The sequence below is a fragment of the Embiotoca jacksoni genome, unplaced genomic scaffold (genome assembly GCF_022577435.1).
Source record: "Embiotoca jacksoni isolate LCO1_2020_lvr unplaced genomic scaffold, fEmbJac1.0.p SCAF_19, whole genome shotgun sequence".
NCBI lineage: Eukaryota > Metazoa > Chordata > Actinopteri > Embiotocidae > Embiotoca > Embiotoca jacksoni.
In genome coordinates, this window is record NW_027185329.1 from 8,204,387 (window position 1) to 8,414,424 (window position 210,038).

At 40.8% G+C, this 210,038-nt stretch overlaps 15 protein-coding genes across 24 annotated transcripts; 8 read left to right on the top strand and 7 right to left on the bottom strand.

Annotated features, from left to right (window-relative positions):
• Positions 1 to 3,619: 3,619 nt before the first annotated feature.
• On the bottom strand, positions 3,620 to 13,978 carry slc35e1 (solute carrier family 35 member E1). The gene is made up of 6 exons (XM_069153345.1): positions 13,621 to 13,978; positions 9,676 to 9,746; positions 6,467 to 6,604; positions 5,534 to 5,659; positions 5,160 to 5,405; positions 3,620 to 4,643 (listed from the first exon to the last, which is right to left on the bottom strand). The coding sequence occupies exons 1-6, from the start codon at positions 13,946 to 13,948 to the stop codon at positions 4,410 to 4,412; spliced, it is 1,143 nt and encodes a 380-aa protein (XP_069009446.1). The 5' UTR covers positions 13,949 to 13,978; the 3' UTR covers positions 3,620 to 4,409.
• A 539-nt stretch (positions 13,979 to 14,517) lies between these two features.
• Positions 14,518 to 19,881, bottom strand: LOC138200562 (mediator of RNA polymerase II transcription subunit 26-like). 2 transcript variants are annotated; one of them, XM_069153347.1, is made up of 3 exons: positions 19,541 to 19,881; positions 18,262 to 18,336; positions 14,518 to 18,156 (listed from the first exon to the last, which is right to left on the bottom strand). In XM_069153347.1, the coding sequence occupies exons 1-3, from the start codon at positions 19,619 to 19,621 to the stop codon at positions 16,597 to 16,599; spliced, it is 1,716 nt and encodes a 571-aa protein (XP_069009448.1). In that variant the 5' UTR covers positions 19,622 to 19,881; the 3' UTR covers positions 14,518 to 16,596. The 2 variants fall into 2 exon arrangements, with proteins under 2 accessions (XP_069009448.1, XP_069009447.1); XM_069153346.1 differs by having other exon boundaries at positions 18,262 to 18,339.
• Positions 19,882 to 26,518: 6,637 nt separating this feature from the next.
• Positions 26,519 to 28,416, bottom strand: smim7 (small integral membrane protein 7). The gene is made up of 5 exons (XM_069153348.1): positions 28,326 to 28,416; positions 28,040 to 28,081; positions 27,902 to 27,954; positions 27,730 to 27,820; positions 26,519 to 27,346 (listed from the first exon to the last, which is right to left on the bottom strand). The coding sequence occupies exons 1-5, from the start codon at positions 28,349 to 28,351 to the stop codon at positions 27,331 to 27,333; spliced, it is 228 nt and encodes a 75-aa protein (XP_069009449.1). The 5' UTR covers positions 28,352 to 28,416; the 3' UTR covers positions 26,519 to 27,330.
• Positions 28,417 to 28,963: 547 nt separating this feature from the next.
• On the top strand, positions 28,964 to 31,742 carry LOC138200567 (small integral membrane protein 7-like). The gene is made up of 5 exons (XM_069153351.1): positions 28,964 to 29,052; positions 29,233 to 29,274; positions 29,361 to 29,413; positions 29,500 to 29,590; positions 29,974 to 31,742. Exons 1-5 carry the CDS (start codon positions 29,027 to 29,029, stop codon positions 29,987 to 29,989), a joined length of 228 nt encoding a protein of 75 aa, XP_069009452.1. The 5' UTR covers positions 28,964 to 29,026; the 3' UTR covers positions 29,990 to 31,742.
• On the top strand, positions 31,661 to 39,254 carry tmem38a (transmembrane protein 38A). Its single transcript, XM_069153349.1, has 6 exons — positions 31,661 to 31,894; positions 35,469 to 35,625; positions 36,260 to 36,444; positions 37,250 to 37,337; positions 37,812 to 37,929; positions 38,541 to 39,254. The coding sequence occupies exons 1-6, from the start codon at positions 31,771 to 31,773 to the stop codon at positions 38,742 to 38,744; spliced, it is 876 nt and encodes a 291-aa protein (XP_069009450.1). The 5' UTR covers positions 31,661 to 31,770; the 3' UTR covers positions 38,745 to 39,254.
• A 3,373-nt stretch (positions 39,255 to 42,627) lies between these two features.
• comp (cartilage oligomeric matrix protein) lies at positions 42,628 to 55,728 on the top strand. Its single transcript, XM_069153352.1, has 19 exons — positions 42,628 to 42,769; positions 46,635 to 46,708; positions 46,834 to 46,885; positions 47,184 to 47,332; positions 47,651 to 47,788; positions 48,649 to 48,726; positions 49,163 to 49,315; positions 49,559 to 49,663; positions 50,126 to 50,233; positions 50,376 to 50,535; positions 50,898 to 51,016; positions 51,774 to 51,826; positions 51,906 to 52,099; positions 52,189 to 52,367; positions 52,472 to 52,520; positions 53,436 to 53,632; positions 54,053 to 54,225; positions 54,864 to 55,003; positions 55,334 to 55,728. The coding sequence occupies exons 1-19, from the start codon at positions 42,703 to 42,705 to the stop codon at positions 55,390 to 55,392; spliced, it is 2,247 nt and encodes a 748-aa protein (XP_069009453.1). The 5' UTR covers positions 42,628 to 42,702; the 3' UTR covers positions 55,393 to 55,728.
• A 66-nt stretch (positions 55,729 to 55,794) lies between these two features.
• crtc1b (CREB regulated transcription coactivator 1b) lies at positions 55,795 to 75,720 on the bottom strand. Of its 4 annotated transcripts, none has more exons than XM_069153354.1 (14): positions 75,570 to 75,720; positions 73,246 to 73,362; positions 72,601 to 72,728; positions 71,473 to 71,532; positions 71,125 to 71,219; positions 70,525 to 70,595; positions 70,398 to 70,441; positions 69,262 to 69,485; positions 68,324 to 68,475; positions 67,914 to 68,150; positions 67,174 to 67,260; positions 63,454 to 63,540; positions 63,191 to 63,365; positions 55,795 to 62,770 (listed from the first exon to the last, which is right to left on the bottom strand). In XM_069153354.1, exons 1-14 carry the CDS (start codon positions 75,693 to 75,695, stop codon positions 62,559 to 62,561), a joined length of 1,815 nt encoding a protein of 604 aa, XP_069009455.1. In that variant the 5' UTR covers positions 75,696 to 75,720; the 3' UTR covers positions 55,795 to 62,558. The 4 variants fall into 4 exon arrangements, with proteins under 4 accessions (XP_069009455.1, XP_069009454.1, XP_069009457.1 ...); XM_069153353.1 differs by having other exon boundaries at positions 70,525 to 70,610; XM_069153356.1 differs by lacking the exon at positions 73,246 to 73,362 and having other exon boundaries at positions 70,525 to 70,610.
• Positions 75,721 to 77,346: 1,626 nt separating this feature from the next.
• klhl26 (kelch-like family member 26) lies at positions 77,347 to 83,696 on the bottom strand. 2 transcript variants are annotated; one of them, XM_069153358.1, is made up of 3 exons: positions 83,444 to 83,696; positions 80,884 to 81,066; positions 77,347 to 80,424 (listed from the first exon to the last, which is right to left on the bottom strand). In XM_069153358.1, the coding sequence occupies exons 1-3, from the start codon at positions 83,491 to 83,493 to the stop codon at positions 78,843 to 78,845; spliced, it is 1,815 nt and encodes a 604-aa protein (XP_069009459.1). In that variant the 5' UTR covers positions 83,494 to 83,696; the 3' UTR covers positions 77,347 to 78,842. The 2 variants fall into 2 exon arrangements, with proteins under 2 accessions (XP_069009459.1, XP_069009460.1); XM_069153359.1 differs by lacking the exon at positions 80,884 to 81,066.
• A 1,962-nt stretch (positions 83,697 to 85,658) lies between these two features.
• Positions 85,659 to 95,102, bottom strand: il12rb1 (interleukin 12 receptor subunit beta 1). Its single transcript, XM_069153357.1, has 15 exons — positions 94,970 to 95,102; positions 94,088 to 94,208; positions 93,584 to 93,738; positions 93,291 to 93,424; positions 92,405 to 92,438; positions 91,494 to 91,616; positions 90,509 to 90,585; positions 90,008 to 90,248; positions 89,770 to 89,916; positions 89,483 to 89,581; positions 88,316 to 88,468; positions 88,040 to 88,195; positions 87,794 to 87,863; positions 87,446 to 87,521; positions 85,659 to 87,062 (listed from the first exon to the last, which is right to left on the bottom strand). The coding sequence occupies exons 1-15, from the start codon at positions 95,079 to 95,081 to the stop codon at positions 86,742 to 86,744; spliced, it is 2,019 nt and encodes a 672-aa protein (XP_069009458.1). The 5' UTR covers positions 95,082 to 95,102; the 3' UTR covers positions 85,659 to 86,741.
• An 11,441-nt stretch (positions 95,103 to 106,543) lies between these two features.
• LOC138200319 (uncharacterized) lies at positions 106,544 to 112,587 on the bottom strand. The gene is made up of 5 exons (XM_069152888.1): positions 112,391 to 112,587; positions 110,648 to 110,974; positions 109,828 to 109,980; positions 107,962 to 108,014; positions 106,544 to 107,864 (listed from the first exon to the last, which is right to left on the bottom strand). The coding sequence occupies exons 1-5, from the start codon at positions 112,458 to 112,460 to the stop codon at positions 107,679 to 107,681; spliced, it is 789 nt and encodes a 262-aa protein (XP_069008989.1). The 5' UTR covers positions 112,461 to 112,587; the 3' UTR covers positions 106,544 to 107,678.
• Positions 112,588 to 119,313: 6,726 nt separating this feature from the next.
• On the top strand, positions 119,314 to 157,165 carry mast3b (microtubule associated serine/threonine kinase 3b). Of its 5 annotated transcripts, XM_069153360.1 has the most exons (29): positions 119,315 to 119,424; positions 119,530 to 119,666; positions 122,228 to 122,317; positions 132,838 to 132,926; positions 134,555 to 134,627; positions 136,977 to 136,997; positions 137,329 to 137,407; positions 139,629 to 139,786; positions 141,556 to 141,631; positions 141,994 to 142,203; positions 144,340 to 144,441; positions 145,371 to 145,503; positions 146,388 to 146,455; positions 146,998 to 147,089; positions 147,276 to 147,484; positions 147,889 to 148,027; positions 148,333 to 148,465; positions 148,556 to 148,721; positions 148,988 to 149,089; positions 149,363 to 149,485; positions 149,841 to 149,953; positions 150,135 to 150,301; positions 150,525 to 150,646; positions 150,761 to 150,961; positions 151,249 to 151,475; positions 151,660 to 151,782; positions 151,891 to 152,027; positions 152,389 to 152,573; positions 152,783 to 157,165. In XM_069153360.1, exons 2-29 carry the CDS (start codon positions 119,620 to 119,622, stop codon positions 153,877 to 153,879), a joined length of 4,482 nt encoding a protein of 1,493 aa, XP_069009461.1. In that variant the 5' UTR covers positions 119,315 to 119,424; positions 119,530 to 119,619; the 3' UTR covers positions 153,880 to 157,165. The 5 variants fall into 5 exon arrangements, with proteins under 5 accessions (XP_069009462.1, XP_069009466.1, XP_069009461.1 ...); XM_069153361.1 differs by lacking the exon at positions 136,977 to 136,997 and having other exon boundaries at positions 119,314 to 119,666; XM_069153365.1 differs by lacking the exon at positions 122,228 to 122,317 and having other exon boundaries at positions 119,314 to 119,666.
• Positions 157,166 to 158,448: 1,283 nt separating this feature from the next.
• Positions 158,449 to 162,048, top strand: ndufa7 (NADH:ubiquinone oxidoreductase subunit A7). The gene is made up of 4 exons (XM_069153368.1): positions 158,449 to 158,556; positions 158,832 to 158,881; positions 161,533 to 161,670; positions 161,836 to 162,048. Exons 1-4 carry the CDS (start codon positions 158,506 to 158,508, stop codon positions 161,921 to 161,923), a joined length of 327 nt encoding a protein of 108 aa, XP_069009469.1. The 5' UTR covers positions 158,449 to 158,505; the 3' UTR covers positions 161,924 to 162,048.
• Positions 162,049 to 165,722: 3,674 nt separating this feature from the next.
• Positions 165,723 to 188,159, top strand: LOC138200574 (low-density lipoprotein receptor-like). The gene is made up of 13 exons (XM_069153366.1): positions 165,723 to 165,812; positions 166,879 to 167,013; positions 168,665 to 169,042; positions 171,019 to 171,138; positions 171,415 to 171,540; positions 172,357 to 172,528; positions 175,171 to 175,386; positions 175,857 to 175,975; positions 176,222 to 176,361; positions 176,687 to 176,828; positions 176,979 to 177,176; positions 178,348 to 178,508; positions 185,698 to 188,159. The coding sequence occupies exons 1-13, from the start codon at positions 165,752 to 165,754 to the stop codon at positions 185,731 to 185,733; spliced, it is 2,004 nt and encodes a 667-aa protein (XP_069009467.1). The 5' UTR covers positions 165,723 to 165,751; the 3' UTR covers positions 185,734 to 188,159.
• Positions 188,160 to 190,553: 2,394 nt separating this feature from the next.
• Positions 190,554 to 194,446, top strand: LOC138200575 (potassium voltage-gated channel subfamily V member 2-like). Its single transcript, XM_069153367.1, has 2 exons — positions 190,554 to 192,022; positions 192,956 to 194,446. The coding sequence occupies exons 1-2, from the start codon at positions 190,763 to 190,765 to the stop codon at positions 193,241 to 193,243; spliced, it is 1,548 nt and encodes a 515-aa protein (XP_069009468.1). The 5' UTR covers positions 190,554 to 190,762; the 3' UTR covers positions 193,244 to 194,446.
• Positions 194,447 to 199,998: 5,552 nt separating this feature from the next.
• LOC138200577 (N-acetyllactosaminide beta-1,3-N-acetylglucosaminyltransferase 3-like) lies at positions 199,999 to 208,512 on the top strand. Its single transcript, XM_069153369.1, has 2 exons — positions 199,999 to 200,082; positions 204,001 to 208,512. The coding sequence occupies exon 2, from the start codon at positions 204,011 to 204,013 to the stop codon at positions 205,136 to 205,138; it is 1,128 nt and encodes a 375-aa protein (XP_069009470.1). The 5' UTR covers positions 199,999 to 200,082; positions 204,001 to 204,010; the 3' UTR covers positions 205,139 to 208,512.
• Positions 208,513 to 210,038: the final 1,526 nt, after the last annotated feature.

Consider the following 210,038-nt stretch of genomic DNA (forward strand, 5'->3'; position numbering starts at 1 on the left):
ATTCTGTCTCAAGATCCATTAAAGACACACAAAAATAATAATTGTACAAGTTTTACAAAGTATTCTCCCCTTTCTCCGCTCATTAACATTTACATCCCAGTGAAAAGCTTTACAACAGAGAACCAACGTCTACATCAACCCTTCCCTAAAATGTCCCGCCAGTTAGCTCGCTGTACACAAACAAACACCCAGCGTGACAAAGAAAACAACTATTACCTTTTCCTACAACCTGAAAACAAGGCCTCTATCCTGCGGAGCATCAAGAAGGGGTTACACTTTGCTTTTGGCAACATGACGGAGGACATGAATGAGAACAAGAAGAAACTCCAGACAGTATAAAAACATTAGCTGCGGCTGTAGACGGTATGATTGATCATGAGAAATTAAAAACGTGGCTGTAATTCGAGTCTCCCAAATACTGTGAAGTTGAGGGCTTTAGTCCATCAGCTTCACATAAAGCTGGATAGAAAACTCTGGATAGAACCGCAGAAAATACAACTTTTGAGACGCAGACTCCCATCTAGATATTCTTAAACCGTGATCGTGATGTTTCTTTGTTGAATAGTTTTAGTTCAGTCGCAGACTACTGTTCATCGTATTTCTCGGCAGTTGATATCCTTTTATTTTGTTAATCAAGTCAGCCTTCACAACTTGATAATGGATTTTCCTCTGCTCCCGACGTAAAATGTTTATCTAATCACCCAAGAGTGCAAGAGCCGTCGCATTTCACCCGTGTATTTTATTTGAGCAAATTTGGACTTGGTAGATATCAGCACACTTAGATCCGTGCAGTATATCACTTTTAATAAAGTTTCCAGCATCTGAGCAAAGATTGGGCCGAGAGGAGCAGTCATAATCCTGCATTAGCAAAATTTTCATTTGAAATCATCCGTTTCCAAAAGCATTTTGTTTTAAAGAGGTGGAGATTTCCCTTTTCCTATTTACAAAGCTGGTCTGATTGAAAATCCTCTTACTACGTTAAAGTCTGCAAATTTGTAGGTTGCAAAAACGTTTGAAAAAAAAAAATGTAAATATAAGATTTAGAGCTGAAGTCCTGTGCGTTTACATTCTGATTGCACAAGATTAAGAGTTTAGTTATACATCAGAAAATCAGTCTTTTAGATATATTCAGGTCCTCATATAACAGTGGTAGAAACTGGGAACATGTTACAGTGAAATAATAAATGTTTCTTGCCACCTGTCGAATGAATTCCACTCGTCGTTAAGCTCTGCTTTGGGCTCCACCTCCTCCTCGGAAATATCTGACTGATTAGCCGTTTGTTACTTCTGCTGTTATGTTTTAATCTAAAGCAGCCCAATCGCAACAAAATACAGCCTCAAAGGGACCAAAAATGAAAACACAAATAACTACAGTGTGAGTCTAAATAATAAAAATATATTAAAAACAAGATTAAAAAAAATTAAAATAAAAGACATACGAGTAAAATAGTAACTATTCCAGCATCGTTAAATTTCTCTTCATCACAGGTGTTTCTACTTCTCTGGTCGATCAATGTAAAATAGTCAGCTTCATATCTTTTTCTTAACCAACCTCTCATTTGTCAGAAGTAAAAGCTTGTCTCCGTGAATCCATAGAGGAGTAAACAGACAATTATTTGAGACACTAGTTTGTGTCCCCTCAGAGCCCCTCGCAGAACATTCAGGGGTTTTTCTTCAGACTAAATACTGTGACAGTGTTTTAAATGTTTATAAAAAAAAAAAAAAAAAAAAAAAAAAAAGGCAAATAGTACACAAAAAGCGTGTTATTAGACCACACTACCCCCTCACACACATCGACGAGGGGATTACAGCTGAGAAAACAAGCTCTCAGGCTACAACTGGCGCTTGATGCTGAAGCACGGAGTCACAAAAAAAAGAAAAAAAAAAGATACAAACTTGATATTGCTGCAGTGAGAGGATCATTGTGCATTAGAGAAAGCACAAGCTATCCTGCAAGGAGAAAATACAAGTGAGCAGTGTTTCCTATATCAAATCGTTTTTTTCAAGCAGCAGAAATTATCTTAAAAAAACAGGATTATAGATATAAATTTAGCTGACATTGCAATCAATGACGATAATGAAGCCCACCTGAAATGAACGGTTGAATTTTTTTTAATTTTTTTTTAATTGCAACCTCTTGACTTCATGCATGTTTGTCCGGTGACTCTCTGACACCGTTACAGTGCGGTCACTCGACAGACCCGTCAAAATCTGCAAAACACATTTAGTTGTTTCATTATGTGCAAACTAGACGCAAGCCTCTGTTTAAAAAAATAAAAAATAAAATAACAAAAACAGAAAGATGACAGAGCAGCTTTGGTTCAGGCTGAAAAAAAAAAAAAAAGTCACCTGACAGGACTGGAAATGTTACTCCGCCTGAGAAGCTTCACAGATAAATAAATACCAATAATCCATTTTTTTAAAAAAAAACAAACACTATGCATCGTTTGTAAATCAAGTCTTCACCTCCAAACTATGACAACAAAATAATCAATTTTAACATCTCAATTTCTTTTACATGGTTAGGCCGGCTGGCAAAGATGAAACAAAAGGGCATCCCCTGCTGTATGCAGCTGCTGCAGATTCGTTGTTCTGGAGAATCTAGTTTAAAAACCAAACTTTTTACATTTACACTTCCTGATAACCGGAAATGACTTTTGTTGTTTCATTGGAGGAAACAACAGATGTGGAAGAGGTCATTGACCTTTCTGGACAGCCTATCTGGTCTCGCTCTCGTATCAAAGACGTGGACGCGTAGTGTGTGTTTTCTGTCTGCATGTGCAAAACGTTCACGAGCATCCGCTTCTGGCAGACGCGGGGAACAGATTTTTGTTTTGTTTTTTTTGTTCATTTTTTTTTGTTCATCAGGCACTTGCATTTGTGAACGAGCTTTGTAATGCCAGAGCGTTTATTGGGTTGCAGCGGGTCAAAGTCACATCAGCAGTTGCGTCTCGTGTCGACAGTCTACGGCCAAGCAAGAGGGCTCGAAGGCTGAACTTGTATTTTATCATTGCTAATATTAGCACGCTAAAACGCTCACAATGGCAACGCTAACATGTCGAGATTTATTAAAGTATAATGTTCACCATGTTAGCATTGGCTAATTAGCACGAAAGAAAGTACAGCTGAAGCAGATAAGAAATGCATTACGTAGTTTTTTTTTTTAGTCACAAACCAAAATAAGAGACAAATGTCAAGTTTGGCCTGATTAGATTTAAAAAGGAATCACCAAAGTTATTAGAAGTCATCTGAAGCAGAGACATGAGCGCAAGTGCCACGTCTCATGGTAATGCATTCAGTTGATGTGAATACATTTCATTCGGGACCAAAACAGCGACCCGACTGACAGTTGCGTCTGTCGAGCCACGCTGCCACCTCTGATCAAATAACACTGGCTCACCAAGATCCCATGCAAAAAAATAGCTGTTGCTTATATAATTTCACGTGCCGAATCGAGGTTTTCAGCATTTCAGAACATTTCGAGGTGAGTTTGTACATATTTTACATGTAGCAACAGCCTTTTTTTTTTTTTTTTTTTTTTTATGCAAGCTGTCACTACTAAACCATTCTCGCTAGAAAAATGTAAAAAACATTTTTTTTTTTCTTTTTTCTTTTCAAATTCAGCATAAAGAAGCATTACAGGTTTAAAGTACTTCATTTTGTGGTGGGAAAAAAATGGTTTGTGGGTTTTCTAACCGAATCTACTAAACCTGACCATCAGCCTCAGGCCTAAACGTTTATTCACTGAGGACAGTGTGAACAGTTTGTTTCTCCTCAAATCATGACAAGTGCCTGATGAAGAAAAATGATGATATCCTGAACATAAAATGCCAAAACCCAAAAACATGAAGGCCTTTTACCGAACATGACCCGACTGATTCTACAGATGACAGCCTTTTCCTCTGAAAGTTAACAAAATAACCCCGAAACAAATCCCGGCTGGATGTGAAAACAAAACTCAAACATTTCCAGACAGTCACGTGGAAAAGGTTTTTCACCTGCCTTCCATGCGTCTACCTGCTGTGGCACACTTCTGTGTCTGCATATCATGGCTTAATCCGTATCGACGTGTCTGAAAATGGCTTATCTAAGTTTTGTTTTCTCTCAAACCATCCCATACTGTCGGTACCGAAGTAATAAATAAACAGTGACATGCAGCAAAGCTGTCAGAAAATAAATTTCAGAGGGAGGGGGTGTGGGGGGGTGTGGGGGTGTGTGTGTGGGTGGAGGTGGTGGTGGCAGAGGTCACATCTCTGGCCCGTCATGACCGACTCTTTCTTAATATCCAGAACAAACAGCACTTGCCTTCAGTCTCGGGTTGTGAGCGGGCGGTGAAGACCCGCTGCAGAGAGGGCGGCTACACACAGTAATGTCTATGACAGCTACCCGCAGCGAGGACGACTCCACCTTTACACCACGTACTGGTGGTTGCTGCTGTAGTTTGTCGTGTAGGCCTGCCGGCTGTACTGGAAGTGGTCGGTCAGCACGTTGTTCCAGTTGTGCTGCTGCTGCTGCTCTGAGCCGTGGGAGAAAGGCACTGACCCGTTGGCCTGGATCTTCTCCAGCGCCGGGTTGTCAAAGGACATCAGGTCCTGCTTGTCGCTCGGCAGCAGCTTCTTCTGCCTGTTGGCGTCAAACTTGGCCTGTTTGGCAGAGGAGAAGGGCAAATGGGTTTTAAATGACTGGGTGTCTTTAACGTCGTTCCTCTGGCGCTGCACTGTGGCAGCCCATTGACCCTGAAGAGTCTGGGTGGGTCAAACAATTCTCCAAGAGGGTAAATAAAGTCCCAATTTATATTAAAGCCAATGAAGAGCAGCTACAATCACAATAGGGGGCGCACAGGGAGCTAAAGGCCGGTAAAGAAGCAGATCACAACCATGCAGACTCAGTACGGAGAACAACATCTGTGTTGTGCCGTTTCAAGAGGAATATCCATATTTAAAACACACTGCATTTAACGTGAGCTGAAGAAAGTCAATGAGCTCGTGCTGCAAAAGAAAGAGGTTTCATGTAAAGGACCAACAGGTGAGTTTTTCTTTGCCGTCTCGCCAACATTTCCCCGCGACACCTTCCCTCTAATTCTAAGCTCTTCATCTCATGTGTTCCTCTTCCTTAATCCCAGCCTTACCAGTTAACATCCAGTGGTTGGGGACACTCACCTTGTTGTACAGGAACACCCCGACTATAGCCGTCATCATACCCAGGACATTTGTGAGGGTGACGGGGTTGCGTAGCATAAACAGCGAGATGCTGATGACCATGATCCTCTTGGTGGCGTTGGCGACGGCGTAGCTGAGCGGACTGACGAGGTTGAGCACGCTGAAGGCGATGACGTTCTGGGCAAAGTTGCAGAAGCCGCTGATGAGCAGGAGGACGAAGGTGCCCGTCCATTCTGAGACTTCAGACTGAAAAGGAGAAGTTACTTAAAGATAGCGTTCACAGTCGTAAAAAAAAAAAAAAAGAAGCTTATAAGCTGCTGCACTCAGCCACCAAAACATATACCAATACTAAAATAATTTTTACTGCAACTCACCAGGTCCCCGTTGACCAGAAACACAGAGAGGTCCACCAGAACCCAGGTGGGAAGCATGAAGATCACAGCATTAAAGCCCAGGATGTTGAGGAGTCTCAGGTGGTGGATCCTTGTGTCACGCAGTACCTTCAAAAGGAAAAACAATCAGTTCGGAAAAAAAGGTGGTGAAAGAATAAATAAGACTCACATAAAGTAGATGTAAAGGTTATTTTAAGTGTTGGATCTTTCTGTTGTTCTCTATAGACATATTGAAAGTAATAAAATCAAAGAGGGCAAGTGTTTTAGCAGAAAAAGAAAAATTATTTTGGCAAATAAATGGGGGGAAAAAAACTAACTATTAACATGTGGACCAGAAAATGAGTCAACTTGACCCGCCCCTGTTAAACTGGCAGTCAGTTGGCCAGATATCAACCTTTTCAATGTTTTTATAGCCCACAAGAGGCTGCCTGCCGTGCGTGTGACATGACGGATAAAGCTCAGTTAAACATCTTTGAGCTTCAGATGTCTGAACCATAGACATATGAGGATGTAAGCAAGTAGGACTGTCCCTCTTTAGTCATGGACAATCTATGTGGCTAGTGGGCCACGGAGAAACACACATTGACTACACTGAAAACAAGCTTCAAAACGGCTCTGTGCGAAAGACACAAAGTTGATTGTGAAACCCGCCAATCCCAGCGCGACTGGAACCTGATCCCTTTGTAGAAGAGTTGCAACAGCAGCCCAAAGTTGAGCTTGGAGCTCCATGAGGGAGACACAGAACATGGTCGGTGAAACTGTGTGATCTGTACTAAAGAATTGGCATGTCTGTTCCAATTGTTGCTGATTGATTATGATGTTCTCCAGGGGGGAAAAAAACAAAACAATGAGTTGTAACGGGGCCGTGAGGAAGATGCTGATCACGTGGCGCATGTCAACATGAGGGTGATTTACCTTTTTCGAGAAGATGTTCTGCAGAGAGAAGCAGAGGGTGGCGGCCAGAGCGCTGATCAGTCCCGAAACATCGAAGGACAGCTCGGTCACGGTGGCCAGCAGCACTCCACCGATGATGGGGATGAGCGAGACGTACACCTACGACCGGGACCGCACAGAGACAGAGGGCCGAGTCAGCAGAAACAAATACATACAGCACCTTAAGGTGCTTATTTCTAAAGGCAGTTTACGAGTCAAATATCACTTCCTGCTGCTGACAGTGTTTCCCAATCTGTAGTCCAAGACCCAGGTGGTTATTATACTGAAGTGTAGAGCTGCAGTGATTCGTCAATTACTTAATTGTTTTCAGAATCAGAATCGCTTTATTGGCCAGGTATGTTAACACGTACAAGGAATTTGACTCCCGTTTGTAGCTTCGCTCTCAGCGTCCAAAACAAAACAGACAAGACATAAATAGACATATAAAACATAAACAGACATATTTACAGCCTAGAAATGAATGAATATATACATATACACACCTAAACAATGGTGCAATTGCACCTGGTGCAAATGGTGCTAAATCTTTCCACAAACGCTCTTATTCAAGCTTATAATTCCTGATGATTTGCTTTTCTCTGTTAGACATTCCTGGAAATTAAACTAACAGGTGGAGATGCCAGTTTAATTTGCATGTAGAAATTGTTGGATCATGAGAAGTGACCTGCATTTGTTATGAAACCCACTTGTGCACCCACTGCTCTACTCAACCAACCACTCAGCGTGAAAGTGAGAAATTACAGTGCAGAGTACCAATTTAAAGCCCTCAAATGATTAAACTCTCACAGTTTCATTGTTCAGGTTATTCCTTTCGTACTTGCAAAAAGCTGAGAATCATAAAACAACACGAGTCAGACGGACAAAAAAAAAGAAAGAAAAAGCAGGTTGGCAGACAGAAATTGGGCCCAACCCCACTCACCCCCCCCCCTCTCTTCCCCCAAAATACAAGTATTTATTGTCACCCAGGCAGTACTGACTGGAACACAAAACCACTGACCCTTTAAACAGTCTCTTAACGGGACGCGCGACAAGGAAGCAGCTTCCTGGAGCAACATGTTCAAACGTTAACAGGATTATCTTCCGTCTACACACCAAACATGCTGCCGTATCCAATGAATGCCAATCCACTTATTGTTATAAGACAAGAACACGAAGGCTGGCAACCCTGAACAACAGGAGAGGCCTCGTCTATTTCGGTAGAGACCTACATTTTTGACCCATTTTAGACGATCAGACTTATTTTGAAAAGTTCTTCCTGAAGGTTTTCTGCACTGAAGAAGGAAAAGGTGCAGCTGAAACAAGTGCATTTGAGAAGGATAATATTCAATCAAACGGACCTGGGGCCCATTTTATTGGGTACATTAGATAATAATTAAATGGCATGTTTTAGCTCTTTGCTGGTGTACTTCACTGTATTGGACTAAGGGGTTTCCAATCTCCTCCCTGATGTAGGGAGGAAATTGGAAACACCGGCAATATCAAACAGTCCACCATGTTCAACAAATAACTCAATAGAAAACATATAATTCATGTATTTCAATTTGCATATTGAAAAAAAAAAAAGAAGAAAAAAAAATCATAAAGCGTGTCATAAGGATAGATGTTGTGGCTGAGCAGTTATATTGGACTGCATTAGATTGTACATGTGTGCCTGGTAAAGGTGAGTCATGTATATATAGACACTAATTTGAGTTTCAATAATTTGGTTAAGTGCATATTTAGTCTGTCACATGTTCTTGTGCGTTTCATACACCTTCAGGTTTCTCAGTGTGGTACAGTGTAACCTGCTGCTGCCTGTGGGCCCGTCCTGTCTGACCGCTCAACTGTCGGGCAAACATGACAAGCTGATGTTAGTCTCTCAGTCTCCTCATTCACATTGAGCAAACACAGACTCTCAAATCTTCCCCCGTCAGGACCGAAAATGAAGCGACACCTCAGATGTGTCTGATATTTTAGTTGCCCCGGGCCCCAACGAAGTTTTTTTGTTTTTGTTTGAAACACTGATTCATTAATAATAGTCCGGGTCAAAAAAATTGTAGACGTTATAACGGCACAGTCTAAAGTCAGAGGGTGTTATATGCTGTACAGACAGGAAAAGAGATTCGGAGCTCTTGGTCTGTGATATAATGTAAGAAGTGTTGTTCTTGTTTATGTGCGACTAATGTATCACACTGCTACTGGGTGTTCGGGTGTCTCCAGGTGGCCTGGGCACTTACCCTCAGCATGAAACCAATAACTAACTACCTCAATAAAAACGACTTCGAATAAATGTAGAACTACATTATGATCAACAGTCTGACAGAATACTACAGTGGATGTTCATCATAGTTTGTCAATTAACTTGTAAGGTTTCTTAATTGGATATACAAGTGTTAGTTTAAAGAAAAAAACAATCCAAATATTGATTTCTTCCAGCTTCTCCTCTGAGTGTTTGTTGTTTTATTATGATGACAGATGACAGTCCAAAGAGATGACATCACCTCAGGGTATTGGTAATTGTGATGGACATTTCTCACTTTTATCTTACACTTTATTGACACAAACAATTGATTAGTTGAGAAAATAACCGGCAAAACAGTAAAAAAAATCATCTTTAGCTGCAGAGCAACACAATCCAGCAATATCATTTCAATACTGTCCACATAACCATGTAACAAATATGTCTTGCTAACAAAATGGCTTAATTACAATCATTCAAGTTGAACTACCTGTTCATCAACCGCAAATTCCTCCCACGGTGTTGCCTTTTGTTTGTGGAGGAGTATGGTTGCATATAACACCGGACCCTTCAGCCAGAAAGTGGAAGCTAGCTCTCCCTCTGGTTCTCACAGAACTGTGCCAGCTGCTCTGGAAATATTAAGCCACCTGCACAACTGCATACCATCACACTATGCATGACAGATAACAGACATGCATAAACACAAACTGCCCCCTAAAATATAAAAAGCAGTCCGTTGACATGGGGATTTATCAAGTGGCCGGCTGGTGTAAATACAAAGTTCTCCCACAGGACGTCCCATCAACTCCAGGGACAAAAGCCCCTGCAGACGGCCGTAATACGAGCTGCAGCGGAGGCGCAACGCTGTGCCACATCACCACTGCTGAGTCTCGGACACGGGCTGAAACAGAGGGGGGCCTTGTGCTGTGTTTGCCGTGTTGGACCTACTCACCTTTGTGGTCTGCTTCTCCTTCATGATTATTCTCGATAGCAGCACAACCCATATTGGCATTGTGGCTTTGACTGTGAAAGTAACAAGAGACGGGGGAAAAAAAGAGACAGTGTCAGTGTGTTTTCTTGAACAAACAAGCCAACAGCGGCAGGTACAGAATAAAAGTCTTGAACTGTAAAAGGCTCCTGCGTCAGGGCAGGGCACACGCCTCTGTCAAACACTCCACTTGTCAACACAGCTCTTCTACTGGTGCTTCATTTGAGCGGCGACTGACGTACGATTAGGTTTGTCCCTGCGTGTGCCATGAATAACGCAAGACGACGACTCGACAGCGGAGATATGCAAAGTACTTTTAATGATCAACACATACGTACTTTAAAACTAGCACAACTGGAGTCAGCTAAGCCCGTCACAATTATTAACATAATCGCAATTACGTGAGCAGACGGCAACTATATCAATCAAAATCAGAATTGTTTCTGTTCATTTGTATTAAAATGGCTGATTGAAACAAACAGAAACGTCATGTTTTATATGTTTGTATGTATTAACTGTACACCGCGGTTCTTGAAGTCATATCTGACCTGTGCAATTTTTGTTTACAAAGAAATTTGTACTTATATATTTCAATGTTCAATGCCAATAAATGTCTCTTTTTTTTTTCTCTTAATGTTTAACAGTGGCATAAAAATCATTTTTAAAAAACACCATAAGATCGTTAATCGCAAATATTTGGAATGATTATTAATAGTTAAGATTGTGACATCCCGTCGAGTCAGCACTGTTAGAGCACGAAGACAGAGGAGAGTCACTAAAGTAAAACAAGGACTTTCAGGCTGTAATGACCTTGACATGGCTGCTGTGGCGCCCAAATCAGACAACCTTTGAAATAGTTTCGAGGTCTGAACAGATGTGGAATAGTTTCATTTAAAGTTTACTTTGAGTTGAAGTCAGAACAAACTATTAGAAGAGCAGATGGACATTTTATTTACAGATTTGACCAAACACTCAGTTTCAAGTTCAAGTAGCCACGTCCGTCTGGACCAAATGTAGTCAATTTGAATGCTTTAAATGTTCAGTTTCTGTTATTTTAGAGGCGTTATTTCACCACCTTGATCAATTTGGAGGCGCTTTTGGCAGCTGGTCAACTTAAGGGTACACTTCATGCGAAACACCTCTCACTATAAAATGCAACACTTCATTAGCACCGAAAGTTGTACCCCTTGAATCAAAAACCTCTCTCAGACAACAAACGGAGCATTATATCCTCCATGAAGGTCGGCGTTACTGCAGGACTGTATTGCAGCTGAATCGGCCCAGATGGGATTTATCGAGGTAACTAGAACAATCCGGCAAAACCAGTTAAAGGAGTGAGAGGAGACGCTAGCCCATGATCACAAATGGAATTTGTTTTTGTTGACAGATATTGTTCTCAAATTGGGTACAAAAATAAAGTGGCGTGGCAAGAGGCTCACAATGAGAAAAATGAGTTTCATTTCAAGTTAGGGCTGGCCAGTATATTGACATTATATCGATATCGTGATATGAGACTGGAAAAGTCTTAAATCTTGGGAATCATCGTGACGTGTATTAGTGTGGTCTTTTCCTTTAAGGCTGCATTACAATAAAAAGTGATGTCCTTTTCTAAACTGACCAGACTGCTCTAGTTCTTCCGTTATTTGTGTTTATCCATTTTACTGTTGATTATTAATCAAACAATCATTGTGCCAATATTTTATTTAAAAAAAAAAGCACCAGCTGTCATTCCTAAAATTTTGCCGCAAAATCAAAATTCGAGGTATTTGTTAAAGAACGTTTGATTCTGTCCACGTCGCACAGCCCGATTTCAAGGTATCTTACATGATTTGAGTTCAAAACAAAGTACTGGCATTAGTAAACAGTGGGTTTATTTAGGTACATGAAGTTAAAGATAACAGCCCTGCCATAAATCTAGCGGCTGCTGGATGCTCTTAAAACACAACCGGATCTTTGGTTTAGAGGAGGTCCGACCTGCAAAAAAAGTTTTGTCTTTTCAGGTGTACGTACTTCTATTTCAGGGCAACACGGATGATTTGAGATTATCATGAGGTTTGCATGATGTAATGTTTGGTTGTGTGGATCTCCGGAAGATGTAGTGGATAAAAGGGATCAAAATAAATCAATAGTTATGAGAACTGTTTTACTCGCAGGTCTTACTATAGAGTCGGATACCTCTTATTAGGTGATGCAGACTAACAGCAGCCTGCGAGAAACACGATAACATTCATTCATGTTCGGTTGTTCTTCGAGCCGCTAATGTGCAGATTCTGAAGACCGTCATTTATATCACATCATAATGAGGCATTTTATTCATCAAGTTTACCATTGCTGATGTAATCAAAGTTAATCTATTCCAACAAGAACAAACATTGAACTAAAAGTAAATGTAGATTTACTGAACTACTGCAGTTAATACACTACTTTATATTTCTACATTATTGAGGGAGTGATGTACTTTTAACTACACCACATTTATCAGAGAAGTAATCGCTTACTTTAACACTGTTGCCGCCGTCCTGTTTTAAATATTTGCGTTAATTTGATAAGTGTATATAATTTTCGAGAGTTAGTATTTATATTTCTTGAAATGTATTTATCCCTTCCGTTTCCCACTTTTATGCTGATGTAATGTGAATTTTCGCTGGTCTCAATAGCCTTATCTCATATTCATTTCAAGATTTTATTGTTTGTGTATAAGTGCTAAAATCGAGCAGCCCCAGCTTAACTTTGGATCTGCCTCCAGCTTCAGATCAGGTCATCAACTTTTCCACCAATGTTCAAAACTAGACTGAAAACGTACTTGGCGTTTCTTGATTCGGGCCGATTCTAATTTTAAATCCATTTTTATTATGAATTTTAATATTAATTGCTGCTAATGTATATCCCCATGTGTTATTTTTTTGCTGGATATTGTTCTTATTGCTTAATTGTTTCAGGGCTTAATACATTTCTAATAGCTTAATTGGTTTCAAGTATGATTTGTTTTGGTTCCGTCTGTACTTCGTACAATATTTTAGTCAAATAAATAAATAAAACTCGACTTGATACAACACACCGTATCACTATATATGTATGACTGAATAAATTATAACGTGCAGATTAAGCAACTGGGTAACAGCTGTTAAAGTTACCCAAACATTTACCAAAAATAATGCAGAAATTAATCCTTTTAAATTTAATTTATTCTTAAATGAGCAGCTATGCATAAGGGGTTAATTTACTTTTAATAATATTTGGATGCTTTTACTTAAATAGAAAACTTTAAATGCAGGAGCTTCACTTGTATTTCTATACTGTTGTTGACGTCTTCCACCTCTGAAGGTTAAAACTCTTGATTAAAAAAATAAATTAATTAAAATTAAATTTAAAAAAAAAAAGGATTTATCAAAGGACTCTTGTATATGTGGGGGTTACTTAACTGAATTCGTCAGTAGGTAACTTCAAAACTGTTTCCACGTGGAGGAAAATCAATTACACGAGGATCAGTGATGTGATTTTATCCCGCGGACATGGACCCCCCCCCCCCTTATTCCCCCCCTTCCCCACGGCCGTGCAATTAAGTTGGCTAGCTAGCTAACAGGAGTCACTTAGTTCCTCTAAAAAGGAGGAGTCTAAAAGCGCAGCAATTTATAGTTAAAAAAAAGGACACGAGGTAAAAAAAAAAAATATAATTAATGATTCCCATGAAAGCCCGTCTGTCCACGAGCGGAAGGACAAATCCACCCGTGGCCCACGAGCTAGTTAAATGCCCAGCGTTAGCTGCTAGCCGCGGAGCTAACGTCAGCTGACGGGGAGACACATCATCAAAGTTGCCGCCGGCGGGCTCTCCGGTGGCCGCGCGGGTTTTTTTTTTTTGTGTGTTTTTTTTCCCCACCACATTCACACAGAAGCCGCCGTAGTACTCACCGGTGTGCGCGTACGACACGGGCACTTTCCATATGCTGAAGTGAGCCGACACCGACGCGAAGTATTTCCCGAAAGCTAAAGGCAGGATGTACCACCGGTAGTACCTGTTCGGCAGTTCTGTTTTGGGGACTCCCCAAGCCCGCAGCAGCGGCGGGAGGAAGACGACGATGGAGATGATGTGGAACAGAGAGACCGTGACCGGGTACGGGAATCCATTGAGGATGATTTTGTTCACGATGTTGCCCCCCGAGCTGACCGTGTACCAGCACACGCACAGCGAAACTATCCGGATCCCTTCCCTGACCGGGGTCCGCTCCACCGCAGCCATCTTCCAGCGGAGTGACGAGTCAGCGGCGGTGCGCGTCGTGCCTGCGCCGGGGGGAGGGCGGCGCTGCTTCCCCCTCGTCAGGTCGTCAAAGCCGAACAACGGGAGAGTGAAGCGCGCCGCTTCCGGTTACCCCCCCCCTTCAAAATAAAAGTGCCCACGTGAACGCGCGTTTATGAACTGGAACTGGAAATGTAAAATCTTACCATTTTAAAATTTCATCAAAAGCTTCAAAACTTTACAAAAAACAAAAACTCACCACAGCAAGAAGTGCACAAAAAAAAGCAATTTTCTTTTGGACAGACCCGTTCGCTGAATATTAAAGTAATGTAGTTAAATAAACTAAAAAACAAGGTATAAAATAACAAATCAAATTAAATATGTACCACAGTAGGGTAAAATAACCCCGAGACATTCTTAAAACTATTATAAAATGTTATTTCAACTGGTTTCTTCTGAGTTTACTGCATTTTTTTTTAATTTCATCCCAGCTTTGTCTTGAAAAATATCATCTTTGCAAAGTCTGTTTTCATGTCACACCAACTAATGACCATTTATTATGATTTATTTTTTATTTCATAATGCCACGTTTCATTACAAAGCAATTGCAAAATGAGCAGGGGTGGAGCTAGCTGTGTAACGGACTGTAGTTTCAGTTTGAATGACATAAAATGGGAACTGAGCACTTTGAACATTCATTCATGCTCACATGCTCAGACCTTAAAACAGAATTTGATTAACTCTCATACACAAGATAGGAAAAGGCCTAAAGGCAATTTTGACCTGCAATTAACTAAATTAAGTGTTTAGTCCATTCAGTGTCTAAAAACAATCCAAAAAACACACTCTTCAGATATTGTGTATTTTGGGCATGTTTTTTTTCTGAAAAATGACAATTATTTAAAAAAGTTGTCAACAATTGTGTTTTTTCAGTTCAACATTAAGCTTGATTAAGTCATTAAATCAGCTCCAATTGCATTTACACCAGAAAAAAGGCATCCAAGAGTGCATTGGTAATTGTTCAGTTTTGTCATTAGCATGGGAATCTTGTTTTCCTCCAAATTCTCCACATCCTGAGCATGAAGGAAAATTCAGAGAAGAGTGAATCACGTGCAGAACCAGCACAGATCCTTCACGGTGGACATTCAGCTTTCTGTTGGAGTATTGTGATTAATTGCAATCTGTAAAGATTCCCTCGAAACACCTAAAGAGAAGACAAATAATCATAAATCCTTCCTTCAGTTTTTTTTATTAACACATATTAACATGTCCACTTAAAGGACTAGGTAGCAAATATGTTCTCTTCTGCATTCGACTGAACGCAAAAGGCCAATACCTGTACATTCACTAAGGCTCTGTCTTTAGGGAAAACACAGATTTCCATAAGGCAAACAATATCTAAAGGAATGCTTTTAAGTACTTTATCCAGCATGTCAATTTATTCTTCACTTCTTCCTGACAGTACAAAGATGCAAGCTTTAAGCATGATCTGCCGTGCTGTTCCGATTCATATTTTACAACCTAGATACACAGTAAAGGGAAAAGGCAAGTTTAAAATAAAATCAGTATAAAAATGTGTCGTTCTGGAGTTTTTTTTGTTTTCTGTGCAACACAGAGTAGGTTAGTATACCAGCAGGCAAAATTTGGAAAGTCACTGCTGCATCACTGAACCAAATCTGAACAAAGAAATCCAACAAAAGATGATTTCAGGTACCCGGAACATGTATGCAAATCCTAAAAAAAAAAATGAATATGTAAATAAATATCATACACGACAGCCACATTTCTGTATTAGCTGTAATGGTTCTTCCCCGCTTTTTTTTTTTTTTTTTTTTTTTTCTCCTTTTGGCTCAATCTGCTGTCATATCTGGCATCATGTCACTCCAACAGCAAACGAGAAAAATATTCAAATGTTTTAAAACTCATCTGTCAGTTTTTCATTCTACTAAAAGTCACTGAGGCAGGCATGCAACATGGGGACAGCAGTTCAAGAAGAGGCAATGATACATGTTTTTCACAGAACTAACAGCTGATAATTTGGTAATAACACTGGCAATGAGGAGAGCATTTATTTAAGCTTTAACGGCTAAATTTCCTTGTTCATGATGCGGAAGCTAATGCGAACGAAAACCACCCCAGCGGACGTATCATCGGATGTCTGCTCCGATTATTCAGCTTACAACTGTACGCTGTAAAAGGACAGCTGATTAGGTCACAGTTTTTGATACATAAAATGTAAATTAAAAAATACTGTACTGTCAACTGAACGTGACTGGATGCAGGAGGTTCGGTAAAGTCACATTCCACGAGACAGGAGATTAACTTAAAATGAATCCGTGTATGATCTCTCCCATTTAAAACATGGCGGGTATTGGAGCTGCTCTTCTGTTGGCTTCGTAAACTTACTCTGTACAGTTATTAAAACACTAATAACGAAAAAGGTCAGAAAATGCATAGCCTTTCCCCTCCGCCCTGTCCACACACAATGTTCACCCACTTAGAAAAACACTGATCAACACCCTCTGTGCTCCAACACGCGCACACGAGCAGGCAGCATATTTATTCCATTTCCACCTATGGTATGAAGCAGCAGCGCTGCTGCACGGCGAAGGCAAGTTACAACTTCCCAAATCAGACACTTGCCTTCAGTTTCAGTCTAGACAGACGTAGGGCAGTATGTTTAACCTGCTCTCATCTCCATGCGGGTCTAAGGAGATGCACTGTGTCCAGTCGTACCAGCTACCCTTTGTGTCGTAGCAACCGTTAACCCCAGACCAGTGTTGTGTGTTTAATCTGCTCAGGTCTTCATTGCTGACCTCCCTGCTAACTCCCGGTAGCTCCCTAGTTGGGACGTCTGAAGCCAACGCGTGTGTTTTCTTGGCATCTTTACACCTGTGTTCCTCCTTTTTCAAGAACTCTGTCATGAAAAAATGTGCGCCGGACGTGTGGGCACCCGATGATGACAGCACATTGCTTTGCTGGCTAAGGTACGACTTGATGATTTCGCTCCTCGACAGCTCTTTCCACTCTGTCTGCTGGAAGGGACTGGGAGGAACTGGTGGATTCTGCTTCGGCTGTTCAGACCACTGACCTGCCAGTCTGACCCCCCCCTCCTGGAGAGAGTCCTTCTGAAAGGAGGTTTTGATCTGTCCCGTTACGGGGTCAAAAGTCAGTCTCCTGTCTTTTAACCTGACTGGTTTAGTGCCGTCTTCTACAGTCTGTCCATCTAAATTTACCACATAATCCTTCGGCCTGTATTTTTGTCTTTTCCCTGTATTGCTTGCAGGACCCTCATCTTCCAAACTGACCGTGTCACTGCAGGGGGAGGCAGTTGAGTTGTGAAGTGAAGTATTGGGAGGCCTGCTTTGAGAGTCCAGATCTGCAGACCATGAACCATCAGTGTGAAAACCCTGAACGCAAACATTGAATGGCTGCGGAGACGGACCCAGCCCAGAGGTGTCCGCAGTCCCAGGCCTCGCACTGGGGCTAGAAATACTCTGTGCTTGGGGTGCAGTTTGTTTGATAACCGCTTCCTGCTTTGGACTCTGAGGACTGTGCAAGGAGCAGCGTGGGCTTCTGGGTCGATACTGCCCCCCAGAGGCGGCTTGCTCCTGTCTGGCTTGCTGCTGCAGAACTGATGCTTTAAGCAAAGAAGAAGTGCTAGGAGGCTTGCTGTATCCCGGGGCACTTGAATGAGGTTTTACAGCATTGACAGGGATTTTATTCGGCATGTCACCGTCCAAAGGCTCAGAAATCTCCCTGTCTAAAGGCTGGCGTGCACGAGCATCTGTAAAAATTTCAGAGACGCCACCAATGCCATTGGTTGGCAGCTGTTTCGAGTTCTGTATTTTATCATGAAGAGTCGTTTTGGATATCTTGGCTGGTAAGAGCTGTCCGTCCTTCTGGTCACCCTTGCGTTTCCTGTTGCTCGCCTTTTCCCGTCGTGGGGAGCAGTTGTTGAAATCATTTCTGTTCTTCAGCTCGGGACCTGTTTTACCTGATGGTGGGGTGGCAGCTGGAGCGCCGATGCAGGGATGAGCACCACCAATGGAAGACCATGATGCACCAGTGAGTCCTTTGGACAACACTTCACCCTTCCCTGGCTCAATTAGCTTCTGCCAATTTCGCAGGAGCTTCTTGGCCCTTTTTGCGAGGTCCTCGTTCTTGGTTTTTTTCCGGACATCGTTGATGAGCTTTCCAAGACGCGTTTCCTTTAAGAAGATACGATTGATGTTTAACAGCAGCTGCAGCTTGACTTCTGAGATGCAAGACTTCCACTACATTACATTTTGATTGCACGTCTTAATGAAACCTACCTCCAGTGCCTCTTTGGTGATAGGATATTTCTCCAAAAAAGAGATCACCTCCACAACGACCACCATGTTGCATATCTGCTGAAAATACACAATGGTTTGTAAATCACAATCCAGAGATATCATAGTTGTTGTCAGAATTACAATAACAGTGTCCACGTAGAGTTGTGTACACGGATGGTACCATTCAGAATCTTTTCAGTAAACACATCTGTTTTTGCAAATATGGCCCAACATTTAATTGGACAACTATGTAAAGGTTCAATAGAGGGAGAAAGAGAGGCTAATAAAAGGACAAGACATCATTTGAATACACTCTCAAATCTGCACCTGCATGTCTGAAAATGATGGTTTCAGGCTCAATGTGACAAACTGAGAGTTGATGCAAATGTGCCATTTTAATACCACAAGAACACAGAAGAATACTATTGTCCTTAATTTGTGTGTTGACTTTTAATGCAATACAGGCAATTTGTGTGCTTATTAACAGGACAAGATTTAAATTGCATTGTTTGTAGAGTTGTTTGCCTCTGCGTACAAGATTACACATGCAACATCCAGGAATAAAGATTTCATCTGTTTAAACCTTCTGACAAAGGATGACAGTGATGTATTGCAGAAGTTAACTTGCATTTCCTAACGTAAGCAAATATCATCTCTGGCTTTAGCAAGAAGCTGGTGGTTTATTCAATACTTGGCAATGCCACTTGTGCAGAATAACTATAATATCAGTGTTACACTTCTGTAATGGATCTTTCCAGTGCTGTAACACACGATGGTAGTGTCATCACTCATGTTAAGTAAAGGCAAGGGATGCAGTGTAAAAGATCTTTGGGGAAAAATGCCCAAAGAAATCTCAGCATGCTCCTGAAAGCTGTGTAAAAAAAAATAAATAATAATAATTCAACATGAAGCAGTCTTTTCATTTCATTTGAAACCTCTTCGCCACTGGGGCACACTTTGCCTACAGTTTTTCCATTTGCTACCTGGTAGCTCAGTTGAGCAAGTCTCCACTCCCGAAGGCACTTAAATGTACACAAATAAGGTAACTTGACGACACCGACATCAGCCAACAGCACCCAGTTAGCCCGGGGCTCCGGTATCCCTGGTAGTAGTTACTTTTGCTGGCGAGACTTGTTAGCCAGCTAATTAGCAGGCAAACAATAATAAGTCGGCTCGACTTGCTCGACCCCTCCGTGACAACCTGAGGCCGGCTCGGCTTTATTGTCTCACGCTCTCCACCCGCGTCGTTCCCTCTTAAAACACTGGCGGGCGTACTCACATTGCTCTGGCCGTCGATGGCCTGCAGCAGCCGGTCTCTCATCACCTGCGGAGTGGCTGGAGCGGCTGGGGCGGCTGTCATCGCCTGGCAGTGTCGCGGGTCGGGACGGACTCAAGACAGCAAGAATCCCCCGAAGAGGCGGCGGTGGCGAACCGGCCGACACTCACAGGCCCGACGGAAGATCTTCTGTTGGAGCGGGCATCATGTTTTATGATGCTTTTATCTTTGTTTTCTTTCGTCGCCCGTCAAGTACCTTGTTAATGTGGACGACGAGGACAGAAAAACCCTCTCCGGGAATCGGCTACCCCCCCCTCGGCTGGTAGCCTCCTCCTCCTCGGCCTTTTCATCGGGTTTTTTTTTTTTTTTTTTTTTTCGTCAAGCGCTCGCGAAGAGCATGATGGGAGACTTTTACGCAACCGGCGTCGGTTTGCGTCAATTCCGCGTGCCGCTCACGAGATGTCAATAATTAATACTACAAACCATTCAACACTTTACAAACCCCAGATCCATGAACGGGCTACTGTTAGTTCTGGTAAACTGTTTAATTGTCTGAAATGCTGAACTTTCTTTTGCCCTTGGCAGATACATTTAATATTAATGGTGTTGTTCTCACGAGATTTGCAACAAAGTTTGTTTAAAAATAGAAGAAAAAAAAAACCTGTCAATTTAATACAAAGTTCCGCAAGTTCTTTTCCCCTAAAATGGTTTGCATTTCAAACCATTTAAGAATAAGGAGAATAAGCACAAGGTTATCCAATGCCGTGATGGGGGCAAAACAAAGAAGGTTTGGGCCAAACTTGGACTGGGGGCCCCAGATTTGGCTGCTCTGAATTGAATTAATACCAAAATTACCACCATGGTTGTATGCCTCCGCCGCCTACAATCAAATCGGAGTTCAAATCAGCTTTCTCGAGCCATCTTAGACAAAGAAAGCCTGGTTATGTTGAACTTGCTCATAGTTGCTGGAGTTTTGGAAGTGAAATGTTGTCCCATTTTTTTTTTTTTTTTTTTTTACCCGATATAGAATTTTAGCTTCTCAACATTTCGGGGTTTCCGTTGTTGTATTTTTTTTTACTCATGATTCGCTAAATGTTTTTAATGGGTGACAGGTCGGGACTGCAGGCAGGCCAGTTTATCAACCGGACTCGTCTACTACAGAGCCATGCTGTTGTGATACGTGCAGAATGCGGTTTGACATTGTTTTGCGGAAATAAGTAAGGCCTTTCCTGACGTTGTCTGGTTGGCAGCATATGCTACTCCAAAACCTGCATATATCCTTCAGCATTAATGGTTCCTTCACAAATATGCAAGCTACCCATACCATGTGCACTAATGCACCCCCATACCATCATGGATGCTGGCTTTTGAACTGTGCGCTGATAACAAGCTCCTCTCTTTAGCCCGGAGAATGCAGCATCCATGACTTCTGAAAAAGAATCTCAAATTTTGATTCGTTAGATCTCCTGTGGAATTTCAACACAAGGTTTTCCAAAATACTTTGTTGGAAAAAAAACATTTAAATTCAAACTCATGATTATTACATTAAATCAGAGAGCGCCAACACCCTGCTCTCTCAAGTATAGTGATGATTTATAACCACCCCAAAATATTCTCAGAATTACATGAACTTTTCGCCAACTTATGAGTAACAGTATTTTTAAACATGTAACATTTTGTTTCACAGTCAACCTGGCTTTAGCGAGATGTGACAGCAGATTAAAAATAACCACAATAGAAATACATTCAAACATATATATTGTTTTTTAAATTTTATTTTATTGATTTTTGGACGGTGGGAGGAAACCGGAGTACCAGGAGAAAACCCACAAATGCGCAGGGGGAGCAAATCCACACAGAAAGGCTCCAGCCGAGGTTTCGGACGCGATACTTCTTGCTGAGGCCACAGTTTATTTACCTCTGTGATAAAATACTTCAATTTTTCAAGGTGGAATTTTTTTTTTTGTTGCCAATTAACCTAAAATGGAGGTGTTTGGACGGTGGGAGGAAACCGGAGTACCCGGAGAAAACCCGCGAATGCACAGGGAGAGCAAATCCACACAGAAAGGCTCCGGCCGAGGTTTCGGACGCGATACTTCTTGCTGAGGCCACAGTTTATTTACCTCTGTGATAAAATACTTCAATTTGTCAAGGTGGAATTTTTTTTTTTGTTGCCAATTAACCTAAAATGGAGGTGTTTGGACGGTGGGAGGAAACCGGAGTACCCGGAGAAAACCCGCGAATGCACAGGGAGAGCAAATCCACACAGAAAGGCTCCAGCCGAGGTTTCGGACGCGATACTTCTTGCTGAGGCCACAGTTTATTTACCTCTGTGATAAAATACTTCAATTTTTCAAGGTGGAATTTTTTTTTTGTTGCCAATTAACCTAAGATGGAGGTGTTTGGACGGTGGGAGGAAACCGGAGTACCCGGAGAAAACCCATGTAAGCACAGGGAGATTTAAAGTTAATTCAGTCACTCGCTGAAGCAGTAGAGAAATGACTGAAAACCTTTTCCCACAGCTGAAAAGAACCTGGAAACTGTGGACTTCTTTTTGGCTGGCCGGACAATCAAAGGCAGATGGCTTCTCAGAGACTTCACAACAGCATCATTAAAATATGCATCTGATGCCATTGCAGACTCCAGCAGTTTTTCTGGAGATCCAAACTCCTTACAAAGGTCATTAAATATGGCCTTGCTGATTGTTTCCTTGTCATCGTTAATGTTGCCAGGAGAGTCCTTGACGCTTTCCTCTGGGGATTTGAAGAGCATTTGTATTAATAGAGCATCAATGAGGTCGTTGATCATTTTCACAGTTGCAGGAGACGGACTACCAGCTGACGGTGGCGATGCATCTTCTTTTGGTTTCTCCTTACATACAGCTACATTAAAAAGATGAACAGGAGTTGAGCAAGATTGTGTGTTCGACTTCTTGAAGATGACTCTACGGGACTCTGTCCTGATGATGGCATCTCCTTTTGGTTCCTTTTTGGGTACAGCAACGTTAAAAAGATGAACAGGAGTTGGGCAAGATTGTGTGTTCGACTTCTTGAAGATGACTCTAGGGGACTCTGTCCTGATAATGGCATCTCCTTTTGCCTTTTTGGATACAGCAACGTTAAAAAGATGAACAGGAGTTGGGCAAGATTGTGTGTTCGACTTCTTGAAGATGACTCTAGGGGACTGTGTCCTGATAATGGCATCTCCTTTTGCCTTTTTGGGTACAGCAACGTCAGAAAGATGAACAGGAGTTGGGCAAGATTGTGTGTTCGACTTCTTGAAGATGACTCTAGGGGACTGTGTCCTGATGATGGCATCTCCTTTTATTTCCTTTTTGGATTCAGCAACGTTAAAAAGATGAACAGGAGTTGGGAAAGATTGTGTGTTCAACTTCTTGAAGATGACTCCAGGGGACTCTGTCCTGATGACGGTGACTTCCTCTGGTTCCTCGTATTCAGCATTATTCAAATCTGATACAGGAGACCAAGAGAGATTTGTTAACTCCTCGTCGGTTTCGGAGGAGTCTAAATAGTCTTCTTCTGAAGAAAGTATTGTTTGAAGTATTTTTTCGATTTCCATTACTGCACCAGACAGTTTCTCAATGTGACTCGTTTTATCCGTCTGCTCCATCTCAATCCAAAGGAGCACCTGCTGCAGGAACTTTCCCACTGCGTCCTCTGTCATGGTGTACACGACTTCAGGAGAAAGGTCAAACTGAGTGCTGCGAGCCTTCCTCTTTATAAGGATGACTGAGTCAGAAAGACACTTTCTCATTTTAGGAACAGGAAGTAGATATCTGAGACCAGGCATCAGATGATCGTACATTTTATCGGTAAGTTCCTGTGAAAACGTCCTAATTTGGCCGCTGCTCTTGCTTTCCAGTATTTTGCTGACGTAATCCGCAGGTTGATCCAGCAGTTTTAGGTGATCAAACAACCTGTCCACATCAGGTTTGATGGTGTGAAAATCAAACGTGGAGGATTTAAGTTTGCTCATCGGTGTCAGTGTCGGCATGTCGAACAGACTGCAAGCTTTGGACTTGGGAGTCTCTGGAACACATCCTGGCAGACAATCTTCAGAAATTTCCTCGATAAACTTAGATGATCCTAAACCCTGTTTGAGGTTCAACAGGAAATTTGTTTCTCTTGTCTCTAATGCCGTCTCCAGCTCTGTCTTCATTTTTTCAAATTGATTTTGGGCAAACTTGAAAAAGTCGTTTTTACAAACTGTTTTGTTGGTGTCTCCTGAAGCTACAGACTGTGAGCTGAAAAAGTTTTTCAGCTTATTAACTATCGGCATCCATCTAAAGTGAGGTCTACTTCTCCCATCAGATTCCGCAAGATCTGCAGAGTCACAGTAAGGCAGGTCACTAATTACAGTGTTGACAATGTCAGATGCTACCTGACAAGCCTCAAAGGACTCAGACAGGAGAAAAGCCCCTTCTGTAATGTCCGGTGACTCTCCAGAATATTTGAGGAGAATTTCACCCACAGCTTTTATTGCTGAGTGCACAGAGATCTGAGACTCGGTGCTCTGATTTGTTTTTGGCCGCCGCCACCCTATGCACTTGAATTTCAGTTTACCGACATACATTCGAAGACATGTGGTAGCGTGAAACACCATGCGATTCATAGATTTGATGTCGGACGTGGAGCCACTGACGTGAATGGCTGAATTAAAGGGCCAGGCATGGCTGTCTATGGCGTAAGATAGGACGGCATTTACCTTGTGTGAAACTTCCTTCTCAACCAGTGCTGTCAGCGCTACAGCACTCTCACATTTCTCTTCTGGGACATGGAGAGCAACAGCAAAGCTGGAAGAAAGAGAACCTCCCAGGGATACGGTGAGACTCTTCATAGGTACGTCAGTCTTAGACTTGCTACAAATCATACTCTCATGAAACATTGGAAGGACAATGTTCAGGGTGTCTGTGGAGAAAGTGTGTATGATATCAGTGATCATATCAGCCAGTGTGGTGGCTGTGTCCGACTCGCAGTTCCCTGTAGTTAGCATGCCCCATTGTGCTTCAGAGATTCTTTCCAAATGTTTGTTGACAATGGGCTGCAGGTTCTTCCAGGAGATAAGGGTGGAGTCAACGGCCAACTGGATTTGCTCCATCACAGACATTTTTCCTTTCTTTCGTGGGGTTGATTTTCTTCTTGAACTTCTGTAAATGCTCTGAGTGTCTTAATTGTTACTGTGGTTGTGTTTTACTGTCAAGAATGAAAACTGAATGTCTCCAAGATTCTATCTATGCTATTCGAGACTTATGACATCACAGATGAAGACATTCCATAGAGCCACACCCACACAAAGCCACGCCCACACTATAAAGTAAACACGCCCCCATTAGCCACGCCTCCTTACAAACCCTACATTAGGCCACGCCCACACACCCAGCCACACCTTTTTTTTTTTTCAATTCTAATTCAAATTTTCAGATGTTCAAATTGAATCAAAATCCATTTACTCATCAATAAAGTGTTAAGTGTGAAGCTATTAGGCCATTGGGCAATCTTTCATTGGTGCCAGCTTTGCCTTAGTTTTATGATTTTTTTTTTTGTTTTTGTTGACAATACAAGACAATCAGGTAATGCAGTCAATTCAATCTAAACGTTACAATGTGTAAAATGCTATTGAATTTAATTTGAATTTCTTATTCGAGAAACAGGTCAAATTATATTGTGTTCCAGAGAACTCGTCCTCCTCCTTCTCCTCTGACTCTCTGTGTAAGTGGACTCACTGGCAGTTGTCTTTCTGCAGTTCTGACTCGCTGATCCGCCTCCACTGCAAAGTTTCTACCTGGAGTTTGGCCTCAATCTGCTCACGTTTGTCTGTGTTCGTTTTAAGATTTCCTCTTGTGTCAGGAAACTTTCACACTTCTGTAAAAAAAAATTTTTTTTCTTTGATTTTGATTTTATACACTTTACTAATCCCCGAGGGGAAATTTCTTAAAATATTCAAATTAAATTTCGACCACTAAGTAAATTGTGGCAGATTAAGTCCTCGTCACTGCTCTGTGAATACATGTGAATCACTTGTTAAAGATCACTGATAAACTTTGCTTATGAATACATGTTTTTTTCCTTTGTTGAATACTGTTGACACTATAGTAATATATAGTCCCAGTACTTGTTGTTTTATGAGCTGGAAGAATCTTTTCAGTCTGACGTGAGTTTCTCTTCTGTATTCTTGACTGAATTTGCAAACTGTATGTTTGAATGATGAATGAGTCTTTTTCTTTATTTTATGTAAGAGAAAGAAAAGATTTACAGGCTGCTTTCTTTCATGTGCCGGTAAAACTGCTCTTGTATAAGCCTGTGAAACATGTCCATGTCTGTCAGCAAATAAATATTATTATTGCTTAATTTTAATGATCAATTTTCTCTTTTAAAGTTTATTAATAGAATTTTTCTGGTATTAAATCTGACAAGAAATATCACAATAAAGAAATATATTGACCTCTTGTGGTCACTGTGACAAACTGTAACACATTACAGGGTTAAAGACTCAAGTGATCTTTGAGTTATTACTCTGGACAAGTTTTGAAATTCAAACCTCTCAAATATCTGCCTCCTTCCTAATAGCCTGCATAAAAGTTAGATGTTAATGCTGAAAACATTCAGACAAAACCAAGAGGCTGTAGTGAGGCTGCACTGATGAACAGCAGTACGGGCTAAATGTTGCGTCAGCATACTACCACCTTTATATAAAGTCACTGATGACCACGCTCACGATGACAAGCCGAGCATGATCTGCTAACTGGGTAGCGTTTTCTTTTTGGCACTGAATACAAAGATCAAACACACCAAAGGTGAAAAGGGTTCAAAGTTATTCCAGTCAGAGGAGGACATTAAAGTGTACACCAACTCCATCACAACCCACTGACCAGTTGAAATACTTCAGTACTTAAGTTATGTTTATGAACAATGTTATCTCATCAACAGGAAGCACAAAAGGAGCAGACAGCATTTACAGCTGAACAGTTAAATGTCTGAAACCACTTTTTATTCATTCTCAGAAGCAGTTTGATTGAATGTTGATATTAAAAATACATGACACTGTATAGTGGTACGTTAAATGTTTCATACTATATAAAGTTAGTACTTCGTATAGATTGATCCACTTATTAAGGTCAGAGGTGGATCGTTGTGTCCCTACTGTCAACAGAGTCAGGTAACAAACTTTTAATACACAACTTTCTATTTTTTGTTATTAAGAATTATGACATTTAAAACAGTGTATATACATTTACTTACAGCACATATTCCCCAGAATAAAAGAAAATGAGATTGGTTTTGATTAAGAGGCTACCCACAACACTCGTACCAGCTGACGAGTAAAACTGGAGGCGTTTGTCCCGTTTCTCACTGACAAACGAGACGTAGAGTTCATACAGAGACAAACGTCATTGACTCCTCTGTTGAATCCATCTGAATTGACGGTTGTGCAGGTAAAAGGAATAAAAGGATGAGTCTGGTGTTTCTTTAACGAGCACGCAGACTGCTGCAGAAAACGGCTCATGATCCATTATGAAGCACAAACCAACACGTATCCAGCAAAGACAGTACAGTTACAACGTAACTGAAATACTACTTCCGAAGGAGAAAATAAATATATGAAGTCTGCACTGATAGAAATATATTAATGAAACCGGGACAGTAAACAAAAAGGATGCATACTAACAATTAAAAGGCCCAAACAGAACAGACAGTTCACATCAAGTTGACGTTGATCTCATCTGTTGTAACAAGTCAGCATCCCGGTGGAAGTCCAGCTGATGCAAACGTTGATCACGATCCAAACAATCTGCGTGGATTGAAGACATTCAGCTGGTTAGAAAAGCATCAAGTTCACAGCTCTTTTTCTTTGTAAACTCTATTTTGGAAAAATGTCAAACTGCAGCAGAGCTGCAGGACGAGACGGGATGAAGAAATGTGAGGTGGAGCTGACTTTTTTTGATGTGCTGGTAATTAAGTTTTCCACAACGATGGAGCTTTGTGACACAGAGGAAGCTTTCTGAAAATCAAGTCTTCAGCCACACAAGCAAACACGTGTTAGTGGGATGGACTCGTCGTTGGTTTCAACTCTTCGTGGTATTTACTAACATCAAGAGATGTCAACACACCGAGTCAGAAACTGTCAAAACTTAAGGTTTGTTCAATGGTATTGACGAACAAAGTCTCACTCACAGGACCATGCAGAACATGATGAAGATGTTCCACAGAGCGATGAAGATCCGGAAGTAGCGCAGGCTGAGCAGAAACTCTCTGATGTTGTCACCTGAAAGACACACCGGTTATTTGAAAACGACACACACACCGGTTTCCTCTTGTTCGATCTTTTTTTTTTTGCAACGCGCACCTGTTGTCGGTGCTCTGGACTCATCTCCAAATCCCTGCGCCGCCTTCTTTTTGCTGCAAAAAAACAAAACATCCACAGTTAACCTCCATCTTACTGCTCCGTTACACGGGTCGAGTTCAAAGTAGGAAACGTACTCACAGCTTGAAATTCAGCACAGCCCCTGCGTTCACCAGCAAAGTTCTGCAGAGAGAGAGTACACGTGTTTGTTGACAGGTAATCGTTGTGTTTACCTGCCGTGCTAACGTCGTTAGCTGCTGAGCTGGCGTTAGCAACAGAGCTAGTTAGCGTGACACGTTGTGCCGTTGCACCGCCATAAAACAAAACAAAAACAGTTTGCTTGATTTCTGGACAACCCGCACGCAGAACACGTCAGCTAAATAAAATGCGTTTCTCTGTCAAATGTGTAACAAACTGAATAAATTACCCGAATATCAACAGATCAGCGATCATCTTCACATCACAGTCGCCCCACTTCCGTGTTTGGCAACGCAATCAAGAATGTGACCAATGGGAGACCAGTGACCCGACAAATCGGAAGAGGGTTTTCGTGCCCTGAGTTTTGACTGCAAGTTACAACATTCCCGAATAAAGCACGACTGTGACGGATCCGGTTCATTTAATGGATGGACAAAAAAAAAAAAAAAAGAAGAAAAGTCCCACCAAATTGCTGGTCTGTCTTACCATCTTTGTTCTCTTTTAATAATGTTTCCAAAAGCGAGCATACGAATACCCATTAAAATTAAATTACAAATTATGTAAAAAAAACAAAAACATTGTGTAACCCAAAGACACATTTAGTATTTTCTTTTTAAATATAATTTAAGATAGACTGGTCATTTGTGTGGCAAAAAAAAACCACAAAAAAAACCCGGGTCCTCTCATTCACTTAACCGTAACCTTCACATCAATTGGTGCTGTTCGGGAAGATTGTAAGCTGCAGTCAAAAGTCAGGGCACAAAACCCTTATTCATGTACGTTGTCACGGTTACTGGTATCTCATTGGTCACAAAACCCTCATGTACGTTGTCACGGTTACTGGTATCTCATTGGTCACATTCCTGCTTGCGTTGCAAAACACGGAAGTGAAGCGCCTTTGACTTGAACCATTTCTGCGATGTGAACAAGATGACCACGGATCTTTTGATATTCGGGTAATTTATTCAGTTTGTCACACATTATTTATCCGAGTTGTTCCGTGTGTGGATTATTGAGAACTGTTTTTTTCCCCCCAGGTAGATAGCGGTGCAACGGCACAACGTGTCACGCTCGTTAGCACGGCAGGTAAACACAACGATTACCTGTCAACAAACACGTGTACTCTCTCTCTGCAGAACTTTGCTGGTGAACGCAGGGGCTGTGCTGAATTTCAAGCTGTGAGTACGTTTCCTACTTTGAACTCGACCCGTGTAACGGAGCAGTAAGATGGAGGTTAACTGGATGTTTTGTTGTTTTTTTGCAGCAAAAAGGCGGCGGCGCAGGGATTTGGAGATGAATCCAGAGCACCGACAACAGGTGCGCGTTGCAAAAAAAAAAAAAAGAGATCGAACAAGAGGAAACCGGTGTGTGTGTCGTTTTCAAATAACCGGTGTGTCTTTCAGGTGACAACATCAGAGAGTTTCTGCTCAGCCTGCGCTACTTCCGGATCTTCATCGCTCTGTGGAACATCTTCATCATGTTCTGCATGGTCCTGTGAGTGAGACTTTGTTCGTCAATACCATTGAACAAACCTTAAGTTTTGACAGTTTCTGACTCGGTGTGTTGACATCTCTTGATGTTAGTAAATACCACGAAGAGTTGAAACCAACGACGAGTCCATCCCACTAACACGTGTTTGCTTGTGTGGCTGAAGACTTGATTTTCAGAAAGCTTCCTCTGTGTCACAAAGCTCCATCGTTGTGGAAAACTTAATTACCAGCACATCAAAAAAAGTCAGCTCCACCTCACATTTCTTCATCCCGTCTCGTCCTGCAGCTCTGCTGCAGTTTGACATTTTTCCAAAATAGAGTTTACAAAGAAAAAGAGCTGTGAACTTGATGCTTTTCTAACCAGCTGAATGTCTTCAATCCACGCAGATTGTTTGGATCGTGATCAACGTTTGCATCAGCTGGACTTCCACCGGGATGCTGACTTGTTACAACAGATGAGATCAACGTCAACTTGATGTGAACTGTCTGTTCTGTTTGGGCCTTTTAATTGTTAGTATGCATCCTTTTTGTTTACTGTCCCGGCTTCATAAATATATTTCTATCAGTGCGCCGTAAGTAAGTGTAAACACACTTTGTTTTAAATATGTTATTATTTTTAATAAAAAATATAAGTTTTCATATTAAAAGTATAATAAATCACCCTTTGTTGGCAGCAGGGCCACAACGATCCACCACCATATACGACCGTAGAAAAGAAGTGAATATCTGTCTACACGGTGCTTGAGAAAAACTAACATAATGTACTCGCCATCACGATCATCCTAATTATCAAGTACTGTAAATATAAATGTCCTAATAACTAAGAAACTCACATTTCAGTCAGCCAAACAATTGTATCCAGAAGGAGAGCACAGAGCTCTGCTGCAGGTGAACTCAAGCCTGTATTTAATCAGTCTCCTCCTACTTCCTGTTCCTCCTGTCAGCTCCACCTCCAGACCTGCTCTTCACAACAACAGCAAAAAAAAAAATTCTATAAAATACAACAAAGTATGAGACTCATTCATCATTTAACATAGACAGATGCAGTCAGGAGTACAGAAGAAAAAAATGAAGTCAGAATGAAAAGATTCTTCCAGCTCATTAACAACAGACTAACAAAACAACAAGAACTGGGATCTATATTTCTATAGTGTGAACAATATTCAATAAAGGAAATAATCTATTTACAAAGTGAATTATTTATTTTCAGCAAAGTTTAAAGACTTCTTTAACAAGTGATTCACGCGTATTCACAGAGCAGTGATGAGGATTTGACATCTCCAATATTGCTCTTTAAATTTTTTTTACTTTAATAACTACAAGTCGATGTCTGAGGTACAGATTTAAAACGAGGATGCAAAAACTGGTAGGTGTTGTTCGGTAGATGACAAATATACAGCCTATTATTTCAACCTTTCTTTCTTGCTCCTGGAAAACCAGTTTTTAAATGTGTAGCTGTGACGCCGCCTGGTGGAGGTAGAGGTCACTGCTTTGATTAATAATCACGAGAATTAAAAAGGCAAAAACGGAGAAAATAAAAAAATTTAATTCATTTTTAAAACAACAAAAACATATCGGGTTGCTGTTTATTTCGGCAGGTTTGGTAAAACTGCTGCTTCTTTCACCTCAACATGTCTGCAGCAGCCGGAAGAAGGTAAACAAACAATATGGGAATTAGAGGCGATCATTTGTCTGAGTCAGACTCGGTGCAGGATCCGATGCGGATTGTGGGATGCTGTTGTTGATTTTATGACCGAGTGAATGAATCTTTGTCCGTATCAAGCGCGGACGCGTGTATCGGGGCTTTTGTCGCGTCTCCCGCAGCGTCTTCATGTGACCCAGTTGAACACGATGAAGACAGCCGGACGAGCTTTTTGTTTTTCTCCGCAGGTTTGGAGCGGCTGAAGCAGCTGAAACCTTCCTGCCGTCGAAAAAAAAAAAAAAAAAGCGGAGCAGTTGGCACGCAGCGCAGATGATGATGATGATGCTGCTGCTGAGGCTGTGGAGATGAGTGGTATTAATAGGAGGGCTTGAGTGTCACAGGCTTTCACTGTCGAGACTGGGGGGCTTGGTGGAGAATCGGTGGACCGGGTTTGGAGGGTATTCCGAGCCAGACTGCGCAGTAGGAATTAAAAAATTAAAAAAAAAAAAAAAAATTAATCAGCTACTTGTCAGATAGGCAACATGGAAGTGCTGGCGGTTCTTAATTTGGGCGATTTTGCCCAAGCTTTCTCCAAAATGGGAATGTTTCCTGTGTTTGACCTCGCTTATTACATCGTGTCCATCCTCTACCTCAAATATGAGCCGGGTGAGTTTGTTTGTTGACACTTTTCTGTTTGCTTTCACTGCGTATCTATTCACTTTATTACTATTTAATCAACATAATTATTAGAATCCATACTGCATGCTGTGTGGCAGGTCCATGCTTCACACTAACAGACCTGTGTGTAAACACAGCTATTTATAAAAACACAAAGTCAAAATATGTCGAGAATAACATATTTTCAACAACATGTAAACACTTTAAAGCTTAGAAGTATGAACTGAGATGAGAAACTCTGTCATTTGAATAATAAGTGCATTTTATTATGCATCAAATTTTTGTGCAGCCTGTACATTGCCCTGGATACCCCTACAAGGACTTTCCCGTGCTGTTATCTCTATAGTGCCCTATCCTTATAAAGCATGACCTGTTACATAAAGCCATGGCTGCAGCTCTGCCTGCTTTGCTTTCTGTGGGGGAATGTGCGTTGCTGCAGCAGCCTGACCTCATTCACTCTGAGGGAAATCACTGGAGGAGATTAAGGCACTCAGCTTTAGGTGGAGCTCGATATTTTCCAAGATTTAACGTCTTTTGAGCAACGCACTCCAAGGAGGAGGATGAAACCCGAGAGACGGCCTGTGCATACCAGTGACTTAAGTAATAAATAGAAGAGCCTGAAATAGACAAGAGTCAGTGGGCCTCACACTTGTAGGCTGCAGTTTGGGTGTGTTTGCGCTGCATGGGAAACACGGAATAAGCTGTTGAGCCAACAGTCGAACATGACATTAAGGTCCATTAGAGCCATTAGAACACGTTTTCCTCACCCTGAGGTAAAAGTTCACTGTGACAGGAAGGTTCAGTCACTTTCCTGTCACTTGTGAGACAGCATGAGACACATCCCAGCCTCTTAACCGGCTATAAAAGGAGCCTGAGAGGTCCATCGAGTCCCTTAAAACTTCATACAACATGAGTTGTATTTTGTAGTTTGGAGCAAAAATGTAATCTTCATTTGATCATCTCCCATGTTTTCCTCAACTGTGGTGCTCCAGTGACTTTGCAATGAGGAGTCACAAAAAAAACATTTGGGCCCCCAAAATGTAACCATTTGGCTTTTGGAAACTTGATTTATACCAATTTTGTTAGGGAAAGTTAATAGATATTCTGCAGTCTTTTGATCTACAATATATCTGCAATAATTAGTTAAGTGGCCTGTGGCGAAGTCATCATGTTACTGTGTTAAAAGTGAATAAATAATGAATGAGGTTTGGTTAGGAGTAAATGATCTCTTCATCTAAGCTAGTGCACAGTGTCACCTTCAAAAGGGAACTCCAAAGATTTTACACATCTGATTTACATTTCTGATATTTGCATATTTGAACTGCTGCTGCCTCAAGCGACGTCAACGTTTTAATGGCGTAAAAAAGCAGATGCATCTCTACACTGATGCTCACATTATCATGGTAGTCGGCTCAGTTTTTTGTCAACACATTGTTGCATTTTGTATTAAATACAAACGGGTCAAAACCACACAGAAGATGCTTGTTTTAAAGTTATAGGTCATTCACCTGTATTTTAGTTTCATCAGAGCACCGGCTGAGTGACGCATGTGGCCGACGTTGTGACTGCAACTGCTATACTGTGTCTTATTTTCATATCTAATATTTTACAGTCAAATGACTGACGCTGCCAACATTACATTCACCACTCCCTGCATACATGTGTGAGCAGAGAGTTCACACCATATGCTAGGAGAGCACATGAATGAGTTTTTTAATCGGGTGACGTGAGGAGGAGGAGGAGGAGGAGGAGGAAGGAGAGGCGAGTGTGGGGTCAAAGGTTAAGGCAGGATCGACAGTTGTGAGGCAGGAGGAGCAGTTGAGCAGAGGGTATTTTTAGGGCGACGGTCCTCAGGATCGGGTTGCTTTCAAACGGAGCACCAGTCGCACCGCGACACCCTCACCCACCTGTTGTTGGAGATTTGTGCTCACATCTCCATTTACTGTTTAACAATGTTGTAAGTCTGTACTCACACAGGATATACATACTGTCTTTAAGTTATGTCATACTTTATACATATAAACATTTAACATTTGTGTGGTTTGTCTGATGTTATCATGTTCATAGAGGTTTCATGCAACATTATTGGAATTACAGGACTTTCATGGAGAGTAACAAAGTACATTCACTCAAGCTTGGTAGAATTTTGAGGTACTGAACTTAAGTATATTCATTTAATGCCATTGTAGTCGCAATTGTCCGCAAACTAAATGATAAATCAAATAAATTAAAGTCAGATTCAGACAGCCACTGAGGCACAAAGGAATAAATCTTACGCAGGGAAAATAAGTCATTTGTCCGGCCGAGTATAAAGGTTCATGCAGTTTATTTCTAGCAAACAAAAACAATGGCGCCTGCTGCCTCACTTGCCCTGATAACAAACCACCTGCCTTCACCTGATGTGCCTGGGCTGTCCAGCACCTTCAAAATAAAAGAATTAACAATTACGTGAATTAAATTATTATTTAATGTACATTTGTATTTCTATGCCTCTGTAAACCACCTTGAATTGCCTTGTGTCTGAATGGTGCTACAGTATGTAAATAAACGTGCCGTGACAATATTTTTAAAGATAAATATAACATTTATTCAGTTATTTCTCTGAATTCTTCTTCTTCCTGCGCCTCAGACTGTGTTGCTGCATGCTCATTTGTACTACAGCCACATGGCTGACTTCACTTTCCTTAGGTCAGTTTGACAGACTGTAGTTTGTCGGTAGCAGTTAGTTGTTGCACAGCATGAAGCCTGAACATTTCTGCTGCAGTTTATTGTACTTTGCATTCTTATTTAGAAATTGGTTTGATTAATAATTTTAACAAATACTTGTGTTGCACATTGTCAGTCGTCATGTATGTTTTTTTTTTATCAACTGTAAATTACCTGACATAAAACATAAAGTCAGCTGAAACAGCTGTTCGAGTCTGTGTCTTTTGAAGACTCATTTGTCAACTCGTGAATGAGTCGTCTTCAGTCAATATTAGTTTAGGATAAAAAGGCGTATTATCAGGGCGTGACCTGAAGTGATAGACTGGGTGTAGACAAAGCTACAGCTCACAGACACACGAGGTCTCCACTGATAGTCATTTCTGAAGGTCAGCAGGAACAGTTTGGTCTGAAGGAGCTGACAGACTTTTTTTTTCAAATTACATTTTAGGCAAAACATTTTGCTCATGTCCTTTTGGATCCTACCACTAGGAGTCGCCAAAATGATACTTTTTTTTCTCTTCGTTGGAATTATTTACCTGCATTTAATCACATCTATACATTGTTTTATAAATGAATCAACCGAGTGGGCAAAAAAAACCCCAACCCTCTAATTATAAGTTAGAGCCCCTGCAGCTTCTTAAGGCAGGACAAAATTGTGCAGTTTTTGTTTGCTTCTCTGTGTCATGGGGGAAACTGAAAATATAAGTCAAACACAACCACAAACACACACACACAAAGTGCCAGTGTTATCAGCCTCCTTAAACTTAGAGTTCCTTTCGTCCACCTGCTGTGATATTTTCATTTTCCCGCCCTTTCATTTTATCGTGTTGCTGACAGTTCGCGCGCTCTGTTGCAGGCTCGGTGGAGGTTTCTCGCAGGAGTCCCGTGGCCTCCTGGCTCTGCGCCATGCTCTACTGCTTTGGTAGTTACATCTTGGCGGACATCATGCTTGGAAGCAGCCCCCTCGACTATTTCCAACACAACAGCCACATCCTGCTGGCCTCAGCTGTCTGGTGAGAAAAAGAAACCTAGAGCAACTTCAGCCTTCACAGGGGAGGAGATTCTCTTTCGAGGTCACGTGGATAAATCTGCTTTCACCTGCTTTCAGGTCGTGATAAAGTAGTCCCTCTCTGTGATTGTTTGATCAGTCAGTCTGACCAAACGTAGTAACTTAGGTCAGGATTTAAACCTGCAGTGTGACCAGGAGACCAAATACCAGAAAGGATACTCAGATAATGCATATTTTGGAGGGATTTAGGAGTATTTGTTTTTACTTAACAGCAAAATTTTGGGGCATCTTTGTCACGAGACACTTTTCTGAGATCCTCTGTATCAGTTTTCATTCGGAACTATTTTCTTTTGAATCAAACATTCAGAAAGTTTTTTCATTGCAGGTTCTTTAATATTGTTTTCTGTAAATCAAGCAATATCTTCAAGCTTTTAAATGTAATTTTCAGATGCCATTCACATCAGTTTTTTAGGGGGATTGCAGGTAAAGTCTCATCTATTTGCACAGTGCTTCTATTATTATTGAGGAAATGAGTTTTTGAGTGAACTGACCCTTTATTGTTCAATAGAAAGTTCAGGATCAAATCTAATATTTATTTCTCCATCATTTCTCTGTGTCGCTGTCAAACACAAACGCAGGTACCTCATCTTTTACTGCCCGCTGAACCTCTTCTATAAATGTGTGGCTTTCCTGCCCGTCAAGCTGGTATTGGTCGCCCTGAAGGAAGTCGTACGCTCTCGTAAGATCGCCGCAGGTGTTCACCACGCCTCCCACGCCTACCACCACGGCTTCTTCATCATGGTGATCGTTGGATACGTCAAAGGTCGGTGTTGTTTTGTGTGTTTCTAAAGTGTGAGCATTACAGTTGAAAATGAATCAACCTTAAATGTGGCTCTTATAAATGTCACGGCAATCAGATTTTGTTGTTTACGCCATCACTGAATGAGAGATTTATGATGTTTACGAACAACAAAGTACCTGAAAGTGAGCTGATGACCAGACACACATTTGGTGACACATGACAAACTTGTTCATTGACAGTTGTTTTAAAAATCAGCTGAGTGGTCAATCTATCAACTGTTTTGTGGCAGCTGCTTTAACTTGAAGACCGTCTTTAGTATTTCTACGTGCATCTGCAGCCTTGTCTTGCTGTGGCTGTGAGCTGACAGCTGCGCTCAGTGGCAGAGCAACACCATCAGTTCACAGGCAGATTTAAACATGAATGAGCTGCACATGTGCATGGAGGGACTTTGAAAGCTGCAGGCTCAAGTGGTGTTTGCACGTGCACATGTTCTCAATGACCAATCTGTACTGCTCAGTAGCTCACTAGATTTATATAAATCATATGTTAACATTTTAGATGTCATTTCATAAAACTGTTCGACAAGTCTGATGTTTGAAATCAGAAACAAAGTAAAATGCTCATGTGCAACAACTTATGGAGGCAGATCTGTGTGTGTGTGTGTGTGTGTGTCTGTGTGTGTGTGTGTGTGTGTGTGTGTGTGTGGGAGAGGGGAGGGGGAAAGGGAGAGGGGAGGGGGCAGCTGCAGCAAGATAAGAGCAGTGACTCGAAACACACAAGACTTTTTTTGTCCTCATTTTTCCACTGTCTATTTTTACCCTCCCAGGATCTGGAGTGGCTCTTATTTCCAATTTTGAGCAGCTGCTGCGCGGTGTGTGGCGGCCCGAGACCAACGAGATCCTCAACATGTCATTGTGAGTGTGCGGTGATAATATACTCATAATTACTGCCACCTTGGATGTGTAAAAAAAACCACACAAAAAGCCACTATCATTCACAAAATCAGGTGACTGTGATCAGAAGAGACATAAAACAGGACACAAAACACTTTGTTGAGGTCAATCATGTATACAATTTGACATTTAATGACTTTGATGCCCCCCAGTGGTAGCATCTAAAATGACACTAGAAGACAGATGAAACCTTTTATCTTTAATAAGAAAAATTGTCTGAGTTTTATCTCGAAAACAATTTATTATTTATCTTTGTCACATTGATTTTTCCATCCACAGAGGAACATCAAATCCTCAATCCTCTCACATGAAATGAAAATGTAAATAAAGCACCGCAGGTTTTCTTACCGAATGTTAAATAGACTTCATGTTATCATCTTTTAATCTCTGCTTCCGTCGTGTGTTTTAATGACGGTTTGTCTTTCGTCTCGGCAGCCCGACCAAAGCCAGCCTGTACGGAGCCATCCTCTTCACCCTGCAGGAGGCTCACTGGCTGCCCGTGTCCAAGAGCAACCTCATCCTCGTCTTCACCCTCTTCATGGCCACAAGCAAGGTATGTTTAGCACTAAATTTCTGATATTGGTTTTGTTTAATTTAAAACCAGGATGTTTTTACTTTATGAGCGGGTCATGTGATTACAGCCGAAATACAACTTACAGAAAGGATGAATTAATGGTAAAAATCTGTCGTGATTTGTGGTCTTGAGTTTGTAATTGAATTCAGGACATCAAACCTGGTGGAAAAATATTTTCAAACATCCACATTTGCAAATGCACAACTACACCCTTCACTTTAAATTTGATCTAATAAATCCTCATTTTCATACATGTATGTGGTCCCATATTTTACTGTCTTTATTTTATATTCAAAATTGTATATATTTCTAATTCTCTTATTGCTAAACTGACCTGCTTTTCTCGTCCAATGCATCTCATGGTACCGTTGATCCTGTGTTAACCTACATGAGGGATAAAACTGAGCTGAACTGAACTGTGTTCAGTGTCAAAGTCCTCACACTTTTCAGTCTCAGTTTCAATCCCAAACACAAATCACAGTGGAGACTTTCCAAGAAACTGATTTCAATGTATAAATTCAGTGCCTTTTTAATAATCCAAAATGAGGCAAGTCTTCTCTAACCATCAGCCTCTCTTTGTGTCCTCTCAGGTGGCGATGACCGCCCGACACTCTCACGGCTCTCCCTTCGCCCTCATCGAGTCCTGGATTTGCCATCTGCTGTTCGGCTCTCCTCTGGGTGGTGGTGAGGAAGACCACCACCATGTCGCCGCTGTCGCCCCGTCTTCACCTCTCAAAACCAAGGAAGAGCTGAGCGACAGCGGTCGCAAGAGGAAGGCCAAGAAAGCCGAGTAGGACGCCACGCTGCCCCGATGAAACTGCATCTGACTCGCCCTCATGGCCTCCGCATGATGGGACCTCCCATTCCTCTCCAAGGAAAGGGGCAGTTTGATGTTTTGCCAAATGAGACCCTTTCTATTAGGTGCTTTCGGTGTTTTTACACAGCACGAGGACTCTGTAAATACCATGACAAATGTTTCACGTTTGCAGCCCAACCTGGACATTTGAAACCTGTTTATTTATGTGTCTGTGAACATCTGTGCTCAACGCTGTGTGGTGATCCACGTTTAGGAGCTGCAGGGTCGCCTTCGGACGGCCTTCGCTCCACCTCAGTAGTTGTGTTACTGGGTGTAAGGGCGATTTCTGTTCGTTCACCAAACCTTATTTCAATCAGAAAGAAACAGAAAATACAAATACATCTGAATCAGAAATTTAAATGAGAATAAAGCACTGTGAAAAAAAGTGCTGCTTTTTCCACTGAGATGAAAACAACTTAAACTTTAAATAAAAGTTAGAGAAACTTTGTGTCTGGGTGGTGTCTGTGTCGTCTATATGTTGCCTACTCTTTGATATTACAATTTTTCTTTGCTTTACGTACAGTTTTAGATGAAGCACTATCAATTGCTGTCAGGTGATTGAGCAAAAAAAGTGCTTTCACAGTGAGAGCTGATGAAAAACAAATCATTTTTAGGTTTTAAGAATAAAAGGATCAGACACATTCCATCTTTCAAGCAGCTAACCTTTCAGATTAACATTTAACATGGAAAGCATACAGATATAATTCATTGTCAAGATTAAATGGTTCCCAACCTTTTTGGCTTGTTATTGTTACATAAAAGCAGTGCCTAGTTGGAGCCCTTTGTCACATTTCAGATACCTGAACCATCTCCCCTCAAGACCTCTCACAGGGTTTCATTTTAAGAAGTAAAATATCAGATTTGTCTCGCACAAATGCAAAGATTAGAGAAGAATAATCCCTCAAAGGTGGCTGCCGGGAAGCCCAGTACGTAGTTGGTATTTCCTGAATTACAGCAATAGTTCAGTGTGCAAGAAAGTTTAGACCAAGTTTTTATATTTAGTCATTGCCATTGCTGTACTTTCTCTATATGAAGAGGAGTAGTATATAGTTCATATATGTTAAAGTGAACATTTGGAAGAATCATGTGCAACACGAGTATTTGATTGTCATCATCAGATGAACTGCTTCGTGTTTTGTGGGCATTTTTAAGGACTGGGGCGGACCTCTTTATGTAACAGCGTGACGCTTCCTTGTGCAGTAATGCAGCCAGACTCTTATTCTTAACCGTAAAAATTTACAATAAGAGCTATGGATACCAAAACTCCATTCAGAGCAGCTTCACCCGTGCTGCTGCAGGAATCAGCCGGCGTTATGTAACTCTGGGGCTGCTACGAGGTGACAGGAAAGGTCGGAGGTCAACCTGAGGTCACGTCCTGAGAAACCCCCCCCCGCCATGTTCGCAGACTCATGTAAAAAAGGCAATAAAACATCACTAATGAAGTTTGCAGGAGGTTGTTACACGCGGCCTTCAACCTTCAACATTCCTCACATCAGCAAAGTTTAGGCAGGGAAGGTGTCTGTTCGCTGCATTTTCAGGTTACATTTGTTGCACTGATGGCCGAGCGTTACAGATCTCAAGAAGCTTCAGCTACTCAAGTAAAAGAATGTCAGTATTATCTGAAAATGTTCTTTAAGTATCAAACGTTGAAGTATCCAATGCAGATAAATGACATCTATCTATCTATCTATCTATCTATCTATCTATCTATCTATCTATCTATCTATCTATCTATCTATCTATCTATCTATCTATCTATCTATCTATCTATCTATCTATCTATCTATCTATCTATCTATCTATCTATCTATCTATCTATCTATCTATCTATCTATATCTACATCTTATGGATGGTTTAGGGGAATATTCGGCACCAATCCAATGACATGTAAAAATGACATCTAGTCTGAACCTCAAAATAATTTAACTGTAATTGAAGACAAAGAAAATCAACTTTTCGACACCATTTAAGAAGCTGAAACCATCATCAGTTTGGTGGTTTTTGCATAAAAATGGTTGATCTATTAGCAAAACAATTGCTGAATATTTTATTTCTGAGTGTTTAAGCACAAATTTTGAGCTACTGTTGAGTAGTTTTATTTTTGCACAATGTATCCAATTTGAAAAGTCTTAGAATAACTCGTACTATAGCCTCACACTACTTCCCCATGAAATGTAATTGAGTAGATATATAATGTGCCATGAAAAGGTAAATGAAGTGCAAATACCTTTATCTTTTACTCAGATATAGTATTGGGTTATTATTTTGTTCCATTCCTCAATCACAGTTTGAAATAAGATGATGTTTGCCAATGTAAAGCAACTTAAGGTGCAACAAAGGAAAGGAAACAAGCATGTATGTTAACAGGTTTGATCAATGGTTCCTTTGATCCGGATAAAACACAATACCGAATCAAATTTCCAGCTAATTACAGAAATATTATGTGATTTAAATTTCTTTGACACACAGAGAAATGAGTCCAGAAACGACGACAGAAACGAGTTGCCGTTTGCTAGCCAGACAGAGGCCCATGCTGTGACTTCCCTGCTCCTTTGGGCAAGGCAGCAAGGAGGCGGAGGGCGGAGAGAAGACAGAGGAGTGGAAGTGGTGAGAGTTTGCCAAACTGATCGGGACCAAAACCCCAAAAACCTTGAGTGCAAAGAATGCAAGCAACATCTGCTGATCCCATTAGAGAGACACACACACATTCACATTCACATTCAAATGAAGCTGTAATCATGAATTTATGAACTGGTAAACAGGGTTTTATTATGAAATCTAAAGCCTATTTTCTTTTTGTTTAAACCAAATTGAGCCTTTTCTGTTAGTTTCACTTTTATTCATTTAGACATTAAAGGAAAAAAGAGATTTATTTCTTTTATTAGTTTTGTAAAACTAGTATCTCTTATAATGAGATAGATGGATCGATTAATACTTTTTTTTTTTGCAGAACTTTACTTGCCAAATTGTTGTTAAAACAGTTTGACATATTAAATCAATAGGATTAAAAAAAAAAAAAAAAAAAAAAAAAGTCAAAGACATAGATCAGAATTACACAACTTCATGGGTAAAATAACAATAAGTCCAGTTGTGCATATAAACTCTTTTATATTTAAATAGATAAATATAATTTAACAAAATATGTTGTATGGTTGTATGGCAGCATATCAAACACAATATTTGGGAAGACATGAAAGAGAAAAAGTAATAATCTTAGAAATGTTGCAGATCAAAGGTTATGTACATTATGAAGTGTTAACGTCTGGATTTTATTTCCTATTTCCTATTTCCTCTCACACATGATGCTACAGGAGACTATTTTTACAGTTAAACACAAGTTTGAAACACAACATGTATTGGCTCATTTTGGTTAAATATTAATGTCTCACTAGAAGACAGTTTTAAGCAACAAACTACTAAAAACCAGCTGAGAAAAAAACAGTCCAGTGAGCCAAAAGGAAACCAACCCTCGAGACAGTTTTATGGTGCATTAAGTGTCCATAATAAATTTAACACCAACCTTAAAGCTCAGCATACACAAGCCATATTGTTCTGCAACATGTACCCCTGCACACTTTACACTAAATGAAGCATCAAAGTGACATGAAAACACAACGACTGATGCTTCTGTTACACTGTATGTGGGAGTGCATTGTGCTGTGCAGTAAAACCTATTCTTCTTCCCCTTTCTGGTAGCTTTAAGGGAATGGATGCAGATTTAAACCGGGAGGGGGGGTGGGGGTTGACAGTGGGGCTATAAAAACCAAAGCAGGGGAGGAAACGCTCCAAGAAGTCTTCTGGAACCAGGTTATCAGGAGGAGCGCTGGGGCCGAGCTGAAGGAGGGAGACGGACCTGCTGTACCTGAACTGATTCTTCTGAGTCAGAGATCCAACCATGCTGTGGTTTGTCAGGCTGACCTGTGCGCTCTGCCTGGGAGGGCACGCGGTGGCAATACAGAGAGGTGAGAAATATCTTCTGTTCTCTTCTGTTTGACTTTTAATGGTGATTATTTTTTTTTATTTAGTCAGCTCGTGAGGAACTCGATTGTCCAAATTTAACCACGCAGTGTAAAAAAATATCAAAAGATGACACAACACATGATAACTGAGGTTGAGAAACAGCAGATACAACAAATAACATGATTTAAAAAGTATAAATACATTTCTGCTTTTGGCTGTGCAGCCAGGAAACAACAAAATGAAAACTGATTGATCCCTCAGGGGAAATTACTTTCATAGATTTTTATTGGAGTTGTTGCTATCAGTCTCAGTTATTTGTTTGAATATATCAAATAGGATGAATGCAGCTTTAAAAAAAAAAAAAAAAAAAAAGAGACAAAGATGGAATCCATACAGCAGAGAAGTTGTGAACATAAAGAAACAGAGAAAAATTGACAAAATGAATGCTATGAATGAAATTTAGTACAAATAAAGCTTATATTTTTTAAGAAGCATTTACTTTTAAAATTATTCTCTATCAAAAATTAGTCAACTATTTCATCACATAAACAAGTTGAGGGAACACAAAATTGACTTGTAAACATACTAAACGAGCTCAGAGGACATTTTGTGTGCAAATCTTAGCACAATGAAAGAAATCACAATCACTGTTGAGGTCTGTCGTCCAGGTTTCAGCCTCCTCTCTATTAGCGGTGAGAGTGATTTACTTCCAGTATCTTTTCTCTCTGCTGTGGAATTCATTCAGTAAGCAGAGTTGCTGCTAATGAGAAGAACATATTTCCTGCGCTTCAGGCTCAGGAGATTTCTGCCCTCATACAGCTCTTCTGGGGGAGGTGGTGGTGCCTGGTTAAAGAGGGGGTTTGAGGGTGTGGGTGTGTGTGTGGAGGGGGGGGGGGGGGTGTTGGGGTCTAATGAGTAGAAGCAGCATGATCCTCCAGGATACAACCAAACCTGAACTCACACAGCCCGTCATGAGTGGAGATTTATGCATGTGGCATCTGCCAAATCTGTAAAAATGATGATGTCTGTGTTTTTTCGTTTTCGTTTTGCTGGAACTGAAGAGCTTTTAAAGCAGCTATGACTTATATTTCCATTGTAAGTGGATTTAGATAAATTTGTCACCTGATTATGGAGCTCCTCTTAGCTTTATGAACTTTTAACAGTTATTTTCAGCTTGTTGTTTCACAGTCCGACTGCACTGTACTGTTTCAGTTCACCCTCACTGCTCTCAGCCATTTCTGGAAGTAGCAGGTTTTTTTTTCACAGACAAAAGCTCTAAAAGCCCTACTGTACACAATCTGCTCAGCACCAAACAGCACACAGACACAGTTAGCAACAATCTGGTAAACAGAGTGAAGCACCGATGGGAGCCAAGGAACCAGCTATTTCCCTCAGGAGTTGGTGGAGACCAAAAACAGAGCAAAAAGACAATAAATATTGAACTTGATATCATCAGATGTTACAATACTCTAAATTAATGATAATGTTCCTCCATAACTGTTGGATATGTGAATAATCAACTGTTCACTAACAAGTTCATCAAATTAAATATTCTTTTATTGTGGCCTTTACTTTTGTGTTTGAAGTTTTAAGTCCAGCAAACCTCACAAACAAGCCACACTGAGTCACAAGTAGTTTACTCTTTTGAGAGACTTTTGGTAATCTATTAGTCACATTTCTGTTCCTTCAAATGCTTGTGTTTTCACTTCATTTTATCTTATTGTCTCCAGTTAGAGGAAAGAGGCATTAAAATAGAATTAGAGTGAACTATGCTGTCATTTAAGGATATTGAAATCACTCCCTTGTTCACTGCTCTCTAGTCAATAGATGCTGAATAGTTTATTCATCAAAAGTAATCGAAGATCATCACCAACAGGCATTTTGAAAGCAATTTATAGTGAAAAGAATTTCACTTTCACTCAGATTTCAGAAAAAAATAAAACAGTGGATAGTAAAGATAGTGTTCTATATAATAAACACAGTTTTCAGACAGAAATAACACTAAACAAATTTAGATTAATTTCTGGGATAAAAATTTATAAAACCACTGAAATATGTCTGTGACATGAAACATCATATAACAGTAGCACATATACTGAAGTCAGCAGTTTGACTGACGGTAATATCAGTTACACAACAATAACGTAAACTTGTACCAAACCAAGTAATAACTATAGGTGCAAAACTACTGTAGCAGTGAGTTCTGGCAACTGTATTTTTTCTTGTGTATAAATCAAACTTATCATTCCCAGGAGGAATTTCTTTTCCCAGTCTAACTTTAAAGACAATCTTCTTTTTATTTGTGGGATAGTTATTGTTGGATAGTTAACAGATGGTTGAAAGACGATAATCTGCATCAAACATCCAGATGATATTCAGACATGGAACCCTCACAGTGTTACACTGTAGAAACGCCAGGATGTGCACAGAGTTTAATTCCTGTCAGCATGTGAGCTTGAAGAATGTATCTTCCAGTAAATCTTGTATCATTCCATATCTGGAAAGTCAATTCTGCTGCTGCAATCAAAACATTGCGGAGTCCAGTGAATGCGTAGGTCGTGGATACAAACGAGGCCTGTGGTGGCTGAGGAATGCCGTGTATTATAGACTCTGGTATTATTGAGGCAGTGGATCATGTTGAACAGGATACCCCCACATGTCCATATTTGCTTTTCGGTGAGCTTCAAGTCCAGATGTTCAGCCAGGAAGGCTTTCAAGAAAAAACTGATGAGGTGCAAAGAAGAATCTGGAAGCAAAACTGGTCTTCACATGCACTAAATATATGTATTAACTTTTAATGTAAAATACAAAGGTGCCCTTTGAATAAAGTTATGATTATTATTACATACAGTAGGCTCACACCTTCAGTATAATATCAGTATTATCTGCCTGTTTTGCTTTTCAGTGTGATCATAATGAGGTGCATTGATGTCTTTTTGTTCAGTTTTAGTCTAATTCAAGGGCAATTAAATGCTGTATTTTTTTCATTTCGCTTGCTTTAATAATCTATGGGATTTTAGTCCCAGAGAAAGGTACATTTGGATGTCATAAGCATGACATTTAATTTGTTGTTTTCTTAAAAATTGCCCAATTGCTGCAAATACATGTTAAATATAAGACGTCCAAGGATTGAGCCTTGGGGAACCCCACACATCATGTTCACCTGCTCAGAAGGATAAAGACTAAACAATTCCAGTCTTGATGATACATGTAGCAAAACTGCAAGTACTACTTTGGTTTACCTCAGTACAAGACAGGACAACTGGGTAAAATGTGCAACACGTTTAATAAAAGAAACCATTAGTGACTCACACACCAGGGAAATCCAGAAACTCAAAGAGCTGTGTGCTTCAGAGCACACACTAAGTTGAACTGGTCACTTTTAATCAGACTCTCCATGCCATTTTCTTGATATCTTCTGACAATGAGTGTGTGAGAAACCAGTCTCACCACACTGCTGCCCATATATATAGAGAGAGTAATCAGTCAATGTGAAACACCTGTGCTAATTATCTCCCTCCCTGGCACTGTTCCCAGAACCACTCCCACCATCTCTCCAGCCCACAGCTGACACCACTACTGTGGCCATGGAGGCCGACCCAGTTTTCTGTTCTGTCCAGTGGAAGTATAGTATATCCACTGTATCAAAGGAAGCACATAAATCTAACTAGACCAGATCTGAAATGTTACCTGAATCAGGTAAAAAATATCTTAATGGGAGCGCTCAGTATTGTGGTTGGGCCAAAATCCAAATAGAAACTCATCAAAGTAACAATATACAATATATAATATTACAATGTTGTTATGTAGATAAATGACAAAGATTTTCCATAGGTTGAATATATTGTGTTTTCTTTTCTAATCTAGATGGAGAAATTATCAGTCAGATTAAAATGACTAACCTCGCTTTGGCTGAAATTAAAGAGCTTCTCAAACAACAGGTAAACCTACCTAATTTAGGAGGAAAATAACATCCTAACTTTTTTCTAAATTGACTTTTCCTAATCTGTAGTGTTGAGGGAATGCAAAACATGAATTTAATCTATTGATCCATTGTATTCTCCAGATTAAAGAGATAGTTTTCCTGAAGAACACAGTGATGGAGTGTGAAGCCTGTGGTGAGTTGATCAGCCTCCTCATGTATAACTCACTTACAAATGTCCAAAAATACATCTGAACCTGATACAACTTATTTTCCATATGTTGAAGACCTGCATAGGAATACATATACGAAAATGTGATAAGAATAGACTGCAGTATTAGTCATGTATTTTGATGGTAGTGTCATCATCATATACTGTAAATCTGAACAAACTGGATGAGATATGAAACATTCGAATAAACTGAAATCAGTATAATGTTTTTAGATGCCTTACTGCACTGAAACAGAAGACAGCTGATCTCCTCTCTCCTCAGGGATGGGAGGTATGCAGCCTCGTCCTTCCTGTGTGCCCAACCCCTGCCACCCGGGGGTGAAGTGTATGGAGACACCTCAGGGTATAAAGTGTGGACCCTGTCCTGACGGCATGGAGGGGAACGGCACTCACTGCACTGACGTGGACGAGGTACACAGATTTGACAAACTAAGTGGGTAAGTCTGGGTTTGAATCCCGGACGAGCCCCCGTTTTTTCCCAGCAACGTCTTAATGTTTGGTTTGTTGCACTTCTGTCACTGTTATTGGTTTCTGAGGTTTGGTGGCCTCGTATTTTACCCAGCATACATCCTCCCAACTTATACCTGAACAGAGGCCTAATGAGCTAAGATAAGTGTAAACACCTGTGTGGTACAGAACTGAAAGCAAAATCCTGAGTAACTGATGGAGGAGACAGGTCCTGATACTTTGATAATGTCCCTATGTGTGTGTGTCCTCTGTTATCAACAGTGTACTGTGATGCCCTGTCACATGGGTGTTCGCTGCATTAACACCTCACCGGGTTTCCGCTGTGGTTTTTGTCCTGCTGGATACACCGGCCCCCAGGTCCAGGGCTTCGGCCTCACCTACGCTACTGCCAATAAACAGGTCAGCATTGATGATGAGAAACACTCTGATTAAACTGCATTACTTATTTATAATGTATTGTTTCAGTAGTGGTAACATAGTGATTATAGTCTGGAAACCTTGTTCGCATCAAGGTTTACTCAGTCACTCTGAAGGGTGGACCAATCAGAAACAAGTGGGGGGGCTAAGCGCGTTGAAGTCAAGGATTTGTTTCAAAATGTAGCTCCAACTGTGTTTGTGGTTGTAAACCTAGATGAAGCAATATAAACGGCTGTAGAAATGCTTTCAAATATCGAGGAATTGAAACTGGAGCAAGAACCATGCCTAAAATCGAAAAAGAAAATAGTCTCGGATGGTCATTTACTGACATGGCATCGGGGGAAGCTCTTATTTTTTCCAGCTTTGGGAGTTTTTGCGTCCAACTTACCTCATATTAACACCAGGACAGCAGAAAACCGAAACCAAAGGATCATTTCAATATTAACTGCATAAAATCGAACTTTTAAGTTTATCAGAACTTTCTTACCTACAATAATCCTGAAAAATCATGTCATCTAATCAATATCGTGAAAAATATGTGGAGAATATGGATTTAATTAGAAACATTTAAAATATCTTCACACCTTTCTAAGTTTGTTGGTAGTTTTTGGTGAAGAAGGAATTCTCCCAATGGAAACAAGCTTATTTTTGCTTCTCACCAGCTTCTTCCTTCAGCCATTAGCAACTCCTGCTCACTGTCTGTAGTACAAACAAAGGGTGCCGTTTCAACACCACTTTAATCCTTGATGCGGAACTGACTTTGCTTCACTTCTCATTTGTTTGTCTCTTGTTTCACTGTTAATGTGGAAACCCACAAAGTTTCTTCTGTTTGTCCATTCAAGGTATGCAAAGATATCAATGAGTGTGAAGATCCCAACAATAGAGGCTGTGTGGAGAACTCTGTGTGTATGAACACTCCTGTGAGTATCAACACTACAAATTTGTAGTAAATCACTGACAGTCACATTTATGTAAAGCTGCTGCTAATATAGTACCTCCTAACCTATAAGAAAGAGACTTCAGCACACTCAAAAAGAGCCAGCAATGTTTTTTAGTTTTAATAAAAAAGTATTGATTTACCCAAAAATCTGAGCAAATTAGTTCTACTTGAGATGCTAACCGATACTTTGTGAATTCAATAAACTGTAAGAAACCCGCCCCTGAAGTTTATATTTGGCAAATATTAACTAGATATACTAATAATAACTAATGCTCCATTTTAGCATTTATCTTTAAATCCCTATGACAACTGTCTAAGTCTAACCTTTGCAGGTCTATAATTATAATACTGTTGTAGGAACACTGGCTGACCCCGTGACCTCGTGGGATGGTTTTGATCCCTCTGTGTATCATTAGGGCTCGTTCAGGTGTGGTCCATGTAAGACAGGCTACATTGGGGATCAACGACAGGGCTGTAAGCCTGAGAGAGCCTGCGGGAATGGCCAACCCAACCCCTGCCACGCCAGCGCCGATTGCATCGTCCATCGAGAGGGGACCATCGAGTGTCAGGTGAGCAAATAAAATGTTCCGATTTGTCATCCTCGGGTCATATTTCTCACTGAAAAGCTGTCACGTTCACTTCACTGAGCCTTTAAAAACATTTACAACCTGTCACTTTGAAACATTTATGTTTGAGTCTGTGTGCCAGATGTTGTGAAATCTGTTGGAGCAGTTACTCTCATCTGAAACTGGATGCAGCATTTCCAATGAAAACAGCCTGTGCAGCTACTGAAACATTCTCCATCCTCACAGTGTGGAGTTGGATGGGCTGGTAACGGCTACCTCTGCGGTCCTGACACTGACATCGATGGTTTCCCTGATGACAAACTGGGCTGTCCTGAGAGGAACTGTGACAAGGTGAGTCTCCTTCATGACTGCAAGACATCTCTGTAAATTACTGATATATATATATATAAAAAAAAAAAAAGTAATCTGCATAAAACATCCCAATTTATGTAGCTGCTGAGGATAAAAGGTGATTCACAGTTCTGAGGAAAAGGTTTCGGCATTATAAGTAAAGTGAGGATGTTTTCAAAGATAATGCCATGAAAAGTAAACTTTATACAAAGTGCTGTAAACAATTTTTTTTAAAAGGTACTTGTAAGGCAGGTTGTTCCGAACATCTTCATCCCAGTTCAGACCAAAGGTTTAAGACGAGACAAGACTGCTTTAGAAAGTATTATAATTTAAGGCACAATAGTTATTGTTTTTCTACTTATTAGAGGAGACACTAACTTCTCTAAAGAGATACAAACCAAGGGAGATCTGCAGTCTCTCGTTCATTGCATCTTCTTTACTAACAAGTGCTTTGCTTTTCAGGATAACTGTCTCACTGTGCCCAACTCTGGTCAAGAGGACGCTGACAGTGATGGACTTGGAGACGCCTGTGATGAAGACGCAGATGGGGATGGGATCCTAAACATGCAGGTTCATGCAGAAAAGACAATAAAAATGTTTCAAAGAGTTTTAAAACAAATCAAAGAAACCTGTGTGGGCGTTTGTTTTTCATGTCACTTTACTTGCAGAAAATAAAACATTTCATTTACATTTAAAACGTTTTTTTTTACAGGACAACTGTGTGCTGGTGCCCAACGTGGACCAGAGGAACATCGATGAGGACGACTTTGGCGACGCCTGCGACAACTGCCGCGCAGTCAAAAACAACGACCAGAAGGACACAGACGTGGACAAATTTGGCGACGAATGTGATGAAGATATTGACGGGGATGGTGAGCACTCTGACTCATTTACAATAGTAAGAATTGTAATAATTAATGTGATAATTAATAATAGTAATATTAATAGTAATAAACCTTTAATGATGAAATGAAGCCTCCTATCGCCTTCTGTCTCTTCAGTAATGACGTTTGTAGTTTAATCATTTATATTTTGAGTTATGAAGAGCATGTGATCATTTTTAAAGTCAGTAAAGAAGTAAATAAAAAGCTGAACATTTGGATTAACTCTAAATATTTATTTAAAAAAGCTTTATAATTTGAGTTACGCCCGTAGTTGTCGTGGACACGGAGTACATAAACCAAATCAAGGCCATGTGCTTGTCAATATCTACTGACGTTCACTTTAATCTCAGGAATCCCCAATAACCTGGACAACTGCATAAGAGTTCCCAACGCCGACCAGAAAGATCGAGATGGAGACAACGTGGGAGATGCCTGCGACAGCTGTCCTTACATACCCAACCCCGACCAGGTGACAAATCTCTTCTGTTTCGGTGATACACAGCTCTTCGACTCATATTGTAAACAGGGTCACAATGCTACTCTTTTACACAGTGGTTGGAGTTTCGGGTTATAGTTTCTGTCGGTTGCAGGAATTTTATTTTTTTTTAATTTTTTTTTACCAGTTTTCACGTCATTTTGGACTGATTATAACTATTATTGCACAGATTATTTAACCCTCACAAGACCAACTCTGTAATCCAATGAACATCTCGAGTCATCCAGGAACATGAATGGTTTTAAGGCACATGACATGAATGTCGCATAAGAATGAACACAAATGATTCTTTTGATTTGCAAGTCTGTTTGGCCAAATATACAAACACAAATGGAAATTAATGTAAGAAACTGTGGAAAAAAAACCTACAATAAAAGCAATTTATTACAAACAATACCGAACAAAATCTGCAGAAAATACTTAAAGAGCAATTTAACAGAAACTAAAAGTCTTGACCTCCAGTGGTTTAACTTCTCACTGTCACAGTGATGTAGGAGCGTACACCTGAGTGTATAAGTACTCTCTGACATCACACAACAGCTGCAACTGCTCCGAAACTTTCTCAAATACTAAATACATAACAAAATGTACTGTACATTTTGGAATAGTGTCCCCTGAGATGATCATTATCATGGCGTGGTGTGACACCCGGATGCTTCCTGTTGTGTCAGAGGTAGCGCAGACCTTTCTAAAATCTCATGTTAATACCAACTCACGTCATGTTTCTCAGATGGATGCGGACAATGACTTGATTGGAGACCCTTGTGACACCAACAAGGACAGGTACTGTGCCGCCTCATCAATCATTGCATATGTTTATCTGTGGCATCTGTCATAAAACATCTACTTTTTTCTCGTCCAGCGATGGTGATGGTCATCAAGATTCTCGGGACAACTGCCCTGCCGTCATCAACAGCTCGCAGCTGGACACCGACAAAGACGGAAAGGGTGACGAGTGCGATGAGGACGATGATAATGACGGCATCCCAGACCTGCTGCCCCCCGGTCCTGATAACTGTCGTCTGATCCCAAACCCCCTGCAGGAGGACTCTGACGGTGGGTAAAGTCATTGACATATTAAAGCAGAAATGAATTTCTTATTATACCCAGTATGCAATAAAAGACCTATTTATATATCCTCCCAGGGGACGGTGTGGGTAATGTATGCGAGAAGGATTTCGACAATGACACTATAGTCGACACCATTGACGTTTGTCCTGAAAACGCTGAGGTCACCCTCACCGACTTCAGGGAGTACCAGACCGTCGTTTTAGACCCGGAGGGAGACGCACAGATCGACCCCAACTGGGTGGTGCTGAACCAGGTCAAGTGACGGCTTTTTTTTGCTTGTTTTGTTGTTGCACTTTCATGTCCAAAAATAGTTTGCCATCAAATTAAATTCTTCTAAAACTGTTGTTGTTTGTTCAGGGAAGAGAGATCGTCCAGACTATGAACAGTGACCCCGGGTTGGCTGTTGGTAAGAACATCTCATAGTTAAAGTAATAGTTTTGACAGGCTTTGCAGGGAAAGGGACTAGAGAGCATGACACTGACACACGGATGAGGTAAAACCAAGTGGCAACCAACCGGGATGTCAACCATCCGTTTGTTAACTGCAGTTTTGAAGCTTCAAATTCGGATTTTGGCCGTCACCATCTTGCTAGTTTGGAGCCAGAAATGACCTTATACCTGGACAAGCTGGGGAGGAGCGAGCAAAGGATCTGACTCGTTCAGAGGACACCACGCTTCGCCCACTTACAGCGGAATCCTGACTGCACCACAGACCTGTCAATCAAATAGACACGACCCCGAAACATATCACTTTTTGAAGCCTAATATCTGATAAATGATGGGATTCATTTCAGGTAGACCTCCAGAAAATGAGTATGAAGGAGTGACTTTAATCTAAAATCTATTGACCTTGTATGTCCTAGTGGCCCTCGGTGGTATTGCAGTTGGAGGCACTTCCGCGTCTGCCTCGTTTTTCCGACCCTGAAGCTATATGTCCACTTTTATATACAGTCTACGGGTAAACAAAAGCACTTTACTTACAGTTGTGGTCAAACACAAAGTTCAAGCCTTAGGGACACACATGGGGGAAATGCAGAGGCCGAAACACGAGGAAACCGGTACACGCACAGGTTGACATGGAGGCTCACGACTTAGTTTTGACCGAAGGATGGGGGTATGTGTACTGGCTGGTTGATTGTCAAGTGACAGCAGCTGGGGCTGATTGGGGAACTGGGAGCAGGTGAGGGAACAAACTAAACTTAAAATAAGCACCATAGACTTGAATGTTGATAACGATATTGTTCTAAACCAGCACCAAGGTATATTTTTCACGAGTTCCACATTACACGTCTGATTACTGTGTGCAACGGTCCGTCCCACAGGTTACACTGCTTTCAGCGGCGTGGACTTTGAAGGGACGTTTCATGTTAATACGGTGACAGACGACGACTACGCTGGCTTTATCTTCGGCTACCAGGACAGCTCCAGTTTCTACGTGGTGATGTGGAAGCAGGTGGAGCAGATTTACTGGCAGGCAAACCCGTTCAGAGCCGTGGCAGAACCAGGCATACAGCTGAAGGTAGTTTGCTCCGAAATGTACCCAAACCGCCCCCCCCCCCCCACACACACACACATTTTAGACTTTTAGTTTGCAGATATTAAACTTTGTGGTCGAACAGTTTAGTTATAAGAAATACCAGTTGGATAAAGAAAACGTATAACAGTGTTTTAAGTTTGATAGCTTCATTAATAGATTTTAATGCTACCGATCACCGTCTATTACTCATAATAACGGCTTATAACAGATCTATATAGACTATTTAATTACAGCTTATTAATCCTTTTTTTTTTTTTTTAAACAAAACCCTCATAAATAAACCTCAATGTCCAGCTGTCAGCCAGTAGCTCTGTAAATTTATTTTGTGCAGTTTTGAAGTTGACGACAACAAGAAAACCGTCCAGACGCTCAGACTCCTTGTCCTTTGTTGTGTTTGAAAAGGCAGTAAAGTCAAACACGGGTCCAGGTGAAAACCTGAGGAACGCCCTATGGCACACCGGCGACACCGGTGACCAGGTGAAACTTCTCTGGAAGGACGCTCGCAATGTTGGCTGGAAGGACAAGACTTCGTACCGCTGGTTCCTGCAGCACCGGCCTGCTGACGGATACATCAGGTACCGACTGACTTCAATCTTTAACTGAGGCATTTAGGCAAACGTATTTGACGCTGTTGAGAGTTAGATGAGAGGACCAGTACCAGTTTTATCCAGTAGAATTTGAGGCACAGTGAGCTAAATGCTTATGTCGGCATGCTAAAAATGTTTACAAGCGCAACATAAAACAAACTGACGGTAATTTAATCCATTTTCACCATTTCAGTTTCGCGTATTTGCTCGTAAACCATTTTGACCTGATGATGGTGCTACGTGAAAAGTTAGTGGGTCACCAGACAATTCAGCCTCTGACCACTACGAATACGCACAGAAGATTTAACAGCAATCCATTTTGCAGCTGTTCAGACATTTCGGTAAAAAGCCAAAATGTGAACCACTCTGCTGGAGTGAAACTCGCAGAGGATCAACCAAAGTCAGGAGGATTCGTCCTCTGGGAAACGTTACCGCCTTTAAAAAGTCACGCCATCCATCGAAAAGTCAGGATATTTTGGTTTGGCCCAAACAAGCACACTAAAAGACGGGTTTAAAGCCTGAAGAGCGGCAGAAAATGGAGATGTGATCTGATCCAAATTTGTTCACGAAGAAGGAATTTATGATTCTCACCGTGATGTGTCTTCCCGCTCTCTGTCGGCGAGCAGAGTTCGTTTCTTCGAGGGTCCTCAGATGGTGGCGGACACGGGCGTCATCATAGACGTCACGATGAGAGGAGGCCGACTGGGAGTCTTCTGCTTCTCCCAGGAGAACATCATCTGGGCCAACCTGCGTTATCGCTGCAACGGTGAGTGACGTGTTCAAAAGGGTTGAGAGGCTGAACTGTGACCTCAAAGTGTTCTCCATTCATTCAATCAATCACAGCCACCTTACCTTATCTCTGGTTTGAGATGTTCCAGTTTAAAAAGTCAAAGTTAGTCTTCGGTGAATGAGACGAGCCCGGCAGCTGCTGGTTTGGGTTTTCTAACAGATACAGGCAACCCCGAGGCGAAAGGGTTACCATGACACCTCACGCGCGTTCACCGATTTTGTGCTAATTGGAAAGGTCGTAAATAAAAGCTAAAGGTACAAATGAATTTCAAGCTGTGAATTGACTTTCTGCCGTGTCTCCGTTCAGACACTCTCCCCGAGGACTTTGACACCTACAGAGCCCAGCAGGTCCAGCTGGCGGGCTGATGACAACAAACAAAACACTTTCCAACGCGCAAGGAAAACCATCGCCATGGAAACGAGGAATTAAAAGATCCACCAGACGAGTTTGAAGCTTCTCAAAGAAGAAAACTGATTGCGCAAAGAGGAAACCTCCCAGATTGTAAAAACTCTTCAGAGAGAAGCCGTAACATGACATGAAATGCTCGGATTGTTTACAAACAGAAATTTCTGTCTTGAATATCGTTGCTACAAAGCATTGTCCGCTGTATATTTACATTTTAATTCTGACTTTTGAAAGAAGACCTCTTACAAAGATTTAGCTGTCAGTAATAAATAAATGTGGACTTTAGTAAATTCTGGTTGTGCGTGAATTTTCTTTGGATGCAAAGATGATTGTGCAGATTCAAATATATCGATTCATTACAATTAAGTAAAAGTAAAATAGTTTATTTTGGAAGCAGCTTTAAATTAAAAGATGTCAGATGCATCGGTAAAATTATTCTTTAAACCTGTAAATTCTGTTTGATAATGCAGATGATAAAAAAAAAAAAAAAATTAAAAAAAAGTGCCTGATTTTGTCATGAAAAGCGTCTTTGAGACTCTAGGAAAGTTCGCTGTTAATGAGATGTATTGTATATCATTACATGTGAATTATGAAGCCCCGCTATACTAACGCTGCCACACAAAAGGCCAAACCATTTGATTTCAAGTAACAGACGTGACTTTTTTCAAACTCAACATCTTTTAGTGGAAATCAACATTCTGAACATTTCACAAGCATGCACATATCCAAAATAATCTTTTAAATTTGCATTTGGAAATACAGATTACAAAATAGAAACGATAGCAAAGACAATATACAACAGGATTGAAACATCATGCATGTCCACAGCAACACGCTGCGATGTTGTAAAATGACACTGGACAGTTTCTTAATCAGCATATTCTGCAAATCAAAGACTATGTGCAGAGAAAAAAATCTGTCTTCCACATTCAATTTAATTGACATTTTTCTTTCATCTTATAAACAAATGGTCACGTAAGAAGAATCACATGGCAACAAAGAAATAACTACAGATCTCTTTACTACGACTTACAGGACAACAGTGATATAATGCTATTCTCACTATAAGCTTGAACTTAAACTGGTTTTCCAGAGCCGTTTACACGTTTCAGTGGATGGTTGAGTCATTTAGAAGAAAAAAAAAAAAACCCATGTTATTAAAGGGACGTTTTATTCAGGCCTAAAACACTCTGGGAACAAGCGGTAAAGACGGAGCAGCAGCTCTTTCCTTTTATTCTGGGACTGAGGACACACCTTTGCACGCAGGACTCCTGTTCGAGCGTCTGCCTTTTCAGCTCGAGACGAAGTTCAGCTTTTCAACACAACATCAAGGAGGTTGGGTCGAGAAGTTAAGTCGGTCGTGTCTCAGAGTAAAACAAGCAGACGAGTCAAAACTAAGCTGTCGACAAGACGTAGTGGATACATTTCAGATGATGTGTGCATCTCATGTTTGAAAAAAATGAACCTGCAGCTTACAGTTCAGTCTTAACCTCAACTCTGGTGAAGAACATTTACTTTTTTTTTTACTCTCATAACTGCCTTTTTTTTTTTCTTCTTTTTTTTAACTCCTCGCTTCATTCGGAAGTTTACTAGCAGACTAACTTGAAGTCAAGTCTTTAACCGGTGTTCCGCCTGCTGTTAGAAAACCCTTCATCGATTCATTCATTTCCAACGCGTACATAAGAGACCAGCGTGAGCTTCACTGCACCTAAATAAAAACTCCTCTCCCGTATGACACGCTTTATCCTCCTCGTCCAGATGTTTCGGGCGGCTGGAAGTGTTAGATGAAGCACGGCGTGCCGGAGAAGAGTTATAACCTAAACATTTAAGAGTTTGCGCTACTTCCCTGTAGTGAGACCTTTTGCAGCACCTGTGAGTGGCAGTACGTGTGGTTGAAGTCAAGATACAAACTGCTTTCACTTGAGCGTGTTCGAGGTTGGAATTAACTACAATAAATCTGACCCAGCGTACGAACTCGCTCAAACTCAACGTTGGGGGGGGGGAGAAATGACCGACAAAGAAATACATTCAGAGCGCCGTTCCTTTCCAACACGGGTGTAAGCTGCACTGGAGTAAGCCCTTTCTGGTTTTGCATCCCCTTAAAATCTTCACAGATTTAAAAAAAAAAAAAAAAAAAGACGAGCTATAATGTAGTTTACAAAGAAAAAAAATAGAGAATTCATCTTTTCTCTGACATGAAAATATCTCAGGAGTTATACATCTGGTGCGAAACAGTCAGCATTCACATCGGGCAGAACAGTCCCTGCTCAAAAAGCCAGAAAGTCACAAATAAAGTGCGAAGCAACTAGTGGACTAAAACATTGCACGAAAAACAAACAAACAAAAACTTTACCCAGTCCAGAACCTGACATGATAGGCAACAACAACAACAACAACAACAGCAACAGCAACAACAACAAAAAAAAAACAATCATATCTGATATCTTAAAACACACTCCACTTCAGCATAGCGAGAGTCCTGTACAGAACACGGGAGGAAACTCCGCCCGACGTGTCTATCATGTCATGCAGTTGACTGCGTAACGCAGAAACTTCAGAAGATTCAAGTCCACATATGCCAACGATCAGTGCAATCTGCAACCTCGGCAAGACAGAACCTGCATCCTTTTTCTCGAGAAAGCCAAAAAGGCCGTGCTGACGGAGAGGAGGAGGAAGAGGATCGACTGTGGGGTCTTTTTTTTTTTTTGTACGCGAATCAGCTGTTTTACACTCGAGAGAGATGCTACGGTTTGGAGGTGGAGGAGGAGGAGGAGGAGGAGGAGGAGGGAGATTGGAATAAGCAACAGTCGGATTCTTCAGAGGAGGGAAAGGGCCGACTGAAGAGCAGAGAGGAGAAGGAGAAGGAGGAGAAGAAGAAGAAGAAGAAGAAGAAGAAGAAGCCTGGTCCGATTGCGACGGGACCAAAAACTCCAAAACATCGGGTCATTTGGCAACAGGCTAAAACTAGGACACAGAAAATACATTCTTTTATCATTCGTGAAGTAGCATTGTACAGAGATGGAGGTAACAGAGTCACAGAACAGGAGTTCGCCGTCGCACAGGAGAAACCCAGACATGCATCCATTTGAGAATTTGCGATCGCGTTATGTTACACAAATCAAACCTGCGGAGCTATAGAAGGCCTTCACTTAGGAGGTTCTGACTGTCGGCGTAGTCATGCGTTTCGTTTCAGCTGTAGCGTATGTACAAGGTCAGCGTGAAGGGCGAGTGTTCAGCGGGATGTGAGGAAGGAGGTGACACGAAATCACGACTGAAGAGGTTTTGAACACTTAAAACCGTCGGAGACGTCGAATCTGTGAAGTTCTACACATTTGTTTCAGAGACTTAAAGGAAAAATCCAACGTCAAGCGACAAACGTCAAGAAAACAGCTTCCGGTCAAATGATCCTGCTTTTTTTTTTTGTGTTTTTTTTTTTGATCGGTTCATTTTCCCTGCCCCTAATCAATGATGTTACACTGATCTGAAACGGCAACAGGGAGTCCGATTTGACATCAGTTCCTTTAGGATCAGAGAGGACGGGCAGCAATTGTGCGTCGATGTCGAACAGTCACACAAAGGAATTCGCTGCAAAAGAGGCAGCGCTGCGTTCTGCGTCGAAGGGGAAAGGCGTTCTTGAGAATTTAGGGGGATTTGTAAGTGCGAAAAAGAAGAAAACGAATTTCAAAGTAAAACTGGATTTACGCTTCCACCGTCGTACAACTGGACTCAAATTTCAGGGTGCGATTTCTCTCGATTGATTGTCGTAGCAACACCGGCGACGCTCCCGAACGTCCTGTCCTCACACTCCGCCTGCATTTCCTAAAGTACTAAACATCTCCAAAAGAGACGTACCTTCATCTCGGAGTATAAATTTGTCCGGGGACTGAAAAGGAGACGGCGACCGAGCTGGACATTCATTGATTACCGAAGGCCATCATTTACTTTGTGATAGACTTTGGAGCCCTTGAAATACTCGTAGATTATATTCTGTATCTTATTTGACCAAATTAAAAATAAAAGGTTTACAAAGGGTCAATCTTTGGGACTTTTGATTGAGCAACAATTGAGAATGGCTTCTTCAGATCGCAGTTCTTCGTGTTGGTCTCAATCGTCTGCTCGTCTTCTACCAGCATTTCCCATTTCCCACTGCAGCGGTAAAAAGCCTCCACCGTTAAACCATTTCAGATGAATAAATCCAGCTTAACTCCCGCGTTACAACACTAAAACATCCGAGATGGATTGTTCCTTTAAGACTCGTATTCCTTTTTTTTTTTTTTTTTTGTCTCATTTGCATAGGAATCACAGATCTGTTGAAGGCAAAACAAAACCGTCGACGGAGGTTTACAGCAGGCGATAAACACTGAAACAAACTGTACAACTGGAGACGTAAACCAAACATGATTCCTTTTCAAGGGGGGAGGGGTGGTGGGGTGGTGGGGTGGGGGGTGGGAAAGAGGGGCACTCTTCCCATCAGCGCTTTCAGGTAAGTAAATGATTAGCACGTCTGTACACAAACATTACAATATACCAAACGCGATCCCACAGACCTCCACACGACTCTCAGGGAAACTCTGACAAAAGGCCGAGGCGGACTGATTGGCACCGGATGCGAGGTGGCTGTTGGTTTGACAGGATTTGTTCTACACGTTTGGGCGAAAAGGGATTGCGTCACGGACGACGTTAGAGATGAACGCCGCGAACGTGCTTCGGAGTTGACAGAGTGGCGATTTTAGTTTGTATATTCGGTCCCTGTTGGTTTCTGTGCAGCCCAGTGTCACCGCAAAGTGCGTAATACACCCGCCAGTCCACTAGAGGTCAGCTTGTCGGCGTGACGGTTGGCCTCTCCGAGGCGTGAAAAGTAAACGCCCGTCACATGGTGCAGGTCGAGACGAGAGGTCAAAGTAGCCCCCCCCCCCGTAGACGTTTAGCTTCCAGGTCTGAAAAGTTAGGCCGGTGCAGGAGTGCCTCAAACTGCAAATTCAAAGAGGGCCACCGGGAGCCGGCTCCAAAACACCTTCAGCTCCCGAGACTCCAATTTTACTTCTCTCATGAAATACAAAGTCGAGACATTTTTTTTTTTTTTTCAACATTTCATTATGATGTCATTCACTAAAGTCCCTACTTGTTAGTTTTTCTGGTGGTCCATCTGAAAATGATCCCAGCATTAATAAGATGTTAGGCATTAAAGAGCGGAATCTTTTTTTTTTTTTTTTGGGGGGGGGGGGGGGGGGGGGGGGTATCTGTTTGATTGACAGGTCTGTGGTGCAGTCTAAAAAACAAACAAACAAAAAAAAATATATATATATATTGTAAAGTCTGAACACTGAAGTTTGCATCTTATGAAAACAACCATTTGGAGGGATTGATGCTGTTAAATATTCTTGCATCGACCAATAAGCCCAACGCTCGGGAAGGATATTTTTGTAATCGTTGACCCGTGCCGAGAGTCAGCAGCATTTGTTTTTTGTTAGAGCTTCCCCGTCAAGGAGCAAAAAGCCTCCCCATAATTGCACTCCTTCTCAAATACTTTCAATCTTCCTTTTGATTTCTTTTTTTTTTTTTTTTCTTTTTTTTTCCAGCCTTGTTTTTTTTCCGCCCCGCTTTAAAAAAAAACATCAACAATTTGGCTATAAAGTGTACCGCTACAAAATACAGTACATTGATTTGTCGAACCTTACACAACATAACCACAAATACCACTGACCAAAAAAAGTTCCTCTCAAAATACAAGAAAAATGTCACAATAAGTTACGAAAATACGTTGTCACGTCAGACACTTAAGTAGAACAGTAGAATACTCCTGTAAGGCAAAATCAGGTGATTTCACAGTGACGACTTCAAAAGATTAAAGATTTTTTTTTTTTTAGTGTTCTCTCGTTTAAAAACAGACACCGTCCTCCGCCGAGGAGAAGTTCAGTCTGAATATATGTATTTATATATATATATATATACTGTATATATTGGCTTTTCACTGGCAAGAAAATGAATTTGGACGCGTTTATCTCGCGTTCTAGTTCAATAGAAATACCTGATGATTTTTTTCCTCCGAAAAACGTGAATTCAAGCGGCATAAAACCAACCCATTTCTGGAGCGCGCAACGTTTCCTGGTGCGCTGCTAAAAAAAAAAAAAAGAAAAAAAAAAAAAGGGTGATATTTGGATTTGGACTGTTGGGCTGCAGCATGGCATCGTCGACCGCGTCCTACGTCGGAGAGAATGGCACATCGAACACCAAAGAGCAACCATGGGGAGGTTTTGCACTCCTTCGTTAACCGACTCGCTCAGTAAACGCGTGTATAAATATGTTAGTGAACCAATGAATAGACACAAAATACATCAGTGCAATTTCACACTATGCCCCCGCAGACAGCATTTTGGCATCAAATTTTAAATTAGGAAATGGAATATAAAATCTTTTAACCAAATAAATAAATACAACATATATAAATACACGAAGCATAAAAACATACAGTACGTGATGAAAATAACATTTGGTTGTAAAAAATAAAGCTTTGAGAGTGAAATAGAAAGCCGTATCGGCATGATGGGGAAACCCGATTCATTTCGTTTGACGGTACGAGCCAACCGGCTGTGCTGGTTTTCTTTTTCTTTTCTCTCCCCCCCCCCCAAAACGCGCCCGTTTATAACGGGTTCGGTTTAGCCCAACGTCCTAGCAGCTTCCTGCTACAAGCAAATATCAACGAAACAAAAAAAAATTGTAGAGGATATGAAGAGAGAGAAAAAAAAAAAAAAAAAAAAACCCTGTAAAATGTACATTTTTGGAACATATGTGGCGTGTAATGGTACACTGTAAATACAGTAGGCTAGCGAAAGCGCTGAGCGACGCATCTCATTCAAAACGACAGCGAGGCCATTCCCCGGCAAGCCACCGGATGTCTTTTTCCCTGTTGTCTTTTGGTGGCGCATCGTTTCAAAGGGCTTTCACGGAGTCGAGGGCGAGGTCGGACAGCTGGACGGCCATGCAACGAGGGAGAGGGGTTCATCCTGCCCTTTGTTTCTTTCCATTCACGAGTTAGTGTGTGTGTAAGTGGGTATTTTTTTTGTTGGTTTTTTTTTCTCCTTTTTTTTTTCTCTCTTTTGTTCCCGGCCACGGTCAGCAGCTTGCGTTACAGCCTGTCCATCCTGAACGTGTCCTCGGTGGCGGGGTCGGCCAGCACCATGTCGGGGTCATTGAGCATGTGCAGTCCGTCTAGGGTGAGGGGGTCGATCTTCAGCTCGTCCAGAGGAAACTGAGAGTCCGCGTCGAAGCTGACGTCGCCGACGCCCGCCAGAGAGTTGGTGAGCTCTTTGGAGAGGCTCGGCGGAGACTCGCCTGTGACTGAGGAGTTTGGCAAGAAGCAGGTGAACGTCAGAAGCGGTGGCACTCGTGACAGACTAGTTCCCAGCAGTGGCGTGCAATTTTAAACATTATTCCTAAATGCGGTCCATATTTTACTCTCGATTCTAAACAAAGAGTGACTGCATAAGGTGAATCAGAATAGGTCTCCTGAAACAATATTATTTTAAATTTTACACACTATTAAATGGCAGCGTGTAAAGAGATTACAAAAGACATTGTTACAAGGTTATCTGAACCACTTTTCTAAAATGAACACACCCGTGATGTCACTAATAACCAGCGTTCAGGACAACCATGAATGTGCACAACAGGGTCAAACCAGAAGTCAGTCTCTCGTCTCTCGATCGCGCCGGATGTAATTAAACATGCATCCAGCGGACGGTGCTGGTGTGTGGCTACCTGTTAGGATGATGTTGGGGATGTTGCCGTGGTTACTGTAGCCGAGCTGCTGGGAGTCCTGTAGGCTGCTCCCGGTGAGGCCCATCATGGCTGCCTGTGTGTAGTTAAGGGTGGAGCACTGGTTGTAAAGGCTGTTGGAGCTGATGGGGCTTTCGATCATGTTGAACTGCTCCAGCTAAAAAAAAAAAAAGAATCGCAACCCAGAGTGAGTTCGGTGACGATCTGAAGAAAGCACTTCTGTCTTGTTTTGTGCGTCGTGTCACCTGGTGAGAGAGAGCGTTGGTCTGCCTCGATGCCAACTGCTGATCATAAAAGGAGTCCCCGAATATACTGCCCACCACGGGAATGTGCTGGAGGAGAAGTAAGCCACAAAATTCAGAACAACTTGCGAGAAAGACAATTAAAACAAACAAGATTAGCGAGCAGGGAGGTTATCCAGGTCCACAAGCAGACGTTTCAGCGATGGAGTAACAAAAAAACAACAACAACAAAAAAACACGAGCAAAACACCAAGTCACGCAACTGCAAGAGACTGAGCAGCGAATAAAGCGAATGGTTCTTGTGACGAGGGCTGTCGCGGTTTACAAATCAAGAGGAGGCTGAAATGAAGCTTGAAAGAAGGAAAAGGTGACGTTCTGTGATGATTTATTATTCAAAGTTTACCACAACTTAAAAAAAAAAAAAAAAAAAAAACATGGGACGGGAGTGTGAACATGAGGTGGCGGTCTGTCCCCTCCCTGTGGACGGGGACACTGTACGGTGCAGTGATGTGTGGACCACGGCAGCCCCGTTCACGATGAAACAAACACAAACCAATTTATTAAAAGGGAAATTCTGGTATTTTCAACTTGGTTGCTGTTCTGATATTTCTGCCTGTTTTAAAAAAAAAAAAAATCCGTCATGGTCACATGTGACTCACCACCTCTGAGGAGATTTTGGTCAGAGTGTTTGAGATCAGTCAGGTCTATTTGGAAAGTTGCAGTGGCTCATAAGTCAGACTTCCCTCGACGTTGATAACGGGGGGGGGGATGCGAGTAAAATCTTAGCGCGACTGATGGATGGTCACAGAGAGCGAGAACACCCCCCCAAGGCTGACAAATGCTGGAATTTCCCTTCATAATATTGTTGCAATGAGAAAAGCACCACTGAACACAAAGTCAACACTGTGTGAATGGCGTTTTTGTTTTAGTGGTGGAGCCCCAGTTTAAATCATTTCTAAACACAGACATGACTCCGTGCACCGAACCTCACCATCTGAAGGGTTTATATTTGAGCCGCACATTTTATAATTCGTCTTTCTTCCTTTTCATTCGCGTCTAATATAACACGCGCAAGTTCGTTCTCACTTGAAAAGGTTCCCTGTGGACAGTCTGACCTCGGGTGGCACTATGAAACCGTTTGGCTGTGATTTGGTAAACGTCAGCGCACACAAGACGGGAATGCACACGCCTCGGACACAAAAAAAAAAACCGACGTCACATTATTTTACTGATCTGCAGTGTGGTGGCAAGACACGCGAGCATGAGCAGGAAAAAAAAAAAAAAATGTATGTAAACAGTACTGGATTTGAAATATAAATATTTTCAGTGGATTTGTTCATATGAAAATACACTAAACACAATCCGTTTTGGTTTTTTTGAGTCGCATAACTGGTTTGTGTCCAAGAAACTCCACATGGCGACTTTAATTAATTTAACTGGTTTAAAATATATTTTAGTTGGACATTTTTTTCAGCGGTGCCGGTAATTACTTTGTGATTTTCACCTTCTCGCAAAGTAATTTTCTTTTCTCGAAGTGGCCTTTTGTCGTGACGTAGCCTTGCACCTTTAAAAACACTAAACACGTGAAGTGTATTATTAAAACACATGCAGCGGTCTTTGCCAAATGTTTTACTGAAGCTGGGATGAAGCGCTGATGTTTTTTTTCCCTGCACAGAGTGATGCGTGGTGTTTGTGTGTATGCGAATAGCAGATGAAAACTTGCTCAACGCTTCAAATACCTGCTGCAGAGTTTTACACTCGCAGAAGACAACCGACTGATGATAATCCATTTCTTCAGAAAAGCGTTACAGCAAAGTTATCGATGTGATCTCTGGTACCAGTGTCAGAGTTCAGAGAAATGACTTCTCTTCGATCGCAGTAAAGAACATTATCACTGGTGTGTTTGTCTTTTAGACGAGGAGCAGAACAGAATCTCAGACGACTGATCGTGATGCTGCGGCTCATCTCCTGTGTATGAGAAAAATGTATCCGAGTGGGGATGTGCGATACGGCCGTAAAATAATATCACAATATTTCAGGGTATTTCTGCGACTATTGTAATCTAGATATGACAGAACTCTGAAAAATTCGTTATTATCCATTTCAATAATACACAGTGGCAGCAACATACGATATTAAGTAAAAACTAAACAAAAATGATTCCTCAGTTCTAGTCTGTAAACAATAAGAACTCTGCATGAACTCTGTGTAGAGTATAGCCGCTTTCGTAAGTCATGCACGCGACATACGTCACGTTGTTATGGTCCGACATCCTTATGTCAACAAGTTGGAATATTGCCAATATTACTATATTAAATATTTTCAACATATACATTTTTTTTTCTTTTTTTTTTACTGATATCATTGTGAATGATGCGATATGGCAGCCCAGTATAGCGGCAGAGCGTGTAACATACCACCGATTCCACTAGAGGGCAAGCGTGTCTGCGTAATGCTTTTGGCATTGCAAGCAAAAATACTATTTGACATTGGCCGAGAGCTATTTCACTCAGTCGCCCATGACACTACCCTCTCCCCCGCTGCTGCAAGTACACACATAAAGAGCAACTTGCACCATAAACTCTGGCTTCAAAAAAGTAACATCAAATCTTTGAAATCCCTCGCCTGCTATTATTGAGCCGAGGATCATTTTCTCTGCAAGCCAAACAACAAACTTCCTTCACCTGGACTTTTGATTATTGATCCGTGGATGGACCGCTTTGCTCTCAAATCGCCGTACGTAGCTGTGGTAGAGTTACCTGCAGAGTACTGCAGCTCGTTTATTTTTCCAAGGAGTTCCACACAGGACATTTTGACGGCTGTCGATGTCCTTTGCGTGTTTGCTCTGTGGCATCTAATTTCAAAGCCCTACACAGTTTTATACCAAACAAAGCTCCAGAGCCTGGTGGCAACGTGTTCTTCTCCGTATGTTGTTTTAATGACAGTTCTCAAACAGCTTTTAGGTGCAGTACGAGCTGTATTTATTTATCTTTATTTTATTTGGTTGTTTTTTTTGTGTATATAGTCTGTGTGTGTATTTTTATTTTATTGCTCTTATTTTTTTCTAAAATAATAACTTTGTATCTATCTCATTTCGGTTATTTCATAAGTGTAAATTTGTTCATACTGTGTACATGCTGCTGTGACGACTACATTTCCCAACTGTGGGATAAATAAAGTCTAATCTAATCAAAACAAATCATAAATGCCACCGTTCAGCATCGGTAACATTACTAACAGGTGGCAGTAGAAACAACGAAAATAAGGCAAGACAATAGTCAAACTATTAGATGTTTTATTTTTTAAAAGACTATTTGCAAATTCGAAAATCCCGACCCATCCCTAAACTATTTTTTTGTCCTAAACCAAGTTTTATTTCGACGCTTCGCACGGAAAATCCCTGACACGCTGCCCTCTGGTGGACTGGCGGGTGTACGCTTTGGCGTGATACTCGACGGATACCGCATATATATTAGTGACGTGTGGTGCACGCAATGAAGGCAATTGGTCAGGGCCTCCATCAAAAAAACGATCACCACGTTATCATGCACACAGTGAACAGTGACAGCGGTGATGAAGAAATGAGTTATGCAGCTGCTGACAGCATGGGTGGTTAACTGCTGATACAGAGAATGAAAAGCAGCCTATCCATCTACAATTAGCTTTCCCCCAGGAGCGAAGCCCTTCCCCAGACAGCAGCTAGCTCGGTGGGTGGGCCCTTACTTGAGGCGAGCCTCCGGGGGAGAAGCCTTGATTGGAGACTGGGGAGGTTGGAGACTGAGTGGCTGGTGAGCCAGTCTGATTGCGGTACTGTTGGAGGGAAGAGGGTTAGCTGGCACTAAGCTCCATGCCTGCCACACACAAATCTCAAAGGATGGGATGTGAAAGGGCATCAACCTAGAAATCAGCTCATCGTGTGTGGCGTGTTCAGGGTGGGAAATACTCACAAGCACCAGCAGGTGCGTTGTGGTGCACCTCCGTGGCTGGACAGTTTGTCTACCATTCATGTAAAGTGCCATTACTTAAACTGTCATGTTACAGTAGTTGTTGCGTTATGGAGAATAGTCAAAAGGTGTACGTCTCTGCGAGACGCAGGAAATCTGAGAATAATGTTTGGGGTTTTAATGGATCAGAAAAGTGTTTTCCTCAGCAAAAATGTTAACATCACAACGTATTTCAAGTTCTGCCTTAAAAGTGAATGAAGTAATAATATCAAGTAGACAAGAGTAACGATGTGTTTCAGCTAATCGGGTGAGTTATTCTACAAAATGACATGTGAGTGTGAAAGCATAAAAAGGATGTGCAGATATTTACTAGGATGCATTCTGGGTAGCTGAACCGCTTTCAGATCAACGAAATGCCAAAGTGAGCAGAAGTTTAAGAATAAGCAAAAATGGCCCCGGTCATGACATCGAACGTTTATCTCTTCTTCCACGTTCTCAACAGACTTTGTCGTTTCTTACCGAGCTGACGCTGATGCTGGCGGTGGTCTGGCTGTCTGGTGAGGGGCTGCTGACAGTGGCGGTGGCGTTACAGGTGGAGGCCAGAGTCGGCAAGGTGATGAGCTGGATGCCCTGAGGCAGGGCCTGCTGCTTCTGGAGGTCACTGAGCAGCTGAGCCTGGGCCTGAGCCGTCAGCTGGTTGAACAGGGGATACTGGGAGAGCTGCTGCTCCAGGGTCAGTGACTCTGTTGGCAACGCCTGCGGAGAGATGCGCACAAACCAGTCCTATCAAGTGCGATATATGCTGCGTTAACTGCCGGGGGTTTGTTCGAGTGTAATCCGAACTCTCTAATTTCAACCACATTTTATAGAAACACATCAGCATGGTGTGGAGACATATCCTTGTCCAAACAGGTAACGGGGTCCTTTACCTGTGTAATGTTGACGGGTGAGGACAGGGTGGGTGAGAGCTGCTGTGGGGACTGTTGGAGATGGAGGTCAGAGGTGAGGGTGAGCGGCACCACGGGCGGCTGCCGGCGCTGCGCCGTTACAGTCATGGTGGGCTGAGAGGAGGTGGGGATCCCTGAGGAGGAAACAAATACAATTAAAAATGCACCGACTGGTGTACGTTACAAACACAAAGGAGGAAGCAACAATCAGCTGATTTTACGAGTCGATTTCAGACTTGTGACTCCAGCCCATGAATCTGATTGTTAAACCAGATTTCAACAAAACTTCAGAACAAATGTACCAAAACCACAGAGATGAACGACATCCATTCCCGCCGTGTCCTCGGAGTTATTTCAAGGCTGCATTGTACACTTCACAATTTATGTGCAGCTAATGCATGTGCAGGAAATGTAAAATGGTCTGGCTGTAAAATTACACCAATGTAGCAAAGATTTCAGTGCCCACACTGAGGATTTGGACATTTTTACACATTATGTATTCCAATATGAGAGGCAGTGACTCATTGATGTTGTTGGGACAAACCGATCATCATCTCAGAGAGGATGGGAAACGATGAAAGGGCAGCCAGCAGCCTGCTGGTCCAGACTCCACACACATGCCAGCGCTGCATGTGTTTACGCTACAGGAGCTGATAGCAGAGCATTTAATTCCCACTGTTTTTTTGGCCTTTTGAGAATCCTGTTGACATGTTTTTGAGCTTTACTTCAGAAACTGCTGCGTGATCAAATAACTTGAACGCGTGCAAACACAACTCGAAGCTCCTGTCTACACGCAACCATCTTAAAAGGTAAACTTTTGGTCTCCAACACCGTTCACAGTCAAATCAATTAAAGTAGACAGTTTCTCTCGCTTTTTTGTCGACCTCCCCACATAACGGACATGGAATAGCACTGGTCACCGTGGCTGGCAGCACTGATGCCCAGGTGGGTGAGGTTGGTGGTCAGGCTGCCCGTACTGTTGGCTGAGCTGAGGGAGGGGAAGGCCACGGTGTCCTCGGGGTCCAGCGGGGTGGACAGCGGAGGAGGGAACTGGATGTTGGTGAGATCAGGCAGCGAACCGCCGGTGTTGTGCGCAGCTGGGAGCACAGATGGGTTCAACTCCTGGTCCGGTGATGGGAATATACTATCAAAAAAGAAACACATGTTCAATCACTGATTAGAAAAGCTTCTCTGATAAATTAACATTTGTTTATTTACCGTGACACATACAGTGCACTAAACTCTGACCAATTAATACATCTTTAGATTTTTGAACTAAAAGGAACTGATACTTAAATTTGGCAATTTCAAAGCCATTTAATGTATTTTAAATTCAATTAAATCTTAAATTGTATTATATTTTTACAAATTAAAGGTGTAAAGAAACACAGAAAAAGGACAAGTAAATAAAGTGCTTAGTTTTGCATTTTGAAAGTGCAGTGAAAGACATTCATTATAAATTAAAGAACAGGAAGAAATTGAACAATAATTTGAGATCAAAGCACATTTAAAATAGCATTTTAACAATCACGAGACACTACAAGACTACAGTTAGACTAATAAGAATATTTTAGGGACAGCAGAAGTTTAATCTGAGGTGACGGCCACACCTGCTGAATGGTTGTAAAATCTAGGAGATACATGCAGACTTATGAGGTCTAATTCATTTAACATAAAACTGAAAACTAAATAATAAAAGAGATAAGCATGTCATGGTTTATATATGATCAGAATTGCAAATGCAGGCTTTACCAGCATCAAAATACAGACAAAATCTGTAGCTGAGTGGCAGCACTTGTATTAAACTATCCTTTAATTAATCTGGGGAAGATATTTCTAGCAGGAGCCCCGGATATCAGTTGAACCCCGATCAGAAAACGTTGGCTTTTTCCTGGCATGTTTATAAATCGTGGTTTAACACCATGGAGATTATTTCGCAGCGGACATGTTGATGCGTCTTTCCAGCTGTCTTATATCATAACTTATCAACTCCTGTGCGACTGACAGGCTGCTGAACTCCAGTGGTGTAATGAAACAACACCCTCGAGCCACTCACTTGATCCCTGGGACGTCACACGTGTTGGCCTCTGATGAATCATCCTGAGGATAAAACACGTAATCGTGAGCCGCAAATCTCGCATCACAAGTGTACGCTTTGCAGCCCTCCCCTGTCCCATCGGTACCTTCTTGTCATCCCACAACTGTTTCTGTGCATCCTTGTCTGCACATGACTCTGAATTCTCCGTCCCCGGCACTGTTAGCAGCAGTACTAATTAGTGAAACAGCAAGACACAGTTGCTTGCCATAACAAGGTACAAAACAATTCAAATCAGAGAACAAGAAATGAGTCATCAATATCTGAGCCAGTCATGCAGAATAGTGCTGCGTGCACCAGATCCCTAAGAGTCTAAAAATAGCAAGGTGACCACCAGACAGTGAATGGATGCCAGCTAATCTTGGCATCGTTATAGCAGAGCCTCACGCGTGAAAAGACATAATCGATGGATAATCAGTGAATTATTGATTTTCCTCTCCAGATTATCCTGATTCAGCTTCATTCAGAGAAGTTACTTCCCTCCAGAGGACTGGACCAGCATGCTGAAACATTTCTCTGTGCCAGATCAGTATCCATTTACTCTATAAATATTTCACCAACAGGCAAGATCTGCTTCTGTGTGACATCAAGCCTTTTATGTCATTTGAGGTTTGCCGCCTGCATTAGGACATTGCACATTAATAAACAAAAGCGGGCTCTGTGTCTTTGTCACTGGATCCTCCTTTACCTCGCTTAGGCTGCAGCTCCTGTGATCCCCCTGCAAACACCTCCTGGGGCTTGGGATTCATGGCGCTCTGGTGTAAGGCCGAGTCCGAATTTGTCCTGTATGTGTTAGAAAGATGAGATGTCAGCAAAAATCGCTGCCAAATCCCCGGAACAGGCAAGGTGCCAGCATCACATCCATCACAGAGCACCTTCCGTTATGCACCTTTACTCGCCATCATACAGCTCAATTCTTTCTAGCTGGTTGAGTGTTTAAATATTTTGTACCTACAAGGCTGCACAGAGCCGTGTCACTTAACTTTTGGAGGTGAGCTGTGACATCTTGGCAAATGCCCAAAGTGAGGTGACTTACCTTCTCCAGCTAGTGTCTGGCGGTGGGGAGAGGTAAACTGAGCTGTAAGGACAGCTGTCAATGTGAATTTAGTCAAGGGTTATAAAGCAGAGGGGATTACAACATGGATCTGAGATAATCTGGATTTTCATGCCTTTTGGTGGATTCAACCTCAAAGACCCGAGATGCAATAAACAAACAACACACACACACACACACACACTCACACACAACGGCGATACAATTAATTTGATGTTGTGTAATCTAATGGTGGAATATATTTAAGAATAAGAATAATCCTGTCATCATCGCTCAGTGTCAGGCTGTCAGTACATTTAACTCTGTTCCCAGTCTGCTGAGCAGCACTGCTGTGAGATGATATCTCGCTACATGTAGGGATGTTTGTGTTATGGGTGAGGTAGACTGGTGCTAACTGGTGATTAGATCGACCTATGGCGATTAAATACAAAAATATTGGTTGTTTTTCCTCGAGCAGCGATCCTTGATGCACATGTAACTCTACTCTTTCATTTAAAAGGGGTTAGTGATCGCTGGTGATGACAATATAAAATCACAGTTCCCAACCCTAACAACTGGGCTACACAACATGCAGAGAAATCAGGGATCTGAAATATTCTCCACTGAGGTTTCAACTTCAGTTCAGTACACTCAGAAAACCAAATCATTTCAGTGTTTTCCATTAATACACTTTAACTACACTATTTACTTACGTTTGTTAGCTAAGCCATGCTAATCAAGTCTCACGTATCTGGCTGATGCAAATAAAAAGCCGGAGCGGGAGGATCCTCTCGTATAGTTTACAATATTTCTCAAGTTCAAAGTCATTCTTAAGTTTATTCATCTTTCAACTTAAAACATTTTAGAGTTAAAAGATATTCTTATTAGCGGCGATAGAAAAAAAAAAAAAAAAGATGTGTCAGACTAACACAACTCGGATCATTTCATCACTTACATGAGACAGCCTAACATGCAAGCCTTAATTATTATTAGAGGTCCGCTGACTGAAGTGTGAGTCCGGCCCAGTGTGAGGAGGGAGCCTCCGGAAGCGAGACTTGGGACGCAAAATCAGACCGAAGCAAAAACAAAAGTCCAAACACCCTCATCCCCACGCGCTTCCAAAGAAAGGATATTTGGCGTCCATGTTTGTCGACTGACAGCGGCCGGCGGTGAGGAGACGTGATGCGGTTCCGGTCACGGTAAACCCGCTCCACCAGCCCGTGGTGCCTGGTTGTCCGACTGGTATCCAGCACCGAGTTCTAGAGCGAACACACCCGGTGAGTGAGGCCGGAAAAACAGCTCACTTAACACAGCCAACCTATGTCTTAGGATTCATGGCGCAAATGTGTTCATTTCAAAATGAGTCAAGCCATGGGGCCCCCCATACTGATGCTCGAGTTGGCAAATGTATTTAAAGATGGAAAGCCATGACAAGCAATGGTGTACTTTAAAATTTAGTAACCAAATTACACTGCAGGGTAAAACTGGTATACCTTGTGGTACACTTCTTTCTCCTTCCACTCTTGAACCATGATCAAACCAGGTGGATTATGCAGCTCTGACCAGAAAGACATTTCTAAACACTTTACTGCCATCAAGGCCTAAAAATAAGCCTGCAGACTTTCTTTAATAGCTTTATCAAGAATTATCTGTTTGGAACCAATGTTTCACCAAAACTACACACAGCCAATCCAATATTAATCGCCAACAGCTGAGAAAGGCACACTGATCTAAACAAACCATTGATTTACCAGCCGAGAGAGGCTAAGGGCTCACCTGAAAAGGCAGGTCAATGTTGCCATTTCCAATCTGATTGACATTGGGCAGTGAGCCTCCATAGTACTGTCCACGATTCTGCCCTAGTTGCAAATACTGGGTCTTCTGTAACTGCAACTGTGCAAAGTAAAATTGCATGAAAGCATGAGTGAATGACCGATCCGATTCACAACAAAAAAAAAAATAAAAAAAAATGGAGATGCTGAAAATGAACGACGCATGCCGGTCCACAGTGGTGACATGAACGATGAACACATCCGTCGACTGACAGGTGGAAACATGACGAGACATGTGGCTGTTTGATGAAGAACTGAGAGGCAGACAACATCTTTCATAGCAAATAAAACACTCACAGCAGCTGATGTGAAGGACACCTGACTGACAGCTGGTGTAACAACAGTCAGACTTTCCATGTAACATAACTGGCTATTACATTAACCACGTCTGAATACAAAACGCAGTCACAAAAGTCATGTATGTTATTAAATAAACACGGTGACGGAAGGCCAACAATGAACTGCAGTATGATTCATGACGATCAGAACTAATGCAATGGATGGATGTCTGGATGGCAACACAAAGAAATCAGGCAGAGACCATAAAACTGAGTAGTTAATTCAATTTTTTTCCCCCCTGCAGTAAATAACAGTAGAGCTCAGGTTTACACTGACGCAGCATGGTGAGTGGCCATCATTTCCAGCAACCCCACCAACAATTAGCCAAAACATTTCCTGGCAACAAGGTGGTCCTTATTTTGTGGTCAACAGAGACAAAACAATTAGGTGATTCATTGATTAGTTGATCAACAGAGAAAAGTTAAAAAAAAAAAATTCAAACATACTCTTGTTTCAGCTTCAAAATGATTTTTACCAACATTATTTTGACGAAATTGGAATGGGTATTTTTTTGCCCTGATGCTGATGCTGAAAATTAAGGAGTAAAAAAATAAAAATAAAGAATTATGATATCGTCATTTCGGCAAGTATGTACAGGTATAAACAGTATACATAAACACACATTTTTGCAATGATCCCTGACAAAGATCTGTAAAGGAGGCAGAACATTTTACAGTTTATTGTCCACACTGTGAACTTCACTGTGAATTTAATCATTTTAACTATAAAAAAACAAAAAAAAAACACAAGTAGGACCATTGTTAATTCACCCCGAGCATCTTTTTCTGCATTATGCTCTGTAAAAAAAAAACAAAAAAAAAACCAAACAATTTCATATCTGCACATTGCAGCCAATATATATGCCAATAAAGCTATGTCCGCAATAGGCTGGAAATCAGCTGGATATATCAGTTTGGCTTTACTATTGAATATTGTTTAATCTATAAAATGTCAGATATCGAAAACGTAGACATAGACCACTGTAGACGTTTATGTCTTGAAATGACTTGTTTTGTTCCACTGACAGTCACAGACCGAAAGGTTTTGAATTTACAGAGAAAAGCTGCAAATCCTCACATCAAATCCTCACAGTACCAACACGGCTGGCATCTTTACATAACAATGACCTCGGTGATTAACCCCAAATATCACTAGTTATTGATTTCCCTGGGACTAAGGCTTAATAAACATTTTAATCCACAGCTGTAATGGCAAACAATGTCTCGCTGCAGCTCTTCTTGTATGGCGAGAAAGTTGCAGCTACTTAAAGGGGTTTTAAATTAAACTGCCAGTGAGGGAGCGAGTCAAACACAGACATGTGGCTCATTCAGTTAGGAGGTGAATTTATCGTATGGTCTCCACAATGAAAACTAGGTAGTCAACGTGCTACCTTGTTGAATGTGAGGGGTTATGTTGGATGGTTAACCAGAGGAGGGGGGAGAGAAACAATCCCAGCTGGTTAACATCTGATTGGCTGCCTCAGCCCTCTCATTGATCTCAGCCAGTATTGCTCCAGTCTAGTTTGTATACAGCTGACTTTGGTCACTTGTTAGTATGCAGTGATTTACATGCCAGACGTATTTGTATGTCAGCTAACGACATGTCAGCAGTGTCTGCTCACACACACACACACACACACACACACACACAGAGAGAGAGAGAGAGAACAGGTGCACATTATTCACAGCTCCAGACATTAACGCTGCACACCAGCAGCTAGTTCTGTCTCAATAACGCTGGCATCTTGTAACAGCCACGGGGACACGTCATTTGGCGGTGAAGCACTGATGCAGCTCAATGTGAACTTTCGCTTTTTTTTTTTTTTTTTTTTTTTAGCATCCCGACGTTCAGATTTATCTCCGCAGTGGTCGCTAGCTGCCAAAACAGCGGTGCAACAACATGTAAACAGGCGGGAGGTGGAGGTCTTACCCGTGCTGCTCTGGTGATGTTCAAGTCCTTCATCACTTCTTCAAACGCGGCGGTCTCCTCCGCCTGTTTCTGATTATGCAAAGCGATTTTTTCGCTAAATTTGCGAGGATTGTTAGAGGACGCCATCTTTCCCTCTTCTTCTCAATGGAATGTTACGCTACGCACCACGCGGAGGCCTCTTGGTGTCGTCATCACGCACGGTCAACGTGCTCTGTTGATGCTCTCGCCTTTCGCTTCAACTGCTGCCAGTCTGAGGCAGGGTGAGTTTCAGATTAAATAAGAACCACCACAAGGGAAATGGTGTGCCCTAGATGCTTGATATAAATAAACACGGATATCAACATCAAATGCAATAAAACAGAATGAAATGACAGGTCGCGATTTAAAATGATGAAATGAAATAAAGGAAGGTTTGAAGCTTTATTGGGCATATAGTAGTACAGAGTTTCAAAGCAATGAATAAATTGCATAGAGGGATGCATCTGTGTTAGTAATAAATGAACTGTATGAACGGGCGATCCCACTGCAAGTAGAAAATGTAATTCAGACACTAGTAGTTGTTCAAAGAGTGAATTCACACTGAGATATGCAATCGTGCACCATATTAATCCTTTGTTAATGTTCACTATCAGTGTCAGAACAGACTGATGGCTGCTGGAAGAAAGACTTTCTCTAGTTTCTCTTGTAGACTTCAGTGATGCATCTTAATGGTATTAGCCTATTACAGATTATGGTGGTCGAACATAACTACATTTACTCAAGTACTGTACTTATGTATAAATTTGAGGCATTTGTACCCGAGTATTTTCATTTTAAATCACTTTATGCTTCCACTCCACTAAATCTCAGGCAAATACTGTACTTTTTACTTTACTACATTTGTCTGACTGCTTTTGTTGATTAGTTTTCCATACGCTTTCAGTCTAGTGAAAAACATCTAGCACTAAATTTGGTGATTTTTCAGTTAGAGCTTGTTGACTTTTGAGAGATATGTTTTTCACAGAACCAAAACAATAAAAATGTATAATATTTTTAAGGAATATAATGCATTACTACTAACTACTAACCAGCAGTGTGTAAAATAGTTTGAAAAGGCTCAACCTTAAATAACAACAGCAGTAATGTTAATCCAAAAACTTCCTTTCTTGAAAAAACAGACAGGGAGCATTTACTGCATAGTGTGTACTTTCACTTTTTATCACAAACCGGCTCAATGTCTGTGACACAAGACAGGTATGAACACCAATGGTGGGGTTTATTTTATTCAGAGAGCTGAACTGCTTTATGATCTACAGGGTAATCGTAGATGATCCATTATCACTGCTGCAGGTTGATTATGAGTCAAATTAAAGCTATGAACAAACCAGAGTGATAACAAGAACAAAAACAGGAAGCTGTTACTTTAAACTACAGTATCAGCCAGGCTTATTATTTGATACCTCAAACCTTAGTCACTACCAGTCATTTGAAACACAGTTGGCATGAAAAGTAGAGCCGAGACAGTCAATTTATTGATGAATCTATAGAAAAATAATTGTTTTATTGTTTATGTCATGAATCCATTAATTAAAGAGATGATATATGAAGCCAACTGTTAGTTGTTGCCCCACTGAAAAGAAATGTTCTCGGTTAAAACTGCTTGGTAAGTGTCCCTGAAAGTGTGTGACTGTGGGTATACCGACCGTTCCACCGTTTATAATGCGACACAGTGGGGGGAAAAAACCCAAACATCCTACCAAAGTAAAAACATGAAAAAAAAAAACACCTGAGAAAAGTATTTTTGAAAACATGAGACACCTTTAATAAAGGATGCACATAAAGCTACACGGGTGTGTACATTCTCCATCGACTACATCGAGGCCTGTATATTGCACTTCAACAACATGATGTGCTTTTACTGGTACAGGTGGGACAAGACAAAGACACACAAACGCAGACAGGAGACGGTTTTCAAACGGACGCTCCTCAACATCATGTCACCATGATGCTGTTTAAAAAGTCATACATTAAGTCGACCGATAATATCAGATATCATTTGAAAAGTGCCGCAATGCAGTCAAAGTAAAAACACAGTTTACATATCAAGACAGTTTGTGGACATTTTCTATGTAAATTGAGCAATTTCTGAGCATGTGACCCACAAATTAGATGTTAAATCTTCACTTTTTAAAAGTGCGAGCTTAAAATGTGACTGTCGTTTAGGTACAAATCCTGTACTGTACTCACGCTACAGTAAAAGTAAAAGTTAATCGACACGAAGAGCAGCACGCGCTGATGTTGTTATAGACACAAACATGAATTATTTATGTAGCTGCCATAAGAGGTCCACATGGTTTGTTACATCGACTGAGCGAATGATTAGCGTGTCGGTCGGGGTTTTCAGCTCAGGAAAACATGAGGGCAGTAGTAGTTTGAACGAATTATTCACACCATAACGTGGAACAACTGGTTCAACATTAAAACACATCCAGTGCTCGATTTTGTGCAATGACGCTTGTAGATTAATAAATCTGAGGAGACATAAAAACAGAAGATTTTCAGCGATCCCCTGAACAATAACTACGAGATAAAAAGAAGCAAATATATATATATAAAAAAAATACAACTGTACAATCAAAATGTCCAACATTATAAAGGCTTGGTCTGTTAATATCTTTGCACAGCAAAATAAAAGACACCACCTCTGATTAAATAATGGTACAATTTGTGCTGTCTGAAACTATAGCCCTTGATTGGTAAAACTGCAAAACATTAACAGAATGATTCATTAATATTTCCATAATAAAAAGAGTTATGAATTTAGGTAATGCTACTCTGGAAGAAAACTCTTAAAGCAAACGTTTCCAGTTAATTTGACAGTAATCTTATATTTTCCAAATGGGCAAGTCAATAATAATCCCAATTATTAAAGATAATGTATTTTGAGTTTTCCAGTTGAATATATTAGCGTGTGTTGATTGGGGGGAAAAAAAAAAAAAAAAAAAAAAAAAAAAATCTCAAAACGTCTCAAAATAAAGACCATAAAGAGTTTTTACATAACAAAATAATAATGAACATTTGCTTGTTAAATAAACACACTTTACCCAAACAAGGCTAGAAAATAATACACTAGTCTGAGTAATGAGGCTTAGTAGCTTTTCAGGTCTTTCTCTCATATGAGAACACACACACACACACGCATGCATGCTTACATAAAGTTCACGCCTTGTGTTGACTCAACGGTCGGCAGAAAGAGCACATGGAATAAAATGTTCACAGTCGCAGGTCGGGTGCTTAGCGTTGTGTGGTGCTTTGGGGAAGTAAAATCGGCGTACAAGCGATGCCAGCGAAGGATTCTGGGAAGTGCAAATCCCTCTCCCACTCGTCTGTCTCTGTGTTGTACACCTGGACGATGCTCGTGACATTGTTGAGGTGCCAGTTGTACCCTCCGACGATGTAGATCTTCCCGTGCAGTAAGCAGCAGCCTGCCTCCGACTGCCCTGCTCTCATGGGACTGACGGTGGTCCACTGGTCGTTCTCGGGGATGTAATACTCGACCGCCAGCACATCGAAGCAACGGTCCACGTGGTCCATGCGACCACCCAGCGCATAAACTCGATCCCTGGTGCTGATCATGGCGTGCAACACTCTGGGCTCATTCATGGGGGCTCGGAAGTCCCAGTGGTCCGCTGCTGGGTCGTAGCAGTGAAGGGTTTTCTTGTCGTCCAACGAGACGCCGTAACCTCCCGAGATGTACAGCTTCTCTCCACAGGGAGTGCCCGCGTGACCCCAAATCCTGCGTTTTAACGGTTCCACGAAGGACCACTCGTTCTTCTTTGGGCAGTAGCACTCCACTGACGACAGACTGCCAGACCGATTGCGCCCCCCTGTGGCGTACAGCTGTCCGTGCAGCACGTTGAGCTGGAACTGGATGCGAGCCTCCTGCAGGGATTGGATGCGCAGCCAATGGTTCAGATGCGGGTCGTAGCGGAAACAGCTATTTACAGCCCCCTCGCCACTGCGGTACTGTAAGTGCTGTCCACCGACGACGTACACAAAGTTATCGAGCACGGCTACACAAGCGTGGCTGCACCCAGTCTCCATCTCTGTCAGCTCCTTGAACTGGCGGGAAGCGACGTCGGGGAGATAGTACACCTTGGTGCTCACTGTGCGGTCGTTGTCAGTGTACGGTGTCCCACCGAAGGTGATGAGTGATATAACGTCCGACCGAATGAGGGTCCGCGAGGACTGCATGTCGTGCTGTCGGAAAGGAAGGATCTGGTAATTGAAGGCCTCGAGGAGATATTGCCGGCACAGCACGTCCTCCACCATGATGTCCACCGTCTGAACACTGTCCACCAACTCTGAGGAGCGCATGAGCGGGAAGCGCACGTGGCAGAGGACGCTGCTGGCTTGAGCTCGGCGAGACTTGTCGTGTTGGAGCCACCTGATGGCGGCGTGGAAGAGGTCGATCTCACTGCAGTTTTTCAGTTTGTTGCTCTGAAGGAAGAAGATGAGGCGCTCCATGGGAATGTGCAGAAAGTCCTCCTCCGCTGCAATCTGAAGGAAGTGACGAAAGGTGAAGGCATCCACCGACTCCTTGAGGGAAGACAAGCTGAAGGCGGTGGCCATCTGCCCGATGTGCAGGCAGGTCTCCACGCTCATCGCCGACTTGAGGAACTCCTCGCAGAGCTCCACGACGGGGACCATCTGGAGGAACACCGCCGCCCCGAGGACATCCTGAATACAGTCCAGGTCTAAAGTGACCTCCGCACTGTAGGCAAAGTCGATGATGTGCTTCAGGCCTCGGGCGGACAAACCCTTCAGCTCAATGGTATCTTGGTTCGACTCCCTCATGCCTCCGGTGAACATTGCTCTGTAACACAAGAACAAGCCGGTAAACTGAGTGACATTTTACAACCCCATCTCCTCTAAATGCAAGGCACGGATATACTGAGTGAATCGAGTGAGTTTGCAAAATCAGAGCAATGAAGCATTCTTTTTTCTGGATCATTGTTTGTTTCAGGTCTGTTGTCCATTTGAGATAAACTGAAAAATATTTTTTTATTGAGAAAAGTGTGCAAAACAAAGTGAACATAGTGTATTGTTATTTTGTCACCCTTTGGTACATTATCTAATTCAATAATTTATCATTCCAAAAAAAATTCCTCACCTTTCGTTCCTGGAAGACACCTTTCTACAAGTTCTACAATCTGCAGACACTTTTTGCAAACGTGTTATTCATCTTAACCAATTGCTGTGGATAGAGCATCGGCTAAGTGCTTCCAATTAAAAATGCAAATGGACAGTGTGAAGTCTCATGCTCCAGACTAACCTGAAGTAATCACTACAGGCGGCCAGCACTGCTTTATGGACCTGGAAGCGCTCCTCATTGATGGCCAGCACGACGTCAAGTAGTTGGCCCTGAGCCCGCAAAACCGACAAGCCCTGGAGGAGGGTGGCACTGTGACTCGGGGCTGAGAAAGTACAGCGCAGGGTGCTATTCTTGTTTGCCATACTGGAAAGAGAAAAAGGTCCCGTCACCATCAGTGACTCAAGAGATAATTCCCTTTTTGCGAATAGATTTTCTCCAGACCTTAATTTCTCTACAGAATCACATTTTTTTTTTTCTTCTAATGTACATCTACGCTACGAGAAGCTATTATGACCTGTATATTCATATAATATATGGATTTGTAGTGTCTGGTGACAGCAACACCATGTGATGGAAATATAATCTAATCTGCTACAGTCCGCCAGGGGGAAGAGCATCCTGTAGTGGTGAGTGGCTTTGCATCAGTGAGAATGTGTCTGCACACTGAACACTGTTATGAAAAGTTATTGCTCTGGTTAGACACTTTACTTCTACTCACAGAAAAGTGAAATGTCTCTGGTAGGTAACATCACCATGACAGGTGGGAATATGCAAAATCTCATGGTGCAGAAACATTTTATAAAGGCAGAAAAAAAAAAAACACTTATTTGAGTAAAAGTTACATCACAAGAGACAGAAATATCAAAAAAGAGAACAATGTAGTGGAGAATTAAGGTAGAGAGTGAACTTGAGAGAGCATTAAGGTCTTCCCGACATCGCTTCATGTGGAACTACGTTCGTCAACACAACCAGAAATAACATCGGTCGCGTGGGACTGTGACAGCTGCCACGTTAGTCTTTGCTACCACCTCTTCCACTGATGTGTATTTAACAAGACCCAAAAATGGCATCCAATCACACGGGAGGCAGATTACAAATAACTGAAACGCGTCTACACACCAGATGTGAGTGAAAACAGAGCGATCCCATTGTTCATATCCGACTTCTCACATCCAGATCAGAATTTAATACCAGGCATAAATACGATATTAAAATGGGCTAAAAAGATTGAAGCAATGAAGCATTTAGGTCTAATTGTATGTAAAACATTAATATTTAACAATACTATTTTTCTGTCAAACCCAACAAATAATTTAAGATAACATATCTGTCCTGACTGTGTATCAAGTTATTACAACTTTTTTTTTTATTATTATTATTTTTTGGGTAAAGACTCCCCTCCAAGTCCTCCCCAAACTTAAGTAAAACAACTAAACAACTTAGTAACAACCCATATCAGCATTAAAAGCCAATTAAAATGATCTGACAGATGCTGACACAGCATATTATTGTAACATTTAACACACTTTAAATGTGCTTTGTGTTTTTTAGGGAAGCCAAACTAACCATGACAGTGACACTAACAACATCACTGCCATATTAATAAAATACTTCCAACAGATGTGGAGAAGTTCACCTGCTACGACCAGTGGTTGAATGTAACCGGTTTACTCAAGTGCAGTAAAAGTACAAATTTGAGGTCTTTGTACTTAACTTGAGTTGTTTTCATTTTATGCAACTTTGAACTTCCACTTCAAATCTTGAAGTGGAATTAATAAACAAATATTGTTGTTTTTACTCCACATTTTTCTGAACGCTTTAGTTACTTCTACGATTAGTTTTTTCATACCCTCATACCACGTAGTTCCAAGTTTGGCGATTTTGAATTTGACTTTTCCTGAGAATAACTAAAAGGATTAAATGTCTTTCATAGGCTAAAAAAATAATCTTAATTTTTTTAAGGCAAATAAACTATTTAATAACCCTCTTGGAATCACTGGAAAATGCATAATTTTTCTGAGCTTTTTCACTTTTAGAGATTCGTGGTTCGTACAGAGCAGAGATGACACAAACAGATGATAGTTTTATAGAATAAGATGCATTACTGTAGATTAACTAACAAGCAGTAGTCTACGTAACATAGCCTTGCTATAATAAACACAACCTTAAAACACAACAGCAGTAAAAAAAAAAAAAAAAAAAAAAAAAAAAAATGCACATGAATTCAACAGTAATATCAATTGAAGAACATTAAATATAAAAGTAAAACTCTAACACCCTTTTACTTTTGATACCTTAAGGAGGCTACATCTTGCTGATAATAATTAAATACTTTTACATAACTCAGGGCTTTGAATGCATGACTTTTACTTGGAGTGGAGTATTTTCACAGTGTGGTATTGGTGGAAGAAGTATTGCAGGTTCTTTACTTGTTCCATCGCTGAATACAACAGCAGACTGTGTTAGGTGGGTCTTCCCCCTCTACCCACACTTATGGTACGCTCTATATTTCATCGCGACGGCTGGTCGTCGATCGAAAGCGCAGGCAGAGTCGGTGCCTGGAGGCCTCGACACCGCCTCGGTGTTTCCTGGATTCCCGCCGCGGCACCGTGTGCCCATTCGAGGGCACTCGAACAGAGCAGCAGTCCCGGAGTCGCGGTGGAAACTCCCAACAGGTAAACATCGAGGAGACAAGTCCAACACCGTGGAACACAGCCCATCCTCGACACGGCTCACTCACCTGTTCTGAGAATGTTTCGGAGCAAAATCCCCACCGTCCGACTCCGCCATCTTCTAGCACAGAGCAATACGCATCGGGCATTTTTAGGAGTGTTAGCGGGAGGTCAGCGGCACGCCCGGCCTGTTCATGGTGTTTTAAACGGCTGCAGACTGCCTCTTGTCCGTCGGCACGAAGGGAGAACAGCTGTCTGTCTGTCCGTGCACCGACGGTGAACACGGTGATGACCTCTCCTGCCCGCTAGTGGCTGCACGCCCTTTCTCTGCACTGACGGTATCTGACCGCTGGGAGGCGCCACAATCACACGTCGAAAGCACAAGAGTTTGTAATCATATCGTTTATCCCAGTAATTAACAACACGTAAAACAGCAGCCATTATGCAGCTGTTGGTGTTATATTCATATAAATATGATGTATGAATGTGTAAATTGCATTTTGCTGCAATATAGAGATACATTTATACATTATATCCTGCAGGGCTTAACAGTGTGTCATGTCTTTTTAACTAATAACATGTTGTCATGTAAGATATTAACCTGCAAAGTAACATTTAGTAAAACTGTCATAAAATGTTGAGGGATATAAATGACAGTGTTTCTGTCAGAATTGCATTCACAGTACAGGAGTCTTATACAATTACACTGTTTACATTTGTGCAATCTTTATTCTTGTGACATTCATAGTGAAATCTATCTTGTCTGCAATTTTGAATAATAATGTGAGTCTCTGATTTACTTTTATAAAATGTAAAAACATCCAACCTGTTCTCATTGCCAGGGCATCAAATAATGCAGTTTGCACCAAAAAGCACGTGGTAAGGGTTGACCCTGCAGACAGACCAGGTTCAGTTGATGTTTAATGTCAATCAAACATCAGAATGGAGAACATTTTTATCTCAGTGACTCGGACTGTGACGTGATTGTTGCCTCTGATTTCCTGGGATTTTCACCCTAACGGTCTCCAGAGTTTACTCCAAATGGCACAAAATACAAAAACAGATTCAAGTGAACTATTCTACTTCCAGCATGAGAGTGCACATCAAAAGTCATCGGTTTAATGAACATGACAATGAGTTCAGTGTATTCTATTGGCCTCCAATGACACCGGATCTGAATCCAGTAGAACCCCTTTCAGATGTGGTTGAATGGAAGATTTTCAGCTTGAATACGCTGATGCAGTCACATCAACATGGATCTCAACATCTTGCACAATCCAGGTCATGAGTCTGTTTTGAAAGAAACAGGAGGACTGACCTAGTATCAGTATTAGGTTCTTTAGAAAGTGCTTGGTGAGTCATACTGGCCGTCTCGCAAAAAATGTCTCCACCAAATTTAAAACCAAACCTACACCCCTTATTTTAAGCATATAAATGCTAATAAATAAGCTTTGGAATCTTGGGTTTATATGTTTGGATGATACTTGTCCCTACTGAATTTATACACATGGACAAAACACGATGGTATTCTCTGATTTACTGATATTTTGATCAGTCATAAGGTTTATTTGATTTTACCTCCATTTCTGTGATCATGGCAGGTAACTGGGGAGAGGTAAATAATTCTTGTGAGTGTGACAATAGAGTGAAGTTCTGACTTAATTATCCTCAAACAGGCCACAACCAAACAAAACAGGAACCAGCACGTCTCACTGGGAAATCCAAATGCAGTGTGGTAAAATAAACAATAAGTCTGTCTTCTCACAAATGAGCAGGACATGTAGTCTGAATGACTGAAACACCACAGCAGTGTCTTTGGTAATGAGTAACCATTGTTTTACCTGGCTTCACGAGCTACTTTTTTTAAAGGCCATTGTTTTTCAGGGTTTTTTTGTGACCACTTCCTGTCATATGCTCACCCTCAGAAGAGGCTCACATTTGTCACGCTTAGGCATCACAAACATTCTTTCGTTAACATTCAACATTGAGCAACAATGAACCAGGCTTGTTTCATAAAAGTAGATTTTTTTTTTTTAAATGTGTACATTGCTGTTGTTGCAAAGATGAGATGACTTGAGGTAACTTATGTTGCGATTTAGTGCTATAAACAAAACATAATTGATTTAATTAAATATTGTGCAATTTTACATCATTAAAGTTTGCTAAGTTTGCTGCAAACCTATTTGTCAAGGAGCACATGTGCTCCCAAATGAAATAAATTTGAAATAATAAATGTATTATATAGGTGTTTATACTGCCTGCATGTGTGTTTATGCTCCTTCTCCTAGTGTGCAAATTGTGATGTGAAAACCAGTGGAGGACCATGGAAGTGGAAGACTCTAGAATCTACTATGGGTTTTTTTTTATTTTGATTTATACACTTTATTATTAATCCCCGAGGGGAAATTTCTTCACTACAGCAGGGGGGCTCTCAGGGGGGAGCCCCTGCAGCAGGGTGCCACTAGCGCAGCGCCAGGTAACCTGACCTGAGGTGCATGTTTTTGGATGATGGGAGGAAGCCGGAGAACCCGGAGAGAACCCATGCAAGCACAGGGAGAACATGCAAACTCCGCACAGAAAGGCCCAGGACCGGATTCGAACCCGGAACCTTTTTGCTGTGAGGTGACAGTGCTAAGCACTGCACCACCGTGCCGCCCAAACATTAGATTGCATTACATTAGGTAAAACATTTATTAAAACATCGAAACAAATTTGTTGAAAATTTGACACATGAAAACAGTATTTGAAAAACAAACATAAAAGCGGATAGTGATTGTGATTTACAGTCGCATTTTTAGTAGTGATGAAACAGTGAAAATATCCAAGAAAAGAAAAATGAGGTCGAAAGGGCGGAGAATTTGGAACCGTCCCTCGGTGCTTTAACAGAATACCCCGGGTGCCCTTCCAAATTTATGACGCGAGCTTGAGAGAGGAGATCTGCCCTGTTTTGTCCAAACTCTCGTCTTTTTCAGTCATTCGGAGGAGTTGGTGTCCAACAGAATAAACAGTTACTGTTGTGCCTTATTCTAATACTTCCCACTTGTGTGACTTGACGAACTGAGTCTAAGATAGCACCATCAGCTGGTTTGAGTTGGGCACTGCAACGTTCTGAAGCGGTTACGTCTTGTCGCAAATTTTTGTTCTGAACTGGTGGTCGGTGTATCTGAGACCACCAGGCCTGTAGGCTGGAGGTAAAGTAATCGCTTTACGTTCTGTTTACAAGACTGTTTTCACAAGATACATTTGAAGATATATTATTGTTTGAAAAAGATTAAACTGTCAGAATAAAAAAAATTGTCCAATCTTCTGCATGAGTCAACGAAAAATGTGACCTTTAATATGCAGTAAAACGGCAGGTAAGTTCATTCAAGGTGAATCTGTTTTCACATCGAACACCAAACCATTCCTGTATATCAGCATGGCAAGCTCATGGTCCACCTGTTCAGGGTCTGTTATCTCTCCTTCTCCAGAGTTCTTCACTGTCTGATCTGTAGAGTTTGGAATGAAACTCTCTTCACTGGATCCTCTGGAGTCACTCCTCTCATCCTTGATGTCCTCGTCAGTCCCGTCCTCCCACTCCCCTCCGAGGAGAGTGACATCTCCTGCGTTCTCAGAGAGAGACTTCCCCTCCAGATGCAGTTGGAACAGCGTCACTTCATGCACCTCCTCTTTCTCCTCCAACATCTCCTGTCATAGGTCAAACGAACAGAAAACAGACAGCGCATCAAATACCGGAGATTTGTCAATGTCGGTGATGTCAAAGGGATACTTAAAGGTGTCCTTTGGCATCTGCACCTTGACCACTCGGATTGAAGATAGAGGTCGAGAGAGTAGACAAATTGACAAAGTCCACATAAAGAGGAGGTAAGGGGTGTGTGGAACAGGTCAAAGGCTTTCACCCAGGAAGCCGATGTTTGTGTCCACGAGGGAGCAAAAGTAATGGCAGATTTCTTTTAAGTAAGTACGTTATTTATGGAATGTATTTAAGTTACGTAACATACATTAAGTAACGTAAGTACTCATTATCAGAAAGAGTAAAATAAAAACCCAGGTAAAGTGCAGTTTCTCACCTGAATCTCTGGTTGACACAGGGTGAAATCTGGAATAACAGGTATCGGCACCGGAGGGAAAATCTTGTTTTTGATTCTATGTATTGGAACAGAATAGAAAATGTTAACAAAAGAATTATTTGTGCAACTATTCTTAGACTATGTATAATATGTTACAGAAATGCTTTAGTTGTTTTATCCCAAAAGTAAGAATGCATCTCAGAAAATAAAGAGAAGTTAAGTGCATTACTGTCCTGTGATAACTCATTGTGGCAAAAATAACACAGCCTTTCATTTTAACAGACAGAAAATGTCAGCATCAGTGCGTACTGTAATTTCTAGGTTTATTTAAAAGTAGCGGTCACATACCTCTTCAAGATAATTGTGCACATTGTTGAGAGTACAAAGAACACAATCAGCAAGCCGAAACTCAACCACACTAATGTAATGGGAGAAAGAAATGATATAGAAAGAGAAAAAAAGAAGGAGAATGAGTCATGAGAAAATAAGAAAAGAGGAGAAAGAAGGAAATTAGAAAATGTCTTCAGTAACTTTACAAAAACAAACAGCAAAGCATTACAACATGAGTAATATGTTGTAATGTGAGTATGATACCATCCACTCCGGCCTGTGGCTGTGTGTTGACAGTTACTGTGGCTGGACGTCCTTCTCCCACTCGCGTCACTCCGGCCAGGCTGATGTTGTATTTTGTTCCAGGTGTCAAGTTTTCCAGATGGTACTTTGTGAGTGAGGTTGATACGTTGTAGCATTCTGAACAAATAGGACATGGAAAAACGTAAAGAAAGTCACACACTATTGTCGTTAGGGTAAAATGTATGTGTTACGGATGAGTAAAAGAGTTACTGATGAGTAAAACAGTGACTTTCGTACCTTTGGGCTCAACCTGCGAGCTGATTTTTACGCTACACAGGTTGTAGTGTGTGAGGAAGCCTCGCTGGTCCTTGTAGGTAATCTCTTTCCAGGACAGGTTAGCAGAACTGTGTGTTTCACTAAAAGCTATGAAGTCCTGAGGTTCTGTTGGTACTGATATAGAAAATAAAAAATAGTGTAAAACTACTTTTATCCTTCACCACTATGCGGAGACAACCTACGCTTTGCTCTATAACTATGATGCCGTGATATGCTCCGGATGAGTCTCTGTGATCCATGTCAGGTTCTTGTTTAGCCTTTTGTTAACTACGAGACTGATCCAATTTTAGCACCAACTCAAGGATGATCTGATGAGAGTTTGGTTGTCAAAAGTCAAAGGTCACTTGGACTTCACATTCATTCAGCGAACTGATTTGATTTTAGTGTTCCCATTTCAAAGGTCATTATGAACTTAGCAAACACATTTAATGCCTTAACTCAAGAATTCACATGCTAATTATGACAACATTTCACACAAATGTCTAATATGCTTAAATGATGAAGGGATTAAAAAAAAAAATTGTCCAAAAGGTCAAAGGTCAGCCTCACTGTGACATCAAAACGTGCTGCAAAAACATTTTTTCGTGCCATTATTCAACAGCAGAACTAAAGACCAAAAAGGGAGATTGTGACAATATTTCACATATGGTGAGACACTGAACTGGTGACACTAATGTTGAGTGTCCACTTTGAAACTGCGGTGATTGTATAGATATTCTGTTATGATAGGTTGAAGATGTGTGTGATGTGTTTTAGGATTTTTAGCTTCTTCTCACCAACATTCATATTTCAAGTATTGTCTGGTGTCAATCAGCTTTATTGTCCACACATATGAACACATATCAGGATTCCTTTTGACGTCTTCATTATTTATGAGTAAACATACATGGACGTAAACTGCAACTTGACTTGGCAAACAACCACAAAGTGACAAAGCTCAGTTGCCACTGTAGTAATATTTGAAAAGCACTGATAAAGGGCATCATACAGGCACTTCCAATCCGTTCTGGGAAGCACTTAAAACATGTATGTGGCTGTTTAAAGTGGAGGACTGGTTTCAATCCTTCCAGTTGGCAAGCTGCTGTGACTTTGTGTATTTTAGTAGAGAGGCATCCTGAAGGCACTTACCCCCCTCCTTTTGATAAAAGAGACACTTTTTAACTGTCTGTGGCTTCCCACTAACACATTTGTGTTCAAAGTAAACATAGCGGATGTAGTCCTTGGTGCCTGTAAAGGAAACAGAAAGCACGTTTTGTTTATTATCTTTATCATACAGGCATAAAAATGAAACAATAGTGAAAAAAGTAATTATATTTTTGTACCTGTATGTCTTGAAATTAGCCCATTTGGTGCAAAAATAGGACAAGGATCAATTTTGTGTAAAAAAGTATAAAAACACTTCATATATAACTTACTGTTTCTTATTTGTTTCCTTTTGCCTTTCTTCATCCCTGCTCTTAAAATCTTTACATTTTTTGGTTTTGAATCTTCATCTTCAAACTCGTACCACTCAAACCAAGTTTTCTTTTTAATTTTTTCGTGCAGTGACGTTTTGTCACAAGCTGCCAGAGGGAAAAGAAATGAAAGCCTTTATGGTTTACGAAGGATAAATGGAGCCTAAATGACATGAGCCACACACACACTTGGGCCTACGGTTTAAATCTGCCAGAGGTTCAGCTGGTATTTGTATGATTGCTGGAGGAGAATCCCCTGCTGTATTATTGCCGATCACAGAGATGTTGACAGCCGAGTCTGACACAAACATAGTGTATGTCGACGTGCTGATGTAATGTGTCTTCTTTTTTTGTATCTTCTTCTCACAAGGACATCCAAGAAAGCCTTGTGTGACATGCAGGCTGTACGTCACTTCTTTGATCCCTGTTGCATGCGGCATCTGCAGTTGAGCGTAGGAGAGCTCAGATTAGACATACTAAACCATCTATACAAGGAAATATAGGCTATTTAATCAACTACTAACTAACAAATTTGTGTTTCTTCTCTACATTTTTGATGCAGAACATTATGGCAGAAAATGAGTGAACATGTTCTGAGGAAACGTAACAATTTTATGTTACTTTATGTTCAAGTGTTTTTGCTCTCATCTCGATCACCAGGTGTGGATGTTTTGATGTTGCGTTCTCTTCACTGAATTACCTGCCAAGTTAGCGTCACCTGTCGAAAGCCATCTACATGTGCCAATGTCATGGTGATTTGAGGTTCATGTTCAAGTTCTGAAGTGAAAGCACAACATGTTAAACTGCAGACATTTTTTTCGATTGTATTTCGAGCCTCTTCATTTTACTCTTACAAGTACACAAGTGTTAATTGTAAACATTTAAGTAAAGCTGCATCTGCTCACAGTTTGCGTTTTCAAAGAGTCATCTGTATTTTTGATTTTATTCACTTTATTAATCCCCGAGGGGAAATTTCTTCACTACAGCAGGGGGGCTCTCAGGGGGGAGCTGCTGCAGCAGGCTGCCACTAGCGCGGCGCCAGGTAACCTGACCTGAGGTGCATGTTTTTGGATGATGGGAGGAAGCCGGAGAACCCAGAGAGAACCCACGCAAGCACAGGGAGAACATGCAAACTCCGCACAGAAAGGCCCAGGACCGGATTCGAAACCGGAACCTTTTTGCTGTGAGGTGACAGTGCTAACCACTGCACCACTGTGCCGCCCTAATATAAAATATTATAAAATATATATAAAATATATATATAAAAGTATATTGTTGGGATTCAAATCCCATTCATGTAAGGTGTTGGGGTTGGACTGATGAGGACACATATTGCTGTAGCTTCCGAACAATATTTATAGATTTAGTATTTGAGTTTTAATACATGTTATCCAGAGAGCACAGACCATTGTAGGTCAGTAAACACACCTGACACCAGTTTTTGAGGAAAGACTGCACAATTAAAGTTGTTGCAGTATTACCTTGTGATTCATGTTTGGACTTTTCTATTACATCTGGAGCATTTTTTAAATGATCATACATTTACTTTTCTTATCTAATGCTGTAAATCATCAGATGCAAATGATTTAAAAGTAGAATAATGGATTTAAAGTCCAAAGTGCTCCCAAAAGAACCACCAAAAGGTTGATACCATCTATTTGTTGATGTAGATATTGTGCGTTTACCTGCAGGAACAGTCTGAACTTCAGACCAGTTGCTCCACAGTGGGTGTTTGGCATTAGTAGGCTGGTGTCTGATCTGAACATGGTAAGATGAATGCTTCAGGAGATTCTTAACAATGACCCGGTCTGTTCAAATAAAAAGGAAGTTTCTGTTAAATTCTGCTGGATTATGTTTTTATTTACATTTTCAACAAGTGCTCATATCTGAAAGACATAAATAGTCATCAAAAATAAGTATTGTGACTGCTTCAAAAAGACTCATGGAACATGTTGTCATCCAATCTAAAGTGTTGACTGTTATATGTTGGGACAAGAAGTGCTGTCTCCTTTGCTTACTGAATGATTCAACCTGAGCTCTTCTGCCCGGACATTTTGCAACAGTACAAAGTGACAGCATTTCTGTCTTCGCAACCGAAACGGTTCAGTCATTTCCCTCAATACTTAAAAGATGTGTGTCAGGAAAGGGTATATATATGATGTGTTCATATCAAATATGAGCAGCTAAGTGGGAAAAAACATTCATATGCGATAGTCATTGGCTGAACCATACCGGAAACCGAATTTAGGCAAAAGGAGATGATTGGTTGGAGGTAGGTTTAGAATATCAGAGGCAGGGAAGGGCGGGTGATCCCGTCCCTATCCAAGGAAAAAAATCGGGTTTTCGGTTCTGATCGGGCAGTGACACAGGCAAGCAATTTTTATTCAAGCAAACAGGAACCATCTTTGAGTCTGGAGTCTAGTTCTCTTTAAAACATCCATTAAAAGAACATAAAACCACAAGCATGGCTCTTTATGGGCTGAAGGTCCACAAGCAGCAGAGAACAAACATATGATCCAAAACAAACATTAAATGAAGGTGAATAAACATTTTATTTGCAAGACTTTGATTATGAGGAAGACAGGAGTGAACTCACACTTGGAAGGCCCTTCGGTGGTTTTTGTTAGTATCTGTAACAGCATGAAGATATCAGGTTAAATGGGTATCTAAAGGTGGAATCAGTGATTGTAAGTGTGGTTGAAGCCGTGGTATTGAGGTCCCGCCAATAGACTTTCATTCGGAACAGCTGTCAATCATGACATGCCACACCCCCTTTTTATTGCATCAAAAATATTTAAAACCAAACTTATCAGAAAAATTAATTCTCAAAAAAACATCCATGTGATGAATACATTTTCATCTTTATGCAGATGACACCATTATTCACTGTATTGCTGACTCTGTACAACTCACCATCAAGAACCTTCAACTCTCCTTTAATGCTTTTTAGGAAGCTAATTAAACTTAAACTGGTACTGAATGCAAATAAAACAAAATTCATGTTGTTTACCAGAGCCGAAAGTATAAATTATTATAGTCTAAATATTTCCACTGTAAAGAATTCCATCGAGTGAGTATGAATGTAAATATCTTGGAATTTGGCTAGAGGAAGAGTTAACATTTAAATATCATATCAATCATTTGGTGAGTAAAATGCGACATAAAATTGTCTACCTGGATAGTAACAAAACCAGCTTCCCAATGTTCTGCAGAAAAATAATTGTTGCCCACTATTATTATTTTATCGAACTTGTTTAAGTCTTGTCTATATTTTATTGTTTTAATTCAGCCTACTTTGTTTTCCTGACAAGTTCTATTACGCTAATTACATATTTTATTTTGTTAAATGTAATATCTGCTTGAATGAAAATTTGGGTTCACTTCAATGTATTCCTGAGAATTTAAATAAAGGTTAAATGAAAAATCAACTATATTAGTTTCAGATACAATAGACTGGGTGACAAAACATCAATATGCCTTACTATTTCTGTGGGGTGTTCATCTCGTTGGAGCCAGATCTCTGCCAAAGCTGGATGCTCCTCTGCAGCTTGCCAGCTTAAGCTGAGGTTGTTTTGTGACCAGGAGAACAAAATATTTTTTGGTTCTTCATATTTAACTGTTGAGGAAAAGCAACACATTTTTTGAAACAATTATTTTATTTTCTTAATGATAAATTTGTACTGTTAAAATTTAAAAGTGAAATCTGCTAGCAGTGTGTTATTCAGTGCTATGAAAAGCACAACCATGTGATTAAAAAAAGCATCCAGGAACCTACCTGTATCTTTAAGTAAAACAAAACTCTTCGGTGACGTGCAGCTGGCTTTTCCAACATGAGCTTCCAACCAAAATGTAACAGTGCGTGCTGTTATCACCTCTTCCTTAGTGAACTGACACGAGGTGGTCTTAATGTTATTCTTAATTTTTCTTTCTCTACAGAGAAAAATGTAGAAGTATGAATGCAGTGAAAGCAGCAGGTTTCCTTATTTATTTTTCTTCATGCTACTTTCTGGTTGTCATTGGAATAGCTGGCAATTTTACAGACCAGCATTATATCTGTAGATATGATAAATGAATATCCACCTACAGCCAGAAACTGCTTAGCTTAGCATAAAGGCTGGGGGGAACAGTCTAGTTCTATCCAAAAATCCACCAACCAGCACCTCTCAAGTTATTTTTTTTTAAATAAGGGTACACATTTACAAAATAGAAACAATTTTTATCGACAAATTATGAACTGAGTTGATAAAATATTTGAGCTGAAACACTGAACAAAACTCACTCATTGTAGAGGTCAAATGTCACATCGCTCTCAGTCGTGTTCATGTACCATTCACAAAATACATGAACATCACGTACAGCAGGTCGTGTAAAGCACTGAGGATGGGAAGGAGCCTCACATGCTGAGCAAAAGAAGAAACACACTTCAAAACCATCTCACTTTTTGTTTGAAGACAGATTTGATTAGATTGAACTTGGGATTGACAGAAGATAGAAGTTGCTTTTCAGAAATCCTCACACCTATGTGATATGCATTAAGCTACTCCACAATTAGGATAGAAGAAAATACATTTTTTTTTTTTTAGAGGAAACAGCTTCAGAATTAAATCCACATCATACAGCACACAGCAAACTAATCGTCCACTTGTCAGCAAAATTAGATTCAAGGCTGCAGTTTTCTTGCTATCTCACTTTTGTTAAACATTACTCCACTTTTTAAATTATACTGTCTTTTTATTTTAATTCCTCCTTGGTTGCAACAGCAGAAAAAACACACTGTGTTATACATTATACATCTAATTGTTCATCTTGCTTTTTTGCAACAAGGTCGGAGTTTGGATCAAACTTTAGCTCCTAACAAACTGGCATCGTATTTGTAAAGTAAAGTAACTTCGGTTTTAATTTAACCATAAGTGCTGGCTCTTCAGGAGGGCTGTGCAGAGCAGCGCAGCGCGGAAACCACATTGTGCTGATAAGCTAACCAACACTCTGCGGCTGATGTTTTACTTTAATTGAATTGTCATTTTCACTTGTGCGTAGTATTCTTCACTGTGTTGTGTTTTGATAAGATCAGACTGAGGTAAAAAGCAAATCAAACACTAGCACAAGGTTAGTTAAATGAAAAAAAAATGGTAAAAAATAATGAAAATAAGGTTTTATTTACCTTTGCTGATTGTTGTAAGGAACATAAACATAACAAATCCATGTAGTAAGCGCCAATGCTGCACAGTTTCCATGAGGTATGGTGGAAAGTCTGGAAAGATGACTATCACCATGTGAGAGTTCAGTCAACCTGCCTTCATGTAACTGAAATGTCTTTCTGAGAAATGTCACAGACAGTTTATGACTTACACTAAAACCACATGGTTCAGGGGTGGGTGGAGTTTCTTATACTGACAGACAGAGACAACAGCCATTCTGTTTGAGTCGTTCATGTAATATGTTGACTCTATTTCCTTTTATGTTCATTTCCCAACAATTGATTTTATTTTCTTGCTCCCTATCAAAGAAAAACTGGCGGAAATTCTGGAAAGTATAGCAACAGAGCACAAACACCTACACGTATGTGTCATCAGGAAGTGAGCTGCATGCAGACCATCAGTTATCAATCAAGGAGGTTGTAAGATGTCGGGGGGGGGGGGGGGGGGGGGAGGAGGAGGAGTAAAAGTACTGGAAATTTTATTGAAACTTTACTGAGTTTTGCTTGTTTGGTAAGATGATTTAAAATGACTTGACTCACTTAAGTCAAACAATTTTTGTCTTTTGTTTGTTTTATGCTTAACTTTTTTTTTTTTTTTTATCAATCAGTGGTTTAAAGAGTAGTTCTGATGGCATTTGATATTTCTTTTACTATGACCAAATAGCGCAAAACCCCCCAGAACCAACAATGCATTAGATTGGCTCTTAATTGTCTCTGACCTCACTGCTGTGTGTGGCGACATGCAGCTCACAACCAAATGGTTCCTACTGAAGTAAATCTTTTAAAAGACAGTTCCCAAATATAAAGCTTTATGGTGTGAAGGGGCTCAGTAAATTCCTGAAAACTGCTGGGCATTGAATAGGCTTTAGAAAATATTACTAGAAAGATTAGAGTAAATAGTGCAATTGTTGGGGACTATTTTAAGCTGCAGATTAATACACATTTTGTGCTCTAGCGAGTATTCATTGCAGGATGATGCATGTGGATCTGTTCAAAATGAACTGCACTGTTCACATCTGATGTAATAAAAAAAAAACTGTGGTCCAGCACCAGTTGTGTCTCACTCTCTCTCTTTTGGAAAACAATGGAAGGCTGAGTAAGAATGATGACAATACAATTACAATACTTTTGGGTTATTGCAAAGTTATAATGTAGAAGCAGCTAAAAGCTCCACATAGCACCTTAAATTTACAGAATAACTAAACATTTAATTCAATATCTACAGTATATACAGCTAAGGCCTAAAAAAGCTTGTAGCTTCAGCTGTGACTGATCTATGGTGCTAAAGTACAAGAGGTTGATTTATTTAATGTATTTACTTTATTTCCACAGTCATTACCAAATCTAACAAGTTGTGGGGAAAAAAATAAAAGTTATTTAAAAAAAAAAAAATCATAAAACACGAGTCACAATGGACATCAGACCAATATTAAAATATCAAGTTATAACAGTCTTAGCTCCTCTGTGTGGTGTGGAGGTGTGTATTGTCGTAGATATGATTTACTGCCTCGGTTAAACTTCAGACAACTCGGAAACAAGGTAGCAAAGTCTTCAAAGTCACGTTTCGAGCCAGCAGAAAAGTACTCTATTACAACCAGCCTTGGGGTTTTTCCCCTTGGTCACTTGACTCAAGACTGCCGACTCAGCTTTTTTCCTCTCCCGAATTCACCGCCAGTTCATGCCACCCGGCCTACATAGCCACTGTGCCGGCGCAAACTCTGTGACTGGCCTCCACCCGGAGAGTTCGGAGTCCTCCAAGTTACACATGCCAAAATACACACAAGCTTCTATGGGTAACAGGTTGACACTTTTTTTCCTTTTGGATTTGCTAGCACAGTTAACATAGATGCTTTCTTCCTTAATATTCCTCTAACAGTATCTGAAATACAGTGGGTATGGAAAGTATTCAGACCCCTTTAAATTTTTCACTCTTTGTTTCATTGCAGCCATTTGCTAAAATCAAAAAAGTTCATTTTAGTTCTCATTAATGTACACTAAGCACCCCATGTTGACAGAAAAAAACAGAAATGTAGAAATTTGTGCAAATTTATTAAAAAAGAAAAACTGAAATATCACATGGTCATAAGTATTCAGACTCTTTGCTGTGACACTCATATTTAACTCACATGCTGTCCATTTCTTCTGATCCTCCTTGAGATGGTTCTACTCCTTCATTGGAGTCCAGCTGTGTTTAATTAAACTGATTGGACTTGATTAGGAAAGGCACACACCTGTCTATATAAGACCTTACAGCTCACAGTGCATGTCAGAGCAAATGAGAATCATGAGGTCAAAGGAACTGTCCAAGGAGCTCAGAGACAGAATTGTGGCAAGGCACAGATCTGGCCAAGGTTACAACATAATTTCTGCAGCACTCAAGGTTCCTAAGAGCACAGTGGCCTCCATAATCCTTAAATGGAAGAAGTTTGGGACGACCAGAACTCTTCCTAGACCTGGCCGTCCAGCCAAACTGAGCAATCTTGGGATAAGAGCCTTGGTGAGAGAGGTAAAGAAGAACCCAAAGATCACTGTGGCTGAGCTCCAGAGATGCAGTAGGGAGATGGGAGAAAGTTCCACAAAGTCAACGATCACTGCAGCCCTCCACCAGTCGGGGCTTTATGGCAGAGTGGCCCGACGGAAGCCTCTCCTCAGTGCAAGACATATGAAAGCCCGCATAGAGTTTGCCAAAAAACACATGAAGGACTCCCAGACTATGAGAAATAAGATTCTCTGGTCTGATGAGACCAAGATTGAACTTTTTGGTGTTAATTCTAAGCGGTATGTGTGGAGAAAACCAGGCACTGCTCATCACCTGCCCAATACAATCCCAACAGTGAAACATGGTGGTGGCAGCATCATGCTATGGGGGTGTTTTTCAGCTGCAGGGACAGGACGACTGGTTGCAATTGAAGGAAAGATGAATGCGGCCAAGTACAGAGATATCCTGGAAGAAAACCTCTTCCAGAGTGCTCTGGACCTCAGACTGGGCCGAAGGTTCACCTTCCAACAAGACAATGACCCTAAGCACACAGCTAAAATAACAAAGGAGTGGCTTCGGAACAACTCTGTGACCATTCTTGACTGGCCCAGCCAGAGCCCTGACCTAAACCCAATTGAGCATCTCTGGAGAGACCTGAAAATGGCTGTCCACCAACGTTCACCATCCAACCTGACGGAACTGGAGAGGATCTGCAAGGAAGAATGGCAGAGGATCCCCAAATCCAGGTGTGAAAAGCTTGTTGCATCATTCCCAAGAAGACTCATGGCTCAAAAGGGTGCTTCTACTCAATACTGAGCAAAGGGTCTGAATACTTATGACCATGTGATATTTCAGTTTTTCTTTTTTAATAAATTTGCACAAATTTCTACATTTCTGTTTTTTTCTGTCAAGATGGGGTGCTGAGTGTACATTAATGAGAAATAAAATGAACTTTTTGATTTTAGCAAATGGCTGCAATGAAACAAAGAGTGAAAAATTTAAAGGGGTCTGAATACTTTCCATACCCACTGTATATTAAATATTTCCAGTGTCAAGCAGTTTGAATAAACGGAGAACTTTCAGTCAGCTGCGGAAGGTAATCTGTCACAAATTGGAAAATGAACAATCATTCAACATTGTAATATCTTAAGTGTAATATCAGTAAACTATCCTCCCAGCTCATGTTGTGGTCCTGCTGTCATTTCCCTGCAACTCCTCCTCATCTTACATCCTCATTCTTTTTCCCATTTCCTATTTTACACTTACACTTTCATTTTGAAACAGTGGGTCACTTTCACATGTACAAAATATAAACAATAAAACTGATCCGATAAGGTACAGTTTCACTGTTACCTTTGAAAAACAAAAGATTCACTTTCATCTGTTCAAGTTTCCCCACGTGGTTAAAGTTGAAGTTTACTGTGTTTAACTATAGACCGTTTTTCAAGTTGTAAACTGAAGAAATCCATGACAAAAAAGTAAAATGGAAAACAACATATGAAAGGTGTGTGCCGGCTACTTTTTTACAGGGAAAATTCACCAGTTTTTATGTGGATGTCTCTTCAGTGTTGATGGCAGATATCATCATTTAAAGCAATAAATTCCTGCGAAGAAGAAAGAAGGTGGTGATGCATCAGGAATCAATGACAGCTGTAACGTAAGCAGCTGTTGTAAACACAAACAACACAATATGTTGGGACAATACTCATTCAATGTTCATCTGCCTTCTTAGCTTTGCTGGTTTTAAGATGTCTGTTCCAGTTTATAGTCAGTATCTGGAAAAAGGTCTTCAGCATACTTTTTTTTTTGAAGAAAATGATTTCATGCATATTAACACACAACTCTATTGGTTTGTGTTTGTGTCAGCATAAAATAAAAACTGGCCACACTGAAATTTATTGCTGCAGAATGATTCTGTTTCTGCTAGCATCAGAGGGCAGTTTGAGTCAAGGCACTGCCTCAGCTTAAGCACTACAGAGGAGGAGACAGAGGCACCACTAAGACTCTTCATCCTGGCACAGCTGTGCATCACAGCCTCACTTATCTTTGTCTCAAAGAGCTCCACTTTAAAAAAAAACAACAACAACTGGTTTCCCCATTAATTTATTGTACATGATTGAGTCACATGTTGCAACAAAGGTTGCCCAATAGATGGCAGGATAGAGCCCTCTGCTGATATATTTTATGTTGGGGTATCTGACTAATTCAGTTTTATTTAAGTGTAAAATCACAATGCCGCATGATCCTAAAAAAAACTTTACACTCATAAAATAACACACAGCAAGGAAATAATAAAAAATTAAAAAAAAACAACATTAAACCATCTATGTCAAATTACTGGAATTTATCTTCATAATAATCAGTGAGAGCAATATTATTTTGGATTAGTGGCTTAGAATAACATCCTCTTTGCAATTACATTTCACAAAATACATATTTCATTAAATTTAAAGAAAAAAAGAACAATAGAGATGTCTAAATGTATAAAGATTGTCATGCTTAAGGCAGGCTGCACTCGATGAAAAGGGATTTTTTTTTTTTCTTACTTTCTTATTTTATAAGGTAGTTTTTTAATCCACACTGCTTTATTTTTACTGTATTTTTTCCACTTTCTTTGTATACTTTATATGCCACTGCTGAACACAGTCAAGTTGTGAGTAAAAATGTACAATTCACTTTTTCATACACAGAATACCTATTTGTTATTCAGACCCTAAGTTTCTTCCCTAAGGAGCTCTTTTCCTCTTATGCGTATTAACGTGGCAAGCCTGTGTCTAGACTTGACAAGACATTTTAAATGGGATGAAAGCTGCAGCCTTGTAAGTAATACAATTTGTGGAGGTTTCTTGTCAGCAACGTTCCACCAGAGCCACCAGAGGGCAGTCTCAGCTTCATTTTTGGACAAAGTACAGCAGCATCTCACTTGCTGTGTTCCAGATGAGATACTTCCCGTAGTACCCTAACAAATAGTGCTCTTCCATGTTAGGACTCTTACTTGTGTAGAGCAGAAATTATGACAGAGTAGCGCTGTTTCAATCCGCACACTGCAGTTCTGGACTGGAAATAACCTCAGCGTGTGAACACATCACCCTCCAAAATATCTGCAGCTTTAATTATTTTACTCAGCAATTAACATATTTTCATGGCCTCTGTTTAACACACTCAATAAACACACTGAGTCTTCTGTCCAGCAGCAGTAATGAAAAAAATACAACACTTTTGTGTAGCGTTCAGGAACATCTGCAGCTTCCTCAGAGCCTTAATTTGAAAATTCTTCACGCCGGTAGCCCCGCCCCTTCCTCTCCAGAGCAAAAGATAGAGACCGTTTCGGGTGGAAAGTGTCCAGCGTTTCACGCTTCTTTTTTGGGGAGTTTTGAGTGCATAATCCTGGTACTTGTCGTGCACTGCATGTTTCTGTACTTGACAGTGTGTACGCACTTATGCACTCGAAATAGGGAGTGTTAGTGCACAAGTATGCCATTTGGACCACAGCAACTGTCTTTTGACTTGTGCACATAGCTCAAAGAGCACAGAATCACAATATTACCTGTAGATTGTAAAATATTCAGTGTTTGAAACTGAGGTGTCATACAAAGTCTTCAAAGTACCTTGTCAGATCTGCTTTTGCTCTCCATCTGAAAAGTCAACAGGTCAAGAGGCCGACCACTTATCAATGGTATATGGAAAAGTGGGTTCTAGATATAAAAATACTGCGGACACGGTCTGGAACTAGGGGAAGCATCCCAGCTAAGATCTTCACAGCAGGATAAAGGCTAGAAAAGAAAAACCTTTACTGAGGTGAGGTAAATAATGCAGGCAAAAACAGATAAAAGTGATAGGTGAGGTGTGAAGTCAGCTGGCTGGCAACAGGCAGGTTTTTTCAGGCAAATTAAGCAAAAGGCAAAATAAATCCTAAACAAGCAGGTGATCAGTCAGGTACAAAATGTCTGGAAGGCTACAGCAGGTTGCCAGTAGGAAAGGCCAGGGCAGGCGGGAGTAACAGGACATTTTGTGAATATGGCAATAAAATGACAGACAGAATGACCTGTAGAAGGAGACGTGCACAAAAAAATATTTTTTCTGCTTTATATTTCTCCTCTGTATAGATTTCAGTTGTTTGATATATTTTGATAGCTTTGGAAAGCTTGCCTTTCACCTTGGTCTGTCTATCTAAAAAAAAACATTTTTAGTTTCAAGGCAGAATAGGAAGCTGCAGTGGAGGAAGTTCCTGATGTTTGAGGCGTCAGTGATCTGAACTCACACAACCCCACAGTAGAAAGCAGTTGTTGCAGTATTAACCTGCTTAATTCTGGTAGTTCTAAATCATGGAGGAATTTGTTCTCAGCAGTAACTTTACTAGTGTGAGTACCTGAAATGTTTGAGATCCCGGGAAAAATATATTTGCCCAAAAATCAGACTGAATTCACATTTTGTTTTTACTCGTGAGATTCATTTTCTATTTGAATCACTGAAAAACCATTAGGTGTGGGCAACATTTCAAAGGTTTGAAACCAAACTAAGACATGCGTTTAACTCCACTGCAACACTGAGGAAAATGTGTGAAAGGGTAAGGTATGCATCATCTGCAAAATAACAGTCTGTACAGTCATTCTGTATTCAAAAAAATAAACACATCCCAGAGAAAGTGTTGCGTTTTTGTTTTTTTAACATATCTGATCAAGCAAACACTTGATCCTCTTTGAAGCGGTCTTTTAACTAAGGTGATATACCCTGATATACATTTATCAGATAAACTGAAGGATTAGATGTTCCTTTCTAGGCTAAGAACATTTTCAGACTTTTTAAGTTAAATAAACAATTTTAAAGCCTTTTGGATTCACTGTAAAATGCATTGTTTTTCTGAGCTTGCTCACTTTTAGAGATTCATAGTTCTTACAGACCAAAACCATGATAATATTACAGAACAAAATGCATCATTGTAGATTAACAGTACATATAGCCTAGTTAAAATGAGCAAAACCTTAAATAACTACAGCCGTAACATACACATTAATTCAACTGTAATATTAATCCAAAACATCACATATTACAGTAAAACACTGACAGGGAATATATGCTGCATAGTGTGTACTTTTACTTTTGATATTTTGAGTAGGCTACATTTTGCTGATAATAGGCTACTTACTATACTTTACTCCAATAAGGTTTTGAATCCAGGACTTGTACTTGTAGTGGAGCGTTTCAACAGTGTGGTAGTCTATTAGTATTTAAGTAAAGGACCTCAATACTTCTCACACCACTGCAAATGACACATAAAATCAACATTTTTCAGGGGGCTGCATAGGACGGCCGTAGAACTCCCAAGAAATTGCAGTTTATGTCATTTCTTTTAAAAATTATTTTTATTGTGTGAATACTGTGATTCATAATTTGAGAAATAAAGAAATACGTTCACGAAACAAACATTTGTCTAAATCATGTTTCGACATAAAAACATAGGTGGTGTTATTCTGCCAGGAGAACTTTTGACCTGACTTCCACTTCCTGTTAGCCAAAGCTGCAACAAGGGGCCGATTTCTTCTCCACAAACGTCCTCTCGTGGATTCTCGGTCAAAACGTGGAAACGAGGGAGACAAATGAACCAAACAAGGAAAATGTTAAAAGGTGTCGACCCAACATTAGTGGACCAAGAGAAACGGAGGACAGAGATGAGGAAGGGACTGATAGCGTAGCTGTGTATATATTAGCACTCATCCCCAGGAGGACTGGCAGGTCTTCAAACATCTCCGACAGGTCATTTCAAAATCAGCAGAGAAGTTTTAACAGAAGCTGGATGGATAAATATGCATGTAACGTGTTGTTTTGTAAAACTACTGGAGCAGCAATGGGACTCTTGAATTATTAATCTGCTTATAAATACAAAGAGGATACAGGACCGTGCACTCCAACCACAGTAACAGATGCATTGTTTTGTTATAAAGATGCTTTATGGTAAGTTCATGACTCATCTTCCCTCTTCCCTTTTAAAAGTTGAATGCATTTGGTGGTTGAGGCACCAATTCAGACTCTTTATAGTTAACTCTATCTTATAGCTCATATAACATTAAGTCTACTGTATAATTCTGTTGACTAGGATCGAATCTATTATGCTTCTTATAGATATACAACCTTTCCACTTGTACATTTATGGTTTTAAGTCATATTTATATTTGTTTTTCAGTAACTGAAACTGATTATAATTACATTTTGTTTCTAATTTAATTACTTAATTTCATGACATGCAACTGCAACCTTATTTCCCAACAATTTGGGATGCTGTGTAAAATTTGCCAACCATGGAAACCCATATTTAAATAAAAATAGACGAGGACAACATAACAAACTGAGAAGTTTGTTTTATTAAAAATAGTTGCTCATTTTGGATTTCATGCCTGCATATCTTGCCTTGTGATAAACACACAAAAGGACACAGTATGTTTTACGGTTCGGGTAATGCATAGTTGCATATTTGTATATGTGTCGAGAGTGTTTCTTTGCAGATGAGGTTATATTGAAAATTGATGAAAATGATAACCTATAGGAAACATATTGTAGAAAATAGATGATGCTGTTACATGAATTTGATCTTTATCTGCATTCACCATTTGCATGTTTAGATGTTTAGATTAGAGGATGCAGCAGCTCAGTGAAGGAAAAGTGAGGTTTAGTTTGTTTATAAGAAACCTTGATACAATAGTGGTGGGCGTTAAGTTGTGCAAAGTGCAGACGCTTTACTTTCTCGTGCTAGGAGTAAACATGCACACGAGCCTCAAAGAAGTGGGAGGCAGAAACTCAGTCACCCGAATGATTATCTCCAGGGCCTCTACTCCTGAAATGCTGAGCTGACACAAACATTCTGTTGCATGAAAAGGAGAGTGTTAAAATTACCCTTTCACTCCAAAATTAGGTTTGCTGGTTACTTGACATGCATGCTCAACCGTCGCTGTGGAAAATGACTGTTCTGCATTCACAAAGTACTCAGACGCCTTTTAGTTGATGTTTAAAATTAAATTTTAAAAGGATACAATTTCCATTTTTGCCATGAATCTTTGTATTCAATCAACGTGTGAAAGCACATCTTAAGAAATTTAAATCAAACCAGAAATTTCAGCTTCGGGTCTTCTTGGGAAGTCTCCACAAGCTTGGCACACCTTGATTGAGCAGGATATCTCAATCTCCCTGAAATATCCTCTAAAGCTCTGTTGGATTAGATGTGAGGTGTCTGAGAACGGCCACTTGCAGTTCCCTCCACAGATGTGCTGTGGTGTTTAAGGGTGGACAAGATTTTGACGGAGGCAGCTGATGTTGAGGGAGGAACTTGTAGCTTTACTAGCTGACTACAATTCAAGTTCATCTTTAAAGTGAGAACCAGATCTGTTATTGACCCAAATATACTTAAAGGAATTGAAAAGTGTATTAAGTGGTAATGGAAAATGTTAGTTAAATGTGACCGTCGCATCATCGATGTCATGTTCAAGTTAACGATTACACATGATGTGTACCATGCCCAAGTCCAACTGAACCGTGCCCAATCCCACCTCTTTAAGCAGGCCCGACCACGGTTGTGATCACACTAGACTAGACAAACAAACTGGACTTTGTCTTGTCTTTGTCGTCTTATGAGCTTGAGCACGGTCACCTCGTGTGAGTTTGTTCGTCAGGGCTTTGTCTGAGCATGAGGACCCCAATGTTGTCTTGACTGTTTGCTTTGGATCATTGTTGAGCTGAAAGGTGAACCACTGCTCCCAGTTTCAGGTCGCTGCACTCGGCAGCAGGTTTTCTCTCTATGTGGCTGCATTTATCCTTCCCTTAAATTCTGGCAGCACCCCATACCATGATGCAGCCTCACCTTAAAAAAGTTATCGAGTCCTTTTGACCAAAATCTTGGATCTGCTACAAAAGCAGAAAATTGTGGACCGTGAAGAGGAAAACAAAAAAACAAATAAATTACTGCTTAATTAAGAGCGCCAATTTATAGGATGTTGTCAAAGAGTCTATAAACTTAAAATCAAAATTTAAAAAAAAAATCTACTTTATTTCTTTCCACAACACGCATGGATAACGCAAAATGTGATGGATTCCCATTATTAGACCGGTAGCAAACGAAGGTCTGATAATCGATGATATTTGTCTGACGGATAGTTCACTTTTAGTTTTTTTGTTTTTTTTTGTTTTGAAAAAATGTGAACATTGATGAAGAAATTTTCATTGCCTTTTTGTCATGTTGTGTTCATATTACTGTTTTGTCCATTTTTGAGTTATAATATATTATAATTACAAACATTTAACCTTTTGCTTGAGCACATTAATTGTCCGTATTCATTTTGAAGCCCCTGGCTATTAACACTTAAATAAGGCTTGATCTATTTACCACAGGAAAATAATGCAAACATTTGTCCACAGTTGGTTGGCTCTGGTTAATCCAGAATGAGTGCTTCATTACAGAGGTGGTATTAGCCAGGTGGGGAGCAGTAAAGAAGAACCCAAAGAGTTCATTTCGGCCTCATCAGACCAGAGAATTTTTTCCCCTCATGCTGTCAGAGTCCTAAATGCTGTTTGAATGGTTTCCATGGAACCCTTCCTCCCACACTATTTGCAGATAAACTGATAAAGTCACCATAAGCCACACTTTCAGCACTGACTTCAGGCTGTTTGGGGGCACGGTGAAATCAAAAGTGGTTATTGTACAGACTTTGCGGTGTTCATATTTAGGTTCCAACATATTATGAGCTGAACAAGCATCCGTACCTGGACCTCGTTATGCAGAGAGACTTCACATAGGCTGCACAGAAAAGCAAAAACTGGGGTTGTAGTTGATTTTCTTGGGTAAACCCCACTTATGCACTAAAATTGGTCCAGTGCTGCACGATTTATCGGAGGCTCCATGACACCTGACCAGATCAGCATTATAACACATTAAAACTGTACTCCTAAAGTTCCACCTGATGAGGTTTAATTCATCCATGATTATTTCTTTCCTCCACGGAAATGTTTAAATAACTACATGGAAAAATAAAGAAGAGCAAAATGTCAGGTCCCGATGATGACAAAGGCAAATGTGGAATGAATAGCTTTATTCAAGATACAGTTTAACAAGCTGAGCAAGCAGCCAGAATTAACTTTTTCACAACAGAACCACACTGTGAAGCATGAACAATGTGTTTTTTTATCTTACTTTAGACACAGCTTCAAACATGCACTGCTGCCTTCAAAACAAAAAGTATTTTCTGATACTTACATGAGACTCATATCCACAAAGGACATTATTTACACGCAAAAAAATCAATTTAAAGTTGATTATCTTAACTCCAAAGATAATGTGTTTATTTCCAGAGGAGACAGTAGAGTAGTATGTGATAAAATAAAGAGTAATTTTGGAACTTGCTGGATTTCAAAATTGACTTTTGTTCAGTTGATACCAAGCTTTTCAGAGCTGAGCAGTTTTTTCCAGGATGAATAATGCGCCTGCTTGTTTTCCACTTGCAGTTTAACCTCATGTATTATGAGGTTAAACTGTATGTAACACCGTATGTAACACATAACAAAAACATGGCAGTGAGAACTAAATCACTCTTTATTCTCTGAAAAACTTTCAAAAATATCAAAAAGCACCTGTGAAAAGAGAACTTTATTGACCATACAGGGAGAGGTGGCTGTGAGATAGTGTCACATTATTCTTGTGTTAAATTGGTGTGAAAACACCAAACTGTCACAGTAGTAAATGGAAAATCACACCTGCGACTCGTGTATATATACAGTACTTTTGAGTTGACGAATAATAACTACTCATCCAATTTGCATCCCTAAAATGGTTGCCTTCCATGAACGATTTTTTGTTTTCTTTATTAGTAAAAATTATGATAGTAGCGACAATGGAAAAAAAAAAGACTGAAAGAAAAGATGCTGTGACTGAACTGGAAACGAAAAGGGAGCTTGTATTTCATACATAGAAATATGAATAATACTTAGATGTCAAAAGAAATGTAGCACCGGAGTCCAAATTGAAAGTGACACCTACATTACAAACCATGCACAGCAGCAATTCTTCCCCTTCAACCTATTTTTAGTTTATATTATATTGCCAGATGCCCACAACATGGGAAGGTTTCTAACTGCATTACAAAAGCAGAATTTAGCACACTTGCAAGGGAAATTACAAATATTTTTAGGTTATGTGTATACAAAGTCAAACCTTCACTTAAACCAAGAAAGACCAGCAGGTTTACATTCAGCTCGTTTGTTATCTGAGGGATAACTGACAGCAGCGTACTCTGTGTCACTGGGATTCATCTCCACAACGGCTGGAGCTCTTTTGGGGAAGTCCAAGACGCTGTAGATTAGTGAGGGTGCAGGCACATTGTTGGATGCCTCAACTGTTTCCTGCAACAACAGTTAGAGTCAAGCTGATGGATTTCTGCCATTATTTTAAATGTTTACTTTCACACATATGCCTTTAAATGTCAGAAGGTGTTCTCACCTGCAATGTGGCATTGGAGCTTTGCGGAAGTGGTTGTGGATGTAGTTGTTTGTCTGTATAAGAAGCAAAATAGGTCAAATATTGAGTCAGAAAACTACATTTATGGCGGCTAAATTTTCTCATCAAACTTGTGGATTACCTGTGCCATTTAAAATTTCAACCCAATTCCACTTGTGTTTTCCGTAAATCTGTGGTTTATATGGTCTACATTTTTTTTTTTTTAATGTTCTATTTAATTACGTTTAAAATAGTAACAAGTCAAACCCTTGTTTTAGTTTTACAGTCTAAAAATGGACTGTTTTAAATTCCTTGTCATCACTCTTATCACTTATATCCCAGATGCAGGCAGTTGTTTTTTCACAAAAAACTTCTGACAAACACAAAGTCACTGAACCAAACAGCACAACGTTCAAGGCTAACTGGTGAGCAGCTGTACAGACTAAAACAGTACTAAATCCCCTAATATATCCTTCGAGCACTAGTCACTCCCTCTAGGAAATCATGATTTCACCATTGCAATAATTTAAAACAAATGCTTCGAAGCAGAAGCTCTGCTAAAAGTATTACAGTATAAAGTTGCCTTTCCAAACAAAGCTCACCATATATTAAAAAAATGAACCCCTCATTTACAATAACCAAGGCTCTGCCCCTCTCCCCTTATCAGAAAAAGAAACTGCAACGGAAATAACCAGAGCATGCAGAAAAACCGAAATGATGATGGAAAGTGTTTCCTCCCCTAATGCTAAATTAGGCTATTTACATCGTGACTCAAGCTCCATACGCACTGGTGTAAGAATTGTAGTTATCTTCTTTGTTGGCCAAAAAACAAATTAACAGTAAATGTATAAATAAATGAGTCAGTTCAGTTTATTAAATTAAACCTGTTTTTCTTATCACAAAAAGTTGTCAAAATAGGTTATTTTTAAGTAAAATGTAAAAATTTTATTGCAGTTTAATAAGTCTGATTTTAACATTGATTTTCCTTCTTTTTTAGCTCTGGTAAGCAACTGCAGCACTTGCATAAACTTATTAAAAAAAAAAAGCATCCTGTATCCTCCGTCAGTGCACGTAAGCAGACGTGTACAGATTATCTCCACCAACTGTCAGTTTTCTGAAACTCATAGTCCTGGACAACGGTTGGGCCGTTCTCTGTAGTTTCTCCAGCATGAAACGATACGAGAACACACAGTCAGCAAAAGCTTGAATTTGCATACACGCAGGGGAAATCATCAAATGTGATGTTTGAGGTCACATGGGGTGTCAAAATAGCTCAAAGCGGCAGCGTGCCTACTCAAAGTGTGCCGGAGGGCTTTGTGTCTGAATAGTGTACAAATAATGCAGGTGGTTTTGTTTTTCTTGTTTTTCCACCCATAGTGATAGTAGCCACACTTGCATTTGCATGCTTTTTTTTCTTTCCAAAAGCTTTGAGTAATCACATGTAACAAAAGGATGTGAAACTGCAATCTGATGTGGTGCACTTTTTTAGCATCGAACCACACAACTGCAAATTTTTTCCACAGAATGACTATTATTCCCTTACCCGTGACTTTGTTTGTGTAACCAGGTAATTATCATTAGAATGCCAGAGTATTAATATATATATAAAACATTGAATTATAGTTTGCTGGCATATCCAGTTCAAACATGAACATATTTTAATTCAGCGGACATGTCTCCGCAGACTGATAATCCAGGATAATAAGCATAACATCGTATATCTGCTACATTACAAGCAGCCAATGGTCAGTTTAGGTCAGAATTACGAGTCTTTCCCTGACAACAGACACAACACTGTATCGCTGAACATACGGCTAATGAGTTTAACAAATACAAAGAAGATTATTTTTGGGCGGAAAGTGTCCTTACCTTTGGTTTTCATGAGACAGCACAGCAAGGCTGGAAGGACTGCAGCCAACAGCAGCACAGGTAAAACCACAAGGACAGTGACGATGTCATTGGAAAGGAGACTGTGATTTCCATTGCCTTGAGTTGTTGTGAAGGTAGTCGGCACTGGAGAAACTGTAGGAGTAAATTATAAGAATATTTACTCATCTTTGCAGAGACATATTGTTTCTCACCAAAATATAACAAGTGGCTTCATGGCATTGATTGTTGAAAAGGTACTAAATGCAGTAAAATTAAAAATTTTTTTAATATCAAATACATATATTATGACTGTGGGCTGTGTTCTCTGTGAAAAAGTAGCAGTTCTGAGTAATCATTATTGTATTTAATCCATAGTTTACATTTTTCTGATGGTCAATAAAATACATGACAAGTAGTAATGCTGCAGTCAGTGTCTCACTACTGTCAGACTTCTCTTTGAAAGTTCACTCCTTCCTATAGTGACAATGTACATATTTAAAAGTGGTCACAATATGCTTGATAATGTTGGCCTGCTAACTTGCTGAACTATGATGTTGATCATGATAAATATACTGTGCATCGGCTATACATCGGCATGTTACTGTGGTGACATCAACATTTAGCATAAGGTGAAAGCATTGCTGTGCCTCTAGATAGCGTCACATAAGCATGGCTGTAGACGCCTGTTTACAAATGTTGCTCAAACAGGACAGTGTTCTCTCCGCAATTTTATTACAGCCATGATGATTTCATAAATAATTCTAGTTTTGCTGCATCTCAGTTTTGTTTAAAGTTGAGTTTTTGGTCAGTCAGATCTTACCTGTGGTGCTTTTGTTCTCCACACGAACAATCAACTGCACTCTATTACTAGTAGTAATAGTACTCATTTTACGGGACGAGTTGTGTAAAAACAAAATGGCCCAGTAAGTTTGACTGTTATTCAGACTGAGATTTGTGATGCGGTAAAATACAGAGGCATTTTCAGGATGAACTTCAAAGCAATCTTTGCAACTTGAATAGTCAGCAATCTTTGTCTCCCCTGTTATATAAATTGATAAGTGATGGTAGTTGTGGATGGAGACATTGAATATAAATTGAAGGGTGATGCTGTTGCCGAGGATCCCAGTGACTTCTGCATAGCTGGGGCCTGTGTGAAGACAGAACAAGAGACATGTCTAAGTGGGAAGATGTGAAGATTAAGCTCTTTAAAAGCCATCTGTGGAACTGTGGAAGAAGTATTCTGATACTTTACTTGAAGAAATGTATCAATACATGTAAAAATACTCCATCACATGTAGCAGTTCTGCATGAATAATCCTACTTAACCCTCCCGTTGTCCTCGGATCAAAATGACCCGCAGCTGTGTTCAACCAAGTTCTATTTCATTTCTATATTTTTATATTTTTTTGGGATCATTGGTCATCATTCTTTAAAGAAACCCTCACAGCCTCCTTGTCACCAATGATCCCAAAAAATATGAAAATAAAATAGAACTTGGTTGAACGCAGCAGCATTTTGACCCAAGGACAACAGGAGGGTTAAGTACCTGTACATAAGGACGAGGACCAAAATGTAGTTAAAGTTGCAATTTAATGTAGCAAATGGTACGGATGGGGTTTATTGTAACTAAACGATTTACTGGTGGGCATTATCTCTACAGTGACATATCATTATTTATAGATACGATTTTGTATTATCAACCTGAATCTGCAAAATAACTAGTAACTAAATCAGTGAAATAAATAACCTAATAAAATGCATAAAATTTGAATCAGAAATGAACTTCATACTAGAGTAAATATATTTAGTTATTTCCCACTAATGGCGGTATTTACAAAACATTGCTAAAATCCAAGCTAACCACAGTAACTTAACTCTAGCGATGTTTGCTGCTCTCCCACTTTGTATTATTGCTGCAGCGTTACTTCAGTTTAAAGCTCTCTGGCAAGTTAGCCACTTCAAACTTAAGCCGAGGCTAAAGCAAAATCAATTTTGCTATTCATTTCTCCCTATCGCTTACCTGCTGCCAATAAATATGCTTTTTCATGAACAACATCTTGGAAATTCAGTATTGCCCTACATCTAAAAAGGTAGCATAGCACCTAAATTTAGTCATAATGGAGATTAACAATGTAGGTAACTTCCTCATTGAGCTGATGTAGTTAACTTGTAGTTAGCCATGTCAACTGGGCTTTTGAGTTTTGTGGAAATCATGTGATTTTAAAATAACATATTAATGATAATAACTAATATGATAATCAGCCCAAAACATCCTCAAAAGATTTATATTTTCTAGTAAATGTACTGTCTTGCCTGAAATCTTAAGATACTCAACTTTACCATTCAGTATAGCAACTCATGAACTGCAGCAGGGAAACTGAAGAGCCATTAGAGGCATAATTACATGAGTTATGTACAAAATATTCAATGTAGAAACTAATTCTAATGAGACAACGACAAATATTTAAAGAAGTAGATAAACACAAGCTTCGAGCATTTGGAAAACCCCAAAAACTCTCAGATGTAACAGATTAAAACAACAGTAATGAAGAAAACAGCTTACCGTTCAAAACCATGTGCACTGTGATGATCAGAATAAACCCAAGACACTTCTGGATGATGTTGTCAACCATGATAGAAGAATTGCGCTGCTTGGAGGCCTGGCCAGGGGACGGCCCTTTAGTCTATGGTCTAACAGATTGTTTTATGGGCTGCTTTGGTGTGAGTAGTTAGTTGTATGCGTCCTGTTAAGTAGCAGTGTCTGTGTCTGTGCCTGACAGGAGGAAACAGATGACAGGAACTTGCACGAACACATTTATCTCCCTACATGCACCTCCTTATCGGAAGACTTCAAAGCTGTTTGTGGACATGTGGTGTAGACTGTGTCACTTGCATGATGATGAGTGCAAAGTCAGGAGGAGCAAGGCGTTTCCTTGAATGTACAAAACCTTTAAAACAAGAAAGTTTTGCCTCACATCTCACCCTACAGTGGATTTAAGATTACATTTTTACTGACAGTAAACCCTCCTGAATAAATGTTTGTTTGCCTAAAGGGCAGGTTGGTGAGTTTAAACTGTACATTGTAATTTACCCAGTTAATTAATGACAGTAATCTGTTTTAGTTTTAATTCATTTGAATTACAAAATAGAAACATGTCTTTTTTCCCCATCTATTCTTAGACATGTATGTATTGTCGACATTGTCCTTTAAGGTTTTGAGACCATTTTGTTTACCTGTTGTTTGCAAAGAGAACAGAATTTTGTGCTGCTCAAAGTTAACTCAGATTTAACACATATATTGAAAAGCATTTACACAATTACTTTTAAGAAATTGAGCAACAACTTGTCTTATAATAATATAAATAATAAAACCAAATGAAAATCCAATTATCTTCCAATTGATCTTTGACTGTGTGACTCAAGCACAGACATATTCAAATAAGAAAAATATCAGTCCTCAGACAAGACTGTTTGTGTGTTAGAATCAATTTAAACATAAGTACTAACCGCTCATTGGTATGGATGTGCACAGGAATGATCATCCACATCGGCCTCTTTATTAACTATAAAAACTGGCCTGCCAATATGTTGTTGGGTTCAGTGTTTGGCTTCTGTTGAACCAGACTTTTGTTTTAAGAATAGATCTGATTGGAGTTAATTTGATTTGATCTACTGACTGCAGTTCACAGTAAACTTGATACTCAGCTTGTAATATGTTCAATTGTTACTGTGCTTTTTTTTTTTTTAATGGAAAGAAAAAAGGAGGGAACAAAAGAAAGGAGCTGCAGTTCAGTTTCTCTTTTTGGGAAAACTGTATAATATCTCTAAGATTCGTGGTGACTGACTACGTCAATAATTCACATTCACTGCATTGTTTTGTGATTTGTGGTATAGCTAAGGGCTACATGTGTGAAAAGCTGAAACACACATTTTCACACACACATACACAAACACACCAATAGTTTAGCCACATCAGAGGAAGTTGGGGGCTTTAAAGTGCCAATTTGATACTTTTAAGAAAAAACTACTGCAAGCATCAAGGGGGGGATTTTGTTGGTTGGATGTTTGGTTTCAGTGGTTGATGGAGTTGGTCGTTTTCTTGTAGCTCCTGTTCTCAGTTTTCCCACATTAAACTCAGTGTGACAGACAAAGACCCCCAAAGCTGATGACTCAGCTGTAAGCGGCACAAACTTTTGATGTAATGCACCGTCTGTTGATTGAAGCCATATGGGTTGAGTGCAGCTCTCCTTATCTCTGAACAGCTGAGTGTGGTTTGAAATGTAGCTCACAGCTTCTCCTTCATAAAAAAACACAAGAAACAAATACATTTTCATTGCTTACATAACTACATTACACATTATTGTTTGTTTTTCAGTAAATCAGGGCAAATAAACATTTCTTGTTGCCTTCTTGTTAGCCTGTAATGTACAAAGTAAAGGTCATTCTTTTGTGTTTTCTCATGTGGAGGCTTTCCAGCTGGCATACAGGTTTTCAGTCGATCAAAATGACAAGGTGAAAGGTATTACCTGCTGAGTTGAAGGTTCAGAGAGCATGTGTTGCCTGCAGTTCTTCATCTATTGTCTCTGCTTCTTTTTGCCATCACTGCTAAAACAGTTCAAATTTGATTTGACAACCATAAAGCACAGAAAGCAAACCTTGGGGAGAAATAAGGCCACATTTTGTTTTGCTGCTGTCAACAATAAAATCCCCCCTGTGGTTTGCTGTTGAACTTAGTAGCATCGGCAGGAAAACTTTGGTTTGTGTTAGCAGCAGCTTCACATGACAGTATGATACTTTTTATTCTGTTCATGAGTTTATGAGCGGTACCATGCAAAATAAAAAGCAGCATGGACAAAATTAGTTTGAGAAGATTTATCTATACTCTAGTATTTAAAAAAGTAAACAAAAAGTGTATGAGATCACATATTGAATACTTGTAGAATCGCCAATACTTAAAAATTGCAGGACATTTCAAATCGGCACTTCATATATTCATCTCATATTTTAGAAGCTTGTTTTACAAGTTCCTCTGTAACCTTCTGGCAAGACTCTGAAAGCAAATGTTCTGCATTTATGACCTGAATTTGCTCGATAAAAGAAGATTGGTAAATGGAAAGTAACAAATTTGAAGCTGTGGTATCAACATTTATTATAATGACAAAAACAGATGAATGATGCTCTTTTATGGTGTAAAAAGCAAAAATATTTGCCTTAAAGGTATCAAACTGGAGTCCAAAATGTAGTTTACCTGTGATTTGTTTTGCAAAAGAAAGCTACAGATTGGACTCCTCCATCATTCTTTGTTTGCATCTGTACAGTATGTCCAATTACAGAATGTCTGATAGAAATACCAAACAGATTCAGGTGCTAATGTGGGTATTCCAGTTTTATTGCTGTGTTTCTATGCCATCTGGTGGACTGAACAATACTTTACATGTGATCTCACACACACACACACACACACACACACACACACACACACACACACACACACACACACACACACACACACGCACACACACGCACACACGCACACACACACACACACACATACGCACACGCCTCTCTTCCCTCTCTCGCTCAAACAGAAACACATGCAAACAAACACACAGACTCACACTTACCTTCTATCTCCCGTGCTGTCGGGTTGAAGATGTTTGTAAAGCATCACCATTTTATAATCTGTAGCTTCTTTGCAGCAACATCCATATTTAAGTATTGTCTACTGTCATGGATACAACTTTGTTGTATGAAAATCTGTTTTATTGTCTTCACTTCCAATATTATGAGTCCAGACAGACTAACATGGATGTAAACTGCAGCTTGCTGGTTTTCGAGTTGTTTCGAGTTGTTAAATAGGCGTGTCTATGTATTCATTTGTGTTTTATTAACTTGCAAGTACATTAAACTGTAGAACTCACTTTTTATTTGCAACACGTACACAACAGAAGAGGTTTCATGTTACTGTAATAGAGCTAGTGAAGAAATAAATTGAGGCCTCAGGTTATACACTTGAAGTGCTTCAGCTGAAGGCTGGAGCCATTATCAGGTCGCCAGGGGAAACATCTTCAGCTCACTGTATGTGTGTAAGTCTAAAATAGCTGAGACAATTACTCATGTGGAGGCCCCTTCTTTTCAAACTGGATGCATCAGTTGTATGGCAATAAGGGAGGAGAATGACAGATAAACCTGAATGTGAAGAGTACCGACCAGCGTAGAACAACATGTTCTGGGAGAGATGTGGGAGGGGAGAGACGGCATCTGTTGTGTGTGAACTGAGCGCAGTACCGTGATGTGCAGGGAGAATAGAGGAGCTATAGCCTTAATGAGGTATTTCAAGTTACGTCACTTGATCAAAATCAGGACCTGAGTTACACGTCTTTGTGACCAGTGGTCCATGTACGTGTGCATTTGCGATGTCACCGCAGAGTTGACAACTCTGGCAACTCTGAAATCAGCAATGAAGTTCCTTGAAATGCTTCAGAGAGCCTGCAGCAATAAAGCAATGATCCCTGTCAGGTGTTTTTCTTGGCATTCGCATCTCAAGAGTGGCAGAATGTTACTATCCAATACCAAAGAAGGTTCATCAGGTCAGGTGACCTTTAACATTTGCTGAATTGTGCAACAGGAATTTGTCCGACAGGGTCAGACTGTCAGCACTGAGTTCTACTGAGATGTTCTGAGGCGTCACAGGGAAAATATTTGCCGCAAACAACCTGATCTGTGGTGTGATGGCACTTTGGTTATCCAACAGGACAATGCTCACCACAAGTTAAAAACACACAAGTTTCTCACCCTCAACAAGACAATCATACCTCCCCGCCACCAGATTTGGCTCTGTGACATCTCTCTGTCCCCCCAAAAAGTTTACACAAACTTTAATGTGCGCTCTGTGCTCAAGTTTCTTTTCTCTGTTCAAATTGCAAAGGTGCCCATGCCAGTGGTCACAAAAACTCAAGTACTGATGTTGCTCATCAAACGCCACAGTGCTGCGCTCCCGTCGTGTGCAACAGGCTTCGAAGAACTTTTGGATCCACCCTAGTTTTTGTTGTTGCAATGAGGTCTGACTGATGATGTGTACTTTGGCTGTTATCATCCTCTGATCAACAAAAACTATCTGCATACTGTTAACCAGCTCTAATTGGCACTCATCGTCTGATGTGTCCATGTTATTTAACCCTTGTGTTGTCCTTGGGTCAAAATGACCCGCAGCTGTGTTCAACCAAGTTCTATTTTATTTTCATATTTTTTGGGATCATTGGTGACAAGGAGGCTGTGAGGGTTTCTTTAAAGAATGATGACCAATGATCCCCAAAAAATATAAAAATATATAAATACAATAGAACTTGGTTGAACACAGCTGCGGGTCATTTTGACACAAGGACAACACAAGGGTTAAGATTTCTCAGGTTTTTGTGCAAAGGGGTTCCTCTCTCTTATTACTGGAAACCTTTTAGATGATAGTGAGCCTCAATATACAAGCCACAGTTATCCAGAAACTTCTACTCCGAGTCTCTATGAAAAGACATGTTAATATGTATTTCAGCCTCAACTAAAAAAAATAGTAATCACCTTTCAGTTGTATCAATGACATACTACAAACTCTGCACTCTGTGTTTTCTGCATTTTGTATTACAGTCTGCAGCCTAATGTATTCGGTATTTTTATATGGTTCAGTGAAGCAGACAAAACAAAGCATGATGTAATGTCAGCGTGATGTAATGTCCGAGATCTGACTTGGCTGCCATTTACTGAGGGACATTTGTTAAAAAAAAAAAAAAAACATTTAGCTCAACCTCATCTCAAACAGCAGAGATGGGAGGAAGCACACAAACTGATGGGAAGGGAAGAGCAGGAAAGCCCTTATCGCCATGGTAACTGAGAAACCGACTCTGGTATTAAATGCTGTTTTAACAAAACAATTACCAAGCAATCAGAAACAGGAACTCCACCACCACCACAATACACCACCCACCACTCCTCAAGCTCTACACACACACACACACACACACACACACACACACACACACACACACACACACACACACACACACACACACCATATAGCTGGTAAACATATTGGAGTCTTTAGTGGCTGAAGAGTCAGATATTTCTCCCAGGAGTTGTTAGAGACCAAAAACATTCCTCAGTTGGACACAAACATGACTCCAAATGAAAAATAATCTTAAGGTACCAACAATAATAACATTAACATGGTGTATATTGTAATATAGAAGTAAATTGGCACCATAATACTCAATTCAGAAAGTGCTGTATCATGTCAGTCATGCTGAGGAAGATGATTCTGACTGTGTGTGAAAGAGAAAGAGAAATATAACCGGTTGCTGGCTGTTCTTGGGTCAAGCTCATGTCCTAGCAACCAGGCAAACCATCCCCAGCTCCCTAGCAACCGGAAGATACTGGTGTCATTGCTGTCACTGGTTGCCGTTGGAGATGCAGGCATTCCATAGAAACCAAGCCGAGGTGCAAATAGTGACAATATGCACCCACTTTTTTTTTTTACACACGTGTGCACGCACAGTCTACAGATTGAAAGCTCACAATTGACTTTCAAGTATTGCTGGGCATGACACACACTCACACAACCACCTGCAGTATAAGTACCCACAGGAGAATTGACTTTCAAGCATGCACTTGCAAACTCACATCCACACACACTCCCATAAAAACACACTCCTACACAAGCTGTAAAAACGTGTAAAAAACAAAAAAACAAAACAGTCCACACGTGCGCACAGACCCGAGGAGCCCTGAATAAATACAGATTCTCCAAAAATGTGGTTTAGCTACACATAGACAATCTCTGCATGTCCACGTGCACACACTGCCTGCCTCACTGGAGGTGAAATTCACTCCTTCCTTTGCATCTAATGGCTTCCTCCTTCACAGGCAGAAAATAAAGGCTTGCAGAGCACAGCCTCCACGCGCGTGCGCGCATGCACGAGCAGACGAGAGAGCGAGAAGCGCATCTTGTGTGGCAGCTGTCACGGTATCCAGCGGAGGTATTCCCCAGCCTAATCACGACGATCAGTCTGCCAGCGTTCACAGCTCTGCTGCTTCATTTATTTTCACGGTGCTCAGGGAACTCAAGGATTTAAAAATGAAGCATTAAAAAATGGCAGCCAAAACTTTTATTGTGGCGTCGTGTCATTTCGGTTTTACGCAGGAAAACACGGTGATAGGGAAAACAAAGACGCGTACGAGACTGCTATTGAACTGACCAAAACCTCAAAGTGTTTATATTCTTTCTTTTAAAAAAAAAAAAAAAAAAAAAAAAAAAAAAACAGAATCATCAGGTTTGTAAATCCTTCTCAGCGCCAACTTCTCCCCCGCCCTCACCCAACCTCGCCTCTGCTGACTGTCACCCACACCGCCCAAATTGATTTGCCCGCCCCCCCAGTACTAGCCTCTTCCCCCCCCCCCCCCTCTTCCCTCCCTCCCCCCTCTCCCCTCCTTCCCACCGTTCACACGGAGGTTAGCCGTGACCCGCAGCTCCCTCGGTTTTGTGGCAGTCAGTGCGCCTTGCAGACGGACGAGAAGCGAAACCCGCCGGCCGCGCTTCACTTGTTTTTACATGTAACTGCGTTTTATTGTATCTATTCATCCGGAAAAAAAAAACATCTCCCCGGAATCTGCCGAAGCCGCTGGTAAACGATACTCCGTTAAACGGGTTATTTTTAGTCCCCCACAGCAGCGATGAGTGGCTGGAAGCCGGCTGTGAGAGCGAACGGTGCTGCGCTGTGGTGAGCCCCAGCTGGGTGTTCAACAGGAATGAAGTCGAGACGAGATAAACTGAAGATCCCCTCTCTGACTCTGGAGTAAGTTCTTCTTTTTATCTTTATTTTTTTTTTGTATTTGCTGCAGCTGTTAAATCAGAAATTGACATATGAACCTGTTGTTTTTGAAGTTGGAAAAAATAGTTAAATAATAACATTTATGAGCTCATGTATTTCTAACGGTGTCAACAAAGACTTTTACAACTATCTAAAGGTGTAACAGTAAAAACAGCCACCCGAGCCTGAAGGAAATTCAAACAATCCCTCATGTTTTCTCTCAGGGTGATGACATTTCCATTGTCTCGTTTACAGCGTCAGTTTACGCTGGTGTTTTGAACACAGGATTGCAGTCAGGAGACTGGAGGAGTTACAGGTGTTTCACCAATAGCTGATATTTCTTCAGGAATATAAATACTTTCACGACTATCGGTAAAACTCAGACTCAGAATTGGCAGTTTTCCTGCCTGCCTATTCATTTTTAAACTAAACTGAAAGCAATCAGGATTTCCAGCCTAGAACTGGAACTGTCATGGCTGATTAAACTTGTTAAACTAAACAGCTTAAACAAAAGGAACTTGCGAAGATGAGTTATTTCTTTCCAAAGTTTTGGGCACTTCGGCATATCAGTGACATTACGTCCTCCAGTTCTTCAACACTGTTCGAGCCCTTTTACTTTAATTAAACCAAATGTTTGGCTGAGTTTCAGAGGTGCCGCTCATGCGTCAGTGTGAATTCTCTCCTCATGATTGTTTGTGTTTCTCCAGCTCTGTTGTCTCCTTTTTTGAACCTCACACGAAGTCCTCGCTCCACCACTCCTGCATGAATCACATGCTCCCCTTCACAGTACCAAGACGGTCCAATGGCATTCAGTCTTTAGGAGAACAAATGTTTTATTTACTTATTGTTAACGTGTGCCTTCTGTCTCCATCAAAGGACATGACTGCAGTCTTATATCCGCCCACTCTTCCTCCAGAGTGAATTAAGCCTTTTTTTGTACCGAGGGAGGGGTGGGGGGAGTACCTGCTGCCCACTAGATGCTGATCCATAAGGCGTAGGAGCTCTCTGCTCACATCCTCATTCTCTGATCCATCCATCTGCCTCCTCCGTGGACAGTCTCAGCCAAGCATTGTGCCGTTTCCATTTCGTTTTCATTTTTAGGCACTCTGTTCCCGCGCAGAGATACAGAGGAGGTTTCACGCTCCGTGAGCAGGGAGGGGTTCAGGTTCTCTATAATGGCTGGACCGATACATCAGCCGAGCCACGCACTGAACCAAACTACCACCAGCAGTGTAAACGTGACAAGTGCAGTACGGAAAAACATTTGTTTTGTTGGTATCCAGACTGGTTTATTGCAGAGAATTTTGCTTTGCAAATATTCAGATATCCATGGCTTCATAAAAACATTATATTTCTCCTTATATGCTTCTTCTAAATACTCAGGAAGTTCCTTTTCCTTTTTCCAGATTTAAGACCTTATTTTGTGATTCTTATTGACAATTTAAATCTTTTTAGCTGCAGGTCTGAAGAATAAGACATTTTGGAATAAGCTGATAATTGTGAATATACAACTGCTCTTGATGTCGGAGTCTCCCTGATCATTATTGAAAATCAGAAATTCAGTGTGAATGTCACCAGTGAATCAGTCTGAGATTTTCTACTCACTTTACACTCGGACAGGAGTGTCTACAAAGCGAAGACCAAATGAAAATGACGGACGATTACTCACTCCGGCACCGATGGGGGGCTTTGGTTTCAGGGTCTGAAGGACAAGATGTGTCAAAATGAAATACAGCGTAATGATTTGCATGTGTTGTATAATTATGAGCCGACACTACAGGATGAGGAGTCTTGTGTGCAAAGAGTTGTTTTTCCTACCATCCTCCCTGCATTACTATGACAACATGTTCATTAGTTCTGTGTTAGCCGGTGCCGTGTTTAGCACTGAGAAGCTTCTGCACCTCGGAGACAATAGCAGCCTTGTGGAGCCCAAAAGGCAGAGCTTACATCTGAGCAGGGAAATCAATAGAAAAAAAAGCTTCTGCGCTGGGTCAGCATCAGAGAGGTGTAGACTTTAGGATAGCTGAACAGGCATATTTTGATGCATTAATGGTGCGTTAAGGTGTGAAGCGATGGATATTAATTTAGAATAGTAGTACACTTTGTGTGTTGGGTGCACAGGAACTCAAAGTGTTTTGTTCTTGGGGTTTTTAGGAACTTGGAGCTGAAGTCAAACATCATCACATACAGCTGATCAGATGTCGGGCACACCCCAACACCGTTGCACTTAATGAGATTGCTGGTGTGTTGACACTGTCGCTGCTGACTTCCTGTTGTGTAAGAGATCACATAGGATTAGAGGCCGGCGAATCAGATGCATCCAGTGATGCGTCTGACCGCCCTGCAACAAACAATGCTGACACACAGGCAGTGGCATCACCCTGCATGTGGTGAGAATCTGTCACCATCGGTTGGTGATGTCATCCAGAGAGAGGAAGGCGTCTAACCCTATAGATCACACCTCAGATGCTGACACATGATAAACACTGGTGTGAAAAGTTCCAGAGTCGGCGCACTAATCCATGCGACCATGTCTTGCCTTACAGTTTATCACCCACTTGCCAGAGCCCCACCCTCCTGAGCCCATGCAGCCCCTGCAGCCCCTGCAGCCCCTTACAAACCCTTCATCCCTGGAGGTAAGACAGGTCACACAGACTCAATCTATGGACTAAACATGTTTAGAAAAGTTTGGCACAAAAACAACTGATCCTCATCTAACAGGTGTTAACTTTGTAGTCAAAGCCTTATTCCTCTCTGCTACAGGCTATACAACTACTATCAACATGAGCAATGTGGTTTATTTTGAGTGAATCCGGCATAGAGAGGTCCCGCACACTAAAACTGATGTATTTAAAATGAAAATATCAATTTAAGAATGATTTTTAAACATTTATGCCTTCAGTCAGAGCCAAAGACAGGGTAAATAAGTTGAATTTTCCACCAAGTGTTATAAAGCGATAAGATCGTGGCTTCAGAAAAATACAACTCTTAGTATTTGGATATATTGCAAGCTAATTCTTGACCTTTGAAACAGTAGTTGAGACAAAAATTTCACCACAGGGTCCATTTCGTAGCTGTTCTGGTGCTTTCGATCATATCACACACTCTCGTGCTACTTATTTGACCATGTATAAAGACAACTGGAATCTAAATTAACATGTTGTTTATTATTTAAGGACATGTTGTTTTTTGAAATGCTACAAACTGACAATAATAGCACCAGAGGTTGATGCGCGTGTATTAAACCAGGGTGATTTGACTTTATCTACCAAATCATAAAAATCTCAGCATTTTAAAATGCAGATTAAGCAAAAACTATTGGATTACCATCTAATATTACTGGTTTTCCCATTACTGGTAAAACAGTTTGAGATTATGAAAATTTAAAAAAATAAATGGAATAAATCTGAGGGAAAAGGAAATGTGTAATAAGTCAGAGTTGTTGTTTTTTTTTGGTATATTAAGGTGCTTCTGTTTCTCCATTGAAGACCTATCATTTATTAGTTGTCTCTAAGTCTATGTGGGTTGCTTGGCAACGGTACTGGGTGCTGTGGAGGAAGGCAACACTGCAAACAGAGGCGTCTGCATCCAGCATGTTTCTGGATGTGTGAGCAGTGCTCGGGCTGTCACACCACACGCCGTACGGTAATGAATCTCATTTGCTCTGCTGAAAAAAATTAGCAAATTTCACTGGGAGTGCAAAAATGTCTCATGTCGATACACATGAAATCCTTAACACGACATGCGTAATCTGATACCACAGTGCGGCAGGTTGTACTGTATATATTTCAGCTTGGTTCTTCACACCATTTTGCATTGGAGACGCCCCTGTGTTGTTTCCCCATCCAGAAACATGGGCATTCTCTTGCATCAGATTCTGTATTTGTATGCGAGTATTCTGAATGTGCAGCAGTTTGGTTTGAAGGATGTTTCCAACGAACATGACATCGAACTGCCTGGTACCTGGTGCAGCAATCATATTTGGGAGGAGGAGAAAGTAACACATTTAATACTTTAGTCACTTTATTATTATGGCACCTTTTGCTGAGCAGATGTCAACATGTTTTGCACAGAATTAAACATGGTAAATACTATAAAAACAAACATGAACTACAGACACAACACCAAAGGTATGTTACATTCAGGAGCCAAATTTTAAATGGTATGATCACGTTAATCCTGGGATGAGGTGTAACCAGCAAACCTCGACAGATGACCTCGGCGGCATTGTTAGGAGCTTTAAGGTTATCTGATGTGTGGAGAGGTTAAACTTGATTCAAATTTTGATAATAAACCATTGTTGGTAATTGTGGGATAACCTAACCTATAAAGAAGAAGGTTTGCAAAACAGGACTGGATCAAACACTTAAACTCACAGCGCAGGAGTACGTAGCTGCCAGCCATCCGTCCAACCAAAGGTGACCAGGTGAAATACACTTTATTGACAAACTGACCTTTATCTTGAAACTACAGGATGAACAACAAATGTCAACACGCTCATTTAGCTGGAAATTTCAATGAAATAAAACTGGAAAAAAATCTAGTGTGATGCCGTAATATCAAAAAATATTCCAGGTATGAAAGTGACCTATCAGGTGGCCTAAATCACAAACTAGTCTGTTTAGGTCAAGGAAGGGTGAAGATTGCAATTTGGGGAAAATAAAAAAAGAGAGAGTTTAAGCACTTGTTGATGACACAGACCACACAAGAAACACTAAACCCAAGAAGAAGAACTCATAGGTACATGCAGAATTATGATCGAGAAATTAATACTCAAATTCATTAAAAAAAAAAAAGAAAAAAAGAAGAATATTACTAACTGTAGTAAATATGAAAAATAAAAGCTGAGAAGACTGGAAGGTGGCAGAGTTTATTACAGATGAAAAATCCAGGTGAAACAAAAAGGTGCAAAAGGGCTACATGTAAATATGTACATTGTCTCAAAAAGTGAAGACTTCGAGACTACGAGAACAGACTTCTCTCAATTTATAGTTCAGAATATACAAATTTTATTAAATATTAGCAAAAAGATAAGCCATCTATATCAAACTTAAAAAAATAGTAAATTAGAAATAAATAAAATATTTTTCTTTCATAAATATGATTTTTTTTTTTTTTTTTTACCTTTACATCAAGGCTTATTACATCTGATGTCCAGAAAAATATAGTCTTTACAAATACCAAATTTTGCCATTTTGCAGTAACCATTACAGAATTGTAAATTTCATTTATCCAATAAAACAGGTTTTTTTGCTCTGCACTAACATGAATATCAATTGAAGTACATAGCTAAATACTTAAGACGAACGCATACAGAAACCATAGCTATTGCGATTCTGTGGAATGTACCACTTTTTAAAAGTTTGCCTGGAACCTCCCTCTAGCCAACTCCTCATGGTATTGCCCAACAACATCTCGCGCTGCTTTCAAGTTCTGTAGGAATTTTTTTCTTTCGTATGACCGAGGAGGTAAACATTAGTCCGTTTGTATGGCAATTTGTATGACTCTTATCACATTTTGACCAAATAGTTTGCAGTACAACTGAACTCCACATCAGGGTTTGTAACATAAGTAAAGAATACTTTCAAAACATCTTTCGGTTTTCTAAATGTATTAATTGCCTTTAAAATGTTCTTCTGAGTCCTCTTAGCCAAATATTTCATCAATAAAAAGTTCATTCAGAAAAACAAAAAGTAGCTGAAAGTGTCATCAGCAATGTTCCAATATAATGTCTACAACCTACTCCAAAAGGTTTCTAAATGACACCACATGATACTACTTAATACGGCAAATGTATGGCCACATTAATGGTCAAAATGGAGTACCATCTTTCTTTAAGTCTCTTAATGTTGGGTAGGTTTTACATTGCAGTAAGCCAGACTATTGATGAGACCTTATTTAACAGAATTACTACTCTGATAAGACACTAAATCCTGTAATAAACTAGAAAAAAAACAAGACATTAGAGGTATTATTAACACTCCAGGTAGTTACTATTAATCGGTCTTCAAATGACACTGCTGAGCCCAACCGTACATATTATCCTGTGAGGTTCCCATCAGTTTTTTGTTGATTTTATATTGATGTCAACAGTTGTATGAATATGTGCGCCTGCTGTACTATAAGTACACTGATAGCCTGGTTGTCTAAGACCAGGCCGAGTGTGGTCTGGTCAAACTGATGTAGCCTCTGAATCGTCGAGATGTAAACTGGAGAAAAAGTTTTTTTACCGGCTGAATATATGTTCAGAATTGAGTAGGTCTGTAGCTCGTTTGCATCGTGGGAGTACGTGTGGTTTGGACTTTCACTCCTACAACCTCGAGCAGTTTTTGCTCTCCATTGCTGTGTAATCAGAGCTGTAACGGCAGAGCTGTCTTTAGCTGCAAAGCAAACCGATACCTTGAGCGCTGCTGCTTTAAAAGATGAGTGATAGTCAACATGCAGTGAATAACTTGGGTGAAATGATCGCTTAGTTTATCACTTCATAGATTCAGTGAGTAACTGTAGTATTTTTGCGGTACATCTATTTCTTTGTGTTAAGTTCTGGAAATGTTCCTTGGTTCTATTTTTTTTACCAGTTTTAATTTAGATACTTTAGCTTATTACTAATTTAGAACTTATTTAGCCTGATATAGCCTTTAGCTGCAAAGAACAGAGGAACATTTTTATTATGGCTGAAGCTGTTATGTTTTTGGACTATATGTCCATTTGTCCCATTCTTGTTTACGCAATATCTCACAAGCACCTCGAGGTAAATTCTTAAAATTTGGCACAAGTGTTCACTTGAACTCAAAAATGAATGAATGATTCGATTTTTTTTTTTTTTTTTGTCAAAAGTCCCTGTGACCTAACAAAGCATGTTTGTAACCACAACTCAGGAATTCATACGCTATTTACGACACAATTTCACACAAATGTCGAAGTGATGACGCATCCAAAAATCAGTGCATGATGGAATGAAACCAACTACATTTACTCAATTCTGTAATTGAGTAAAAATTTTAGGTATTTATAGTTTAATATTTGCATTTTAAGCAACTTCATACTTCTTAATATTTTAAATTTTTCTCCACTACCTTTGTCTGACAGGTTGTGTTACGACAACCACTAAGATTACAGTCTACATACACTTTCTGTCGAGTGAAAACCGTGTAGGCTAAATTTGGTGATTATATATTTGAAATTTTTCCGATATTGAAAGGCTAGAGTTAGGCTGTGAAAATTCTCCTACTTTTTAAGCTAAATAAACTATTGAAAAGCTCTCTTGGAAATGAATTGCTTTTCTGAGTTTTTTTTTGTTTTTTTTTAAGAGATATACGGTTCTTACAGAGCAGAGACGATACAACCATAAACTATCCGACAGTACATAAAGTAGTTAAGATTAACACAACCTTAGATAACAGCAGTGGTAGAATGGACATTAATGCAGCAGTAATGATAAGCCAAAAACATATAATAGTAAAACACTGACAAGGAGCATTTACTGCATTGTGTCTACTTTTACTTTTGATACTTAAAGTTTGCTGAACAAGAAGTACCTGAATACTTCTTCCACCACTGTCCAGAAATATTTCCGCCTTAACGTAAAATCTAAATGTTGCTTCATGAGCAAGGTAGCACTCCTCCCATGAAAATTTGTAAAGACAGTTTCAGATAACCGAAGTCATTTATCAAGCAGAAATGCCAAATATTAGCTGACTGCAGTTTTTATGTGAAGATTTACGACTTCGGGCTGATGTTTGTTCAGAAGAAAAACTATTTTTGAAGGTGTCACCGTGGCTTTTGGGGAATTACAATGATCACTTTTCACTTTTTTTTTTTTTTTTTTTTTTTCTGATATGCCAGCTGCAAACTAAATAGTTCATCGGTTAAACCAAAGAAGGTGATAGTTGCAGCGGTATACAAAAGCGTAGGTAACGAGCAGCACGTGAACGCAGCATCAGGCTCCAGCTTCCTCACACGGAGACGCACGCAACCCTCCGCCAGTGTTTGGACAAACTAAAGTGTGCAGCCGTTGCTGTGTAAACGGTACAACACACCTGAGCTCACAGCCCGCCATGGAGTTGATGTTCCGGGGACAGGACTCGAGTCCGACGGCGGCCCGGGGGATGTAACCACCGCTCCGGAGCCACGAGGCACGGGCAGACAACACTCGGCGTGGATACAAAAGGAACCGCCGAGGAGAGGAGACGATGGTCGGGAGAGGAGCAGCGGGAGGAGCGGGTTTTACAGCGGTTTTCTGAAACCACCATAAAACTTGGTAGACGGTGTTATGCGAGAGAATCTCCCAGCATGTCGGATCCGAGTCAGTGGTCTGCGGCGCCGAGCCAGAATAAGTCTCATTTTGTTCCGGGAGCGCTGCTGAAGCGCTCAAAAAGGTACTTCTGAGGAGTTGTGTTACGGAGCTTCAAAACGAGTTTAAAGGCGTATTCAGGCTTTTTGTTGCGTGAGAATACTGTCATGTTTACTAGCAGTCGCAGCTGGCCTTCACTAACACGCACACTCGGGTCTTATTTTTGTTTTTGTAACGTTATTTTAACTGAAGCTGCTGCTGCTCCTCTCAGAAAGCCGGCTGCTCTAAATGCCGCGTTTGTGCAGTGTAACGCATGAGTTTGGGTTAAAAGGCGGAAAACATCCTTACTTAAAGCCTTTAATACAGTTTGCAGACAGTATTTACTAAAAAAAAAAAGAAAAAAAGAAAAGAGTATAATCCAAGGCAGCGCCTCAATAATCAGACACCGAGTACAGTTTCCGTTGTTGTGTAAAACTAGAGCAGGGCTGGCTAAATAAAACCAAACTGTACAGTTTGCGGTTGGCCCACAAAACCGTGTGGATAGACTCAATATCACACCACACACAATGCAGCCTTTTATATGAAGACAAGCATATTTGCGTTCCTCTGTTTATTCTGGTGGCTGCCGGTTCACTTCAAAGAGTGATGATGATGATGATGATGACTGGAGGTCATATTTGATTGTAAGTCATGTTTACGGCCACACAAGATCAAGTGCCATATGTATTGTGGATTATCTATTCATCAGTCAGTCATTATTTTTGATTAATAGTCTTTAAAAAAAAAAAAAAGATCTTAAAATTCCCGCACAATTCCCAGAGTAACCAACAGTAAAAATCAATTTACAGATATTTTATTTGGAAGCATTAAAAGCAGCAAATCAACACATTTGAGAATCTGGAAATGCCAAATATTTGATATTTTTACGACTGCGACTAGGTGTGAGGGGAAAATCAATACAGCATAGCATCACAATATCTTGCATTGGAATATTTATAGATATACGAATGCCAAGTGTTGACATTTCATGATACAACTGCATAATATTTATGCGTATCTGCTCGATAATACCAATTTGCTGTGATACAAATGATTAAATTGAGATTAACAGACTGAAAACTTGATTTTATTCAATAAAAAAAAGATATTGGCATTGTTTTCCTTTGGGGACGTTCAGTAGTTTGCAATTGAAAAAAGTTAATATAGTACAGTATTTTATAGCATTACCTGGCATATCTCAAAATATTCAGTCACAAAAATCATTTGTTGTAATTATCATGATAATATTGTGTCATGGGGCTTCTTGTGATGCCCACCTCAAGCTGCAACCAGCAATTGTCAATTCATCTTTGTGTAAAATGATAATCTTGTGAAAATAGGTAGAAATATGAATCACCATCTCTCTGATTCCCAGATTTAATTGTGGGTTTTTTTGTGGTTTTTTTTTTACATTTACAACATTCAAATATTCTCATTGGACAACAGTACCCAGACGGTCTTTGGGATAGTGGCTTAAAAAAAAAAAAAAAAACACATTAAGGATTTATTGATTATCAAAATGGCTGGTTCATTTTCTTAGTCCGTTTAATAATCGATTGATTAAGTAATTATTTCAGTAGCTTTGTGGGCTGTTCACACTGATGCCACAGCACAAAAAATATATTAATTTGAATGGTCAGAGTCAGTTTGCCCTTTTCGGGGATTATTATTTAGCACACCCATCCATCCCTCCCTTTACACACACAAACACACACACACACACACACACACACACAGAGAGTCTTGGACATCTGTGGCTCAAGATGGGCCTGCTGTTGCTGGTGGTGAACACCCAACCCCCCTTCCCCTTTTCAGCCTAGAGTCTGTGACGGGAGGCTTCCTTTTTTGTATTTTGGCTCTCATCAGATCTTTCGTCTGACACGGCTGTGCAGATGTGTCGTGCGTTCGCCAGCAGATTAGAGTTGTAGTTACATAAACATTTCTCCAGGCAGAGCTGCTCTGAAGGCGGAAATAATCTCACTTGTGGAGTTAAATCTCAGTGGGCGGAGACAAAGACATCGCAGTTCTTCACGCCGAGTGTCATCAGCCTCATTTGTACCACACTATAGAAGTGTGTAATTTTGGTAACTGGAAGAAACTGGAAGTGTGCAAACGGTCCTCAGAAGCTTTTGGTCCGTTTGGGTCGCCGTTGGCGACGATACAAATGCATTTCTCTGCAGGATGGTTCGCTTATGTAGGTTTTAGATTATGTGTTGAACAGTTCAGTAAACTGAAAGAGAACGTCGACATCTTGCAGTGTGTAAAATAAGCTGTATGACTGCCACCACTGATGTAATATACTACAAATACAATGTGAAGGAATAGAATGTGATTTATCTGAAGCACCACTAACTGGACCATAGTGAAGCTATAGAATAGGATTACTCATGGGACCTATTTAGTTTGAAATGTAAATCCAAAGCAGCAAAGCAATGCTGCCTGTGGGGTTTTTACTTCACTGATATCATTATTATTATTATGAGTATTCAGATAATTGAATAACAGTTTCAGCTATTTTTCACGCAAAATAGTAAAAAGCTGCTGCACAGTCTCAGGTTTTTGCCCCATCTTTGTCCTGTAGTAAATTCATATCTTGTGTTATGTGGTGCTGTTTTACCAGGACCCAAATGCAGGCTCACAGACTCGGGTTTTAGTTCCAAAATACGGTCTTTATTTCAATAACCAAAAACAAACAAACCAAAAGATGGCACCTACAGTGTCCACTTGCTTCCAAGTCGGGAGGGCAACTCAACCGACTGATCCAGGGAGACACAGCTGGCAGGGCAGCGGGCAGGGCAGCGGGCAGACCAGCGGACAGGACCGCTGGAAAAAACAGAGTTTATAATCCTCCGAGTCGGGAGGGCAACTCCGCCGACAGGTAGCTCTGCAGGTGGAACAGGAGCCGGAGGAACAGGACGGACGGCAAACGGACGGAGTGCAGATGGGTGACTAACTAATGAACCGACAACCAGAGGAGTGCAGGGGCAGGGTACATATAGTCCGGGGAGGTGATCAGGGAGATGCAGCACACCTGCAGGTGGTGATCCGGGGTGAGTGGCTGCAGCTGCTGGGACCGGTGGCCACGGGAGGTGGGGAGAGGAGGACACAGGACAAGCAGACAGGGGACTGAGGGGACACAGGAGGAGAGGTGATCGGGGGCAAAACGGAGGAAAACAGGACTCCTGACATCTTGTAAATCTTTGGTATTTGAACTGAGTAGGATGAGACATTTGACGACGTATCGTCGGGCTCCTTGAAGCTGAGATTCACGGTACGATAGACCCACCAATTTATGAAAAAAACGTATCCGTTTTAGTCAATTTCAGCACTGAATTTGAGTATAATAGAAAATGCTGCAACACTCACACGTTTTCAAAAGACAATGAAGTGTACCAGGCATCGCCAAACCTGTTTACTTAAGAATCACCATGCACGCCCATGTTTATGTGGTGTGTTCAAACCTGCTGGATCTGCAGCCTCCAACAGAAGGTCTACCAGTTCACATTCGGAATAAAAATAGTCTTCAGAAGACTTGTCTCAACGCTACATTAGTAGCAGTGTAGGAGAAAGGTCTGCTTAACACATCACTACCAGTTCATTTTGTAAAATAAATACACGTGCAAAATTATGACTCAAAATCAAACAATAATTTAAAGTGTTCTGTCTTTTCTCCAATTTCCCCTCTTTGGTAAAGTACCTGCTTTCAAAGTGAGCGATAACAGGTTCGAAGAAAATGTAGGCGTTTGAATAAGTCAAGAAAAGTACAGTGTATATACTGTTTTAAAAACAAAACTGCAAAAAAAAAAAATTTAGAATCTAGACAATTATAACAACATTCTGAGGTCATGAACACTAAAACAAAATTTAAAAGAGGAAGTAGCTGTGAAGAGTGTTGAGATAAGTAAGGAACGGAAACAGTATCACACAGAAAACTTGACATTCACTCCTGTCTTCACCTTTTCCAGTTTATATCCTGCCTGTCACACAAAACTGACATGTTTTGGTGTTTTTCACTGTTCTACAACAGTCAGAGATTAGAGGATAACAGTCTGCTTCATTAGCGGTCAAGTGTCTTCTTAATCCGCCCAGTGTTACGCTGTCATCAGGCTTTTGTGTCTGCAAGCTGCTGCTCTGTCAACAAACACTTAAATATGAGGACGGCCTGAAGAATTGCATGAGTCAAACATGTAATTACAGGTGGACAAAGTCGGGGTCGCAGGATTTATGCTCAGGTTAAAGGGATACACAGGGAATGATTTATTGCTAACTTTTAATAGTGATTAATAGAAACCAGATATTCACGTGTTCCTGGTATGCGGTTTCCTACTTTGATCTATATGCTGACATAGTAGCACTAAGCTAAGTAACAATCTAGGCTGGCTCTCATTTATAACAAAACTATATATATATATATATTTTTTAGCTTGTTAAGTGTTGTGCACATGTATTGGGCAATGATAATGTAACAAACGCAGCAACCAACCGGTCAGATTAAGATGCTGCTAATACACCTGGTTATCATCGACTGCTGTTTTCATCTCAAAATCCGGCAGAGTAGATCACTTGAAACACATCTGCCCGCATCAAACCGATTGAATTCCTTAAATTTCATATTATACACGTGCTCCTTAATACTTTTAACGGCTTTTAAATAGCAGGAGGTCGGTCTTCTTTTCGAGCTTTCTTGTTGTTCAGCATACACTACTCTCACATGTGCCAACCGCTAGACACATTTTCATCCAAATTGTGATGAGAGATGCAGATGATTGATGTGTGTTGAGTGGCAGATCATTAACTTCTCTCCTTTTCCTGTTTGTGCTCCAGCTGTCGCAGCAGCAACAGGAAGAGCCTCGGTGTGGGGACGCCCTCACCCACGCTGTCCCGGCCCCTCTCCCCGCTCTCACTCCACACTGGTGAGATCTGTTTCCATGTTTGTTTGTTTTTTTTTGTTTTTTATAATCCCAACGGTGTGCAGGATCCTCCGGCAACAACGCTGCACGGGCCGGTCAAATTGATGACGGTGCGGATTGCAGTGGTAATACCTTGTAGCGTTTTGCTTGTTCATATTTAGTCTCACGAGTATGGAGAGGAACGAGAAAATGACTGCTGTCCAGAGTGGTACAACCTTTTCTCAAAAAAAACAATAACTGCAGGGTGGCGCGTTGCCATTTATTAACCTTTCAGCCTGACTTCATGTTTTACTCATACTGGTTAGGAATATATAAACACTAATGCTCTGTTGGATTCCAGCATTGGTGCTCTTGTGCATGTTCATACTGCTGAGAAGTGATTGTACTGATGATACTGCAGTTATGTCTTGATGTTGTTTGGAGACTCCGGTGTTTAAAATGCAGGCGAAGTTGTGAAGTGTGAACACAGGCTTAGCAGTGGGCCTTCAGAAAGTCACATTTCAACATTTGAGTTGCTGAGAAGAAGCAAAACCTTGGCAGTACGGAAACCATTTAAAATCCCGTTTAATACGGTTGGGAGTGACCATGTCAGTTTGTTATGTAGCATGTGGATCTACTATTAGCTTCTCACGTTGTTGTTTGTAAGGTGAAGGCCATCGTGCACACCCACATGGTCACTAATGCAAGATTAGGCTTTTTTCCACCTGGAACTTGGAAGCAACACCTCATGCAGCATCTGGTTCAGACGTATTCAGGTGACCTGAAGGACACCTGCTACAGCTGCTATTAACTGAATTCTGCATAATCTAATGCAGATGTGGATTATGCAAACAAATTTATATAACCCAGTGTTCACAATACGTAGGCAGTTTGCTCGGGTAGATTAAGATTGTAGATAAAATCATTCTGCTACAACTTGAGTACATCTTACGTCAGAATGCCTTATTTATTTGTCTGAGTTGCAGTAACTGCATGGGGACTAGAGGCTTCTCTATGCGTGGCCGCCTTGTTAGCATCTACTGGTAGCCTGGACGTGACGCGTTTAGGGGACATCTGTAAATTGCATTGTCTACCGATAGTCTGTTTGTGAGGTGTTCAGGGGACGTGTAAATTGTAGCTACAGAAAAGCATAGATATGATTGATGAGCGGGCGATTTCTAAATCGTTGGTGTCATCCTCCTGCTTTCTAAATCACAGCAGCAGTGTGTAGATCTGCTCCCTTTTAAACACAGTCATGCCAAGGATTATCTAATCACAGAGGGCAATCAGGCTCTAATTGGATCCTCAACCACTTGCATGTAAACAAACCAGAGTCTCCAGTATACCCAGATCTCCAGACTCTAGCCAAACCAAGTCGGATGGGACTCCCCCTGAACGAAGAGTGTTCGTAGATTGATGGTGTGATGTTTGGAAAAGTAATACCAAGATGATATATTGGACCTTTCTGAGGTGCTGGTTAATGCTGCTGTGTTGCCGATGATTGAGGGTTCCTGCATAGACATGATGACGTGCTTTTTGTAAAACTTCCACTTGTAAATGCAGCCATGTTGTCTCCTCTGTTAAAGTTTTCATAAGTTTGTTATTACAGATGTGAATAGTAGCGGTACTAACTTTTGTCTTTCCCCTTTCAGCTGCGAGCAGCCCTCTGGACAGCCCCCGAAATGTGTCGACCAGTGCCTGCCTCAACTTTCCGTTTGCCCGAAGGTATGTCAGCACTTCAAGGGATTCCCTTGGGGTGATATATTTGTTTTAAAGCATTTAACATCTGTAAGGTTGGGATTTGATTGAAATATTTCATGATGGAACCACATTGTACAGCATTGTACTCTATTCAAATAGTAATAATAGTAAGAAAGGGTTGCACCGTTTTATATTTACACATTTTTTTATTTTCTTGCCAACAACTGTTATTAGTCACCAATTTTAAGGATCCATTAAAACCCAAGTAAACATTAATTTGTTATTATTGAATTTGTTGGAAACTTCATTATTCCCTGTGCTCTGTATATTTTGATATGCATACTTGCTGACAGAAGGTTTTGCATGTTCAGCAGACCCACTGTTTGCTGAGTAAGACTTTATGTTACACCAGCAATTACTTTAGATTAATTAATTGGAATTAGTGCCCACATTTTCCCTCAGTTTGCTTTTGTTTTCCTTCTAAATATGTAAACTTCTCGGAAATTATTTGGTGTTCTAATTGAAGACTTCTACTTACAGGGATTTTAATTTTCTTGCAGTTTTGTATAAGAACAAAACATTAAAGGTTAATAAAAACCGCTTCCAACCAGCAGCATCACTAAATTGCAGCGAGGATATCCTCCCTGCCAAAATGTTCAGGACGCAATACAATATTTTAGGGTTTAGTTAATAAGAATCCTCTCGAGATTCCTCGAAAGAGTCGAGCTGTACATTCAAATTAAAGTCAGTTTTGATACCTGAGTCTGCAGTATGTAGCTGTTGTTTTGCCCTGGTTTTTTGTATTTGACAATATGAACCCGAATGAACGAAATACAAATAAACAAAATTAATAAACAAATAAATGTAATACCTGATCGCACCCTGAGGGTTTCGCTAGAACAGAAGCAGACAGTCTGCAAGACGGAACGAAGTTGAGTAGAAACGGCAGCAAGGTGACTGAGGCTGACTCAGCCGGCAGCGTTCACACCTCCCCTCCCCCCCCCTCCACCAGGTCTGCTCGGCGCCAAATCCCCCTCAGCAGCATGTGTGCAGTCAGATAGAGGGTACCCCCAAAGCCCACTCTCGCATCCTTCAACCTGGTTCCCATGGCAACACGCTTGCCTCGCTCCAGGCATGTGTAGCTTATAAGTGAGGCGCCACCTTAAAGACACCCAAGAACAGTCATTAAAAACCCATGAGCAGTTCAGGTGCTTCGTCCTTCACACTTCTGCTCTGAGAAAATGATTCCTGGCATCAGTTTAAAGCACGTCACGGTTTACTAACAAGATGAGAGGTAATGGGTGAATTTTTTAATCCACAAATATTTAGATTTAACAAGTCCAAGTGTGATAAGACAACATACTTTAATGTCTGTTAAATTCTAATTTCATTATTTCGTTCACACAGAAGTGAAGTGTCTTATCTTGACATACTGATGGATTTTGATCTAATTCTCCAGGCAAACATAGTAGCCCATGATCTAAAAATCCATCCATTGCTCCCAATTGTGCAAACTAGTGTTTTAAATCTTCACTCTGCTTTCACCAATATTTCTGTAACAGCCCTCTTTTTTTTTTCTTTTTTTTTACACAAGTTTCTCCTCTTAGCATTTATCGTGCTGACAAAAGAGATGAATTCCGAATTTCTTTTATTGGGTCATAGATTTTTGATAGGCATCCATCATCATCGTGCTGCATTAATAAAGACTTAAAGCCATGAGGCATAATCAGTGACCCTGCTCATTGGTACTTAAAGCTCTGGTTTTCCAATTTAAGTATATTTTTGACAGTTCCTGCTAGGAGAGGGTAAATAGAGAAAATGTTCCGTAGAGAAATAGTCGTGCCTCGAGTTTTCTTAACTAGCAGGAATTCCCTCTATGTGAGGCCCTTTGACAGGCTGAAGAGATAAATGACGTAAGATTTCTAGACTGCAAATCTGTGATTGTCCCGCAGTTTTCTGTACAACCTCAAGAACTGACCAACTGGAATAATGTAGAGTTGTTCTGGATGGTTAGCTTTAAGAAGAAGCTTTTACAACCACTCAAACCCACATTTTAGTTGCTCATGCTTTAATTTTTTACTTTTTGCTGTTGCAAAAATGAATCTATAGACACTAAAGGAACAAGGTCTTTTCACTGGCAATGCTTTGAAATGAAGAGTCTTTTCTGTTATGTAAAATATAACCTCAAATTAATTTGGTTTTCTACCTACTGACCGTGTCCGGACAAATGAAAACTGGCAAGGGAGGCAACATTGTCAGTATTAATCGCTCAGTTGAATGCCACAGGTCACAGGATCACTTGCCCAAGACTCCTAAAACTCACTGAAGCTCTCTCTTTGCTTTCCTCTTTCTCTGCTGCTGCTGTGATTTCAGTCACTTGGCCCGTGCTGACAGGTAGCTTCTTCTTAAATTATTGCACCCTCTCTGTGTTCCACGTGTTTGTCACAAAATGTTCCTCGTGAAAAACAAATCTTATTCCGAAGCTGCTACTTGATTTTCTATCGCAAAAAAAGAAATACAAACCTTCTGTGAATCAAGGGATGAGAAAAGGAAGCCTGTTATATGATTGGGGGTGGGGTGGGGTGGGGTGGGGGGGCATTCATTTCATGCTCCTGTAGTCACAGGACTCCTCCGTCGTCTGTTATGTAAGGGGTTTCACGTATGAAAGGCAAACTCGTGCTGATGTTGAGGAGTCTTATGTAACATTCATGTCTGTTTCTCTCAGAGCTGAGGGCCGCCGATGGTCCCTGGCATCCCTCCCCTCATCTGGCTATGGAACCAATCCGCCAAGCTCCACTGTCTCAGTAAGTCACCCCGAAACATGGCAGCGTCCTCCCCGGTCGATACATGGCGGCGAGGCAATTCTCACACCTCGCTCAGCCCAAATAGCACATTCGTTTATGCAATAAGGGACAGTGAGTGCCAACACCGAGATGACAAACCGCTAATTGTTTTCCTTCATCGTCTGCTTCAATGAGTCATTCTCCCAGTCAGTGTTAGAAGTAATACACACAGTCTGTGTGGATGCACGTTAATGAGGAGATAAAGAAGTGTGTGTGTGTGTGTGAGAGAGAGACTAACTCGCTGTGTTAGTTATTACAGTAAATACCCTAAAGTGACATTATTTTCTGACAGCTTTTCAACAAACAGACCACATTTCTGTAACTCGAATATATCCCGAGACTTCGGTGTCTGAAAAGATTATTTCCAGACTGCGATATACACATTTCGGGAGGAAAAAGTTCAAAATATACAGAATGTAAAAAAAAAAAAGTACAGATTGGAACCACAAAATTTTGTCCATATAGAGATTTTAAGAATATTACCTATAAAATATCTTCCTTGAGAATAAAGCCGTAATTGTATTTACAGAGTGAGTTTGGAGAAACGGCATTGAAATGAGCAGTATATAATGGTGAATGAGTGCCCTACGTCTATGGTCAAAGTCTGCCATGTGGAGCTATTATAAGGGAGTTTATTGGGTAGGCCCGAGCACAGGCTCAGAGGTCAGTGGGGACAATAGGGCTCTTGAGTGGCCCTCACTGCCCTCTTTATACTGAGGCATTAGAAAGAGACTTCACAGATGCTGTCCCACTGGCACTCTTCCGTTCATGACACGTGGGCCGCAAAATTAAACGAATTGCCGGCAACGCACCGTTCACTTTGAGTTTACTCAGCGCCTCAGTACACATGGAAAATAGCTTATTTGTGTAAATAACGATGCCTCTGTGGGCTTTTATTATTGTTTACTCAACTACCTAAATTGTCGGTGGGGGGGGAGGGGAGTTAATTTTTTTTTTCACATTTTTAACTACTATTCATACACTAGCTAAATTTATGCGCCTCATTTTTCGGCTCCATGGGTGGGTTATCATTTGAGGTGTGTGTTGACTTCTGGTTGGCAGTTGGTTAGAAAAAGTAAATATGAATATGTGAGTGGAAAATTCCCAACAGCCAAATGGAAAAAACTAAACATCAATAAATCATTCATGTTTTTAAACAAATGAGAACAATGAGTAAAGCTTCTTGATTTGACAGGCGCTGGTTCCAATTCAAGGAGAATTCTAAGTACAGGAGACATTTTAGTTTGCAAGGGAAACCTTACTGCTTTTGCCGTTCTCTGACTACCCTGTTTCAACCTCAGCTTTGCCTAACTCATCTGAACACGTTTGTGGTTTTGAGCCTGACTGACCTATCCCTCTATAAAAGAGTGATGCCACTTAAAGGGCAGCAATGACAAGTAGCAACGTCCTCTTGGAAAAAAGGAAACGGCCGGCTTTACTGAAGCGGCGATCTTGACTTTGACAAACACAAATTGCTCCAAATAGCACCTCGTAAATCTGTAAGGCTTAGCGAGGTCGCTCTAATTGTATACTTGGCAACATCGCTTGGTCAGTTTGGGAAGCCGTTCGTCTTTTGTAATGTTACAGTGAAATGTTGGAATGTGTTGCATCCAAAACCTGGTTTATTTGGCTTTTTACTGTGTGCGAGGCCTTTCGAGTCAAACCAGTTTTATTGGGTCATTTAAGGGAGCAGTTGGTAGGATTTGGCAGGATCCATTGGAAGTACAGTAACCCAGAAGGGACAAACCAAACACTGGGTGTAAACAGTGCCTTTACCATAGATTCTCCTGCATGCTTGAAAGGGGAAGGTGAAGCGAGGCAGGTTCAGTTAGTTGCAATCTGCAACCTCACCACTAGATGCCACTAAATCCCTCACACTGCTCCTTTAACATACTTCCAATCTTGAACAAATTTAAAAGCAGCTAGCAGCAACGTAATTAATTCACTACACAAGACATAAAGGCCTCGTATAAACATTGGCGTGTGGTGTTTTTATTTCATGTCCTTCAGAATTTACCTGAACAATAACACTTATCATTCAGTGTTATCTGAACAACCACATCGGGTTGGCGGAGGAGATGGTAGGTGTGGTTAAATAGCCATCAAAAGAATGTCAAGATTTAAAAGCTGCTGACTGTAGAAATAATTTTCTCCTCTAATGGATCCATCGTTGTGTCTGTAGTCCTCCTCATCCTCCCAGGAGCGTCTTCACCAGCTCCCCTACCAGCCGACTCAAGATGAGCTACACTTCCTCTTCAAACACTTCCGCAGCACAGACAGCATGACTGACGAGGATGGACGGCCCTCGGCATTCATACGTCCTCGGTCTCGGAGCCTCAGGTAGTCAATCCGGATTTTTACCCTGCAATTAAATGAGTCTTACTGGCAAATACGTTGTTTCCTTCTATAAAGCTGCATATTCAATTCCCAAAAAGTTTATTTCTGTTGAATATATCAGTAGTTATTCCGAATTATACAAAACATACACATCTCCTAAAAGGTTGGTCTTAAGTCTTTGAGATCCATGTTTCTTGATGCTGCCGTTTATTTTTATAGTGAGTAAAAATGTAGGAAAGCATAGATGGCAGCTTATTGAGTGGAAAGCTGAGCTATCGTAATCGCGTCACCTCACTTTCAAGGCTTTACTGACACCGATTAAAAGGATTTCGACATCTGCTCACAGTCTGTGTCCTTTGACAGTCTTTTTATTTAAAGTTTAAAAAAAATACACAACTCGCTTATGTTTACCTGGCCTTATCAATGATGAAACAAATATGACACCGTACTTCACATTTTGTAAAACCTTTAAATGTCTATTACTACGTCCTGGACCCAGATACATAGTAACATTCACCTGTTTTACAATCCGGACTGAGCCCCGTGTAAACATCTGTTTTGTATTGCTTCTTGGCTCATCGTTAAGTCAACTCAATTAATATTTAATGCATATTAAATGCAGTAATCCTCCTCAAGGGATTAACTACCTCTTCGATGCACAAAACAACGTTCCGGATCAACTTCGAACAGCGACTTCGTGTTTTGCACTGTGCATGAGGTCCCCGGTTTCGTTTGGCAGTTGTAGACTTGTCAGATGTCAAGATGCCACTGCACCATGATGACCACGAGAAATTCACAAGCGAATGCAGAATTTGGCGCCTCAGCTACCTCTCATCGATTGCGCACGCCTGTTGACCAGGCAGGCAGGTGGAGAACTGACTTGCAGAGCTGTGCGGTTTCGACAACTTTTTGTGTGTTGGCTCTGCTCTGTGCTGTTTGTGCGATGCCTGAGTGCTCCGTGTTCTGGCACCATGGTGTGCCGCGTGTGGGCGTGCTAGCTAACGGAGCGCCTCGGGGATCTATCTGATGAACTGTAGTCGAGGGGTGGGCTGGTTTAGGGGAGGTGGGGGTTGGGGGGGGGTGGTTGCCGATGCAGAGTGCCACGGTGAGCTGCAGCAGTCTGTGTTGGGCAGCAGCCATCCGGTGTAACAAAGGTTTCTTTCATGACAAAAAAAAAAAAAAAAAGGCTTATGGAGTCTGTTTGCATGTGATAGGTGTTCCCTCCATCTGTTCTGTTTGAAGCTCCATCAAGCACGATTTTCCTGTAAAAATACACTCGTCTCATCGTCCTCAATACTCAAGTGGCGTTGCAGTAAATGACTAATTGATTGATTTGGATGATTCACACAGTTTGGCCAGAAGAAACCTTGGCTGTCGGTACAGAAACATGAAAACCTGACAGTAAAATCCACTCTGATTGCAGCTTTAGCAGCTGAAGAGCAACAGAAATCGAATGCTGGCTCACATTATTGTTTTTCAGGGGGCTAAAATTAAAAAAAAAATAGTAGAAAATGTTGAGCTCAAAAATTTGCTTTCAGTCCCACCCACACAAGGAGTTCAGAGTTGTCGCGTGTATGTTTGGTTGGGCTGAACTGAATTCACTGCTGGTCATTTCTCGATAACTTTGATGGCCTTGGTGACACAACCTTTTTCACACCCTATCCTTAGCTTAGCTCTGGCTCAGAGGAGAGATGCACAGGATTGTTTATTGATAAATGTCACAGTGTTGATCAATTAAAATCTACTAATTTGTTATTTTATTTCTGTTGTAGCCCTGGGCGATCAAGTGTCTCCTTCGATAACGAGATAGTCATGATGAACCATGTTTACAGAGAACGTTTTCCAAAGGTACGTACTCGATATCTGTATATTAGTATTTGTGCTGAAGACATATTAGAAGCACAAACGTGCTCAGCACTGTGCTGCGCAGTTTGCTGGGACTTAATAAAAACCAATATTGGTTGTTAATCCACCTCAAAGACAAAAACATTTGGTTCCAAGATAGAGAACTGGACAGAAGCTGGGCCTGAGCTTTTAATGCCACAAGTCTCTACAGGTGACAAAACGATTGTTGAGTCACTGGTAGTGATCAACGAATATATGGATCCACCCACAGGAACATTAAGGACATTTAGTGCCACGCAGAGTAAAAATCTACTGCTTCCTTTGAATGTTTTAACTGCATGTTTGTGTGCTTGTCCTCTCTGCAGGCCACAGCCCAGATGGAGGAGCGCTTGTTGGAGATTGTCACCCACTGCTCTCCAGACAGCTCCCTCCCGCTAGCCGACGGGGTGCTGGGCTTCATCCAGCACCAGTTGGTCGAGCTGGTCAGAGACTGTCTGGACAAGTCCCAGACAGGCCTGGTTACCACCCGCTACTTTGCTGAGCTGCAAGAGAAGCTCGAAAAACTGCTTCACGAGGTGGGAAAACAGCCACTTGATTTTTTTGGTCCTACACAAATATTTACTTGATATAAATGAACCTCCTTTATTTTATACTGCAGTTTTACTAAACTCGTTGACTCGTCACATCTACTCGTGCGACTCATGTTACGAAAGGCCATTGATCGAGCAGGGGGGAAATGTGCAATCCGGCATGTCACTCAATAACCGTCCGATAGCCAAAGGCACACACAATAGATCTGGTGGTGGAAATTCTCAGTGATGGCGAGAGGCACTTTTTTGTCACAGGTTTTATGTGTGTTGTGATCAAACATCTATCTTTCTATAGCAACCTCTTCCTCTGTTTCTCTGCCTGCTGTCAGGCAGCAGGCATGGCCAACTCACTGTGCCTCCAGCTGAACTGATTAGTCTGTTCCCATACAGTGGAGCAAATGCTGTTCAGCACACTTGTTAAAAAGTGCAACAGTTTCAAGGATAACATGTCACTTTCACACGTTTGCATTGTCTATGGCTCTTTATTTGTGATGTAATATATGTAGAGATACAGGTTGCTGCTGTTGTAACATTGTTTTTACTCTCACTGCCTGATACTTTTTCTTGGGAAACATCCTGTGGTGTGCAGAAACTAATAGATTTTATTCTTTTGCAAACTAAAAGTAACAAAAAATATATTTGTGCATTGCCTCCAGAATTTTGTAACTAAAGAAGCTTTATGAGAAACAACATTTGAACTCTGAACAGGGCCTTTTGCTGTTTGTCTGCCTCTAGTCATTGTCTATGTGCCTGTTATGTGGAACATAGCAGCTCTACTGATAGCTGCTCTGGCAACTTTCTAACAGTAAACACATTCAATAGTGCTACCTAGAGAAAGTAAAAAGAAAAATGTTTGCGGGAATTGCACCACAGAAATGGTGTTTCCCCAGATTCCCCCCGACTGACGTAACATCGAGCGAGCATGTGAGGATTCTGTGTTTTCCACCGTAGGACGTAGCGCCGTGTGACTTTTCCAGTAACAAGACTGTCTTTCTCAAGCTTCCGCATTGTGACATTCACATTGGATTTCTGTTGTGGGTTGAGCAGAGAGGGAGACTGCAACCCACTTAAACTCGTGTATCTCCACCATTGGTAACTGAGGGGAAAACTAAAGGAGTGTAACAAAGTTTTCTCCGCCCGTCTCCCCTGTCTTTATGTTACCCTATGCTAAGCTAACCACCTGCTACCTGCAGCCTTATATTTAATGGATGGATGACAGTAGTCGTGAGCTTGTCATATTGCAGGCTGAACACTTTTATCTGACTTGGACACAGATGCCTGCTCTACTGTGCAGCCACTGTTTCACCAGCACACAATGTCACTCCAGTTGTCTCGAAAAGACGTCGTGGATGACTCATTAAAGACTCCACCCACCCACCCAGTGATTATTTTAATAATTCCTCATGGTTTAACGTGATGTCATCTCTGATGCAATTCTGTCCACCGGCGTCTGTTTTCATATTTCTGTTAATGCCATACCCATCTGCTCAGAACACACTGTCATATATATATATATATTTAGATTTCCTGTTTCAGTACAAAGCAGTCTTTTTCAGGGAAGGGAGAAGTGCTGCTAGGGGCGACAAACTGTGTCCGTCCTTTTGATCAGTTATGTTCCACGGGCACAGCTCAGCCCCGATGATCCTTTAGGGTCCTCTTTTTGTCAAATTGAATGAAAAGTTGAATTTTTTTGTAGAAATCGGGCGGAGAAAAACCTTTATCCATGATACATTCAGTATAACCCATAATTTCCCATCACCCATCATGTTTCAAAATCTGGCAACATGGAAATCATGGTTTTCCCATTTGCTCCTTCTTTACTTTTATTTGTTTTAGATTAAAACAATTTTTTTTTGCCATGAGTTTGCCTTTTATTAATTTTACTTTGAATACACTCCCTCAGCACAGCACATTCTGCAGAAACAGGTTTAACAAATTTATATTGCTGCATATTTGTTCTTTTATCATTATCTTTTTAATATTGCCCATTTCAACATTAATTGTTTGTTTTTTCATTTTTAATATATTATTTTCATGTGTTTTGTGTTGAGCCAGTTGGTTAAAAGTGCTGCATAAATAAACTTGACACCATCTTTCCCCTGCTCCCCCACTGTTTTCCAGGCCTACGAGCGCTCTGAAAGCGAGGAGGTAACTCTCATCACCCAGCTGGTGAGGAAGATCCTCATCGTAATCTCTCGGCCGGCTCGCCTCCTCGAATGTCTGGTAAGCTGTGGAGGAGAAAATCTCTCCCTGATTAAAAACGAGATTACTTTGAGTGAAAACTGGTAGGAATTGGTTCACTTTAAATGACAGTCTGACCTTTATTCCCACTTAGAAAGTGGAGGTGTGTCACCAGAACATAAACCTCATGATTTTTGAAGGAAGAACTCTGAACAGATTCAATTAGGGTCATTGTTGGTCACCCAGGGATAACTAGGCCTGTCATAATTTGTTTATAATCCTCTAATTGTAATTATTTGAGCTGACCACAATACATTTTTATAAGTGTTTGCATCAGTTTCATTCATCTGTATTAAAAACAACTGGATGAAACAAACAGAAATGTCAGCTTTCCATCATTAGTCCACATCGCTTTTCACCGTTGGAGGTTTGAATGGCGCTTGTTTAATGACATCATCTCATTATGCCTCCTTCTGTTATGTTTTAGGGGCACTTGAGTGGAGAATCAGCGCCACCAATTGTTTATCTTGACGTACTTAACTTCTACTAGTAGACCGACTGTGTTTTGATAAGCATCTGTTGACATTATCACAGTGGATTTAGCTGCAAAGCCAAACACCACCACCGATAAATGTCTCCTCTGGCTCATAAGGTGTATTATTGAACGACGATTACGCTTATACTATAAGAGTAGAATAAAATGATCAGACAAATGCAATCAAATTATGAATCATCATTTTTTTGGATTAGAATTCATCATCAGCTAAAATGTAATGATTGTGATGGCTTTGAGCATATCTAAAGTAGTAAATCAAAAGCAAATAGACTGCTCAGAAGCTGATGACCCCCCCCTGAGTTGGACCACTGACAGATTAAACACTTACCTTTGCTGTTTCCTGCTTTTGAGTCCAGTCTGGCAGGATATTAGCTTCAGACAATCCACAGTAATTACACCTGAATGCTGTTGACAGGAGTTTGACCCGGAAGAGTTCTATCACTTACTGGAAGCAGCAGAGGGTCACGCCAAAGTCGGCCAGGGAATCAAGACGGACATCCCGCGGTACATCATCAGCCAGCTGGGTCTGACACGGGGCCCATTAGAAGGTAAGAGGAATCGAAGCTTTGCACTCCCAAGTGGAGAGAGTCCCAGTCCTCAGGATACGTGGGACATTATGTCAGCATGCCTTCTCTTACCCTGTGACTCTGTAGATTATTTTACAGCACAGGTACTCCCAAATGGGAGAGAAGTCGATGATCTGATTAGGTTTCGGCATGAATTAGCATTTCAATGATTTCACAGACATTTCTATAACTCTGTAACACTTTAAGGTAAAAAGTTCAAATTAATATGAAGTGTGCGGCATGCAGACCAAGGTGTCCAAAGTTTCTAATTATTGAGTTGATAAGCTTGATTAGGGTCAAACAAATGTTTCTCGTGAATTTGATAACTCAACAACAATACATAGTAGAGACTTCATACTTCTACCACATGTTCCCTATATGGAATGGAGGATGTGGTGAGATTCTTTTTGGTGCCCTGTCACAGACATTTGCATATGAATGAGCCCTCTGTGTGGTTTTTTTTTGTTAAACACCTCAATTCAAACACAACCAGGGACACGGGGACCATTACAGAGATGTGTTTTTAAAGCAGCTGGAGACGTCTTTTGTAACTGTCACTCTCTTCATATGTTACTTGGTGTCACTTCATTTGGATTAAATCCTACAATAAGCACCATACAGCAACACATTTGTATCAATTCAGACTGGACAAAGGCACCCTACAGTGTAACATGTAATCCAGTAAAACAGTTCAGGAACTTGTAGAATTTTTATAAAAAGTTTTACTGCAACATATTTAGCTTAAGGCACCAGGTTAGTGTAGCTTAACATTCAACACATGACGAGTTTCCAAACACCGGAGCTCGAGGACGAAGGAATAATAGAGGGAGCTGAAGAAAAACATTTTCTCCCTCTGTTTTTTCTAGACATGGTGCAGCTCGATCAGTTTGATGCCAGCCCTTCGGTGTCAGTGGAATCAGATGTCCATGTGGAGGTAAACTCACAGTGTAGTTATTGCTGACTAACGCACTTTCTTCATGCATCTCTTGTTTCCGATTGTTTTTGAGCCGCGTTTGAGCGCGAGTGTAGTAAATGTGTCCGCAGAGGATCAAGGCTGTTGTTGTTTAGTGGTTTCCAGTAACACAGTGAGCCATTTTATTAATTATTAATTATAATTAATTATTATTAATTAATAAATATTTCAAATCGGAGTCTTCTTTTCGTTAAGTGGGTTACAGGGAGAGCAGATACGTTTAAGTGAAATCTGTTCATGCAGATTAAGCAGAACATGTTAGAATTATAGCATATGATGTTTAATTCAAGGCTGTTTGCTTATAGAGCTAAAAATCTTTGAATTGATTTAGATGTGAAGACTCTATATACAGTATTTGGACCACAAGTTGGCTCTTAATATACAGTGGAAGAAAATGTGTAGGAATATTATTTATAATTCTACCACGAATCCTGGTTTTATTGCTTCTACGTTTAATTTTTTACTTATCCATAAAGCATCGTGTTTCTGCTTCATCTGTACAGAATAAGGCGCCACAGACGCTGACTCCAACTCGAAGGAAACCTTTTGAGAGCGATTTTGACACCATCAAACTCATCAGTAACGGCGCTTACGGGTAAGATGAAAGCTCCACTGTTTGATTTTTTTTATTTTTTTTTTTAATCTTAGAAGTGTTTTTTTTAATGTTTAACTCTGTCTTTGCCCATGTTTTCTATGTAAATATCCTTAAAAGATTTTTAAGACTTGTTATTGTTAGGTGTAATGATGATAGGTCTAATGTGGGTTGTGTGGTTTTTGACAGGGCGGTGTATCTGGTCCGACACAAAGAGACCCGCCAACGGTTTGCCATGAAAAAGATAAATCGCCAGAACCTGGTGCTGAGGAACCAGATCCAGCAGGCGTTCGTGGAGCGGGACATCCTGACCTTTGCCGAGAACCCCTTTGTTGTTTCCATGTTCTGCTCTTTTGAGACGCGACGTCACCTCTGCATGGTCATGGAGTATGTAGAAGGTAAGGTGGAGAGAGGCTGCTACGAATGACGCATTTTATACAGCCATATGTGGAGGCATTGTGTTTTTCAGGTTGTCAATCCATCCTGTGCTTGTGAAAATGTTATCTTAAGAATGCTTTGTGGGAATTCTTTCAAATTTACCACAAATGTTTACATAGATGTGAACTCAAGACCATCCCCTGTTATGAACTTGAATTCTCCGTAATGCCTTGAGGGAATTTATTCAAATGTGGTACAAATTGTAGTTGTTAGGTTATAGTTCCTTGATTGTTTATTTTACTAGCAGATTATACTGATAAGTCCATGGTTCAAATTTGCATTATCCAGTAATACATACATAGGTTGTGTTGTTGGACATTCAGTTTCAAGGCAAATAGGTTTTAAGGTTTTCTGTTTTGTTTAGGTGGAGATTGTGCCAACTTGCTCAAGAACATGGGCCCGCTGCCTGTAGAAATGACAAGGATGTACTTTGCTGAGACGGTTCTGGCTCTTGAGTACCTTCACAACTATGGCATCGTGCATCGGGATCTCAAACCTGACAAGTGAGAACATTAACCAGATTCCACTTTACTATTGCGCAACGTTTTTGTGTGAGACCAGCAGTTCAGTTTGTAAATTCTGGCTTCTATCTTTGGAAATACTGTATAAATATTAAGATCCAGCTCTGGCCGAGTACTCCTGCTTTTATTAGGATTCATTAAATTTAACATTAGTAAATTACTGAACAAATATTCACTCCTTCTTCCCCTATTATATTTCAGCTCGGCTAGAATTGGATGAAAGTATAAAAAATAAAATGCTTTGCTTTTGCTGATGATTTTCTTTTTTGGGTTTTTCCACCCAACAGTTTGTTGATTACATCCATGGGACACATCAAGCTGACAGACTTTGGTCTGTCTAAAATTGGCCTGATGAACATGACCACCAACCTGTACGAGGGTCACATGGAGAAAGACACAAGAGAGTTTATTGACAAACAGGTGAGGAAAAACATCCGTTTGAGACAGCAGTATGATCGAGACAGCTGCTTGACTTTGTCCAAACTGATCTTTGTTGGTTGGCTTCTGCAGGTGTGTGGCACTCCAGAGTACATCGCCCCCGAGGTGATCCTCAGACAGGGCTATGGGAAGCCAGTGGACTGGTGGGCGATGGGGATCATCCTCTATGAATTCCTGGTCGGCTGCGTCCCGTTTTTTGGCGACACTCCGGAAGAGCTTTTCGGACAAGTTGTCAGCGGTGGGTGTTGAAATGAGAAGATGACCATGAGAGGAAATATGTGCACCTGTTTTTCAAATATCTAGTCAGTCAGTAGGTGTGAGAATTAACTCTTCGGTGCCCATTATTAACAAACCTACAAAATACAAGTATGATAGAGAGCGACATCTTTGACAAGTCAGTCAAAACAAACTGCTGCTCGATCTTTAATGTCTTTGTATGACAGAGATTTTGAAGTTATTTTATATGTACCTCCTCTGATTGGCTTGTGTTTTTTTGATTGTCAGATGAAATCATTTGGCCTGAGGGAGACGATGCCTTACCTGCTGATGCCCAGGATGTGATCACCCGTCTGCTGAGGCAAACCCCGTTAGACCGGCTGGGAACAGGTACTGCTGAGCAATTCAGTGGTGATTGATACCAAAGAACTGTATTTCCTTGAAGTTATAAAATCCAATACAAGATTTTTGTTTCAAGAGGGAAATCAAACTTTACTAAATAGCATATACAAAGGCTGAATTTATAAAAAAAAAAAAAAAGTATATAATATTAAAATATAGGAGTAAAGAAATGTGGGGAATACGGTGGAGCCACGAAGAGGATATCTTAATAATTGCTTGCCACTGAACTTGATGAAAACTGTGAATACTGTGTGGTTGTAGGCGGAGCCTCAGAGGTGAAGCAGCACCCCTTCTTCCTGAGTTTGGACTGGAACGGACTCCTCCGACTGAAAGCCGAGTTCATCCCTCAGCTGGAGGCGGAAGACGACACCAGCTACTTTGACAGTATGTTTCCGTTTCCTTTTTTATTGTGTTACATCTTGACTGCAGGACTCACAAATTATTTAGATCAAAATATTAACCAGTCTGAGAGCAGTGAACAGCATTTGTTGGTTCGGTTTATGACAGGATCTCACTTATTATTCAGAAGACCTTTTGCTGATTGAATATCGATGTCCAAATAAATCAACATCTGTCAAATAGATTACAGTTTTGTGCTAAAATTTTCCATATTTTGTGAAAACGATGGGTTTTTCCAGATAATACTGTGTTGAGTGATGATTTCTGTTTGGGATTCGACTTCTGAGTTTGAATGCATCTTGATTTCTTGATATATTTTTTTTTCCTTTTCTGTAATCAGCTCGTTCTGAACGCTACCATCATTTAGCGTCTGACGAGGATGAGGAAACCAATGATGAAGAGTCTTCTTTGGAGATCAGACAGTTTTCTTCCTGGTCACATCGCTTCAGCAAGGTAAAGACTGCTTCGGTCTGTTGAAAGACGACATATTTGGATGTTTTTAAAAGTGGTCAGTCCTTTTAAAAAATGGGTACAAAAGACGTGCATCATTATTTCTAAATAATATTTAGTAAAGTATTACATCCTTCATATTCAAAGGAAACATGACTCACCTTGTTCCCGTTTGTCATTGAAGGTTTACAGCAGCACAGAACATCTTGCGACGCCCTCCAACCTAAGCTTCTCCTCGGACCGCAGCCACAGTGAGGAAAAGGAGGACCGCGGGGACACGGGAGGACTCGGCCCCTCCCCGAGTCCAGCAGATGGCAGTGTGGAGCACAGGCAGTCTGGACGCATGGCCAGGTAGACCCAAGTGTACAATATATGATACTGTATGTCATGGGCTCCTTTTATTTCTCTTAAATTTGTATAGTTCATCTAATGTCTTTTTTCTGTTTGGCACTTTTTTTTTTGTGAAAAGCTGCCAAAACAGAGCAGGAATAAACAGTTCAGTGTTTGTATGTTGATCCTTTGAACTTTTGCATGAGCTGATTTACTCATCCAACTGGTCTTTGACTGTATGTAGCCTTCGCCCCCGGGCCTCCTCTGGCTCCTCCCAGTCTGAGAGGAGCAGCAGCCCTCTGGTGATGAGCAGCACTCACAGCCTGGAGACGATGCCCCGCTTCGCCCTTTCCACCGATGATGAAGGTAAATCCAGACTTTACACATTTCTTTTCACAAGATGTACAGGTATTTATACCACAGTTGTCAACAGCAGGCATATTAACATGTGACTTACCCTTCTTCCTGCGCTGTGTGCAGCTGAGGTCGTGGTTTCAAACCTTCGGAGGATCAGGATCCGCAGCAACAGCACTGGGGCCAAACACTCGTCCCCCAAGGACCTGGCCGGCCCTCGACGCTTCGGTAACCAGCTGGAGACGCCGGACAGACAGAGGCTCCCCTGTGGAGGAAAGGTTCCCAAGTCAGCCTCCGTCTCAGCTCTGTCTCTCATCATCACTACAGGTACAGGAGGCTGCCAGCACCAGCGAAAAGTCCAGCAGAAGACAAATAACCGAACAATGAGCCACTGCTCTTTGACACACAACCTTTAAACAAAAATACCATAAATGTAAACACAGAATGGGATCCTGCTGTCACTCAAATCAACTTACAAATTTGGGTAAACATGAAAGTAAAATAGGTCTATGTTTAGAATCATAAAGGTTGAGGTTATGAATGTGTTTATCTGTAACTTAATGTAATGACGTCAAATTTGTACGGTTACAATAACGACCCTGTGTTTGCTTCAGATGACTCGCCCAGCAGCCTCCAGCCCGGTCCCATCTCCCCACGCTCACTGTCTTCCAACCCCTCGTCCCGTGACTCGTCCCCTAACCGTGATCTGTCCCTGAGCCCCAGCAGCCTGAGGCCACCCATCGTCATCCACACCTCGGGGAAGAAGTACGGCTTCACCCTGCAGGCCATCCGCGTCTACATGGGCGACAGCGACGTCTACACTGTGCATCATATGGTGTCGGTGGGTGTTCACTTTGAAACCTGCCTATTTAAGACAGACAACTTAAAGTAGTCCTTGTTTGTTTCAAATGTCATGTGTCCCAACTTGTGTGTTTTATTTTGGTGAACCCAAACGAGAAGAGAATGATATAAAAAGGTTGTTATGTAATGCTCAAATCAAACTCCTCTCCTCACCGTTGTTACAGAGTGTGGAGGAGGGCAGCCCGGCTCACCAGGCAGGTCTCTGCACCGGGGACCTCATCACCCACGTGAACGGAGAGTCGGTTCAAGGCCTGGTCCACCCAGAAATGATAGAACTGCTCTTGAAGGTGCAAGAGCTCGCTCACACTAATGCGGCAGCTTCTCAGCTAACCTAAAAATTGTATTATTTTCTTTTTATCTTGACACAAATTCTTTCATTCTTATGAAATGTGCAGAGTGGCAGCAAGGTGGCTCTTCAGACGATAGCGCTCGAGAACACGTCGATCAAGGTCGGTCCAGCTCGTAAAACCAAACACAAAGGCAAGATGGCTCGTCGCAGCAAGAAGAGCAAGAGGAGAGATAACTATGACAGGTGAGGATCGTGTTGTTTCCTCGCAGTCGCTGCAGCTCTGCAGTGTTACTCATCCTATGTTTACTTCGTGAGGTTGCCAACTGCTGGATGTTGTCAGTCCTTTGTCTCCCTCTAGTGTTTGAAACTGTGTTTAGTCACGTAGAGAAAGCAGCCACATCGACAAGGAGAGTTTTTTTTTTTTTTTTAAGTTGCCTGTATGAGAAGGTTAACTGACATAAATCCATGTGAAGTTTAACATGCGTGTTGATGTTGTGATGCCAACAGACTGATATCCTGGCTGCTTTGGAGGGGATGAGTGTTGCTTCACAGCTGACAGAGCTACAAAAATAAATCCCATCTCTTGGTCTTGTCCGTCTCCCAGGCGACGCAGCATCTTGAAGAAACTGTCCAAGCAGAGCACAGTGATGCACAGCAGTCGCAGCTTCTCCTCAGGTCTCCACCACTCCGTTTCCTCCAGTGAGAGTCTCCCGGGCTCCCCGACACACAGCCTCTCGCCCGGCCCCTCCACACCCTGCCGGAGCCCCGCACCTGACCATCAGGGCTTTGGTGAGTTCAGCGTGACTTCAGGGTTTCGGATGAGAAAATGAAATGGTTCTGATTGATCTAAAAGAAGCAGTCAGTAGAGATTTCGCTGATTACGCACATCTTTTGTCACTGTGATCCTCTTTTAATGGCATGGATCGTGTGCAGTTAAAGTCTAGATATTAAAGAAGTTGTGTGAAGTATTTGATAAGAGTTTTATTTCTGCTCTTCAGACAATAACTCTCCTCAGAGCACGTCTCCGTGCTCCAGCTCTCCCAGCTCCCCCGCCGCACACATCCGGCCCAGTTCGCTCCACGGCCTGGGCTCCAAGCTCAGCACGCAACGCTACACCAAGGTGGGCCGTCGTAAGTCGACCAGTAACATCCCCCCGTCGCCTCTGGCCTGCAACTCCTCCTCCAACCAGCCGCTTTCCCCACAGCGCTCGCCCTCCCCGCTGCCAGGCTTTGCCAAAACCCTCCACACCTACCACGGAAAAACCCTGTCGCCCCCCACCATTGTCAGACACATCGTCCGGCCCCGCAGCGCCGAGCCGCCTCGTTCTCCTTTGCTCAAGAGGGTGCAGTCGGCCGAGAAACTGTCTGCAGTGTATCATGCTGACAAGAAGTCGTACGCCCCCCGCAGGCACACGCTGGAAGTGCCGTTTTTTTGTGAGGGGGACCTGCTGGGTGACCTGGAAGTAGAGGGGGCCTACGGGGGCTCATACATCGGGGCTGACCACAGCAGATTGGGAGGCTACATTAGCAGCCAAAGGATTGAGCGATCGGAGCAGTTGGTCGTGATGCGGAAGCTCAACCTGTCGGAGCGGCGAGACTCCTTCAAGAAGCAGGAGGCGGTGCAGGAGGTGAGCTTTGACGAGCCAGAGGAGAAAACCAGCACCACGGTGACGGGGACCACCGCAGCTCCAGGAGCCCAAACACAGCCTCAGCCTCAGCAGCAGCAGCAGCAGCAGCAGCAGCAGCAGCACAGGATGGTGTGGAGGGTCACTCGACCGCAGAGCAGCCAGGAGGTGGAGGTGGAAGTGCCGGTGGTGAGGAGGTTCACACTGGTGCCCCAGATCGCTGTGCAGGGCTCCACGGAGAGCGAGGAGCAGGACGAGTGGGAGCCCTGCTCAGATGGAGAGGACTCCACTGAGAAGCCGGAGCTGGAGATGGGCATCCCTTCATCTCAGCAGCAACAAACGGGGCGTCCTCTCGCTGACTGCAGTGGCAGTCGGGCAGAAACCACTTCGACTGGTCCTCCAGTTGCACCAGCAGCAGAGAAGAGCAAGTGCAGAGAGGAAACTCCCCCAAAAGGATCTCAGAGAAAGTGACCGCTTATTTCTACTGCTCGTATCTTTTCTTTTAAGTCTTTCAAGAATACCATGAATTCTAGCGGAGTTGTTTCCCGTCAGCCCCAGACGAACTGCAGTTTGTAAACTCATTCACAAACTTGTCTGGCTGAAAGAACGGGAGAAAATTTTACTTGAATTTTGTATTGTAAATATTTGTTGTCAGGCATTGCAGACTCTCTGGTCTTATTTATTACATTTGTAAAGTCTGATGAAATTGTAACAGGGCAAGAGGGAAGTTCTTATTGGTTGAACAGCCAAGACTCAACATTTTTGTATCCGTAAAATGTGCTTTTATGTCTTTGGAATGGATTTTTTTTTTCTAGAAATGTCTATTTTTTAAATAAATCGTTGCGGTACAGAGTACGTAGTTGAGGTATTGCAGGGCAAAACTGTTGAAGGACCAAAAGGTATAAGAAGTCAGACTTTTTTTCCCCTTAATAATAATAATAATAATACTAATACTAATAACAATAACAATACATTTGATTTGTAAAGCGCTTTTCAAGATTCTCAAAGACACTTTACAGGTTAAAATGATCAAGACAACCCAATACGAGTATAAATCACACAACAATCGCGTTAAGATCTGCTGATAATAGTAAAAACAATACGAATCAAAAACATGAAATGTTGGATGTTTAGATTTAAACTGGGCAGCTGTTAATCTTCATGAACCTGAGACTGACCTGTGATTCACACTGAGAGCAACATGACTGATGTCATTTTCCAATCAGCTGGGTTTCATCTGCAATACACAACTACAACACACACGGACACACTTAATGTCCTTCACTTGAGCCTCTCATGGCACTGCACCCTCCAGTAGGAATAACATAGAAGCTAACAAGCCCTAATTCGACAGCAAGAGAAAAATACTGGAGTTGTATGAACCTGACAAACTTTGCGCAGCCATAATTCTTCCATTTCGCACTCATCAGGGAGAACTATTGTTCATGAAACAATCACATCGGCTGGTGAAAAAGAAGCTCTGCGTTTCCTGATTAGTTGTTTGTTTTCTACGTACAGTAGAAGTACTTCCACTGACTTGTTGCTCATGTTCCTTGCAGTGTGAATTCGCGGTCACAGTGTTGTTTTTCATTCGGTCAGTGCAGGATAACGTTGCAAATAATCCCACAGAGAAACTACCTGGATGTGATTTTAAAACCAATCTGTTCCGAAGCCGACCTGAAGGGTTTTACGTGCCATGATATCAGTGCAGAGTCCTCCCAGCCATAAATGTTCACACAGAAATGTCAGTACAATCGTTTTGACTTTTTTTTTTTTTTTTTTAAACTATCTCTTTTCCACTGGTATCGTAACCTTGACAACACCTCATGAAGCTGTGGATGTTGCACACTCATGTTTGCGTTGACTACTTTTTCAGTCCTAATTTGAACACTGATGCAGGACGGCTTTATGTCTCGCTGTAAAAACACTGAGATCTGTTTTCTTCAGAGGGAATCACAGGATTATATTTTCTTTTTCTTTTTTAATGCTTGTTTAAAACATTTATGTTTGGACTTTCCTCTCCGATCATGATGACACATTTTGAACTTTGTCGCATCCTCGTGTGTTTTATTGGGAGTATTTGTTTCAAAAACGTAGCGTTTGTCTTCGTTCTTTTTACGAGCATGAGAGACACCATGCCCAGACAACCTGTTACTACTTTATGAACTGTGTAGTGATGTTTACATTGGAGGGGAAAGTGCTCGTGTATTTTTTGACATAGGTTTTGTAACTGAATGTGAAAGATAAGCTAAAAAGAGAAAAGAAAAAAGGAGAGGGACACATTTACAGTGAATCCAAACCCAGGGCTTCTTTGAACAAAATGTTGTTGTCTTTCTATCGTACAAATATTGATGTATATTTTGGTAACGAGGCTGTGTATAATTCCAGATGTGTTGAAGGACATAATATGCACAATGACCTTTTGTGGCACCAGAGGGAGCTGCTGTTGGGGTTTCCACACAGCTTGGATGGACTTTATATTTTTCCACTACTGACATGGAGTTTTGAGCTTTGTTGTCTTATTTGTCAGAGGCTGTTGCTGGCTTTTTGTACGGACTGAGTCTTCTGTTTATAAAGCATCAGAATTGTTGATGTGTTTCTTAAACTCCTCTCCCTCCTCGAAAAAAAAACAACAACAAGTCCTTAAACCTCGTGATGATGACCTCGCAGGATGTTGTGTTTGTGAACTGAATGCTGGTCACGTCGCTGAACGGCTCAGTTGTTTTTTTTTTGCAGTCTGACAGAATTGTTTACAATGAACAAACATGCTTTGTACTGTACAAACATTTTATATTCTGTGGCTGCACATGATGAAACTCTCCTCTTTGATACCATGAAAGAAATATCATAACTGTTTTTGTTTTGAAGAAACTGTTCTTGAAGAGTAATTAAGCACCAAACTGAGAAGCATTTTGTATATTTACATGTGCATAAGTAGCAAGATTATTGTCTGATTTTTGTAGCCTGTTTTCTTAGATGTCATGAAGAAGGGAGACATGTTTAACGCGGATTCGTTTTTGCTGCTGGAGAAACTTTTGATATCTTGTATACACTGAACTGGGTTTGTAATGGTGCATATTTGCATTAGAACGATGTCTTACAAAGTCATGCTAAAGCAGGATGAATAATGAAGAATCATTACTCAAGGGGTTTATTATTACATACAAAGAATACAAGCCAGATGAACGAAAATAGCCTGTTCAACATTTGGGAAAAACTCAACGGTCGGCAAAGGCTACAGAGTTTTACAAAACATCACTGATACACTTCAAAGCTGCACATTTAAAATGATAAGTTATGATGTGTTTTACTAACCTGGATTCTTATGTGAATGTAAACATGCTCGTGCTCGTCTCCACCGGCTAAAAGTGTCCCATCACCGCAGTGAGCGGTGAACACTTTGGCCGCCGGAGGTCAGCCGGTGTTCAACGTACTCTTAAAGAAGCAAGTGGCAGGTCAGAGCTGTTGTACATGTGCATGTGTTCTCCTGTGGACTCTTCTGTTCAGTGCATGCTGCATGAGACAAGCACACAGCTGTAGTACTTGACTGCATGGTATACCGGCGTCGCCGCCCTCTACTGTGGTCTCTTGTGCAACGAATAAACTTTGTATTTCTCTTTGACTCTTCTCGCGTTGACCTCCGCTGATGTTCGAGTCTCGTGGACATTGTGATCGTTTACTACGGAGAACTTTATGAAGTCACGGACTGTGTTGTTTCAATGCACTGATGTGGGGAAATAAAGAGATGATTTGCAGGTTTTAAGGTGGATGAAGCGTCTTACTCTGATATATAGGCACATGTTGTGTTTAATTTTGTCTTATTATTTATTAGACTACTTTAAAGATAAAGATTTGACACAATGTATAGTATAAAAAGGTTTTAAAAAATATAGCCGCAAGCAGAAATGATCGGGCACCAAGCAAATTGCAAGCAGTCAAAGACAAGAAGCACCGAATACTTAATCACATGCACACACTGCTACATTGTTGGCTAGTTGTACTTGTCCACTAGTGGATCCGAACCATGGATCTTCAGGTTTCCAGAGAAGATGACTTAAAGACTGCGTCACTGGAGAGACATGCATTTGCACATTGGTACTTTTACTTGTGTAAAAGGATCTGAACACTTCTTCCACTAATGATATGTCTTCGTGACACAAGAAACATTTCGATATAGGTAGATAACAACTAAAGTAAAAACATTACACTTTTTCCTTTATCTTTCTACTGGCCACGGTGACATAATTCTCTTTATATATCGTTGAGACATTGATGGAAAAAAAAAGGATTTGTCCCTTCCTCTCGTTTGCATTGTGGCTCCGGAAAGTCTCCTTTGTTTTCTGTCTTATTTGCAAGTGATTCTTTCCTCATCTAATTGACGACTCCCGGTGTCCTTATCTTGTGACCTACAACCAACTCTGTATTACCATACGAAAGCAGACACAAAGGGAATGGGGGGTGACTGTCAATTGTTTGTCAACTGTATAAACTGAGAGAAAAGAAGGACTGCAAAGGAGGACGGCGGAGGAGAGGACTGCTGGGGGAAACCAGGCTGGGTAGAGCCCGGCTGGGCCGAGGACTGTTGGGAGGACTGCTGGAGAGAGTCCTGCTGTAGAGAACTGCTGGAGCCCTGCTACAGAGGACTGCTGGGGGGGAACACTGCTGCACACCTCTCTTTGAGGGTGCATGTAGTTGCTCCTTCTTGCAAGAATAAAATGTCCGATGTGTTTGATTTTGAACCAAGCCTCTTGAGTAATTTTTCCAACAGACATGGACGTACAAGTAGCCTATTTATGCTCTGGTACGTCAAGCACAATTTTTTTTTTTAAATCACAGAAAATCACATAAAGGTTTTTTTCTTTCCTACTGAGCTACTACCGAATTTTTGCCTTTTAAATAAATAGATTTTTTTTTTTAAATCGAATTCCAGTGGTATTCATGTGTGACAGACTTAAAACTGTCACATTTTTTTTCAAACCTCTAAAATACCCGATTGCAATGCAGCAGTTGCTCATCCTGGCCGCCAGGGGGTCGCTGAGTTGTGACGGAACCGTGGAACACCACAGAAGAAGACCCGTGTCCTTCACAACAGCTAACATGGCTACTGCAACGAAAATCATTCAGCGACTGCGAAATCTTTTATCCGGGGTAAGCAACAGAACCACGGTCAGACTTCTAAATGGAGTCGGGACGTGCTGCGGATATAATATCAATTCTTTGTGGGTTTTATTTATCGTAATACTTTACAACAGGAACGTTTAGTGTAAGCTGACCAGCTCGTAGCTGCCGGCCGGTCAATTGATCAGCTGTGTTGGGAGCTCGCGTTACACGCTGTTCGTGTAAAAGAGGCAATCAAGTCTTTGTTTTAACGATGCGGGGCTCGGTCGAATTGAACATCTGCTTTTGTGGTTTTGTTTTTCCAGCATGACCTGCAAGCTAAACTGCAGCTGCGGTACGAGGAGATTGCAAAGAGGTAAGATTTAATTAAGAGCCCTGACCTGTGAAGTTGTGAAGGTTAACCGAGCTTTTAGTTGGTGATGTGTCATTTACATTGTTGTTGAATGCGCATCAGTTTTGACACAGAAAGTAAAGCTAGAAAAGACCTGAATGGTGACATGTTACCGACGACATAAAGCTGCTCTGACGCCGTCAGGCTCCCGCAGGGAAATACTGTCAATTGATTCAACACCTTTACGTCAGGTGTTTTGTCTTTTTTTTTTTTTTAAATGTGTCAGACCACGCACGTCCCAAAACAACCTCTGCTTGCACCACATCGCGTCTGTTTTGTTTTTTTTAACCTCACGCCACTGGTGGGTCAGGCATTACAAACTTAAGCTGTGCATCTAAACCCTGTTTAAGTTTCATACTCATATGCGGATCTAAATGAGCCTCATTCACCAATATGTTGCTACGTCTTTTTCTTAAATTAGTTCTCAAGGAAGGTGCACAAAAAGTGTGGGTCGGATTCGTGCCGTGTCCATAGATGCGTTTGCACCTGTGTTTTTACAATGATGGATCCAATGGTTCTTTTAGGTTTTAGTTGTTCCTAATCCACACGCCCTGCCAGTCTGCTATAAAGAGGCATGAGACCGGAGGGCCGCGTGAACACATAAATTGCAAAAAAAATTAAGGGAGAAAAGAGAATTTGAGATAAACGTAAATAAAGCAGCAATAACAATGGCATGACGTTGTATTGCCACCAGACCAAAATGAGGGAGGCAACCGCTCTGGCGTTCCTCAGCCTATTAGGCCGGGTTTTTGATTGTTCTGAATCTTTTTCCTGATGGCGGGGGAACAAACGGAGAGTGACCCGGGTGTGTGTGATGTCTTTGCAGATGTTTCCTGCCTTCTTGTGGAGGCGGCCAGCATACACAGAGTTCAGGTCAGGGAGAGTAACTCCCCACAACCCTCTGCGCTGTTCTCACCACCCGGGCCAGATCCTTCCTGTTCTCTGCTGTGCGGCTGGCATACCACACAGTGAAGCACTAACACAGGGTGGTTTCTATTGTGCTTCTGCAGAAGCTTACCGGAAGTTTAGGGGGCAGGCCAACTTGTTTTAGCTTCCTCAGGAAGAAGAGCCTGTGCCGGGCTATCTTCACCAGGTGGGTTGTGTTCAAGGACCAAGTGAGATCTTCAGTTATGTGGAGTCCCAGGAATTTGACGCTGTCCACCCTCTCCACCTCTTCCCCACTCATGTAGAGTGGAGAGGGTGTGGTCTTCCTGGTTCTCCTCTTTGGTCTCGGTGGTGTTCAGGACCAGGTTGTTGTCCGAGCACCAGTCAGCCAGATGTTGGACCGCCTGTCTTTAGTGCGTCTCGCCGTTGTTGGAGACGAGTCCCACCACAGTGGTGTCGTCGGCAAACTTCACTATTGTGTTGGAACAGTCCTGGGTGAGGAGGGCCGGGCTGAGCACACAGCCCTGCGGTGCTTCTGTGTTCAGGATGGTGGTCTACGATGTCCGGTTCCCTATCCTGACATTCTGTTTGAAAGAAAGTCCAGAATCCATTGAACAGAGTGAGGAGTCATTATCAGGGAGAGGTGGTCTGATTAGCCGAGGTATGGGGATGGTGCAGCTTTGTATGCTCCCGAGATGTTGGTCTAAACTTTAGTAGCATAGCATCAGTGCTGGATGTTAAAAAAAAAAAAAAAATAATGGGAAGGTTCCCACTTACTTCACCGTGGGAAAAGCCTTTGCTGGGTCTGCATACACTTTCAACTCTACCCTTCTGTGATTGGTTGTGCTGCAGCCGGTGAAGGTGGTCCCTCACCTTAACTCTCCCATAATGTCGCAGCCAAACACACTTGCCTGGCCCGGGTATGCAGGTCATCTGTACTTGATATAGGAGGCTGTTAGTGCCACAATTTGCCTATATTTTCACGTGATTTACATTCAAAACAAAAAATGTTATGCTGCTTTAGTCGTCAAAAACAACGCTGTTTATAGCGCTCTGTGAAGTACAGAAAACCCTGCTTAATACATCATCAGTTAGGTAGTTCTGTAATGCAACACGTTAAATCTCCACTTTAAATACAAAGCCAACAAAAACAGTGCTTTTTACATTATTTTGAATGTAAATAGCGTGAAAATATATTTATAATTGCGGCATTAACGACCATATTAGTCTTATAATTTTAAACAACTGAAATAAAGTCATTGAAATAGGGTAGAATATTATTCAAAAATTATGGACATTTCTTCTTAAGAACGGTTTTGTGAATATGTTCTCAGAGATACCAGAAATATCAGGCTGAATATAGGTGAAAAATATATAGATAAAAAAATAAAAAGCTTTGAGAATTTATGTCAGTGTAATTATATTCAATCCTCTCACATAATTGCAGTGTGAAACAAAAACTGAAAGGATTAAATGTTAAGAATGTAACAACAACATAAACAACCTAAACCTTGGTCTGGATTGTCAGGTTTAATGAGGACTAGGATCAAGCTAAAGCTTCCAGACAGGAAGGACAGAAATTATTTTCAACGTCAACAAAAGGGGGAGAAAATATTAAGGGGTGAAAGCACCTTGTGTTTTAAAATATTCCAGCAAAGTTGCAGAACCTGTATGCAGCCTCGAAAAATCCTGACATTTCTAAAGTCCATTTTCCGATGCTTTTTCGAAAGGACACAGCCTCCACCCAAACTGGCTGTCGGCCCGAGCCACAAGTACGCCGACAACTACTATTTCACCAGAGATGGACGCAGAGAGTCGGTACCCGCCACAGTCGTGATGTCCTCACGGAAGGCCCTTGCTGCTGGCAGGTAAATGAATTATTCATCCATTCGTTTCCGTCACGTTGAACATCTGAGGGAAAACGAGCAAACCTGAGGAGCACAGCAGGGTTACAACAGCTAAGTGATGCAACACGGTATTGTGTTGGACGACGCTCGTGTTTGTCCCTGACAAGTGAAATTTATCTCGTCCAGTGAAGTTGCTGAGGTCCCAAAGCTTCCAGTGACGCCGGGTGCTGTGTACAAAGAGCCACTGCTGTCCACAGACCAGCCTTACCTCTGAGTATCGAGACAATCCTCTCCAGCGCCAACGTCGCTTCTCCATCTGGATGTGTTGCAGGGCCCTGACTGCAGCAAGCGTTGTATCTTGTACAATAACAAGTGTGAATAAAATGTGTTATACGTTTACGCTTGTTTGTTCAGCCAATTTTTATGGTCATGTGACGTTCTGAATAAATGTGAAATGGATCTTGCCCCCGGGCCGAGTTTGCCCCCACACCTTATTTGTTTTGGCCCACCAGCTCGTGCTTATTCTCTTAAGTCTTGAAAAATCTAAACCGTGATAACGATGAACCGTAAATTTTAATTTTAAGTAAATAAAAAGTATATCGCGAGTTTCCGGCAATGTACAGAGTGCTGTTAAGCTTCCCCATTAGATTACATTGACCTACATCTCATCTATGAAGAAGGATTGTGTTGTCTTTCTCTCCTGCTGATGCTCATGTGCTGGTAGTGTGTCCTACGTCACTGATTTGGAGCTGTCATTCAAAATGACAGATGGAGGCAGCGTCACACTGACAAGAGAACATTTGGGGGAAAAAAGTGGCAAAATGACTGTTTTTGAGAATCCTTTCTGCAGATTAAAGAGTAGTATTTTAATTATTTTTGAAATATTATTTTAGATATGTAATTTTAATGTTCTGTAAAATATATAACATTTTTAGAAATGTCATTTCACATAACGTAAATACTTATTTTTGGCCCGTGGCCCTCCATCCGCATTCATTTTTGGCCGTTCGGAGGAAAGAATTTAGGTTCCTGTGGTGTAAAATAAATGTGTCTTATACTCTGAACAACTGTGTCTGATACATCTCAGCGCTCAGTTTAATGTCAGTGCCGCATGTAGTAACCTTAAAAAAAAATGAAAACTCAATATTTAAGAGGACGTTTGGGAATCTTTTTACAGAATGTCTGAAGTGTATTTGTGAGGACAACCGATTATGATCATTTCATCAGTTTGCTGTGTTAACATGGTGAACAGGACTCATTGTATTCAGGCAGAATATCTTTCCAGAATCCTGCTACCTGCCACATCCCGGCGTCACCCTGTACTCCAGCTGCTGCAGGGTCCGCAGCAAGCAGTCCGACCCGACCCTCTGCTCCAGATGTGGGGAATGTGATGGTGAGACGGCACTTGATGAGCACAGTTGGACTTGAGTTGGCTTTTATCTTTAACAATTGAAAATTGCTCCAAGAATAATTATGTTTCACGAGCGCAAATGACACTAATGGTCTAAATGTTGATGAAATGGATCTAAAAGTAACGTGTGAACTGACACGTAGCTAATGGTTACCAACAATAATAATATTTATTTTCAGACAGACAGGGACAGGCTAATACAAGAACAATTTCACAAGCATATGAAAGAAGGCAGCTCACAAATCTTCTCTTTTTCTCTCATACGAAATGAAGAATAAGACTCGTTCATCATTCAAACATACAGTTTGCAGATTCAGTCAGGAATACAGAAGAAAAACTGACGTCTGAATGAAAAGATTCTTCCAGCTCATAAAACAACAAGTACTGGGACTATATATTATCATAGTGTCAACAGTATTCAACAAAGGAAAACATGTATTTATAAAGTGACATTCAGCAAAGTTTATCAGTAACCTTTATTAAGTAATTCACATTCACAGAGCAGAGATGAGGACTTAATCTGCCACATTTTACTTTGTGATACGTTATCTCCAAATGTATTTCAAATAAATTTGTATGAAAGTCATTCAATATCCCAATAACGTGAAACAATAACATATACTCGCAAGATGCAGATGAATACATATTTATTTACAGAAAACTGGATGAAATGGAAAGAAAATAGGCTATCTTTGTAAACTATTTACAACAAGAAATCATGTTTTTACATAATCAGACATCTATTTAAAAAAAAAAAAAGAGCTACTGTGTGTGCAGACTGAATATTTATAGGAGGAACCAGAGCAATGTGACAATCAGAGCATCAAGTCTCAGATCTCTGTGCACTCAGCAACAAAAGCTGTGAATGACATTCTCCTCAAATATTCTGGAGAGTCACCAGACATCACAGAAGGGGCTTTTCTCCTGTCTGAGGCTACAGGCTGTAGCTTCAGGAGACACCAACAAAACAGTTTGTAAAACCGACTTTTTCAAGTTTGCCCAAAATCAATTTGAAAAAATGAAGACAAAGCTGGAGACGGCATTGGAGACAAGAGAAACAAATTTCCTGTTGAACCTCAAACAGAGTTCAGGATCATCTCACTTTATCGAGGAAACTTCTGAAGATTGTCTACCAGGATGTGTTCCAGAGACTCCCAAGTCCAAATTCAGTCACGAGGAACCAGAGGAAATCGGCGTCATCAGGACAGAGTCCCCTAAAGCCAGAGACGAGCAGGCAACAACACAATCTTGCCCAACTCCTGTTCATCTTTTTAATGTAGCTGTATGTAAGGAGAAACCAAAAGAAGATGCATCGCCACCGTCAGCTGGTAGTCCGTCTCCTGCAACTGTGAAAATGATCAACGACCTCATTGATGCTCTATTAATACAAATACTCTCCAAATCCCCAGAGGAAAGCGTCAAGGACTCTACTGGCAACATTAACGATGACAAGGAAACAATCAGCAAGGCCATATTTAAAGACCTTTGTAAGAAGTTTCTCCAAAAAAAACTGCTGGAGTCTGCAATGGCATCAGCTACATCTTTTAATGATGCTGTTGTGAAGTCTCTGAGAAGCCATCTGCCTTTGATCGCCCGATCGTCCAAAAAGAAGTCCACAGTTTCCAGGTTCTTTTCAGCTGTGGTCGGTCATGCCTCTGCTGCTTCAACTGATGAGTGACTGAATTAACTTTAAATCTGATAAGTTCATCTTACTTAAAAACTTATAGGAAACCAATTACCTTGAAAGCTGTTCTGTTTGGAGTTGTTCTCCCTGTCCATACATTGGTTTTCTCTGGGTGCAATCAAAAATAAAATTGTCAAAGATTTAATCAATTAAAACAACAAATTGTTGTATTAAAATTCTTCACTTGTTTGAACAGATGTGAACTTTTATTAAAAAAAAATAAAAAATAAAAAAATAAAAAAAAAATATATATATATATATATATAAAGGGATTTGTTGCCATGGATACTTTGAGTTGCACTGGTAGGGTCTCCCAAGGCAAATTGGTATCAGGGGAGAGCCCAGACCAGAAATTAGAACAAGGATCCTTGTATTTGCAGTGTAGCTCAGTGTCATACTTAATTAGAAGATTTAAGACTTAATTAGTTTTAAGCCTACACGTGCTTTTATACTCCTACAAGACAAAATGTCTATTGTTTTGCCTTTGGGAAGCCGAATCAGCAAACATGATTATAAACTGACATTTAAATCCACTTATGACAGACGCTGCTTAAAAGTAACCTATTTTGTTGTGTAGGCAACTCTCAACATAATGTTTTTAATACTGAGCAGGTTTGAGTCTCACCTTGGAAACACTCCTGACAACCTTAGCTGGCAGTTCTGTGTTTATTTGAGCAATAAGTTTAAATGTTTTGGAAATAGGCCAGGAGAAAACAAAGAAAGGAGCAAAATCATTAGGCTATTTTAACCTTCCTGTTGTCCCTCTTGTCTTCCGTGACCCAAAATGAAAATGGGTCACGAAAGACCCGAGGACTTAAAGAGATACATTCACACTGTGAAATTATGCGTGTCAAAATATCACAGTAAAAAAAAAAAAAAAAAAAACCCCGGAAATTGTTGGTATTATTTAAATTTTTGACAGCAGCCCCAAACCTACCATTTGACAGAAATAACTCCTGCGTCATCTCTCTGCGCCGCGCGTGTTGCTGCTGTGGAGGACGTCGAGCATGGGACACCTCGGAGGTTTATTTGCTCTCATTGCGCCCTTCGTCTGGCATCACATTTGCGGTATGAAGCGTGAAGTACTCTCGTGTATGAAATTAACCATCTGCGTGTATTCGATGTTATTTCACAAAGATGCACGGAAGGTTGTTTTTTTTGTGCAGCAGACCGCCGGTCACTTTGCGTAAAGTCTGTTTGCGACACACGCCGCGGTGAACTTAGTCTGAGACTGACGTTTCAGCGATGCTAAATAAATACGAAACGTTACAGGAAGTTGGGCTGCTGCAATCTAAAACCAGTACAATCCATTTTTATTTATTTATTGGGACTTAGATACAGGCCTGTGTGCCAATCTGTCAACAGGAAATCTCAAACACTTAAAAACCCATTTGTGTTTTTTTGTGTGTGTGTCGTATTTTCATTTGGAAAATATCCAATTTTAAAATTCAGATAAACTTAAACTTATTATTTTTTTTTGTCGATTCATATTTCTTTGTTTCTTTTGTTAGTTTTTTTTTTTTTTTTTTTTTAAATATAGCACGTTTGAATAAGTATTTTAAGCAGTTTTTTTTTTAAGTACCGCTGTGCAAGTACTAACTGACAAATAGTTTTCTCAGCCCAAAATGTACCACACAAAACTGGTATAAAAACCAGTCATATTTTAAAGAAGTCATTTATTGCAGCCGACTACATCACTGATAACATTTTATTTTCATCCGTTTTAGTGATTTGTGTTTTGAAAAGGTTAATTTAGTCTGTTTATGGACTAATTTCTATCTCATTGTTCTCAAGTTTACAAAATAAAAAACGTGGTTTAGTAAAACCCCATTGTTTTTTAAAAAATATATCTTTAGATTACTGACATGTATATTCCTAAAATGCAACACATCAGACTTTCTCAAGGATAAAATAATAAAGGCCTGGACTAATTCCCATTGTATTGAGTATTTTCACTGCTCACTTAAACTTTCAGGGAAACACATTTTGGAAAACAGGAGCTAAAAACAACAACAACAACAACAAAAAGAGAGAATTGAGTTGTAACCAGAAGTTGTCATGATGTAACTCGTGTTTCGCTCTGTGTGATCCCTCGGGCTCGTTATCTTATTGGCTGTCGTTCTGCACATTTCAGGGGCTGCAGGTCGCTCTCTACCTGCCTGCCACCAGCAGCTGGAGTTCAGGTGCAGCGACGGCTCGTGCATCTGGAAGCCGAAGGTGTGTGACAGACACGCAGACTGTGAGGACGCATCTGATGAACACCACTGTAGTGAGTAAAACACTGTTGACAATGTGATCGCCTTCCAAACTCTCCACACACATGCGCGCTGCTCCGGGTTTCATGAGCTCTTTTGTTGACACACAAATAACGTCGCAACTTGAGGACATTTTTTTTTATCATGTAGCACATTGCAACAACAAAGCAACAGGAAATTTGCTCTTTGCGAGACATAAAAAAGAAACGATTTAATCAAAACATAAATATAATAGAATACTCAATTAATGAAAAACACTTTCAGTAACGCATTTAACAGGAGACTAAAAATGACACAATTCATTGTAGTGCTTACAACATCCCAGTTTGCTCGTTCTCCGTTTTAAAGTAAAGGTTTATTATAATAAAAAGGGGAAAACTGAGATGGTTTAAGCTTGAATTCAAACTGATTCAGAGTTGGAGTAGACACCAAGTTTGTTGCGAGTTTGTTCTGGATATTTAATGCATCGTGCAGATATTTTATCATTTAAAGCAGCAGCCGGTTTAGTTCTGCTGGACTGCTTTTGCCATATGGAGAACATTCATTTTAATTAGTATATGAATAACTCTCATAAATTAATGAATTAATTTCCAGATCCAGTTCATACAGTATATTTCCTGACTTCTACTTTTTAGATTTCTGTGCTGTAAAGATGACTACATTTTCTGTTATTGTGTGGGAACGGGCCGTTGGAGACTTGTTTTCAAAATCCTGTTGGAGTCGTTAAGACTTTAGATATTAAATTCCAGAGAGATTTAAGTGTTCGGCATGAACCATAAGCTGCAGGTTTGCAAACAAAGAGAGAGACTGGCTGAAAGGACTTTATGTGATTTCAGGCAACGTTAGTAAATCCAGCAGGTATGAATGTCAGCAGTGTTGTTTCAAGGTCAGAGACTTCAACCTGGTTTGACTGTCGGCCAAGAAAATGAGGAAAGTGAACAAGTTTTACTTTCTTCCCTTAGAAATACAGGACTGAGCAGCAGACTGTGGTTGTACTGACAGACAGTGAAAAAAAGAGAAAATGAATAAATAAAAGAGGAAAAGATCTGTTATCAGTCTCAATGATACAGTCAAATACAGTTCAACACAATAATGGATTTTTATTAAAAAAGAAATAAAAGCAATTGCCCCAGTGTGATGAACAAGACAGAACTTTGTTTATCCAAGTAGGAAGCTGCCGTTTTTCTCTTTTAAAAATGTGTTTCAAAGTGCCGAATAATATTAAAGTCACCAGAAGAGTTTGTCGTAGAACACAACAGATCTGTGTTTTTTTTAGGTGTTGATGCTGATTCCAAGATTAGGGAGTAAACAATTCTGATACTAATACATGGGCTGAAATTCTTTATTTATATACCATATGTACAGAATATATAATCACACATTTTTTTGCAATGATCCTTCAAACGTGGTTGTCAAACAGTTTTGACACTTGTGACAAAGATGTAAGGGTAGCAGGATATTTTAGTTGATTGCCCAACACTGATATCAGTGCACTGAAATGGTGAACTTCACTGGGGATTAAATAATTATGAATAACTGAAGAAATCAAATCGACTTTTTACCCCATCATACTTTCTGCACGATGTGCCGAATAAAAGTTTTCATATTGACGCATATCAGCCAACATATACTGTAGTTGTAACTCGCAGCTGTGGCTCTTCACAGGTCCTGTGTGGTGTAAGAAAGATGAATTTGCCTGCCGCAGCAGAAGGTGCATATCAGCACATTTCTTCTGCAACGGCGTGGACGAGTGCGGCGACGGGAGCGACGAGGCTTCCTGCCAGAACTGCACCGCAGGCTTCTTCTCCTGCGGGCCATCTGACGCCTGCCTGCCCAGAAACAAGCTCTGTGACGGACGGACTGATTGCAGAGATGGCCGGGATGAGACCCAGGGGTTGTGTGCTTTGGCGAAACCCCTCCCACATACTTCTCCAACATGCGCAGCGTCCGAGTTTCAGTGCGGAGACGGGCAGTGCATCCGCCAGACCTGGAGGTGTGACGAGTCACAAGACTGCAGTGACGGCAGCGACGAGGACAACTGTGGTGAGTGATGTGATGCAGCCGCTGCATGGCCTGACAAAATGCTGAAAATACCAAAACTAAAGAAACTATGTTAATTACATTTTATCAGATGTCTTTTCTTATTTTTTTATTTCTAAAGTATACAGCATGAACATCAGAACAAGTCCCCAGCTCCTACCACTGACTCGCTTCACATTATAGTCATTTGGCACTTTATTAAAAGAAACTCACATTTTTGAAATAAAACCGTCAAACATAAGGAGTAATGTGGGGTTCTGTGGATTGAGGAGACTTTGACTCCTGAATTTGAGGTGCCACAAAAAGAACGTATTATACGCCGTATGTAGAATATGTATAATAGCCAAACCACTCGAGTTGCAGCCTCGGCTCCATTATGCAGGCAAACTGGGTCCACCTGTTCATTTGTAACATTAGATTAAACATTTTGTGCAACTACAGAAAGAAATGGATTATTGCAGTTAGTGCAGGCTCGCTTCAGTCACAGCGGTTGTTATTTGTAATAAAACCTGACAGCGCCGGCTGCTATAGAAGCACATTGTCACAGTTTTATTTAGATCTTCATTAAATGTGGATGTAATGACAGAGCAGCCCTTTGTTGCTGATGTTTTGCTGATTGTCCAGCAGAGGGCGGTAGAAGCCTCAGGTTCCTGAACACAACACAAGTTTTTACATCCTAAATTTGGAGCAAAGATCACAGTAGCAAGAAAACAGCCACAGCAGAACCTTTTGTTTATGCCATTCAGAATGGTTTTCAGCGTAGTTTGTGTTGTCATTCGCTTCACAAAACACCCATTTTTAACTGTCCAAATAAGGTCAGTAAATACCTGTTTTTGGGTTGTTGGTTTTTTTTTTTTTGCTACACAAAGTTTCCTCAGTTTCAGCTACGTGAATAGCTAATTGAACAAGTCACATACAGACTATTCACACATACACACATATTCAACGTTGGCATTGACAAAAATGATAATTATTAGGATTTTGGTAATGCAGCTGTTCTAAAAGCTCATTAACAAAATAGTAGTTTATACTAATTATTATCCCTTTTTAATTTATTTTACGACAGACATGTTATAATACAGTAGTTATTATTGAAGTGTGGCTGCTTTTATGTGGATCCAAACATACCACATTCAGCCCGTGACTCAGTGATAATCTCCTTAAGTGCTCAGAGAAAAAAAAATGGAAGTTTGAACGTCTGCATAAACAACACAGCTGGATAAACTCCCACCTGCTGACGTAGGTCATTTGAACTGATGTTAAATGGAACCTTGAGAAGGTTTTGTTTCCTCAAAGTTTGTGCTGTGCAATATAAACGAAATAACTTTTTGACCAAATAACCCTGTGTCAATATTACAGCAATAATGTACGGATTATTATTGGTGTTTTTACAAAATATTTACACATCAAAATGTTTGATAAATAATCATCAGTGATGTGGATATTATGACATTAAGTCAAACAACAGAACAGGTAGAACAGTTTGGTGACTTCAGGAAGTGACATCAACTTCTTGTAATGTGGTCTTGAAGGCCAGGAGAAGACAACACTTATACCATAATATATATATTATGATATCTAAAATCTAAGACGATATCATCATATCACAATATAAATATAACATCAATATGTTGCTCAGCCCTGCTCAAAAATTAACTTTGAACCACTGTGGGTTACTGCCATCAAAATAAAAAAAAGCATATATTTTATATAAAACAAAATGTCTTTGTTTCATCATTTGATATGTTATCTTTGGTCTATTTGCAATTAAATATGGGTTTATAGGATTTTCAAATCTTTGCTCTGTTTTTATTTACATTTCACACGGCGTCCCAACTTTTTTGGAAACTGGATTGTATAAGTGTCAATGAGTAAAGTTAACTTCTGCATTAATGAAATAACGTTTTAGCATCATAGATTAAAAAGGAGGTCTGAAATTCAAATAAAAATGTTTTTCTATGTAATGTTTTACCTCACAGATCAGAACGAGTGTCTGGTGAACAATGGCGGCTGTTCTCATGGTTGTGAGGACCAGTCAATGGGTTTCCTCTGCTCCTGCCCCGACAACATGAGGCTGCTCGATGACAGCCAGTGTGAGGGTGAGCAGCATCACACTTATGAAAAAAAAAAAAACCTGTCCTGATGATACATATACATGACAGAGGATTGCAGTGTTACTTTTAAAGGGCTAGTGTATTTTTACTTTATAATATTTGTGTCACAACTTTGTGAAGATTTACATACTAAAATTAAATGTAAGTGGTTATTTTTGGTACCAAATGGAGCTCTACAAACCATTTTAACTGAGTTGTACTTGGAGCTGCCTTTCCCTGTGTTCATAACAGTCCTTTAAACTTGTTTCTTCTGCCATCTAGAGATCGAAGCGTGCCTGGAGAGCGATGTCTGTGATCAGCTGTGTGTTCACGTAAACGGCAGCCTCTCTTGTGACTGCCATGACGGCTACCACATGGACCCAAAGACCAGAGAGTGCAAGGCCAAAGGTGAGCAACAAATGATCTCAAAGACCCGCTGCTGACAACAGAAGATCTCAGACTGACTCCATGATGTGGAGATCACGGCTTCGTAGGGGCCACACCATCTGTTGCAGGACTCCTTGTTCTCCTTTTCACTGAAAACTCAGTTTGGGGTCATTCTCAAGAACTGAAGAATGAATTTGTTCCGATCAGCCACCTCCCTGAGCATATTACTTGATAGATTAGAATCTAAACATCTAAAGTACCGAAAAATGTTTGCACACTACTGTCAATGCGACTGTGATATTTGATTTGGATTTAGCTAGAATGTATGTGCACACAATATTTGTGCGTTATCACTGGTATCTGGCTGATTTGTTCCAATCTGTATGTTCAAAAGGTTGTCATGGTTTGCTCAAACTCGTCCCACCTTGATAAACATTGTCTCAGTTACATTATCCAAGTAAGTATGACTGTCCAAACATTTTACAATCATCTATTATTTCACTGGATAAATTGTTTTTGACAAGCCTCCAGATCGCTCTCAGGACTTTATTTCTAGTTTACTAACTGTTGTGTCACTTTTAACATTGTCGGTGATCTTTTCTATTATAGCAGTATTTATATTGTGTTAGTGATTCATTATAATGTAGTATTTCAATTTTTTTCTGATGCAGTGTTGATATACATGAGCTTATGAAGCTATAAAGCTATATAAAGGTCTCTAGATGACAGGGTGCGATAGTGTCACTCACGATGTGCCCTTGTTGCTTCTCTCAGGACAACTCGAGCTACGATGAATGGCACACGATGCTCAGTGTTGGTCTTTGTGTGTCCCTCCAGGAGATGATGCTCAGCTGGTTTTCACCACTTCTAAAGGAATACAGTGGAAAAACATTAGTGGAACTGAGCACAAAGAGCTGACCCCGCATTTACCAGGGCCGGGGCCCGTGGCGGCTGTGGCCTCTAACCGCACACTGTACTGGGCCCAGCAGGGACGAGGCTCCATATACAGGTAACAAAGCTGCATGCGCCATACACCTCTTTACAGTGTATTGCCTTTAAAAGACAAAGTGATGCTTGAGGGACGAGACAGTTGCATCTTCAGCTAAAAGCCCAATCTGAATGTAAACACATGGGAAACCCTATCCACTTGTTTTTCTGCCTTTTACATGGGTCTGGGATGCTATGGCAACAGAATAAGCAAGATAACCCAGATGTCCTTGCCCTACGTTTGTTTAGTGCCCCTAGTGGCATCCCAAAACTTATCCTAGTCAGATAGAGTATGTGACCCTTCCAGGGGATTCATTTTATTAGGGGTCTAAGCAACTTAGCTGCGAGGAACTCTCTTGTCTTTGTTCCGATTCTTCTTCTTCTGTATTATTTTTCTACACTAAAAGTGACTGGGCAGCAAAATCCATTGGGTGAAAACTCTCCAAATTTGTTGGTTGCAAATTGCTTCCACTACTCAGGCACAAGAAAATTACACTAATTGACCTAATGGTGGCGCTGTAACAATCAACTATACGTTTATTCAATTATCTCAAACGGCTTGGGCTGCAATCAAACTTCTTTCACTTTGAATGTGAGAATGTATCCAATACACTTCTGCTTTAAAAATTTCAACTTTTGTGACTTTTTTTTTCAATTTTCTCTAAAGTGTGGACAAAAGAAATTACTCCATTTTTGAAGTTTCACCAAAAATGATCCACCTCCTATCTATGCACATTTTAGAATCAAAGGCAGCCAACCCATTTGAGGTTCTATCCGAGTCCAAAGCAACATGCTGGTCCCTATATACATATTGTTTATCTGCTACTTAAGTCGTACAGTCACAACCCAAAGCCTTTGAACAAAAAGACAAACAGTTCCACTGTCACCATCACCAAACAAAAGCACTCAGGGTTACAGGCATACGTTTTCACCATGAAAATGTAAGTTTTGATAGTCAAACATTCAAACACATTGTAATATCTTTGTAGTTTTACAATTTACCAAAATGTGAAAAGTAGTTCCATTTCACACTGCGCTCTCTAGTTTTTTTTCTTTCTTTTTTATTCTTTACACTAACACACAAACCACTTCTGGTGTACAATCAAATGCACCACTGTGAATGTTTTCAAGGACAGAGTGAATATATGCAACATCACCCCTTCATTTAAATTATATTTTCATTTTCTTCTTTCTTTTGAAGGCTTCCAGTGTCACTGATTTTTTTGATGCAACTACAAAAACACTTTTGCCTTCTAACATAGTCAACATATTTAATGAACTAGTGCTGCTTTAAATTTATGACAAGGTCACCAACGAAGACTTTCAGTTGCTCTCATTGAAATAACAAACCATTGTAGATGGATAAGTAGAATAAGTAGATTACATTATCAAAAGATCAAACGGTTCATTCCTCCTTTTATAATTGCAAGCCTACGTGTTCCAAATGTGTCTCTGATATGTAAATCTTTTTGAAGAGCCCTTTCATGGCAGGGAAGAAGAAACAATGTGCTTGTAGACTTTATGCAAAGCCGCTACTTTACAGAAAGGGCGATGTTCATTTCATGAAATCTGCCAACAATTTTTCTATTTGTGGTTTTATTTACATGAAACACATATTAACTGACTCTGAAGACAAAAGTTGACAAAAGATTTCTAAAGTTTATCTTTTAAAATTTCAACTCTAATGACAGGACAGACAGACAGGAAGTTTGTACACACATCTGAGAACATATGTCACAAATGTGCAGTAACATTTAAAACTGATGCACAAGATACAATCATAAAGAACTGAAAGTTTATTTTTATTTTCACGGGTAAATAAAGAAAGAGAAGTTTCATTCAGCTTCTGTGAAAATACTCAGTGATTTGCTTTGTCTTCACACCCAACATAACATGAGTCTATTGACAGAGAATATTATAAATGTTTCAGTTTTTTTGATGGCTTATCCAACATTTAGGTGTTTTATTAAGTTAAAAATTCAAAAATGTATTGATTGTTTGATATTATAGATGATCGAGTTGAACAAAAAATATACAGTCTAATCAAAGACTAAAATAGAGCCGGGCTGAGTCTAAGCTGCTCTGAACACCCAAAACTCTCAGGAATATTGACCGATTACAGCAGAAAAGTCAGTTCATAGAGGATCCTGATAGATTTTGGTAAAATCTGCTTTCTTTTGTCACAATAAAGTTAATAAATTAAGTTGTTGTCAAAAGTTGTTTGACAGTTGCTTTATGAGGCTATGAGTGAAGCTAAATGCTAACAACTGCATGCTAACCTCACTACAGTAGCACTGCTACTTTAAAAAAAAATAATAATAATAATTTCCCCTTGGGGATTAATAAAGTAACTACCTAACCTAACATGCTGATGTTTGTGAGGTGTAATAATATAACATTAGGCGTCTCTGGAACCGTGTTGTTAATGTGGCTTAAAACAAACATGGAGGACTGTAGTGTTTGTGTAGAATTTCTCAATGAAGTTTTCTCAGTTGTCTCTCATATGTGGAAAAGATGAGTTAGCTTCTTGAAGGATGGCGCCATGCACGGTCATAGTCAGGGTTTGGATGGATTGGGTGGAGCAGAATTCTGGATAAACACCATGTGGGTTTTATGGGTGATGTACAGTATATTATATACTTTTCACTCCTGAATGTTTCACAGGATCTCCATGGATGGGAAGCCACAGGAAGCTGTGTTGGTGCTGAAAGTTCAAGGTTCGGTATCAGGCCTGGCCGTGGACTGGATCCACCAGCTTCTCTACTGGACCAGTACAGACAGGGGTTCGGTTGGCGTCGCCCTGCTGGGCGGTTCGGCTCAGCATCAGCTCATCACAGGACTCGACCAGCCATCTGCAGTGGCTGTGGATCCTCTCCGAGGGTACATTTCATTTAGATAGTTAACAGCATCATCAAAGAAGTGTTGCGTGATCCATTCAAAGCTTGAAACTCGATGATTTATTGTTCCGTCATGAGATGTTTGTTTTTCCTCCAGGTTCTTGAGCTACTGCCACTTAAGAGGTGGTTCAACACAAGATTATGTATTCAGGGATGAGCAACACATTACATAATAATACATACAGCTACAGAGTAAAATAGGCGAGTTTCAAATGTAATATTAAAATTAAAAAAACTTGCTCTCAAAGCACCAACTCAAATATTGTTTAACTGAATAACTTTCCGTCCGGTACTTGACACAGTTTCTGCTATTCTTTTAAAAATGGTCACGAGCAATGACGATCACAAATTTAATTTTACCACAAAAAAGTTAAATACAATGTGTTTAAATTTTTTTTAGATAAGATGAAAGAAATGTAAAGAAGAACATCAGGTGCGTTTTTGTATTCTTAGGCTGCTCTTCTGGACTCAGTGTGGCAGCTCCCCAAAGATCGAGAGGGCCGGGTTAGATGGCCGGGAGAGGATGGCTCTGGTCACCTCGTCAATACGCCAACCTGTTGCCCTTTCTCTGGGTATGTTCTGAAAATCTGCTCACATACTGGTTCCCAGAGTGTTGAATTACTATTGAACTGACATATTCTTTTTCCTCTATTCATAGTTGTTTACTCATGTTGTTCAGGGAAGTTCGAAAGCCTTAAAACAGGAACAATATGAGTTTGTATTTATGCACGAAGCAGAAGTAACAGTTCAGCTGAGTGCATTTGTATAATTCTCTGCCAATTCACGGTGCCCTTTCATGCATGTATTCGTTTCTCTAGATATGCCTCGCCAGCTGCTGTACTGGTTTGACCAGGGAATGAGAACCATCTCCAGAGTAAATCTAGAAGGTCTTCACCGTAAAACAGTGGTGGAGTCTAACGGCTACATGGACCGGTCCTTCAGCCTCGCTGTGTTTGAGGTACAACAGTCACATCACATCTTTGCGCTGCCGTTCATCCTCATTCCCACAGGCCTGGAAAAAATGATTGAAGAATATTGTAGAATTAAAAAAAACAACCCACAAAGACCTCAACATTTATAATGACAGAAAGTCTTGCACTAACTGACCACTGTTTCTGACTTGACACTGATTGTTAGAACTTATAAATACACACTAAAGAAAGAGATCAATTCAAGGCTAAAAGATGGAATAATCTCTTTCATATGTTACAATAATAAATATTCAGATTTCCCTAAAACCCCAGTATGTATAGTGTGCCAGTAACCTCTTTCTTTGTCTTCAGGGATTTGTATATTGGAGTGAAGAAGTTACGCGCTCCATCTGCCGAGCAAACAAACACAACGGTGGAAACCTTCAAGTCCTGCTGTCTAACGTCACCTCACCAGGTGGCGTGGTCCTCGTTCAGCCTGTTCTTCAACCAAACGGTATGACCGATCCAAAGTGGCTCTACGTAATGGGGCTCTCAGACTTGAAGATCATTTTGCTGATTTGTAGCACACACTAAAATAAGTAGGTGAAACAACAAAACCGTTTCTGAATCCTCACAACTGACTCTATGTTCTGCTGCTCCAAAGGGCCGTTTGTTTGCGGACGTGCCGGGTCGGTGTGCCATGACGAGTGCCTTATCAACCTGCTGTCTGAGAGTCTAGAGTTCAGTTGCATTTCTCCAGAAACGGGGCAAAACGGATCTCAAGAGACTAATGCCATCTCACGCGCCGTTCCTGTTTCAGCTTTATCTGATCCTACATTTGCTGGAATCCTCTCTCTTATCAGTAAGATCCGGTTCACTTCTCAAAATATTCAATCATTGCATCTTCCGCCTGCATAGAAGCCTCCTGCTGTCTGAGAGTCTAGAGTTCAGTTGCATTCCTCCAGAAACGGGGCAAAACAGATCTCAAGAGACGAATGCCATCTCACGAGCCGTTCCTGCTTCAGCTTTATCTGATCCTACATTTGCTGGAATCCTGCCAGGAAGACTGCCTGTCTTTATAATCGGACTGGCACGCACATTGTGAGGAAATGTGAAACAGAAATGTGGTGGCACTTTGTCTGTACAATTTGTTCCTATCTCAGTAACAGTGAGTGAAAATCAGATATTGACTATAAAAGATGACTATCGATGTAATTTGATGTCTCAGACTCCCTTTGGCTACAGTTTCCGAGCAGCTTTCCAACATGAGTTTCATGTAACTTTAAGGTGTCGATTGTCAGAAGGAGGATATCTTTGTGATTTGACACTGATATCAACATGGCCACTCACTGCTGAGTCAAACTAAACAGTCTCATCTATCATCATTTATTGACATTGGTTAGTTGTATAACTTATTCCACATGGAGACTGAGGTACGCGTTTGTACAGAGTACTGGAGGCTCAAAAGAAGAGAAGCAATACTTTCTAAAAGTTACCAACTTCAACAGTTTTCAAATGGATCAAATTCTCATCGTGAAACCAGACATTTCACAGGTGTTGTGAGGTTGGAAACAATTTATCCACCGTTTTACTGCCACCTCAGTAGCAATACAGGACTACGACATAAGCATGTGCAGTGTTTCTGTAATTACTCTCACTGGCAGAAGGGGGCACATAAATGTAAATGGAACCAGTTTGTTTGTCTTCATGCTTACTGTTAGTGTGTTTACATACACAGTATGTTTACTTTACTGTATTCACCTTATTTAACATATACATTATAAATCTCTGCAGTTAAAATTAATTATTATTAAACACATGAATGGGTTTCTCTCAAACATACAGAACTTTGTATGAATCATTGTTGATTCTGAAAGACTTTTCCCATCAGTATTGCAGCTTAATTAATTTGTACCAGCCACCCGTTTGTCCCTCAGAGGAGCTGACATCATGCAGGAAGCTGATGTCAGCTTTTTCACACACCCTCTGCAGAGGCTCCAGAAAGTGACACATGTCTCCTGTGTGTTTCCCAGTGTTCCTCAGTGTGTTGCTGGTGGTGACGGCTGTGTGGTGGTGGAGGGAGCAGTTCAGGCCCGCCCGGTCTCTCACGGTGCAGAGCTTCTCCCTCAAAGAGTCCCAAGACCCGCTCATCATTCAGAGGCCACCCCGGGGTCCAAACACATGTCTGGTCAAGGCAAGAGACGTTTGCACACAAACACAAACACCTTCATTTACCTTCAGAGAGGAGATAGCATTCATTCAGCTGCATGTGTACACTGCATATACACACATATATATATATATATATATATATATTTTACCAGATCAGTTTTCCACCGCGTGGCTATTTTGGGGTCTGTGTTTATCATGTGGCACACGGGTAACGGTAAAAAGCTGGGTAAAAAAAAGAAAGACACATTTACTGGTAAAAAAAACAAACTTTAAAAGAGCACATCATCATGTCTTTAAAACTCCTGAAAACATATTTTAGCTTCTTGAACATTTTTCTTTGAATTGTGTTTTCTTTATTCTGTGACCTTATGAAATAATGTAGTGCAGCCGGAGTCTCTGGCTCAGGACTGACTGTAGTCACAGGATCAGCAGGTGTTTCCTCTTCAGGAAGTCCAGAAAAAAAACAGGGATGTTTATGACATCGCCAGCTTGTTTCATGTTGGAGTCTTTGCCACTTAAAAAAAGCCAAATGTAAAGTGTTGAAGACTAACAAAAAAATGATTTAAGCTATAAATACTTTTCTGTTGGAACACAACAAGTTTGATTGAATTTGCTATTGACGCTTAAATTGTTTTTTTTTTTTTTTTCATTTCTGAAGTGATGTTATCAGCTAGTTTTGTTAAACTTTATTTTATTAACTGAAAAGTCTCCCACTCAGTACACACAGCATTTTTGTCACAACTGCTTAAAAACCAAATTAAAGGAATCCTTGATAATTACCAAGCTCATATTGAACAACACAAGCCTGGATGATTTAACTCACAAATATACAGTTAAATTCATCACCGGTCTCAAAATCTAGCTCCATATTACAACACAAGTCCTCTCAGGGCACTTAACATAGTGAGGTCAAGACCCAGAGTTTAACAACTCCTTAATGAGCAACAGTTGGAAATGAAAAACTTTATTTAAACAGGAAGAAACCTCTAACAGAACCAGGCTCGGAGGTTGTTTTCTGCCTTGATCTTTTGAGTTTAAGGTAGAGCAGAGACAGAAAATAACAGCAGAGACACAAATGTTGGACAGTAGCCTCAGGTCAGAAACATGTGGCTCAGGAGCCAGAGATAACTGCAGGAAATGCACAAACTACAGGTCCAACAGTTCCGACAACGAGAGAGAGATATGTGCCCCACTGCATATATTGCATGTATTGTGACAACATTTTGCAACCGTAAACTGTAATTAATCCACATTAAGTCACTACAAGCATGAGACATATTAAGACTACTTTCCTTCATCGCACACGTTAGCTGAATATGTCACGATGCAGAGTACACTTCCGCATGCTGCCACAAGTTGTGCTCTCTGTTTATGACAGTTGACGTAAACAAAGAAGCCAAGTATAATTTAGTATAGCCGATATCAATCAGTTTAAAAAATGCTTTGATAACACTGATACCAATCTTGGAGTTCAGCTCGAGATGTCAGTCACATGACTCAACCTCAGCCAACATGATACAGAGGACCAAAACAACTCCCTCATTTCCTGGTGTAAACTTCTTGAAAGCAGGGACCTGCTCTGTTTCATTAAGTCCTTTTCGGCGTTTTGTGGGATTTGAATATCCATGTATAACTGCTTCACAATCACAAGTTGCAACCAGTGCATCTGCAGCAGCTATTACTTTTTCCACTTCGGTCTCAGACTCAGCGATTTGCTACCCTCTGGTCACTAAACGCAAATTCTTGTACCATTACTATTAAATGACTTTACCAATTATTGGACAATCCATTCACGCATAATGAGAGGCATAATAAGAGCCATAATATAAGCACATTTAAACAAGCTGTTTGAAGAAAAATGAAACACAATCTGCAATTTTAACTTGATTTAAAAATAAGATACAATAAATAAAAAATAATCCAGTACCTGGTGAGGTCTTCCCAATCGGAGTTCCACTGTTTAAATGCTGAGCTGCTGCAGACCGTCTCGCACTCTCCCAGACCCATGAGCTGATCCCCATAACCCTCCACCTCCTTCCCCCCCCATCCCCGATCCCCACAGCGCTATCTCCACAGAGCCGGTGGCTCATTTCCCCACAGGGGCTCCGCCGGTGGCTCATTTCCCCACAGGGGCTCCGCCGGTGGCTCATTTCCCCACAGGGGCTCCGCCGGTGGCTCATGCCCCCGGCCATCTGAACCAACAAACTTGCTGGTGGTCACTTACCAAATGCTTTAGCTTAATATGATCACTTTTAGGACTATAGGTTTACACAGGGTTTTTTTGTTTTTTTTAAACACACATCTGTACTTTCCAGTGTGCGATTCATTGCGCTTTTGTAGACCAGTTTTTATTGGACAGAAAAAGATTGCTAAACTTTATTAATACAATACAGATAATAATCTATGTATCTTCCCCCAGATTATGTACCTTTGTTTTAACAGCTCCCTGTTTACTTTTTACAGCACGACCGTCTGGAATTTCATTTGCGTGTCAGAATTCTGGGTGTGTAATTGTGTTCAATGTATTCAAAAATTTAAGTCTTTATCTATGTTGCATTTTTGTGGTGGGCTTAATTGCAACTGAACAGGTTCGACAGGATACACAGTGGTTAGCATTGTCACCGCACAGCAAAAAAAGGTTCCGGGTTCAAATCCGGTCATGGGCCTTTCTGTGCAGAGTTTGCATGTTCTCCCCGTGCTTGCGTGGGTTCTCTCCGGGTGCTCCGGCTTCCTCCCAGCATCCAAAAAACATGCACTTCAGGTTAATTGGTGGTTCTAGAAATTGCCCTTAGGTGTGAATGAGAGTGTGAATGGTCTTTGTTTCCGTCAGTCTCTCTGTGGCCCTGGGAGGGAGGCTGTAGCTCAGTCGGTAGACTGGGTTGCACACTAATCTGAAGGTTGGTGGCTCGGTCCCCAGCTCCTCCTGCCCACATGCCTAAGTGTCCTTGAGTAAGACACTGAACCCTAAATTGCTCCCGATGGTGTACCATCGGTATGTTGTAAGTCGCTTTGGATAAAAGCGTCAGCTAAATGAAAAGTAATGTAATCCAGGACAACAAAAAAACAAGCGACAAAACTTAATTCAGTGTATTAATCAGCCTCTCCTTCTGAAATGATGTGATCCTTCAGCTACTCTGTGGCAAATTCAGTCACACAGTGTTAGTAAACGATTTAGGATAGCTTAGCAGTTTTGTGTGACCTGCAACAAGCAAACGAGGAGACGTCAGGTTCAAAGTACAAAGTCAAACGTCAAAATATTTAAATATTAAGCATTTCTTAACATATTTGTAACATTTGAGTGAATGAGGAGATTCTTTAACTCCTCTAAAACTTTCTGTCATTGTCACAACAGCAGCCAGACATCATCTCGCTCAGATTCCTAATGTTGCCTGTTTCTCCGTGTTTCTCCAATAAACTACTGTGAAACTGGGGGCTGCTGCGAGACCAGGCATCCCCCGATGCAAGGCCAAGATGATGAACTAATATTCCTCCAGGGAAAACTGTATGCACAGTGTGTAGTAATGCAGTTATTATCCAGATATTAGCATAATTGTGGTGCCAATACATGTTCCATTGGGCAAAAGCATTTCGACTACTAACGACTTGCTACTATTTTTGAAAGGTAATGAAATGTAATCTTCAGGCCTTTCGTGCAGATCCCTGTGAGAGAGGAACGCCCCTCAGCTTGATCAATATGTTAATGCTGAGAAAGTTTCTTCATAAAATTAATTTCATGATGAAGAAAATCCAGGCTCTGTGCTCAGCACGGTCACCTCAGAGCAAAAAGCTTCTATGTGTGGACGTTGTATGGTCTCACGTTGTCTGCTCGGTTTTCTCCAAGTGCTCTGTTTTCCTGCCACAGTTTAGATACTTGCAGGTCAGGTTAACTGGTAAATCTGCCTCGCTGTGAATGTGTTGGCCAGTTAACAACTTGTCCCGGCTGTATTCGGCATCTCTGCAAAATTTAGAAATGAATGCGCGGTTATTGCAAAAGTCAGATAAAGTACATTGTGGTGTAGTCGCATGCTGCATATGCTGACATTTATGAACATGCCCAACGGTATTCTTGAATGAGAATTAATGGGTTGTTTAACTCAAATTTTCCCCAAAATCAAACAAACAGATTTTTGCATTTAGATCTAGTGGTGTGCAGATATAGTTTGTATTCTAGACCTTTGAAAGAGCTTATTTACCCCCAAAACAAAACCCAAGTTAGCTAAAGGTTCGCTTACTTGTTTTTCTATAAGCTTCCAAAATCCATGTCATGGTCTTTGTCAGCAAACTGTAATGTACAAGCACACCAAGTCATTCAAGGGTTTTTCCTAAACTGTTCAGTTGCAATCCAGGCCACCACAAAAATGCAACGCAGCTAAAGACTATTGCTATTTAATTTGGCACAGAGTAGTTAAAAGACCAGATTATTTCAGAACGAGATGCTGATGAGTTCACCGAGTACAGTTTTGTAACTTGTGACGAGGAGCAGCTGAGGCGGAGCTGCGACTCAGGAGAGGACAGCTCGGCCCACGTTTGACAAATACTCAGAGTCAGACAAAGAAACACGGAGAAACGGGCAACATTAGGAATCTGAGCGAGATGATGTCTGGCTGCTGTTGTGACGATGACAGAAAGTTTTAGAGGAGTTAAAGAATCTCCTCATTCACTCAAATGTTACAAATATGTTAAGAAATGCTTAATATTTAAATATTTTGAAAATGATAAATGTTTGAAAAAAGTTGAATGTTAGCATAAATGTCCTGAAAGAGTTGAACAATTTAAAATTTGAATGGTTGAAAAATAAGTAGTGCTCATCAAAAATACATTTAAACATCCCTTCTACTGGTACTTTCAATACTGTGATACAGATTGAATTTGTATGGTACGTACTGCTTCCAAGAAATAGCTGTAAGCACAGACTCTAAATTCAGACACTGAAAATGTCTCCTGACTTCTCCCTCCTACTTGATTTTACGTATTCCCAAACCGTCCATATAAATGGAAACAGTAGGACCTCAAATAATGTTAATGTTCAATGTTTCTCGTCTTGCTCATCGTTTGACTTTGTTCTTCTTTGAACCCGACATCTCCTCATTTTCGCTTTGTGCAGACAGGCTAAAAAGACGTAGTGGACGGTGAGGATGTCCTATTTAATATTCGCTTACTTGTTTTTCCATAAGCTTCCAAATCCATGTCATGGTCTTTGTCAGCAAACTGTAATGTATAAGCACACCAAGTCATTCAAGGGTTTTTCCTAAACTTTTTGCATTTTTTTTCTACACTGTAGAACAATACTGAAGACATTTAAAACTAATATATATTTCATTTGAAATCTATTTGACAGCTGTATGGCTATACACTTATGGAAATAAGAAGTGCTCACCAAAAATTAAAATTGCAGATTGTGTTTCATTTTTCTTCAAACAGCTTGTTTAAATGTGATTATATTATGCCTCTCATTATGCGTGAATGGATTGTGCAATAATTGGTAAAGTCATTTAATAGTAATGGTACAAGAATTTGCGTTTAGTGACCAGAGGGTAGCAAATCGCTGAGTCTGAGACCGAAGTGGAAAAAGTAATAGCTGCTTCAGATGCACTGGTAGCAACTTGTGATTGTGAAGCAGTTATACATGGATATTCAAATCCCACAAAACACCGAAAAGGACTTAATGAAACAGAGCAGGTCCCTGCTTTCAAGAAGTTTACACCAGGAAATGAGGGAGTTGTTTTGGTCCTCTGTATCATGTTGGCTGAGGTTGAGTCATGTGACTGACATCTCGAGCTGAACTCCAAGATTGGTATCAGTGTCATCAAAGCATTTTTTAAACTGATTGGTATCGGCGATATTAAATTATACTTGGCTTCTTTGTTTACATCAACTGTCATAAGCAGAGAGCACAACTTGTGGCAGCATGCAGAAGTGTACTCTGCATCGTGACATGTTCAGCTAACGTGTGCGATGAAGGAAAGTAATGTCTTAATATGTCTCGTGCTTGTAGTGACTTAATGTGGATTACTTACAGTTTACGGTTGCAAAATGTTGTCACAATACAAAGCGACATATCTATTGCATTGTTTGATTCTGGGCCAATGGATTAGTTAATCGGAGACTTGGATGGTTTAAGTTTTTAGTTACCTGTTGTCATTGCGGTGCTTAGAGCGGCGACTTCATTTTGACCGTATGAATCCATTCACTCCCTATAAAGCCAACCTACTCCGCTCCAGTCTCATTGGTTCGTTTAAAAACTCTACCTCTGGGCCACGTGATCGGGAGGAAGCGTGTATGGGGTCTAAGGCCAGCTAGGATCTAAGGGTCATACCTTCCTTCCTTCCTTCCTGGGGTCATCAAAGGGCGCCGGACTAAGATCAATGTATCATAAAGTCCACCCTTCCTCTCCCAGGGTAATCAACTAGTTTATGACAGGCCTTAAAATCAGTAAGATGAATATATCATAAAATCCGTCCTTACTTTCCCAGGGAAATTATCTAGTTTATTACAGGCCTTAATAACACTAAGATCAATGGATCATAAAATTTTTGTTCACAAAAGATTTGTTTTGGAGACTTGGTTGCTTAACTTTTTAGTTACCAGTTGTCATGGCGGTGCTTACAGCGGCGAGTTCAGTTTGACCGTAAGAATCCAATAGCTCCCCTACAAAACCATACCTCTTTACTCTCATTGGTTCATTTAAAAGTCTACCTCAGGGTCATGTGATCGGGGGGAAGCGTGTATGGGGGCTAAGGTCAGCTAAGATCAAAGTGTCCTTCCTTCCTTCCTTCCTTTCTTCCACACGGTAATTAACTACTTTTATTACACTGCTTAATTCATTAAGCTCTATGGATCATAAAAATCCTTCCTTCCTTTCCCACGGTAATTAAATAGTTTATTACATGTCATAAGTCATTCATCAAAGTACACCTGCCAAGATCAAAGGGGGTACCTGATTATAGAAAGTCATAAAAGGGGCGGGGCTTAGGGGGGGGGGGTCATAAATCATTCAATCAAGTCATAAAACACTTTTTGACAGACAGTGGGGCATATATCTCTAACGAGGTTCCACTCACTGAAATGATTATCACTTTTTTATTTTAAAAAAACAAAAACACAACTGTTCATCTGAGAAGCTACAGCAGTTTGACCGGGTTCAGTTCAAATCGGGTTACAGGCTCATTATGTGCAGTACGTCGACTAAGCCATATGCTGTCTGCCGCCAGGAAACTCTGCTTAAGCTGGACTTGGACGGTGAATGAAGATGTGACACAGACGGTCAGCTGACTGGGATTCTCCTGTTGACGTCCTTGCAGTGACCTCCGAGCCGGCACGACAACAAGACAACAAACCCTGCCTTGTTCCAACTCTGTCTGGAGGTTTGAGTCACTCGAGTATCGCCTGGTTGGTGATTATTCGGGAGGGGGGAAAAGGTTTCACTCTTCACTGCTGCACCTTCAGTTTTGAAGGGTCAATTTCAGCCCTGGTGGCTCCACGGTAGATCTTTTCTTTGTCATTGTTGATGAGGATCATTCTTTATTTACACTGAACAGTAGTGAACACGCGAAATGAGTGAAATGAATAAATGCCTTATTTTTTTTATTCCTTTTTCCGAAGCATATTGCTCATCAGGTTAACGGTTATGTCAAAGGTCTCCAAGAAATCGAGTGGAAATGTGATCTGTCTGAATTAGATTTGAAATCATTACTTGACTGGGGAAAAAAAAAAAAATCATTTTGATAAGCAGTGAAAAACGTTTGCTGGTTTCAGCCTCTCAAATGTTTCTGCTTTTATTTTTTTTCTAAAGGTGCTTCCACATTCGGTACGATTCATGTTTACCGAGCCCAAACATAATCGTCTCTTTGTAACTCCTCCCTGGCCGACTCTAACATCACAACAATGTTTCGTTCTGATTATTCACGGTAAAAATGTGCACCAAATCTAGTTGATTCAGCTCCTGCTGCTGACTTTACAGTGGAGCACTACTTCATGCTGCTTTTGTTTTGGGTGTTCAGACAAGCAGGACAATCGATAAACTTCTTATTTTTTATGTCAGGAAGTTGATGTGAGTGTTGAGATCCGCCCACATTCGCAGATTTCTGATGAGAAGGTGCAGAGAACTACTTTTTATTGTTTGAAAATATCGACAGTGTTATACTTGCTGTATTTGGTACAGGTAGTGTTCAAACCTGATGTGTACCTGAGTACACTGATCCGGACTCAAGACGGCCTCCTCCAAATGGACAAATTCGAGTTGTTGTTTTGTCCGGTACATTTGTTAAAATGTGCATGTTGCTTATTATCCCCGAGCACAGTACGACTGTCCGTGCCCGGTCATAACACACAACATTCACATTTAACAGATGTACCGGACAAAACAACAGTTTTCTGAGATTTTACAGACAAAACATTTCAGTAATTGTGAAAATAGTAACTGGATGCGGTCCTGGTGAAGATTTTTATTTTGTCTCTCTCCATGTTTTGAATGTTTCTCTCAACTTGTGGCAATTTCCCAAACCTTACTTTGGCAGCATTATGGATGTTTTTTTTTTTTCCAGCATCAAACAGGAATCTGGTGAATAACTTGACTAATTTCTGAAGACAAACTGGTGCTGCTCTGGTATGTTCTTGGCCTTCAGCACTTTTATGGTCAGCGTTCGTGAGTTTGACACTGCAGTCGGTGTTGTGAACACGTGCTGCCTTTTGTCCAGTACAACTTAGAATACAGTGTGTATGGAAGGAAAACTTCAGTAGATTAAAGCTAAAAAAAAAAAAAAAAAAGTGTTAATTGGACATTCTTTTTTTTTTTTTTTTGTCCAGTGAGGTTTTGGGAGCTTTAACCAGTGAGGATACTTTCCTTTTTGAGTACATTTGCAAGCTGACGTGGGCTTCAATGAACATATCTGTTTTCAGCTTCATTACTAACAAGAAATGCCAATGAAATTTAAATTTATCCTAATATCAATTTTTTTCTTAAAAAAAAAATGTGAATGCTGGTATGCTGATAAACCATAGTTCTCAGTTTATGTACTTCCGTGTTTGATCATTTGGTTTTGGTAAATACACTTCCTTGCCCACTTACCCATAGTTGAATGACTGGATTGATGCAACAGGAGCTGGTTAGCTCAACATAAAGAGTGGAAACGGGGAAACAGTTAGCCAGACATTGTCCAGAAGTAATCAAATCACCCACCGTCAGCTTTAGGTTTCACTGTTGTATCTCATTTGTTGATGGTATTTCAGTGGCATCAGTGCTGTTAGGTAGTCAGTGTGAGCATTTAGAGTAAAGAGACAGGGAGGATGTCTTCTGTTGCAGGTTTTTGGGTCATTTCTTTTGTGAAGCATGTGTGGGAGGTTCGGTTTTCCTTTTTCTCGTGCAGTGAGTGTTTTTAGTGTGAATGTCTAAAAGATTGACCTGCCTTGTTTGAAATCAGTCTTTTTGTGTTGTTTTTGTGAGGGTCTCAAAATAATGTATAAATCTGTCAGACCGTTAAAAATCTATTGGCACTAATTGAGAGTTAATTCTGTGCTGAAACTGCTGAGTTGTTTGGGTCGTATTTATTTTGAAAGAAGGGTTTATTTATTTTTGGGTAGCATTGCAGTCGCTGTAGTTTTGTGTTTGCGCCTTAGAGAACACTGTTAAATGCTGTAAATGAATCAAATAAAGTATTTTATGTTTTCCTACATATTTACGTGTCCATAAGCAGTTGTTACTTTGTTGACTTCTCTTACTTCTGAGACTATAAAACCTCGGGTGACTCGCATCTATAGAAACAGACTGTGGCTGTTTAACGAAATTACTACATGGAATTACCACATTATTATCCGAATGTGTGTGGGACACAGAAAACACGGTATAGCTGCCGGATGAACGGTAAATAAAGGAGGGTTAAAAAGTTATTAGAAGACTGACAGTTCCAACAATGTATACAGAGTTGGAAGAAACAGAGGTCAAACTAGGTTGTGAGAGGAGATGTAAAACAGGCTCTGACTTTACCTGCCTGACACTTTGGGGCCTATAACAGCTGGCACAGATGGACAACCTGCAGCAAAACTGAACTTTTTTTTATTTTATACACCTTATTAATCCCCGAGGGGAAATTTCTTCACTACAGCAGGGGGGCTGTCAGGGGGGAGATGCTGCAGCAGGCTGCCACTAGCGCGGCGCCAGGTAACCTGACCTGAGGTGCATGTTTTTGGATGATGGGAGGAAGCCGGAGAGAACCCACGCAAGCACAGGGAGAACATGCAAACTCCGTACAGAAAAGCCCAGGACCGGATTCGAACCCGGAACCTTTTTTTTTTTGCTGTGAGGTGATAGTGTTAACCACTGCACCACCGTGCCGCCCTTCACACCCTCTGTATCTATGCTGCCGCTGTCATACTTTGTTCAAAGATCTAAATAGAACTTGTTTCCCCTTTTTATGAAAATTACACAAACACTGTTGACACAAGCATACACCAGAACCGCTGCTGTAACCCACGCTACTTCTGTTGCAACTGTAAAACTGTGGATAAATGAAACAAAAGGCATCACAACCCCCGCGAAATGATCTGTTTCACGATCAGAATTTCATCCATTTTGTCCAATAGTGTTTGGAAAGTCTACAAGAGCCGCGTGATTGAATTATTTTATCCCCATTTAAACAGTGGAGACCAATCTGTACACCTGTTTTCTGGAGAAGCTTTGGTCAGCAATAACTGTGCACTGCAGTTACCCGCCTGACACTTTGGGGCCTATAACAGCTGGCACAGATGGACAACCTGCAGCAAAACTGAATCAAACTACAGTTGTGAAATGGAGGATGTGGTTTTTTTTTTTTTTTTTTTTTTTTTTTTTTTTTTTTTTATCTTTTCCATCATGCAAAGTAGAACGCATTGCACGCGACGATGTTTAACCGTGGGAACATCTCCATCTGAGTGGAACAATAAAGCCTTTAAAGCCTCCGGCGGCGAGCAGGACATGCTTACACTGTATGTTTACACTATTTGACCTGGCCAATCCCTAGCAGCTCTAATCTTATGATTAGTTGTGAGGCAGTAAATCACACTTAGTTGATGAAGCTGAGAGGAATATAAATTTACTTTCTGTCAGAATCTGAGGGCCATCTGATGCCCAGGGATAACAAAATCATCACATTTGATTGCGTCTTTTTACATAAAGAAGTGGTTGAGTACAATCCAACGATGTAAGGGGAAGTATGAAATCTTTCACCATTTTTAGTTAATTTGTTTGAAAGGCAAAATTTTCAGTCAACAACCATTATACATTATACATTCATAAACATTCATACATGTCAGAGGACAAACCCACAGACTTTTCCTCTACCTCTGGCAGCATATTACAGCTAGCAGAATATCTCCAAAACTATTAAATGGAATCCCATAATTTGGGTTTAACTATCCAGAGCCCAGAGGATAAACCTTAAAGACCTCTGATCCTCTTATGTTCCTCCGATTTACTCTTGCACCAGTTAAACGTCGTTAAAATTCATATTCGTCGAATGCTTTACTTTGGTTTAGGGCTAAATTCCTCACAAAACTAAGGACTCTCCCTTCAGCCTCAGCTGCATGTTTGGTTTTTTTTGGTAAACAATGAATATTAGCCATTTACCTTACTAAATTACCTGTTTTTTAATTCATTAAAAAGAACAAATTAACGACAGCTCACAGCCCTGCATGTCCACCATGCAGCTAAAACCTACACTTGACATTAGGGCCCCTGTTGAAAGTGAATACCAGCCTCAGCTGTATGTTGATATACAGTAATTACACGCATTTTATATTTCAAAATAAATTTTTGAATTTTAATTTAAATTTAAAAGGACAATATTTAGAAAAATCAACATAAGGTCCGGCTTGACATTTACCTCATCACTTCAATATCCTTAAATCAACTTTGTCTCTTAATCCTGCATCCCTTCAACTACTTAAGGAAACTTGGAAAGGCACCAATGAGATTAAATTGATCAAACCCCTGCCGCTTGTCCTTAATCTTTTTGGTCAGATGAATCTGATGTGCTGTCTCTGCAGTTAACAGTAAGACGAGTGAATCCTTTTCTCTCCCTCAGACTTCCTGGACGACAATCTCAGCCACAACTGAGCCACCAAAACAGGAAACCCTGCTTTTCACCGGGATATCAGGTCATGCAGGAGCAGACGCTGTTTTTTCTGATGATTCAGCAGTATACTATGTGTTGCTAGAATCATTTTCCACGAGTGTTTCCGTTCATGTTTCTCTTCTTCTTTTTGTCCTGCTGCATTGACTTCCTGCCTTGAGTTGCAGTTGCTATGGATTGCTCAGAGAAGCTGCAGAGATGTTTGCAAACCCGCCGCTCCACAATCAACTATTTCTCAAAGGGTATACAGAACAGCACACCATTTCCTTTTGCTCAGGAGAAAGCAGTCAAAGCATGGAGCTCTCTGGAGGATCTGGACACTCCTGTCATCAAAGCTGAGTGCCCCAAAGATGAGGACAGACCCAAACAGCAGCAGATCATCAACATCAACGTTGGAGGGAAAGTGTTTCATATCCCAAAACAGTGTGCGGTTAAATATCCTAATACCCGGATAGGCTCCTTAGCCATCTGCACAGACCGGGACAAATTCCTCAAACTGTGTGACGACTACTCTGTCCGCAAGGACGAGTTCTTCTTTGACCGCGATCATGCTTTCTTCCACCACGTCTGCCATTTCTACAAAAGCGGAGTGCTCTGGGTCATACGGGAAATGTGCCCCATCAACTTTGAGGAGGAAATTGCCTACTGGGGCCTGAGCCTGAAGGACACTCAGCTCTGCTGCTGGATGATGTTTGAGGAGAGGGTGGAGGAGGTGAAGGACGACCTGAAGGTGGACAAGGAGCTGATGGCCGAGATCGAGGTGAAGTACGACGACGAGTGCTTCGAGGACATGATGTTTGGGAATGTGCGGAAGACTCTGTGGAAAGTCGTGGAGAATCCGTACTCTTCGATTCTGGCGAAGTCTTTCTCTGTGGTCTCCAACCTTTTCGTGCTGTTCTCCATCGTCGCGATGTCTCTCAATACAGTGCAAGAACTTCAAATGTATAAAATCAATAACAGAACACACATGGAGTGGGTGGAGATCATCACCATTGCGTTCTTCACTTTCGAGTATTTCATTCGCCTCGTCACCACTCCGAACATCAGAATGTTTCTGAAGAGTGCACTGAACTTCGTGGACCTGGTGTCAGTCTTGCCTTACTTTGTCCAGATCATCGTTACTGCCTTCACTGACAGCAAGGACGTGAATGCACAGGAAGACCTCAGTGCCATGGCTAAGATGAGCAAGATCAGTCAAGTCCTCAAAGTCATCAAGTTGACGCGGATCTTTCGGATTTTGAAGCTGGCCCGCCACTCTACCGGCATGAGGGCGTTTGGGTTTACTCTGCGTCAGTGTTACCAGCAGGCCTCTTGCATTTTCCTCTTCATTGCCATGGGAATCTTCACCTTCTCTGCTCTCCTGCATTCAGCAGAAAGGGAAACTGAGGGATCTTCCATCAGCAGTATCCCGTATGCCTGGTGGTGGGCTGCAGTGAGTATCAGTAGCTGCATAACTTAGTGTGATGCTTCACAAACATCTGCCCATTATGTCTTCCATGTATACACCTGCTTATGATCTAGTCAGCAATATTTTCTCTAAAGGAAGGAAACTTTTCTCCCAATCCCACCTCTCAGCAGCTTGTTTGCTCTTTACAATCTGTCTTCTATGCTTTTAGCTCATTCGTGTTAAAAGGCTGATCCTCGACAGTATTCAGCTACTTGTTGTGAGCAGAGCTGCAGCTGCTTGTCTGCTGTGGGTGAAACTGGGGTTATATTGGTTATCGTTTGCACTTTAACTGCTGCTGTTGTGAAGGGGATTTACGGCTTCTTGCATATCTAGGCCACCGTGGTTCTGGTCCAGATCTAAACGACTATACTTAGACAGGTCTAATCTGATTACATTATCATAAACTGTGTAGCTCGGAACTCAAAGTCATTTCCCTGTCCCCTAATGCGCCAAATTGTCAGCTACGAATGAGAAGCTGACTTCATTCCCTGAAGATTACGCACTCATTCCTTTTTAACAGCTGCACACATTCACCTTAAGCACAGTCTGCTCACTGCCACTTTCACTATAACCTGCGGGTTCAGATGGCAGTGGAAGGACTGGTTGTGCAGAGATCAAAGGTATATTGTGTTGCTCTTGGTAGTGAAGAAATAAAAAAAAAAAAAAAACTGTAAAGTTTGCTTGTGGAGTCCGTCAGCACTGGAAGTAAATGATTAAAAAAAACCCGGTCTAGTTACACCAGTTTAGCAACATTAGCCATAACCAATTCAGGAGATATGAAATTGGTTTGGCCAAGTGCATAGCTTAAACTAATTCAAGTGAAAATTAAGCTCATTCCTCTAATCATCATGAAAAGTCATACAGTGAATGTAATGCTCCTGAAAACGGAGTAAACAACTGTTCACTTTTCTGTCGTAGGTGAGCATCTCCACTGTCGGCTACGGGGATGTGGTGCCAGTAACTATCCTCGGCCGCATTGTGGCTTTTGGCTGCATCTCATTTGGGATCATCCTCAACGGCATGCCGATATCCTTCCTCTTCAACAAGTTCTCAGATTACTACAGCAAACTAAAGGCCCAGGAGTACAACTCCACCTTGGTCCAGCGCCGCTTTTATCTTAAGAAGAGACTCAGACGCAAACTGGACATGTGTTTCCATCCCTCTGAAGACGACAACGGTTCAGACCACTGCGAGTGCCCACACTGAGTGCATCTTAGAATGACAGCATCATTTGTGAGGAAGCTGAGTGTGAACCTGTTGCCCAATAAACTCTAAACTGTATATTTATGCTTGACAATGTGTTTTGTACAGATAAACGAATCTGACATAGCAGCAATGAGAGCAGGTGAGTGAGAAAGAGTCCGTAAGAATAAGGGGACAATTGCTTTGCACAGATGCAGTACTTGACCTACTTTAACTTTCTCATCAAACTAATATTTGAGAACCACAGACAAATAGTTTAGAGGCCCTGATGATAAAATTAAACTGTTTTACCTGTATCTTCAGGTCAGCAACAAGGCACCAAGCTTGACAAACATCTGACTGTGACCTTGAAGTTCCTGTCTGGAGTAGTTCAGATATACTAAATAACACGTAATTTATAGCATAAGACTTTATGGATGAGCATACACTCTTGTTTTCTATTAATGCTGTCATGTACACGTTGTTACATGACAACGAACAGACGTACCAACCGATAAAGAATGGAGGCAACAGCTCTGGGGAAAATGATGTCCCTCAACCTTTTACTCCAGGTTTTGATTGTCCTGAATCTTTTCAGGTGTGTAATGTCATTGTTGATGTTGCTGGCTCTCTTCTGTAGGCGGCCAGCATACACAATGTCAAGTTCAGGGCGAGCAACTCCCACAATTTTAACAACCCAGGTGAGTTTGTTCCTGTTTTAGCATACCACACATTGACACTAACACATGAAGACTCTTTTGTTGTTACACTGCAAAATATCAGCTAACACAGGTCATCATCATCATGTTCAGCCATTGTCAGTCCACTGCAGGACAAAGGCCTCAGCATGGAGTTTCCGCAACTTTCTGTCCCCTGCGAAATTATGCCAGTTGGCAGTGCCCCAGTAGTGTTGGATTTCATCTCTCCAGCTCTTCCTCTATTTCGTTTGCCTTCTATTGGTATCCATGTAGTGATTTCTGTACTCCATCTTCCATCCGTTCGCCTGGCCAAATGACCTGCCCAAGTCCGGGTAACACAGGTACTAGGAGGCAAAAGGTTTGGGAACGGATTGAAACAATTCTCATTGCAAGGATATAAATGTATCATTTCAACTCTTGAATAACAAACCTTTTTTCATGTCATTTTTTTGGTTGTTTTTCAGGGGGGTAGCTTATGTTAATATTTCTGTTTTGATATTTTGTCACGTTTCAATGTTAAAATAAATAAAACTTCAACACGACACTATTTACTCTCTGGTTTGTCATAATATGGTGGGAAATTATTTGTTTCCTCTATAAACCATCACCAGATGTAAAAGTAATTTCCTGTTACCTGAAAACGGGATCTGACCGGCTTTAAACGGCCTCAGATGCAAGTTTGTAAGACGCTATTTGAAGTTACAACATGACATGATTTCATGTCAATTTCTAATCATGTAAACAGGTAATGAGCTTATTTGTGTTGATAGTTAATTTATTTTTGCTCACTGGGGGTAAACAAACCAAATCATGAAAGGGATTTTGACATACCTCAACAATGCCAACAGCATTATGTTCTCTGGTTGTTATACGTACAACTGTTCATCTTAGGCTTATGAATGCAATATCAAGAACACCTGGTGAGAATTTCTTCAAATTTGGCACAAGCATTCACTTGGACTCAAGGATTCAATTTTAAGGGTCAAAGGTCACTGTTAGCTTAAGTCCATCCCATTCTTGTGAAGGCAATTCGATAGCTTAGGACCAGAAAGGGAGATTGTGACCATATTTCACATTTGGATGGATACTAAATTGGTGACATAAATCTTGGGTGTCCATCTTTAAACTGTGAAGATAGTATAAATCTCCTGTGCTGTCATGTTGAAAATGTTTTTGATACAGCTATGTTTTATAATTTGTAGCTTCTGTGACCACCGGTATCACAGGGTGAGTTATTTCCTCTTAGATTTTGGATAGAACAACCATGGATCCACAAGTGACAGAAAGCAATGGATTCCCCCAATATTACAAAGTTTAGTTTATTTTTAGAATAACACAGTAAAATAAAAAGCAATTTATTAAATCAACTCTTGAAGAAACTACAACTATAAAAATACGATCCAATGTGATTTTAAAACATGAGCGCAGTGCTACTGGTGACTAGGCCGCAGCTGTAGGCAGTAAAAGGGCGGGGGGGGGGGGGGGGGTTCTAAATGAACTTGGGAATTGGCAACTATTAATCTGTTCTTTGTTATGGGAAGCATTTATTGATTGGAAACTGGAAAAAAAAGAAAAGACAAAACGACCCGCAGCCAGGGTCAAACCTGCATGACAAAGTTTACAGGATACACCCCCATGTGTGGAATGTCTATTCATTTGAAGCAACAGGTCTCTGGGTAAATACTGATGAACATAATATTAACTTATTTCCTCGTTACCAATACTAGCCAACCTTTTTTTCTACTTTACCTTCCTGGAATATATTACTCAGCTGAGTTGACAGATCTAATTTGATAGATCATCTAATAGATCTTTTATATGGCTCTATCCATGTTGCATGTGATCAGATGGTTAACACAAATCCTTATTATAAATTGGCGGCCACAGAGTTTAGGATACCAGTGACACCAGTGAGCCAGGACGTCCACTGTTTATACACTGGGTTGACATTTTGTCTTCTCTCAATCTATAAAAACTTTGAAGTGTGGCCAAGGTGAGATCTCAGTAGTATATTAATCAGTGTTTGGAGTTGGGCCTCTCTTGTCCCACAAGATTTGGAGCAACTTGTATGTAAAACGCTGAGGTCCAGGAAATATGTGGGGCTCTTCTTCCATGGTCATTCTATGTAAACATAGTGCCATTATCCTTATCTTCTGAGGAACATGGAACCATAGATATGGCTTTCAGGGCCATCCTTCACCTCCTAGCATAAAGGCCAATTCATGGTTTCTACATCTAGGTGTGCTGTTTGCGACTTTAAAAGCTGAGATCTGAAATGCACACGGTTCTATTCAGACTAAAATTCAGGATGATGTGACCCACATGAAAACCATCACCACCTGGGCTAAATAGAAACCAGGGCGAACGGGGAGGTCCACAGGCTGATGAGGGTTCGGAATGCCGCCTTTAGAGCCGGGGGATGCAGCCAGTCTGAGAAGAGCAAACACCAACCTGTCCCGTGAAATCAAGAAAGCTAAACATCAATACACAAAAAAGATGACCTGCCATTTCAGAGACAGCAGAGACACAGAGCCTGTTCCATGGCATCAAGACCATCACAGACGACAAACCCTCACCACAGACCTGTGGTAGTGCTCAATAATGTCAACAACTTCTTTCCATGTTTTAATGTACAAAACAACATTCCTGCACAGAAAGCTTTGAAATACAAGTCATGCAGCAAATAAAATCCACCCTCCCTCCCTCTCTGGACCCATATCACGTTGCATACCAAGCCAACCAGTCCACCGAGGATGCAGTTTCCTCTACCCTTCACTCAGCCCTCACCCACCTGGACACCAGTGACTCCTACGTGAGAATGTTGCTCATAAAGGAGGTGGACACAGGAGGCTAAAGACGCCATGCAGGACTGCTTTGAGTCCACGGACTGGGATGTGCTGTGTGGACCACATGGGGAGGACATCAACAGCATGACGGACTGTATCACAGAATACATTAAATTCTGTGAACACACCACCGTACCATCCCGGAATGTACACTGCTTCCCCAACAACAAGCCGTGAATCACCAGTGACCTGAAAGTTCTTGATAAGAAGAAAGCAGCCTTCGGGTCTGGGGACAGTGACGAGCTTAGGAGAGTGCAGCGCCACCTGAAGGAGAAGATGAGAGAGTGCAAGGACTCCTACAGGAGGAAGCTGGAGGCAAAACTCCAGCAGAACAACGTGAGGGAGGTGTGGACCGGTATGAAGGAGATTTCTGGGTTCAAGGGGAGAGAGAGACAACCAGGGGGCTCCCTGGAGAGGTCCAATGAGCTAAACTGTTTCTTCAACAGGTTTAGTTCACCCTCATCTGTCTCCTCCACACCTTACACCTCCCAAACACTTCTGCTGCCTCTCCCCCTTCCCCCTCTGCCCCCCCTGGTGAACTGCATAGAGCCCTCAATCTCAAAGGGCTCTTCCTCCATCGACACCTTGACCACCCCCCCACCCCCTCTCTGTGACGACTGGCCAGGTTAGGAGACAGCTGGAGAGACTCCACCAGCGCAAGGCTGCAGGGCCTGACAGCATCAGCCCCGGGGTCCTGAAGACCTGCGCCGTCCAGCTGGCTGAGGTCCTACAACACCTCTTCAACCTGAGCCTGAAGCAGGAGGAAGTCCCGGTGCTGTGGAAGACGTCCTGCCTAGTTCCAGTCCCTAAGAAGACGACTCCATCTGGCCTCAACGGCTACCGACCGGTTGCCCTCACATCTCATGTGATGAAGGTGCTGGAGAGGCTGGTCTTGGCACACCTCAGGCCGCTGGTGAAATCTTCACTGGACCCGCTGCAATTTGCGTACCAGCCTCATGTGGGAGTGGACGATGCCATCATCCACCTGCTGCAACGAGCTCAGTCTCACCTGGATGGAACCGGTGACTCTGTGAGAATCACTTTCTTTGATTTCTCCAGTGCATTCAACACCATCCAACCACTGCTGCTGAGGAAGAAGCTGCAGGTGCTGGGGGTGGACGCGTTTACCGTCTCCTGGATCACTGACTACCTGACAGGCAGATCACAGTTTGTCCGTCTGGGCAGTGTGCTGTCTGATACGGTGGTCAGTGGCACTGGAGCTCCTCAGGGAACTGTTCTGTCCCCCTTCCTGTTCACCTTATACACAACTGACTTCCAGTACAACTCAGAGTCCTGCCATCTGCAGAAGTTCTCTGATGACTCTGCAGTGGTAGGGTGTATAAGGGATGGACGGGAGGAGGAGTACAGGGCAGTAGTGGAGGACTTTGTGGAGTGGGCTTGTAGAAATCACCTGCTCCTGAACGTGGCCAAGACCAAAGAGATGGTGGTCGACTTCAGGAGGAAGATGACGGCTCCACAACCGCTGAGAGTTCTGGGAGAGGAGGTGGACATGGTTGAGGAGTACAAGTACCTGGGTGTGTCCATCGACAACAGACTGAACTGGAAGACCAACATCAATGCTGTCTCCAAGAAGGGGATGAGTCGACTCTTTTTCTTGAGGAAACTTGATCCTTCAATGTGTGCAGCAAGATGTTGGAGATGTTCTACCAGTCTGTTGTGGCCAGTGCATTGTACTTTGCTGTGGTCTGCTGGGGGAGCAGCATTGGAGCCGGTGACGCCAACAGACTTAACAAACTGGTTAAGAAGGCCGGCTCCATCATCGGCTGCAAACTGGACAGCCTGGAAAAGGTGGTGGAGAGGAGGACGCTGAACAAACTGTTATCCATATTGGATAATCCTGACCACCCTCTCCACCACCTGCTGCAGGGACAGCGGAGCACGCTCTCCAAAAGATTCCTCCAGCTCCGCTGTCACAAGGACAGATACAGGAGATCATTCCTGCCGACCGCAATAAGACTGGACAATAACTCACCTCTGGCAAAATCCATCACACAACAATAACACTGTTGACTGTGTTTCTTGGTTGTTTGTATATAATATATATATAGATATATACTGTACTGTATATACTGTATATACTGTGCATTTTATATTTTATATTTTTTTACTGCTATTTTACTGCTATTTTATTGTTTTTCTATTATCCTATTATTATCTTATTGCTTCTGTATGCTGCTGTAGTGAAAAAAAAAATTCCCCTCGGGGATTAATAAAGTAACTACCTAACCTAACCTAACCTAACCTAACCTAACCTAACCTAACCTAACCTAACCTAACCTAACCTAACCTAAACTTTAGTTCAGCATTCAACACCATCATCCCTCAGCAGTTAATATGGAAACTGGACCAGCTGGGCCTGAGCTCTTCTCTCTGTAATTGGTTGTTGGACTTTCTCACTGAGTGACCACAAGCAGAACAGGTTGGCAACAATACATCAGGAGCCATCACACTGAACACTGGGGCTCCCCAAGGTTGTGTGCTCAGCCCCCTGCATGTACAGTATGTCTGTATGTTTGTAAGTCATATGGTGGATTGATTTTAAAAGTTGAACTTGAAGTTGAAACTGAAGAACTTGGTCTGATGACGGAAGTTACATCAAGTGGATCCTTGCAGGATCCACGCAGGAAGCATGAACTGGCCTTATTTATGAAAGTAATGACAACTGATGGTGGCCATTTAATAGACTGATAACATTCAAATCAGATGTTGGAAGAAGCAGTCTCATTTGTCTCTTTCAGATTCAAAGAGGAACTTTAAAGCAATACTGTAATAACATTTGAGAGCCTAGAAGGCATTAGCTTAATCACACAGTAGGCTACGTATAATAGAAAGTATTACAAATAAAAGTTATCACATACAAGTTCAATTATTTCTGTGGTAAATAGTTTTGGTGAATAAAACTTTAAATGTACAAATACATTTTTGGGTAAAGATACAGTTTGATTAGAATTTTGATAGCATTTGAGTGAGATGGAGCTCATTTAGACCTTTTTATATAGGCTACTACTGTTCAGTATTTCTGGTGTCATAATTCAGTATCATTAAGATGCACAATATGGGTCTATAACTGTTCAAATGAATTAATTTGTTGTTGTTTTTGGCTTTCTTGTCATAAATGTCATATCTTAAAAAGCTACCTTTAACCAATAGACGGATGACTTTCCCCTGACGAAGGGGTTCAGGCAGAAGCAGGAAATGCCCTGCAGCACGGGACCCAATCCGTGCGTGCGGCTCCTGGACTCCAGTCTTTCCATTGAATCGAAAGAACAGACGCAAGGGAGAGGATCGACCTTCTCAAGTAAGTACATTTAACAATTACACTAGCTTTTTATGACAAGCTGTTTATTCAGTGCCCGTACATCCTGGGAATTAAAAGACATGCCGGAGGGTCCGTAAAGTAACAGGAAATATCATGGAGATATCGTGCTGATATTTTTAGCCATGTTATTAGGGTTGACTGCATGATCAAATTTGTGGAACGCAGCCTCAAAGATAACCGGTTAAAAGTCCAGCGCGTCAGACACCAACGGGGAAAAGATTTTTGGTTAGTTTTTAAAAAATATTTAATATATCTTCACTGCCTTCTGTGATAAAAAATAAATAAATAAATAAATAAAAATAAAGTGTTTCCAATAGACTTACGCTGCATGTGAGCGAAGTATAAATGTTAACTGATCCTTCAATTTTAAGACATACATTCCTGCATGGCACATCATCTCTGGTTACAGGCTAAATATACAATAATAAAGTCCATATATTCCATTCGTATGTCCTTAAACCTGTAGAAGTATTTGTGTGAAAGTAAGGCATCATTAATCCAGCATATGAAAACCTAAAAGTGAAAATACCACAGTTTGGAGATTTCTTGTCTTTATCTCACAAATGCAGTCAGTAAAGTCAGCATATTATTTTATAAACTGATTCTGTTGCCTTAATGTGCACAGTCACCAGACTCATTAAATATTTGTACATAAGAATCACGTAAATTCCATCTGAAATGTTGTGAAACAGAAATAATTGAGCACAGTCACCACAAAATGCCACTTACACAGTACTTGAGGATATGTGCTCAGTTAAATTGCACAGCTGCTTTTATAGATAATGTTTTAGGATACAACAAGAAATTAACAAACAAAAAAACATTTGCACTCAATGTTCAGTTTTGTTACTGTCAAAGATAATACTTCAATGTAGTTTATTAGGCCATAAAATGTTGTAATTCTTATCACTCGAATCAATGTGTTACCAATTAACTTCAAGGAAACTAAATTCAGTCCTGTGATCTGTCACTTGTTGCGTGATTCTTCTGATGTGTCATGTAGAAACATTGCAATGTTATGTCAGTGGCAAAGAGGAAATGTTTCAGAAACTACGATGACATTGATACGAAATACATTGAATATAAATGTGCAAAAGTAAAGACAAATGACAAATGACAAAAACCAAACAGGAGTACAGCATAATCTGAACACATTTCAGGTATCTTGTTGAGTGTTACACTGGACATATCAGATTTTTCAGTTTTACTGACTTTAGCAAATTGATTTCCTCCACGTGAGTAACAGGGTGAGGCTGAACTTAAGTTATGCGTTGGGAGCTTCCCTTTTTTTTGCAAATGTTTTAGTAAATGTCTCTTTAGTTTATTCTAATGACTCAATGTCTGACGTCAGCTTTGTAACTTATTCCACCCATTTAAAGGAGACATGACAGCATTTGATTTGTTGCCACCCCACACCCCATGTGACAGTAACGCACGTTTGGATTTTGCAAGCAGATGCCGAGCCACCTCATGTCACTCTGAAGCTCAGTCTGCTCACACATGTTGGCCTCCACTGTTCAGAGAACCGTTTTTGTTGGCACTAACATGAGTGGTATGCAAGTCTGTATGTCATGTCTCAAACAAATGGTAAAGGATTTTTGTACGACTTTTAAACCACCTCCGAATGAACTGCTGTATCTCCAGTAAATCATTTGTTAGGTGTTCATCTGTAGAATCATCACTATTATGTGGCATATTGTTCATTTCAGAGAAGACAGTTCAATGACGTAACAATCAAGGAGAATGGGAGGCCCAGACGCTGTCAAGAGTTTCAGGACGGACCCACTCACGCACAGTCCGTTTGACATAGTTTTAAAAGTAATTCATTCATCAACATAACAGGTATACATATTGATGCTATAATGTGTATAAATATCACCTTCCCACCTTGTGTGTAACACTCATGGTTTTCAGTCATGTATCTATTTGTCTTTATTGAAATGTTCCAAAACTGCATGTTTTATAAAAAAATAATTATTCATTATTTCTACCCATCACTCAGGCCTATTTAGTTTGGTTGTTTTATTCTCAAAAGTTACAGAGGAAAAAGGCATGCTGGGAAAAGCTCATTTGTTTCTCCAAAGACCTCGCTTCTTGTCAATTGTGATGATTTGCTTTGATATCGTGGCATTCATTTTTTCTCAACGGTTCAACCTTTTAGTGAGAAGTTCTTCAGCAACTGGGAAATGGGTCGGCAGTACGCGTTACATGTGTGCAAGTGCTCTTGTGTTTGAAATGAGGGAAGGCGCCCAAGAACAACAGTTGCCCTTTGAGCACTTCAGAAAGAGTTGCATCATTTTGACCACAGACAAACAGAATGAATGAGTGGTGTAAGCTGCCTTTAACGTTGTGTTTAACATTGAAACCCTTTTTATACAAAAAAAACTAAAAGCATGGAAACATTTTGTTCATTGGGCAAAAATAGGGTTTAGCACACGTAACATGTAATATATTAACAAGTAGAAAAACAGTCAAAACAAACAACAACGTTTTTTTTTAAAAAACAAATTAAACAAAAAAAAAAATTACAAAACAAAACGTCTACAAAAGTCAACAGTATCTCAATCAAAGTAGCTGTCACCTTCTCTTTGACTTGTAAAAACACAACAACTCAAATATCTAAACCGGAGGTCATCATTTGTCTGCTTACTGCAGAAACCAAAACAGACACAATAAAACAATATTTCCTTCACTGATCCCAACAAATAGCTCACAGATAAACCTGTCTTTCATGATTAAAAACTGTATTTTAAATAAACGGGGGCCGTCACATACTGTTGACGTCACACAACCGCACATCGCTACAAGTGTATTAAACACCTTAGTCGCTTCTGCCTCCGTTTGAACGGGAAGCCCCGGGAGCAGCCGAGAGCAGAGTCGGCCTACAGTAAGTGACCAGCGGTGCAAAGTTATGCACGAACTATCAAGTGTGCACTCGTGATAATTTACTGACAGGCCAAATAACTAAAGTTTCCCGGATCCCTACGTAAGTTACCAGTATGGAGCGTGAATGAACCGCGTGTGTGCGTGTGCGTCTATGTGTGTGCATCCACGCTGTCTGAATGCTTCTCGCGCGCTGCTGCGAGGTTGTATGGTTTCAGACGATGTCTGATATCAGAGTGGGACATCAAGTGTTGGGAAATACAGATCAATGCAACAAATGTAATGCACAGATGTTTAACTAAGGTGTGTTGGTGAGGATTTTTAACGCGTTTACTTTAATTGCAGACAGAAGACACGATCACAATGTAGCCACACTACATTTTCAGATCCATTTTCATAAGAGATGGAGGCAATGGCAGTTAGGTGACTGAACAAACCTGAAACTAAAACCACCGCAGAGCTTCGTGGTATTTTATTCAGACCACTCAGGAAGTCAGACTTTGTAGACCTTAGCACCATCACTTCCATCTATGAGAGTGTGCTATGAATTTGTTTTCAGAAAAGCATTGGGTGTCACCCTTTTTAACACAGAGCCTTCCTCAATATTCCTTCAACTGTGGATTTTCAACTTGTGCATGCACAAATTCATAACTCGTATCTCTCAGTATATGAATAATTAATGAATGTCTTCTAATACTGAGAAATGGAATCGTAATAAGATTTAAATGTTTATTCATGTATTTTTCAACAGCTCTAACTCCTCCTGTGAGGATCTGAAAATGAAGGCTGGTGGATCAATAAGAAAAAAACATGATAACAAAACACAGCTGATAAACCAAAGTTTTCGCAGGATAACTTATACTGTATGCACTTATGTATATTACATTTCTGCCAATGGATCTCCCTGAACCTTTCATTCCCTAATTTAGGTCAGAAATCACAAAGTAGTTAGTCTAATTATATCAGTTTGAGATGTGTTGAAATGAAAACTGTGTTTTTGTCTTGTCTCTGCAGAGTTTCGAGGATGAGGCACTTCAGGACGAGAAGGTTCTTGGTGGTAGTATCTCTTGGTCTGTTGGTGCTCCACTTCTGTAAAGATTTTATTGAGCACAAAACCATACATCTCCACAAAGATGTGGAAGAGGTTAACAATCAAATAGAGCAAGCCCCCAAAAACAACTCTTATGTGTACTCTTGGCCAAAATGTCAACAAAACACGTCTGCTACCAACGTCACAGGGTTCAGCTCTCTCCCTGCTATGATAAAAAACGTCCTCTTCTATCAGCACTGTCGCCATTTCCCCATGCTACTGGACATTCCTGACAAATGTGGAGGAGCTGATAAATCTGCAGAAGTTTTTCTTCTGCTGGTGATAAAAAGCTCCCCTGCGAACTACGAACGCCGAGAAGTGTTACGCAAAACCTGGGGCAAAGAGAGGTTACATAACGGTGTGTGGATTCGAAGGATCTTCATCTCAGGAACGATGGATGTTGGTTTTGAGAAGCTAAGACTGAACAAACTACTCGCGCTGGAACAACGTGAGTACAATGATGTCCTTCAGTGGGACTTCAATGACACGTTTTACAACCTCACCTTGAAGCAGATCCTCTTCCTGGAATGGATGGAAAGAAACTGTCCAAACGTACGTTTCCAGCTAAATGGTGATGATGACGTCCTCGCCAACACAGATAACATGGTTGAGTATCTCCAAAGCCTTGACGGCAATAATGGAAGCAAGCACCTCTTTACTGGTCATCTGATCCAGGGGGTTGGGCCCATTAGATCAACAGGCAGCAAGTATTTTATCCCAGTTCAGGTGCACGAGTCAGACAAATACCCGCCTTACTGTGGCGGTGGAGGCTTCCTCCTGTCGGGCTATACAGCTTCGGTCATATACACTATGTCCCAATCCATTACCCTTCTTCCCATCGATGATGTTTACATGGGGATGTGTCTGGCCAAAGCGGGACTTGGTCCCGTTTCCCATATGGGTGTGAAGACAGCAGGACTGCACATTCCCTTCAAAGAAGTCGATGGATATGATCCTTGCTTTTTCAAAGACACTTTACTGGTACACAGATTCCTCCCAGGTCAGATGTATCTGATGTGGTACAGAATGCACGACCCAAATCTGAAATGTGGTCAGTCCTAGAAAAGGCTTCGGCGGGAAACTTTAACTCACTGCCAGGAACACAGCTTATTGAGTGACAGCTTTTTTTTTTTTCAACACGCTGTATGGATGAGCAGCTTTTCCTGGAATAATGAGATCGACATACATGTTTACCTCACCTATTGTTTTCTGATCAAAATTGGTTGTCAAAATTTGCTTTGCACCAGGCTTCACTGTTGGACACAGACCTGATGAGAACCAACCATACAGTAGATCTACAGCTCTTAAAATGTAAAACAAAACGACCAAAATCATCTGAAAGCTCTGAGCGGCTGAGATGGTTGACCTTGTCACTTTATATACATTTTTTTCTGTCTCCTTCTCCTGGTGTGAGTAATTACAAAAACACTGTGGACGGGTGCTTCAGTTCATAAGCTCTGCTGTCGCTGCTGTTGCAGCTGTGAAACGGTGGATAAATAGTTATGAGCGTCACAAACCCCCAAAACAGCTCGTTTCACCGTCAGAATTTGATAAATTCGGTCTGATGACGTTTGGAAAATCTCGAAGAACCGTGTCCCCATTGAAGGTGGCATAGAGCTAAACCAGAACTTAACGTCTGCCCATAGAGCATGTCCAGTGTGCTTCCACCCCACTAATGCAGGAATGTCTCACCAGACACTAGATTTAAAAAAAAAAAAAAAAAAAACTCTATATGCTGTGAAATACTGAAGGATTTATCAGGTGGTGATTGGCTTTATCAGCATTTATTGAACTGGTAAGGGGATGAATGTAAGGGTTCATTTATATGTAGAAAATCCTGCACTATAGGTCGCTAGGAACGTGTTAGCCTGTCAGAGTTTTCAGCCATACGGTGCAGCTAATGTTCTCTTATCTATGTACAATTATCTATGTGGCTACAGCTGAATGAAGGAAACAGCTTGTTGTTGTGAACACAATTTGTTTCATGCAAGAACTAAAATCTTGTCAGGTGCGGGAATAGTTACTGAAGGGGGTTGGGGTCAGGTGAAAGGTCAGTTTATCTTTATGTAAATAAATGAGTAAATACAACTTTCTGGTGGACATTCAGTTGTTCTCCCTTCAACAATCAAACACAGATTTCTATAGTTCATTGCAATATTTATATAAGACTCTGTACAGCATTAATCATCCAGACTTGGTTTGCGATCAGATGTGGGAGGTGACGCCTGCCGAGTTATTTAACGTTGGAATTTATTTATTTTGTTGGATTTGACCTTTGCTCAGGTTGATATTGGGTGGAGCTGCATTCCATGAAAGAGTTGTGTCAACCTGACAGTAAAATGTCAAGAAAACGCATGAGAGGGCTCATCAACCACTTTATGATTAAAACAGTGTGAACTACATGGGGTGTGTTGGACCTTTGATTTGTTTATCATTTGTAACAGCTACAGTAGACAACAGCTTCTGGTGCAGTTTTTGTTCAAGGTCACAGATAACAGATTACGTAATCTGTAAAGGTTGTATGTGGGAGCATGCACTTTGTGAGTTAAATTGTTTTCACAATTGCCATCAGTTTTATGATTCTGTTGTAACTGCACCTGTGTACTGATCCACTATACATTCGGACTTCCAACTGATAAATGCCCATAATGCATTGTCCTTCCCAAAAAGGGTCAACTTCCAAAAGCTCGTACCAAATGCTTCTTATTCATATTTGCTTATTGTTTGGTCATATGTAAAGTACATGTATTTAAAGTTTGATATTGTATTTATGTTAACTTATCATACACCTGTGCTGTGTCTGAAACCCTTGTGAACACAGCTGTGGGTGTATATGGCTTTAAGGGATACTGTGGTTTATATAGTCTTAAATATATTTCATAAATAATTCCTCAGGGTTTCTTAAGATTGAAAATGTGATAGAATTTAATTGAAATGAGCTCATAAATTTGTTTTTTTCCCCCCTTGTGGCCTGAATATTTTTGTTACAAAGCGGGTGTTTGTGCCTTACACCAGTGCTACACTGAACATATTTCTGTTCTGTCAGATACTCAGATTTATAGAACATACCAATCATTATAAGGGGTTGCCAGTACACATGTATGATTACGGCAATTATTTAGAAAAGGTGATTGCCATGTTTGATTGTTTGACTTTTGTTGTAGTTCTTTTCAGCATTGTTGTATACACATGGTTGTGTGCGTATAACAAAAAGCCAAATTATGTACTGCACAGAAAAATATATTTAATATAAAAAAATGTGTACATTTAATATATTTCAATCCACATTATGTTCTTTGACCTTTGTGAGGGAATATCGGCTGTGAAACACAGTAGTTTTTTTGAAGATCGTTTCTCATAACATTACATTACATTACAGTTAGCTGACGCTTTTTATCCAAAGCGATAAGTGCATTTACAACCATGAGGGTACAAACCCAGGACAACAAGAATCAAGAAAATACAATTTCGTCAAGAAAGCCAAACTACAAAGTGCTATCAGTAAGATAACCGCTTGAGCTGAATTCAAAAGACACTGTTGTGTCAAAACATCTTCAGTTAGGTCAGTAGTCTTTGAAAAAAAATATCTATTCTTTAGCGATTGGTAGAGATTTTTAGTAAATTCAAACAAAGTGAGACATGAATACAATCAGGCTGGCACAGTTCAATGCAATGTAAAATTTACTGCATATCAAAAGACAGTACAGCTAATCTGAGAGCTGGTTTCCATGGAAAACATCACGACTGGATCACTGAAGAGTTCCCTTGTTCTACCTAAAATATTCAAACCTTCAGGTGTGTGGCCGAAGATCACCCTAAAGATTAACACGCCATTTGGTATGTGGCATCAGACTTACTCTATTTATTTAATTAATTGCTGGGGATTGATTACCATTGTGTACAAACGGTCACGGTCACTCTGGCCCTTCTTATCTAACGCCTGCACTGAATTTCCCACAGAGCAGATGTGAGGGCAGTTTAAATCATTTAAATTTCCAGACACCTCATTCTACCAATAATTTATAATATAACAGTAAAAAAAAATATATATATATTTACAGAAGTAAGACAAAATAATTAATGGTTCATGGCACACTTTGTAAATGACTACTGATCAATATAGCCTACCACAGCACCCTAAGAAAACAGTGACTTTGGTGAATGTGAGACCTTCCTTTAACCGAGAAGTATATTAAGCAATAATTGCCTTGTCTAATTTCTCCATTTTAAAAAGGGCATATTAAAAGTGCCATGTAAAACACGTTTTTACTTGTTACTTCATGTTTTCTTGTTTTTTTGGTGACTGTAATCACTCCTTACCATTTTTCATTTTCTCATATTTGATAGAGATTGTACTTTCTGTGGCAAGATCAGTTTTATCCAAAAAAGGATTAATCTAACCTGTCTGTCTGAGTGGTAATAAAATCCAAACAAGATTTTAAAGATGACGCCTCATGCATTTATTATGTTTACATCAGCAGTGGTAGTGTAGCTTAATAGGGTCACTGTGGTTGCTGAGCAAAGAACTGTGTCGCCCTCTTGTTTCAGAATGGTGTTACTGCAAATCCGAATTAGTATTTACAGAGAAACATTCACCCAGTTGCCATGTTTTTGGCAGCTCAGTGTAAGATGTACCAGAGGCTGTGAAGCTGCAGACCAGTCAGAGGGCCCACATTGACCCCTGTCCACAGCTGAAAGTGCCTGCAATGGCCGACTGACCATCAGAACTGGACCATGGGGTAAATAAAGAAAGTGGCCTGGTCTGATGAATCATGTTTTCTTTTACTTAATGTGGATGGCCTGGTGACTGCGTCGTTTATCTGGGAAAGAGGTGGCAGCAGTTTGTGCTGCAGGCTGGGAAGTTACTTGCGGTGGTGGGTGGTGTGGTGCGTTTGGAGTGCAACCCAGGTGATTTTCTGTAGCTACATTTTACAGAAGTCCCTTAAACGCCTCACACTCAGACTCCTGACAGACAATACAATTTACAATGCTCCCTAAATGCCTCACAGTCAGGCTATCGGCAGCGTGGGGGCGCTGCGCACATAGGAGCCTGTAGTCTGCACTCATTTACTGCAGTGCAAACAATCTGTGTTCCCGAGATAGTTTAAAAAGAGCTTCTTTTTTTTTATTCATGTTTTACTTATGTTGAAACCCAGTGTTTCGCCTGCCAGTGGGATCCCCCACTGTCTCTGACAGAAATGCAAGACTAGGTCGTAACGTATATGGCTGGACTGTGTGTCTGTTTCAAAATGTATGTGCACTTGTTTCGTTTCAACTCTGTGAGAGTGTCATCTGCGATTTTCTGTTATTGACTGTCACACTAGTTTCGCTCTTCTGCTGTGTGTTTCATGAAGGTTACGGCTCAGCTCCCGCTATGGAGTGAAGCACAGTAGAGACAGGTGAAGTGAAGATGAAGATGACTTAAATTGAATGACAACTACACACATTATGTCACTGTAATTAGGGCTGTCACAATAATGCCATTTTAGTTACCGATTAATAGTCATACAAGTAATTAACAATTTGATTGTATTTTTTTTCTTTTTTCATTATATGCAACTATAAAAGTATAAGCCTAATCATTTTATTAATACACTTTCAACTCATGAAGAAGAGCATTTCTTTGGCATTGAACTTTGGGACATAAAATAATTTTTGTTTTTCTTTTAGGCTTTGTAAACACAAATTCGACACTACAGATATGACCATTTCAAATTGCAAATGAGCCCTTCCACAAGAATTTCTTCTTGTGGTTGGAGTTCTTTTTTTTTTTTATTGGTTTTCACCCACCATGCAAATGACCATTTCAAATTGCAAATGAGAAGGGATGCAAGTGAAAAACAGACAACCACCAAAGAAACCTCTTACGTGTACTCCTGGCCAAAATGTCAACTAAACACTGCCAACATCAAAGGCTTCAAAACTGTTCCTGAACACATCCAAGACTTCCTGTACTATCAGC

Bases quoted from the DNA above. Each gene is read 5' to 3' on its own strand.
- mast3b (XM_069153360.1), top strand. From the start codon at position 119,620: ATGAAGTCGAGACGAGATAAACTGAAGATCCCCTCTCTGACTCTGGA. The intron at 149,486-149,840 runs GTATGTTTCCGT...TTCTGTAATCAG, and splicing joins CGACACCAGCTACTTTGACA to CTCGTTCTGAACGCTACCAT. The intron at 149,954-150,134 runs GTAAAGACTGCT...TTGTCATTGAAG, and splicing joins GGTCACATCGCTTCAGCAAG to GTTTACAGCAGCACAGAACA.
- LOC138200567 (XM_069153351.1), top strand. From the start codon at position 29,027: ATGACCACGGATCTTTTGATATTCGG. The intron at 29,275-29,360 runs GTGAGTACGTTT...GTTTTTTTGCAG, and splicing joins GCTGTGCTGAATTTCAAGCT to CAAAAAGGCGGCGGCGCAGG. The intron at 29,414-29,499 runs GTGCGCGTTGCA...TGTGTCTTTCAG, and splicing joins ATCCAGAGCACCGACAACAG to GTGACAACATCAGAGAGTTT.
- LOC138200577 (XM_069153369.1), top strand. From the start codon at position 204,011: ATGAGGCACTTCAGGACGAGAAGGTTCTTGGTGGTAGTATCTCTTGGT.
- LOC138200562 (XM_069153346.1), bottom strand. From the start codon at position 19,621: ATGACAGCCGCCCCAGCCGCTCCAGCCACTCCGCAGGTGATGAGAGAC. The intron at 18,340-19,540 runs GTGAGTACGCCC...GTGTATTTTCAG, and splicing joins CCATCGACGGCCAGAGCAAT to CAGATATGCAACATGGTGGT. The intron at 18,157-18,261 runs GTAGGTTTCATT...ATCTTCTTAAAG, and splicing joins TCACCAAAGAGGCACTGGAG to GAAACGCGTCTTGGAAAGCT.
- LOC138200574 (XM_069153366.1), top strand. From the start codon at position 165,752: ATGGGACACCTCGGAGGTTTATTTGCTCTCATTGCGCCCTTCGTCTGG. The intron at 165,813-166,878 runs GTATGAAGCGTG...TGCACATTTCAG, and splicing joins CGTCTGGCATCACATTTGCG to GGGCTGCAGGTCGCTCTCTA. The intron at 171,139-171,414 runs GTGAGCAGCATC...TCTGCCATCTAG, and splicing joins CGATGACAGCCAGTGTGAGG to AGATCGAAGCGTGCCTGGAG.
- klhl26 (XM_069153358.1), bottom strand. From the start codon at position 83,493: ATGGCGGAGTCGGACGGTGGGGATTTTGCTCCGAAACATTCTCAGAAC. The intron at 81,067-83,443 runs GTGAGTGAGCCG...TTCTCTTTCCAG, and splicing joins CCGAAACATTCTCAGAACAG to TATGGCAAACAAGAATAGCA. The intron at 80,425-80,883 runs GTTAGTCTGGAG...CTTGTGTTACAG, and splicing joins GCCTGTAGTGATTACTTCAG to AGCAATGTTCACCGGAGGCA.
- slc35e1 (XM_069153345.1), bottom strand. From the start codon at position 13,948: ATGGCTGCGGTGGAGCGGACCCCGGTCAGGGAAGGGATCCGGATAGTT. The intron at 5,406-5,533 runs GTGAGTTGCAGT...TCTCCTTTTCAG, and splicing joins TTCTGGTCAACGGGGACCTG to TCTGAAGTCTCAGAATGGAC. The intron at 4,644-5,159 runs GTGAGTGTCCCC...TCTGCCAAACAG, and splicing joins GGGTGTTCCTGTACAACAAG to GCCAAGTTTGACGCCAACAG.
- comp (XM_069153352.1), top strand. From the start codon at position 42,703: ATGCTGTGGTTTGTCAGGCTGACCTGTGCGCTCTGCCTGGGAGGGCAC. The intron at 49,316-49,558 runs GTGAGCAAATAA...CCATCCTCACAG, and splicing joins AGGGGACCATCGAGTGTCAG to TGTGGAGTTGGATGGGCTGG. The intron at 51,017-51,773 runs GTGACAAATCTC...CATGTTTCTCAG, and splicing joins ACATACCCAACCCCGACCAG to ATGGATGCGGACAATGACTT.
- LOC138200319 (XM_069152888.1), bottom strand. From the start codon at position 112,460: ATGGTTGACAACATCATCCAGAAGTGTCTTGGGTTTATTCTGATCATC. The intron at 108,015-109,827 runs GTAAGGACACTT...CTTCTTATACAG, and splicing joins CTGTCTCATGAAAACCAAAG to ACAAACAACTACATCCACAA. The intron at 107,865-107,961 runs GTGAGAACACCT...CTGTTGTTGCAG, and splicing joins GCTCCAATGCCACATTGCAG to GAAACAGTTGAGGCATCCAA.
- LOC138200575 (XM_069153367.1), top strand. From the start codon at position 190,763: ATGGATTGCTCAGAGAAGCTGCAGAGATGTTTGCAAACCCGCCGCTCC. The intron at 192,023-192,955 runs GTGAGTATCAGT...TTTCTGTCGTAG, and splicing joins ATGCCTGGTGGTGGGCTGCA to GTGAGCATCTCCACTGTCGG.
- crtc1b (XM_069153353.1), bottom strand. From the start codon at position 75,695: ATGGCGTCCTCTAACAATCCTCGCAAATTTAGCGAAAAAATCGCTTTG. The intron at 73,363-75,569 runs GTAAGACCTCCA...TACTTTGCACAG, and splicing joins ACATCACCAGAGCAGCACGG to TTGCAGTTACAGAAGACCCA. The intron at 72,729-73,245 runs GTGAGCCCTTAG...TGTTCGCTCTAG, and splicing joins ACATTGACCTGCCTTTTCAG to AACTCGGTGCTGGATACCAG.
- tmem38a (XM_069153349.1), top strand. From the start codon at position 31,771: ATGGAAGTGCTGGCGGTTCTTAATTTGGGCGATTTTGCCCAAGCTTTC. The intron at 35,626-36,259 runs GTGAGAAAAAGA...ACACAAACGCAG, and splicing joins CTGCTGGCCTCAGCTGTCTG to GTACCTCATCTTTTACTGCC. The intron at 37,338-37,811 runs GTGAGTGTGCGG...TCGTCTCGGCAG, and splicing joins GAGATCCTCAACATGTCATT to CCCGACCAAAGCCAGCCTGT.
- ndufa7 (XM_069153368.1), top strand. From the start codon at position 158,506: ATGGCTACTGCAACGAAAATCATTCAGCGACTGCGAAATCTTTTATCC. The intron at 158,882-161,532 runs GTAAGATTTAAT...CTTTTTCGAAAG, and splicing joins TACGAGGAGATTGCAAAGAG to GACACAGCCTCCACCCAAAC. The intron at 161,671-161,835 runs GTAAATGAATTA...TATCTCGTCCAG, and splicing joins AAGGCCCTTGCTGCTGGCAG to TGAAGTTGCTGAGGTCCCAA.
- il12rb1 (XM_069153357.1), bottom strand. From the start codon at position 95,081: ATGGTGATAGTCATCTTTCCAGACTTTCCACCATACCTCATGGAAACT. The intron at 92,439-93,290 runs GTAAGGCATATT...ATGCTGTTACAG, and splicing joins ATGAACACCCCACAGAAATA to ATACTAACAAAAACCACCGA. The intron at 91,617-92,404 runs GTGAGTTCACTC...TTATTTGAACAG, and splicing joins CACCGAAGGGCCTTCCAAGT to ACCGGGTCATTGTTAAGAAT.
- smim7 (XM_069153348.1), bottom strand. From the start codon at position 28,351: ATGATCGCTGATCTGTTGATATTCGG. The intron at 28,082-28,325 runs GTAATTTATTCA...CTCTCTCTGCAG, and splicing joins GCTGATCTGTTGATATTCGG to AACTTTGCTGGTGAACGCAG. The intron at 27,821-27,901 runs GTGCGCGTTGCA...TGTGTCTTTCAG, and splicing joins GTCCAGAGCACCGACAACAG to GTGACAACATCAGAGAGTTT.